At 36.6% G+C, this 259,674-nt stretch overlaps 2 protein-coding genes across 2 annotated transcripts; both read left to right on the top strand.

Moving 5' to 3' along the window:
- Positions 1–15,212: 15,212 nt before the first annotated feature.
- Positions 15,213–50,573, top strand: LOC150097978 (transient receptor potential-gamma protein-like). Its single transcript, XM_090406650.1, has 14 exons — positions 15,213–15,367; positions 17,967–18,204; positions 23,648–23,992; positions 25,374–25,544; positions 25,960–26,194; positions 27,918–28,070; positions 28,194–28,333; positions 31,407–31,519; positions 32,003–32,257; positions 40,637–40,832; positions 41,308–41,475; positions 43,119–43,154; positions 44,440–44,623; positions 49,774–50,573. Exons 1-14 carry the CDS (start codon positions 15,213–15,215, stop codon positions 50,571–50,573), a joined length of 3,189 nt encoding a protein of 1,062 aa, XP_090262776.1.
- Positions 50,574–60,149: 9,576 nt separating this feature from the next.
- On the top strand, positions 60,150–252,897 carry LOC150097977 (transient-receptor-potential-like protein). The gene is given in 13 exon segments (XM_090406648.1): positions 60,150–60,313; positions 63,394–63,634; positions 82,381–82,725; positions 84,851–85,021; positions 87,342–87,576; positions 99,231–99,383; positions 125,404–125,543; positions 158,051–158,166; positions 181,582–181,839; positions 196,219–196,414; positions 210,563–210,766; positions 234,374–234,560; positions 251,507–252,897. Coding segments are annotated over 13 exon segments (3,801 nt in total).
- The last annotated feature ends 6,777 nt before the right edge of the window (positions 252,898–259,674 follow it).

The following is a 259,674-nucleotide window of genomic DNA, read 5'->3' as shown; positions in this document are numbered from 1 at the left end:
TAGTAATCCTGGGTAAATGCAAATATAGCCTATAAAAGACACCTATAGTTAGCACTAGGGAAATTCTAAGGAGATGTTAAGGATATTCGTTGCACCATTAGTTGATGTATATAATACATAAGTCGCTGATTACAATAGAAAATGGAAACGAATTGTACATTCCTTTCCTCGAATTTACCGTGGAGAAAGGGTAGACAAAAGATATCACAAAAATATCTCTTCTCAAAAAAAGAGAGCAGGGAGGCTTATGTTATCTCTAATTTAATTTTTATGTGTTATTATTATTACATGGTGCCTCCAAGGAGTCCAAAGACTCATCAAGGGAGGGCAAATACTCTACAACTCTTCGTCTCCACCACTTAATTCACCATCCACACCGAACGGCCACTACCATCATCATCATCTACACCAACGCCATCTACTGCCATTCACCACCACCACTAGTATTTTTTGGTCTGTAAATTCCGTGTGTTCTGAGGGCCCATTTGTCTGTATAGTTTTGTATAGTCGTTTAAAGTACTTAAATGGAGGAAGTTTTTTTTTTTTTTTTCGAGAACACCCTGCTCTAGAAACCAAATATGCTACTTTGTCAAGAAACTTTAGGCCTACACTACAGTAAGCAAGATGGTGATCTCACACCTGCTACGAAATTCACTGAAAGACTTTCACAAACATCCAAGCCACAACAAGATTCTAACCGGCAACCTGTCTCTTCAAGAGCGCAGAAGCTAACCACTCGGCCTATTTTCAATGCTGGCTAACCATACTTGGCAACAGAAATATGACAAACGCTATAACGAAACTCAGTTTCGAGAGACCCTTGAATCGTTTTGCAACATGCATCCGTGTGCAGAGTAGGCATAATGCAAGAACTAATCATGGCTCATTTCCTTACAGAATGACATAAGACCACTTTCAAAAGCAAGATAGAACGAAACACACAAAACTTGGGGTAAAAAAAAAAAATAGAAAGAAGAAATAGACTTTAAGTCAATAAGGTTTGGACTCATGCACACTTGGAGTCGAAATGAAGTAAAACATATAAAACATTGTAATTAGAGCAGACCTCTGACTACGGAAAGTCTGTTTATCTATTAATGAAACCGCAGTTAACATAAATGAAATGGCAGTTAAGTGCTTGAGCTATTTCAGCGGAGTACACCTACTGACTGTAACTTTGAATAAGAAAGTTTATAACGGACAGCATATTCGACCCTAGGGAATTGTAGTAAACTTCCAAAAGTCCAATAAATGACACTTTCGAATGTGAGTGTTTGTCTTTGATAATATCTCTTCTTATTTCAGAATGTAGTTATTCAAATTCCTCTATTATCAATGTGGCATTTCATTTATTTCACGAAGTGAAGCAGGAAACTGAAGGTATAAAATAGGGAATTATTAACGGAAGTATTTATTCTTCAATTCTAAGTCACATTTCAACTAAATATGGCACAGAGAGTATACGAATTTCATTGCCTTGTGCGAAACCACTCTTATGCTTAAACATAAGCCTGAAGTGACTTGAAAAAGTTACATCTTGGATATCAAAAACAAGGCACTCGAGCTATCTAACCTTCATTCCACCCAATGTACTAACATACTATAGATTTACAACTTTTTATGCGTGCGAATCCATAAAAATAAGGTAGCATATCATGTGATAGATTAGCACAGTTGAGTTAGAAACAGAATTGATTCCTTGGAACAAGCTGGTAATTAAATATATTAAGAAAATCAGGAACTAGAGAATCCTAAAGCAAAACAAACTTACGAAATTATGATTTGTTAATAGCAAATCAGAATGTGAGAACACACTGATTAGGGAATATCACGACAAGATCTGGCAAAGACTATTGAGAGACAATAAATATTCTTGTAGTAGACAAGAAATCTGATCTGATCCTGCGGCTTCCTATCAGATAAGAAATACTGAGTTAAAATCGATAGAAATAGCATTTGTGTGTTCTGCCTGGAGAGAATTAGTTGTTTATTTTTTTTTATCCATTTACTAGGAAAGTGAGTCTCTAGGTTAGTTGGTTTCGACGGAGCAATTTGATTTTTAAGGTGAGTTATCCGGTTTCATACGGATGTGGAGGGGTTTTTCCCGGAAACTCGGGATTTTCCTCTCAGAACAGACAAATTTATTCTGTAAACAAACATAGAATATATATACAGACATAGAATACTGTTGGACAAGGAAAGCGTAAGAAAACCATCTTATTCTATAATAATTCCCCAATAAACTAACTTTTCTACAACACCAACTATTAGGTTGAGGTGAACCCCCCCCCTACACACACACACACACACACACACACACACACACACACACACACTAGATAAGTATAGATTAAAGTAGCCCAGACTTTTAAGTATACTCCCAGGATTGCCACTCTTACAGTTCAATTTCAGAAGTTTACTATAATTTCCTGGGTCAGAAAAGTTTGCAAAGCTGTAAAGGGTTTGCACTGGTAACAATAGCTAAGCATGTCTAGGCGAGATATTAACTGCGGCTGCACTTATAAATTCAGTCTAGCAAGGAAATAAATAAAAAAAAAAGTGAATATTATATATAAAAAAAAAGAAATTTAAGTTGGGCTATAAGAGTTAGTTAAGCGCAAAATAAAGCCTCTCCTATTCAAATATCAACTCCCACCTACATGGTATAGACTGCTTTAAAAGACCGGGATATGACGACCGAGTCTCAGCGGAATAAATGAGCCAACACTCAGAGGAAATGCAGACTTATATGTATTGTCTGAGGGAAATAGGAAACACTCCGGTCATTAGAATTTCTATGGTATGGTTGGTAACCAAATAAGAAGACTCATTTATTATTCATGAACCACACATACGTAGATAAGGATGTACAAATCGGAAAAGAACTAGACAGAAAAAAGATAGGATATTCTTCTTCTCTCCCCTCAAAAAAAGTACAACAAAAACATCAAAATTTGAACACGGGACATTAGGAAATATCATAAAGTAGAAGAATTAGAGAAAATACCAAAACAGTATGATATCAAAATAGTTGCGTAACAGAACCAACAAAGAAAACAATTGGATTAAAGATTTAAATGGTTATATTCAAGTATACAGTGGAGTAACGAAACATAATAGCAAAAACAGGAACTAATGATACCTAAAGAAGGGAATGAAAGAATAATAAAAGCAAGATTAAAAATATGAAGAAGAAACACGACACATTCTGTGTTTATGTCCCTGTAGAAAATAAAGAAAAAAATCACAGGAATTTTACGAACAACTTCAGCAAATAATTAGCAACACAAATAAAAACGACTACATAGTAATATATTATTAGGCGACCTAAATGCCAGAAAACGGTCACAACCAATATAGGACTGTATGGGAAATAATGGAGAACCACACCAAAATAAGAATAAACTAAGGTTAATTGTCTTGCACTGGTGTAGTTGGTGGATGAAGTGGTGGAGACGGAGGGTTGTAGAGTAGAGAGTCACGGAATAATAATAATAATAATAATAATAATAATAATAATAATATTGAATCAGTCCTGCTGCCACTATTTATAAAACGCATTTCTCATTTCATACCTTCAGTATCATGGGTGGGTCTAAAGGTTAAATTAACAGGATCTTCTGATTGGAAACTAAACACGGTATTTTTGCCACATGTAACTTGGAGACTGAGGTGCAGTTCAATCTCCACCAGTAGCCAATCAGAGATAGCTTCCTCAAGACTACAACTAATTATAAACGGCATCCAGTGAAGAGAGTCAAGTGTCTCCGTATTGTGGCCCCTAATCCCCAGCGCAGTATATGATTGTCTGAAATAGTGTAGATTCTATGATCCATTTTCTTGAGTTTTTGGGACGAAAAACTCGATTTTCCAGGAGAAAAAATCCTTTTGTCCTTGTCAGAGAACCGGCCGAAGAAGGGAGGTTTAGAAAAATTTCCTCTAGTCGCCGGATAGAATCGAACTTAGAACGTATATCTTCAGACAATCTAGTGAGTCAATAGTGGAAATTGAGAAAACAAAGTAATGCTGAAGGTATACATTCAGTATAGTAGCAGGATGTATCCACACAAAAGATTAAAAATGGTGTTATACAAGATTCTTTATATCTCTTGACCTACCTAGTGCCAAGGGATATAAAGAATACCAGGAATAGAAGTCCCATGTTATCAGTCGATTACCCTGCACTGGCTGGCTTCGTATAATTGCCATACTTTAAGTATAAAAGAACAGGAAGAGCATATTTCTCCATGTGACTTTTTTTTCATTCCTCAGGTATCCAATGCTGATGTTCCTTCTCTAAAATAGCCTTTGCTGCCTCCTTTCCCAATCCCCAGACGAGGGAATTATCCTCAAAGCTTTCATGCTATTCTCCATTCCACACAGTGTAACGCATGATGCGTTCAGATACAATGTATCATTTCACTGAAGGTCATTTGAAACAGTTGTAGCGCATCTATCCGGCTTTATGATCCATCAAGTCCTTGACCTCAATCTTGCATCGATCAGTCGTTTCGTGCCTCATTCTCGACCTAAATTTGATGTTGTCACGCCATCGTCAGTAGACCCCACTCATGACCATCTAAAGAAGATAACGGTTTCGAAATACTCTTACCACCACGTCAGGCTCCTACTGTCATCCCCCCCCCACTCCGTTCGAATTACTCGTCTCGATCCTTGTCCATTATTAAGAGACCTGAAAGTAGATCAAATCTCTTAAAGGCACTCTATAAGGTCTTTATATATAAGTGACCTTTACCATGAAACATTTGTTTACTTACGAAGTAAAAGTGATAAATAAACTAATAACAGACATATTAATTACAATTTTTAGAAATATGTTTTGGGGTTATCGTGTATTAAATTAAAAACCCGTTTATTATGAAAAAGACAGATCTTGCTGATGCACTGCGATAAAAAATCGAATCTTTAATCGTATATATATATATATTTTTTTATCAAACAAAGCCAAATTAGATGATCGAATGCCATTAAACGCGAAATATTCATTACGATTAAATATTCTGCTGTATATTCTCACCAATGTTGTTTATTTGCAAATTTTAAAAAAATCAGGTTGTCTTAGAATGTGTATATTAGTACACTCTCCGACACGTGAGAAGTCCTGTTTTGTCATTTCTACGATGTGCAACATCCATTATATAAAACATAGCCAAAATATAGAATATAGCATTAAATGTCATCTCATATACATCCGGATGCTTGTCGGGAACTTAGGGATCGAAGGATTTTTTAAAGCGTTTTTTCTATTTTTTAAAATTAATTTCTTATATTTTTGGTTTTTTTATATCATATTTACCTGACCCGGAAATCCTGCTCTAGAGATCAAACATTTTTCAATCCACTTCAGATCTCCAGTAAGCGACGCTGTGGTCTCACACCGGATGATAAATTCATCTCCCACCAGTCACAAACAGGGGGATGTCGAACCAGCAGGATATTGATTGCAGAGGGAATACGCTAACCAATTGGCCAATTAGCCTAATGAATTATTTAATTCGGTTTGAATACCACTTCGATATCATAATAATTTAGGATCTTGGTTATCTTTGTAGACCGCTATTTCTACAACAAGCTTTGTTTTAGAAATAAAACGCTCTAAAAAAATCAATGTAGTGTTTCCCACATCGTGAGGTAAGCATCGTGAGTGTAATATCATTTGATTCTTCGTCATTTAGTCTTTTACAAAGTTCAGTTTGTTCCAGTACCGGAGGATACCTCACTCGAGATAGCAGGCACTTTAATGTTTCCCCTCTTTCGGACATCAGCAGTAGCTTGTTTTGAATATGAAAAGCAGAGACACTTAAGATCTCACTCGCCTTTCTAATTAAGATATCCAAATAAAGAAGTGCCTTCTTGCTTTGGCTCCATTTGGAACAGCATGCCTGGAACGTTATTGTTTAGAAAGTTTACAAGGTCTGGAAGGATTTATCTATTCCTATATTTTATTCATTCTACTATCAAAATGAGAATCGTGTACTTGAGATATACAGAAAACCATATAAGAGATTTATTTTTTGTTATTTAATTCAAAATTCGCGATATTATTTGGTCCTATTTCTTGAGAGGAGGCACATTCTCTATGGGAAAATAATGATATCCAAAGGGATGATAGTGATATCCATTAAAGGTTAAATGAAGTTATCTTCATTTGCCGAAACCAAATTCCATTTGATACGTTTCTTGAATTTCTAAGCAGTTAGAAGAAAGTTCGAATTCTACTTTCTAAAAGTTTAGAAAAAGTCTGACCAAATGTGAAGATTTTGCCTCTTATGCAAATTAAATTCAAAGCAGGTTTCCATCTGCATATCTATGCTTTAATCATTAACCAGATCTCTCATGATGCCAAATCTTAACTTTACTCCTGCAAAGAATTGTTCTGATACTGAAGCTCAGTCTTTTCTCCTTGTCAGGAGAGAAGCCTGTGCGTGTAACGTCCAGCAGATTCGAAGCTAAATCAAGTATCAGTGCAAGAAACAGGGTTTTTTCTCATAATGCTACCATTTATGGATAAAAAGATTCCTACTTCAGAATAAATTAAGCATTATGCATGAACATGCAAGTCGCTGGGTTTTTCATATCGCTCTTTGAATTTAACGTATGCTAAAATCAAGTCGAACAGATGCTTGGTATCTTTAACATATATATATATATATATATATATATATATATATATATATATATATATATATTTTTTTTTTTTTTTTGAAAAGGGAACCGTTCTTTCAAAGAATTTCTTTTGTTTCTTTACTTTATCTCTTCAGTGAAGCAAAGCATTTTTTAAAACTGCATATGCCTGTTGGTTTTGAAACACGATTCTCATCCGGTGGGAATCGTGTGGGAAGAATACAGTAACGTCCGATTATTGCTTAGAATACTTTCTTAGAACTTGCGGTGCTAACTGAAACAGCGCTAATTGGGATTGTTATAACACTATATTTTATTAGATAGGTGAAAATACAAATACAGTAGAAGATGAATTGACTTTTACCGAGCGATTTTTTAGTTATACAGTATATTAGATGACAGACCGGACTGTAGGTTTCTGCGAACCTCTGAAAATCTAGGTCTTTACTCCCTGATCCATTCGCTGTGTTAATGGAGTAATGTTGGTGGTTGACGAAGCTCTTATCTTGTCTGCATTTACCAAACAATGTACACGACAGCTAAAGACGTATATGTATGCTACAAAAGTCTGACTTCCTTGCTAATCCGAAACGAGTCTAGATAACCTTTCAGCTTGTTTAAAAACCAAAGGACTTTCACTAAAATCCTTTTTAGCATTAAACGCTTTAGTAAGCAGCTGAAGCATCAGGAAAATTCGTACGATTGTACATGAAAACAGCTACATCTGGCAAGGAAATCCATAGTTTCCTGAATAAAATTCAAAATAATTTGTCTACGACTAGATCATTTTTCCACTTTAAAAGGTTTATAGTATGTTCCTCGCGTCCTAGAAAGGATTACAATTAAGAATTTTTATACCAAATTCTGTCTTCCAAATTTTCTTCATTGAAGTATAACACAAACACAGCGCTTACAAAATACTGTATTTCGTGGACACCATCATAGGAAGTTAACAGGGATATTTATAATAATAGTAAAATTTTTCGAAAATTTAATATCAAAATATATACATGTTTATCAGGAACCATGCTCTTTTGTCACTAATATCCTCATTGCAGGTGATTGTATATCGCCAGTTTACAACTGTTTTTAAGTCAGTTTGAGATAAAGAAAGGCGAAAGAGAAATATGAAAAACACGATTTCATAAGCTACATTAGTGTTATCAGCATATATTCACAACCTTATCAGTCTTATCAGAGAGAACCACTTCAACCAGGACCCGTTTCCATATGATTTTTGAGTTATGATTAAATAATCATGTCTTGTACCAAATGTTCTGAAGTTCGTACTTGGAGTGTCCCCGGTAATCACGAACGAAGAACATCATTCAATTTTCTTTCTCTCTTACTAGATAAAATTTTTTGTGCTTCTCAAGAGGATATTCCCAAGAAGACTATCCATCGGTTTCTTTACGCTATCTTTTCTTTGACAAATAAAAAGAAATGCTTGTTTTTCTTGGGGAACTTGATAAAAAATAATCCACAAAATCAACACATAATCAAGCTAAATTATTTCGTTTGCGTTTCTTGAAAAAAAATCGACATAACCGAATTATGTTAATGTAAATTATAAAAGCAGTTTTTCAGTTCTTTTTAACTAATTTATTCCTTGTTAGAAAAAAAGTGCAAATCATATAGCTCTCAGTTCCCCCCCCCTTTCGTCCCCCTTACCATCTATTTATTTGGGTGTATTTAAAATTAGGTAGCTAGCGGCAAGCTGTGACGATCTCACCAGTTCCCTCGCATTAGTTCTTAATTTAAAAATAAAACGCTTTTTTTAAGGATAGTTTTTTAACTTTTACGGATCATCCAATTATTAAAATTTAAAAACTTAGCGTTCTGAAGAAACGATTTTTAAATTATCAATAACTTATGATACACTTATTTAATAATGGTTTCAAAGTTATATCTTCCCACTCAGTAAACTTATATATGGGCCCATGCGTATGCTGAAATACCGCCAGTGTTTGTGAAATTTCATATAGCCCAAACAAATTTAATCTTTATCTTAACGTAATCTTAATCAGTTATGTGTACAAAGGTTTAGACCTAACTTAGAAATAGACTGAAAAAAAAATCTTTATTTATTTATTGGAATTCTTTAATCCTTTATTATTAAAAATATTAAAAGTACACATTAAAAGAACTTAGAACTTGTCAACTAACGGGGGAAAAAAATGAAAGAGAGAGATAATATAACCTCAGAGGTACTAATTTGTAGACTGTTTATTCGAATAACTTCATGTAACAGAGGAATTATGCTGTAGTTGCAATAAATAACACAAGATGGAACCACAACACTGAATGGTAAATCAGTAATGTCACTTTACTAGAATACTGTATTTTCATACATATAAAAATCAGCTAACGCCTTTTATTCCCTTATAGAGAATGGGAGATATATAAATTTTTATCAGAATTTATTTATAAATATATAAAATGTGAAATGACGTGTTTAAAATTATTAACTGACTTAAACAACGAGAAAAAAATACAAGATATTTAATGAGGTTTCACTACTAGTTTCGTCGGAAATGCAGACTTCGTCAGGTGAATACAGTACCATGGAGTAAACAACATCTTATAAATATATTGTACTTTAGGCAAAAACAGAGTTTAGAACAAGTAGTAGTTGTGTTTGAAATTGAGTCCGAGCGTTAGTTCTGGTGTGAAGCACTGTGCGTGTGAATGATATCATGAGTGCGCCAAAACTTATAACAGCGTCCGTGCTAGTGCCCTATCCAGCCACGTTTTATTTTTGGCCAATACCAGTGTTGAAGGACGACAACATCAAATAGACTGGAACTCAACCTCAAACATCCATAAATGCTCCGATGAATTAGAAAGACGTATCTTGGAATCCAAAGAAATACCTATCGACGCTGCCCATCTAAACAGCAATCTCAGTTACAGCCTGCCCGATTCACACAGCGCTGTAATCCAGTTCTGGCGCACTCATGATATCATTCACACGCACAGTGCTTCATGCCAGAACTAACGCTCGAACTCAATTTCAAATACAACTACTACTTGTTCTAAACTCTGTCTTTGCCTAAAGTACAATATATTTTTAAGATGTTGTTTTCTCCATGGTACTGTATTCACCTGACGAAGTCTGCATTTCCGACGAAACTAGTAGTGAAACCTCATTAAATATCTTGTATTTTTTCTCTGTGTTTAAGTCAGTTAATAATTTTAAGCAATATAGAAATGTATCTCAATAGAAGTATATCTAGAGTAAAACTTGTTTTGTCAAATCTGAAACCACTGACCTGGAGGAAGGTGGTCAGTAGACAAACGTATTATTATTATTATTAAGGAGACCTCAGGGAGTCAGGGACTAATCTAGGGAGGCGACATACTATGCGCACCAACTTTAATACTTATTCTTGAAATCATTCACATTGCTTGCACTCACAACATCCAATGGCAATCCATTCCAATCATGCACCACCCTATGTGAGAAAAATCTAACCCTTACCCCCCCTTCTTAGAGGCCTTCATTTTCAGCTTCCAAGGATGTCCTCATGTCCTTTCTTCACCCTCCATAAATTGAAAAATTCCATCAATTGAAATTCTGTATGACCCTTTCAGAAGTTTGTAAGTCTCAATCATATCACCCTTCTTTCTCCTGTTTGCTAGTATTTGCAGCCTAGAAATTCTCAATCTGTCTTCATAATCAGTATTCCACAATCCTGATATAAATTTTAACACTCTCCTTTGCACTCTGTCCACTGTATCAGAATCACAACAGAAACCAGGAGACCAGACCTGCGCAGAACAGTCCAAGTAAAGTCTTGCAAAGCATTGTAAAGAGACATAACGACATCCTTATCTTTACATGTGAAAGTTCGTTTCAGCATTGCAATTATCTTTTGAATTGCATTTGTAATCTCTGCTACATGGCCCCCCCTGAACTTCAACTTGCTATCTACTAACACTACAAGATTCCTAACCTCATCAGTTTCTTCTTGCATAATCCCACCAATATAATACAACCATTGGATATCTAATCATGCCAAAGTGCATGACTTTGCATTTATTGACATTGAACTCGCATCCATTTTCCCATGTCCACAATTCCATCCTATTCAAATAATTCTGCAAATACTGCATATCAGAAGCATTCCTGGTTACTTTAACTATCTTTGCATCAGCAACAAATAGCTGTATGTTGCCTGTCAAATCCTTCCCAATATTCTTAATGTACAGATTGAATAACAGTTGAAGAACGACCGATCCTTGTGGTACACCACTAGTTACCATAAATCTTGCGGACTCGCATACACCGTATACCACTTCTTCATATCTGTCAGTCAGCCATCCTCTTATCCATGCTAATGTTGCATAACCCAAACCCACGTTCTCCAATTTATGCAACAGTCTTCCATGTTGTATTCTGTCAAAAGCCTTAGCAAAATCCAAAAGTATCATGGTGTATCCATTCTCCTTGTTTAGTTTAATGGTAACATTATTATAGAATGTAAGCAAGTTACTAAAGCATGACCTTCCCTTAGTAAACCCATGTTGTTCATTGCAAAGTAGAAATTCACTGTCGACCCATTTCTGAATGCGAGCACTTACCAGTTTTTCCAGAATGTTTACCTCCACTCCTGAGATACTGATTGGTCGATAGTTGGATACATCAGTCTACCACTCTTGTGCAATGGGATTACCATACATTCTTTCCATTCCTGCGGAAATTCCATTTGTTGTTCAAAGGAATAGCCAGTTCAGTTGAACACTATTTTAGCACAAGCGCTGATATCCCATCGTTTCCTATTGTTGAATTTTTGTTCAGTTTGTGCAAAAGCTCTGATTCCTTCTCTTCATACACCTGAATTTCTTCATTCAGTGAAGGGGTAGCAGTGAACTCAATGTTGCATACACGAGGTTAATAACTTTTAGCAATATCAGCACTCATTAGTTGTACAACCTTTTCTGCATCTGTCACCCTAACACAATCTGCATTCAGAAGATTTATTCTTTCATATTCATTCTTTCTCTTGCTTGCATCATATCGACAGAATTCTTGTGGGTTGTCGTTAACTTGTAGAGCAAGTTTCTTCTCATACCCAGACTTTGCTTTCCGTACAAAGTTGTCACTATTCTAGCCTGCTGCTTATAATTTTCATAACGAACACCATCCTTATGCACACGGTATTCCTTCCATATGATCCGTTTCTTACGAATCTCTTGCTTAATAAAATTACATATATATTTGACTCCTACCTTATTTATTCTTCGAAATCTCGGGATGTATTGTGATATTGCATCATTTGAGTATTTTTAAATGCTTCCCATGCATTGTCGATGTTCTTCCCATCCACCAACCGATACCATTCCGCTGAACTCAGTATGCTCCTCAGTTGGTCATAATTTCCTCCTTTGTAGTTCAACATGTAACCTTTTCTGAATGGAAAACATTCATAAACTTAATCACTTCCCAAGTGAGTACCACATGATCACTGTCACCAACCGGAGACATGCTGCTTGAGGAAGTTCTTCCGCAACAGCTCAATAAATGCATTTTCATTCTTCTGATGAGATTTCACCTACCTGATCACTGTTTGGATAATTGGTCTCCCGTCATGATTACGCATTCCTCGCTCATCGTCTCTATTTGATGATGCATTTCTTCATCACTAGCAACCGATCCACCAGTTCTGTAACAACATCCTACTATGTAATTGATCTTGTTAGATTCCACCTCACACCAGATGGCTTCAAATTCACTGCCATATGAAATACTGTTACTAGTACTACAATCATACGTCTCAACACTAACTGGATTCAGGTAATCCGATATCATTTACAGCACGCTCCTTCCCCTCCTATCCTGTCTATCCTTCCTAAAAATACTGTACCCTTGACACTCGATACTGGTTAGTAGGTCTGATTCTGACTGCCAGGTCTCACTAATGCTTCCAATCTGAGGTCCCAACATATTGAGCAAGGCAACAGACTCTACCCCTTTGTTTCTGATACTTCTAGCTTCGTGTACAGACATAATAAAATATCTGAATATTTCTTTGTATACTCTTGTCTGCAGTCTGCGTGACACAGTTGGACAACATGTAGATCTCTATTCTTCTCTAGTGCCTTATACATGTAGACATCTTTGCGCACGTTTGATGGGTCCGAACCGGACGAACACAAAGTCGAAATCGTTCTCTCTTCGTAATAATTTACATGATAATCCAGTCATTAGCACAGTTATCCAACATTGTCGCTCTTACACTCACATTCACACCATTCCTCCCTTTATAATTTAGTTTCACTGACTCTCTGTGTTAGGTCTCATACCAGTTATGAGTTTGATCGAAACCATTCTGAAGATTTAATACTTCGTTAAATCAGTTGGATTGGAATGGATTCTAAAATGCATCCCAGTGAACTTATAAAACATGAAAACTAATCCTTATTCAAACAACACGAGTGCATTTGAACGATTTCCATTTCTCCAGTCATCTCAGTACCCTAATCTGATTAATGCCAACGGCGTGTGAGAAGTGTGGCAGCGGTTGCTTATGGGTCTTCCCAATTTGTAGCAATATTTCTTCCCGAAATGACAAGCTGACTGTTTGTATATGTGTGTATACGTGTGTGTGTGTGTATGTGTGGTTGTTTCTTGGAGTTTACTGTTTTGCCTCTGTGACTGTTACTTGGGAGGAACGGTGAGTATTACGCATAGAAATACTTGTAACTAGAGAAACTTTGATTTGTCTTTGATATTTACGAATGACAGTTACGTTAAAGGTACACATTGGATATCTAACGGACATTTTAATTTAAATCACACAAGAACGAAAATTCATTCAGCTATATGAAGTTTGGTTAGGGATCATATCGCAATAGTCAAGAAAAAATTGAGTAATCTTTTCACAGTAAAGAATTGCTGAAATCCTAGAAAGGACTCTATAGTTACTTCTAAAATTTTATTTTATACATGAGGTTGGATGATTTAATCACACACACACACACACACACACACACACACACACACACACACACACACAACAGCGCGGAGGGAGAGAGGGAGGTAATAGGTAATATTGCTGCATAGAGATAAAAGATTTGTATTTTTAAGATCTGATTATTGCGCGCTTTTTTCTTTGTACTTTCCCAATGATGTCTTATTGCCTAAACATAGATCAGCTTTCTTTGAATCCGGGCGAAGAAATATTCAAGGATTCCAGCATAGTTCCCAGACCTATAGACCTATATTTTTCAAAATATTTCTCATGCCACACCATACTTAACTAAAGTGATGCATTAATGATTTTATTTACAGTACTGTGTTCACCCCCCCTCCCACATACCCTTTCTCTCAGATGAGTTATATTTCATAGATGCTTGTATTCCTTAACCCTTTGACGAAGCCTTTCGAAAAATCATGCAGTTATGGAGAAGCAGGAACTACTGTTACATATTGCTTCATACCTGATAACAAGAACAATGTTATAATACAATTTCGCTAATGACTGGATTAGAAACTTATAAGATTTCTTCGTTCGGTGCCGATGGGTTTCGTAATCTGTGCTGCAGCCATACAATAATTTTCGTCCTAGTATACAGCTAAATTCAAGGCAGTGGAAAAAAAAAAAAAAAGCTGAATAGCAAAAATTATCTGTATTAGAATTGTCTACACTTTATGCCAGTTGTTCATTTTGAGGATGGAATTTCGAATAAATGTATGAAAAAAGCATATAGAGATTTGGCACATAAATTAACGAAACTTTATAAGAGTTATGTTGTCATTTTTGACTTTATTAAATTGATCTCAGGCAATCTTTAGGCCTCACACAAGGCAGCCATTGGTGATGGTGCTTGGGATGATGATATTTTACTATATTAAATACCCAAAATAAAGATAAATATATAATCGTACACATATTATAAGCTTATCACAATCAGAGTTGTGGAAAGTAGAAATAAAATAAATAAATATATCTCGCAATAATAAATCAAATTTCGAATCGCTATACTAAATCAGTCGTTATGTCACTTTGCCGTAAAATATATAAATGTTTAAATATATCATACATAATATTTCTCATTATATATAATGTTATATTATATAAACTTAAAAGTTTTGAAGTATCGTTTGGCTCTAATGGCAATAATAATATAACATCGTTTATTTATTTGTTTTAGTTTTAAAATGGCCTCTAAAAGAAAATTAAATGATAGCATTTAATTCTGGAAGAAAGCAAAATGATTGAAAAACTTACCTAACCAGAAAATCAAAATTTTGATTAAGATGAATGAAAAATGCGACAGAGGTTAGCACTTACAATGTAAACAAGTCAGTTATTATGTACATCTGGAAGAGGGAAATAAATGATTCTTGTTATGTTGTTGCTTCGTCTGCTCCTGCTAATACGAAACATTCAGATATAAAAAATTTTAGTCAGACGATTTGCTTCGATTTTAAATGAGTATTTGTTTACATACCGGTGACAAAAACTTTGTATGAATGCGGGTACTTTCCTTTGGACATTTTGTTCGGTCTCTATTTAAAACAGTAAAATTAGTAATATATGTTTAATTGGTAGGATAGCATCATGATTGGAAAGAAGAAATTGCTGGCTTCTGGTGACGGGGAAGAAATAATATCCATATTTCCAGTTAACGAAGAACGTAGAGAGCCGCAGCTAACAGTATACGAGAAGAAATTTTTGTTGTGTGTAGAAAGGAACGATATCCCAGCAGTCAGAAGGTAAGTTCACAGTTATATTTGCATTTTTTTTTTCAGCAAAGAGATAAAGTATTTTATAATTCATTCCAACCTTTTTCCTTTTTAATTATTGTAATTTCATTCACTTATACGAATTTGATTAATTCATTCTTTGCAGAAAGAGACTTGGGGTTATGCACAATGCTACCAGAAGGCCATTTTGATTTCGTTTTAATGCGAATCCTACTCCTGAGGGGTTATGTATTAGTGCTGTGTGGATGACATCATTAAAAAATATGTTCGCACCAAGAGAAATTTTTGAGATATATTTGTCTCGTTCACAGGGCCGTTTTATCATTTGGTGAACCTAGGCAATCGCCTAAGGGCGCTAAGACTTCGGGGAGCCACTACGCCACTAATACTTCGGGGATTTTCTACATAGTTCGGGGAAAGTATATATATATATATATATATATATTATATATATAGTCATACCCCGAAGTTACGCAGTAGGTGGGACCAACAAAAAGCGCGTAAGTCGAATTCGTGTAACTCGGGGTATAATTTTGCATGTAATTTATATATACAAACATACAATTGGGACCAAAGGTTTAGATAAACACCTATATTTTTTAAGAAATATAATCATAATTGTAATTTTTCGTACATAAAAAAAAGAAAGTTATTTCGATGGTTTCATAAAATCTAATAGATTCGTCTGACGGCATAATGTATTTTTCTTGTTACGCAAAATTTCTTCATAGCAAGCTAATGATTTTTTAATTCCTTGCCTTGTGGCTACAATTCGTTCCTCGTCAGAATCCATGTCCTCCAAAATCTGTAAACCTTTCTTTTATGATTGTTCTTACTGTGGATTCCTGTAGATCGAAATTCTTTGCTAGCTCACAAATTTTCATTCCTCCTTCAAAATCCTTAATAATGTTGAGTTTTGTTTCCAAAGTCAAAGTTTTTCTTTTCTTGCTAGCTGTAGAAGAATCGGACTTGCTTCTTTTGGATGACATTATTATTTTTTATGTGATAAAATTTTTATCAAGAACATAACATTAAACAACCGCAAGGTTTGTAGACTATAAAAATCGTGTATGAATGGAGACCGCGCGAAACACGTCAGTGCTTGTTCACAGCATGTGCGACACTGGCGAATGCGGCCGGCGCTTGAAAGATACGACTAGTGGTGAGGCGTGAAGCGGGACGGGAATACGTACATATAAAGAAACCGCGTAACTTCGGATTCGCGTAAGTCGGGGGTATGACTGTATATATATATCGAGACAATGTACAGGGGCGCATAAATTTTCTTTGCCTAGGGGCATCAGATACTCTCGGACCGGCCCTGCTCATTCATCATAAATTTTGAAAAGAGGAATTTTTGTGTGGACGTTTTAATTCTTCTTTTTTTTTTTTTAAATAAAGGACATTTAGCCGATCTCATACAGAAAGTACGATAGTTTCTTCTCCAGGAAACTTCGGTTTTTCATTCTGTGTATGCAGGAAATTCTACCAGAAAACATAATTATCAACCGAAATATTAGTAGGCCGAAGATGGCATAGTGTGTAGATGATGGATGAAGCACTCTAGATCTTATGCTATATGATGTATAATGATCCCCGATGAAACCTCAGACTCCATAGAGGTATCATATAATAATAATTTTTTTAAATTTATTAAAATTATGATTACATATTTAGATTACCTTTGATTACAGATGATACATACATTACATACATTCATACATTACATTACATACATTTGATTACATATTTTTTTTAGTTCAATCCTTTTTTATTATTAAAATTATTATTACATATTGTGATTACATACTTACAGCACAGATGATTTACATATTATTACATATTTATAACACTTATAGTATAGTTCTGTTTTTTTGTGTGACAATGAAATACAAATTTTATTAATTTTTTTTCTGTATAATGTATTAATAATAGTTACTTTACTTGGTAATTTATAGTTGCGGTTATACGGCATTTAAATATAATATATATATACTGGTGCGGGACTTGGACTACTATGACTGGTGCGGGACTTGGCAAGCCTTGTTTTTTGTTCTTCCTGGAAATCCGATTTACCGTCTGAATATTGTTATGCTGCAAATAATAATATATATATATATTTTTTTTTACAAAAAAAATAATATTTAATTCATCTTACATGTCCTACAAACAAAATGAAAATGTCCTTTTGTCATTGCAGCAAAATATTTTTGGAAAGGCAACGTTCACAAATGTCTTCTGATTATAGAGGATGAAATGCAAATTAAACCGATACAATTCAAATTAACGAATTTATGTTTACTATTACTGCTTTAATGGTTAAAAAAATTGCATTAACAGATTAAAAATTGGCTAGGAGTAGAAATGAAGTTTGAAGAAGCACAAAAGAATTATACATAAAATTTCAGAGGATCATCACACGCACGTCATTTACGACATATGCTATTAAACCATTACATGCATCTATATGTAGAAAAAAGGCAGCAGTCTGCTATGCGACGAAATTCTCCATACGACAGTGGCCCAGAACCTGACCCTGATATGTCTGTATGTGACACTTTCATAATTTATGATCAGACACTACAAATGCTCTTTTTCGGTATTTCAGGTTACTGGAGAACCACACAGAAAACAAGCGTTTCAATATCAACTGCCGAGATTCTCTTGGGAGAACAGCACTCGTAGTATGCATAGAAAATGAAAACCTGGAGCTGATCGAGCTACTTCTTAAGTGCGGAGTTAAACCTTATGATGCCCTACTTCACGCCATCGACGAGGAGTATGTGGAGGCTGTGGAAATACTGTTACAGCATGAGGAAACGGTTCATGTTTCCAATCAACTTTACGTAAGTATTCTTAAATATTTTATAATTTATATCTTTAAATCTTTTTAGAAAAAAAATTACGGAATACCGACTTAATTTCAACACACGCTGGATGATCAGGAAAAAAGTTTGGGAATGGAAACATTGTACCTTTACTTTGTTTATCTCTGGATTACATTTAAACTTAATAATATTATTGGAGGTTTCAATTCAATAGTTGAACTATATTTTATATAAGTTACTCAATAAGAATATCTAAACATCCTTCTTAACTTCAGCGCCATCAAAACACACCTGTGCATTATTTCTTACAAAAAAGAAGCCTTTTCTTACCCTTACCAATACCCAAATCTCTATTCACGAAGAGATTTACCTTCTCAGTATAAGTCTAACCTAAAATCACTCTCTTGGCACAAACATGTCACAAATATTTCCTCCTCCTCTGCATCCAAAAAAAATTAGGTTTTCTCTTTCGCTAGAGGGATTACTTTAACTCCAAACAGCTCCCAATTCTACACAAATCACAAATTCACTCCATCATTGAATACTGCTCTTACATCTGCAGTGGTTTCCCTAAGAGCTTCTAAAATACTGGATTCTATGCAAAAAAGGGCAGGTAGATTGACTGGTTGATCCCTCGCTCACTAATACACTCCACTCACTTTCACACAGGCGTTCAGTTTCTACAGCCTGCATCTTCTATAAATTCTATGGCTTCTGTTCATTACAACATCAACAATTCTCCACTCTCTATCGAATCCATCCAAACGCGTGCAGCAGTCAATTAACACCATCTCACAGCTCAACTTCCAATTCACAGAACAAAGTTCTATGCATCTTCGTTCATCCACTCCACTTCTGCCCTCTGGAACAGTATGCCATCTTTTGTTTCCCAAGGAATATAATCCACAGCGTTTCAGATCAAATGTGAACAATGAAAGAGTCATCAAGTTCCTTACTGCCCATCTACGGTATTAATGTACTGTAGGTTGACCAACCTTTCCTGGATGGTTTCTCCATAAAAAAATTAAGTTAAAACACTTTGGGTACAAATTCTGTAAAAGATAAAATCTTTCTCTAGTACTTTATAATGGATGATTAGTTGATATCAGAAGGAAGTAGAGTACTGCAAGGAAAATACTTGAAACTAAAACGTCACTTGTCCAAAATATTCGAAACGAAAAAATAACACAGATTCTATTTCGGTGATAAATTCCACTCTCTCTCTCTCTCTCTCTGTCTGATATAAATGTTGAGTTTCCTCTTCTATTCCGCTTCATGTTATTTTCAACATTTTTTTTTATTCTTTATAGTTTATTATACACTAGTGGCCAAAATTGTGGAAACCTTTTGGAAAAAGTGTATTATTGAGGTTTAATGGCTCATAACACCACTTTTGTTTTGGTGCAATACTATAACATTATACATCAATGGAAAGATAATTTAATCACGAATATAACGCAACAAAGTTTGTTCAATTATCTGTATTCTATGAAAAGTTATAGCTACCAAATAACCAGAAAAAAGAAGCACAACTTGCTTAGGTTGATATGAAGTAGCTTTCCTTCATTTGAATGGAGCCAATGAGCATGAGTGTTTAGAGAGCCAATCCGGTGTCATCTTGTTTTGGCAATGAGCCAATAAGGTCCCAGTAGGATTCAGCTATTGATGTCATGTATTGGAGCTGAGAGGAGGATATTTGTCAGTGTGTTATGTGATTGCTATCAAGGCTTGTAAAACGTAATAAAATTAAAGAAATCGAAAGGTGTGGGCAGAATTTGCGTGATTAATGGGAATATAAATGCCCAAAAATACATAAATCAAATACCTGAGCTCAACTGAAGCCTTCCACACGCGATCTTTTCCAAGATAATGAAGCATTTATATTTCAACGGGATTCAGCTCCATGTCATGTTGCTGCTGTGTGCAAAAAGTGGTTTTCAAGATAATCATATTCCACTGCTGTGGCCTGGGAATAGCCCAGACCTTAACAAAATCGAAAATCTATGGAGCCGACTAAAGACTCTTGTTAGTCAGAAGCAACCCACCAATAAAACTCAATTAATAGAAGCAGTAATTTAATCTTGGTTTTACATTATAACAGCTGCAGAACTAAAAAACTTGGTTCACTCTGGGAAGGCGTTGTAAGGCCGTAATTAACGCTAAAGGTTACCCAACTAAGTATTAACTCACATTGTGAGAATTTTTGTATATCTCATTTTTTCTATGTGTTTCACTTTTCTTCTTTATAACTGCTGTTCTAATAAAAAGTCCTCCATAAAATATTATTGCATTACATTCTTGATTAAATTATCTTTCCACTGATATATAATTTTATGGTATTACTCCAAACAAAAGTGGTGTTATGAGCCATCAAACCTCAAAAATACACTTTTTCCAAAAGGTTTCCACAATTTTGGCCACTAGTGTAACTATCTTAACTAGACAAGAAGTATTTTCCTAAAATCGTGAATGTAGAGTTGCCCAGATCCATTCTCATTTGTTTCTTCATTCTTTCTTTTCCCTCTCAGAGTACTGCCAGTAGTGGCATCATTCTTGAAAAAAAAAAGGTTGACCATTTTATCATCACTCAGTTTTACTTAAATTAACTTTATGATATCATTCATCAGCGTGTAACAAAACTTCAATAAAAATGAAAATTTTACTAAAATTTTGCTAAAGTGACGAAGACGATAAAGTGGGCAAGAAGAAGAGGGAGGATAGAAGGAACAGGACAGGAGGTGGACTATTGCTGATAAAAGCTACAGAAATAGAACCAACAAAATTAGAAGTTAAAAAGGATATCAGATCTGAGAAAGGTGATTTATTTGAGGCAGTCTGATGTGAGATAGAGGCAAATAGGACAAAATACGTTGTTGGGTGCTGCTATAGACCAGGGGTTTCAAAGGAAGATGTAGATGTCATGGATCAGCAAATCAACACAATGAGTTTAGGCCGAACAATTATTATTATGGGAGACTTCGACTATGGGTACATCGATTGGACGGGGGAAAGAGGGAACAGCAAGATGGAAGTGGGATTTATACAGTTGCTAAGGGATTACATGAAACAACGTGTTATAGAGGGAACAAGGGGTTTAAAGGTGTTGGATCTGATAATAGCATCAGAAGATGTATCCTAACCAAGGTAGACATTCTGCTTCCAGTTGTTGAGAGTGACCATAGAGAAGTTTTGAGAAGTTCTTGTTCTGTCAGTTATAAGGCTGGTGATTATGAGAGACTCAGGAGTCATCTTGGAACAGTGCCATGGCTTGAGAAGCTACTACAAGGAAAGATTGTCAGTAGTGCATTGCAAGTGGGCAGAGATTGCTTGAGAGGTAATAGTATCAGACTGCATATCCAAGGTAAGGTGGATAATGTAAGTTGGAATTAAGTGGATGAGTATGGATATAAAGCAAGAGCTGCAAAAAAAGAAAATATTGTGGAAGAAATATGAAAAAAAAGTGATCAGCATACTAATGAGCAGTACAAAGTACAAGAAAGGGGGCTGACTAGTAGGTAAGGAAGGCTAAATCAGACTGTGAGCGAGAATTGGTCAAACAGGCCAAAATAAACCCGAAAGAGTTTTTTGTTATGTAGAAAGTAAGAGGAAAAATTACTATGGTAGAATGACTTTAAACAATGACCATGGTAGGAAGGTCACTGAACCAAACGAAATAGTTGAGTTGCTGAGCGATCATTTTGCAAAGGTGTATCATCTAAGTGGTGATTTTACAGTTGCTGATGTTACAGAGATGCATATCAACATTGAGGTAGATGAACAGGCGGTGTTCAGTATATTAAAAAATATGAATGTGAACACAGCAGTGGGATTGGATTGCATATCAGCCCGGGTACTACCAGAATGAGCACGAGAAATGGCATTGCTTCTGACGAAGTTGTTCAATCTGTCTCAGCTCTGGCATGGTTCCAAGGGAGTGGACACAGAGTAAGATAGTTCCATTTAATAAAGGCAGTTCCAAGACAGAGGTAGCAAACTACAGACCAACTGATATATCTGGAGTAGTTGTTAAAGTATTGGAAAAGTTGGTGAAAGGTCAAATGCAACAGTGGGTGGATAAGGATGCCACATTGTATAGTGGACAACATAGTTTTGTAAAGAGTAGGTCCTGTCTTAGTAACTTATTCACAAATTTGTAATAAAGTGACAGCAGAATCGGATAAAGGCAATGGCTACACAATAATACTGCTCGACTTTGCCATGGCATATGACAGAACACTACATGGAAAACTACTACAAAAACTGGAGCAAATGGATATGAGGCTAGTAGCATGGATAGGGGGAGGGCTGATGGATAGACACTGGAGAGTAGTATACGGTGGAGTGGAGTCTAGGAGAATGATGATGACTAATGGAGTACCTCAAGGTCCGGTACTAGGACTACCACTGTTTAATTTTTATATCAATGACATGGGGAAAGATTTAAGAAGGGATATTCAATTGGTTGCTAATGATGCAAAACTGGTGAGAGCAAAAGTTGAAAAAGGTGGTGTGGATATCCTGCAGGATGATTTAAATAAATTGGCATTGTGGGCAAAAGATAACGATGGTCAATTTAATGTTGCAAAACGTAAGGTTATGCACTTCGGTATGAAATGGTTGCATATGGTGTATCATATTGATGGTATTGGTCTGCAGGAAATTGATGAGGCTAGGGACTTTGTGATAATGGTGGACAAAGAGTTAAAGTTCAGAGGCATATTGCAAAAGTTGGTAAAGTAGCTCAACAAATTACTTAGATCTTGAGAAACTTGATAAAGAAGTTATTATCCCACTTTATAAGCTATATTTCGGCCACATCTTGACCACTGCACACAGATTTGGTCTCCTGGGTTTCTTGGGGACCAGGAGGTGGGCTAAAATACTCAGATATGAGTGACCAAGATGGTGATAGGTCTGTGGAATACTCTTACTCCCTATGAGGATAGGTTGAAGGTTTGTGGGTTACAAAGTTTAGTTAATAGGCAGAAAAGAGAGGGCATGATAGAAACTTTCAAGATATTAAAATGATTTTATAAAATTGATGCTAGTGAATTTTTTCAACATATGACAAATAGTCAGAGAACTAGGGGCCATCCGTGGAAGTTGTGTACTAGTGTGTGTGTGGTTAGTAGGACCAGATCTTGCGTGGAATGTAGTGAGTGAGTGAGCGGAATGAATTGCCAGAATTGGTTGTGAGTTCCCTGACGGTGAATGGATTCAAGGAGAGGTGTGATAGGGTTTTTTGTGTATGATGGTTGATTTGTATCTCCCACGATGAGTCTCCGGATTCCTGGACATGCCGTGAATAATAATAATACATAATAATAATAATGACTATTTTGCTTCAACGTGCTATTTTTCGCATCATTATTTCATTTGATTAACATGCTTAAATATGAATTTCTGTTCATGATTATATTAATTAATTAGTTATTGTTGTATACTTTATTTCATTCATTAGAGTTGGGAGATGATTGAGCCCGATAATGCTACGTATACGAAGGATATTACTCCCTTAATATTAGCGGCTCATCGTGACAACTACGAAATTATCAAACTCCTTTTAGATCGTGGTGCCACCTTACCTATGCCACATGACGTCCGGTGTGGTTGTGAAGAATGCGTTTCAGCAACTGAGGAGGATTGTCTGCGACATTCGCGTGCTAGAATCAATGCTTATAGAGCACTAACGTCGCCATCTTTAATTTCTCTGTCCAGCAAGGATCCAATCTTAACTGCGTTTGAGTTAAGCGGTGAACTAAGAAGACTGAGCAGTGCGGAAAATGAATTTCAAATGGAGTATACGGTGAGTTACTGAAACCCACTTGTGGATTTTAATAAAATATAGAATTAATAAAAATAAAAATTAAAATTAATAAAAATCGAATATATAATATTTTCGGTTCCGTATTTTGGTATAATTTGATATACCAACAGGGCATAGCGAAGATCGCAAATGTTCCCAGAGCTATGCCCATTTTGTTATTCATTTTTCGTGTTTTAAGTAAAGCCGAATACATTCAAAAAATATTGTTAAAACTTACTTGAAATATACTGTGCTTATATAGGACACTGAAGTACAATTACAGCATCGTCTGACATCAACGTTGAATCAATAAACACTGGACACGTTGATGTGTAAAACAACGTAATTAGGCAGACTACAGAAATGAACGAAAGGGACATGAGAATGCTAAAATGGGCAAAAATATACAAGGTCGTTTATGAGCATTCAGTAAAAAATCAAACTAGGAATATGATATTTGTAATTGCAATCGCAGCTAGGCCAACAGTATGTTGGTGTGTGTGTGGGGGGGGTAAGGATATGTCAAACAGTCAGGTGTATATAATGTTTTTGAGTAGTGTCATTGTAAGTTACCTGGTTGGCTGAATGGTTAGCATATCCGCTCTCCAACCTCAGACTACTGGTTTGAATCCCAACGTGGACATGGCTGTTGCTTTTAGGTGGGAGATTAATATCGACTGAAACTGGGCATTATTCTAATACGGAATCGGGGGGAAAATCGGAATTTTCCTCCAGCATATAAGAAAACCAGGCAAGGAATATGCAAATGTTACACAAGGCAAGCTATGGAGATAACAGTTAACCTCACTGTTGTAATAAAATTAACTCTAAAAGAATGAATCGCCGTATCCAAGAGCATCAAATTTATTAATGAAGTTAAATTGCTTATTAAGAGGGTAAAAAAAGCTTACACATTTTAACGAGTACGTTTAAAAAGGACTATCATCTAAAACGGTATTTGTTTAAACTAAGTGATTTAGCGTTAAAATAATTAAATATATTAGCTTTAATTTCATTTATTGATATATACGTATATATTACTTTATTGGGAAAGGGATATTCAGTAAAAGATGACCTTTATCAAGTGTTAGAGACTCTGGTAAAGGTTGAAGAACTGCTTGAAATTGAATGCAAGACAAGCTACATAAAATTACTTTTACAATTCCATTTCTAAAAGCACTGACTAGATTTGTGTGTTGATTTTCCCTACTCGTTTCTTATTAATATATTTATAATGCAATGTATACAGTATATGTCCGTATCGAGGGAGGAAAATTCTGCCCCCTCCATTTAAGACTAGCTTTGGACGTTTTCTTAATAATTTTACCTTTATAGGTTACAGTTCACTGATTTTATTTATAACTGGAATTTTCTCTTCAAGGAATTTCGCAAAATTTGCCAAAAATTTTCCACAGCATTGCTGGATCATACACGTACGTCATATGAGTTAGAAGTGATACTGAATTATGACCCCACAGCACCAGCATACGTGCCTGGAGAGAGGATGAAGCTGGAGCGACTAAAACTGGCAATAGTGCATAAACAGAAGATGGTAAGCAATGTTTTGTGTGTGTGTGTGTGTGTGTGTGTGTGTGTGTGTGTGAAAGAGAGAGAGAGAGATTTAATAGAATAAATATCGATCCATTTTATTCGTTTGATTTCCAAACGAATAAAATGGATGTGTGTGTGTGTGTGTGTGTGTGTGTGTGTGTGTGTGTGTGTGTGTGTGTGTGTGTGTGTGTGTGTGTGTGTGTGTGTGTGTGTGTGTGTGTGTGTGTGTGTGTGTGTGTGTGAAAGAGAGAGAGAGAGATTTAATAGAATAAATATCGATCCATTTTATTCGTTTGATTTCCAATTTCTAAATGAATGTTCCTATTATTGTTTGTTAGTCCTGATGATATTTTATTCACAGTTTGCTTGTCGCACATTCCTTACTAGTAAACGGCAACCTTTTTTCGTTTATTTAGTTTGTGTCTCACGCTAATGTTCAACAACTTCTCGCATCCGTTTGGTATGAGGGGATGCCTGGATTCAGAAGAAAAGGAACCTTAGGACAGTTAATGGAAATAGCGAAACTTGGAAGTATGTTTCCTCTTTATTCACTTGCGTACATAGCGGCGCCATCCACTCGCTTTGGTAAGACCGCAAAGAAGCCATTCATCAAGTTTATTTGCCATTCAGCATCGTATTGCTTTTTTCTTTGTAAGTAAAGTTTAGTAAATAACAAGTGATGTATAATTTATATACGATATATAAATGAAATAAATGTAGTTATATAACAGATGTGTTTTATAATAGAAATGCATGTTAATAACTTGCTACTCTACGGATCAGTTAATGGAATCTGGTATGTGGAACTAATCATCGAAGTGACAACTATGTGAAATATTTAGCAACTTTTCTTAACGGAAAAAATATGGCAGTTTCACTCTGCTGCAAGCAAGGTAATCTAAGGTGCACACTTATTTTTCCCATCTTTACGTTATGAAATAATGAAGGAGCCACGTACGTGTGTGATTCTACTGTAAACTTGGTAATGCAGTCACCGAAACGGATGAAATATTAGAACAAACATTCGAAGAAACGCTGTTTGTCTATGCCATCTATGTTACTCCTGTCAAAGAAAACAGTCAGCATTGCTTTGGTGATTGTGTTTTCTTTGTTGGAAAGTGTATGCTGCACCAGGAAAGTTCATTGTCTTGCAAGGAACCATTTGCAAACGAACGCCTTCGAGATGTAGTTCGTGGGAAATGGTCCCACAGATTGTCTTGCAGCACCTGATTTCTGAACCATAACATATGGTCTTGCATATTCTTGCATTCTTGACCGAAATGTAATCAAATTCGCCACACTCAGTCAATAAATTTAGTTCCTGAGACTTTCCCCAAGCTGCACAGCAGCACTCTCATTCGGGGGGGGGGGGAATAGATGCCGCAGATATAGAGCTGTGGAAAATAGCAGTTGTGTTTCATCATCATGTAACCTACGCCTTTGCTTCGATAAAGAAACACCCTCCAAAATACCCTAACTCATTTTGCAAATTTCCCAGCAAGTCCAAACTATGCATATACAAAAATAAAATCTGTGTGAAAGGTTATTTGAATTACTGCATGAGTGTTTGCGAGAACATAACAACATGAGTTCACTCGAAACTCGTAATCTCCCTCTCTGAGGTGCTATACTTTTATAACTCTAGAAACATCAACTTGACGAACATTCGAGTTGCTGTTCGTCACGTTCAGATGCAACACCAGTTTTCCTCAAACATTGGCATGCACCAATAAAATTTGTGATTGAAGGATAAATACAGTCGGGAAGTTGCCATCGACATTCCTCAACAGGAGATCTCACGTTTCCATTACAAGAACCTTAAATAAAGTGGGTTTCAGCATACTTCTACCGTGAAAACTCCGCTGGCATCTTTTCACGGCTAACCCCCCCTCACCCCCAATGAACTCAGTAACACACAACTGGCAGGTTTTCAAACTCTGAGAATGCTCTCTAGACCGTAAAGCGATCGTATTGCTCTAGAGAATCGGAGCGATGTCGATGTAAACTTTTGCTGAAAATCACTTCAACGAATTCATTCCTTACGTTTGGCAGATTCCGCTTGTAGCATCCACTGTGAAAACATTGGAGTGGGGGGGGGTATGCGAATCACACCCACGAAACGCTTTTAGCCTATAATAGATTAGTACTGAGAATTGGGTAAGGATTTGATCCAGAAGCCCTCCTCTATATATACTATAAAGATCAAACATGGAATTCTTTCAATCCACTTCAGACTTCCGGTAGATGGTGGTGCTTTTTTTTTTAGTTAACTACTACCTAAAAATTTTCACAGTTGAATTCCAATCTACAATTTTTACACACTCAATTATGTAAAAATTACTAACCATTTTTTAATGCTTCTTTATTTTTTCAGTCCTATTAATTCTAGCATCTCAGAGGGTAGAAACAATTGTTATTGAATGGTTTGGAAGTGAATCTATGAAAAGATGGATACAGGACTCAAAACTGAAGGAAAGAGGACACCTGCCTGGGATTGTGGAGATCGCAATCATATTTTATGTAATGGGTACGTATACTTACGAATTAATAAATTCATATTGTAATGGCATTAAAAAAATCCAAAACTCAAATCCATTAAAAGTTAAATTACAGAAATGTGACTTTTGTTTATTGTGTATGTTTTGATTAGGCTTCATATGGTGCGAGGTGAAGCAACTATGGGAAGCTGGAATCGAAGACTACATGAATGATATGTGGAATATTCTCGATTTCATCTGTAACATGCTCTACCTTATGTGGATTGGACTGAGGATTACAGCCTGGTATTTGGTACGCTACTCATAATATTTTGAAAGATTAATGCCATACCAGCCATAAAGATAAATGTGTAAAACAGCGTACTTTATTTCAAATGTCTTATGAATTTTGTCAAATTGAAAAATTCTTTTTGTTGCAGGATATGCGGATGGAGAGGAAATAGTAACAACAGGTGGAACAAGTAATTATCACTAAATCTTGTCTATGGTTTATCGTTATTGTTATTTTTTGGAACTCAGGTCAGCAACCAAAGCATTGGGGCCAGTGTATTATCCCACTGAACTGCATGTGTTTCTCTGGCCGGTTTGCCTGTTTTCCGAGTGGGGAAATGAGACCTGATAACTAAATTTCAGTTTCAATGCCCTTACAGAGGTTATAACTTGTAAGATTAGAAGAAATATGTCTACGAAAAACAAGAATGGGGAACCATTATTCTTCTGAATAACTATAACCAGGTATTCTTAAAACTGAGGACGTGCATCCAAATTATTTCAATATAAAACAGCGAAAGGCTTAGATTAAAATGTAACTTATGAATATACCATACAGCTCAATAGGATAATCAGCATTTTGATCGTATCGCACACTGTAAAAATAGATTCAGAGAAAAAGGAGAAAGCATAATTTCATTGAAACAAAATAGGAGAAAGACATTCCTACTACGATTCAGCCCTTGTTTGTCAATATAGTTTAGAAGGAATCATCCTCCAATGATCACTGATAAAATATCTTATCACTGTCGGAGGATGATCACTTTGTAAGTACGTTCTCTTCTGACTGACAGTATTTCGTCGATTCGGAAATGCCTAAAATAGTCATCGAAATCTATCAATGCATTTTTTATAATGTGGCTCCCACCCGTGAAAGATTTAACTGTAAACCTATAATAGTATATTGGTACCGTACCCAGGCTAAGAACACTTCAAGGTAAAAGCAGAAACATGTGAACCATATAACAAATAGCCCATATAAAATCTTCTTTAGTAATGCCACTGTTATTCTAAAACTGCTTTCCTTGTATGATTCATATCAGTGTTTTTAAATAATTTTTTACGAATAAGCTAAGTGATTTATCAGTATCTGAATGAAAAAAAATGAGTATGATGAATATAGGCACTGTTCTGAAAAAATTATCCGGACATTCTCATTGTTCTTGAATCGGTGACCAACTGCTTGGCATAACAACATATAAACACAATGAAAATGAATTTAACTGTATGTGTTGCTTAGAAATTGGAGGATCTCTTGTAGTTAACTGATTTTTCAGCAGATGTTAGTATACTGGCTGTAATATCAGACGTCGATGAATTCTACTGCAACACAATTAAAGCATCGGATAAAATTATGGTGACGGCAAGGAAACTAAAGAAACTAATGAAAACCAGGCAGTTCCATAAACAACTAGAGAGTGTACCAAAAAATATGAATTTCTTCCGCCATAAATCAGTAGATTGTCTCAGCCAAGAGTACAGAGTATCCACAGTTGTACAGAATGGTGTTAGATCATTACCTATGCTGAACTCGACAGTCATTCTAAGGAAAGGCTGTTGTATATAAGCGAACACTTATCACCAAACAATGCTCTGATTTGATCTGCATGATACAGAAGGCTCCATGATTAGACAGTAAATGAGGGGAAAGAAATGATGAATGACGATAAATCAGACAGATTTTGGGTTCAGTCAGGAGAGTGTTACAGTTCAAAATAAATAACGAATATATTGACATTCTGTACAATTCTGGGTACTCGAAATATCCAGAATAGAGAACAAATTAGTCAGAAATTTCATATTAAAATATTTTATCTCTGTCACTCCATCCATGAAAGGTTATTGAAAACCTATAATGCATTAAAACTGTCTTGAATCAAGGAATAGATCGTCAGCTGCATGGACGAGTGGCGAATATCTCCGCTTTTCATTCTTATGGCTGTGGGTTTGATCTCACTGTAGCGTAGTTGTTTGTCAATATTTTTAGGTGATAGATCTATCTCCCTGTGCGAGACCACGCCACATTCTGTACATTAAAGGTCTGAAGCAGTTTAAATTGGTTCAATGGCTGATCTTTTGAGCTGGGATTCCCAGTTACCTAACCCTATCGCACGCAAAGTATTAAATGTCACCAACCACCAACCATTTATGGATTGAATTGACACACACACACACACACACACACACACACACACACACACACACACACACACACACACACACACACACACACACACACACACACACACACACACACACACACACACACACACACACACACACACACACACACACACACACAAAGAACCTTGCTCGGTATTCTTTCATGTTTTCTATTCTTTATAATTAGGTAGTCAGTTTTTTCTCTCCGTTCCAAATGCAGAAGTACCCATAGATCAGATATATCACTTACTCTCTTTCTGTACGTAAATTAACTTTTTTTTTCCTTCCCTAACCTCCAACACTATGTCATAGTTTTAACGGAGTAATAACAATCTCATTTAAGTTAACTACATCGACAACCTACTTAGTTTTGATCTTAATCTTAGCAAAAACACATTCCTGTTCTTTTTTCTTAGAAAAAGTCTTAATTCACCTTCCCTTGTAGCTTATAATAACAATCTCCCCAGACAAGATCAAGTCTTCTGCTTCTTAAAATTTTTCTATATTTCATGGGGAAAATAATGCTTATTTCAGTTCTATCGAAACACTAAGAACTTCTACAGGTTACTACTTATATCTAAAAACGTTGTTCCTTCCACGTCACATAGTTGCCTTCGTTATCCTTTAATGTCTTTGTGTTCTCATTCCATCCGATTTACTTTTTTATCGTTTTATTATTTAAAACTCATTTTCAATTATTGAAAATAATTTTATTTTATTTCCGCGCGTATAAAACTGCATTTACAGTTCAAAATAAGCATTCATTGGGAAAAAAAAACAAACGACCAGTTTCACCCAAATGAGGAACTAATGTATACTAACCCATTCTTATCAACGCGTGTAGTGTACCGGTGCTACGATGTCTAGAAACCATTCAATAATTCTCCGCCAATTAATGAGTCCCAGTATTTGTTTCATTTTATGTCGTATAGGTTCAAAGGGATCTGACTGCCGGCCGAGTTGCTTATCAACCGAGAGAGAAATGGGATCCTTATGACCCAATGTTGATTTCCGAAGGAATGTTTGGTGCTGCTAACATTTTGAGGTAAGATCTTGTAGCGTTTAGAAATCAAGATATTAATATGTGACAATTTCTTTAGGGTATTGAGAGAATGTGACAACTGTGATCTTTTTAATTGTAATAACTTCATATTTTCATAATCAGAATAATATTCTTTCTTGGTCACCGTATGGTGTTGTATATGTTTTGTGTGGCGATTTGTTTCATGTTAGCAATTCGTATAATTTTAACACTGTGTTCAATAATGATACCATAAAATGACAAAAGAACATTGCATCTAGAGAAAATAAAGTAGTATTTTGTTTTCTAAGGATTTGATACCACATTTACTAATTCTTTAACTCCTTTTTTCGTAGTATTAGAGATATGTTAATTCCTCTTATGCTAATTTAAAATTGTAAACTGATTCCATGTAGTAAATTAAAGTGTATTTAATTACGCTAATTACATTATATAAAAACTAAAAAAAAATCGTAAATATTTTATATTTGATTTTATTTATTCTAGCTTCCTCAAGATGGTTCACATTTTTTCTATTAATCCGCATCTTGGCCCACTTCAAATTTCTCTTGGGAGGATGGTTTTCGATATCATAAAATTTTTCTTCATTTACTCTTTGGTTTTGTTTGCCTTTGGGTGCGGCATGAACCAATTGCTTTGGTACTACGCGGACATGGATAGGAAACTCTGCTACAGTGGACCGGATGGCACTCCGAATTATGATTACGAGCGTTCCTGCGAAATTTGGCGTCGTTTTGCAAAGTAAGAAATTATAGACAAATGATTATAATACTGGTTATTGGACAAATAACTTATGTTATATTCGCTGTAGTTAACAAAAGTTGTGCGTCTTATTTTCTCAGAAGCTCACTGGAAGAAGATTACGATTTTGATTAGTTACTCATAATTATAAACTAAACAATAACTTAGATTGTAATTATGAGTTAATTACAATCTAAAGGGAAGAATGAATATAAGAGTAGTACAAAAGCTGTAAAAATAATCTTTAACATTCAAACCGAACATATAACAATCGAACCAATGCCAGGGTTAGAAAATGGTGATGAAAAAATTAAAAATAATAGTAAGCCATTCCGAACAAAGTTATTATTATCGCTAAATAAGATGGCTTTGGCACAGTAGCACAATACGTAACCGAAGATTAATAGAAATCAAAATACCTCACTTTGTCACATTTTGTATTCACACAAATTACACGCAGTACCTGTGTAGCGCAGCTAGTGCCGACACCTCATATGGGTTGGAAAGACATACATTAGGATTCCCTCTAAGACGCGTGGAACATTTCTGAAATATGTTCAGCAGAATAGGGATTTAGTTGGTGACGAATGCGTGTTTTCCCTCTAGAAAACGTGAATTTCCCCTGGAATCCCGAGAAATGGTACAACCGTTTGCTTGGCTCGTTAATCAGCAAGGTGACTACAAGAAAATATGTATTGAAGAAAATATTGATCTGTAATTAAGTAAGCTTATACTTTGTTTTTTTAACAAGTCTGGTAACTTTTCAGTAGTATCTTAATGTACATGCAATAGTTGAGTAACGAAGCTGGTAGTAGTAGGTACTAACATTAGCTGGAAAAGCCTGTGATGTAGACACATTGTTTGGATTTCTTGGGGGGGAAAAAGTAAGAATTATCTGAAATGATTGGTGAAGCACATGTGAATCTGAAGTATTGAACGCATTGAAACTGAATAAACGTTTTCTAATTTTTTTTTATCTATATGATCAGAAAGCACTTTTACAGCCTGCTGGCAATAGGATGAAAGTGCAGGTCTTGCTTATTATGCATTCAGACATGAAGGAATAACCTCTCTCTTTCTCTCTCTTTAGTTTAAAATAATTTTCATCAGGTATGATGTTATTTACCTGAATGAAACAAAGCATACTCTATACGTACGAGGGTGTTTCAAAAATAAGATTGCAATTACTTTTATGTGAAATACGGTACTTTATTCTGATATATACAGATATAAGTCGATTTTAGTGCACATCACCTTTCTACATTGTCGCCAGAAATGATTGTTAATTTATTCCACTTTGGCATCTATCCTACCCAAGAAGAAGAAATCTGTGTCAAAGGTTTTAACCAAGAAACGGTCTTGCACATCGTCATTGGCTGTAAACCGCTTGTCAGATAGTTTCGTTTCTCTGGATCGCTGAAGCGATCCAAAGAAACGAAAATCTCCAAGAGCCAGACCAAGACTGTGCGACTGGTAGTTCCAGAACCTCTCAGTTCTAGTGAGTTGTTTTGGAAAATCAAAGTATAAACTTTTTTTATACAAAATTGTTATGAACAATGCCATGACCACTACTCTGAGCTGTCAAGCTCTTGAACAATTCTATTCAGTTTAATGCGTTTACCTTTCCTGATTAAGACATTTAAGCAATGCTTATTGTGTCCGTGATTGATGTGCTTTCGCTCCCGAGTCACTTTTGGTCTTGGACATCTGTTCTGTAAAGGCATTTGACCAAATTCAAACATGTTTTGATTATGTGACGTTTTCTCTGCACACTTCTATCGAAATGGCGATGAATTTATGACAGTGAGGCACCCTTAATGAGCAGAAATTGTATCATGTTGAGCAGTATATATACCAATAACTATATTTCTAGTTGTTCTGCCATCTTACAACAATTTTTGGACAGAATGCACAGAGGTAATGAGATGCTGTACTCCTTTAAAAAAAAAATTGAAATCTTGACAAGAATAAATGTTATCGCTATAAAAATATTACAAGCATTTAACAGAAGTACGTGTCTGGTTTTTAAAAATAATAATTAGCATTTCGGTGGTCGTGTCTTCTGTAGTTCAGTATTAATGACTGCGCAAGCAAATATTGTGGTAGATATAAGCACATCCTTTGGCTATACTTCATATAGTTTCTATTTCTCTTCAAGCATTTGTCGAAGCAATCGATCAGAGTTGCAGATATGCTGTAAAACCCAAAAAAAAGTGTGGTGGTCAAAAATATCTCTTTGATATCCAGAAAGGTATAGTTGGAAACCTCAGCAGTTACGTTAAAAGTTGCGAGATTTGCCTTCTTATTGCAGAATTGGAGCAGTGGAGGAGATAAATGCTGATGTACTTGGCATAACAAAATCCAAAACACTGAAATATCTTGCACCTTACATAGATCACGATATGAAGTGAACTTGCCAGATCAAGTACCTTCAAAGGAGATTACGAAGTATGGCAGCGAAATTATTCCAAATTAGAGACATCGTCTCGCCCATTATCAAAACTCTAACACAAATCTTTGTGTGAAGAAATAATCCGCTATAGTTTTCTTGTAGACGGAATAATGGCTTAATTCAAGACACAAAAATGGATAACCTAGAGAGAAAACTGTGTGAATGGCAAATTACAAATTTAACAACTCTTCACAGCCAATAGAAAGCATTTAAATGATTTCGTTCTTTACAACATTACCTGGTAATGCTACGGTACTAATACAAAGACGAATATACATCAACTCGAGAATCAACTTATACACGTCGTCGAAAACACAAGACTACACTTGTAGCGTCTATAACAACACAAAAAATCAAGGAATAAAAAAAAAAAGCTATAAACTTTCTATATTAAATGTACTTCTGAATCAGCGAATGATCTTCGCCTGTTGTGATCTTATTAAGTATACCATGCGGATTATTTATACAGAAATTGCTATAGATTGAGACACCCTTGAAATTTCATCATGCGATAGCATTGAGTAATAGTAAATCACTACTATCTAGTTATCACGATATCTACAAAAAAAAAAAAAAAGCTTATTTAAATTAAGGGGATATTAAATCCCACCGAATAAGAAACTCAAAGATTGGAATCAGAGAGTTTCATGCCGATTATAGTATAATAAACTATAAAAGCAATCCATTACATTATGGAAAATACCAAGAATAGCGATCAGAACTTTACCCACCTTTGCTGCGAGTTGCCCGAGTTTGTACTACGTACTTGGACCACTTGCATTGGCTCACGCTAGTAGTCGCCGATGCTTTTATAGTTTATTATACTATAATCGGCATGAATTCCAATCTGATTCCAATCTTTGAGTTTCTTATTCGGTTTTAAAACAATGTGGGATTTAATATCTCCTTAATTTAAATAATGTTTATATCGCCGAAATGAAGCCTATTGGCTCTTTATGTTTAAGTAAAAGAAAAGCTATTCAAGTAACTTTGACGATACGATTTAAAACAGTGATTATAACGATGTTACTATATTAAAATTAGGACACATATTTTCCTGATATCTGTGATATGAACTATTTCCCTAACCTATTGAAGATGATTTGTATATAACTATGACACTGAATATTGTTATTATTATGGATGCTGGTAATAATAATAATAATAATAATAATAATAATAATAATAATAATAATAATAATAATAATAATAATAATAATAATAATAATCAAGCGACACTCTTTTGTTAGTTGATTTGATAGAAATAGCTGATGATCCTGAGATCACAAATACTGCATTAATCATCAACAGTTGCAAAATTAAACTAAACGCGAGTAGATTCCTTTCTGTATAATCAACTTTTAGACAATATTATAACTAAAAAAACCTTCTTTCCATAATTATAACGATCAGACTATTCAGATATGCTATTTTTTTTTCACTTTCCATGTTTTCTAGCTTTAGTTAACTCACTTTACAACCACTCTTCGCCCACTATTGCGCATGATAATGAATAAGAAGATCCGCAAATTGATAAAATATCTAAAATCTGCCAAAACTGTGTTCTAGCTAACAAAACTCCCGTTAATCTGTATCTGTACCCGATAATAAAATTCTTTTAATAGAAAGACCATTTCATTTTGGAGTAGTAAGCAGCTTACTCTGAAATGAATTGCCTTACTGGTATAATTAATAAAATTGTAGTATATTAGCCCTGTACTTCTATGACATAAAAACTTCACTAATTATTTGTATCAACTGAAAAAATATGTACTAAAATACAGGGTGTTCGGGATAAATTTGACAGTTTCGTAAGGAAAAAGAAAATCTTCTTTGTATCTATTAAATTTAATGAATTGACAAAAAAACATTACAGGCAGAGTTAATTACAATACTATCAACAAGATTTACTCAAAATAACCACCATTAGCATCGATCACAGCTTCAATTCTGCTTCGGAACCTCGAACAAGCTGATGCTACAGTCTCCCTGGGAAGGGCCGCAAAAACTGTTTTAATTTTATCCATTAACTGGGCTTTTGTATTACTGGAAGTGCGATTGGTGTCTTTTTCAACTGCGCCCCATACAAAATAATCCATGGGGTTAAGGTCTGGGGAGTTTGGAGGCCAAACATTTGGACTGGTGAAGTCGTAGAAATTTTCAGACAACCATTTTTGACTTTTCCCAGAGGTGTGGCAAGGGGCCGAATCCTGCTGCCATACATACGGCCTACCATTGGCTACCCTTGTTATCCAGGGCTTGACTACAGTTAGCAACTCCACGAACAAAGCCCGAATTCCAATGCCAGGGTTCTTCAACACCTGTTCCTGCAGATTTGCGAGGAATTCTGCTGTACGAACGCAATCAGATCGTCTGCTAGGGATCTTTCTTCTTGCTACATCCTCGTAGTCACCATTGCAAGTCTCTAGTTCATGCCTGATTGTTTTTACTGTATTCAGGGAGCATTGGGCAGCAGTCGTAATATCCTTATTTTGATGGCGGGCACGAATCATCATGATACAAGTTATTCTCTTCCATGATTCAGGTGGGTTCCAGCTATCCATCCTTTCTGACATCTTGTATATGAATGAAGAAGGGTCCAAACTTTTAAATGAAGAGAAGTGTGTGTTAATACATGTAACTTACGGAAAAATATAATTAATTATAAATATGTCAAATTTATCCCGAACACCCTGTATGTACTATGGGTTGAAAGTGAATGTCAACCACAGGCATGGAAAGAATGTATGATAATTCCATTGCACAAGAGTGGTGCAAAGACTGATGTATCCAACTATCGACCAACCAGTATCTCAGGAGTGGAGGTAAACATTTTGGAAAAACTGGTTAGTGCTCGCATTCAGAAATGGGTCGACAGTGAATTTCTACTTTGCAATGAACAACATGGGTTTACCAAGGGAAGGTCATGTGTTAGCAACTTGCTCACATTCTATAACAATGTTACCATTAAACTAGACAAGGGGAATGGATACACCATGATAATTTTGGATTATGCTAAGGCTTTTGACAGATTACAGCATGGAAAACTATTGCATAAATTGAAGAAAATGGGTTTTGGTTATACAATATTAGCATGAATAAGAGGATGGCTGATTGACAGATATGAAGGGGGATGTGAGTCTGCAAGGTTTAAGGTAACAAGTGGTGTGCCACAGGGATCAGTGCTTGGTCCCCTGTTATTCAATCTGTACATTAATGATGGGAAGGATTTGACAAGCGACATATAGCTATTTGCTGATGATGCAAAGATAGGTAGGGTAATCAGGAATGCCGCTGATATGCAGTCTTTGCAGAATGATTTGAATAGGCTGGAATTGTGGACATGGGAAAATGAGTGACATTTCAATGTGAGTAAATGTAAAGTCATTCACTTCGGCATGATTAGATATGCAATGTCGTATTATATTGATGGGATTAGGCTAGAAGAAACTGATAAGGTTAGGAATCTTGGAGTGCTAATAGATAGCAAGTTGAAGTTCAGAGGACATGTGGCAAAGATTGCAAATACAACTCAAAAGATAATGCTGAAACGAACTTTCACATGTAAAGATAAGGATGTTATTTTGCCTCTTTACAATGCCTTGATAAGACCTCATTTGGACTATTGTGCGCAGGTCTGGTCTCCTGGTTTCCGTCGTGATTCTCATATATTGGATTAAAAATGACATCAGGATTGTGGAATACTGATTATGAAGACAGGTTGAGAATTTGTACACTGCAAACAATAGAAAGAGGGGTGATATGATTGATCCTTGGAAGCTGAGAATGAAGGCCGCCAAGAAGGATGTGAGGACTAAATTTTTCTCTCAGCGGGTGGTGCGTGGTTGGAATGGATTGCCATTGCATGTTGTGAGTGCAAGCAGTGTGAATGAATTCAAGAATAAGTAGCATAGCTGGTGTGTGTAGTATGTGGCCTCCCTCGATGAGTCTATGACTCCCTGTAGGTCTTGTAAAGACCCCCAGGTTTAATAGCCATAATATACTCTTAATAATAATAATAATAATAATATAATTTTTATACAGCCTATATACATATACACAATTAATAATAATAATAATAATAAAATAATAATTTTTTCTTCTGTTTCTTTGGGAGGATTTTCTGATTTCTTCCTCGAAGCTTTGCAGAGCTTATCTGAGGAAGATAATAAATGGCGGTGGTTTCATGATTATGTTTCTGTATCGGTCGTAAGCCAGGTGCTGATTTTACTGTTTGTTGGTACATGCTTGGGATACTTCAACTGCTATTACACAGTTTTACTTTTTTTTTTTGCAAGTAGGGTTGGATTTGGACATGGTGTGTTTGTTTGTGTCCTTGTAGTGGTGTTTTTTGAGAGGAGTTTGTCATAGGGTTTGTGTGTGTGTGCGTGTGTGTGTGTGTGAGAGAGAGAGAGAGAGTAACAAGAATTTCTCTAATTTTCATTCTCGATATAATATTTATATAGCGCCTGTTTCAGTTCTCTGTATGTCCCTATGTTTCTGTCGTCGAATAGCAATAATAATAATAATAATAATAAATCTAAACTTTCTAGCTGTTTTGGTATATATTTTTGCAAAAAGGATACATGTCAAAGCACTGTATTTGAATTATACTAAATACAGGGTGACTATAAAATAACTTTCTCTCTTTGGAGGCATCTGTAGCTAAAACTAATACACGGAATGAGACCAAATTTTATATTGAGACTTTTGAAGGCATGCGGAGAAGATTTGCGCGAAAAAAAATATTTAGTATCAAAAGTCGCTGATAGGGAGAATTTTGGCGCTGGAGGAGCCCAAAACAAGCAGATAATTACATTAAAGGCAGAATAAAATTCAATAATAACATTTCGACTCGGCTCCGCCAGCGCCAAAATTTTCGCTATCGGCGACTTTTGGTACTAAATCGTTTTTTTTTTCCGCAGAATTCATCTCCCCATGCCTTCGAAAGTCTCAATATAAAATATAGTCTCATACCGTGTATTAGTTTTAGCTACAGATACCATTAAAGAGAGAAAGTTAATTTATGGCCACCCTGTATATATTGTGTAACACGAGCTAAAAAATAAAAGGAACTGAGATATTTTAATAGCGGCTGTACGTGGTTTCTGCTTTGTCAGCAAGAGGCTACAGATTCAAACCATATTGTTGATGTATGCGAAGTCTTTAAGGTGGATGATTATTATCATCGTCGATTATGATAAGAGCAAATTGCTATTGGTGGCCTGGAAGGGGCCAAAAAATCGATGTAGATAAGGTGGATTCTTGTTTTTGTCAGAACAACATTTCAGCTTATCCACACCCTTCGATATTACCAATATATTCTAGATTTACAACTTTTCATGAGCGAGATGGCCATAAAAAATAAATAAAACAATAATTTTACTTCAGTAATGATTGTTGTGTATTTCTCTATTTAAATTAAATTTAATGCAATTAAAAAAAATAACAAATATAATGTGTGATAGAACTAATTTATATTTTGCTAGGAATAATTTACAAACGAAATTAGTTTGTATTCTAATTACATCCGACCACAAAAAGGAAAAAAATCTCATCTGGTCCACTTTTAGGAGAACAAAAGTTTGGAGATCTCCAAACTTTTGTTCTCCTAAATCTCCTCCTTCCCCATCCTAAACTTCATTTGTTATACATCATATATAAATAAAACTTCTTAACTATTATGTCATCGCTCACCAAGGAAGGTTAGTACAAACGACAGATCACCACAGAAGCCTTAAGAAAAGCCTGAAGTGAAATGAAGTGTACAATATATACAATTTGAATAGTATACATGTAAATACAGTATTTGAATATATGTGTATGTTAAATATTTTTAACGGTTGTAAAGTTACTGAAATTTTGATTAAAAGCAGTCTATATAATGTTAATGCATTTTGTATTTTAACTCTCTGTTTATTTTTTAGCCTCTTCGAAACATCTCAAAGTTTGTTTTGGGCCAGTTTTGGATTGGTAGATATTCATAATTTTGAACTAACCGGAATCAAGAGTTATACACGCTTCTGGAGCTTGTTAATGTTTGGCTCGTATTCAGTAATCAACGTGGTAGTACTGTTAAACCTGTTAATAGCTATGATGAGCAACTCCTATCAGATAATATCCGTAAGTCATATTCCATACGTTTTTATTTTCAAACTATTTGAGATAATTAACATTATCTCTATTTTTCGTTGAATGCTTATAAGAAATAGCATCAAATAAGAATGCCTATAAGAAATAGCATCAAATAAGAATGCCTATAAGAAATAGCATCAAATAAGAATGCCTATAAGAAATAGCATCAAATAAGAATGCCTATAAGAAATAGCAAACAAATAGGTAATTTTTATTATGATTTTTAACAAATCAATAGTCTATGTGTATGCATCGAGGAATATTATTTATTAATTTATCGAACAATAATTACAAAATTCAATTTGAAAAATGAAATTTAAAAAAAAAAATTTTTTTTTTTCGGAAAACAAGTTTCAGAATAAATATTTTCTTCAGATTTCAGTAAAACATAATACAGATTTTCATAAAACTCCGTAAAAATGAAAAACGAATAACAAACAGTATGTTTATCATTCAATTTCAGGAAAGGTCGGACATAGAGTGGAAGTTTGCCAGAAGTAAGCTATGGATGAGCTATTTTGAAGATGGTTCAACAGTGCCACCTCCCTTTAATATTATTCCGTCCCCTAAATATTTTAAACGCCTCTTCGGATGCCAACGAAAACTGAAGTCAGTGTCGATAGAGGTAAAAGTATGTTGTTACTCTAGGTTAATTTACATAAAGATACGGGTTAGTATTTCATGCACTCTAATTCTTGCAAGTCCAAATGACACTGAATCCCAGCATGAAAAAGGTAGGTGGTGGGGGACTAAAATCGAAAGTACACTGAAAGTTAATTTTATGGCTAAGACACAACTAATAATTACTATATTTTGAACACTTATCTAATGCAGGTACTCGAAAAAGATGAAGAGAATGAAACAACCATACAAAGTGAAGCAACAGCAAGCTCGGCCAAAATGTTTTTTTTTTTAACCTTTTAAATATTTTAACATTACAATTAAAATTATTTATTAAAATTCAAATGTGAATCGATATTGGAAAATTATTTTTTTAATTTCGCCACCACTTTTTATCAATTAAGAATACTTCATGAAAAACTACAGTTTTTTTTTTTTTTAATGATACTTTTAGAGACTGAGGAGGATATTGATGTGATATGTTTATGAAGAATAAGCTGGATATGAAAGTTAACCCAACAAGTGGAAGCTGATCTTGAAAGGATATCGGAATGTGAAGAAGGAGCTTTCTTGTGATGATTATCGTGGATCTCGAAACTTCAATCAGCATTACAAAGTTTCTCAGATGACGAAGAAGAATGGATATAAAGTTAGAGGCAGAAGGTCACTGATGTAAAGGAGAAAAATCGTGGATCCGGGAATATTCCAGTCTTGATAAAAAATAAAAAAAAATAGAACGAGAAGAAACTTATCATCACTACACGCAAAGGACGACCAGAGAAGAAGCTGGCAATCCAATCGCAATACATGCATGGTCAAATGCCTTTGAGATAACGACCCATTTGGATCTTTTCATGGCCTGCGTCCAAAGGTGGGTAAGGTTAGTAAGCAAGTCTGCTGTAGAACAAGAACAGAGGAATCCATACTGGTGATCACTAATTTAACTGATAGGTCTCCAGGGAATGAAGAAGTTCGTTGTTGATGACGTTCTACATCACTTTCGAGAGTACTGATGTAAGAAAAATGGAATGATAGCTAACTTCTTTCAACTCCCTTTTTAGGTATAAGCTGGATAAAGGCTTGCGTCTATGCTATTGGGTGGATACCAGATGAGTATGACAACTTATATAGGCGATACAGGATGGATTGGATGTTAATTCTGGAGCAAGTTTTGAGCACAACTGGGGGGACGCCATAAGGACCAGGGACTTATTAGACTAATAAGGATATTTCTGATGTCGAAAATCTTTGCTGTGTTTTTTCTTTTGAGTAATACAAATTATAGTAAAATAAATAACTAAATATTTGTTAATCAAATCAATTGAATAAAATCATTATCACATTATGAATTAAAATCATTATGAATAAAAACATAAAATCATTATCACAACATTAATCATATAGAACTCTATTTCGTTCTAGTTTCATTCTTTAATATGATAACTTTTGAGGTCTACCAGGTTCCCCCCCCCCCCTTCTGATTTTTAATTTATTATTTGTCATTCCGTTTTACGGCTTTGTTTATTTTTAGTTAACTTTTATTCTCTTGATTCGATTTTAATTTTTTAATATTTATTTTGTGGTCAAATAATATATATTTTGCTTATTATGTTTCTTATAAATTTCATTTATTTGTTTTATTTTCTTGAGCAGGAAAAGGAGAGGCAAAATCGCCATACGAAATATCAGGTAAGTAAAGGAAGATAAAACTTAAATGAAAAAAATATTCATATAGAAATACAAAAACTAAATATTATAGCAAGGGTATAATTCCAATATTTAACATTAGCTAAGCAGAGTCTTTTTCAACTATTTTCTGATCTCTATTTATTTAAAGCTACTGGAGAATTTCTCTCTTTTTATAAATGAGTAAAATAACCACATAGATTAACGACTATTAACGATTAACATAAAATAACGACTCATTGAATCTATGTGGTAATTCTGTGATAAGTATAAATCTGTGATAATTATTTGTCAAATGAGGAGTTTATTTTTAATCCATGAACACTATTCCGCTTTCGTCAACATCGTTTTAACAGTAGAAAATGTACGGTTACACCAGAGCAGGGAGAAAAATGTGCTGGTTGATTGGGCTGCTATAAAACGATGTTGACGAAAGCGGAATAGTGTTCATGGATTAAAAATAAATTGGGGGGGGAGATGATAAGCTGCGTTGAGAAAGGACTCACAAAGCCTATCCTATGCAAGTGCAATAATATTATACAACAAAGACTAATTCCCTTCATGTGAAAACCAGGTTTTGCTGTATAGATGGTTGCATATTCCGGTGTCAGCATTTCGCTAAAGCAAGCATGTTATCCACAGTAATTCACCTTCATTCAGGACGCTTTCTCATTTGTGAAAGTACCCTCCTGGCATTGTTGCACATAAAAAATAACATCTTGATATGCACTACGCAGTTGAGCTCCACTGTCCAAATACAGAAGTCGCACAACTTATCCTAAACCTCCGGGAACGTTTTTTGAGGTCGACGTTTGCTAAAGAAGGGAACGTCTTTCCATAAGCAAACATCGACTCTGGTGCATAAAAATATGCGTTGCAATACAGCAGAAACTAAGCAGGATATTCTGATTGGGTGATGGCAGAAAATTCTCGAAAACAACTGCCGAGTTCCGAGGATATGAGCCCCTGACATCTTGAGGTGCAATGTGGTGCTCTATAAAAAAAAACTCTGCGGTGCTTTATGTATTAAGAACAATAAATACTCACAACAGATAGCACGCTATCAGTACTTTCTTTCCCATGAAGAATTCGGGTTTGAATGCATTCATCTATGAGCTTTTCATCCGTACAGGTTTTGTACAAAAAAGTAAGAAGAGTACTGTACTTCATAATGTGTGACATTTTCGTTTTTTTTTTTTCAATTTTCTCCGGTAATAAGATGCACAGAAACAAACCCATCTTAGTATTAGAATATCTCTTAAATTTTAATGATCATTTTCTTTAACAGGAAGTAATGAGATGTCTGGTGCGGAGATATATAACTAAGCAGCAGAAGAAAGCGGAGGAAACTGAAATTACGGGAGATGACGTGAATGAAATTAAGCAAAGTATCTCAGGATTTCGTTCGGAATTATTTGATATCTTAAGAGTCAACGGAATGGACTGTCCAAGCATTCATTCTGATAGGGAGGGTAAGTTGATGGTAAGCATTGAAAAGATAATTAAACCCGACGGTAGGTAGACGTACTGTTAAAAAGTGTCAATTGAAATTAGCTTCATTAAATGAGTGACGAATAAATGAAGCCAATGAAGTGTTTTCGGATTTTTTTTTGGCTGGCACTGTTGTGTGGAACGGCGTTGCCTCTTGTTTAATTTTTTTTTTTTAAATTCAAGGTCTGTAGATTATGTTATTTTTTTACTCAACAAATAGAATTAGATCTCATCGTGGAAAACCTATCCATATTTGAATAGATTTTCCAGATAAATTTGTTTTTAGAAGAAATCAAACGTACTTGAAACTGTCGGTAACCCCGAACTTGACTAACGATGACAACTATCAACGGAAAACAGAGTAATTCTATTTCCAAAAGTTAGTTAGTTAGGGCTAAAGGAATGGTACTCGCTCTCTTTGAGGAATTAAAAAGTGTTAGAGGATTCTGTGGTTGTTGTTGTTTTGGGGATCCACGCCTCCTCTGTAATAATAAACGAGCACAAAGGTGGAAATTTTTAGAGTTCTGAGTTCAGTTCCTTCCTTTATTTCTAGCAAATTATTGCAGTGTTGATGAAACTATAAACAGAGTGGTGACTGTGGTTCAATAATGTACTCTCCCTCACTTGTACTAAAAACTCTTTTGGAGATTATTTACTATCTCCGCACCAAACTAAACAAATATTATGAATTAATTAAATTAAATCAATATTAATTATGGAAGAAAAAGCTAAGCTATTTTGGTGAAGGAGCAGATCCTTTAAAGACCAGACTAAATAGTTAAATTTAATAGGATTATCGTTGAAAGATATAAATTAATATACCTCAGTAAGTCTTGAAGGTAAAGATGGTGAAAATTTGACAAAAGTCTTGATTAGAGCCGAAACGGTATGCAGCTAAAAGTGTTGAGCACAAGATAGCGACAACTGAGTGCATAAAATACTTTAAGATAAGTTGGATCAATGATGGAAAAAGTTAACACAGAGAAAAGATGAATTTTGGTAAAAAAAAAAAAAAAAAAAAAAACCTCTACGTACATAGTAAGCCAGCAACAAAGATGACGTAACGGTTGCTGGCCATTTCGTCAAGTTAAAACGTCATCAGCTGTGAAAATTAGAAAATTACCTGTGAATGGTTCGAGAGTATTCACTAATTGAGCTGGTTTGAGAGTAGAGTGGAGTAATTTATTTTGTTTAATTGCCATGAAGGGGATAGTGAATAGGGTCTTTTTTGCGTTTATTTCCAGTGGGCGGTTCTTATTGCTAGCGATTTAGAACAGCGTAATTTGGATTCATTTTCTTGGAAATCAATATTTTTGAATTTGATGATATCAGAGTACGTTTAGATTGTATTGCATACAAGAATATTTCCGTATAGAATTTTTATTGTTTCTAGTATGTTTTTGTTTGTATTTTTTTTTCTTTGTGGTGGAAAGTAGATAGTCAGGTATCGGAATATTACAATTTCGATAGTGTTTAATTAAGCGTGACTTGATAGATAGAACGAATGGTAGAACCCAGTAGCGCACTCAGGATTTAATCTTGGAGGGGGGGGGGGCTGAACACTCACGATATTTAATCTTGGGGGAAGAGCACTCATGATTTAATCTTGGGGGGGGGCGAGTTGAGTAGACGATTTGAGAATGCACACTACATCGCATACGACCTATGACTGAGCATCTGCAGTGATCGCCAATATAAGATACCCGTGATCTCCTCTGGCCCGGCTCGGGCAAACGAAGTAGCACTCGGTCCTCAAAAGCACTACTTTGTTCGCCTTGCGTTCACAGCGGCCGTGATTCCCGAGAGCTATAGGGTATTCCCGCCTTATGTGGCCGCTAATTCATAAGTAGTATAGAAACAGAAGACACAACATAAATAAAAAAAAAGAATTTTAATTAGGAAAAGATTTTTGGAAAATTTTCTAGTGTTTTTTCCTTTTTCTTTGGTGGGGGGGCAGGGCCCGTTGGCCCCTCCCTGGGTGTGCCACTGGTAGAACCAATATAAGAGGTGTTGCATAGAGGGGTTCATATAAGAGGGGTTCACAAGTTCAACTGGCTGGCAGTTGAACTTGTGAACTATATTATGTCATTGTAGCATGTCGGCATGAGTTATTGTGGTCTATGTTTTAGTAAATTTTGTAGTTTGCTGTTAGTAGTGAAGACTTTAGGTTTATTTAGCTTTATATATGTTTTGGATGTATAGGAATTTTAAAGCTATATGTCATGTCGATGTGCAGCTTTGAGAAGAAGACACGTGAGTTGGGGTTGAGTGAATAGCGTAGTCTATGAGTTGCTTGGGATTTCATTACTGTTGAGAGTTTAAAATATCTTTCAGATGAATAATTTCTTGGTTTAAAGCATTCTCAGACAATTTAGGATTATTAATTAGCCTTCGTTTTGGAAGCATGAGCAACTACTTCTTTGGGATTTCATTATTCATCCACAGGGAAGATAAGAATATAATGCTGCAAAAGTTTGACTAAGTCATAAAAGCCTTCTGAAGATATGGTTATTTCATGATATGACAGAATCTAGAAATAAAACATTTTCTTCATTACTAATATGTGGATAAGTAAGCAGGTCAAGCAAGTGATTATTCTGTGTGGAAAAAAATGAAGAGTTAGATTCAAAACAGATATATTTTAAGATTTCATTTGATTTTTAGTTTATAATAAAATTATGTGAAAGTTAACATTTAAAATGCCCTGGAATTTACTTGTATGATATAAAATATAAACAGCATCATTTGTAGAAAGATGATTAAAAATTTATATATATATGGTTTCTTAACATTCCTTATTTTAAATTGAAATAATAATTTCAAGAAATGAATAAATATTATGGTGTAATTCAATTTGTATAATTTATGTATTAATACAAGCTGGCCTATTAGCCATGAAGGGGTTCAAAGTGAGAATAACGTTTTTGATTATTAATTTTTTTTATTAATTTATTTTTATTTTTATTTTTTATTTTTAGGTATTCTAAAGAACATTTGGAAAATTAATCATGGAAAAGGTTCACAACCCATCAACGAACCAAAACCGTGTGCACTTTTATTTTGAAAACCAGCGTTCGACTATTCTAACGGCCATCACGTTCTTCAGATATGACAGCTTTCGAGTGCTTCCTATAGGGTTACTTGAAGGAAAATGTGCATTATGTGAACAAGCCCCAGACAATCCAACAGCTGAACGAGAACATTCGTGCAGAAATTAGGAGCTGCAGCCAGAAACATTAACAACTGTCATAGAACCTGGTGTAAAAAAGGACCCGTCTTTGTGACGCTAAAAATGGAAGGCATTTACGTGATGAGGTTTTTCATAACTAATAAAAAATTTCGAGGTTCTGTGCTTTATTATAACAAAAAATAAATATTTTTTTTATATTAATTAAAATTCATATAGAATCGCTTTCTATTATTTAGATAAAAATTTCTAATTTTTTGTTGGGGATCAAATGCTGCAACACTATCCCCCACCATTGATCCCCTCTTCACATTTTTAAGCAATGCACCACTATAAAGAGCCACTGATTACGCTTGCAATTGATTGCAATGTTCGGGGAATAAGCTATGATATCGGATATTTAAATAGGGATAGCTGTTTTAATTTTTAAGAAAGTAGTAATATTAAACAATGCATAAATTATTTGAACAAAGTTTGTGCATCTTAGTGTAGAGTAAGCCTGTGTAGCTCAGTGGATGTAATAAGCATTCTATGTACAAATGTATATATATTTATTTGGATTGCACGTAGATGCTTTATGGTTAATAAAATATACTCAGTGGATGTGGCGTTTGTACACCACGGCGCTTGGCCGCACGAAGGAAGACTTAGTTTCGAGTCTAGTCGGCGACTAGAGGAAATTTTTCTAAGCCTTTTTTTTCGACCGGTTCCCGAGTTAGTCGATCTCTGGCACGGGCAAGCGGGTTTTTCGTCCCGTAAACTCAAGGAAATCGACCGTAGAAACCACATTATTTCAGACATTAAATATATTGTGTTAGGGTTAGGGACCACGAGATGGCGGAACATTTGAGCCGTCTCTCTTCACTGTGTACCGCTTAATTAGTGATAGCCTTGGGCCATCTATCTCTGATTGGTACCAGTGGAGATTGAACTGCCCACTCAGTCTCCAAAAGTTAGATAGAGTTAAATGGTCTTGCCTACTCCCCGTATATGGGAATAAAAAGGCGTTAGCTGATTTTTTTTTTTTTTTTTTTAGTGTAGAGTAAATGTTTTTAAATGGATTATTTAGCCATTACATTGCAGCAATAGAAAACTATCCAAAGTTTGACCTCACTATACATATTCGCATAATCGCTCATATTAATGGTATTCACACACCAGCAAAATCGGTTTTATTTTTAGAGATTCAAATTACCAGATAATTATATATATATATATATATATATATATATATATATATATATATATATATATATATATATATATATATATATATATATTACGGGGCTACGCCTACGGCGCCCATTCCGGGCTGATAAGGCAGGTAAGACAAAAAACGTGACATAAAAATGTTTCAAATTTCTTATCTTTATATATATATATATATATATATATATAAGCATAATAGGTGGTACTACACATTTTTACCCTTTAACTAAGTGATGATATAATCCATCCCCCTAATAAAGGGGATGGCTGCTCCTTTCTCCGTTCTTTATATCTTTTTTAGTCTGACTGAATTGTTTCATTAATCACTTCTATTCGGCTCACAAAGCGTGAATTTTAAATTATTCGCATTTAATACCATTCGAAATTATCGTACTTTTGCTTTTAAACAGTTAACTCGAGTTTCAATATCTTTTTCGTATCCTCCTGCAAACTTCAAATGCAATCAAGCAATTTCTGTAAAGGAATTAGCTTATATTTCTTCACGCGTAACAACTTACAGATTCGTTCTCTTTTCAGTGTTTTAAGTCAATTTTTTAATATATTAAATCTAAATTGTCCAAAATATGCGTAACTAGCGTACTTAAAATTTAAAACAACTTTTTATTGCATTAAGCATGTCTAAATTAATCAAAAATAATTACAACGAACTGTCTTTGCTGTTGGTATTAATCACCCCTACCTTTCTTTTTTTTTTTTTTTTTATATTATTAGGAGGGAAAAAGGAACGTCTCAGAGAACGACGTCTTCTCAAAAATTTCAACATTGGTTTGGTGGAGAGAGTTGTTGGTGCTGTCTTGAGAAATAGCACGAAAAAGAAGGATTTTGACTTCCTCCGTCGATTTACGTCGAATAAATCAACCAGTGGTGCACGTAGAAACTGGAATTGTATCGTTGCTGCTGCTTGTTCCAGACAGAATCAGATTGGTACTAGTAATGCTGTGATCGTAGGAAGTCTTGACGATCTCAGAGAGCAAGTGCTAGAGGAAAGTGATACTGCTGTTAAAAAAGTACCTTCGTTGAGACTGAATAAATTTGCCGAGGCTGCAAGGAGAGCAAAAGAAACGGCAGCATCTGATAGTAAGTCAAATGTCCCAGTTGACTCGTCTAATTCTCAGATGACTGAAAAGTGTAACTCGTCGACGAGTAAAGAGAGTAAAACACAGATTGAAGCAACAAATAAATTTCATTCCGAACCATCAAATGCCGTCACTGCTTCTCCTCAGGTGTCCACTGACTCCGTATCTAAAAATATTAAAAACATTCAAGGACCACGACAGTCCGTTAAGAGACGGGCTCCTGAGCCACCTCAAGAGTCCGTCAAACTACCCAGAAATGATATCTGCCTTCTCGAAAAAAATTCTTGCAGCATTTCCACAGATAATACCTCATTGATGAAATGTAAAACAACGAATGATGAAATATTGCTTGAAACGTCCAGAAATGACACTTCTTACTCGAAACTAAGCAACGATCATTCCAGTAATTATAATCAAACTAAAAGCGGATGGCTATAATAGTTAGAGTTAGCGAACGATTTAAGTACAGTTAGTAGCAAAATCTCTCTCTTCCACGTGGCATTTGTTTTCAGAATATTCAAATTTCACACGACGAATAAAAAGTATGTAATATTGTACTAGTGAATATTAAAAAAAAATATATCTTTTTTCAATAAATTTTGTGATTGTAGTTTCTTGATTTCTGCAAAACTTCCTTCTTGAAGAAGAAGAATGCTCAAACAGACCATGAATTTACTAAAGAGAATTAGGTAGAGCAAGCATGATTCGATACACGAGGAAGAAGATCAGAAAAAATAAGTAAATAAATAATCAAATAACAACAATAATAATAAGGCAAGTGAATATGCTCACGAACTCACGATTACATTTGAAACAGTCGAATTAATTTAGCTGATCTACATTCAATTTTCTTTCTCTGGTGGTAGTGGGGACATTCCAACTACGAATGACTGTAAACTAAACCTAATATTAGTTTACAGTGTACAAAAAAGAACATACCCATTTCTACAGGAATATGAAGGCACGTGTTGAGCATATAATTGTGTAAACCAGAGTGTTAGGGCTGCATTATTTGAAAAAATAACTGTATTATGAAGTTCGAAATGGGCATGATTATCTTGGGGGAGGGGGGGGGAGCTCGAAGGTTTAATGCCTCTATCGCGAATGCCCACGATAGATGCATTCGACGCTTCGCTGCTACTCGTGTCCTACATTTACAAATATGTACAAAATATAACACTAGGTATTTGTTAAGGAGCGCGGAATGTGAATATTCGTAGTGCTCATATACCATTCAATTGAAAGTTGACGTCGTACGTATGGGACTCCAGAGCGAAGGCCTACAAAATACTACTTTACCAGAAGTCATCAATGAAAGAAGCTGCTAGGGTGATGGCTGGATGCTGGTTGGACAGTAGAGAAGTGGAAACGGAAAGTGCTGGTCCAACGAATTGTTGTTCCTGCTGTGTAGATGGATTACCTGTATGGCGCAAACGGTACACTTCAATGGACCTGGGCATACCTGCATGTGTTCCATGTACGGGTGTTCAGATGTAGGTGGAGATTTCCATCGATTGAGAAAGACAGTTCAGCATATGATCCTCTCTGAAATCCTTTCTATAAATAAAGCTTCTGACTAACGTATAATCAGTGCAGTCTAAGGTCAGCTTGTAGTAGATCAAGTACTGCGTATTGCACTTGCTTCCAGAAGGAGAGACAGTCTTACGGGAATTTAATGTGTCATATCACTTGGCACCTGCTGCACATAATCAGTTCGTATCGAGGATCTCAGTGGAATACCTATAAAATTATTCTGTGAGATGTATAGACACTGGCATTCTTTCTCATTCATCGACTTTAAAATGTCTTAGCTGCATATTCTCATGCGGTCATTAGAGATATAGCAGAATTAATGGCCCGACGACTACATGCCGTGTGAAATTTGACCCAAAACAATACTATTTGGGATCAGAATTCCATGTTATGTCAGTGTTAACGTGAGTGACTAAATATTAAATATCATGCACCCTGCACTAGAGAAAATTATGCATATTTTCTCAAGCCACCAAAAACAAGAATAGCACATAGTTTCAAATCAAACCAAATACTTTTCAAGCCAAATACTCCTCCATCGCCTTCAGTGGGCGAAACGATTAATATACATACCGGCCACTGAAGTAGAAACTTTATTGGATACTAGCGTGTTAAAATATAGCTAGTGATGGCTTGAAACTAAATGTTTTAAGTTTCAAGCCTTCCTAACCAAAACTAAAAATGAAATGTTTTTAGTTTCAGTCACCCTGAAAAAAAAAGAATATCAGAGTTTAAAAATTTTAAATATTTCTACTTCTGTGCACACCCAAGTTAGATACTTGCAAAAATGTGAACATATTACACAGACTGCAAAAAATATTGAACATATTTTTTTTTCAGAAAAAAAAACACAAGCATATTGAACATAATTATGGATTTAACGCAGTGCTTCGTCATACAAAGTGTATAAAGTATTTACGAGCATTTAATTAACCAAACTAATCTGATTATTATACACCTGGAAATACAGAACTAGTAGTGGTGGATGGGATCCTTGAAGAGTAGTAGCCATCGATGAGATCTCAATAAAGATAAGTCGAAACCGGTCTAGATAGTGGTCCTTCCCATAATGCATAGCATTATACATGTCCGTAAGTGTCTTAAAAGACAGAAATCTGTGATCTGACAATACTGGAGTCTTGGCAGATAATGTTTTGAGGAAATTGTCCTTATGAAGTTAGTAATTATATAATTTTTTCATGTCTCACTGTCATATCCTATAACATTTCCCTTCTCTCCCATAGAGTACACATCAGGAATTGAATTCTGATTTTAATCGCAATAATATTAATATTCTTAAGATTAAGTTTGCCTTTGTCCTTATTACTATAATAGTTTATTTCCTGTCAACACACACACACACAGAGAGAGAGAGAGAGAGAGTAATTTTCATTGAAGTTCTGAATTGCATCCAAGAAACCATCTTATTTGGAAAACAAGACAAACTACAAACTTCCAGATAAAAAAAGTAACTTTAAAAGAAAACAATATATGAACTGATTAAACTGGAAACGAAATTGAAATAATTCCAACCATACAAATTTAAAAAAAAAGAAAGAAAGAAAAAATCCTTCTTATTGAGTGGCGTTATTATTCACTGGTGGTACATATAATGGACGGTCGAATTTTTTTTAATTTATGAAAAATAAAATATTTTAAAAAAAATTATATTTTTATATTAAAAGACAAATAATGACGTGTTTTTTTTTTTTTTTTTTCCAATCTAGTAGGCGTTCACAAATGGTATTGATTTTCAAATATTTTGTTTGCTCAACCTGCGATCGGATAGCTATATATTTTTCTGAAAGCTTGGTATCGCGACAATCAAGCGTCACATTAACTCAATTATTTTTGTTAAATATTTGTTCAAGTTCTTCCGATTTATTGCATTTAATTGTTATTGATTATAATTAAATCACCATCTTAATGCAGTATTTTACAGTTCATTTTGTATTGCACATATTTTAATAAGTGGTACCGAAATTTTTCAGTTTTGGATTTGGTGGTACAAGTGCTCATATTAAAAAGGTAGAGAGCCTCTGGCATGGTTTTACAGAACCGTCACTTATTGTCATAGTAACTGAAAGCCGCTTTGGCTTGTGCATCGAAAACTCAGATTAATTATTATTATATTTTTTGTTATATAATTTCGTTTCGCATCAAGCGCTTTCTTTCGCCCTCGTAATGTCGCTTGATTTAACGGAAAACTGAGATACATAAAAAAAAAAAAAGTATTGATTCAAACCGTGAAAGAAGAACTTATATGGAATAAAAGAATAAATGCATTTGTGAAACGCATGTAAAAGTTTAGTTTAACACATCAGGATTAGCATTTGAAGATTGTGGATACTTTCATACATATGCTGTTGAAGTGCAAATAGTGATAGAATACAAATAAGAAAAAGGAAAAGAACGAACTACCAACCGTAATCAAACCTTAATTTATACAAAAATGAACTCATAAAAATTCATGCGAATAAACATAACCAAATTTTATGTTTTCTTTTGCATGTCTTCAAATTTTAGTGGAGTCAATAATGTAACTAATCACAGAATTCAGAAACCAGTTTAGTGACTCAAATCTCCCAAACAAACTCTTAAGATTAACCATTCTAATTCTCAGTTATCTTAGTTTTGATTTTTTTACAGAGTTAGTAAGCTTTAAAAAAAAAAAAAAAAAAAAAAAAAAAAAAAAAAAAAAAAACAGAGAACTCAACTGTGCCTTTTCCTCGCAGTTTATTGGCTAGACATTATAGATTAATATTTTATGCTTGATAATTCTATTTTCTTCCACTACTTTGCATATTTCCGGAAAGAAAAAATCGTCTTTCAGTGATGACAAATACTGATTTTTGTAATTCAAATAAAAATTTTTTGTAAGTAGAAGCAAATAGAGAAAAAATATATGACAGAAAAAAATGAAAAATTAAAAATGGTGATTCCTCGATTGTACGTATGAGTGGAACAAATGGACGCCACACATCAAAATGTGACTGCTAGAGCATGACGATAATACCTAAACTCCTCCAATGACGAATACAAAGTTCTGAGAGATGAATTTAATAGTTCAATGCTGATTTAATCGTGATATTGACATTGCTTTATGTTAATATTGAGATGAGGAATAACAAATGCCAAATTTCGGAACACTCCAGAGAATGCCCGGAAGAGTTTATTCAAGTTGTTCTTCTTTTTTTTTTCTTTTATATATATATATATAAAATATACAGTATATATATAAAATATATATATATAAAATTTTTCTTTATTTTTTCTTAAAGAAAAAAAAAAAATATATATATATATATATATATATATATATTTATATATATAAAAGAAAAAAAAATATCTGTATATATATATCCCACACACGACAGGTACAAGAACCTCAGTGCTGTATGTGTATGTGTGTGTTGAGTTGAGGAATTAAAACCTGAGTTTCCGGGGATGAAAATTGTCTGCTACTTGCCTGAATTCAAGATCTTCTAACTCTAAAAAAAGCCCTTGAAACAAAAAAAGTTAAACTAGAACTAAACCTAGACAGAAGTTTCGGATATGTATATATTAGGGGAGAATATTCCAGCTGTGCGGGATAGCAATATCACCAATATTATATTATATTTTTGCATTTATTCCTGTTAAAGACTCCCCTAATTGTTTCCTAGCTTCGCGGGATTCCTAAAATTAAACACAATATATTAACGCTTCATGAACAGGACACTTTTAGACGTGTAAATATTGCACCACATTCGAGTTAATCGCTCGGGTGTACGGTCACAAATACTGCAACCTTTGAGCCCTTTAAACAGACGTGCAGATGACGCAATTTGACATCGCGTCAAAAGAATTTGACGCGATGTCAAATTCTTAGCGTTCCAGTGGGGTGTATTTATTTATTTATCGTATGGCATATACACATGGTCAAAAGGAAATAAAATAAAATACATATGAATATAGATAAGATACAATATATGAAATTACAAATAAAAAGTAAAGCATAAACAAGCAGATAAAATACAGGTATTAAATATATGACAAGCATCAAGCAAAAATTTAGTCATATTTTTACATTTAGATTTTTAATCCAATCGATCGCCTCTGGGGATAGGTCACCAGAATATGCCATTAACTCACATTCTTGAACTATATGAAGAATGGTTTGGGTCTGGGCTCCACAAGGGCAGTGGGGATTCGGTATCTTTTCCCATTTTGATAGTAAGTCTCCGCATACACCATGACCTGTACGGATCCTGTTAGCAGTCTTCCATATATTCCTGGGCAGGTCAAATCCAGATGGTTTTGGAAGAATATTTATGTAGCTACAGACTTTAGGTGATACTGCTTGAGTCCACAGTGCATCCCACTTATTCATCAAGCTGGCATTCTGACTGAGAAGATTACAGGCGGTTTTAATGGCAGGTCGTCTGGATTTTAATCTATCAGATAAAGCATCTGGAATAAAGTCATGTATTGGGAGATTTTGGTTATTTAGGATTTTTTATATTCACGAAGCAAGGCTTTCTGTCTTCTCAATTCTGGAGGAGAAATATGGATCTGGGGAGCCATTGTAAGGCTGTGTTTCTGATACAGCCCGTTATTAAGAGCACATAGTGAGATTAAGTTGAACATCTAATTTGTTGACATGGTGGCTATTAAGCCAGACAGGGGCACCATACTCAGCTGCGCTGTAGACCAGTCCCAAAGCGGTGCACCATAGAGTTATGGCACTTGAGCCCCCATGTAGTACCGCAGAGCTTCTGAACTATATTATTTCTAGTACGTACATTAGCAGCGATATTAATCATATGTTGTTTATATGACAGAGTTCTATCCAAGGTTATCCTCAAGTGTTTAGGTGTTGAATTAAGCTAGATTAATGTCCCGTCAACATATATCTCTGGTTCTTGATGTGCAAGTCTGTTATTAGGGTGAAAACAAGAATATTCAGTTTTACCAGGATTTGATGTTAATCTCCATTTTTTATAGAACTGACATAAGGCCGACATATCATTTATCAATATTTCTTCAGTTCTTTCTATAGATAATCATAATCCGCAAAAGCTCTGGCAGAAAACGGGACATTCAGTAGATCATCAACTCTGTTTCCCATTGTAAATATGGGAAACAGAGTTGATATCAATTGGATTGATATCAACTCTGTTTCCAAAAGATATCAATTGGATTGATTCACACAATAACCAATCACAGCCACTAACGACTTCTGTGGGGGCTATTGTCTCAGCGCACACCCCACCTCACAAACAGAGAGTGCTTAAAAATGGGCTACCACAGGGCTAGGTGCTAGCACCACTGCGTTTTAGTCTTTACATTGCAGACATCCCTGAAACTTTCTACTAACTGTTTTCATGGGTCATTATATCAGTTCTTCTGATATCATGTTATATTGGACAGGCTCTGCAAAAATAAAGGTGTGACCTGTCAATACTCTTTTTAGCGTTACTACGATGAAATAAAATATACTGCATATCTCTTTTAATTATGGGGAAATAGTATATCAACCACAGTTTGTTTGTTTCATTACACTTTCTTTGGAACGCATTAATCATGTGAACCAGTTTTCGAATGCTCAGCAATTTTCTTTGGGGACTGTATAAGTTTCGCTAATGATTCCTAATAACACTCCTGTAACAATCACTAATAACTTATGCCATAAGGATTTACCGTACATTCATGTCTCTAGGTAGTAGATGCTTTTCATCGCCAGAAGTCAAATAACCCCCTCTTTCTGAAGGTCTGAATTAGCTCGAAAATTACTTTGATTTCTAGAATAAGGACGCCCTCAGACTGATATCTAACTGTTAGACTATCCATTGTACTATACACATATATATGATTATAGACACATTCACTTATTTATTCTTATAAGAGCCAGAAACTGTTAATCACAACTCATTTACTATGTTATGTGTTTGGAAGTGCTAACCAAACAAGAAAACAGCTCACCTATATTGAAACTCACCAAGAGAAACAAATCTGTCGCTCTGGAGTCTAAATAAATTTGTTCTACTTAACCTTGACCCAAGGATCAATCTGCTGTCAGCTTAAATATGAAGCACTTTTAAGTGTTCACTTCCTCTTTCCCTTGTTTGATTTGGTGCTGTATTAGACAAAATAATCGAACACATTCTGCAATATTATTTCTTATGTGCGATGCATTATTGAAAGGTGTATACATTATAGACTATGCTATTTGTCATGTAATTTGACTACCGAGATTACAGCTTTTCATTTTGGTTAATTTTTTACTACATTCAGTGAGGAAAAAAAACTGAAATATTGGGAACTTCAACTATCGATGAGGTTATCACTAGTAGCGATGAGATTTTGCGCTAGTTTTGAATAAAAAAAAAATTTTCAAGAAAAAAAATCGAAATCAATTTCATTAGAAGGGGGGGGAAAATAATAATCAAAGCCGAGTTGCTTTGAATGGTACGCAATTCTAAGCCAATTATACTACTTCAGCCAGAAGTTACGCTCCACGTGACAGCAGTCAAACTAATTCTATAAGAAGAGCATGGGCAACTGCACAGATTATATTGTAAGTATTCAAGAGGCTTCTTCCAAGGTTAAGACTTTATTGAATAGCATAACTTTCTCTTGGATCCAGGTAAGTGCGTTTCAACATTTAACTGTTATCTTTACTTGCGCTAATGTAAACCAAACTCTCCATTATGATATAACGAAATAGAGAATTTTAGCTGGACAGTTTTGAATTATAAATGACATTAATTTTAAAAACATTATACCAAGATTAGAAAACCTCATAGTGAAAGTCAAATAAAAAATGTATATATTTTTTAAAATATAGATTCCTAACGTTTACTTTTTTTAATTCCTACCTTTTTTCCCGAAAACAGAATATCATACCCGAAGATTTTTTAATGCATATTTGGGAGGGAAAAGTATAAGGAGGAAGTAAGGAGAGGTTTCTTTTTTTCTTTCATTCTTCTCTTCGGAGTGAGTAAATGGAGAAGATGTGAGAGCATTGATGGTGAATGAATTTAAAGAGAATTATAATAAGCATTGTATGACAAGAATATAGCTTCTAATATACCAGATATCACGGAAGTATCCCAAAACACGAATTAGGCAAATTAGTGATTTTGTGCTATATATTACTATACTGTATCTGAAATTAAGAAATATATTTATTGACCATTTACAGATATTTCACATAGCTTATCACTAAATATATTCAGGGTAGAAGGAAATGCTAATTATACATTACATTCAAATACGTTTAACATAATACACGCCTCTTACAAATCAACTGTTTCACTCTATAAAAATGCACGAGAAGCTCATATAATGATCAGTTATGCTGTTAGCGTTATAGCCATTGTTATCTTGGGGGAATTTTATAAAACTAAGTTCATTAGTCAGGAAAAACAGACAGCCTGTGCTCATTCTACTAAGGTTGCCATTTTGCGGCTATATCTGCTAGTAAAAATAAGGTGTGTATGTGTGTGTGTCATTTAACTCGATAAATGATGGACAAATAATTGCCATTCTGCAAGGATGTTCCAGCACATTAATGGCTAAAGTATACAGAGAACAGACAATCAACTAGAAAACATCCAACCAATTGATTGGATATTTTCTAGATGGATACGAAAATCTCGCAATCAGACAATCGAACAGAGGGTCAGACCTCATCATGGATTGAGTATAGCAGCAAACAAACCTCATCACTTTCCACTCCTGTCAGCTAAAACAAATGGCTATGGGTACATTCATTAGGAACAGGAATTCCGGAACTGAACACCCGTGAAATAAAAAACGCAAGGAAATGTACTTTTGGTGACTTGATGACATGACTGGGATATACTGACAAACAGCATGAATTGATGGAACCCTCATGCCAGGTAACAGTGCTGCAGAATGTAGTAATGGCATGCTGGTGTGGGAAATGTTTTCCTGGCATACATTAAACTCTCACCACTGAAGCGACATCTATATGCCACAGCTCACTTGAGTTCGTTGTCAAGAGGCATCCATTCATTTGATAAACTCGCAGTTTATTCATATTTTGATAATTACTTCCAGAAGAATAATGCGCCATGTCACATGCCAAATTGGGATGGTATCTTCTTGATCATTAATGTAAATGTATGATACAAATCTTCTAGTATGAGCTATAACTCATCTTTTCACACAGTTGTGATATTTGCAATCTAATTCCATCCGAGATTTTCCAATTTTAATATTCCATTATTTTGGTAATGAACTTTAAGTTTATAATGCTACTATATCGTTTTATTTAAGAAAATGCTAAAAATTGAACTTCTAAACTAATTTTTCATGTGTTTGCACCCATTGAAATTAAAGCTTCCAATTCATTTTAATGGAATCTGATCATACATAATCAAATTCAACTTATCCTTAGTTTGCTAATATATTAGTATTTTCCTCAGGATTCTGGTGTGATGTTATATTTTTGAAGCCATTCTTTGATAATCAATGAATATGAGAATTACAAAGGGTAATGGAAGTGATTCATGGCAAGCATCGTCATCGTCAAGCCCCAACAACAGTACTTATCATCCGTTTACTAAAAGACTATCCCCTATTGAAAAGCGTTACTTACTAGCAGTAGAACATGGCGATATCACCACAACCAAAAAGTAAGTATGGGATTATGATGTACAATAGGAAATATTGTTTTCTTATATGAATTTTTAAGTTAGATTACAATATATTAATTAATTAGCATTTATTCATACATGTTCAGTTACGTTTCGCTAAATATGTCGAATTCGTACTCTTTTTTTGTCTTCAGGCTTATCGGAAGCCTGAAGTGCCTTGAGAAATCTCTGTGTTTGAGAATATAGAGTATGATTTCAAGTTATGTGAACAAATGAAATTTAAAATGCTGTATATAATTAATAAAATAGAAAAAATCTTAGACAAGGTATGTTTCTTATCTGCTATACAGGGTGTTCGGGATAAATTTGACATATTTATAATTAATTATATTTTTCCGTAAGTTACATGTATTAACACACACTTCTCTTCATTTAAAAGTTTGGACCCTTCTTCATTCATATACAAGATGTCAGAAAGGATGGATAGCTGGAACCCACCTGAATCATGGAAGAGAATAACTTGTATCATGATGATTCGTGCCCGCCATCAAAATAAGGATATTACGACTGCTGCCCAATGCTCCCTGAATACAGTAAAAACAATCAGGCATGAACTAGAGACTTGCAATGGTGACTACGAGGATGTAGCAAGAAGAAAGATCCCTAGCAGACGATCTGATTGCGTTCGTACAGCAGAATTCCTCGCAAATCTGCAGGAACAGGTGTTGAAGAACCCTGGCATTGGAATTCGGGCTTTGTTCGTGGAGTTGCTAACTGTAGTCAAGCCCTGGATAACAAGGGCAGCCAATGGTAGGCCGTATGTATGGCAGCAGGATTCGACCCCTTGCCACACCTCTGGGAAAAGTCAAAAATGGTTGTCTGAAAATTTCTACGACTTCACCAGTCCAAATGTTTGGCCTCCAAACTCCCCAGACCTTAACCCCATGGATTATTTTGTATGGGGCGCAGTTGAAAAAGACACCAATCGCACTTCCAGTAATACAAAAGCCCAGTTAATGGATAAAATTAAAACAGTTTTTGCGGCCCTTCCCAGGGAGACTGTAGCATCAGCTTGTTCGAGGTTCCGAAGCAGAATTGAAGCTGTGATCGATGCTAATGGTGGTTATTTTGAGTAAATCTTGTTGATAGTATTGTAATTAACTCTGCCTGTAATGTTTTTTTGTCAATTCATTAAATTTAATAGATACAAAGAAGATTTTCTTTTTCCTTACGAAACTGTCAAATTTATCCCGAACACCCTGTAGTTTACACCCTTTCGTGAGTGGAAAACACATAAAAATAAAATAGAAAAAGTGGCAGTCACAAAACTAATAACAGTGCCATGTGTGAGGACAAATCCCATTAAACTGGGGAGAAAAACCTGCAGTCCACGACCAAGACCGCTTAACTAGCTAAGGTTCCGAGAAAGATCCTTAGCTCCTTACGTCAGCGACGAAAATCGAACTCAGGACACTCCATTCTCAGGCATAAGCGCGTAACCACTCGCCTAATCACAATGTTTACTGAAAAGGCTATGGCGCAAATTTTCCAAAGACCAGTGGTGGACGGAATAAAAGAGCAGGAGGAGATCGTACTACCATTTCTCCACTCAGAGGAAAGTGGAAGCGGGGTGGTGGAGTTAGTTTCGTGGAGCAACGCTCATGAAAATACTTACAAAAAAAAAAAAAAATAGTAGAGCATCTATGAGAAGCAACTGGAGGGAGTTTTATGAGAAAGGGAGAGAGTATCATCTATTAAGCTGATTACCCTCTTCGGTTAGCAGTAAACATTCTTCTTTAGGTTTTAGTACACTACACCTAACGTAAGAACAGTATTCTAAGGTCAGTTCGATTTGAGATTTATAAAGTGTTAAGATCGAGAATGCGAGAAATAGCGTTTTTAAAGAAAGAGGACACCCAGTTTACGGAGAATGATATGATGTGTTTGAAAGGGGACATGCTAGATGTGAAATCCAATCCAAGAATCAAATCCAATCAAAAATGAGGGGAATGAGGTGAAAGCTTTCTTACGTGAAGTAAGACAGGACTGATTTCGTAGCTTTGAATTTTACTAGATTCTCGTCCTACATAAGAATGGTGAAGAGATCAGTATTTAGAAACACTGGCTGTGGAACATTTTGAAACGTCAAAACTTTGACTGTTGTGCTTAATTTTGGCAATAAAATCATTTGGCTTAAACCAAAATGAGAAGACAATACAAATTTTAGAAATGCATCAAATTTTATGAAAATCCATTCAGCCAGAGGGAAGTCATTGATATGATTATGAATCGTTTAACCCAGTTTTGATACTGAAGATGGTTCGATTTAAACCAGATTTGAGAACACTAAAAAATTTTGATGCTGCCATCGGCCTCATTTGTCCTTTCAAAGTAAAGTTTACGATTGGTTTTCGTGGGTGTATGGAGAGAGGAATAGAAGGTCAAGTCTGGACAGGTGCTTTTTTTTTTTTTTTTTTTTTTTTTTTTTTTTTAAATACTCCAAAACAAAACATGAAATTCTTATAACATTAAATACCCCAAAACGTTTCTCTTAACGGGAGTTAACTGAAAATTAAAGGAAAAACTTACATAAAGAGGTGCATAATCTAAATAAGTACTTGATATGTAACAACAGGGTTAAAAAAGATGAAATCGCTCCTGTATCCACTGGTTTTTTAGGTGAAAATCACGTATAGATCATTGAGCTGGTTAGTCAACGAGCTGCGACACACAGATTTCGAGTACAAGTTTTTAATTGTACTTTTTAAAGTTAAATTTTTATTCATTATTTATGACATTATTAGACCGGTTTTTTTAAAACGGATTCGTTTAATGCAGAATTGCCACCGTTTCAAATATGGACAATTTACGGTTCCGGGAAAATAAATTTTGTATATCATATACCTCTCTATAAGGAGCTTAAAGAACTTGCTTCGTTTCTATTCCATACATACTCAGTGTGCTGCAGGACTTCAGTGACATCTAATCTTTGCATTCAAGTGATGCCATAAATTTTGCATGCTTTCAAAGGCTTCACTAAGTAAATTTTACTAAACACTGAACGTATTAAATTATTAATATATTAATGTTTGACTGATCCAATTGTTTAAACATTTTAGAATCCTGGCTATGGCAAATGCTTACCCTAATTTGGCCATTGATGTTAACTGCATGGATCCTATCGGACGCACCGCTATTCTGATGTCAATAGATAACGAGAACTTCGAAATGTTGGAAATGCTTCTAGGTCACGGAGTTTTAGCACGAGATGCAATGCTACATGCTATTAAAGCTCAATATGTAGAAGCAGTAGAACTTCTCCTGGAACACGAAAAAGAAAATCGCAAAGAAGGCGAACATGTAAGTAAATGATTTTTTCCCTAGAAAATAATGATGTCCATTATTAAGCATATTTGTATCTTCTAATAAGCATAAATAACAAATACTATCAAAAATAAATAAAATGTAAACTTCTCGGTATAAGTTTATAACTGAGAAGTCATTTTAAGAAATCATTGATCTTGATTTATTAATTACTGATTAAACATTGAATTTCTAATTAATAACATTAAATTAAATTATTGAAAAGTCAAATATTGAAACAAATTCCAACTCATCACTAGCAGTACCATCAACGTAAGCAATATCAGCGGAAAAGAAGTGTGAACTTGCCAAAGAATGGCCGCATACGTAATATTACCGAAACAAAGACGACAAAAATGGCCAACATTCTTCTGTATAACAACAATAGGATATTATATTCAAGCAATAATTATCAGAGAAATAAAAGAGTATCGGTTGTATTGAACAGTAAACAAATTATCTTCTTGGAAATGGCAAGAAATTTCAAGTAACGTAGACGAATACAGAATGAAAAATTGAACAATTTATGCGTCTGCTTCCACAGGTTTTAATAAAAAAATTGAGGAATTTTTCAAGTTATTAGAGAAGGCTACTGACATAAAGAAAAATTTGGCCCTTGTTGGAGATGTAAACAACAGAGTAGAAAATGAATGCCAGACATATTAGTGAAAGAATTTTTTTTTTCAATCAACCAATCAATCAAAATTTTTATTATTCATTCATAAGTACTATTTGCAATGTTTACCTGTGCACCTATATGACGCGCGCACGCACACACACACACACACACACACACACACACACACACACACACACACACACACACACACACACACACACACACACACACACACACACACACACACACACACACACACACACACACACACACACACACACACACACACACACACACACACAAACTGTTTCCTAAAACATAGGTTACATTCCCATTTTTTTAAATAAATGTATATAATATTTTTAAACTAGCTACCAATTTATTCATAGTACAAATGCATGAGAATAAATGCACGGATTCCCTTTTGGAAAGAGGATCATAATAAAGAACCATGGTTTCATCCTCGGTGACAATGGATTCCAGTACTTCTCTCTGATTCCCTTGGCAAAGCTCTAAAAACTTGCGGGAACAGGTCACATGATGCTCTTGAACTGTAGAGAGAAGTCGGGGCTCACACCTTGCACTGACCATCTTCATGTAAAGCTTCTCGTGAATGATTCGAAAGACGGTTGTTATAGAAATCCCCAACCTTGCTGAGATTTCTCTGAGCTTCAGCCGTCTGTTATTGAGCAGTTCCTCCTGAACAAGAGAGACATTTTCCTCAGTCATCACTTCCACAGGCCGACAATCACGAGAATCATCTTCGATGCTCTCTCTCTCTCTCTCTCTCTTCCTGGCAAAAACTGCTTAGCTCATCCCTTCACGGCATGAGCTAAGCAGTTTTTGAATATGAAGAATTCAATCGCTGTTTGATAGCACTTGGAGGAAAGCCCTTCTTTGGTGAAAAACTTTACCACAGCGCAATATTCAATTTTTTAACACATTACAGTCACGAATAAAATTCGTAACAAATAAAATTGGCAAAAATTTTGTATGTCAGGCCGGAAAGCTTTGGAACCTACCCAGTATGTGTACACATATATGAAATGTAAGAAGGTGGTCTGAAAACGTTCTCGGCTTAACAATGAAAAAACGAATTTATAATTTATCTCCCTTAAGACTAATACATTTATTCCAGCGATGCTCCAGCGACATTATCCCGTCTCTGTAGTGGTTCTCAGTAAGATCTGCAAAATATCCATCTACAGCTGCAATCACTTCTTGATTCGAAGAAAAACGCTGACCAGCGAGGAAGAGTTTTAGTTTTGGGAAGAGATAGAAGTCAGAGGGAGCCAAATCTGGGGAATAGGGTGGATGTTCTAACAAATCATAGTGCAGATCCCTTAATTTTTCCACTGCCAAAACACCTTTGTGGGCAGGTGCACTGTCCTGATTAAAAATGATTTTTTGTCTTCTGCAAACCGGGTCTTTTCTCACCAATTTTTTCGTCTAGTCTGATTAAAAGAACGGAATAATATTCCCCGCTTATTGTTTTACCCTTTTCAAGATAATTAATAAACAAAATGCCTTTGGCATCCCAAACCACTTGCCATGACCTTTCCTGCTGATGGAACCAACTATGTCTTCTTTGGCGCTGAACAACCGTCTTCCAGAATCCAAACACCGTTTTGACTGCTGTTTGGATTCTGGTGGGTAATAGTGAATCGGTCTCATCCATAGTAATAAATCGACGCACAAAATGAGTTTTATTCTTGTTGAAATGCTCCAAGCACTGTTCAGAGATTTTCATGCGAGTGCATTTTTGATCTGCTGTGAGCAAACCCGGCACTCATTTTCAATTCTTCATGCAAAGTATATCCTACACGTTCTTTTGAAATTTCACGCGCTTCTTTGACTCGAATAAATATTAAACTTATTTAATAGGTCTGCTATATAGAACTGATAGTTTGCCTTTCAGTATGCATTATTATAATTACTTGTAATATATGTTATATTCTGATTTGATATGGAATTGTTACTGTTCGATATTTTCTGGAAAAGTAGTGTTTTAAATTAATATTCATCCAAACCATATCGTGCACTTGATCAATGATTTCTCGTGTTGTACACTTTTTGGACGTTCTTCACGTGGATCATCTTCAAGATGGTACGGCCACGTTTAAACTCGGCAACCCATTTCTTAATTGTCGAAAAAGAAGGAGAAGAGTGCCCATAAACTTTCATGAACTTCGAATGAATTTCTTTTAGCGTTAAACCTTCTTTTACAAAGAATTTTATAACCGCACGATACTCAATTTTATCCATTTCAAGAGATACAGACAGCACCTTTGCTTCAGAACAGCTGTATAAAACAAACTACTTGATAGAATGACTTGCAATTTCACATGGATGCTTCTGACAGATGTACCAACTTAGGAAAAAAAAATTCTTGCCGATAGTGTTACCATCTATGGTCGAGGCCGAGAACATTTCAGACAACCCTCATACATCACGTATATACTGGGTGATTCAAAATTCCACGTACAAACTTTGAGGGGAGGTAGAGAATATCAAAATCAACCATATTCACATAGGAAAGCAGGATCGAAAACGCCGCCGGAAGGTACTAACAGGGATACAAAGATACAGAAATAACACAAGGCAGTAAGTAGTGTAAAAAACTTTATTAGGCGTAACTGAACAGTTCAGTAGTAGTTGGATAGATTATATGGTTTCACTTCTGGTACTCAAAGTTATGACCATTAGCAGTGATGCATGCCTGACACCGACGACGCATTGACTGCCGTACATTTTCGAAAATACCTGCTCCAGGTGAGCAGGTATTTTCGAAAATGTACCCCGAAAACGCCACCTATCACTTTCGGGTGGCGTTTCCGGTCATGCTTTCCTATATGAATATGGTTGATTTTGATGTTCTCCACCTCCCCTCAAAGTTTGTACGTGGAATTTTGAACCACCCTGTATATACATTTCATGTATGTGTACATTGCATATACCTATACATTTTATATATGCGTGTACATTATATATGTATACAGTGGCGCATCCAAAGGGGGGAGCAAGGTCCCTGGCCCCCTCCAAAGAAAAAGGAAAAAACACTAGAAAAATTTCCAAAAATCTTTTCCTAATTAAAATTCATTTTTTTTTATTTTTGTTCTATACCACTTATGAATTATCGATCATTGCAGATGCTCAGTCAGAGGTAGTATGCGATGCGTAGTGTGTATTCTCAAATCATCTACTCAACTCGCCTCCCCCCAAAAGTTAAATCCTGAGTGCGCTGCTATATGTATAATATATATAATAAGTACAATAATCTTAGCAGATTGTCTTAATTATTTAACGTTTATTTTCTTCACATCTTTCGAAGCCAATGTTCGGCTTATATGAAGATGTTTTAGATGCATCAGAGTATATAATTAAACTACCAATATTTTTTATTAGATACACTTTAATTTATTTGCTTTATACTATTATTAATTATTGTTACGTGTACAAGACCTTTATATATACAGTAAAACCCCGTTTTTACGTTCTCGCCATTTATTTTCATTTATTTTCTTGCCATTTACGTCATTTTCTGTCGGTCCCGTCTTAAGGCCTATTCTCACGGTGTATTGTTTTCCCGCCATTAACAACTTGATGTGGACGTTATTTCCCGTGATTTGCGTTTTTTTTTCTCGGTGGCAATACCGATTTTCGAATCGATTTCAACGGAAATCTGCACATTTCTGTTCTCAGGTGGCGTTGCTTTCGGCTGTAGTTTCGTTTCCGCCATCACGGTGACGTGTGCGGATGCAGCAGTACTGTAGTGATGAGCGATACCGTGATTTTTCAATCACAGGTACGAATTGATATTGCAGAATTTCTGCAACGTAATTTAGCGTGTGAAAGTTGCTTTCAAGTTGCGGCGGGATTATCCATGTTAGTAACATGGAGAAAAAAGACAGAAAATGTATTTCGGTAAAAGAAAAGATGGCAATTCTGCGACGCGTAAATTGGCATGACGGAACACGTGTGCATTTAGCATAAAATCTTGGACTCTCTGTGTCCACTTTGAACACGAAAAAAAAAAAAAAAAAAAAAAACAGGGCAAGCATTGAACTCAATGCAAAGCAATCTGGCGCTAAGTCAAAAAAAAAAAAAATCAACAATTAAAGATTTTTTTAAATAGATAAATGTAAGAATGTAAGTACATTGTGAATTCATTTATTTTCAGTTATTAAATTTTGTAATCTAGTATGTAGACTCGCATACTAGCAGTAAGTCATCTTTTAGCCTTTTTTAAAATGTTTTTTTTTTTTTTACATTTCCTGCTATTTACACTTTCCTGCTATTTGCACTTTTTTCCATCAGTTCCCTGAAAAGTGTAAAAAAGGGGGTTTTACTATATATATATATATATATATATATATATATATATATACACACAATTAAGGTATTATAATTATTGCATGACATTTTTCATGCATTTATTGCACACAATGCTGAAGGCATTCATGATTTTTAAATACAGGCAACCCTCGGTTTACGCCTCGGTTCTGTTCCTGAAAAAAACAGGCGTAAACCGAATCGGCCTAAAACGAACCCAATTTTAATGGGAGCTATGGAGTTATGTTCCGCGCAGTCAAAAAATATGCACATGAAGTATGTGTAACATTATTATATTTAAAGCTTTGATAATACATAGATATATATATATATTTGTTAAAATAAAATTATTAATAACGAAAACAAACAAAATTATATACAAAAAATATGAAACTGCGGAAAGATATTACATATTTCTATGTTGAAGTTCCTGGTTTTTGATCACCTGCATTTTTTTTTTTAAGTATCCAGTGTTAACTGCCTAGATTTTCTTTTTCTTTCTTTAAGGAGTTCAGGGAAAGGTCGAATAGATGAGATTACACTCCTTTTTACATTCGCACTCCGTTCCCAATCGTGGTCCATTTTGCAGAGTTCATCAACGTCTCTATGCTTGCAAGGATACGCTGTAAATCGGCCGTTTTCATATCTCTCAGAGGACCTTCGTTTTCTTTCTCCTCCTTTGGATGTTGACTTAATTGTTCGGCTAATTCTTTTAAGTCTTCATTGGAAAGCGGTTTATCATGGCTCTCTAAGACGTCTGTCACATCTTCAGTTATAATATCGACAATCCCACCTCTCGCGCAAGCTTGGTAACATCTTCAATAACATTCTCCTCTTGCTCTAATTCCTCGAAGTTGTGCATAGATGCTGGAAGTTTTCGCCATGCTCCTTTTAAACACTTTACTGACACGTCGTTCCAAGTTGCCTCGATGTTGTTAATGCCCTTCAAAATATCGAATGACCGCCAATACTCTTTAATAGTTTTTCCTGAAGTGTCCAAGACTCTTACCATTTCCATAAATGTTATGCGGAAGTAATAGGCTTTGAAGATTGATATAATCCCCTGATCCATCGGTTGCAAAAGCGATGTTGTGTTTGGGGGCATGTAACAAACCTTGACATCCAATGGTGTTCTTACTTCAGCAAGCTTTTTAAGGATGTCCAGGGGCATTATCCAAGAGAAGCAATACCTTGGCTGGCAAATCATTTTCTTTACAGAAGCGAAGCACGACAGGACAAAAATAAGTTGTGTACCAATTTCTAAAAAAAGTCTCGTGTAACCCAAGCTTTCTTGTTCCATTGACAATAGACTGGCAGCATGGGTTTTAGACCCTTGAAGGCGCGTGGTGTCTGTGAATGGTACACCAACATTGGTTTAAGCTTCAAAGTTCCGGAGACATTTGCACCCAACAAAAGCGTGTCTATCTTTTGCAGCTTTAAAACTTTGAGCGGTAACGTTCTTCACAATAAATGAAGATGCGTGATGGCAATTTTTTCCAGTAAAGCCCCAATCTCATCAACATTAAAAATGAGATAACTTCCTTGTTCTACACAGTCTTGAAATTCTTTAGGAAAAGCAGTCGCTGCCGCAACATCTGCACTTGTCGCCTCACCACATAATTTGACACTGTGGTAATGTGTGTGATAATTCGAGACTTAAATCTCATGAACCAACCTTTGCTTCCTAAAAATGTTTCTTCGCCTCCTGTCTTTTTAAGATCCTCAAAAATTGTTGCTTTCTCAGTTATAACACCCATAATGATAATAATTTTTCCATTTTTTCATGAAGTTAACCCCTGCTATAACATACATGTTTTGCATTTAGTGCTGCTGTAGATTGTTGCGCACACTGTTTTATTCTATCTGCATTTTTCATAATTGTAGTAACAGTCGATGGAGGTTAAGTTCATACTTCTACAGACATTAGCACGTGTCTGCCCATCTTCCATTCTTCGAATCACCTCCATCTTCTTTTCAAGTGTGATTGATTTCCGCGCCTTCTTAACACCAAGTTCTGCTAATTTTTCTGCATTCTATTATCAGACAATTTAAATGCGTATGTATGTAAAAAAAAAAATTAATTAGAACAATTAGGTAGATTCAACATTAAAACTAGGTTTGATACATATACGTCGTAGTAGCTCGGTAAACACTCAAACACTAGAATGCCTGCTAGCGTCGTTTCTCAGTCAAACACACTACAGTAAGAAAGCACGCGCACGCAACCGGCGTTATTGTGAATCGGCGTAAACCGAGGGCTGCCTGTTTATATCATTATAATACTAGTAGTAGTAAGTACAATATCTTAGCAGTACATTTATTATTATTTTTAAACATCTTTTGAAGTCAAAGTTTGTTTATATGTTTTAGGTGCCATTAGAGTACTAATAGTTTTTTTTTTTTTTTTTTTTTTTTAATAGTAGGCTCGTACACTTTATACTGGAGTAATAGAGTAATTTCTCCACTCCAGTATAATGAATCTATTTCCCTCTGCATGTGGCTACTTTAATATCAGGCGTTGTTATTGTTGGGTGTTGAGTATAGGGGGACAACGAGCTCTCTTTAGGGCAGCATATGAGGTGATAGAGGGAAAATTAAAACTGAAGATAAATATATTCTAGATGTCAGAAGTCTTTGAGATATGTGATACCACAGTTCTGTCACAAGAAGTGACAGAACTTTAGTATAAAATATTTCAGAGGAATATGATCAGAAGCATATATCAATACTTGAGGTAGAAAAAAAGCTACCAAAATCCTGCAAACATGGAAAGGCAGCTGAAGGAAATGAGATTAGACCATAAATAGTCAAATATGAAGGTATAAAAATTTTACACTCGCTATGGTGAGTAATTCAGAAGGTATGTCTGTCATAGTACCATCTACAAAAAAAAAAAAAAGAAAGAAAAGGGAAATAATGGAATGGAGAGCGTCATGAGCCCCAAGGAGAACCTTGCACTTTGATGTGTGCAGATTTCTCTGAAATACCTAGTGATATCTTAATACTTATTACAATCAACATATTGTATGTCATATATCCTCTTCTTTTTTATTTAGTTAATACTTTATACCAATTTCTAACTTACGATACGATATAATTGATTTATTTTGAAGTGTCCTTTGAGTATTTCTCTATGTGCTTTCTCGTGAAGTTTCAAGGTAGACATAATTTCTGTAGTATTTCTGCATGCTTCTTGATTAAGAGAAATCATCACACCCATATGCTTAGGCATTTTCCATGTCCCCAATTGCACAGTCGCTTATTTTTCAGGTGGGACGAATGCCTCTTTTTTTTTTTAGTCGCATCGCCAGACCATGATTCCTTTTCTTTTACATGACGCCGAAAATAATTAACATTAGCAGTTTTATAAATTCATTTTCTTTCCTTCTATACACTGTTTTTTCCTCCTTGCATTTCATATTTCTATAGTAAAATCTTCCTACTCTCTGGCGGTTACCGAGATAATCTTTACTTCTGCTTGATCAATCCTTTTACTGCTCTTCATCTCATCCCCTCCCCTGTCATCTCGAAACAAATATCCTTTGTATTCTATCCCCGTAGTTATATTCTGCTCTTTCGACCTATTCTCATTTGTACTAATACCTTTTGGGCAAATTAATGGCACAAATTCCTCTCCTTTATTGCTAATATTTTAGGCATTAATGAACAAATATATTCTTTCCCCCTACAGACTTATTATTTTAACAATTATAACAAATTACATTTAAAATTATTTTTTTTACAAGGATTTACAATTTAAATGATTTACCAGGATCAGATCCATGAATAAAATTACGGTACGGGTATATTTAAGTAGACCATTACTAACTTAACATTAAAATACATTTTTGAAATGTATATATGATGCTTTTGATAAACCCATAAATAATTTTGTTCCAAAAAGTGAATATATTTTAAAATGAATATATACGAGTATTCACTTTTTTATAGATAGAATATATTATTAAGTGAACTCCTGCACTTAACTATTAATTTTATTTTAAATTAAAATTAATCATTATAATAGTTGAACATTAGGGATTCTTACATATAACACTAGGAGATATGCCGTTCTTATATCTAGATTAACATCATAATATCATAAGGGTTACAGTTCGAAAGTTAAAATTGATTATAATTACAATAACCTAACAAAAGTTATGAGATGAGGTTACTGTTAGCCACGTTAGCCAAGTGGAGAGTATCGAGTTTTCTAACCAACAGGCTGTAGGTTTGACAGTAGCGCACTCAGGATTTAATCTTGGGAAGAAAGGGGGGGGGGAGTTGAGTAGACGATTTGAGAATATTCACTACGCATCGCATACGACCTATGACTGAGCATCTACAATGATCACTAATTTATAAGTAGTATAGAAATAGAAAACACGACGCAACAAAAATAAAAAAAATGAATTTTAATTTGGAAAAGATTTTTGGAAAATTTTCTAGTGTTTTTTTATTTTTTCTTTGGGGTGCAGGGCCCCTTATCCCCCCCCCCCCCTCCTGGGTGCGCCACTGATGTTTGATCCCACTAGATTTAAGAGACGTATTTAGATGGCAAACGCTTTTTCTTGTCCGCTGTGAGCAGACCTGGCGCGAGGCAGAGGCAGATTGGGCGAAAGGGCGGGAAAACATACAGAGTTTATGTTACAATTATATTGGAGGCAGAAAAGATTAAAAAAAAAATTAAATTGGATATATCACATATTTAAAAAATATTAAATTTATATATACATATTTATAAAGGTAATTGTATTTTATTCTAATTATATAAGCTCAAAATAATTATTTTTATTTTGATAATTCCTGGGACAGAAACATTTAGATCTAATTTCATTGAGATAATTTTATTCTCTTATAAATAGAATATTTTTATTTAAGAAACAAAAGTAATCGGAAATTTTTATTTAGTAATTTAATATTTTAATATAAAATTTTCATATATTAATAAATAATATAAATATGAAACTTTCTGAAAAAAATAAACATAATTAAAAAAACTGTATTATAGTCGTATGAGATGTTATTATCTATAATTAAAATTATCTAAAATTCGTGCAGGTGGCGTATTAGTTAATGTCCGATAATTATCAGTTCTCGTGTTTACGTTATTAGTTGGTGCTGAAGTTCAATTATATTGATGGTATATGTGCAATAAGACATACCTAGGGTAAATGAAGTCATTAATGTGATGAGTATAGTCAGTAATGTGGTTGATTTTTCATTGATTGGAATTTCGTATATGCGTCAAGTTAGGCCTAATTTACACGATATTACTACCAGTACCGTCGACAGAGTGTAGCATAGAGGCAGCCTCACGGCGCTGCTTAATAAGGGCGCTCGTTGAGCCGTATTACTGCAACACGATATTTTACAAAAATAAAGCGTTTAGTTTACCAAATAAAAAAGGCGCCATTTCCCATTGACAGTTAAATATGTGCTTATTATATTTTATTAATAGAAAATTATAGCCATACATACTAAAACTAAACATTTTAGAACCCACTTATTAGATACTTAAGGAAACAACCCATAAAGTATCATACGATGTGAATTTCATAAATTTTTATAGTCTATATATTAAGTTATATTATGCATGAATTATCCTACTCAAATTGCGCGTCACTATCGCCCAGACTTTCACGTTGGAGCGATAACTCGCTCCCTGCAGTAAACAATATGCCCTCCACAGCAGCAACTATACTGCAGAAACACAAAAAACAATTAGTTTTATCATGTCACTGAATAAGGTTCACAGACATTTGCAGACTGTGTAATATATTTCTCAACAAATAGTGCAATTAGACAACTGGGAATATAAACACTAGTGTAATGAATCACATTTCCCTTCCAACAGAAACTGCTGTAAACTCAAGCAAAACCACATGTTGCCAGTGCAACATATGGTTTTGCTTGACACTATCCCCCCCCCCCTCCCGTCATGAACATGTTAAAACTAAGAAATATTTAGTGAATGTATTTCAGATATTATGGAAATCGGTTTAAGAGAATTAGCATTTCCATTCAATTTTCAGCTTGCTTTTTGTTTGGGCCACGTGATCTTTTGTTAATACTGCACCAATCATATGCACTTCTTAATAGCTGCTGAAAGTTTATTTTTCAGTTGGTTAGACTATACTAAATTTAGTTTAATCCTTTATCCAAGTGTGTCTTTATCCAACACACTTAGATAAAGGATTAAACTAAATTTATTATAGTCTAACCAAGTGAAAAATAAACTTTCAACATCTTTCTCTAAATCCAGAGTAATTTAATAAAAAGGTGACACACCTTTTGGCAACTCCTATAGGTAAAGATGACCTCGCTATTGCTTCTACCTGTTATCTCCACCTCTGGGCCTGGCTCCCACTGAAGAGACCTCAATAGAGGTCGAAACCAGTATGGGTAGTGACCCTTCCCTTAATGCATAATATTACACATATCCGCAAGGAGATGTGTTTTGCATTATGGAAGATACTGAGATAGAAGTGATGGGAGCTTGCTCCACCTTGCTACGAGTTTCCCAGTGTTGTCTACCTTACCCCAGTCCTGAAGATATTTTCAGGCGCAAACTTTGTTGCACACACTTGGATAAAGGATTAAACTAAATTTATTAATAGCTGCTCTTTCTTTACTGGTCTACAATCGCGCACATCTTTCACTTCTCTTAGTAATTTGTCAAGGATTGTTCATTAAGTATCTCAAGCCTTAAATTACTGGTAATTTTTCCTTGATATGATGGGAAAGAAGATGTGCGTATTTGGATAGATAACTTTGATTGCACACAAGGAAACCGCTCTCAAGGACAGAAGAAGCGATGGAGAATAGATGCTTCTTGGTAAGTCATACTCATTTTCAGTTTTGTTTTGTTTTTTTCCCTGAAAACTAGTTTCCGAATATCCCCGCATATATCTCGCACCACGATTTTTTAGCTTTAATTTTGGGAAAAAAGTGCAAGTTATAGTCGAGTAAACACGGTAATTTTTTAGTTTTCAAATTCTTAAGTATGGATCATTGGTTAAAGACTGGATTTATAAAACGCACAAAAGAGAGCAATAAGCACTCCTCTCACTGATGATAAATTATTATTATTAAGTAAAAATGTATAGTATCTTTATAAATTTTGTTCTATTAAAAATAAATCTTTTTTGTTTGTTTGTTTGTTTGTTTGTTTAAATGTACATCTAAATTCAAATAAAACAGACATTTACAATGAAATATATTTTTATTTATTATTATTATTATTATTTTGATAAGGTACTTGGTAATAATGAAAATTAAAGAAGGGGTACACAGATATCTGAAGTTTCAGAAACACTGATCTATCCAAATATTTAGTCTGAAACATAGGCGTATATTACGCTGTTCGTTTTCTTAAATTCCGCTTCGAATTTGGATAGACGAAACAGCGTGATATGCTTACATTTTTTTCAGCTCATTTCAATTTTGAATGCGAAACATATTGAGTGTATTCTGCGTTTAAGTGACTTTGAACAATTTTTGACTTTGTTTTTAATTGTGTGCTTATTTTTGGATTTTTGATAGACAAATAAAATTTTAAACATAATAGTTTATAAATTATAAACATATTAATCAGAGGCGCATTTTGCTAAAATGCCAAAATCGCTCATTGGGCAGCATACTTTACGTCTTACATTGCCCTCAATAATTATAGTTTACCTTTAATTATCAAATTTTCAAATTATTGTATAAATTAATTATTTATAGTAAAAATCCGTAGAAGGCAACTGTTTTAAATCGATTTTTTAAATAAGATTTAATTTAATTGTTTTAAAAATAATAAATTAATTAACTCAAAATGAATAATTAATAGAAAAAGAATTTATCAATACGAAATTTATTGTCATTTAGATCAGTAATTTGAAAGAGAAAAAGTTATCGGGAGCTGCTTTTCTCAAAAGGAAAAGAGAAAAGGAAGAGCAAGTAAAGAAAGCAGCAAGCGATATAAGGAGATTTGGAATTTGTGTGACCAAGGGAATGAGGAGCAGGTTTTTTTCCATGGAGAGTGGCGAGTGATTGGAATGCATGGCCCGAGAGTGTGGTGAGCGCAGAGACAGTAAATATATTTAAGGCGCGGTATGATAAACTATGTGTATAATAGTGGACCTCCCACGATGAGTCTTTGACTCCATGGAGGTTTTTATAATACTACTACTACTACTACTAATAATAATAATAATAATTATTATTATTATTATAAATCGTTCACATATCCGCAAAATTTTCTTACATGCCATTTCGCTATCACTGTATTAATAATGTGTGTTAATTATTAGCTTGCTGAATGAATTTTGTTACCTCGTATTTATGAAGGTAAGTTTGTAGTTAAATATGTGATTTACCTTAGTAAATTTTTTAAATAAATTATTCATTTCATTTTCTTTGTGGTTATAGTCGTGTTGTTTTAAACTTTTTTTTTATTTATTTTACGAACTCTTGCATATATTTGAAATTTTTCCCATTGACTACTATGCAGAGTTTTACGTTAATATTAAACAAGATAATTTTAAATTTTATTTTGCTAATTTATTTGTTTTCTTAATGCAGTAAAATCAGATAAAAATGATTGTATAAAGGGGCAAGACTTGGCAAATGACCATTCAATTCTAAATTTTTTACTTTGTTTTGGGCCCATACTTTATGAAAAAAAAAAGTTTTTTATGATTTCAGAAACAGACAAAAATGGCAGACCAGAGAAACAAAATGAAAACCCTTTCTGGTCATCAATACAGAAAAAGACGAGCAGAACGAGAAGTTATTCGATCTCAGCAAGAAAATCAATTGTGGAAATTTTTGAAATTATCAGAAACAAGAGTCAGTGAAAGCGACGTTCCTGTGGAGTCCCCCACTGACAATGAGTCTGAAAATTCGAATTTGTGTTTAGATGATAATCAGGCTGTTGAGAAACATCCAATAGCTTCGACTTCAAATACAAATACCTCAACACTAAATTACGAGCTTTTTGACGATCCAACTTTATGGCCAAACTTGTCCAATTCAATAATTGATATATTAGTAAAACGAGGTCCTCCTGCTGAATCAAAAGAGACTTTTTTTCCACGCGATGAAAATAATAGAAGTTTTCATGTATCGCATTATAATAGGATTTTGAGTAACGGAGAAACCATTAAAAGATCTTGGTTAATTTACTGAAGTTCAAAAAAATGTAGTATTTTGTTTCTGCTGCAAATTATTTTCTGATATTCGAACTAACTTAATTTCGGAAGGAAATAACGATTGGAAACATATGCCCCAAGTTCTTCAGCGCCACGAAAAATCTCAAGAACATTTTAATCATTTTGAAAAATAGATTAATTTTGAAAAGCGTTTAAAAAATGAAACTACAATTGATCAACATCAGCTAAAATTACTCAAAAAAGAACAAGAATACTGGATGCATGTTTTAAAACGTTAATATCGGGTTATTAAATTTCTTGAAAAAGAAAACATAGCGTTCAGAGGAAGTTCAGATACTCTATATACAAATAATAATGGAAAATTTTTGAAACTGATTGAATTATTCGCCAAATTTGACAGTGTATTACAAAAACATGTAGAACGCATAAAAAACAATGAAATTTACGTTCATTATTTAGGAAAATGTATACAGAACGAAATCATTAATATATTGAGTAATGAAATTTTTAAAAAAAATTGTATCTAAAATAATGAATGCTAAGTATTTTTCAATAATTGTTGATTGCACCACTGATATTTCGCGGCACGAGCAAATGTCCTTAATTGTAAGATATGTTTCTATAAAAAAAAAAAAATGAAGAAACCTAAGATATTATACAAATAGAGGAAAGATTTCTAGATTTTATTAAAATTAATAATACAACAGGAAGTGGTATGGCTGAAAAAAAAAAAAAAAATCAGCTGACGCCTATGTTGTTCCCGTATATGGAGTAGGCTGAAGGGAGTGGTATGAAGGAGTGATATGGCTGAAGTAATTTTAAAATTATTAGAAGAAAAAAACTTAAATATTCAAAATATTCAGGGATATGACAACGGGTCAAATATGAAGGAGAAGAATGCAGGGGTACAAGCACTTTTAAGGAACAAAAATCCTAGAGCATTTTTTGTTCCGTGTTGTACGCATTCCTTGCACTTAGTATTGAGTGATGCAGCAAGCTGCAATGTAGATACGGTTTTATTTTTTGACATTATTCAGTCAATCTATAATTTCTTTCTTCATCGAGTCATCAATGGGAAGTTCTTCTAAACCACATCCAAAATTTTACTTTAAAACCTTTATGTACGACGAGATGGGGAAGTCGTATTGAAGCTGTAAAAGCAATACGAAATCAAGTAAAAGAAATACATGAAGCTTTAATTTTCATCACAGAAGATGACAGCTTAATTAGGCAACAAGGCATTAAAAGCTAGTTCGTTAGCAAAAAAAATTAATTCTTTCAAGTTTATATTTGGCACATTTGTTTGGTATGACATTCTAAGTGAAGTCAATGCATCTAGCAAACAATTGCAAAATATCTCTTGCAATATTATGGAAGCCTTGAAATCATTAGATGTCACGAAAAAATTCTTGACGTCATACTGAAGCGAAAATATTTTTTTGAAAGTTAAGCACCAAGCCCATAACTTTTCTCTAAATATTGGGTTAAATGCTGATTTCCCAACTAACGACAGCACACCAACTCGACATGTAAAAACCCAATTCGATTATGAATGTCCTAACGAATCAATTACTAATTTTGAGAGACAGTTTCAAATTAATTTTTTAAATATAATTCTTGATTCAGCAATAACCTCAATTACTGAGAGATTTGAACAGCTAAATAAATATGAATCAACTTTTGGGTTTCTCTTTAACATTGGTAACTTAAAATTCGATAATGATACAGTAAAAAGAGCTTGTTTCGACTTAGAAATCGTTCTGCTGATGGTGATCAAAAATATATTTCAGCAATAGATTTATTAAATGAATTAAAAATATTGTCCCAAGAGAGATTAGATGGCTTAGCCACTTTATCTATTAAAAGTGACATAGCCAAGACATTAGATCTGGAAGCAGTAGTAAAGTCTTTTGCCGAAATTAAGGCTAGAAAGGTTTATTTTTTTTAAATAATTAAAATTGTTAATTCTTAATTTAGATTTTTTCATATTTGTTTTGTCATATTTAATGTGATTTATGTAACATTTATAAATTGTGTAAAAATTATGTACTCATTATATAATAAACACAAAATTATTTTTTATTTATTTATTCACTATATATATGTATATATACAAATTATATATATATATATATATATATATATATATATATATATAATTTGTATATATACATTTACACTTTCGACCGAAGGGAGGGTGGAAAAAAAAATCTTGCCGACACTCAAAAATTTGCTCGGGCCGGGCGCTGGTTGTGAGACGACTGTTCTGCTTACTAGGGATCTGAAATTGCTTGGCAAAAATGTTTTGGCTCCAGAGTAGTCACAATCAATTATCTTTCTGTAGGAGGGGGAAAAAAGCGTAATGTAATTGCATGGGTTTTTCTCCGATTGGTTTGTCTTTTTCGCTGCACTAAAACCCCGAATTGTACGAAGAAACCCGTAACACTTGAAAGCTGCTAACTTATCTTCAATTTAATTGATCATACAACTTATTAATGCCCGCGACATCATCCAGTAATGACTGGTCAAAAGAAAAGTATCCTTATATGATGAATATCTGAGCTTGATTAAAATCACCTTCTAGATACTGGAAAAGACTGCTAATGCCCTGTTGGAAAAACGATACAAAACACAATAATAATATGTAGGCGATATTTCTTATATTGGATGTGTTACTCATCTATTTGAGACATTATGACGTATCTGATAGCAGATATGTCATAATGTGGAAAAAAGATATGGAAAATAGCATATACTCAAGAAAGGGGGAGTGAACTTTTTACACACACACACACACACACATATATATATATTCAAATTACAGCAAAAGTAACTGAAACATCGTAAGGAAACTGCTTTTTGAATGCTTACATGTCGACTGATATGTTGGATGATTTGACTTTTTGTGTAGCTTTTAACCTAACTTTCGATATATATTCTTGCGAAATGTATTAAAATTTTTACTGAGCCAAATACGTTATGTGAGAAAGATTATAATTCTCCAATCAGCACATTTTCAACGGTATACATCTACAGCCAGTTATATGTATTATGATCTCAATAACGTTACTAAAATTAGTAAACTGATTTAGTAAATTAGTAATTCAGCTATATGTTACTTGCATAATAAACCAAATAATATTTGGTTTATTATGTAATTATTTGGTTTACTTACATAACATTGTTTTTATAATTTTTAGTACTATTATTTATAATATTATTTTTTATAATTTATTATTTGGTTTACTTGCATAATAAACTAAATACTATTATTATTATTATTATTATTATTGTTGTTCCGGGCAACTCCAAGGAGTCGACAGACTCATCGAGGGAGGCCCTAACATCATGTCAAGAACAACTATTCGACATTCACACAGTATCTATCGTACCTTGCCTTGAACTCATTCACGGTCGTAGCACCCACAACAGACTCTGGAAGCTTATTCCACTCATTCACTACTCTCCAAGTAAAAAACCTAGCTCTAACACTCTTGTCAACCACGCTCTTGCCCAGCTTCCATTCATGGCCCCTCGTCCTCCCACCACCAGTCATATTTTCAAAAATATCTTCTGGATCAATCTTATAGAAACCCTTCAGTAATTTGAATGTCTCGATCATATAACCCCTCCTTCGCCTATCGATCAATTTCTGCAACCCACAAATCTTCAACCTATTCTCATAAGGTTCATTCCACAGACCTACTATCATCTTGGTCACTCGTCTCTGGATCCTCTCCACTTCCTCCCCATCACGAAGAAACCCTGGTGCCCATAACTGGGCACAGTAGTCCAGATGGGGTCTTATCAAGGCTCGATACAGAGGAACAACAACTTGTTTGTCTCTGCATGTTAAAGTATTTTTCAGAAGCCAAGTGATTTGGTGAGCTGTTTTAGTCACTTTTGCAATGTGCCCCCTAAACTTCAATTCCCTATCCACCAACACTCCCAAATCCCTGGCCTCATCAATCTCCTGGAGTACGGTTCCACCAATGCGATATACTGCTGCTATTCTTTTCACCCCAAAGTGCATAACCTTACACTTTGGCACATTAAATTGACATCCATTTTTCCTAGCCCAGTCCTCCAAACTATCCAAATCATCCTGTAAAATTTTGACATCCTGTGCACTCATAATTGCTCTACCCAACTCATCAGTAAACAAGTGAACACTTCCTCTCAAATCCTTTCCTATATCATTAATGAACAAATTGAAAAGCAGTGGTCCAAGAACAGAGCCCTGTGGCACTCCACTAGTCACAAGCCGTCTTTTAGACTCCATTCCTGAATAAACCACTTGTTCATGTTCATGTTCATGTTCACACTCATACATCTATTTTTCCTGTCATACTTTTTATTATTGGCTGGTTCATTCAGTCGACTTTTGCTCATACGCTCTAGCTGCTGTTTTACCCTTTGTATCGCACCATTCAACAACGCGATCTCACTCATTGCGTCTATCTCATCTTTTTTATTCTCAGTAAAACCATTAATACTATCATTCACACTTTCTAAATTCACACTCACACTCTATTTGGTTTATTATTCAGGTAAACCAAATATTACCAGCGCCCATTTTATATTGTACATTCTCCATAGATTAATATTAATTCTCTTGCCTTTCTGTGTTTCAGAGTTGGGAGAAAGTGGATCAAGACACTGCTACTTTTAATCCGGAAATCACTCCCCTAATTCTTGCTGCCCATAAAGATAACTATGAAATTATAAAACTTCTTCTGGACAGTGGCTCTACTATACCCATGCCACACGATGTTCGCTGCGATTGTTCAGAATGTGTTCGTGGAATGGAAGAAGATTGTTTACGTCATTCTCGCTCTAGAATTAACTCGTACACAGCTTTGTCATCGCCTTCACTTATATGTCTGTCTAGTATTGATCCTTTTTTAACAGCTTTTGAACTTAGCTGGGAATTGAGACGTCTCAGCTTTGTTGAGAATGAATTTAAAGTCGATTATCAGGTAAACTAAATTCTGATTGTCAGTGATATTATGCAGTTGGTTTTCTAGAAATAAATTGACAAATGTGTGGTTATTCTAAAAATTATATGATATTTTTTATAAAATAATTTTAGTAGAAGTCGCTGTGTAGTAGCCAACTAGAGGAACTTTTCTAGGCCATTCTTCAGCCGGTTCCCCAGTTAGTCGATCTGTTGCACAGCCTGCGAGATTATTTCTGAAAATTCAGGGCTTGACCCAATATTTTATAAGAAAACCAACTAACAAAAAAAAAAATAATAATATTAAATAAATAAATAAAATCCGACGGTAAACACATTATTGTTGGCACCAACAGTTTTGTTTTAGGACCACGAGATTGCGGCAGTTGTCTGCCATACGCACTCCGCTGAACCTTGATTCATTGATCGCTTAGACTTGCAATCAGTGAAGCATAAAAAATGGATATGGCTGCTTATTTGTCTTTAGAAACTTAGTTATTATGGCTTACAGAGCTTTGTCTACTCCCTTAAATGACCTCTAAACGCCTTTCATTCTTCAAAAGGGAATAGGCAGAGCTTTTTGAATACATGCGGGCACACAGTCTCTGTAATTTACTGTAAGCCTTCATTGACAGCGAGTCCACCAACTAAGACCACAAGATAACTGCCGTCATCTTGTGGTCCTAAAACCTAACACTGTTGTTGTTGTTTTATAATGTGACTCTACAGTCACTTTTTGGTGTTGTGGGATTAAAACTCTTTCGGGAAGAAAAAAACCCTAATTGCCCTTGCCGAAGATCCACTAACTCGGGAATCGGCCAAAGAAAGTCATGAAAAAAGTTGCTCTAGTTACCGATGATAATCGTTCATGTGCTATGAATACAAACTCAATTTTCACCAGGCTACACTAGCATTCGAATATAAGACGTGAGAGAAGTTATTTATATAATTATATTCAAGTATCCATACAATATATCGTTAATTCCTTCCTTTCTACCTTTGATTATCACATCAACTATGAAAACGAACAATAACTAGAATGAAATAAACCAAAATCTATCAAAAAAGGAGATTGCATTTTTGTTATTGGAATTACAGTATAACAAAGGTGACAATATGAAGTATGATGATATAATGTCATCATTGATTTTCACGGTGTCTGAATCCAGATTTTTTTTTACTTTTTACCTATTTTTTATATGTACATATAATACAATTGTCTATTTTTTCCAAATTTCACGAGTAAATTCAAATTCATTTAAATCAAAGCAGTGGATTGTGATAATTTTGAATTGCTAGCATAAGAAATGATCCAACTGAAATAAAAATTGATGCACACACATACGAATTTTAATTAATTTGTTTAGTCATAAAACTTTTTGAACATTAATTTTGTTGAAAATTTTCATTAATGAACAGCCAAAAGTTATTTTGGTCCATTATTTAGTGAAAATTGATTTAGTCTCCTTAGCAGTAATGTTGTTGGCAAAGAAAGAATACATTCACTCAAATTTCAGTTTTTATAAAAAATTCATGTTTGCAGAGTTACATACATGACTAACTTAGATTAGATACTAAGGCATAAGAGTATATATACATACAAATAGAATACTAATACAAATAGTAAAAACTTAAGTTATTTTTATTTAAAGCAAACACGGAGAGCGCAGTATATCTTTTTCAGTGAAGGTAATTTTTTCCCTAAATTTACTATTAATTAATTCCTTAGTGTTATTAATTCCTTAGTGTTTTCTCACTAATACTTTTACTCCAAGAAAACCGGATTTATTTATTTATTTTATAAATTTGATAATTTTTTAAAATTTATTGTAATTTTGAAAAAAATATGATATTGTTTCAAAATGGGCACCTGTTTTTCAAACCACAATTCATTAAGCGTGAATTATGTTGTTTCTATTTTAGAAACAACACAGGGTGACTGCATAATGTTTTCAACACCATGCGATCGAAAAAGTGAGCTTTGGTATCTTCCAAGACAAATTCTCAGATCCTGTTTAAATTTTTTTGTCTAAAAAAAAAAAAAACTTTAAACGGACCCAAGATTTATTTGATTTATACATAATTTATATCTGATTTATTTTCCTTCTCGTTTTTTTTTTAAATTTATCTTTTTTTTTTTTTTGCAGAAGTTAAGAGTTCGTTGCCAAAATTTCGCAATGGAGCTTCTTGGACACGCTCGAACTTCTTACGAATTAGAAATAATTTTGAATTACGATCCACTGCGACCAGCCTATGAGCCTGGAGATCATATGCCTTTGACAAGACTGGAATTGGCGGTCAAATATAAACAGAAAAAAGTAAGTTGAGTAAGTACAAGATTTTGATTATACATAATTTGTGTCAGTTATGGATTTATTAAGTTGTTCAGTTTTCAGAAACAAATGAGACTGCTGGGAAAAAAATCATGTACCCTACTGGGTGAAATTGTCTATCAGTTGCGTTTTTCTCCACATTTGGCGTTTCACTGTCGATTAACACAGAAACGAAAACCGTTCTATTTTCCTTCAGTCAAAAATCCAGTTAATCTACTTTTATCCAGAACTTCAGCTACAGTTGTTGACAGGAATAAGGAATAAAAAAAAGAAGGAACTCTAGAAAATAATATTCACATTCAAAAAAACCTAACTTGGAATCATCACATGGAATTCGCAACTACAGCATTTCATCTTTCATAGCTGCATTATAGAAACACTTAATCATATGTTGAAATACATGCAGTCGATCAACTTATCTTGCTAAGCATTTCTTCTTGACACAGATTATGTAATTACGTTCGTTGACATCATTTATGATGAAACAATATTTGTTTTATGACATTTTTTTTCTTCCTCCACTAAAAAGAACTCAAGGAATTTCTCAATGAAAGGCGAATGCATGAGTTTCATACATATGTACTTAATCTTTCTCATACGAATGTAATTTAATTTTTGGAACGCTCTAATTATCTAAAGTATCGTTAACTTGGTATGCCTATCACTTTTTATGGAAAATAAACGAATTTCCAGTCAAATGCACTGTATTCAAATTGATTGGCATACAGTGCTGATTATGTGATTTACGAGCCATTTAACTGACTATATCTTATAACAAGCACAGATACTACTTGTATAGATTTGATTTTCATCAAGCATCTGTTTGTCAATGGTAATTTCATGTGGTGGAGGAACATATTTGTATTTTGTAGGTTACTGCTGTTTTCTTTAAAGTTTTTTCTTTTTCCCAAAATCAATGTATAGACGAAATATTAAGTGGAAACAATTATATTATACTACGTTAACTACAGCCTGTGTAACTCAGTGAAAGTGGTGTTTGCACTGGCATGGACAAGTGGTTTTCTCTTTCGTAAACTCATGAAAATCAACTGTAGACCCAACACTATTTCGAATAATAAATATGGTGTTAGGATTAGGGATCTAGGGATCACGAGACTGCTTTCTTTCACTGGATACCGTTTATAATTAGTTTTGGGCCAGCTGTCCCAGATTGGCTAATGGTGGAGACTGAACTGCTCCCTCAGTCTCCAAAAGTTAGAACTAAAACGCCTCGCCTACTCCTTCTCGGAAAATAAAAGGTTAGCAGATTTATTTTATTTTTCTTTCTTCATTTAGGAGCCTATGTAGCTCAATAGAAGTGGCGTGTGCCGTCCATCGCTAAACTGCCCGAAGAAGAGCGTCGTAAGTTCAATTCTAGTCGCCGAGTTGAACTTTTAGTAAGCTTTTGCGACCGGTGCCCCGGTTAGTCGATGTCCAGCACGGGCAAGCGGGTTTTTTTTCTCTGGGAAGCTCGAGTTTTTCGCCCGTAAACTCAAGAAAATCGACCGTATAACTGACACTATTTTCAGACAGTAAACATAGTGTTAGTATTAGGAACTACGAAATGGCAGCACTTGCCAGCCATCTCTCTTAATCGGATGCCAGGTATAATTAGTGATAGCCTTGGGCCATCTATCTCTAATTGGCTACAGGTGGAGATTGAATTGTCCCCTCAGTCTCCAAAAGTAAGATAGGACTAAAACGGTAGGGCCTACTCCCTGTAGGGGAATGAAAGGCGCTCGCTAATTTTTTATTTTATTCACTTAAAAGGATAGTCCAGGACTTTGTTTTTGCTAGTGTGTTTTTTAGCTTCCCCACAAACGATTAGACAGCATCATAATATTTCGTAAATTAAGAAATGAAATATCCTCATGTGACTTTTCTTGGTAATACTGTGAAAACGCCTCACCTTAATACATTCTATGAAAGAAAATTTAGGGATTGTGAATTACGTGCATTCACGAAGGGTGGTACATAGTGCTGCATTCAATCTTAATGTTAATATTATACCATGAGATATTGCCATAGTAACCAAATTCATTTTGTTATCAGACGTGATCATTTAGCATATTTCAAAGAAAATGCAAGTAACGTGTAATGACGTGAAGAGAGGCTACCTGTGTGATCCTATAAGTAACCTGTGCTCATGATAGATTCCTAAAATAAAATTCAGTTATCCAATTGAATTACATAATAGGCTACTTTATTCAACCTAATTTTTTTTAATTTTAAAGTTTTAATTTTATTATAACTTGTTCTTCATTTCATTTAATCTTATTTCACTTTACTGTATACTTTATTTCAGTTTGTTGCTCACCCAAATGTGCAACAGCTGTTGGGTACCCTCTGGTATGATGGACTCCCCGGATTCCGTAGAAAATCAGTTTTTAAACAGGCATGGGACATCGCAAAGATCGGCTTGTTATTTCCTTTCTATTCCTGGATGTACATGTTCTGTCCTAGAAGTGGTTTAGCTAAACTAATAAGGAAACCATTTGTCAAGTTCATTATGCACTCATTTTCTTATTTATTTTTTCTCTGTAAGTATAATGTTTTTTCTCATAAACTAGTTTTTATCATTCCTCCATTTACTATATGTTATATTTCATACTCTTTTTTATTTGAAAAAGGTAACAGATTCTTGCATTACGTGCAAACACGGAAGAAGATCTACAACGAATTTCTAATACAATAAAGGAAGAATGTATACAAGTTGGATTAAACTTAAATACAGACAAAACAAAAATTATGCAAATAGGAAAAAGAAACACCAATTTGAAAATTGAAATTAATAGTAAGAATCTAGAGCAGGCAGTAAACTTCACCTACCTCGGAGGACTAATTGAGTACAATGGTGAAATTACAAAAGATATAAACAGACGAATCAGTCAAGCAACTCAAACTTTTGGACGACTAAATAAAATATGGAAGTCGGGCATCAAACAAGTAACAAAAGTAAGAATCTATAACACAATGGTCCTCCCTATACTCCTCTATGGAAGTGAATACTGGAATTTCAAAAAAGCTGAAGAGAAAAAATTATTGACTACTGAAATAGGTTGGCTAAGAAGATTACTTGGAGTATCTTTGCTGGTTAGACTAAGAAACGAAGACATAAGAAAACAACTAAAACAAGAAATAACAATAATAGACAAAATCCAAGAATGGAGACTGCGATGGTTTGGCCATGTGACCAGAATAAGAACAGAAAGATTAGCAACTAAAACCCTGTATACAGCGCTGGAAGGTAAAATATACAAAGGGCGGCCCAGAATTAGATAGATAGATAAAATAAAAGTGGACCTGAAAACCAAATCACAACAAGTGATACCAAACTGGACACAATTGTTCGGACTCTTCAGGGACAGACAGAAGTTGAAAGAGTTCATTTTGGCTCATCATCAACCACATAGATGACGGAAGACAGAAGAATAACCGCTGGGAAAAAGACAAAGGCTACACAGATGGGACCCTCAGAGGGAAATACAAAAGTTTTATTTGTTTTGAAAGACTATGCTATTCATCATTGTTGACTACTCAAACAGTTTGAATTTCTCCTGTAAATATCACCATGGAAACCTTTAATCCTATATACTATATGTTTTATTGTCAGCTTGAGAAATAATACATTCTTAAAGTTATAATTATTGTCATTATTATACGAGCACCTCCTTGTAGCCCGAAGACTCATCGCGGGAGACCCAATCTATCATACCTATCCTTGAACAGATTAACAGACAAGGCATTCACAACTGACTCTGGCAACCCATTCCACTCATTCACAACTCTCCAAGAAAAAAAATAATCTAGTCCTCACACCCCCTACTAACCACAAATTCATTCAACTTTTGGGGATGACCCCTTGTTCTAGTTCCAATAGCCAAGGGCTTAAACATTTCTCTTGCATATATCCTATAAAACCCTTTAGGCAACTTAAATGTTTCTAATCATCTATACATTTTGCAATCTACACATTTTCAATCCATCCTCATAGGGAACATTCCATGGGTCACTCGCCTCTCAATCCTCTCCATCAGTTCCTCATCTCTTAAGAAACCCAGGAAAATAGACTTGAGAACAGCAATCCAAAATGTGGGCATATTCAAGGCCTTATAAAGAGGAATAAACTACCTTATCCCCGCATGACAGTGTGTTCTTCAATAGCCAAGTAATCTTATGGGCTACCTTAGCAATATGTCTTCTAAACATCTATTATCTGACTACCCCCCCCCCCCACTAAATGTATAGCTTCATCTGTTTCCTGGAGTAGAGTGCCATCAATGTGATGCACTGCTTTTAATATATTTATCCCAAAATGAATAACTTTACATTTCTCGACATTAAACTGATATCCATTGATTTTTGCCCATACTTAATCGCCCATTTAAATCATCCTGCAAGTTCTCCACATCGCCTTGATAAACTATTACTCTACCTAATTTCGCATCATCAGAACACAACTTAATTTATTCATGTATATCATTTATGTACAAATTAAACAGCAATGGTCTCAGTACTGAAACTTACAGCCCACCACTAGTCGCCTGTTTTCTCCTCGATTCTGCCCCTCCATATACCACTTTCTCATGTCTGTCCAGCAACCAAACTTTTATCCACTTAACCAGTGCCATGTCCATCCCCATTGGTTCTAATTTGTATAACATAGTTCCATGTAGTTTTGCATTTGCATAACATAGTTCCAAATGCCTTTGACAGAGTCAAATGTCTTTGCAAAATCATCGTGTAGCAATTTCCATTATCCAACTCAGTTGTTACTCTATTATAAAAAGTTAGTAAATTACTATGGCAAGACCTACGCTTCATAAGGACATGTTGACCATCATACAGTATCATATTTTTATCTACCCATTATTGAATTCTCGTTTTGACCAATTTTTCTAGAACTTTTATCACCACGCCTGAGATACTGGTTGGTCTATAATTTGTTATTGCAGTCTTAGAAACATTCCTTATGCAAGGAAATTATTTTGCTCTCTTTCCACTCCTTTGGAACTCTACCAGAGCTGAGACTTAAATTAAAGAGCATAGTCAGAGACACTGCCAGTTCCCTTCCGCTTCCTCACAAAACCCTAGCTGATATATCGTCTAATCCCACAGCTGAATTTACATTGAGATTCTGCAATATTCCAAGAATCTCCAATTCATCCACCTCTGTTCCCACATCCGTGTCTGTCACATGTTAAAGCAGTAACTTCAAATAGGATGATATAGCATAGTGGTCGCTCAGTAACTCAACTATTTTATCTCCTCATGGCCATCATCACTCATTAAGGTAATCTTCCATAGTCATTCTTCCTCTTACTTGCTACAAAACGAAAGAACTCTTTGGGATTTCCTTGGGACTACTTGGCTAGATTATTCTCGTACTCTGATTTTGCCATGCTGGTCACATATCATGTCTGAGCCTTGTACTATTGATGAGTTTGCTGGTCACATTTCTCCTTATATATACCCTCCACAGCATTTTCTTCTTCTGCACCTCGGATAATGATATTACTCGTCCACCTAACTCCTATCTGATTAACCTTCCTTTACCCTAGGTATGCAATTTAATATTGTTCATGTAGATGATCCTGTAGTGTTTTATGCGATGGTACCGATTTAAGCTTCTTCCTAAGCATTTCATAATCACCTGCCTTGTAATTCCACATATGCCCCTTCTTGGCAGAATATTCGTCATGTTTTACAGTCTCCCAAGTCAAGACCGCATGGTCACTTTCACCAATCGGAAGCAATGTGGTCACTTTGGTTATGGACAGCTCTTCTGATCCTATGACCAGGTCCAATATCCTCCCATCCCTAGTCCCCTCAGTAACATGCTGCCTTAAGTAATTATCTCTTAGTCAGTGGGCAAATTCTCTTTCCTTCCTGCCATGTGATCTTTCCTCCTTTCAGTCCATATCTCCATAGTTGAAGTCACCCATAATAATCATTCGACCTGTTCTCATTGTACTAACTTGGCGATGCATGTCTTCCAGATCACCTGTGGAATTCCCTGGCCTATAGCAACAACCAACTGTATATTTTCTCTTACTGGCATTAATCTCACACTAGATTGTTTGAAATGAAAGCCACCCTCCCGCATATCTCCTATTTTTTGGCTGAAATCAATCTGCTATCATCAGCAGTACTCCTCCCAGACCTTCCATAAGGTCTGGGAGGAGTACTCCCAGACCTGAGCATTCAGATCCCGAAGGATAAGTATCAGTCCCTGATACTTATCCTTCAGAGTGATAATTCCATACCACACACACACACATGGAAAAAAATTTGTACAGTTTCAACCATATTAAATCCTTGGAATTGCATATTTAAATGAGCAGCAAGCAAGAATAAGACAACATCTATATTATCAACTATCAAGAAAACACATGGCACGTCATCGGGAATAAACTTCTCTATCATAATAGCTGCAGTTTCTGTTAAGTTTTTGATGTAGAAGTTTATTCCCTATGACGATGAATCAACAGATGATGAAATCCACAAAACTTACAAAGAATGGAAACAGATATAGACTTTCCTGACGACGACTCATTTGCAACTAATGAAATCGAGTCAATATTAAGATCAATGGATCCAAGAAAAACTCCTGGAGAAGACGGAATAAGCAGCGACATGCTCTTAAGAGCGTTTCTCGAATTCCCCGAATTCATAACAACAGTTTACAACAAAAGCCTAAAAAGAGGAACGATTTCCTTCAATATGGAAACACTCAAAAATTATACCTATAATCAAGCCAGGAAAAGAAATATCCGGCGAAATTAACAAATACAGACCAATCAACCTCATAAACGTCGCTGGCAAGGTACTAGAAAAACTTCTAATAAACCGAATAATGCACTACGTCTACTCAAGAAACTTATTAAGCAACAATCAATACGCATTCAGACCTCAGTCCAGCACAGTAGACGCAATTATGGAGGTGAAAGAGTTCGCAGAACACAGTCTACTGGAAAAAAAAAAGACGTACTACTGATCTCACTCGACGTACAAGGAGCCTTCGATGTTGTGTGGTGGTCAGCCATAATCAATCAATTAATAGATTTAAAATGCCCTAAAAACTTACTCTACCTGACAAAAAATTATTTTTCAGACAGAATAGCAACTATGACACTAAAAACCATAACTGAAACTAAAAAGAGTCAAACGAGGCTGTCCGCAAGGTTCCCTTTGTGGGCCAGGTTTCCGAAACATCCAGTACGACTCGATTTTAAGACTTCCTGTCACTGCTGAAACAAAAGTCATAGCCTTCGCCGATGACAATGATTCGGGGACGCGACCCCTTACAGTTAGAAGTAACGGCCAACGAAGAACTCTTTAAAATTGCAGAGTGGGCACGCGAGAAGAAAGTGACCTTCAATAGCACCAAGTCTAAAGTGCTCCACATCTCACGAAAAAAATCAAAACAACCTCTAACAGTCTTCCTAAGCTGAGAAGTTCTCGTGGTAGCCAGTAAGCTAAAATACCTAGGAGTAACAATAGACGAAAAATTCACCTTCAATAAGCACATCTTATATGTTGCCGAAAAAAGTTTACCAATAGTAAACCTCCTAGCTAAGTCGGCAAGGATTAAGTGGGGATTAAGCCAACTAGCGCTAAAACGATATATACCAGTGCTATACTACCACTGATATCTTATGCTGCACCTACCTGGAAACATACACCAAAATCAAAAATAAACCGACAAAAACTAAACAGAGTTCAACGCCTTATAGCCATACGCATAATTAAAGGATACAGGACAATATCTTTCGAGGCAGCTTGCGTTATTGCAGCTCTAACACCGATCTGCCAGAAAATACAAGAATCATCTCTTATATATGAAGTCACTTCCGGAAGATATATCGAAAGTTACAATATCGATCCAAATAGCTACGAACGTCTGCTTCAATACAGTAAGTGGCCTCACCCAGCAAAGAAAACAAATATTAAGGAGAAGGAAAACTCTGAAAGTGACGAATTTCAAATCTACACTGACGGAAGCAAAACTGAAAGGAACGTCGGTTGTTCTTCCATTGCATATAACAGAGTCCATTATACAAGAACGCTGCTCTAGACTGCATCCTTTCTATTCCAAGAACCAAGCAGAACAACTTGCTTTAGTTCAGTCACTTACATATCTCCAGGAATTAGAGCTCTACACCTCTCAGCAAAAGACAGCAACAATTTACAGTGATAGCAGAAGCACTATAGACGGCATAAAAGACCAGAATAACTATATTGCATTAATAGAACAGAATAACTATATTGCATTAATAGAACAGACAAGAAAGCTGGTTCGAAATCTCACTCTAGAGGGATGGGAAATCAAGTTCTGCTGGGTGAAAGCGCATACTGGAAGAGCGGATCAGTTGGCTAAAGAAGCAGCTAGAAACAAGTTATCAGAAATTCTCGAGATCTGCTATAAAAACACTTACAGAAGAGAAAAGCCTAGACATGTGGGAAGAAGAATGGAAAACATCAAAAAACGGATCAAGAACAAAAGAATTCTTTCCTAGCATCAGAAGCAGACTCCGGCTGAAAAGACACGCCATTTCTCCAGGTTTAACCATGCTACTAACGGGACAAACAAAACTAAGACACTACTTACACAGATTCCATATCCTGGAATCACCATCGTGAATTTGCAGTCCACACCTTCAACAGACTGTTGACCACATACTTTACGACTGTCAGCTATTGGATTCCATCCGGATGCCCCTAATACAACACGCCATCACTTCCGGAGACAAGTGGCCAGTGTCGAAACAGAGACTTATCGAAAAGTATAACATAGAATTAATTAAATTTGCTAATAAAATCAACTTCCAGTCCTTGTGATCTAACATAAATACTGTTGAAAGACTTTTAATGGGATTATATTGATCAAGTGCATATAATAAACAACTATGTTATACCAGCTAGTTTCACCAACTAAGGATGTTGGTATCTTCTGGGTACATAACTGATGTAAGGCACTAAAAAGTAAAAAACTGTTACAACTATAATTATATAATTACATAATTACATAAAACTATAATTACAACTATAATCAACCGATCCATCATCATCATCATCATCATCATCATCATACGTATCAAGGATTTAGGCCTAGTATGGCCTGTTCCGGCCTTAGAAGTCATCGTTTAAGAGGACGTCCTGGTTTTCTTTTTCCTAATGGCTTGTACTTTAAGGCTTGTTTTGGTAATCTTTCTGTTTTCATTCTTTGAACGTGTTCCATCCATCTATGTTTATAATTTTTAATTTTTTCAATTACTGGTTCTTGGTTTAATTCTTTCATAATATCTTCGTTTCTTTTGTGATCAAATAGGGTATACTTTGCAGTTTTTCTCATCAACTTCATTTCTGCTGTTGTTAATCTTTGTTTGTCTTTTTGTTTTATTGTCCAGATTTCGCTTCCATACATTAAGACCGGTAGGGCTAATGTATTGTATACTTTTAGCCTGGTTTGTTTTTGAACTAGGTTTGGTTTAAATATAGAGTTAATTACACCTGTTATTTTTAAATATTTTGCAATTTTTATGTTTATATCTTTTTCATTTTCATAAGTGATCATACATCCTAGGTAGTTAAATGAATTCACCTGTTCTAAGATCTTGTTATCTAATACTATTTTAGTTCTTGCTGGATCTTGTCCTTTAAAGGCCATAGTTTTTGATTTTTCCGTTGATATTATCATACCATAATTTTTGGATATCTCATTTAGATTTAAAATAGCTTTCTGTAAGTTATCTTCAGAATTTGTAATTATTATTTGGTCGTCTGCAAAGAGGAGAGTGTTTAAGTTAACTGTAGGTGAAAGTTTAATTCCTTGATGTAAATTTTTACTCCATTTTATTATTATTTCATTTAAGTAGATATTAAAAAGAGTTGCTGAGAGGGGGCATCCCTGTCTTTCTGTAAGTTATCTTCAGAATTTGTAATTATTATTTGGTCGTCTGCAAAGAGGAGAGTGTTTAAGTTAACTGTAGGTGAAAGTTTCATTCCTTGATGTAAATTTTTACTCCATTTTATTATTATTTCATTTAAGTAGATATTAAAAAGAGTTGCTGAGAGGGGGCATCCCTGTCGGACCCCTTGGTTTATCTCTCTTGTATATGATAGCTCTTGATTTAATCTTATTTGTATTTGATTATTTTCATATATACTTGTGACAGCTTTTAGGATATTATTTGGTATTTGTCTTTCTTTTAATATGTTAAATAATATGTTTCTTTTAACTTTGTCAAATGCTTTTTCAAAGTCAATAAATGCAATATGTGTTTCTAAATTATATTCCCTTCTTTTCTCTATTATTAATTTTAGGCAGAAGGCTGGGTCTATACATGATCGTCCTTTTCTAAATCCATTTTGTACCTCCAGAATAAAGTTTTCGGAATATTTCATTAGTTTGTTATTTAAGATTCTGCTGTATATTTTGTAACATGAATTTAGTATACTGATACCTCTATAGTTTTTAGGGTCATCTCTATTACCTTTCTTAAAGATAGGAATCACAATTGCTTTTTTCCATTCTATTGGGGGGATACTAGTTGAGTAAATTTTATTTAAAAATAATAAGAGTCTTCCTTTGAATCTTCCTGCGTATTTATATAGTTCTGAACCTAGCTTATCTTCTCCAGGTGATTTTCCGTTTCTTGTTTCTTTCAGGCTGATTTCTAATTCTTCTTCAGTTATTTCCTTTTCATTTTCGTTAATTGTTTGCCAGTTGTCTTTTTTAAAATATTTGTCTGTCCACAGTTCTGTGTAGTAATTTAGAAATTCTTCTAATTTCAATTCAGTGTTTAATTTTATGTTTTCTTTGGTATCTGCATTTAGGTGTTTCAAAATCTTATATACATTGGGTCTTATTTTATATACATCATGTTCTAAATTAGAAACAAATTTATTCCATGATTCTCTATGTCTTTTTCTGACTTCTCTTTTAGCTAGGGCTCTTATTCTTTTATATTCTATTTCATCTTCTAATCTTTTATTGCTTAACCATTTGTGATAGGCTTTTTTTCCTTTTTGATTATTTCTTTCATTGTATCATCCCAGATCTTCAGTTTTTTCCTTTTATTGAATTTTTTGGTCTTTCCTACGCTTTCATTTTGCTGCAGCATTTAGTATCGTTTTTATATTAAGCCATTCTATTTCTATTTCTTCATTTTGTTTTATTTTATCTAGATATTGGTTAATTCTTTGTTCATATAGCCATTGTACATTTGTGTCATTCAATAGTCTAGTTTTATAAAAAAATGTTTCAATTTTTCTTTCTGTTCTTGTTACTTGTAGCCATTTAGGTGGTAATCTTAATTTTATTTTAACAAGGAAGTGGTCACTGCTTATTTCATATCCTCTGTGAACTCTAACCTCTAGTGAAAATTTTGATGTCTTTTCATTTAATATGAAGTAATCTAATATTGATTTCCATCCTCTTGCTGCCCAAGTATATTTATGTATGTCTTTATGTTTATAGAAGGAATTCATTATTTTTAGGTTATTATAAACTACAAAGTCAATCAATTTTTTACCATTTCTGTTTAGAGTGTGTTCTCCATGTATTCCTATATTATTATTAATTTTCGTGTTTCCAATTCTTGCATTTAAGTCTCTTGCTAAAATTATGTAATCATTTTTATTTATTTTATTATATATGTTTTGTAGCTGATTATAAAAATCAATATTATCCTGTTCTCTTCCTTCTTCTGGAGCATATAAACCAATTATTGTTAAATAGCCTCTATCTATTTTTATTCTAGCTTCTATTATTCTTTCATTCCATAATTTATAATGTTTTAACTGTTTTGAAAGGGAGTTATGAATCCAAATCATGACTCCTGCTTGTGCTCTTTGGTCTCTGTCGACTCCACTGTATATCACATTAAAATTTTCAGTTCTCATAGTTCTTTTTAATTTCTTTTTTGTTTCAGTGATGACTGCTATTTTAAAATTTCTTTCATTTAATAACTGGTCTAATTCTATTTCTTTATATGCTATTCCTCTTACATTCCAGTTTGTTATGTGTATTATATTTTGTCGTTTCCATTTTCGTTTTCCCTTTTCCATTCCAGGGTCGTTTCCCATAGATTCAATCCGATTATCTTTTTCTGTCAACTTACAAGTATGGTTATGTTCTCCATGTCAGGGGACTAGCCTGACGATGGAATAGTTCAGTGGTAGGGCTGCTACCTTAAGGCTTCTGAACTCGCCTTCTTCCGAATTTAAACCCATAGGAGGAATAGGGTATGTTGAAGGGGAAAGGGTAGATTATAGAAGAAATATAGTAAGGTTTATAGAGAGGACATAGTTGTAAGTCCAGAAATGAAAAGACCCCATGGCCCTCGAGTACTCTAATAGCACAAGGGTCATAAAGTAAGAAGAGTTGGCTGCTAAGGCCTTATAGGAAAGATTAAAGTAAGTGGGTCTTCCTCAAAGTAGAAGAAGGAGAGGATAGATCCAGCTAGGGGTCCATGGGAGTGCCGCTTCCCTTACAATCAAGATGATTGCCCCTTATGGCCCTGTTGGTCCACGAGTCCTTATTCAGTATATTCGGACCACCCCACCATTATTATATATATACACACACACACATGGTGGGCTCCCCTATCCGCCACCCAGGGGACGCGCTCTCTAGGGGGTTACAGGGTACCCTGAGAGATCAACCGATTCCAATTATATTAAACAAAGAACAGAGCGCGTACAAAATATGCATAGAGCGTGGATGATATCACTTGTTATTTAGGAACGTTCTATAGTTGGCACTAGAATTCAAGTGGATTCCATAGTTCTATAGTTTAGAGTTCTATAGTTGGCACTAGAATTCAAGTGGATTCCATAGTTCTATAGTTGGCACTAGAATTTCTAGTGGATTCCATAGTTCTATAGTTGGCACTAAAATTTCTAGTGCCAACTACAGAATCCACTAGAATTCTAGTGCCAACTACAGAACGTTCCTAAATAACAACAAGTGATATCATCCACACTCTATGCATGTTTTGTACGCGCTCTGTTCTTTCTTTAATATAATTGGAATCGGTTGATTATAGTTTGTAACAGTTTTTTTACTTTTTAGTGCCTTACATCAGTTATGTACCCTGAAGATGCCACCAGCCTTAGTTGGTGAAACTAGTTGGTATAACTTAGTTGTTTATTATATGCATTTGATCAATTTAATCCCATTAAAAGTCTTTCAAGAGCTTTTTGGTAAAGAAAATTAAACGTTTTTTAACATAAATACTGTTATTATGTGAATTATACTGTATGGTTTTAATATATGTATATATAAAAATCTAAATGTAAATATGAAAATTGATACAAAAATGTAAATAGAAATGTTAATCAGTACTTGTAAGCTACATGTAATATAAGCATTGTAATACAATGGAGCATATAGGAATAAATTACCTCCTGATAGGGTTACTATTGGGAGGAAAACACACACACAAAACGCCACGTGGCGTCGATTATTTTCGTCAAATTTGTTTATCCTATTGTAAGATACTTCTATAACATTGGAAATGCTTGGGCTATGAAAGTGATTGGAAGAAAATAAGATGTTTTTAGTATGTTTTATACTACAAATCTTTATAGCGCATTTGATGGACAACTGCTGGTATCTACTCTATATTGGTACTAAATTTCGGTGTACAATTTTTTTTTTTTTTTAAAGCTTATTTCCAAGGAAACAGAAGAAGCTATTTAAAGCTAGTAGCTTGGAATGTTCATAGAATAGTCCACAAAGTTTCTTCCATCTGTGGGGTTTTTCATCCCGCAAACAGGTCAAGTCCCGTGAACACACGGTTACAGTCAGGAATACTGACCTATCGTAATTATTCCTATCGTAAACTATGCTGGTTACGAGACCGGATATAATTTGGGGGGGGGGAGGAGGCCTGAGATGGTGCCGTACCTCCCCGTAAAAGGGAACCCACGGCTATTGTATCATCATACGATAATAATTATTATTACAATTAACATATGATATTTTCTCATGAGTAAAAACGTACAGCAGAAAGTAACTTCATTATTTGGATAAATCTATTAGGATAAATCCAATATTAATACCAAGAATTACTGAATTATTATTTTTTTTTAAGTGAGTAAAGGAAGGGAAATTATATATTTATGAGGTGAGTGGGGTGCTAATATTATTATTAATATTAATAATTTCTATATTTATCTTTCTTAGTTCTCCTTATTCTGGCCTCCCAGCGCATCGAAACTCTTCTCGTCCAATTATTAGGTACAGAGCAAACTAAAGCAGCCCTTATGGAATCGCTTCAAAAACAGCGAGGGGGGCCTCCAACTCTTATTGAGACAGCTATACTCATCTATGTGTTCGGTAAGCCCACTAAATGTGTATGTTTATATAGTTTTTGTTTTTTTAAATATCACGTTTTATGACCTTGAAAAATATTATATGCAAATATGGAAGCAACCAGTTCGATGGCAAACATTTTATAGCTAGTTTAACAATATTAGAAAATAAGATATTTTCTTAATAACGAACCAAAAAAATAAATTTTATTTCATTCTAATTCATTTATTCATTTTTTTTTTTTTAGTTTATTCTAATTCTAGTCTACTGACTTCTGTTTAAATTCAGATACATTTTGTTTTAAAAAAATATTTCCCATCCGTTTTTATTTTTCAGCCTTATTACAGAAATGGACTTATCTTATATTGGACTATGCCTGTGCGCAAGCCGAATCGTGGACAGTTATTGAACTGTTATATCATGAAATATTCTGTGGATGTTTCAAAATGTAAGAAAAAAATCGAAAAGTGTCCCCACTGCCGGTGACGTGTGGTATTCACTTTTGCTCTAAAGTGATAACTAAGGCTGTGGTGTGTGTGTGTGTGTGTGTGTGTGTGTGTGTGTGTGTGTTGGAGCCGGCTCGCACCGGCTTACGCGAGCTGACTGTTAAATTTTCAAGAATTTTGCTAGCCAACTAAACCGACCAAATGACTATAAACTGTAGAATGGGACACAAACTTAAATCACAATGACCAACGGCATTTGGGCGATAAGCTCGTGTGATAAACTTTAGGAAATTTTTTTTCCCTAAAGTTTTTTTTTTTCTCTCTTAAAGTATATTGTGTAGATTTGTATAATAGTGCTTTTGTGTGATAGTCAGACTGGATATAATCATTGTATATACTATGGTATTGTGTTTCTAATGTTGGTCGATTAGTAGAGCCTCTGCTATAAAAAACTAATGGCTCACGCAAAAGGTTACGATCGGTAGACGTACACAGTGGAACATGGCGATTCGATTTAACGAAAAAAATAGTACCAAAAGTCGCCAACAGGGGAAATTTTGGCGCTGACAAATTAATGTTAGTTGGTGTGACTAATGAATGACTAAATGGCAAATGAGAAACAGCACACATCAATTTCATGACGTTTATTGTTAATTACAAATGACGTTCAATATGACCACCATTCTGATGTTCCAGGAACTGCATATGGTGCACAACATTTTCCATAGTGGCTCCCAACATATCGGAATTGATTTGTCTCACATGTAACATTATTCGATCTTTCAAAGTTGGAATATCGGGTACATGTCTTTGATACACAATGCTTTTAAGAAATTCCCACAGCCAAAAGTCACAAGGATTGAGATCAGGTGATCTCGGTGGCCATGGCATGGGAAATGCATGACTAATGATTCTTCTGTCAGAGAAATGTTGTCGCAAAATACGCTGAACCTGAAGTCCGATGTGGGGTGGTGCACCATCCTGCATGAAGATGGTCGAATCGAGACATCCTCTTTGCTGCAGTTGTGGAACCACAAAGTTCTGTAGCATATTGGCATACCTGTTAGCATTGATGGAACAGGTCGCTGGTCCATTTTGGCGATTTTCCTCGTAAAAGTATGGACCAATGATAAAAGATGCCATAAATCCACACCACACTGACTTTGGGCAAGTGGATAGGCATCTGCAGACACAAGTGTGAATTAGTTGCACCCCAAATGCGAGTTGTGTGTGTTAATATCTCCGTTCACATAAAAGTGTGCTTCGTCACTCCATAAAATCTGCTACGGCCATCATCATCCACTTCCATGCACACTAAGAATTTCAAAGATAAGTCGATTCGTGTGGTCGCATCACCAGAGTGCAATTCTTGAACATGACTGATTTTATAGGGGTAAAACTTCAACATCTGATGTAGGATTTTCCACACCGTTGTGTATGTGATATCCGTTTACCAGGATATTGCTCGTTCACTGCTGGTACCCTGCACATTCGTCATCTCCTATTCCACAATAGCAGTCGCAACTTGTTCAACTTGTTGGTGATTGATTGGTTTGCATTCCCTGCCTGCCTGCACTGCTAGAGTTCCAGTAGTTTCAAATCGCTGAATCAGTTTTCGTAAGTTCGTTACGCTAATCGGTCCTTTTCGTAAATTTTTCATACGCCAAAAATCACGAAGACAAGCACTAGCATTATTGATCTGCTGATAATAGAGTTTGACTAAAACATGCTCATGTAAGGTAAGAGGCATCGAAAAGCAGTTCATCTACGAATGATAAGATATCTCACAGGCTTTCCTTTTATTGCATGATCAATAAAAAACACAAGAAACGCAATAATGCAAATTAGTGCATTTTACTCGGTAAACAGCGCCAAAATTTCCCCCTGTTGGCGAATTTTGGTACTTTTTTTTCGTTAAATCAAATCCCCATGTTCCACTGTGTACGTCTACTGAATATTGGTGTTTCGTCCAATACATTACGCGCTAAAGGGCTCTGAACACTTGATGTTATTTTATAATTACCCAGTATATAAAAAAATTAATAATGCCTTTTATTCCTGTATAGGGAGTAGGTGAGGCCTTTTTAGCCCTGTCTAACTTTTGGAGACCGAGTGGGCAGTTCAATCTCCACTAGTACCTAATCAGAGAGAGTGGCCCAAGGCTATCACTAATTAAGCTGCATGCAGTGAAGAGAGATAGCTCAACAAGTGCTGCAATCTCGTAGTCCCTAACCTTAATACTTGTATTTTTAATGTCTGAAATAGTGTGTTCTATAGTCGATTTTCTTGAGTTTACAGGACGAAAAACACGAGTTTTCGGGAGAAACATCCTGCCTCACCATGCCAGAGGACAACTAACTCGGAAAAATAAAAAAGGTGCAGAAAAATTTTGTCTAGTCACCAACTAGATGGGAGCCTGTGTAGTTCAGTAGAAGTGGCATTTGCGCTCTACGGCACTTGATAGCATGACGAAAGAATTAGGTTCGAATCTACTCACCAACTAGACGAACATTTTCTAAGCCTTTTCTCAACTGGTTTCAGAGTTCGTCGATCTCTGGCATGGGCAAGCGGGTTTTTTCTCCCAGAAACTCGGGTTTTTCATTTCATAAACTCAAGAAATCGGCCGTCGAACCCACACTATTTTCAGACATTAAAAATATTGTGCTAGGGACCATGATATTGCAGCACTTGTTAGCTGTCTTCTTCACTTCATCCCAATGAATTAGTGATAGCCTTGGGCCAGTCATCTCTGATTGGTTACCAGTGGAGATTGAACTGCCCACTCAGTCTCCAAAAAGTTAGATAGGGTTAAAACAGCCTCGCCTACTCCCTATGCAGAAACAAAAAGGCATTAGCTGATTTTTTTTTCACTGACTAGATTCGAAACCAAGTCTTCCCTAGTGCGGTCAAGGGCTGTGGTATGCAAACTCCACATCCACTGAGCCACACATGCTCTAAGTTAAATGTATGGATAAAGATAAAGTGCACAAGACATGTTTTACAGGTGGTACAATAAAACGAATATCAGATGATTTGCAGAGAAAGAAGGAATGGTCATCAGAATTAGAGGTAGTGGAGGGTGTAAATAACTTAGATAGTGAGACAAAGAATGCGAAAAAGGATTTGAAGATGTTGTTGCAGGAAAAGATGAATAATAGTGTCATCGGGAAAGTGGTTAGTTTGTTGCCCAGATTTGACAGCGGTGAACTGATGATGAGGAGAGCAATGATACTTCATGACAAAAAGGCTGAATTGTGTTGGGCACAGTGTTCGATTTTTGAATGTATGGAATGAATTCAAAGGAAAGTTAGAATTTCAAAGCTGATGGAATGCGTTTGAATGGGTTTGGTGTTGGTCATTTGGAGTGATTGTTGTTTTAATAAGAGTGGACAGGATCCATACAAAATTAATACCACTAAGAGTCAGAGAGGTCGAGAAGCAGGTTGTGGAAGGATGGTGGAAAGGGTGAGGAAGTGATTATAGCAGAGCAAAGTGATGCAGTGGAAAATGATGGGGGATCAGAAGAATATAGATGAAAATCAGATTCAGAATCAAGGAAACAGGAATGGTCAGAACAAGGAGAAGTGCTATAGTAAAGAGTGGTTGAGTTGTTGGGATGGCTTCATAGGGTGGAGAATTGTTATGGCTGTCTACTAATGTACAGAGAAATAAAGGGACTGAGTTTGTAGCATTGATTGAATCAGTATGCCAAAAGATAATTGGCATAAGTGTAACTTGGTTGACTGAGAATGATATACTGTCACACTTGAAATGGTAGGATATGCAATTTTCTGAAAGGATAGGAAGATGAAGCCAGGATGGTGTTATAGGCCATGGAATGTGGAGAGTATTGATTCTGAAATATTTAGACAGATTAGTTGGGCAAGTAAAAGGAAGATCATCCTAATGGGAGATTTTAATTAAATTATAGGAATGTGGATGGAAAAAAGAATGAATTTGAGTTTCTGCAGGATAACTATCTAAAGTAGCATGTGATGAGAGCAACACGGGGTTTATCCGATAGATTTGGTGGTATCCTCAAAGGATGTGGTTGTGAACGAAGTACCAACATTGCCACCTGTTAATGAAGGTGATCTTGGTTCACACATGAGGTATTGGTTTGGAAGGTAGTCAAACAGATAAAATTAGTTATCAAGAAACTATCATTTGAAGGGGATAAATTAACTGTGGAAAGGATACAAAGATGGATGACAAAGATGGTTTCAGGACTGTACAAGCATAGTTATGAGGATCGGCTGAGGGAATGTGGACTGCAGAGTTTGGTGGATAGAAGAAGGAGAGGTGATATGATTGAGACTTTTAAACTGTTGAGAGGTGGTTACAGGGTTGACACTGGGGAGTTCTTTCGCTTGGTTGAACAGCGGGAAGGAGTGATGACAAGAGGCCATCCCTGGAAGTTACGAAAGGAAACTGTGAGCAAGAGGGTAAGGAGTGGTTTCTTTGCGTGGAGGGTGGTTGAACCGTGGAATGCATTGCCTGATGGAGTGGTGGGAGCGAGAACGGTCAATGAGTTTAAAGAGTGGTATGATAGACTTTGTATTTCTTAGGGGGGACCTCCCCTCGATGAGTCTTGACAGACTTTATGTTCTTAGGAAGGACCTCCCACGATGAGTCTTTTGACTCCATGGAGGCCTGAATAATAATAAATAATAATAAAAGGTCTATATGTGAACTATAAGGTGGATGATTGTCAGAACCTCTGTAGTCAACTAGCATCAATACATTAGGTTGATGAATTATGTAGAAAATTTGTTGACAGTGCATGGGAAATGATAAGGAAATATCTAACATAAGCAATGCATAACTACATACTAAGATTGAGCGAATAAATAGAGTAGGAATGAGATGGCTGAATGGCTGAAATCAAGCAAACAGTGTTACAAAAGATGTTATGAAAGGAAGTGCAAAACAGTTTGCAGTGAACAGATGTATGAAGAATATAAAGTGCAGGCCAGAAAAGTGGCAAGCATCGTTAAAAAAGAAAATTTAAACTATGATTGGTCAGTCAGGTCAGAACTAATACAAGGGATTTTTTTTATTGTTTTTGCTGTGTGGCAAAATAATTATAAAACATGTAGAAGGGAGGCAAGAATTACGAGAAGTTAAAAGAATCGGATGTGTATCAAGTATTGCTCGGATTACATATTAATAAGGCTGTGGGAATGGATGTCACATATCACCGCATATTTTAAAAAGAATGAGCAAAGGAGTCAGCCATGCTCTTGTCCTGGTTATTTAATGAGAGTCTTGCAGTGGATAAAGTTTCTGAGGTGTGGAAAGAAGGCAAAATAATACCTCTCCACTTGCATGGTTCGAGAACAGAAGTTCCTAATCATAGATCGTTCTGTATATATGCAGTGGTGATCAAAGTGTTGGAACAGTTGATTAGAAATAGAATTCAGGATTGGGTTGATGAACATAAAATTCTCTATGATGGACAGCATGGTTTTGTAAAGGGCAGGTCTTGTTTTAGCAATCTGCTTATGTTTTATGATAAGGTGATGAATGTGTTGGATAAGGGATAATCATATACAGCGATATTCTTGGACTTTGCAAAAGCATTTGTAATAGATAATATATTGGATAGATCATAGATTGGCTGTCTGAATGATACTACCAAGTTGTGCATGATGGAACTGTATCTCAAAAAAGGAAGGTAACCAGTGGCTTGACTCATGGTTTTGTTCTTGGGCTCCTACTGTTTAACTTGCTTGTTAATGATATTTCATGTGGATTGACTGGAGATAGTCAAATGTTTGCCGATGATGCAAAGAGTTAGGTAGCATTATTAGGTGTTAAAACGCTGTCTTCTTATTTCGTATTTCTCAACCCTGCTTTGTCTTTCCTTACATCTTATTTCTCGTGTTCTATAGTATAACACATGTTTGTTTTATGGCTACACCAGTCAGAATATGTATCGAGTGCGAGATTATAAGATTTTAAATTAAAGACAAAGCCAATATTAGCATTCCCCGCTTATGTTAATCATTACCTTTTAATTAGTTGTGGCTTGATTATTGATCACTTCAACTTATGCAGATTTGAAATTTTCAAGATAGCACATTGACAGAATCAGTCCAATGTATTGTTCACAAACCATTTAATTAAATCAAAAAAGGAATATTGACACAGTTTGATTCACATTAACATACAGTTTATTATAATTCTTTGTTATTTTCAAAAAATAAAATAAAATAAATCAGTTAACGCCTTTTTATTCCTGTATAGGGAGTAGGCGAGGGCGTTTAGCCTTATCTAACTTTTGGAGACTGAGTGGGCTGTTCAATCTCCACTGGCAGCCAATCAGAGATAGCTGGCCCAAGGCTATCACTAATTAAGCAGCACCAGTGACGCACTCAGGATTTAATCTTGGAGGGGGCCGAGCACTCAAGATTTAATCTGGAGGGGGGGGAGGAGAGTTGAGTAGACGATTTGAGAATACACACCACGCATTGCATACGAGCTATGACTGAGCATCTGCAGTGATCGCCAATACATGATACTCCGTGATCTCCTCTGGCCCGTTTCAGGCAAACGAAGTAGCACCCGAGCACTACTTCATTCGCTTTGCATTCACAGCAGCAAGGATTCCCAAATGCTTAGGGTATTCCCACCTCATGTGATCGCTAATTCATAAGTAGCATAGAAATAGAAGACACAACATAAATTTAAAGAAGTAATAATAATTTTAATTAGGAAAATATTTTTCTAGTGGTTTTTTTCTTTTTCTTTTGGGGGATCAGGCCCCTTGTCCCCCCCCCTCCCTGGGTGCGCCAATGAGCAGCACACAGTGAAGAGAGACGGTTTAACAAGTGCCGCCATCTCGTGGTCCCTAACCATAACACAAGATATTTAATGTCTGAAATAATGTGGGTTCTACGGTCAATTTTCTTGAGTTTACAGGACAAAAAACCCGAGTTTCCGGGAGAAAAAACCCGCTTGACTGTGCCAGAGATCGACTAACTCGGGAACCGGTTGAAAAAAGGTTTAGAAAAATTTTCTCTAGTCAATGACTAGATTCAAAACAAAGTCTTCCTTCATACGGTCAAGCGCTGTGGTGTGCAAACGCCGCATCCACTGAGCTCCTAATTCAAACTTAGTTCTAATTTACTTTCTAAAGCTAAATCACAATCTAGATTATCCTGTCAGTCATATATACACAAACTGATAATAAAGCATACCTCGAGTAAGCTTATTTCAATATCAATTTTCATTATCTTACTGTACCCATAAACATTCACTCTTGATATACAATCTTGTTCGGAATTATCACATACATAAGTACTTCATGAATTTTTGGTCACACAGTGTGACCAAAAATTCATGTAAGAGGTTCCCTTTTGTCATTTCCTTCTTGATTTCCTACAAATTTCTTCTTTGTCCATGTGGTCGATTATTCTATGCCCTTTAGAACCCTTGAGTCATAACTTTTTCGATTATCGACAACGGACCTCATTTGGCAGTGGACCCAGGTAAGAGAAAGTTAAGAACCCTAAGACAAACGATACTTCTCTTTCGATTACTGACAACTGACCTCACTTGGCAGCGGACCCAGGTAAGAGAAGTTGAAAACCCTAAGAGAAAGTCCTTCTCGACATCTAGCATTATATAGCCCCGGATTTCCGGGGCTATATAATGCTAGATGCATGTGCGCCTCTCGAAACTTCCAAATATGGTAATGTGATGATGTCATACTTCGCACGTCTTTTGAAATTGCCATATATTACAATTCTTAAAATTCTTCACTATTCTTTGAATTAGACTTACTAATTAGACATGACTTCACAGCGTTACATGACGTCGTCATGCGCCACATTATTTTAACATAGGCTCATGGCTAATTTATTACAAATACAAGATCATTACAGACAAAATTTGACATTTCTTTAAGTGCAATCTTAGAAAAATAAAGTAAAAGCGAACATGATAAGTTACATATCATTAGAGTTTTTACATAGGAGTAGAGCTGATGTTAATTCTCTACAGAAAGATTTGAATAGACTTTTAGCTTAGACAAATGAGTGGGGTTGCAGTTTTAATGTTAATAAATGCAAGGTATTGCACTTTTTTGATACAGAAATAAAAAGCTACATACTCTATTGGTGGAGCTGTACTTCAGGAAATGGATGAGATTTGGAATTTTTGAGTTAATGGTGGATGGTGGACTGAAGTCCCGAGGGCACATCACATGTTTTGTAAAGACTGCATTTGTGTTGCTACTATGATAAAAAGTACCCTCGATGAGTCTTTGGACTCCCTGGAGGTGTTACATAATAATAATAATGTAGGGATAAGGAGGTGGTGGTGGTGATGCCTCTATATAAGACATTGGTCAGACCACGTATGGACTATTGTGCTCAGATTTGTAGGTTATTTGAAGACAAATAAACAAAGTGATATCAGGCCTCTGGAGTGTTAGTTATGAAGAGCGTTTTAGAGAATGTGGATTACAGAGATTGGTGGATAGAAGGAAACGAGGTGATATGATAGAGACAGTAGTATAGCTGGGGGGTGGGGTGGAGGGGCGGAACTTTTCATGTGAGACACAATTTTATTTTTCTACGATTCTTCTATTTATGTTAACTTACTAATTTTATTATTTAATTAATAATTAGTTTTCAACAACTATACTTCCAACTAAAATAAACATAAACACAGTGTTTTAATTTCTTTCCCTATGTCGTTTTGACTTTTTGTAATATTTTTAGTGTGTATTGAGAGGGGGCTTCAAACTCAGGACTGCCCCTGGCGGCAAAAGCTCTAGCTGCACCACCTTCACGTTAGTTACAGGATTCTATCAGATTAATACAAAAGAAATTATAAAAAGAGTGGATGTTAAGATGGCAAGAACAAGAGGCCATCCCTGGAAGTTGTATAGAGATGTGGTGAAGAAGGGAATGAGGAATAGATTTTTTACACGGAGAGTTGTGAGTGAGTGGAATGCATTGCCAGAATGTGTTGTGAATGCAGGTAGTGCAAATAACTTCAAAGCTCATTATGACAGACATGTTGCTGGTTGAGTAGGCCACAATGAGTCTGTTGACTCCATAGAGGTTACCAATAATAATAATAACAAAAGTACAGCAAATCAGCCATGACAACATAGGCAATTCACAAACAAAAATTACTGTTATTGTTGGTTGTAGTGGGCAATAGTGTCGTTTTGTGTAGCTGGTGTATAAAGTAGTGGTGTAAAGAGTCCTCCTCAGATGAGTGTTTGGATATCTTGGGGGTGTCCTATAATAACATTACTGTTAATTGTTCTGGCAAGATGGACTGAATAGACCTATGGTCCTTTATCTCTTTGTAAGCTTTGCAGATTTGCAACAAAGATTTTGGATTAAGGAATATTCCTTAATCCAAATTATTATTATTATTATTATTATTATTATTATTATTATTTGACACCTCCAGGGAGTCCAAAGACTCATCGAACGATTGGTCCCCTTCCAACTACTAACTGCACTCAAACTTACTTAACTGAGCCATTAGTAGCAGATATCAACACCCGACCTCCATGGAGTCAGAGACTCATCGTGGGAGGTACTCACTATTGCAGAGAATGCTCATCCAACCGCATCTTAAACTGATTCAATGTGTCCACATCCACAACACACTCAGGCAATGCATTTCACTCACCAACCACTCTCCATGCAAAGAACCTGCTTCTCGCTCCTTTTCTCACACCCTCCTTATAGTTTCCAGCAATGGCCTCTTCTTCTACTTCACTCTCCAATTCTATGAAAAATCTCTTCTATGTCTACCTGATAACAACCCCTGACTGGTTTATATGTCTCAATCATATCCCCCCCCTCTTCCTCCTATTCACGAGGCTCTGTAACTTACATTCCCTCAATCTGTCCTTGTATTCCACATTCCAAAGGCCACTGACTACCTTTGGGAATCTTCTCTGTACCCTTTCCAACATATCCTCGTCACCATGAAAACCTGGCGACCAAATCTGTGCACAATAATCCATATGAGGCCTGATCAAGGCCTTATACAATTAAATCATAACCTCTCTATTTCTGCATGTCAGGGTTCTCCGCATCATTGCCATTATTCAATGTGATGTCTTCACAACTTGTGCAATGTAGCCCCTAAATTTCAGGTCCTTGTCCACCATCACACCTAGATCTCTCATCTCCTCTACTTCTGTTAAAGTTTCCCCACCAAGTGTATACTTGGCATCCCGTTGTTGCTTACCAAATCTCAAAACCTTACACTTGGCAATATTGAACTGACAGTTCCATACCTGTCCAATCATGCAATCTATTCAAGTCCTCTTGTAAGGCATTAACATCAGCATGACTCTGCTTTGCTCTTCCCAATTTTGCATCATCTGCAAACAGCTGCATATCACTAGTTAAACCCATCCCAATATCATTCATATACAAGTTGAACAACAATGGTCCCAAAACTGACCCTTGCGGTACACCACTAGTGACCTTCCTCTTTTGGGATACTGCACCCCCATATACAACTTTCTGATACCTATCTGACAGCTAGTCACTGATCCAACTCCGAAATCTGTTATCCAATCCATTCTGTTTCAATTTATTTAACAGTTTGTCGTGTGGAAGTCTATCAAAAGCTTTTGCAAAACCCAAGTACAATACTGTATATGCATCTCCCCTGTCCAAGGTATTTGTCAACCTTGTTATAGTACATAAGTTAGTGAAACATGATCTCCTTTTAACAAACCAATGCTGATAACCACAGAGAATACTGCTGTTATCAACCGATTTCTGTATCCTACTTCTCACCAACCTCTCCAGGATCTTCACCACAACTCCAGATATACAGACCGGTCTATAATTTGAAGCTACAGCCTTATCACCACCTTTATGCAGTGGAACAATTTTACCCTCTTTCCACTCCTTTGGAACCTGTGCTGTTGCAAAACTCTTGTTAAACAGGCATGCCAATGCTACTGCCAGTTCCCTGGAATATTCTCTTAAGATGCGTGGTGATATTTCATCAAATCCTATTTCCTTATTGACATCAAGGTTATTTATTTCCTCAGATACCTCCTGCTCACTCATGATTAAGCCATCCTCTCCTATGTCTTCTACACTTTAGTTTCTCATGATTCCACTCTGATTAGGATGAAACACCCTTATAAATATTCAGTGATCAACCTTATTGATCACTGAATACCTCAACAATATCTTCTGCAGCAGTTACCATTCTACCATTTTCATCCCTTAACTTCATCTTTCCATAACCATTCTGCCTTCTACTTGCCACATATCTAAAAAACTCTGTAGGGTTTTTGCCTGATTTGCCAATTTCTGCTCATCCTCTACTTTTGTTTTCCTTACTGAGTCACTCTCCTTGCTTGTTCTTTATATTCTTCATGTGACTGATTATCATTATTCATCTTGTACTTCCTCCAAAGGACTTTCTTTTTCCAGATTTCATGCTTAAGCTCCGCATTCATCCATTTTACACCAACCTTATTCAGCCTTTTGGCCTTTGGGATATATTCGTACATTCATGCTGTTATGTATGTCTTTGTAAGTTCCCATGCTGCATTTATTTCCTTACTGCTCAACTTCTCGTTCCATGTTATTATAAGGCTGGTGATTATGTCTCCTAAGCTTGTCATAATCACCAGCCTTATAATTTCACATATATCCTTTCCTCGCAAAAGCCTGCATATGACTAGCCACAACACAGGTGATTACTTCATGATCACTTTCACCAACTGGAGGAAAATGTGAAACCCCTCTAACAATTACATCCTCTGATGAAATGATGAGATCTAGAACTCTTGATCCTCGCGTGCCTTTCTTTACATGCTGCCTGAGATAGTTATCTCTCAAGAAATTATTATTATTATTACAGGCAACTCCAAGGAGTCCTTAGACTGATCGAGGGAGGCCCTGAACATCATGCCAAGAACTATCCAACATTTGTGCAGTACCTATCATACTTTGCTTTGAACTTAATCACAGTCATCGCACCCACAACAGACTTTGGTAACCTATTCCACTTATTCACCACTCTCCAAGCAAAAAACCTAGTTCTAACACCCTTGCTAACTACACTCTTATTCAGTTTTCATCAATGGTCCCTAGTTCTCCCACCACCACACCTGTTCTGAAAAATTTCCTCAGAGTTAATCTTGTAAAAACCCTCAGTAATTTGTATGTCTCAATCATATCACCTCTTTTCCATACATCAATCAGTTTATGTAACCCAGAAATTTTCAACCTGTTCTCGTAAGGTTTGTTCCATAGACCTGCTACAATCATGGTCACTCGCCTCTGGATCATCTTCACCTCCTCCTCATCACCAACAAACCTTGGGGTCTTCTCAAGGCTCGATAAAGAAGAACAATAACCTGCTTGTCTCTGCTCGTCAAAATATTCTTCACTAACCAAGTGATCTGATGAGCTGCTTTAGTCACTTTTGCTATGTGCCCCCTAAACTTTAACTCCCTATCCACTAACACTCCCAAGTCTCTGGCTTTGTCAGTTTACTGGACTACAGTTCCACCAATGTTGAATACTACTGGTAATCTTTTCACCCCAAAATGCATAACCTTATACTTTGCCACATTAAACTGTCATGCATTCTCCTTTGCCCAGTCTGCCAATCTATCCAAATCATCTTGCAAAATTTTGACAACTGCATTAACTATCACTCTAGTCAACTTTGCATCATCAGCAAATAACTGAACAGTTCCTCTCAGATCCTTTCCTATATCGTTAATGAACAAATTAAACAATAGCAGTCTAAGAACAGAACCTTGTGGCATGCCACTAGCCACAGGCCTTCTTTTAGACTCTACTCCTGAATAAACTACTCTGATATCTCTCCATCAACCATCCTCCTATCCATCTCACCAACCCTATATGTGCTGCAGTTTACTGATTAGAATTCCATGTGGTAACCTGTCAAAGGTATTTGCAAAGTCCAGCAGTATCACTCTAAATCTATTACCTTTATCCAATTCAGCTGTTACTGTTATAAAATGTGAGCAAGTTACTGTAGCATGATCTACCCTTCACAAAACCATGCTGCTCCCATTTCCATCTATCCATTCTTGTATTTTGTTCTTAATCAACTTCTCCAATACTTTGGCAATGACTCCCGATATGCTGATCAGTCAGTAATTTGCTACATCAGTCTTGCAGCATCCTTTATGCAATGGATCTATTTCCCCCTAAATGATTACCAGTGATTTTTTTCTTTTTCCCTTAAAAAATAATCTATTTGTTCGGCATGGTTTTTTGGGATGTTTGTTTTAGTCTGCCACTAGCTGGTTGACTGTAACATGCTAGGAATATTATTGAGCCTTTGGCTCACCCATTTTTGGACTTCTGGTAGTCGGTTTAAAAAAAAAACTTACCTGTTCAGTAGGGTTTTGGAACATTCGTGTTTTGCAGGATCATGTTCACTGTATTCTACCACTTGGTGGATTAAGATGAATTGCAGCATTTGCAAAGAATTTTGCAGATTTTTTTAAAAAAAAGTTTTGATGTCGGGGGATACCGGCTTTCCAGTGAAGCTGGATCTATTTCTCCCTAAATGACGAGTCATTTAGGGGGAAATAGATCCCCCCTATAGAAATAGAAAGTAGTCTGTATGTTTTTTATGAACTATGGTGCATTAAACACTATTTAAATTAAGGGGATATTTAATCCCACATTATTTCAAGCTGAATAAGAAAACTCAAAGATAGAAATCAGTCAAAGAGTTTCATGCCGAATATAGCAAACTATAAAAGTTCGGCGAATCCAAGCGTGAGCAAACACCTGGGTGGTACAATACCGGGCAACTCATAGTAAAGGTGGATAAAGCTAGGATCACTATTCTTAGTATTTGCCCTAATGTAAAACTCATCCCCTAGGCGATGTATGTTGTTTTACATTAAGGGAGATAGGTCACTACCCAGAAAGGTTTCCACCTTTATTGACGTCTCATCAGTGAGTAGGTAGACCAAATAATACCAAGATTGTAGTTATAATATCTTTAATACTTTACAGTACAAGTAGTCAAAAAGGTGCACAGATAAATTAATGAAATAAGAAATAAAGAGCCAAAAGTCTTCACTTTGGCAATGTAAAAATTATATAAATTAAGGGATTTAATCCCACATTATTTCAAAGCCGAATAAGAAAACTCTAATATAGAAATCAATCAAAGAGTTTCATGCCAAATGTTATACACTATTCATTAAACATTATTAAACACTATTCATAAACAGTTATTTTGGATTACCTGTAGTTCACTAATGTTTGAATCTGCTGTGTGACTCCACATGGCTGAGCCATGCATGAAACTGACCTGATCAGCATCTCATATAGGAGCAGTTTAAGTTCCATGCTTAGCCAGCTACAGCGATTCAGAAATAGGTATTCAGAGCTGTGGTGTGTGTTGGAGCCGGTATGAACTGGCTCCAACAAAACAATTGGACACTTGGTGAGCCAAGTGCTCAATGATATTCCTTAATCCAAATTGACTACCAGCGATTTTTTTTCCCCCTTAATAAAAAGAAAAACAACAACAACTATTTGTTTGGTATGGTTTTAGGGATATTTGTCCTGAAATATGAACAGTACAGCAATGGGACAGATTCCCCCCATTGCTGTGTTTTGCTTTTGAGCAGACATGATTGATATGAGTTGCAAAGCAAGGTCCCTTATCGAGTTGTACTCCTAAGTATTTTGCTACTGGTTGCCATGGAATGGGGATGCCAAACATGACATCAGTTTGCCCTTTTTTAAACCATTGTTCTAGTACTGAAACTATGTTTTGCAGTTGCCAATCTAGGTTGCAAATGTTGCATTATTGCGGTATCATCTGCATATAGGGCCATTGTGATGGCAACTGTGCATGGGATGTCACACATAGATGGCAAAGATCAAAAGTGATAGCAGGGAACTCTGGGGGATGCCGGCAGATGTTGCATACAGCTCTAATTCTAAGTAGCTTTACTTGGAGTTTGCAATTGCTGAGGTATGATTTGATAATTTGACTAGGACAGAAATGGAAAGAAGTGGGCAGATTTCATTAGGCCTCGTGGAAATTTGGCCTGCAAGAGTTTGAAAAGAAGCCCATTGCAACATATTTTGTAGATTTGGCAATGTTCAGGAAGATCACTCCTGTGTGCTGCTTCCAAATGAACCCTACAGTTTTTCACAACTCTGAGAACTTGTTCTGTGGAGTGGTTCTCCCAGAATCAAAGTGCTCATCTGGGATGAGATTTAATTTTTTATTGACTTTCTGCAATCTTATTAGTATTACCCTCTCAGCTGTTTTTCCTAGGCAGGAAAGCAGGGTTGATTGGGCAATAGTTTTGGAGAAAGTGCACTGCTTTTCCTCAGTTTGGGATTAAGATTACATCTGCTGCTTTCCATCTTATAGGAAAGTAGTGATATCTTAATATTGCATTAATAATAGTAACAATATGCATTATGGCTTTATGTAGCAGGCATTTGATGATTTTATTAGAAATCCCATCTGGGCTTATTTCTTTCCTATTGTTAAGTTTCGGGATGATTTCACAGACCTCAGCCAGTGTCCTAGATTTCACGGTATTGTTTACTGATTTCCACTAGGAAATCAGCAAACCCTACAGTTGTGGAAAACTGTAGGGTTCAGTTGGAAGCAGCACACAGGGGGTGATCTTCCTGGAAAGAGGCAACAGCTGTTTATCTGCTTGGAGCATATGTCTAACTTTAATAGAGTTTAGTCTGTGGTTTTGGAGGTCTCTTGTGACTTAATCAGTGGTGACAGATTCTCTAATACCATGAAGTACCACCTTGAAGTTTTTTTTCACTTTTTAAAGCGAATGTGTCATATTGGACATTTTTATCTTTTAAAATTTGGTGAGTGCACAGTAGTGGCTATCATCTCTGGCTGTATTCGGACCCCCTTGTCCGTGTTCCTGGCTTTTGTAAAATTTATTTTATAGTTTTTGTTCCAGTGGCCACTTCTGTCCATTATGTTCATCTGGCAGGATAACAGGAGGAATTCTTTCCTTATGTTGGCAGTTTCATTTCATGTTAGTTCCTTACGAATGAGTCACAATGTCACTGATCAGATCACATCAATCTAAGATCAGATTACAGATCTAGTAATATTAGTAATAATAATAATATAATAAATACAGATGGGGTACACTTGTGTAAATACCCTTTGTACTTCTCCCCCCCCATCCCTTTCGCTATGTAGAAGCCTGAGTAGGGATTGTCTCCATTTGCAGTTTTACAGAATTATTATTTTTTCACAAACATTCGCTTAATTTTGCTTGGTACACTTCTTCTTTAGGTAATGACATTCACATGTTCCCAGATAAAATTAAGTAGATGTTTGCTGATAATGGAATTTGTTTATAGATGCCAGGGAGGGTTGTAACTTTCAGAAAAGGAGAACTTGCGCATTTATTTATTTGTGTATTTATTTATTTATTTTCGTGATCCAGTTGTTAAACATTTATGAGCATACCCCCTAGTCATAAACTGCAACCAATGCCTAGGAGCATCAAGTATGGAGGGCAGCAAAACTATATCTTAACCATAAAAACAGAGTTTGTTTTTGTTTATAATTTTATATATTTTCTTGAATTTAGGGATGGCATATACCTTAACAACTGCTCTGGAAAAAGGCGGTAGTAAAAATATTTTAATAAAGGCAGTGCCTGCATTGTTTATTTATAACATAATAGCAGGGATGAATTTAAGTTTGGTGTGGTCCCTAAACTCTAACTTTTAAGAGCTCTCCCCCCCCCACTCTATTGAGTATTTTTTTTTTCTTTTTATAATCAAGACAAGCACAATAAACTCAAAAGAGCTATCATGCTCATCTAGAACAGGCTTTTATAAACATTCATGCTTAAGGTGAGATTCGAACCCACAACATGTTGGTTTGAGAGCAAGTATTATTATAATTATTTATATGGACACCAGTGGCGGCTCGTACATAGGCACTGCAGCACCCCAAGGAAAAAAATGAAAAAATTAAATTTTGTTTGTGTTCATAAATAATAACAATGCTTATAACATTATATAAATGCAACACAACATGTTAAAGGTTACAGCTTATGTTTTGACATTTATTAAATAGTTAATAATTGGAATTGTTCAATTAATGCTTTAGATTACAAAATTTTGTTGGAATTATCACATTTGGCCAATTGCAGCTAGACTCGCTGATATTCGTTTGCGCTTCTCATTGCACGTTACAACTGATTTGATCACTGCTCGTTTGGGCAGTGTTGCATGCGTTATTTCTGTGAGATGCGAAACTTTTATTATTGGTGTGTGTTTGTGGTGAGGGTGAACTATTTTTTGTAAATCTTATTTTATTTTGTTAAAATAACATATAATTATTTATTTATTATAGATACAAGGCCAAATTATGATGAGTGTCACTGCTCAAAATATGAAAAGAATTATATATTTTCAATTATCGTTACACAAAACAAATGCACTGCAATCTAACAGTGTCAGAATTATCGCACCAACTGCAGCTAGACTCACCGATATTCGTTTACACTTGTCATTGCACGTTGCAAGTGATTCTGACTTACAGATAAATTGTATGCATGCACGCGTTATTTCTGTGAGATACAAAACTTTTATTATTGGTGTTTGTTCGTGGTGAGGGTGAACTATTTTTAATAAAGTCATTTTTTAATATGTAAATTTATTTAATAATAAATTGGTTACTGATTAGGAAAAAAAATAATTTTTTATTTTTTTAAATTTTGTATATGCAGCATCCCCACTGAAAATTTTCACTGGTCGCCACTGATGGGCACTCCATGGAATCAAAAGACTATGACTTTTCTATCCAAAGTGCATTACCTTACATTTTACAATACTGAATTGACCTCTGTCCTTTAACCATTTTCCATTATCGTTTGTCCACAGTGTCAATTTATTTAAATCATCTTGTAAGGTATCTATATTACTTTTATCAACTATTGACCTCCCTAGTTTTGCATCATCGGCAAACAACTGAATGTCCCCCCCCCTTCAAATCTGGTATATCATTAATATACAAATTAAAGAGTAGTGGTCCTAGTACAGAACCCTGGGGCATTTCACTACTCACCCTCATTTGCTTGAATTTCACTCCACCTTACACCACCCTCTGATGTCTATCAGAGTATGCTATCCACTTGGCCGTCCGCACGGTTAGTCTAGTGGCTTTGCACTTCACAACCATATGCCTGAGGAAGGAGTGTCCTAGGTTCGATTCCTGTCAACGACGTGAGGAGCTCAAGGATCTTCCTCAGCCATAGCCAAGTTAGCCGGTCTTGGGCATGGACAGCAGGGTTTTTTACCGCCAGTTTATCATATATGTTTTTCATCCTGCAAGCAGGCAAACCGGTCCGAGGACACACACAGATTACAGTCAGGAATACTGACCCAGCCATAGGTCTGATTCCTCAGCCCATGCTGGTACCGGAGCTTGGATAAAATTTGGGGGAACTAGATGGTACCGTGAACTCCCGTAAAAAGGGGGAACGCTGTATCATCACTCGGAATTTATTTATTCATTTATCCACTTGGCCAACAAGACTGGCAGGAGCAAATTTTAGGTTATCTATACTGAGGTGGATGTCCCTTGAATATGTACAGTATCTCCCCAAGCATTCAAAATAAATAAATAAAAAGTGCACATATTGTTAAGTAAAAATTAAAAAAAAAAAAAAGAACGAAAATGAAAATGAAAAGAAATATATGTATATACACCCTAAAATCTCACATATAATACTATTTACACCTATTTTAGCTTATTTGAAAAGGGATATGTATTATATTTGTGTACAGTTATGATAAGCACATGGAATCGTGCAACCATACGATTTCCCTAAAATGTGCTGCACCAGACCATCATCGGTTATAAATCATTTGCTTTTTTTTTTTTTTTAAATCAGGAACCCATCTAAGAGAGGTTGGTCAACTTATATTACATTAGTACTGTGGATAGGCAAGAAGGAACTTGTTTGTAATTATCTTGAAGAATGGTGGATTGTATTACTTGGAAAACACATCGGATGGCAGACTATTCTAGAGGGCAAAAGTGGACGGGATGGACAAAGAGCAGGAGAAATTTATTCTGTGAGTTTGTAGATGCACTGTGAGGGAGTGTTGATTAGTTGCTGCACAAGTTTAAATGCATACAGTAACTAATTTAATTTGACAGAAGTGGGTGTATTATTTAATGCTAATTCTGATGAACAGTGGAAGTAGAAGTATTTCTACTTCTTGACTACCTGACTGTAAATGAGCAAGAGGTGTATAGGGAGTTGAGTAAACTAGATGTTAATAAGGCTGTGGGACTTCATAATATATCACCACGTATTCTGAAGGAATGTGTCAGGGAGTTGACACCTGCCTTGACATATTTTTTTAATAAGAGTCTCGCACTCGGTCGAGTTCCTAAGGAGTGGAATGAGGGCAAGATTGAGCAAATTCATAAAGGAGGTAATCGAACTCAAGCATCAAACTATAGGCCTATCTGTGTGTCAGGTGTTGTGGTTAAGTTCTTGGAGAAGCTTGTGAGAACTAGGATCCAGAGTTGAGTCGACAACAATTGTATTATCTTTGATGGACAGCATGGATTTACTAAAAGGAGGTCATGTTTTAGTAATCTACTTACTTATTACAATAAAGTGACTGCTTCCTTGGACAGAGGAGAGGGATACACAGTTATATACTTAGATTTTGCAAAAGCTTTTGATAGAGTACCTCATGATAAATTGATAGTCAAACTAGAGCAGATGGGGTTGGATATTAGATTAGTGCATTGGATTGGAGACTGGCTATCTGATAGGTATCAACAAGTTGTGTATGGGGGAGCGATATCCAGGAAAAGGAAAGTCACTAGTGGAGTGTCTCAGGGGTCTGTTTTAGGACCATTACTGTTTAACTTGTATATTAATGATATTGGTGAAGATTTGAATAAATTGAGTGGGCACGGAAATGGGGACGTGAGTTCAATGTTGCAAAATGTAAGGTTTTAAAATTTGGAAAACAAAGATGGGATGCAGAATTTATGCTTGGTGAGGATATATTGTTGGAGGTAGAAGAAATAAGAGATCTGGGGATAACAGTGGATAAGGATCTGAAATTTAGGGGACACATAGCCAAAATTGTGAAGACAATACAAAGGCTTCTGGGAAGGATGTGGAGGACACTGACATGTAGAAGTAGGGAGATTCTTGTTCCTTTGTATAAGGCTTTGATTAGGCCACACATGGATTATTGTGCCCAGATTTGGTCACCTGGTTTTCAGAAGGCTGAAGAGATGTTGGAAAGAGTCCAAAGGCGACTGACTAAGGTAGTTTCTGACCTCTGGAAATGTTGAGTATGAGGAAAGATTGAGAAGATGTAATTTGCAGAGTCTGGTGGACAGGAGGAAGAGGGGGAGATATGATAGGGACTTACAAGTTGGTAAGGGGTTGTTATAGGATCAATGCTGGAGAAGTTCTACAGAAAATAGTTCGGGGGAGAATCAGAGATCATCCCTGGAAACTGTATAAAGAAGGTGTGAGTAGGGGAGTGAGAGGCAGGTTTTTCTTGTGCACACTTGTAAATGATTGGGAATGCCTTACCTGAGAGTGTGGTGGTGTCTGCATGGAGTTTGAATGTGTTCCAGGCACGGTATGATGAGCTGTGTGTGTGTGTGATAAAAGGGCCTCCCAGATGAGTCTTTGACTCCATGAGGGTAATAATAATAGGGTAATAATAATAATAATTTGTAGAATATGCAAGCAGCAGAAACTGAACATCTGTGTGAAAGCGAGTGAACTGTATTAGTGAGTGAGGATCATTAATCAATCTGACTGACAATCAATCTTTTCTGTACAAGAGTCCAGTATCTTTAGGGAACTCTTAGGGGAACCACCCCAGATGTGACAGCAATATTCAATGGTTGGATGGATTTGTATAAAGTTAGAAATTCTTTGGAGTTAAAGTAATGCCATGAGCAAAAAGAAAACATATTTTTTTTGGAGGCAGTATTTGTGAAATGTTTGTGCCAAAAGAGATTTGAGATTAATGTTATCCCAAGAAGATAATCTCATCATGCATAGGGGTTTGGGTCTTGTCAAGAGTAAGGTTGGAGGAGATGGCTTCTTTTTTGTGAGAAATAAGACAGAGCTGTGTTTTTCTAGCATTAAAATTGACAAGATTATCCAAATCCCATTGAGGAATGTTTTGGAGATCTGTATTTAAAGTGGTAGTGGTTAAGGCTCTGGAGAATGTGGTGATGCATGCATTGCCAAGTTTGTCAAATGAAAAGATGGAATGCAATGTTCTGTCTTCAACAAAACTATGTATTGGGTTGGTAGTCTGCTGGAATAGATAATTTATATACAGAAGGAATAGGGTGAGTGAGAGAAAAGAGCCTTGTGGGACACTTGCATTGATGTATCCTTTGAAGATAACAAACCAATCACCATCCGAAGGGAGCATCCAGCTGCAGAAGTCAGGGGCAGATCAAATGATGGGAGTTTACTTAATAGGCCTTTGTGCCAGACCTAGTCAAAAGCCTTGGAGATATCAAAGGCAACCACTTAGGACTCACTGTCCAGATATGGTGATATAAGTGAGTAGATCACCTGTTGATTGACAGTGACAGAATTCATAATGGCACTCATCTATTAGCTGAAAATCTTCAAGATAGCATAGTAGTTGAGTGTTGATAACTCTTTCCATTACTTTGGAAAGAACTGGAATAAAAGAAACCGGATAATAGTTTGAGGATAAAACGTGATTCTCCCACTTCTTATACAAACTTGTCATGTGACACTCTGTCACATGCTTTTGAAAAAACCAATAAAATTCAATTCTGTATAGAAGTTCTTAAGAACTTTTTCAAAATCCTAACAACCACAGAAGAAATACAAACTAGTCTGTAGCTTGATCCCCTCCATTCTGCCACCACAACCACCAACAGCCTTATGCAATGGCCATATCTTAATCTTCTTCCTCTCTTCAGGAACTTGCATTATAATAGCTAGATTAATTGTAAGGTTAGTTACTTAACACATTAGAACACTTTGCTTAAAACACAATAAAACCCTTAAATCACTTTGTAAAATTCCATCTGTTTTCCCTCATCTCCCATCATCTTACAGATATGCAGTGCTCAGTATTTGAGCACTGCTCTATCAGGATGAATTCCCTAATAAAGCTATCATTAAATAGTTCAAGTATTTCGCATCATTTGCTTTCGTCACCAAATTATTGTTTCCATTCAGCAAGGTACTCCATTCACAATCAATTTTCCTCCTAATGGCTACATAGTATTCTTGTATTCTAATTTTTTCTCCTTACTATACTAGCTACCTTCCTAGCCTGAGTATTATATCCCCCATGCAACTATTCTTCACTGCTCTTTATATACCTTTCATAACCTCTTTTTCATCTGCACTTCCCATTTGATTTCTGTAGTCATCCATTTTACACCAATTGCTTTACGTTCTTTAATTCAGGTATACAATCTGCAATTGCTATTATCCATTTCTTCTTAACTATCTCTCCATTCACTACTACTAACTATTCTTCCTTCACATTCTTTCATCCACTGTACTGTTCCAAGCTAGTTAATAAATATTATAATTGCTTGCAATATAATTCCATATAAAATCCCTTCGCCTTGAAATTTCTGCATACCTATTTGTCTTCCAAGTCAGGACTATATAGTCATTATGACCAAGACTTCATATTTGTTCCCAGTTGTCAACAGCACAAGGACTAATATTGACTAATAATATTGCCAAAGACAGTTTTCCCTCAAGAAGTCCAAATTTCATTAATGAAGATATAAAATTTATTATTATTATTAACATCTGATCTCCATGAAGTCAGAAACTCATCATTAGAGGTACACACTATCACACACAAAGCTCATCCAACCATCCATTAAACTGATTCAATGTGTCTACGTTCGCAACGTACTCAGGCAATGCATTCCAGTCACCAACAACTGTCCATGCAAAGAAACTTCTCCTCACTCTTCTGCTCACACCCTCTTTATAGTTTTCAGTGATTTCCTCTTGTTCCACCCCTCTCTCATTCTATGAAAAATCTCTTCTATGTCAACCTGATAACAACCACTGACTAGCTTGTATGTCCCAAATATATTCCCCTCTTCCAACTGTTCACGAGGCTTTGCAATTTACATTCTCTCAATCTGTTCTTGCACTCTGCATTTGAAAGCCCACTGACAACCTTTGTGAATCTTCTCTGAACCCTTTGAACATATCTTTGTCATCATGAAAACCCGGTGACCAGATCTGTGCACAATAATCCATATGAGACCTGATAAGGCCTTATACATTGACATCATAACTGCTTTATTTCTGCATGTCAGGGCACTCCACATCATTCCCATTATCTGATGTGATGTCTTCACAAATTGTGCAATGTGACTCCTGTCCACCAACACTCAGATCTCTCATTTTCTCTTCCTCCTTTAAAGTTTCTGCACCAACTGTATATTTTGCATTCTGCATTGCTTACCAAATTTCCAAACCTTACACTTTGCAAGATTGAACTAATAGTTTCACTTACCTGCCCATTCATGCAATCTATTCAAGTCCTTCTGCAAGGCCAGTACATCTGCTTGCCTCTGCTTTGCTCTTCCCAATTTTGCATCATCTGCAAACAGCTGCATATCACTAGTTAAACCCATCCCAATATCATTCATATACAAGTTGAACAACAATGGACCCAAAAGTGGCCCTTGCTGTACACCACTAGTGACCTTCCTCTTTTAGGATAGTGCACCCCCATATACAACTTTCTGATACCTATCTGACAGCTAGTCACTGATCCAACTCAGAAGTCTGTTATCCAACCCATTCTGTTTCAATTTATTTAACAGTTTGTCGTGTGCAGTCTATCAAAGCTTTTGCAAAACCCAACTACAATACTGTATATGCATCTCCCCTGTCCAAGGTCTTTGTCACCTTGTTATAGTACATAAATCAGTTAGTAAAACATGATCTCCCTTTAACAAGCCTAATGCTGATAACTGCAGAGAATACTGCTGTTATCAAACCATTTCTGTTATCAATCCATCACCACAACTCCAGATATACAGATTGGCCTATAATTTGAAGCTACAGCCTTATCACCACCTTTATGCAGTGGAATAATTTTACTCTCCTTCCACTCCCTTGGAACCTGTGCTGTTGTAAGACTCTTATTAAACAAGCATGGCAATGTTACCGCCAATTCCCTGGACCAATACCTTAAGAGTGGTGATGTGTCATCAAATCCTATCGCCTTATTGACATCAAGGTTATTATTTTCTCAAAATACCTCCTGGTCAGTCACATTTAAGCCATCCTCTCCTAAAAGTCCTCATGTCTTCTGCAGCAGTTACCATTCTACCATTTTTATCCATTGACATCATCTTACCATCATCATTCTTCCTTCTACTTGCCAGATATCTTATAAAACTCTCTAGGGCTTTTCTTTGCCTGATTTGCCAATTTCTGCTCATACTGCACTTTTGTTGTCTTTACTGAGTCACTCTCCTGACTTGTTCTTTATACTCTTTATATAACTGATTATTACCATTATTCATCTTGTACTGTCTCCAAAGTACCTTCTTCTTCTTCTTCCATATTTTGTGCTTAATCCCCTCATTTATCCATTTTACACCTACCTTTTTCAGCCTTTTGGGCTTCAAAATACATTCACAAATTGATGCTGTTATGTATTTATTTGTCAGTTCCCAAGCATCATTTACTTCCTTACCACTCAACTCCTTGTTCCATGCTATTGCTCTAAGCTGTCTCCTAAGCTTGTCATAATCACCAGCCTTATAATTCCACATATATCTTTACCTTACAAAAGTCTGCTTATGGCTAGCCACAACCCAGGTAATCACTTTATGATCACTCCCACCAACTGGAGGAAGGTGTGAAATCTCACTCACAATTACATCCTCTGATGAGATGATCAGATCTAAAATTCTCGATCCTCACGTGCTCTTCTTTACATTCTGCAAAATCTTGAGATAGTTATCTCTCAAGAACTTGAGAAATTCATTTTCCTTATTCCCATATGCTATCTCTTCATTCCAAACTATGCCACCATAATAATTACCCTTCCTTGGTTCACTAATCCAAGTTGTTTATACAGCTATTCATCACCACAGTCCACATTTCTGGGCCTATAGCAACATCCAACTAAATATGTCTTACTGTCAACCTGCACATTACACCACACTGCCTCATAACCATTGCCATTATTTCCCTCTTTCATGTCTACCTTTATGTGAACATAATTCTCCTGCTATCAGCAGCAACACTCCCCTTCTTGTCCTTTCCATCCTTGCGAAAAATACTGTATCCTTTGATTTCTATTCCCATTGAATATGATCTTCATTTAACCATGTTTCACTTATTTCAATGGGGCAAATAAACTCAATCCATGAAACCATTTCCCTTATTTATGATACTTCGGGCATTTGTAAACAAACACAGTAATTCATTTTTAGGGCTATAACCAGCCCTAATTATTGTTATTATTTCTTGGTACATCTCCTTACTTGCGTTTTACTGTTATAATTTTTTCTCTTATTTATTCCAGCTCATATTTGGCAAGAAACAAGAGAGTTATGGAAACATGGTCTTATCAATTATTTTCACAACATGTGGAACATCATCGATTTCATACGTAATCTTTTATATGTGGCTACAGCTGGTCTCAGAGTTTTCGCCTATTTTCAGGTAAGGCACTCACATGTATTTTCCTAGCTGTATAGTATGTGTGTTTTTAAATTTAATTGTCTTCTTCACTCTTGTTTCAAAGAGAATCCAACCAATGAGTCCCAATTACCAAGTGGATAATGACTAATGGGCTTACAAAATAAAAATTTCCTACTAACCAGTGGGCCAACAGTACTGAAGCATTGACTGAACAAGGAACTAGCATGTCATTACAGAACAGTAAAATTTAAATGTTTAGTATAAAGTCAGCAACTTTATTAAAACATTTTAACTTTGTTAATATGTGTATATAATCACATATCATATGATATTTATGTGAACATCATATGTTATATTATAATTATTATTATTATTATTTGACACCTCCAGGGAGTCCAAAGACTCATCGACAGGAGGGCATCTGCTCTACTACTCTGTCTCCACCACTCAATCCACCAACTAACTGCAACTACACCAATGCCATCTACCTCCAACCACCACCACTAGTATTTCCACAGACAATCACAAACATTCGTTTGAATCCCATGCCTATGGCGGGATTCGAACCCACAGCCTTTTTGCTGGAGAGAGGACATGCTAACCATTGGGCCAGCCAGGCTGGCCGAGTGGTTAGTGTATATAATCAGTAAAAATAATATATACGAATCTACCATTTATCCGTTCACATAAGGAATTTGCTGTTGATATAATTGAAGTACAATTACATAGTGCTGCACCAGAAGTCCATTGATATGCAAGAGTTGGTAAATCAAAGGGTTGTTGTTTTTCAAGGTCGATAAATTTCAGATTACTGTAATAATAAAAAATAGAATAATAAATCAGGATAGCTATTATAATTGTTCAAAACATATCCCGCATCTCAAAGCATGCTTGTAAAGGAAAATATAAGTATGTTCCCATGTTTGTTAGAATATGCTGCTTGGAAAGAAGTCAATGTACACCCCATGGGCAAGGTACATTGCGCCATGCAATGAGTCACACGTTTGTAGCTTGTATAAATTGGAGGAATATGATCCTCCCAAGTCAGTGTAACTGTGTCTGGGTGAAATGGCTGTGAGAAGGGAACTGACGGAGTTTGAAAGAGGTGTTGTGATAGGACATTTGTAAATGTCTTGCAACCACCATGTTGCAAGCCCATCTGTTGTGCAAATTGTTGACAAATTTGACCATCCTGAGTCAACAATCAGTGATACTACATTGAGATGGAAGTGCTTCCTGCAGTAGATGATCAACCACACTCAACGAACAAGACCATAGGGTGCTTTGAAAGATAATATGTAAAAACCACCATTCATTGGCCGACACATTGAACACGAAGTTCTGGGCATTGAATAGAACATGAATCCAGTGGCGCACCCAGGGAGGGGCCAAGGGGCCCTGGATCCCCCAAAAGAAAAAGGAAATAAACACTAGAAAATTTTCCAAAAATCTTTTCCTAATTAAAATTGATTTTTTTAATTTATGTTGTGTCTTCTATTTCTATACTATTTGTCATGTATTAGTGATCACTGCAGATGCTGAGTCATAGGTCATATGCAATGCATAGTGTGTATTCATAAATCGTCTACTCAACCCCCCCCCCCAAGATTAAATCGTGAGTGCTCGAGCCCCCCTCCAAGATTAAATCCTGAGTGCACCACTGCATGAATCTGCACAAAAACATTCAAACTGACTCTCACAACATGGGTTTCCATGGTAAGACTGCAATGTGCAAGCCCACATCATGATAATATGTAAAAACCAGCATTCATTGGCCAACATGTTGAATACGGAGTTCTGGGCATCGACTGAAACATGAATCTGCACAAAAACATTCAGAACTGAGGCTCACAACATGGGTTTCCATGGTAGGACTGCAATATGCAAGCCCCATGTTATCCAACCAACATGCAGCATCATCTTCAGTGGTGCAAAAAGCACATACAGTCAGACACAGAAGCTTGGATAGTTGATAGGTCATGGAGCGACAAATCACACTACAAGCTCTTTTGAGCAGATGGACAGGTGTGGAGGATGCCCAGTGAATGTCTTTTACCAGAGTACATAACCCCAACTATGAAAATCAGAGGTAGTGGTGATAGTATCATCCTGTTTTTCCTTGTTTGTGGTGCCACAACATTGAACTCTGAGAGGTATCTGAACATTTTGGACAATGCAATGCTTCCTGCTTAGTGGTGTTTCTATGGAACTAACCATTATCTCTTTCAACAAGGCAGCAATGCGCTGTGCCATAAGACTGCTGCTGTAACTGCATATTTTGTGTACATAAACATCACCACACTTGACTAGCCTTCGCAGAGCCCTGATCTCAAGCCTATTGAATATTTATGGGATGGGAACCTCAGGTGAGGTCAAGGGACATCCACTCCACAACAGTCCAGGACTTCAATAATAAATTTAGTTTAATCTTTTATCCCAGTGAGAGCAAACAAAGTTTGCACCTGAAAATATCTTCAGGACTGAATATAGTGTTGTACTATCTTACCTTGGTAAGTAGTACAACACCAGGCAACTCATAGCAAAGGTGGAGCAAGCTACCAACACTCCTATCCCAGTATCTCCCATAATGCAAAACACATCTCCTTGTGGATATGTATACTGTTATGCATTAAGGGATTGGCCACTACCCAGACTAGTTTCGACCTTTATTGAGGTCTCTTCAGTGGGAGCCAGGCCCAGAGTTGGAGATACCAGGCAGAAGCAGTAGAAAGGTCATCTTTACCTATAGGAGTTGCCAATACATAGCAGTGTATTTGGGCTATGGCACAAAATTTATTTCATATGCATTCTTTGAAATGTCCCAAACTTGTTATTTTTACTGAATAAAGTTGAGATTTGAAATATCCCTAGATAGCCAAATCCATTAAATTTTAATTAAAACTAACAAAAAAAAAAAAAAAAACTCGTTACATGCCATATGTTCAGGTGATAACTTCACGATGTTAGATTGGCAGAAGAAAGACACTTATCATCTCAATTCTTCTCACTGGTTAGAGGATCTTTTTTTTTTTTTTTTTTCCTTTTCTTTTTTTCAACCACTTACCAAGTCATTCAATTCTTGGTGCAACAAATAGTTTTTTTTTTCTCCTGGAAATTGGTTTATAACCTCTCATTTCAAAAAATTTAAACTTAAACATAGAATGCAAACTGTTTCATGTAATATTATGTACTTGGTAGGAATATGAGACAGAGGAAGTTGTCTTCCATATATTTATCACTCATAAGTCTACAAATGGTTAGTAGAAATGAACTCAATTTGTTGCTGATAAAGAGTGTAGGCCAGCTACTTATTTCCAAAATTGGGGCTAAAAGGTTTGCCTATTCTCTTAGGGAAGAATTTGGTTTCCTTATTTTATTATAGTCTCCTCTGTAATTCCACACATTTCTCCTCTTTTGTGAAGCTTGCACCTGCCTAGCCACTCCTCATGTCAAAACCACATGATCAGTTTCACCACTTGGTAGCATCATGATGACATCCTCTATTATCCTGTATGAGATGATATTATCAAGTCAACTATATGCTGCATAAGATAGTTATCCCTAAGTAGTTAGAGGCATTCCCTTACTCACACATATTTCTTGCTTCCAGTCAATGCTGCCATAGTTTAAGTCAACCATTATTATCACCCTCCTGTTGCCCTTGTGTCATCTGTGTAAACATTTCTGAATCATCTCCCTCTGCATTTCATGGTCTTCAAAGCCATTATCATTATTGCTTTCATCAAGTTCCACATTGAGAGGACACAACTCTTCTGAACTCATCAATAATATCCCACTTCCTCTCTTATCTTTTCTATCTTTTTAAAAATGCTATAACTATCACATTCTATTCCTATGAGTATGTCATCCTCTGTTAACTATGTCTTACTAACACCAATGATTTATGTACTTACTAACTGTATCAAAGCCATAAACTCTATGCCCTTATTCCCACTACTCCTCGCATCAGTGTATAAGCACAATAGCTTTATCCTGATCCCATTTTCTTTCCCACAATTCGTTACCTCATTATTCAAGTATTTTGACTCTGCTATTCCCATTAGGGTCATTCCTGTATTCATATCTTGTCTTCTTTTGTTCATAATCTCACATGAATTCTGATATCCTACACTCACAGTCCCACTTTTTCTAAGATATTTTGTTGTTGGAAGTGTAATACATATGCATAGGGAATGTGGAATATGGATTTATTGAGAAATTGAACAAGAAAAGTTAGAGGATGAGAGTCTGCAGAAAGTGTGAATAATGAACTAGAGTGATTTAAATGAAAGTCGAGGAATGAGGTGTGAATATTAGACAAAAAGGTGAAAGACAGTGATAGGCATAAGACTGAAAATGGTATCAGCCAGAAAGATAAGTGAGAGAATATGAGTAGTGAATGTGATTGGGAATACGGAAGTGAGTAGACTGACTGACAGAGCAAAAGCAGGAGTGATTGCCAGTATGAAAGAGAGAATGATTGCTGGAACGTAAGAGTTGAAAATGAAATGACTGAGATAAGAAATGAGATGAAGCACATGCAAAATGAGATTAGGCATTTGGTGGATACAAATGCAAGAGTGTGAAAGTATGAAATGAAGGTGAGCGGAGAAAAAAGAAGTGGAAAAATGATTGAAGTGTTTTGCTGTAATTGGAGATTTTATTATAAAAAGTGTTTTAGATGAGAGAGAGTATAAGGTCTGTTTTCCAGGAGGGAGGATGAACAAGGTGATTGATGCTTTGGATATGAGAAGTAAGTGAGTTAGTGGTGGTTGTAGTAGGAACAAATGATTTCACTGGGCATAGAGAGAATGAAGATGGAAATCAGGAGATTATTAAGGAGAGTGTAAGGCAACAATATTATGGTAGGATCGATGCAAGAAGAGTAATTGGTGTGTTGCCCAGGTGTGATACTGATTAGTTGAGACAAAGAGCAAAAATCATGAATGGTATGCTAGCACACCTGTGTGACGAAAAAGGAATGCAGTTTGTTGATGTGTGGGACAAATCAAATTGTATAAAAGAGACGGATCATATTTAAATAGATTTGGCATGCTGGAGTGTGAATGATGTGAAAAAAGGTATCAGTAGGATTTGGAGGTGATGAAAATGAGCAGAGAGTGGATTAGGTGAAACTGAAGTGTTCGTGAATGGAGATGAGTAGTGTGAGAGATAAGACTGTGAGAACAGAGAAATGGGGGGGGGGGGACAGAGAGTCATAGAGAAACAGCATAAGGAGAGAAGAAGATTTTGGAAGAAGTAATGAATGCATGTATGGGGGATGGTAGGCACAGAAATGGGATGGCGTGGAATTACCTATCCTCTTCTCTCCCTGCAAAGCTTGGGGCCTCAATCATTGACTTTCATCTGACTCTATTCAATGCTTCTTTTTTTGATCTCTTTCCAGGAACTCCCAGCCATCTTGTCTCTAGTTCTCTTCTCCATGTTATCCTGGGCCTACCTCTTTTCCTCTTGCCCTGGAGATTCCATTTTAGTGCAATTTTTGCAATTGCTTTATTTCCTGATTGTGTGATGTATCCAATTCCATTTTCTTTTAATGATTTCATTTCTGATACTGGCTTGATCTGTTCTCTTCCCAAAGTTCTATGTTTGTTATTTTATTTGGCCAGTATATTCCTAGTCTCTTCCTTGAGCATTTGTTTATATAGACCTGTATTTTATTTATGCTTTCCTTTGTTATTTTGGTTTTTAGTTTTATTTCTTTGGATCCCAAAATTTTCTTCATCATGTTAAATGCAATCTGTGCTTTCTGGATTCAATTTTGTATATCCTATGCAGTTTCTCCTTGTGTGCTAATCACCGATCCCAGGTAGACGAAGTTATCTACCTATTCCAGTGTTTTCCCTAGTAAATTTAAAAGTCTAATTCTTGTTTAGGGGTTTATCTTCTTTACTTTATTTACTAAATAACTTAAGGAAATTGCAACGTACAATAGAATATATATATATATTAAATTAAACTTTAATATATTTCCAATATTTCAGCACGTTGCCATCTTCAAAGGAACTTACAATAAAGACATGTGTACGTAGGCACTAAACAGTAAATGAGAAACGAAGCGAGGAAGCTATGGTTTCCCTAAAAGTCCTGATGGTGCCCCTAGCAGGCTATGTAGGTATTCTTGGCCGTTGAGCTGAAGGTCTCCTGATGTAAGCCTCCCATATTTGGGGAAGTCTCATGCAACTTAATTTGTTGAGGTTTGGCATGTTTCTTAGGGCTGAAGCTGATTCCATGAATAGTCTTTCAAATTTAAACTTGCTACGGTGCACTATTGTGGCTTTCTTTCACCGTATTCTGTGGCTTGTATCCAGAGCATGGTCTGCAAGACCAGAATGGCTGTACTGGTGAAACTGGATGTAGTCCTTGTGTTCTGAAATTCTGATATTCGCTGTCCTGCCTGTTTGGCCAAAGTAGGACAACTTACAACTGTAAGGGACCTGGTATACACCAGATAGGTCTGGGGGAAGTGGTTGGTCTTTAGTGGAGTGGATAAGGGATGCCAATTTTTTATATGGTCTGTAACAAGAGGTCAAGTCATGTTTTTTTAGGATTTTTGTAATTTTTTCTGAGGTGCCTCGGATGTAGGGAATGGTGATGGATTTAGAGTAACCCTTGTTGTGATGGGGGGGGGTGTGGTTTACTGGTTTCAATATTTTTTTTTGGGGGGGGGTAGCCATTGGCTGAGAAAGTGTTGAGGATGTGATTTAGTTCATTGGTTAGGGCATTGTCATTTGAACAGATTAGTTTAGCCCTCTTGTATAATGTCTTAACAACTCCACATTGTTGTGAGGTGGGAGGGATCGTGGGATTGTTGGTGAATGTATCTGCCTGTATGGGTGAGTTTTCTATAAACTGAGAAAACCAAGGTTCCATTAGGCTGGCAGGTGACTGGTGTGTCTAGGAAAGGGAGGCTTTTGTTTTCCTCTTTTTCCAGGGTGAACTTAATTCTGGGGTGTTGGCTGTTTAAATGAGTTAAGAAGGAGAGGGGTGTATCAGAGCCATGTGGCCAAATAGCAAACACATCACGAACGTAGCGAAGCCATATGGTTGGTTTTTGTGGGGCAGAGTTTAAGGCTTTCTCTTCAAAGGTCTCCATAAAGAAATTGGCCAGGGTGGGGTAGAATGGTGAACCCATGGCTGTCCCCTCTATTTGTTTATATAATTTTCCCTGCCAAATGAAATAGCCTGAGTTCATTGTGAACTGAAATAGGGCTGAGATATTGGGAGGAAATTTAGTTTGGGTTAGATCTAAGGTTTCCTTGAGCGGTACATGTTGTTGTCCAAAGTAGGACACCTTACAGCTTTAATTGTCCTACTTTGGCCAAACAGGCAGGACAGCGAATATCAGAATTTCAGAACACAAGGACTACATCTGGTTTCACCAGTACTGCCATTCTGGTCTTGCAGACCATGCTCTGGATACACGCCACAGAATACAGTGGAAGAAAGCCACAATAGTACACCATAGCAAGTTTAAATTTGAAAGGCTATTCTTGGAATCAGCTTCAGCCCTAAGAAACATGCCAAACCTCAACAAATTCAGTTGCATGAGACTGCCCCAAATTTGGGAGGCTTACATCACGAGACCCTCAGCTCAATGGGCAAGAATACCTACATAGTCCGCTAGGGGGCCACCATCAGGACTTTTAGGGAAACCATAGCTTCCTCGCTTCGTTTCTCATTTACTGTGTTTAGTGCTTGCGTGCATGTGTCTTTATTGTAAGTTCCTTTGAAGATGGCAATGTGACGTTGCCGAAATATTGGAAATATATTAAAGTTTAATTTAATGTATATGCTATTGTACGTTGCAATTTCCTTAAGTTATTTAGTAAACATATACAATCAACGTCTAAGCCTTTCTAGGAGAACTTCTTTACTTTAGTCTTATTCTGATTTATTTTCAATCCATATTTATTTGCTTCCTGATTTAAATTATCTATTTTATTTTGGAAGTGTTGGTGTTTTTGTGCCAAAAGGCATATATCAACCAGGTTGTTGATTTTATTTGACCATCCCCATTGAATGCCATTTCTTTCTTCCGATGTTTTCCTCATCACCCAATCAATAACAATCAGAAAGATTGTAAGGGAGAGTATACATCCTTGTCTTACTCCTGTGTATGTTGTAAATGGTTCTGATAGTTTGCCATTATTTATTATTTGTTTTGTATTTTTCATGAGTTTTCTTGGTTTATGATTTTCTAGGAAGTCCCATAGTGTTTAATTAACTTCCATATTGTTGTGTCGGAATAAAATGATGAGTCATCCTTTTTTCCCACCCAACACTAAGTTACCTCATAAGAAGAGTATAAGGACATGCTTATGCCTCCAGACAGAGAATGTGCCTTTTTACAATCCAAGTACATGTAAATATCCAAATGTGTAAGCTCTAAACAATGTTAGAATAGCCCATGAGTTTAATAGAGAATAGTTGTAAATGAATTAAAATATAAAATCATGTATAAATTGCCAAATAAATATGTATAAGTTAGAGCAAACTTTAAGCCATGTAAAAGCAGTTCGTAGCCACGGCGTCCATTCGGCAGCCGCCATATGCGTGACGACACCACCGCGTGAGGGAGCTGTCTTGGAGTATAAAGGTTTCGGCGGGAATTCGAATCGCTCTCTTGTCTCCGGGTTTCGTCGGCACCTGGTCCTGTCGGAGAGTTGTGTAGAGCTTGCCGCCATGTGTAGCAAGATTCCCCCCCCCCCCCTTGCTATGTGTGCTACGTGGGCCAAGGCTGCAACTACAATGTATTCAGATCCATAAGAAGAAAGAGCCACTGATGAAATCAACGTCAGTGTCCAAATCTGTGTATGAGTGTTTTTCGGTTCATAATATGGAAACAAAGGAATAGCAAGACCGCCATCAGTGAAGGTACAGTAAGCCAACCAAAGTATCCAGTTCAAGGCAAGAACGGTAAGCGGAAGATTTTCTTATGTTAAATGTTGAATTAAAGTAACCGAAGAGTAGGGAAACAGAAGTTAAGAAAGCATGCTCTTTCTGTGTAGTGTTATAGGAACAGTCTGCGATTTGGACACTTTTGTCTACAGTTGAGAAGGAAGCATATTAGGCTCCAGCCAAGCAGGAGGCCGAGGTCCGAACTGTTTGTGTGATTTAAGAACAGTAATGTTATATGGTCAAAACGTAACTAATTGTTAACTAAAATTTTGGAGGGGGGATTAAGTAAGATTAAGAAGTATTATCCTAGAGAAATTCATGTCAGAAGTATTGAGTTGTCTTGTGTATATATGAAATATTACATGTGTGATAATATTAGGTAACTTAGTTATAAGAGTCTGAGAATAGATGTACGTTTAGAAGTGAGGAATTTATGTCAAGTAAGGGACTATAGTATAGAAGTTTTGTTTGTGATTAATTAAGAAAAGGGAACCCAGACTCTTTTAAGATTAAGGATTTGATTAACATGTATACTTGTCTTTGTGCAATAATAAATGTGTTTCTTAAAATATAATCAAATGAGTTTGTCATCCTTTCTGCGGATTTGAGCTACCGTTTGGAAAATTTCGTACCGTGCATTTAAGGGGAAATCATTAGCGATAGAAGAATTGGGACCACGACTGCTTACTTCTTGATCCCTACATTTCCTTTAAGTATTCTTGGATGACATATCAGAATTTAGTTGCCGGCTGGCGCAGTCTTTAATTAATACAAATTCGTCGGCAAACGAATATCTGATATTAAGTGATACAAAAATTTATGTTAACTGTAAGGCTAAAGAAAAGACAGTTAGAGATATAACAATAAGGCAGTCACACAGACACCCAAGATATAACAATATAGTCTTTCTGTCTATGCTATTAAATGTACGTTCAAAGTCAATGAATCCCAAATATAGGTTATTCTGCCACTCTATTGATTGTTCAATAATTATTCTTAATGTTATTATCTGGTCAATACAAGATCTGTTTGGCCAGAACCCAGCCTGTTCTTTCCTCTATTTAGTTTCAATTTCTTGTTTCATTCTTTCTAACAATATTCTAGTAAATATTTACTTATGACATTTAGAAGTGAAATCCCTCTCCAATTTTTACAAAGTGTTATATCTCCCTTTTTTGATAGTTTCACCAGAAGTCCTGTTTTCCAGTCTTCTGGCCATTCCTCCTTTTTCCATATTTCATTAAATACAGGGGTGTAAATTTTCCACAGTAGTGTTTATATATCTGCTTTAAGTAGTTCAGCCTGTATGTTGTCACTCCCAGCAGCGTTATTATTTTTTGTTTTCTTTACTGCCCGAGTTATTTCTAGTTTAGTTATAGTTCCTATATTTATTTTGAGTATTTCTTCTTCTGGTGTTTCTGGTATTTCTTGTTCTAGGTTTTCTATTTCTCCATTTAAAATTTCTTGTAAATGTTCTACCCATCTTTTTTCTATGTCTGTTTCATTTGTGAGTAACTTTCCTTGTTAATTTTTTACAGGTCCTTCTCTTTTAAAACTCTTCCCAGCTAGCTTTCTTGTTATTCCAAACAACCTCTTTGAGTCAAATTTATTTGCTGCTGCTTCAGCCTATTTACACATTTCCTCCAGGAATTCTCTTCCATCTTTCTTGCACTTTTTTTTTACCTGTCCATTTTTAAGCTCGTATCTTTCATTTATCCTATTTCTTTCATTTTCTTCTGTACTTTGCAGAAGTGTATTCTATAAAGCTTTCCTTTCTTCACATAAGTTGATGTTTTTTTCAGAGATCCATTGTTTGTGATTCCTGCTCTGCCTTCCCAGAACTTCTTCGGCAATATTATTATAAATATATTCTTTATTTTTTCCCAGTTCTCTTCGATGTCTATTTTCTTATGTTGTTCTATAAGGCTTCCATATTTATTCCTTAATTTTACCTTATATTTGTCTTTATATCCTTGTTTTTCAGTTTGGATATATCATATATAATTCTTTGGTTCTTGCCTTTTTATTTTTGCAATCAATAATAAGTGGTCTGTAAAAGCATCTGAACCTCTCCAAATTCTTACATCCATCAAAGAAGTTCTCCAGAATCTGTTTATTAAAATATGGTTTAATTGGTTTTTTGATTTATTATCAGGTGATATCCAAGTCTGTTTATGGATGCCTTTATGTTTAAATAAGGTTCATCCTATGATCATATCCTTGAAAGTGCAAAAGTCTTTTAGGAATTCCCCATTTTCATTAGTTTCCTAAACCTTCTTTTCCCATTATTCATTCATATCCCACATTACTATCTCCCACTTTTGCATTCATGTCCCCTATAGTTGAAAGCATATCTTTACTTTTTACTTCATCCACTGCTTTTTTTGCAGCATATCATAGAGGTCTTCTTTCTCTTCTATTTTTGAATTGTTTGTTGGTCCATATATGTTTATTAAAGTCACATTTCTGTATTCAGTTTTAAATCTAGCTTTGATGATTCTTTCAGAAACTGGTTTCAATTCAATTAGTGCTCATCTAGCATCTATTGTTAGCATGAAAGCTACACCTTTGCTATGTGTGTTGTCCTTGTTCTGGTTTCCAGAATATAAAATGCATTGGTTTGTTGTTAGTTTGATTTCTCTGCTACCATTCCATCTTGTCTCATTTAGACCTAGCATTTCTATTTTGTATGTGTCCATTTCTCTGGTTAGTGAATTAGCTTTTCCACTTTTGTACAAAGTCCTAATATTCCAGCATCCAATTTTGGGCTGAAGAGGTTTTTTCTTGGGGATTCCATCTGTCGGCTTCTAACATGGGGCTTGCTTCATATCCCCCAGTACTACTCCCTGTTGGTTTTGTGTCAGTTTTCCAACAATGGTTGAGGTTTCTGTAGCAATATGTTTTTTACATAGTGTGGTTGCTAGCCACAAGTACAATTCTCTTCCTTTCTCATCCAGGGCTTGGGACTAGCAATGGTGGAGTTGGCCTGGTATGCCTGGGAGTAATGGTATACGAGGGGTAAAGATGAGTAGAAAGTTGCTCATTACAATAAGTCTTCGAGTTATTTGAGTTATGTGGATGAGCAGTTGCATTACTTTGACTTAAGACTAACAAGGCATCTATCTAGCACCACTATATGAGCATTCTGGCTCTATCTTTTAGTCATTTATTAGATGGCTAAAAATAGAGCAGAAAGGCTTCAGTTTAGCATAGCTAAGCTATTCAAGTGGAGGATATTATGGATCCAGCCATATTTTATAGCCAAATATAGAAAGAAACTTGAAAAGGTTTCAAAAATTTGCCAGTGCTTCACTTTTATTGGGCAAACATATAGGTTTCTGGGCAGAGCTGTCATCTTAAGAAGTACAAACTGAGGCAATTAAGATGCCAAAGATTATATTCTCATAAGTACTCTGGTAAATTTTTGAAACTTTTTTATATTTGGCTTTTAAAAAATATGGATGGATTCGTAATATCCTCCATTTTAATATAATAGTTTGCTTTTCCAGTGAACTGATGCACAGCTGATAATGTCATTGCATTTTTTTGTTCCTACCTTGAATGCAAGTTGTGTCTTGTTAGATGAGTAATTCTTGTAAACAAAATGAGGGTAAAATTGTTCCACTGCATAAAGGTGGTGATAAGGTTATAGCTTCAAATTACAGGCCGATTGGTATATCTGCTATATATCTGGAGTTGTGGTGAAGGTACTGGAGAGATTGGTGAAAAGTAGGATACAGAAATGGGTTCATAACAGCAGTATTCTCTGTGGTTATCGGCACGGGTTTGTTAAAAGGAGATCATGTTTCACTAATTTACTTATGTACTATAACAAGGTAAGAAATACATCAGATAATGGCAATGATATGGAGGACCCTGACATGCAGAGATAGAGAGGTTATGCCATTGTATAAGGTCTTGATCAGGCCTCATATGGATTATTGTGCACAGATTTGGTCAACAGGTTTTCATGGAAATGAGGATATGTTGGAAAGGGTCCAGAGAAGATTCACAAAGGTGGTCAGTGGTCTTTGGAATGTGGAGTATGAGGACAGATTGAGAGAATGTAAGTTGCAAAACCTAGTGAATAGGAGGGAAGGGGGGGGATATGATTGAGACTACAAGCTAGTCAGTGGTTGTTATCAGGTTGACATAGAAGAGATTTTTCATAGAATGAGAGAGGGGTGGAACAAGAGGCCATCACTGGAAACTGTATAAGAAGAGTGTGAGCAGAGGAGTGAGGCGAAGGTTCTTTGCATGAAGAGTGGTTGGTGAGTGGAATGCATTGCCTGAGTGTGTTGTGAACGTAGACACATTGAATCAGTTTAAAGCACAATTGGATGGACATTGCGTGCACTAGTGTACACCTTCCATGATGAGTCTGACTCCGTGGAGGTCAGATGTTAATAATAATGATAATACTATTAAACATGCATGAGAAACATAAAAGTGATGAGAATACATCTCTTATTAATACTTAATACTTTTACTAATAAGTATTTAATGGGGATTATTAAATGACATGAAAAAAAAATGTAATAAGTTTGTAAGCATTGCTCGTGCTTACAAAAATAAATGATTCAATTTTTTTTATTATTTTTTTTAATGTGGTTACCACCCATGAAAGGTTATTGCTAAACCTATAGTTCATTTGTACCGTGCGTGTGCTGAGGATTTCTTCCCCCCCCCATTTATTTTGGTAAATTTTTATTTATTTTTACATATTCCAGAAAATCTGCTCTATAGACCAAACATGGAACTTTTTCAGCCACTTCAGGCCTCCAATAAGCCGGGCGGTGGTCTCACACCGAGTGATGAAATTCATCTTCAACCTGAAAACAATCACAAACATCCATGTCCACAGTGGGATTCAAACTCACAACCTGTTGGTTGGAGAGTGGGTAAGCTAACCACCCGGCCAACTATGCCAATAAATTGTTAAAACTATTATAAAAGATAAAGTTAAAATAATACAGCACATGAAAATTTCAGCCAATGCAGTCCATGATCACTTCCAAGAAAAGGGGCATATTAATTCTTCTTCTTCTTCTTCTACGCGTTATTCCCGCTTCCTATGCAGGGTCCGCATGTTATTTAGATGCAACTTCTTGTTAATACTACTCCCAACCGACCCGTCGCCTGGTCTGCCGCTGGGGGGATATATTTTTGACTGTAGAGGCGTATGTTCACGAGGCCGGTTTGTCTGCTTGCGGGATGAAAAACGCCAGATAAACTGGCGGAAAAAACCCTACTGACCGCGCCCAAGACCGGCTAACTTGGCTATGCCTGAGGAAGATCCTCAAATTCCTCACGTCTACAACGGGAATCGAACCTGGGACACTCCTCCCCCAGGCATATGGTTGCGAAGCGCAAAGCCACTAGGCTAACCGCGCGGTGAAAGGGGCATATTAATTATTATTATTAAATCCTCCATGGAGTCGGCAGACTCATTGGGAGGTTCATTCACCTGACAACATATCTATGATACTGAATCTTAATCCCCAGCATTCCTGTGTTAACAACATATTCTGCTAATGCATTCCTTTCACTGACAATTCTACATGTAAAAAATCTACTCTTCATACCCCTCTTTCATGACACTGTTACATAACTTCCAGGTATGGCCTCTGGTTCTTCCCATCTGGCCTTCTATTCTTTTTATAATTCCCTTTGGATTAATCCAATAAAGTCCCCTCTCACTAACTTAAACACCTCTATCATATCACCTCTTTTCCTCCTATTCCACCAAATTCTGCAGTTCACATTTTTTCCATCTTTCTCCATAGCCAGCATTCCAAAGTCATGATATTGCCTTAGTCACTCTTTTCTGGACTCTCTCTCCAATGTTTCCACATCACATTGAAAACCTGGTAACTAAATCTGAGCACAATTATCCAAGTGTAGAGTAGTAGCTTGGTAGAGTACATGGTAGAGTAGCTTCAGCCTACTAAACTCCCAAATCTTGAATCTCATCCACTTTATTGGATGTACTATATTGACAGTATAGCACTGTTGATATAGTACACAGCCTTATATTTCTGCACCTTTAAATACAACAACTTGCATTTATTAATATTAAAACTACAACCCCCCCCCCTCCTTGTCCAAGTCAAAAAAGACAATTTAAATCTTCCTGAAGGGAATTAACATTAGAAGTGCGACTTATATTTCTTCCCAACTTTGCATCATAAGCAAACAGCTGATGATCCCAAGTCAGTCTACATGATATATCTTTTACAAACAAGTTAAACAGCAGGAGACTAAGCACAGAACTCTGCAGCATACCACTGATTACCCTTCCTTTTTTGAGAAACTGCTCCATTGTACACAACTTGCTGGTATCATTCAGAGGGCCAACCTCTAATCCACCTAACCAATATACTGTCTATTCCAATCCTCTGCCACTTGTATACCAACTTATCATGTGGTAATCTATGAAATGCTTTTGCACGGTCCAAGAATATCAGTGTATATGATTTGCCCTTAACTAATATGCTCATCATCTTATCATAAAATTCAAGTAAATGCTACAACAAGATCTATCCTTTACAAAACCATATTGACCATTATAAAGAATGCTATGTCCTTCAACCCAATCTTGTATTCCATTTCTGACCAATCTCTCATTCTCCCTTGACTATAACCGCAGTTATACAGGCTGGTCTATAATTGGAAACTTCTGTCCTAGAACCATGCTTGTGGAGTGGTACTGTTTTGCTTTCTTTCCACTCCTTAGGAACCTTATCCACTGCAAGACGTTCATTAAATAACCAAATCAAGGACATAGCTAACTGTTGTGCACATTCCTTCAGAATACATGGTGATATGTCATCCATTCCTACGGCCTTATTAACATCTAACCCGATCAATACTTGATACACCTCTGATTCTTCAACTTTCAATTCTCCTAAATACTTGCCTTGCTTCCATATATTGCATGGCATCATTTACACCAGTATGATATATGCTGATAAAGTGCTCATTCGATAATTCCAGAAGACAGAGAGAGGAAAAATAGTGTGCGTGTTGCCTAGGTATGATAATGATGAGCTGAGCAGAAGAGCTGTGATATTGAATGGCATAACAGCGAGAATGTGTGACAAGAGAGGACTGGTATATGTGGATGCTTGGAGTGCATTTGAGGAAAGAGAGGAATTGTATGCAAGAAACTATTTACATTTGAATGAGGAAGGACGTAGGCATCTGGAGAGATTGCTCTTCTGAACGAGTCAGTGTGTCCTAGGGAGGATGATAGCAGGGGTGGCCTCTTGTGGGAATGGATACTTGGGAGAAGGGAGACGATGTCAGGTAACACTGAGCCCAGTGGAGTCTAGAAGGGATAATGCTGGGTATAGAAACAATGGCATTTATATGCTTTATACTAATGCCAGGAATATCCGGAATAAGGGAGAGGAATTGGTGGTGCAGATAGCATCAGACTGGCCAAAAATTATTTGGATCACTGAGACGTGGTTGACAGAAGGGGATATAACAACAGGAATAGAAATCGCTGGGTATAGCATTTTTCATCAGGATAGGAGGGGAAAGCATGGTGGTGGGGTACTGCTTATGATAAGTGATGACCTATGTCCTCTAAGAGTGGAGGCTTTGGAAGGAAGTGAGGTAAATGATTTTGAGAGTGTATGGTGTGAGGGAGAGGTAGGCAAGACAGGATATTTAGTGGGGTGTTGCTACAGACCCAGGAGCACAGAGGATGGGGACCACGAGATGTTTAGACAGCTAAGTTTTTGCAATAAGAATGATTGTTATGGGAGATTTTAACTATAGTAGTATAAATTGGAAAGAGGAAGATACATGTAGCAATAGGGGAATGGAATTTCTAGAATTCTTGAGGGACAAATGTCTTAGGCAACATGTAACAGAGGGAACAAGAGGTTCAAGAGTTCTGGATTTGGTTATAGCATCAGAAGAGTTGATAATAACTGAGTTGACATCTCTCCTACCAGTTGGAGAGAGTGACCATATGGTTTTGACTTGGAAAATGAATAGACATGCAGGAGTATCAAAGAGACGGGAACTTATGTGGAATTATAATGCAGGTGATTATAATAGTCTTAGATGTCAACTTCGGGAGTTTCATGGAGGGAGGAATTGGAAGGGCGGGGTATCATTAGTGCGTGGGAAATTGTGAAAGAATATTTGGTAGCAGCAATGGTAAGTTGTATATCACGAGTGAAGAAGAGGACACAATTTGGAGTAAAGTGGATGACAAACATTATTAAACAGGAACATGCGAAAAAGAGGCTATGGAAGAGATATAAGGAGACAGGTGAAGAGAAGATGCATCAAAAATATAAGACACAGGCCAGAAGAGTGACTAGTGTGGTAATGAAAGTGAAACTGGGATAAGAGAGGAGATTGGCCCTAAGATCCAAAGAAAATCCTACGGAATGTTTTAGCTATGTGGCCAGGAGGAGTAATGACTGTGGAAGAATGATATTGTGGGATTAAAATGGGAATAGAGTGACTGATGCAGAGGACATAGTGGAATTGTTCAATGAACACTTTATTGGAGTATTTCATCCTAGAGGAGTCAGTTTTAATGCTAGAGGAATAGGGCTGGTTCGAGGTTTAGAGGTACAGGAGGAGAGTGTGTTTCAGATACTGAGTACTCTGGATATCAGTAAAGCAAAAATTTGGATAGTATTTCACCATGAGTTTTGAGAGAGTGTGCTAGGGAACTGACAGTGCCTTTGACCTGGCTTTTCAATGAAAGTCTGGCTACTGGTAAGGTGCCCAGGGAATGGAAGGAAGGTAAGATAGTGCCATTGCATAAGGGTGGTAACAGACTGGAAGTGTCTAATTGTAGGCCAGTCTGTGTGTCATCAGTAGTTGTTAAGGTCTTGGAGAAAGTAGTGAGGGACCGTATACAGCATTGGGCAGATGAGGGTAATGTTATCTGTGAGAGTCAACATGGATTTGTGAAAGGGCACTCTTGTTTTAGCAATATGCTAGCCTTTTATAATAAAGTTACAAGAACATTAGATGAGGGAAAGGCATATACTGCAATTTTCTTAGACTTAGCGAAGGCATTTGACAGAGTGTCACATGATAAGCTGATATTTAAGTTGCAGCACATGGATCTGGATGTCAGATTGGTCAAATGGATTCAGGATTGGCTGTCTGATAGGTATCAGAGAGTTCTGTATGGTGGAGCAGTTTCAAGGAGGCAGAGGAAATATAGGTCCTAGTACTGAGCCCTGTGGGACCCCACTTGCCATACAAGTGGGGTCCCACAGGGCTCAGTACTAGGACCTAGATTGTTTAACCTTTATATCAATGACATTGCCAGTGGATTGCAAGGGGATATTCAGTTGTTTGCAGATGATGCGAAGCTGGGAAGGATTATTAGTAATAGTGCAAGTGCAGATGTGGTAGCCCTGCAAGAAGATTTAAATAAGCTAGATAGATGGGCAAATGAATGGGGATTTCAGTTTAATGCAGCAAAATGTAAGGTCTTGAGGTTTGGGAAACATCGATGGGATGCTACATACTCTATGGGAGGAGTTATACTGGAGGAAGTAGGGGAGAAAGAGATCTGGGGTTGACGATTGATAGAAACCCGAAGTTTAGGGGACATATTACAAAGGTGGTGAAGGTAACACAGAGGATTGCTGCAATTATGAGAAGGACACTGACCTGCAGAGATAAGAGGGTTATCATTCCATTGTATAAGTCTCTGATCAGACCGCACTTGGACTATTGTTCTCAGATTTGGTCCCCAGGATTTGAAGGGGATAAATTAACTGTGGAAAGGATACAAAGATGGATGACAAAGATGGTTTCAGGACTGTACAAGCATAGTTATGATGATCGGTTGAGGGAATGTGGACTGCAGAGTTTGGTGGATAGAAGAAGGAGAGGTGATATGATTGAGACTTTTAAACTGTTGACAGCTGGTTACAGGGTTGACACTGGGGAGTTCTTTCTCTTGGTTGAACAGCGGGAAGGAGTGATGACAAGAGGCCATCCCTGGAAGTTACGAAAGGAAACTGTGAGCAAGAGGGTAAGGAGTGGTTTCTTTGCGTGGAGGGTTGTTGAACTGTGGAATGCATTGCCTGATGAAGTGGTGGGAGCGAGAACGGTCAATGAGTTTAAAGAGTGGTATGATAGACTTTGTGTTTCTTAGGGGGGGGGCCTCCCCCGGATGAGTCTTGACAGACTTTATGTTCTTAGGAAGGACCTCCCACGATGAGTCTTTTGACTCCATGGTGGCCTGAATAATAATAATAATAATATCCTTGGCAACAGTCACTCTGCTTCCATGACACTAACCACCAATGTCTCTCTCTCTCTCTTTTCTTCTTTTCCATCCTCAAGACAGGTCAAGTTCCATGTGGATAAGAACTTTCCACTGTTCTCTGTCAAAACTAAGCTGTTTCATATGCTGACAGCTTTGAAAGTCCAATGCAATTCAAGAGGTGATATGATTGAGACTTTTAAACTGTTGAGAGGTGGTTACAGGGTTGACACTGGGGAGTTCTTTCTCTTGGTTGAATAGAGGGAAGGAGTGATGACAAGAGGCCATCCCTGGAAGGACTTTATGACATGTTAATCTTGGTCTTTCCCTGGGTCTTGTACCCTCCATAGTGTCCTCAATACCAGGTGATCGAGTCTGTCCGGTTCCATTTACACAATGTGACTAAACCAACAGAGTTTTTGCTTTTTAACTATGCTAAGAATTGTTGAGTTAGGAATATTCAAATCTTACAGCACTTGTGCATTTTCTTACATTTTGTCCAACGAATAACCACCAGTCTCAACCTGCCATAATTATTTTTCTTCTTTCTTGCCATACAGTGGAAGATTCCCTTCAATTAACCTTGACCCAATGACCAGCCACTCTCTCCTCTCATACTGCATGAACTTTGCTGTCCTTGCACCATTAAAACCATAAATCATCATCCTCCTCTCATACTGCATGTTTTCTTTCTTTACCATGATCATCACATTCCTAACCTTCACTTTATACTCTTCATGGATCTGATTGCCACCAACTGTCTTGTACTTCCTCTGTAATATTTTCTTTTCCAACACGGCTAGCTTGATTTCACTGTTCATCCATTTCAATCCTACTCTATTTACTTGCTTAACCCTTGGTATACAGTAATGCATTGTTTGCATCAGACTCTGCCTTATGAATTCCTCTGCACTGTCAGCTTCTCTTCTGCAGAGCTCATCTACTCAATGAGCCTCCGTAGCTCAATCGGTATAGACGAAGCTCTTTGGTCGGAAAGACTTGGGTTCGATTTTTGTCTGTGGAACCTTTATCTGGTCACTTTCGACTAAAGGTGAGTTAGTCAGTCTGATATGGAGGTAGAGGGTTTTTTCACCAGGAAATTCAGATTTTTCATCCCTCAGAACAGGCAAACTGGCCCATGAACACACATGGATCTACAGTCATAAAATGCATACTAAATCCCTCACTAGGAGGGCTTTAGTCCTAAGGGGAAGTCGAGGAACAGAGAGAACCCCCACAGAAATAAAATAAATAAAAATCTATTCAATGTATTGATGCTTGGTTGGCTTCAGATTTTCCCATAATCACCCACCTTATACTTCCATGTCTATCCTTTTTTTGGCAGTAACCTTTTCTTGTTTCACCACTTCCCAAAAAAGTACCTCATGATCATTCTTACCAACTGGCAGCAATGTCAATAGCTCATTAACAACTACATCTTGTGAAGTTATCACCAAATCCAAAACATTAAAGCATTTAGTTGTTTCATTCACGTGCTTCTTAAGATATTTATCCCTCAGAAATTCAGCAAACTCACTCACCTTGTTCCTGTATGCTATCTATCTCCTCCTCCTTCGATTCTATATTTGCTAAACATTTCACAGTCAGTATTCTCTATATTCCCTGACCTATAACAACATCCTATCAGATATACAAGCTTGTGATTTCAACTTTACAACACAGAGATTCAATATCTGTGTGTGTACTCTCAACTTTTACGTTTTACACAATTCCACTGCAATCACTAACAGCACTCTCCTTCTTCTTTTCACCTTTCAGTCCTTCCGAAATCTTGTATATCCTTCCATTTCTATATCCTCCATATCCTTCCATCTCTGACATCACATCATCCTCAGACAGTCAAGTTTCAATGCAACAAACTCATCTCTCTTATTTCAAATACTGCTCACATTTGTCATCATCATCATCATCATCAAATTCCTGCCATGTACCATCAACGGGTGTACAGGATATGATAGTACTACATGAAAAAAATTACATCATTATTCATTTCCTATCTACAATTTTCCTCCAAATCAGTCTGTTAATTGTCAAGACTCCAACATTATCAGATCTTATATTTCTGTCGTCTAAGGCACTTTGTACTGTATCAATCCACCTATATCTTGGTCTTCCTCTGGATCATTTTGCTGCCTACCTGGCAGAGAACACTTTTTTTGCTAATCTTTCCTCACCATAAGTGATCATACCACCTGAGATTAGCTCTGCTAACGCATTCCTGGATGCTGACAATGTCAAGTTCTTTCCTAATATCCTCGTTTTTAATATGATATTGCCATTGATGCCATCTGTTCACGCCTATAATCTTTCTCAGGACTCTCATATCTACAGTCTCTAGTCTTTGGTCAAGTGTTTTACTTCTGACCCAGCTCTCAGATCCATAAGTTAAAACTGGTTTGAACACTGTCTTGTATACAGCTAATTTAGTGTTCCGACTAATTTCTCTCTTATTCCATATGAATTTATTCAATTGACTTCCCACCATACCAGCTTTGCTGATTCTGTTGTCTATTTCTATATTTAATTTACCATCTTCAGTAAAAATCGTGCCTAAATAGCTGAAATGTTTTACTTGTTTCACAGGTTCTCCATTCACAACACAGTTGGCATTTTCAATGAATCTGCCTATTTTCATTGTCTTTGTCTTTTTATTGCTGACCTTCATACCATATCTATTACAACAGCTATTCAATTTAGTCAGAGAATCTTGCAGACTTGCTGCAGATTTATTTAGAAGTATAACATCATCCGTATAAAGCAAAGAGCTGACATTAACATCTCCAATTTTCATATCATGTTTAATACCACTTTCCTTCATAATGTGATCCATATATAGATAATGAATAACAGAGGGGTAATGTACATCCTTGTCTCACACCAGATTTAACATTAAACCATCTTCCTGTACTTCCTTCAATTCTAACTGCTGACTTACTCAAATAAAGACTAAGTATTGCTTGATGTAATGATCCACTGACACCATACAACTGTAACGTTTTGAATAGCTTCTCTCTTGGCACCTTGTCATATGCCTTTTCCAAATCTACAAAACTTAAATACAGATCTTTGTTATATTCCCATGTCTTTTCAACTATTTGTCGTAAAGTGAAGATCTGATCCTGACAGCCTCTGTTTGGCCAGAATCCAGCTTGTTCTTCGCCAAGCTTTTCTTCCACAATTCTTCTCAACCGTTTCTCAAGTATACTTGCATAGATCTTACCAGGGACACTCAGTAGGGAAATACCTCTATAATTCTCACATTCAGTTTTATTTCCCTTTTTATATATGGGTACTATGAGAGCTCTACTCCAATCATCAAGAATTCGTCCCTCTGTCCAGGCTTTCTGAACTATGCAGTGCAGCCACTGTAAGACTCTTATACCACCATGCTTCAGCATTTCTGGTCGAATATCGTCTACTCCTGCTGCCTTTCCACATTTCAAGCCTTTGATGGCTTTTTCTACTTCAAGTATGGATATGTATTCCTGACTGCATTCCTGGTCAGTGTTTTTTACCACTGTGCTGTCATCACTGCTTGTTTCATTTAGCAGTTTTTCAAAGTAATTACTCCATACTTCAAGGATATCTTTTTCTCCCAGTTTCAGCACTCCTTTTACAGCACTCTTTCCTCCATTCCTAAGCTTCTTACAACCTCCAGAATATTTTGCCACCTTCTTGATATTTATTTTCTATATTCTTGCCAAAGTACTCCCATGACTTTTGTTTAGCTAGTTTTACACACTGTTTAGCTTTCTTACATTTGTCTCTGTATTCTCTAAGAGCACAAGCTGACTTATTTGACAGGAACTTTTGATATGCTTTCTTCTTTTCCTTCACTGCCTCTTTAACTTCCTGTGTCCACCAGGGAGTTCTGATTTTTTTATCCTTACAGACAACCTCACCACATGCCTCTCTGGCAGAATCAATCAATGTTTTCTTCAGAGTTTGCCACTGAATCTCAAAGGTTTGATTCCTGTTCTCAAACTCTTTCATTTTTTCTTCAATAATCTTTGTGTATTTTAGTCTACAGTTCACATCTGAGAGCTGTTCAACTTTTATTCGCTTTAAAACTTTCTTACATGTTATTCTTTTCAATAGGAAATTCAATTTTATCTTGCTCAAGACTAAATTGTGATCACTTCCAATTTCAAATCCTCTATACACTCTGGTGTCCTGCACCAGGGAGAAAACATCACTATCAACAATAACATAGTCAATGAGACTTTTCTTATTCCTAGCCTCTTCTCTCCATGTGAATTTGTGCACATTTTTATGTTGGAACATGGTGTTAGTAATAACGAGTCCATGTCCTGAGCAGAAATCCAACAGATATTTGCCATTATTATTAGCTCTGCTGTTTTCTCCAAATTTTCCCAAAATCTTTTTGTATGCCTGACAATCATTTCCTACTCTGCTATTTAGATCCCCAACAAGGACCAACTTTTCCTTTTTCATTGTGTCAGTTGCTTTTTCTGAAGCATCAAAAAATTCCTCCATGTCTGCCTTAGTAGAACCTTCTGTGAGACCATAGGCACAAATAAGTCTCATTATCCAGTTCCCCATTCTGATATTTGCCCACATTACTCTACTTGAGACTGACTGCCATTCAAGAAGATTAGCCTCGTATTTTGTGTTGAATACTATGGCTACTCCTTCTTTTCCTTGATTGTCATTGCCTGAATATAACATTTTGTATTTATTGCTCAGAAAGATCTCACCAGTTTTGGTATTTTTTGTTTAAGTCACCCCTATTATGTCGATCTGGTACTTATCTAATTCCTCAACTAGCTCCATTTCTTTGCCATTCAGGCTTCTTACGTTGATAGTACCGATCTTTAACTCTGGTGATGTTGAGTTGGGGTTTGTTTTCAGATTTGTTCCAGTAGCTGACTTTTCACTGTTTGCCCTGGTTCCCTGGTGAAAACAACGGGGGCCTTGTTTAACTGGGCGATGCCCCAGCTGGCATGAAATTTTGTCATGTTGTACCATCATTTTTTATTTTGGTTTAACCAATAAGAATACAATTTGGTCGGCTAAATCCCAAATTGCCAGCCCATCCTTGTTCGTTCAGTATCCAAGTAGATACCCAACAGGGTGCACCACGAGAAGGTGAGGATTGGGCATTAGGTCAGAAGCCCTGGTCGGTTCCGCATTCCTTTAAAGGCTATGTGGAGGTCTCCTCTCAGTTATACAGCTTTGACCCTTAAGCACCCTCACATTTGTATAGAAACATAATAATTCTTGTATCTTTGAGTCCATTCTACCAGACCAACAGTCTCTATTCTAGCTGCTATACCACACACCTCTCTCTCTCTTCAATTTCACCACTCCTGTTTCTCTGGTCCTGACTCTGATTGCAATTCATACCTGTCTCATCTTGACCTTTATGCATTCCATCACCTTGTGCTGCTGCAATCACTTCCTCAGCCTCGTATCCATCTTCCTCCTGTTATACAATCCATTTAGCTGTGCTATCTTGCCTCACAAGTACCTTTTTATCATTAGCTACATTAACTTCTTTTTTCTGTGACTTCTCAGCAAATAATAGCCTTTCTAAATGCCTGACACCAAACCCATTCAATGCAATTTATCAACTTTAAGCTCTTCCCACTTTCTTTTAAATTTACTGCACACATTCATAAACTGAGTCCCCTTTGTCTTGCACAACTCAGCCATCTTGCTATTCATTATCTTTGCTCTCCTTCTCAGCTCACTATTATCAATTAACACACTGATGACTTTTCCAACAACACTATTATCCTTTACCTGCAGCAACAACTTCCTCAAGTCGCTATAAACATTTTTTTTCACAAACTAAGTAATTTCTGCCCACAACTACCTAATTCTGATGCTTGCTCTTTTCTTCTCTGCAAAGCATCAGTTATTTGTTTCATTGTTCCACCAGAAAAGCATGTTTTTTTGTAATGTATTAGTCATGACGTCTCTAATGATTGAGTCTCGATACAATAAGATGCAATTATCCTTTGACACTTTCCGCATAACACTAACTTACACCTTCTTATTCACATTAGCTGACCTCTTCTCTAGGTGTTTAATCTCATCTTCCAGATGCTTTATTTCACTTTTCATTTTCACTAACTCTTGCCTAAACACTTCTACTACGTTCTTGACTCTAGCTCCCATTTCTAATTGTTTTAACTTATCAATACACTTTTTAAATACATTAATGCTTCCTTATTTTCATTCGCTCTAACAGCCCAAAAATCTTTGACATATTTCAGTGCATACATGAGGCAATTTTCACAATTTTTCCATCCACTGGAAAAAATCCAGGGCACAACTCAAACTTTGTGCCGAAGCTTTCCATGTCGCCAACATGCACTTCTTTATGGATTCCATTTTTAGAAGCAATACCAGTAGGAACAAAATAAACAAATAAACAAATTTTGTTTGTTTATTACAAATAAACAAACAAAATTCAAACAACAAATACTACTGAAGGACACTGGTATCCAGCATGAAAAAAATGAAGCACAATTTATGTAAAAAAAAAAATTCACACTATACACTATTTATAAATACTTTTCTTAGCACAGCTCAAACATACCACTATGTTCACTTGTGAATATTCATAATGAATATTAATTCACAGATACCGGCCTGGTTGGCCAAGTGGTTAGTGTATCCACTCTCCAGCTAAAAGGCTGCGGGTTTGAATTCCGACGTGAGCATGGATGTTTGTGATTGTCTCTGAAAATGCTAGTGGTGGTGGTGGTTTAGATGATGCAGTTTGCTGTAGTTGGTGGATTGAGTGGTGGAGACAGAGAGTTGTAGAGTAGGTGCCCTCCCTCAATGAGTCTTTGGACTCCTTGGAGGTGTCACGTAATAATAATAATAATAAGAGTGTTCAGTTGAACTGCCTATTCCTTTGACCAGGCTGTATAATTTAGGCCTCAGAACAGGGAAGAGTCCATAGGAGTGGGCACAAAGACTGATGTATCCAAATATCAATCTATCAGTATCTCTGAAGTGGTGGTGTAGATTTTGGAAAAGTTGGTTAGGGCTCACATACAGAAATAGGTTGACAGTGAATCTATACTTTGCAATAAACAGCATGGGTTTACTAAGGGAAGGTCATGTTTGAGCAACTTGTTCACATTCTATAATAATATTACCATTGAGTTAGACAAGGGGAATGGATACCCCATGATAGCATTGGATTTTGCTAAGGCTTTCACAGACACAACACAGAAGGCTTACTTAAATTGGAGATATGGGATCGGATTATTGGATCCACAAGGATCATTCTTGATCCATTGTTATTCAGTCTTTACATTAATGACATTAGGAAAGATATGACAGATGACATTAAGGCCATTTGCTGATTATGTGAAGATAATCAGAAATGCAGCTGAGGGTGGTTAAACCTTGGAATGCATTGCTTGAGAGAGTGGTTGGAGCGGGAACGGTCAATGGGTTCAAGGAGTGGTATGATAAACTTTGTGTTTCCTAAAAACGACCTCCCATGATGAGTCTTTTGACTCCATGGAGGCCTGGATAACAAAAAAAAAAATTAAAAATATGCAGCACTTGCAGAATGATTTGAATAGGCTGAAATTTTGGGCATGTGAAATTTGCTATCAGTTTAATGTTAGTAAGTCATGCACTTTAGTGTGATGAGATATCCAATATCGTATTATATTTGTGTGATTATTCTAGACAAAACTGATCAGGCTGTGGATCTTGGAGTTTTAGTAGATAGAAAGTTGAAGTTCAAGGGCCAAATAGCAATGTTTGCAAATACAGTTCAGAGAATAATTGGAATGCTGAAACAAATCTTTATATGTAAAGATAAGGAGGTCATTTTGAGCCAGGTCAGATCAGATTTCCTGGTTTCTGTGGTGATTAAGATACAGTGGGGAGAGAGAGAGAGAGTGCAAAGGAGAGTGTTAAAATGAAATCAAGATTGTGGAATACTAATTATGTAGACAGAATCGAGAATTTGTAGACTGCAGACACTAGCAGACAGGAGAAAGAGGGGTGATATGAGTGAGACTTACAAACTTATGAAAGGGTCATACAGGATATCAATAGATGGAACTTTTCATTTTATGGAGGAGGGGGAAAGGACGAGAGGACATCTTTTGGAGTTGAGAATGAATGCTATCAAGAGGGGGCGTGAGAGCTACATTTTTCTATCATAGAGTAGTACACAATTGGAATGGATTGCTATTGAATGTTGTATGTGCAAGTAGTGTGAATGAACTAAAGAAGAGATGTGACAGCTGGTGCAGGTAGTATGTGGCTTCCTTCAATTAGTCCCTGACTCCCTGAAGGTCTCTCTGTTAATAATAATAATACTTGATGTACAGTCTGTGTTACTGCATGTAATACAAACATTAAGAATGAATATGTAATGCTGTTTGTATCGAGTTTCTTGCAGTTATATATATGCTTTTATATTTATGCAATAGACAGGATACTGAATAAAGTTTCATTTTTCTCCAAATTTTCTTTTCATAAACAGAATCTATTGTAACTTTAATTACTAAGCACTTTAATTAAAAAACTTTGTGAAGTTTTGAATTCTACTGTGTTGTTCACATAAATTATTCTTGATTAACAGAATGCATTATAACATATAAAAATTTTATAATATATAATTTTAAGTATGATTTGATATCTTTATGAATCTTTTAAACTTCTACTGACATATTTCAAAAGGCGGTAAAAAAATAAGTATATTGGAAAATTCATTTTCTGCTGAACTACAGTTCATAGTGCCAATCAGTCAATAAATAAGCAAAGAGTAATATTAATTTGGTTTTATTTACCATATTTACTCGAATATAACTAGCCCTTGCGTGTAACTCACACCCCTGATTTTACTTTATGAAAAAAAAAAAAGAAATGAAAAAGTTTTGCATGTACCTCGCACACGAAAAAATGTTTAAACATGTTCATGTCAGGGTGATAGTAACTCAATCGCTGCAGTAAACAAAATGTTCTCCCAACAGCTATACTGCAGATGCAAGAGAAACAAGTAATTTTATTGAATCACTGAATAAGGTACAGAGACATTTGCAGTCTGTGTAATATATTTGTCAACAAATAGTGCAATTAGACAAGTGGGATAAAATTGGTACTAACTAATGAATCATATGTCCCCTCCCACAGAAACTTGCTGTATAGACTCAAGCAAAACTTATGTTGTACTGCCAAACATAGCATCTAACTAAATACAATTGTCCAAATGTTTAATTACATGAAATAAGTGTTTGTTTGATTGCATTTGAAATTTTCGATGTCATTAAGACAGATGCTAACAAATCACAGATCAAAAAGGCTAACATCGAATAAAATTCTACCGAAGAATTGAAACTGACATGCCTTATAACGTGTGTGTGTGAGTCCCCTCACCAGCCCAGCGCAGAAGTGGCATGCAAACAAGTAGCAATAAAAATTAACGGAAGTGTTGAAACTTTGTGTCAGCTGAGCCCGCCTGTGCAATGTGGAAGCGGTTCACAAATGGTAACGAAAAGTCCCGTTGGAATGATAAACATGCAAAATAACACCCCAACGTGAACATGTTAAAACTAAGAAATTATAGAGAATGTTGTTTTGGCAGTTTCAGGTATTTTGGAAGTTGGTTGAAGAAAATTAGCAATTCAACTCAACGATTGTTGGCTTGCCTTTGTTGTTGAGTCACATGATCTTTTGTTAATACTGCACCAATCATATGAACATCTTCATAGCTGCGCTATCTCTACCAGCCTACCATTTCTGTCTGTTTTGCGCTCCGCTTTCACTTCTTATTAGTCATTCATGAAGGATTGTTCATTATGTATCTCAAGTACTGTAAATTACTGATCATTTTTACTTGAAAAATGGAGAAACTTTCAAGTTACAGTGTTGGTTTTAAACTCAAATTTATGATAAACTCAAAGATCTTATGATTATGAAATGATAAAAGATCAAGCAAGAATGAAACTGTTTTAAGTTAATTACAGAACACTGTCGCTAAAGATTCAAATATATCGTGTGATGAACGTGAGCGGCCGATCGCATAAATAACTTTGATAATTAAAATTTAAATGCATTCATTTTATAAATAATGTGAGCAATTATAAATTATAATGAATACTGAGAATTTAATTATAAACCTCGCTTTCGTTTTTGTCTAAAAAACTTTGGTTTCCAAAAATCTCCACATATATCTTGTACCACGATTTTTTAACTTTAATTTTGGGGGAAAAAGTACGAGTTATATTTGAGTAAATATGGTATGTCAGTGTCCAAATCATAGATTAGAATCAGAAGTCCATGATGTAACAAGATATTTCCAGGTGTGCTGTACAATTCATTACCAAAATATAGTAGAGAATTATCAGCACGTGCAAATTCATTGGAAATGAAAGTTGTATGAGTGTTAAGTACTTGTTGGATAGTATTGAGCTTTCCTTCAGTTTCTGCAGTAGACAGAAGTAGGAAACCTTAGTGCATCATCTCAAAAATTGCTAAGAACAATTTGACCCCCCCCCCCAAAAAAAAAGGTATGACAGACTTGTTACTGAAAGTTAGAGCATGAGATATTAATGGACTTCGGATTTAATGGACAAAATTTCTAGTCCGCATGTCATGTGAAAATTAATACACTGTTAATTTTAAAATGAATTTAATCAGGATTTACTTATAATTAAATTAACAGGTTATTAATTTCCTGTTATTTTTAATAAATTTTGGCAAATAGGCCATATGTTGGAAAAATACTGTAATAATTTAGCTGACATAAATGAGTCACTGCTCATAAAACATGTTCAGCGAATGATTAGCATGTGATCACACCAATCGCGCTACAATTGATTCTTTTGTCGTGTGGCATGACTTTCTGCGGCAGTTTTAATGCATGCTGGCTGATGTTCTGAAGTGCAGTAAGCCACGCAAGCTAGTTTGCATTTATTTACTTGCGGTGTCTGTGCGGTTAGCCTAGTGGCTGTGCGCTTCGCAACCATATGACTGGGGAAGGAGTGTCACAGGTTCGATTCCCATCGAAGACGTGAGGAATTTGAGGATCTTCCTCAGCCATAGCCAAGTTAGCCGGTCTTGGGTGCGGGCGGTAGGGTTTTTTTCACCAGTTTATCTGGCGTTTTTCATCCCGCAAGCAGGCAAACCGGCCCCAAGAACACACATGGATCTACAGCCATAAATACTTATCCCCCATGAGGGAGCTCAACTTGCCCTAATAGGGACGGCAGAGAAAAAGGGAGGCAACTCCATACAAATAAATAAATAAATAAATTTACTCGCAGTGAATGGTTTATGTATGTATGCATTTTATAGACCTACATTCGGAAAATCTACTTTATTATATAACATATAACGGACTTTTGGATTTAATGGACACCTCCTCGCCAGAATTAGTCCGTTATATCGAGGTTTTACTGTATTTTGAAGGTAGCCAAGTATATTGCAGACAATGTTATACAAAATCCATTGTTTCTGCAAAGTATATATATATATACAGTGGTATCTCGCTAATCCGAACTGTGGTGTGAAAGGAAAAAACTTTTATTTGTTACGTATTATTATATTGTATACTATTATTTTTATTTAATAATTATTAAATATTATTTCTACAGTACAGTAATTTTGTTTCATACTGTCGATTATACGGTTATACTGGAGGCTTATTTTGATGTATTGTGTGTTCACGTTTGCTTTTTTATACTGTACAGTACGTACTGTATTGTCGGCATGAATCGCAAATATACACAAAAAGAGGAAATTCAAAACATGCATAATTAGGTTAAAAATATAAATCCAGATGTTGAAATTTCACAAACAGATGTTGCGGAATGAATTACAGGTAGAACCGAAAGTGAATTCGAAATCAAATCAGATGCTGAAATTATAAATATGATGCAACAGATGTTGAAAGTTTATTTTTCACTTGGTTAGAATATAATAAATTTAGTTTAATCCTTTATCCAAGTGTGAGCAAACAAAGTTTGCACCTGAAAGTATCTTCAGGACTGGGGTAAGGTGGTGCAACACCAGGACGACTCCTTGCAAAGGAGTCGTCCTGGTGTTGGAGCAAGATACTAACACTCCTATCTCAGTATCTCCCATAATGCAAAACACATCTCCTTGCAGATATGTCTAATGTTATGCATTAAGGGAAGGGCCACTACCCAGACTAGTTTCGACCTTTATTGAGGTCTCTTCAGTGGGAGACCTCACTGGGAGACCTCTCCCACTGATGAGACACATCTAACCAAGTGAAAAATAAACTTTCAACATCTTTCTCTAAATCCAGAGTAATTTATTAAAAAGGTGGCACACCATTTCGCAACTCCTATAGGTAGAGATGACCTTACTAATGCTTCTGGCTGGTATCTCCACTTGGGCCTGGCTCCCACTGAAGAGACCTCAATAAAGGTCGAAACTAGTCTGGGTAGTGGCCCTTCCCTTAATGCATAACATTAGACATATCTGCAAGGAGATGTGTTTTGCATTATGGGAGATACTGAGATAGGAGTGTTAGTAGCTTGCTCCACCTTTGCAAGGAGTCGTCCTGGTGTTGCACCACCTTACCCCAGTCCTGAAGATACTTTCAGGCGCAAACTTTGTTTGCTCACACTTGGATAAAGGATTAAACTAAATTTATTATGATGCTACAGAATGAATTAGAAGATGATGGTGAAGAACTCGAAGAAAAAAAAGAAAAATGTGAAGAGGCAGTTTGACAGTTTTAATATGTGTATATAGAATGTGTTAAGAAGAATGATACGTCACTCCACAAAATTTTTATTGCTGATGTAGCTCCGAGAAGAAGCATTTGAAAAAAGTTTAACTTCCAAGAAGCAAAAGAAAATTAGTGACTTTCTTACAAAGAAATAAAAAACTTTTTTTGTGTTATTTTGTGAAACTTTTTTGTGTTATGTACAAGAAAGTGATATTTTTTACACAAATTAAGTTATGTACTGAACTATGCAATTTTATTAAATTAGAATCCTCAATACAGTACAGGTACGTGCAAATTAAATTTTTTACTAAAATAAACTGGTGTACTGTATTATTTTTTTTTGTTTTACATTACAATACGGTAGCTTTTTTCTATCAGTTACTTCATTTATTTACAGAATTAAATTGATGCACCATTAAAATCTGATTATTTTTCCTTAAACACTAGTTATTGTTGTCTCTTGGGAGAAAATTCGCTAATCCGAACGCGCATGGTTTTTATTAGTTCGGATTAGTGAGAGCTTGGTAACTTTAACATATATATATATATATATATGTATATGTTTTATCATAATATACATACATAATATATCCTATTTTCTAATAATTATATTTCCAGACTCAAAAAGAAATCAATATCAATCACATGGCGGCCTACATACCTCGTGAAGAATGGGATGATTTTGATCCAATGTTGATTGCTGATGGTTTATTTGCTGCTGGGAATATATTTGCGTAAGTTTAAAAATATTATTATTTTCTTAACCTCCATGGATTAACAAGACTCGTTGTAGATATTCATCATGGGATATACAGTCATCCCTCGACTTACATTGAGGTTCTGTTCCATCAGGCAGGACGTAAGTGGGTTTGGACTGAAGTTGATACATTAAATCAACAGAGTTATAGGGGTTAGGGACTTAACAGTAGTAAGTATACTGTCATTTTAATTTTTAAGCCTTATTATAAAACTGTATTGTGAGTTACAACCACTATAAAACAGGAGAATGATCACCCAAATCTTCCTCCACAATCACATCTTCATTACCTTTCCTATGTGAAGGATTAGGCTGCGGCTCTTCTGGTGTAACCTTTGTTTTTTCTATGAACATGTCCAATGTGCTTTGCTTATTCCTCTTCTTCTTTTTATCATAAATTTGTTTATAGCAAGCAAATACATCATATACTTTCATTTTTACTAAAAAGTAGCATTCAACATTGGGATCTATGTCTTCAACCATTTTGAGAACATCACTAACTGCAGAGAGAATTTCTGCAAGACCCTTCTCTGTGAATTATTTAACTACCTCTTGTTTCTCTTTTTTCCTCTTCCTTTTCTCGTTCTTCCTCTTCTGCAACACTTTATTCCTCCAGTTCAACTAATTCTTTTTTGGTCAACTTTTCAGAGGCACTTTCTATGAGTTGAACTATGTTGTTATCATTCACTTCGAGATTGAGGTTGTTTGCCAGGCCCAAAATTTCTTCACTCAATTTACAAAGGTCTTCATTTTTTTCAAACTTCCAAAGTGCACAAACTTTTTAATGTCTTTTTTCATATGCCACTCATGCATTGAGGGATCACTTCATCCCAAACCACAGCAATATTTTTAATAGCATGATAAATATTGAATGCTTTCCAGAATTACACGAGAGTCTGGTCGTTTCCTTCATCAGCATAAATGGCAAGAAAGGCATTTACGTGTAATTATAAGGCAGGTGAATATAATAATCATAGAAATAAGCTTGGAGAAGTTCCATGTGAATGAAGAATTGGAAGGACAAGATGTCACTAGTGCATGGGAAAGAGTGGAGAAATATTTATTAACAGTAATGGCAAGTTGTATACCTTGGGTGAAAAAGAGAACAAGTTTGTTGTAAAGTGGATGACTAATGATATCAAATAAGAACTGTAGATGAAAAAGAGGTTATTAGCCCTTAGATCGAAGGCAAATCCAAAGGAATTCTTTTGGTATGTGGCCAATAGAAGGAGAAATGATTGTGGAAGAGTGATATTAAGACAAAACTGGGAGTAAAGTGACTGATGCAGAAGACATAGCAGAGTTTAATAAGCAATTTATTGGGATATTTCATCCCGGAAAAGAGGGCTTTATTACTAGAGGGATGGGGAGGGTTAAAGGAAGTGGATGGGATTTCACCAGATGTTTTTAGAGTATGTGCTAAGGAACTGACTTGAGTTTTTGATGAGAGTCTGGCTATGAAAAAGATCACCAAGGAGTGGGAGATTGGCTGTCTGATAGGTATCAGAAATGGTTAGGAGTGAGCAATATCAAGGAAGCAGAAGGTTACATGTGGGGCCCCTAAGGGCTCAGTATTGGGATCTGTATTGTTTATCATTTATATTAATGACATTGTCAATGGCCTGCAGAGAGAGAGAGATTCAGTTGTTTGCAGATGATGTGAAGCTGGGAAGGGTTATTAATAATAGTACCAATGTGGTAACCTCTCAGGAAAATTTGAATAAGCTGGACAGATGAGAGTATGAATGGGGATAATATTTGAATGCTACAAAATGTAACATGTTGAAGTTCAGGATCCATCAATGGGAAGCTATATTAGAGGAAGTGGAAAGAGGGAAGAGACCTTGAGATGATGATTAATAGAAACTTGAAGCTTAGAAGACATATTGCAAAGGTGATGAAGGTAATCTAGGGGGGGGGGGATGCTGAAATACTGATAAGGATGGTAACCAGCAGAGACAGAAGAGTTGTGGTTCCAATATATAAAGCCACGATCAGACTACATCTGGATTAATGTGGTTAGATTTATTCAATGGGATTTGAAGAGGATAAATTAACCTTGGAGAGGATGAAGAGATGGTTAATAAAAATGATATCAGGACTGTACTATGTTAGCTACTGCAGAGTTTGGTTAACAGAAGAAGAAGAGGTGATATGATTGAGACATTTAAACTGTTGAGAGGCTAGTTATAGGATTGACACTGGGTTCAGTTCTTTCATGTGATAGATCAAGAGAAAGGAACAAGGACAAGAGACCCCTGGAAGCTTTTGTTAATGTGTGGAATGAGTTTGAGGGACGAAGTGAGCTGTATGGGAGCGATGGACTGCATTTGAGTGGTTATGGTGGGAGTCGCTTGGAGAGACTGCTGCTGGAAGGTAGAGAAGTGAATAGAGAGAATGAATCAGATTGAGAGGGGAGTGATGTGGAAGAGCAGGAGAGTAAGATAGGAGAGATTGAAGAAGTGGATATGAATGGGGAAGTGAGTGGTATGAGTATAGAAAATGAGAGAATGAGTGTGCAAGAGGAGCAGGGAAACGGGGAGGCTCAGGGTGGACAGGGGTACACAGCGTGAGAAAGGTGGATGCTCCAAGAGGAGGTGAGAGCATGTGTAGGCAGGAAAGAAATGGGATGACCAGAGATCAAGAGGAAACAGATGGAATTGCAAAGGGTTCTAAAATGAAGAAGCAGAAAGGGAAATGGCCCCAGTCCAGCATGGAGATATCACATCGAGTGAGTGGTATCAGTGGAACTAGCTATAGATCCAGAAATCAGCTGTTGTGTTTGTATACCAATGCTAGAAGTATAAGAAACAAGGCGGATAAAATGGTTGCACTAATTGCGTCTGTTCATCCAAAGATTGTCGGAATAAGTGAGACTTGGTTAGATGAGGACGACATCCTGACAGGAATAGAGATGGAAAGGTATGATGTGTTTCGTAAGGATAGAAGGGGTAAAAAGGGAGGGGGAATGCTATTGATAATAGAGAAAGAGTTATGTCCATACAAAGTAGAGATGCAAGAGAGAAATAGGGCCAGTGGTTTTGAGGCAGTATGGTGTGAGATAGAGGTGAATAGAATCAAATACTTGGTGGGATGTTGTTATAGACCTGGTAATGTGTATGGTGGTGATAGTGAAATGTATAGTCAAATAAGCCAAGCAAATAAGAAAAGGGTGATCATTATGGGTGATTTTAATTATGGCAATATAGACTGGAATGAAGAGATAGCAACTGGAAGTAAAGAAAATGAGTTTCTTGAGTTTTTGAGGGATAACTACCTCAAACAGTATGTAACAGAGGGCACACGAGGATTAAGGGTCTTGGATTTGGTCATCTCATCAGAGGATGTAATTATAAATGAGGTGACAAATCATCCACCAATTGGTGAAAGTGACCATGAGGTGATTATCTGGATGGTTGCCAGCAGATTTTTTTCACAAGGACCCCTGTGAAAAAAGGGTATATGTGGAACTACAAGGGGGGGGGGTGATTATGAAGAGCTCAGGAGACAGCTTGCAGGTGTAGCATGGGATGAGGAGTTAGCTGGAAAAGAGATCAGTGCAGCTTGGGGATTTTCAAAAACTATTTAGTAGACGCAATGTCTAAATGTATTCCATGGGTGAGAAGGTTAAATAAGGTAGGTGTGAGATGGATGAATAAAGAGATTAAGCATGCGATACAGAGAAAAAGGGCATTGTGGAGGCAGCATAAGAGAAGCGGAAGTAACCAATTTCATGAGGTCTACAGAGACCAGGCAAGGAGGGTGACGTGGTTGGTGAGAGTAGCTAAAGAGAGGTATGAACAGCTGTTAGCTAATGAAGCCAAAAAGAATTCTAGGGAGTTCTTTCGATATGTAGCCAGCAAAAGAAATAATGATTATGGAAGAATGACATTGATTGGAGGAAATGGTATAAAGACAGCTGTTGCAGAATGTGTGGTGGAGATACTTAATGAGCAGTTCATAAAGATCTTTCAATCTTGTGAATGAGACTTCATTGAGAGATTGAGAGCAGTTGATGATGGGGAGGAGAGACTGACTGTAAGTCAGCAAGAGATGTTTGGGGAGTTGAGTAAACTAGATATAAATAAGGCTGTGGGACTTGATAAAATATCACCACGTATTCTGAAGGAATGTGCCAGAGAGTTGACACCTGCCTTGACATATTTTTTTTAATACGAGTCTTGCACTTGCTCAAGTTCTTAAAGAGTGGAAGGAGGTCAAGATTGTGCCACTTCATAAAGGAGGTGATCGAACTCAAGCATCAACCTATAGGCTTATCTCTGTGTCAGGTGTTGTGGTTAAGTTGTTGGAGAAGCTTGTGAGAACTAGGATCCAGAGTTGGGTTGACAACAATGGTATAATCTTTGATGGACAGCAAATCTAAAATTGCTAAAGGGAGGTCATGTTTTAGTAATCTACTTACTTATTACAATAAAGTGACTGCTTCCTTGGACAGAGGAAAAGGATACACAGTAATATACTTGGATTTCGCAAAGGCTTTTAATAGAGTACCTCATGATAGGTTGACAGTCAAACTAGAGCAGATGGGGTTGGATATTATATTGGTGCATTGGATTGGAGACTGGCTATGTGATAGGTATCAGCAAGTTGTGTATGGGGGAGCGATATCCAGGAAAAGGAAAGTCACTAGTGGAGTGCCTCAGGGATCTGTTTTAGGGCCATTACTATTTAACTTGTATATTAATGATATTGGCAAAGATTTGGATGGAGATATTCAGTTGTTTGCAGATGATGCAAAGTTGGGACGAACCATGAAGGTGTAGTGAAGATGTTGTGGCCTTACAGGAAGACTTGAATAGATTGAGTGATTGGGCTAGCAAATGGGGATGTGAGTTCAATGTTGCAAAATGTAAGGTTTTAAAATTTGGAAAACAAAGATGGGATGCAGAATTTATGCTTGGTGAGAATATATTGTTGGAAGTAGAGGAAATAAGAGATCTGGGGGTGATAGTGGATAAGGATCTAAAATTTAGGGGACACATCTCCAAAATTGTGAAGACAACACTAAGGCTTCTGGGAATGATGCAGAGGATACTGACGTGTAGAAGTAGGGAGATTCTTGTTCCATTGTATAAGGCTTTGATTAGGCCACACATGGACTTTTGTGCCCAAATTTGATCACCGGGTTTTCAGAAGGATGAAGAGATGTTGGAAAGGGTCCAAAGGCGACTGACTAAGGTAGTTTCTGACTTCTGGAATGTTGAGTATGAGGAAAGATTGAGAAGATGTAATTTGCAGAGTCTGGTGGGCAGGAGGAAGAGGGGAGATATGATAGAGACCTACAAGTTGGTAAGGGGTTGCTATAAGATCAATGGTGGAGTAGTTCTACAGAGAATAGTGGGAGATCAGGGGAGAACCAGAGGTCATCCCTGGAAACTGTATAAAGAGGGTGTGAGTAGGGGAGTGAGAGGCAGGTTTTTTTCGTGCAGAGTTGTGAATGATTGGAATGCCTTGCCTGAGAGTGTGGTGTCTGCAAGGAGTTTGAGTTTGAGTGTGTTTAAGACACGGTATGATGAGATGTGTGTGTGATAAAAGGACCTCCCAGATGAGTCTTTGACTCCATGAGGTCTTTTTTAATAATAATAATAATAATAATTGTGTAGCTATTTCTCTCTCTCCTTTTTTGTAACAATGCTTCATTATATTTTTTAGATTAGATATAGTCATTGTTCTGTAATGTTTGTAGTCTTCACGTTTTATTCGTGGTTGTTGTTTGATTTTACTGTTAGTTGTCAAAATTCCAATATTGGTGTCTGTTAAGTTGTTAAGTAAAAAGGGCATTGTGGAGGCAGCATAAGAGAAGCGGAAGTAACCAATTTCATGAGGTCTACAGAGACCAGGCAAGGAGGGTGACGTGGTTGGTGAGAGTAGCTAAAGAGAGGTATGAACAGCTGTTAGCTAATGAAGCCAAAAAGAATTCTAGGGAGTTCTTTCGATATGTAGCCAGCAAAAGAAATAATGATTATGGAAGAATGACATTGATTGGAGGAAATGGTATAAAGACAGCTGTTGCAGAATGTGTGGTGGAGATACTTAATGAGCAGTTCATAAAGATCTTTCAATCTTGTGAATGAGACTTCATTGAGAGATTGAGAGCAGTTGATGATGGGGAGGAGAGACTGACTGTAAGTCAGCAAGAGATGTTTGGGGAGTTGAGTAAACTAGATATAAATAAGGCTGTGGGACTTGATAAAATATCACCACGTATTCTGAAGGAATGTGCCAGAGAGTTGACACCTGCCTTGACATATTTTTTTTAATACGAGTCTTGCACTTGCTCAAGTTCTTAAAGAGTGGAAGGAGGTCAAGATTGTGCCACTTCATAAAGGAGGTGATCGAACTCAAGCATCAAACTATAGGCTTATCTCTGTGTCAGGTGTTGTGGTTAAGTTGTTGGAGAAGCTTGTGAGAACTAGGATCCAGAGTTGGGTTGACAACAATGGTATAATCTTTGATGGACAGCAAATCTAAAATTGCTAAAGGGAGGTCATGTTTTAGTAATCTACTTACTTATTACAATAAAGTGACTGCTTCCTTGGACAGAGGAAAAGGATACACAGTAATATACTTGGATTTCGCAAAGGCTTTTAATAGAGTACCTCATGATAGGTTGACAGTCAAACTAGAGCAGATGGGGTTGGATATTATATTGGTGCATTGGATTGGAGACTGGCTATGTGATAGGTATCAGCAAGTTGTGTATGGGGGAGCGATATCCAGGAAAAGGAAAGTCACTAGTGGAGTGCCTCAGGGATCTGTTTTAGGGCCATTACTATTTAACTTGTATATTAATGATATTGGCAAAGATTTGGATGGAGATATTCAGTTGTTTGCAGATGATGCAAAGTTGGGACGAACCATGAAGGTGTAGTGAAGATGTTGTGGCCTTACAGGAAGACTTGAATAGATTGAGTGATTGGGCTAGCAAATGGGGATGTGAGTTCAATGTTGCAAAATGTAAGGTTTTAAAATTTGGAAAACAAAGATGGGATGCAGAATTTATGCTTGGTGAGAATATATTGTTGGAAGTAGAGGAAATAAGAGATCTGGGGGTGATAGTGGATAAGGATCTAAAATTTAGGGGACACATCTCCAAAATTGTGAAGACAACACTAAGGCTTCTGGGAATGATGCAGAGGATACTGACGTGTAGAAGTAGGGAGATTCTTGTTCCATTGTATAAGGCTTTGATTAGGCCACACATGGACTTTTGTGCCCAAATTTGATCACCGGGTTTTCAGAAGGATGAAGAGATGTTGGAAAGGGTCCAAAGGCGACTGACTAAGGTAGTTTCTGACTTCTGGAATGTTGAGTATGAGGAAAGATTGAGAAGATGTAATTTGCAGAGTCTGGTGGGCAGGAGGAAGAGGGGAGATATGATAGAGACCTACAAGTTGGTAAGGGGTTGCTATAAGATCAATGGTGGAGTAGTTCTACAGAGAATAGTGGGAGATCAGGGGAGAACCAGAGGTCATCCCTGGAAACTGTATAAAGAGGGTGTGAGTAGGGGAGTGAGAGGCAGGTTTTTTTCGTGCAGAGTTGTGAATGATTGGAATGCCTTGCCTGAGAGTGTGGTGTCTGCAAGGAGTTTGAGTTTGAGTGTGTTTAAGACACGGTATGATGAGATGTGTGTGTGATAAAAGGACCTCCCAGATGAGTCTTTGACTCCATGAGGTCTTTTTTAATAATAATAATAATAATAATTGTGTAGCTATTTCTCTCTCTCCTTTTTTGTAACAATGCTTCATTATATTTTTTAGATTAGATATAGTCATTGTTCTGTAATGTTTGTAGTCTTCACGTTTTATTCGTGGTTGTTGTTTGATTTTACTGTTAGTTGTCAAAATTCCAATATTGGTGTCTGTTAAGTTACCATATGAAAAGTTTCAACTAGAAGATGATTTTGTAAGGTTTGTAGTGGGTTTTCTCTCAGTGGATACAATGGAAAAGCTCTTGTGTATGCACCAAACATGTGAAATGTTTGTGGACTGAGGTTGAATGGAAGGAATGAAAGTATTTGTGTGTGTGTGTATGTGTGTGTGCACGTGCGTGCATGCGTGTGTGTGAGAGAGTGAGAAATATGCTGACAGAATGGAGTGTTCAAAAAATGAGAAAACTTGACCAAAAGTAATCACAAAATGGATGCAAATGATGGTAATGATAGTAATGAAAATAAATTGAAAGAACTTAGAGGCGATGAAAATAAAGTGCATGGAGGATGAAAATGAATACTTAAATAAGCAACTGATTATGAGAGGAAGGAAATTAGCAAGATGAAGAGGGGATCAAAGAACGATCAGACCTTATTGTATCAGTCATTAGAGGTCTTGTAAATAACAGAATGCATAAAACTTGTTTTCCAGGTGGCATAGTAAATAGGTAAGGCTTTGCTTGGAAGGAGTGAATGGGCATTAGAGTGTGGAAGTTATGGACACCAATGACTTGAAAACTGAAAAAGTAATGTGGATATGAGGAAGTTATTGCAAAGGGGTGAAGAATGATAATGCTGTAGGGAAAATGCATTGCTCTCCTTAGTGAACTGAGAAGGAAAGCAAAAATAATGGAGTAAGATAGCTGATTTGTGTGAAGCAAAGGGGGGTACGGGAATCTGCGAATGTATGTCTGGAGGGAAGTCGGAATGTTTTATGGTAGATGGAGAGGATTTGAATGCGTTTGGTATATTTGAAATAACTGTTGTTTACCGAGAGTGCATAGAGTCAAGATAAAATGTCTGAAGATCATAAAGAGAGAAGAGATTGAGAACCAGGTTGTGGAAGGACAGATGAAAGATAGATACAAAGGTAAGAAAGTGATTATGGCAGAGCACAGACTGCTGGAATGCACAAACAAAGGAACAGGGAAATGAGAGTGAGAGGCAATATTGCCACTAGAGGGAGGGATAGTCTGAAAGATTGGGATTGTTATGTTTTTTATACTAATGCAAGGTATCAAAAATAAAGGAGTTGGTTTTGTTTCATTAATTAACCATTCCCAAAGATAATAGTTATGTGAAATGGTTGAGTGAGGATGATATACTCTTGGGAAAGATTTTGAGGGATATAGCTTCCAGAGAATAGGAAGAAGAAAATGGAAGCCGAAGAGGAAAGGATACTGTTGATATCAGAGGAATTGTGTGCAGTAAGAGTGGAAGTGGAAAGTACTAGTATTGTACACTATCTACCAATAATTGTCCAGACACTTTAGCAATTTACAATTGATACCAGCAGGCAAACCCTAATATCGGGTATGTACACCTTTGACTTTGATCACCTTCTGCACCCTTTAAGGGAGGCTTTCCACCAATGTGCAGCAGACATCAGGTGGAATTTGTCTCCATTCCTCCTTCAAAGCAGCACTGATTATGGCAACAGATCGAGGATGTGCTGCTCTGGACCTCAATCATCTCTCCAATTTGCCTCTGTTTGATGGGGTTGAGGTCAGGACTGCACAGACCAGGGCAGTTGTTTTAACACCCCATCTCTTCATGCCATTCCATAACAGCTGCAGCATTGTGGCATGGGGAATTGTTGTCTTGATAGTAACACAGGTCCATTCCATAAAAATTCCACCATGTAGCACCTGATTATCCAGAATATCAAGAAAATGATCGGTGTCTGTGAATAAGCTACTCTAAACTTGTGTTCCTGCATTTTATTGTTGTGTTTTTCATTCAAATTAATCATTAAACAAAAAACTTAACAGTGGTTACTAAGTAATTAAACTGTAATTACTTTAAAGAGTAATTACAGTTTAATTACTCTTTAAAGAGTAATTAAACTGTAATTACTTATAGTGCATTAAATCAATTACCTTGCCAGTTAAAAATCAGTCATGTGTAAAAGCCCATGCCTACTGTACAAAGTAAAGATGGTGGCAAAAAAAAAGCAACAATGAACAAGCACTCCGTGTCTTGCCAGTGCAGCGCCATCGATAACCAACAAACCCATAATGCGCCACTGTTGTAAAATTTATGTCACCAATAAAAAAAAAAAAAGGTATATTATGCATGTTCCATTGCCTCTGGCTAAATACTTCCTTGTGCAAAAATAGATGAATTGGTGCACAAGCTATTTATCGACCTCAACCAGCCCTTTTCTGTTCACTCTTTCTCCATTCTGTAAAACAGCTCCTGAACTTAGGCAAATGAGTCCAAATCCTCAATCAGCACATCGTTGCTATGAACAAAACTTTTTATTTAAAAATACGAGCACTGGAAGCTAAGCTCAAACTAACTGATGATCAACATTGCAACAGAAGCTCACCCTGGCTTGAAAATGAACTTCGCGATCTAATTGCATCTACGGTACACAACTCGATGGAGACTAAAAACAAAAAATTCAACTCCGTTATTTTGAACTTTGTGACAGAAAACAGAAATCACCAAAAGAAGACATAATCAAATTATCAGAATAATGCAACATTACTTCTAAAAATATCGTCAGGTGCCATTGTTTTGAACTCTTAAATAAAAGTATGGATGGAATGAACTTTCTACACCTCGTAAAAGTGACTTGTGACATACCGATAAGCACATCTAAATTAATAAAAGCGATCAACAACAAGTTCAAAGATACTTGCCCCAATCATGCATACGTGGTCAACCAGACCTAATATTTGCCCAGAGGGAACAAGGACACCATCTTCGAAGACAACTTGAAGAAAAATGCCAAAATGGAGACTGAGCCATGGGACAATGCCAAGATTTGATGGGAAATTGTTTTTAATGTGTACACATGCAGACAAGCATATGCACACTCATACATGTTAGTGCCACTGGACTCATAGGAGAATCTGTCACTCGATTCTCTCTAGTGCAGTAAATATAAACCTTGATCAAGCAGAATAGAAGTCTTTAGCAGCATTTGCTAAACGGATCTTGCATCATATTTTTTAATATAGTGAGAAGTGTATTAGATAGACAACATACTTATATAACGATTTTTTTTTTTTCTGGGGTTTTGCTAAAGCATTTGGTAGAGTACCACATGACAAACTACTGTTGAAATTGACCAAGATAGATCAGCTGGTAACTTTGTTACAGGGATAGTTGGCTGATAGAATGACAGATGCATTGTGTATATATACAGAGGTATCATCATCATCATAGTTTATTCACAATATGATACAATGTGAAAGGGAAAAAGAGATTTATATTAAAAATTAAATATTGCAAATTATGCTATTCCAAGTCTCTCTATCCTGAGCCAACTGGTAGATGTCAGATGGAGTTTAACAGTTCAGCCTACTGATGGTTTCACATATTCTTGACCAGTTGTTCCTCCTGGTATGATAGACTTTGTGTTTCTTAGAGGGGACCTCCCCTCGATGAGTCTTGACAGACTTTATGTTCTTAGGAAGGATCTCCCACGATGAGTCTTTCGACTCCATGGAGGCCTGAATAATAATAATAATAATAATATGTATTACCAAAATTGTTTGCATAGTCTACTGTGATTGCCATCTTCTGGTTTGTACAGGATGAGGGATTCCAAAAAGGGTGAGACTTCAGGATGTCTGAGTTGATGTCCAGAGGTATAGTATCCCAAAAAAGAATGGTGACAGGTGGAGTAACGTGGGGTTCTATTCTAAGACCACTGTTCTTTAATTTAGATATGAATTATATAATTCAAGATTGAGGGATGATAATCAGTTGTCTGCTGATGATGCTAAATTAGGAACGGCAATGTCAGGAAGCTCTAATGCTAAAGGGATCAACCTCCTGTAATGAGTCTTTGAAGTCCATGAAGTCTTGGAAGTAATACTAATGCGATGTTACAACTAGATTTCAATAGGTTGGTACTTTGGACCAAAGAATAAGGCCACCACTTTAGTGTTGCTAAGCATAAAGTCATGTATTTTAACCAGAGAAAGTGGAATGAAATTATTATATTGGAGTAACTTTGTTCAGTAGGAGGAGGAGGTGAGCAATCTAGGAATCTTGTTGGATAGAGAACTGAAGCTGAGAGGACTCATGTGAAAGTTATAAAAATTACCTAGAAAATTTGCTATCATGCAAATGACCCTGAAATAAAAAGGCTAAGGAATTTTTTATCATTTTTATATATATATATTTTTAAATAGTCTGGAAACCCTGCTCTAGAGACCAAATATGGAACTTTCTCAAGCCACTTTGGGTCTCCAGTAAGCTGGGCATTGGTCACACACTGGACATTGAAATTCACATACAGTCTAATGACAATCAGAAATATTCATGTCTATTGCAGGATTTGAATCTGCAGCCTGCTGGTACAATAACCACTCAGCCAATCAGGGCAGCAAAGCAGCGATAATGATGTGATAGTTTCACTGTAATACGGCACTAATCAGGTCACACTTGGATTTCTATGCACAGATCTCGTCATCTGGTTGTATGGGTGATAAAAAAAAAAAAAAACACAGAGAGCAGAGGCAAGCAACTAAGACTGTTGCAGGACTTTTGAACATTGAGTACATAGCACATTAAGGGAATGTGGTCTGCTGAGCTTCGTAGATAGGAGAAGAGGTGATGTGATTTGAACATATAAGTTAGTGAAATGAGTCTATCAGATACAGTGGAATTATTGCACAGAGAACGAGAGGTCATGTGAGTAACAAAGTGAAAAGGAGATATTGCAGAGGCAAGCAACTAAGACTGTTGCAGGACTTTTGAACATTGAGTACATAGCACATTAAGGGAATGTGGTCTGCTGAGCTTCGTAGATAGGAGAAGAGGTGATGTGATTTGAACATATAAGTTAGTGAAATGAGTCTATCAGATACAGTGGAATTATTGCACAGAGAACGAGAGGGCATGTGAGTAACAAAGTGAAAAGGAGATATTTTGCATGACCAGTGTTTGGCCTCCCAGAACATCTTCTGATTGCATTGGAGGCCTGTAAAAATATATATTTAATTAAAATGAAACCAATAAGTTTAAATAATTTACTAAATCACTTAAGGAATTGACAATGTATATAAGAATATAAATTAAATTACACTTTAATAAATATTTCCGATATTTTGGCAATGTCACGTTGCCATCTTCAAAAAGAACTTACAAAAAGGCACGTGCATGTAGGGACTACAACACAATAACTTCCTCACTTCATTCTCAGTTACTGTGTTGTATTGCCTACGTGCACGTGCCTTTATTAAGTTCCTTTTGAAGATGGCAACGTGACGTTGCCAAAATATCAGAATATTTATTAAAGTGTAATTTCCTAAAAGTCCTGATGGTGTCCCCAAGTGGGCTATATAGGTGTTCTTGGCTGTTGGGCTGAAGGTCTGCTGATGTAAGCCTCCCAAATTTGGGGAAGTCTCATGCAATCAAATTTGTTGAGGTTTGGAGAGTTTCTTAGGGCTGAGGCTGATTCCAAGAATAGCCTTTCGAATTTGAACTTGCTACGGTGTATTATTGTAGCTTTCTTCCGCCATATTCTGTGGTGTGTATCCAGAGCATGGCCTGCAAGACCTAAGTGGCTGTACTTGTGAAACCGGATGTAGTCCTTGTGTTCCGAAATTCTGATATTTGTTGTACTGCCTGTTTGGCCAAAGTAAGACAGTTTACAGCTGCAAGGGACCTGGTATATACCAGGTAGGTCTAGTGGAAGTGGTTGGTCTTTAGTGGAGCAGATAAAGGATGCCAATTTTCTGTATGGTCTGTAACAGGAGGTCAAGTCATGTTTTTTAAGATTTTGTTAATTTTTTCCAAGGTGCCTCGGATGTAGGGAATGGTGATGGATTTAGGATAATCCTTGTTGTGAAGGGGGGGGGGTTGTGGTTTGTTGGTTTCAATATTTTTTGGATTTTATGGGGGGGGGGGTAGCCATTGGCTGAGAAAGTGTTGAGGATGTGATTTAGTTCAGTGTTTAGGGCCTTGTCGTTTGAACAGATTAGTTTAGCCCTGTTATATAGTGTTTTCACCACCCCATATTGTTGTGAAGGGGGAGGATTGTTGGTGAATGTACCTGCCTGTATGGGTGGGTTTTCTATAAAATGAGAAAACCAAGGTTCCATCAGGTTGGCTGGTGACTAGTGTCTAGGAAAGGGAGGCTGTTGTTCTCCTCTTTTTCCAGAGTTAACTTGATTCTGGGGTGTTGGTTGTTTAAGTGTGTTAAGAAGGAGAGGAGTGTATCAGAGCCATGTGGCCAAATAGTGAACACATCATCAATGTACCAACAACCCCCCCCCCCTTTCACAACAAAGATTACTCTAAATCCATCACCATTCCCTACATCCGAGGCACCTCGGAAAAAATTACCAAAATCTTAAAAAAAAATGACTTGACCCCCTGTTACAGACCATACAGAAAATTGGCATTCCTTATTCACTCCACTAAACACCAGCCACTTCCCCATAGACCTACCCGGTGTATACTAGGTCCCTTGAAGCTGTAAACTGTCTTACTTTGGCCAAACAGGCAGGAGAGCTAATATCAGAATTTCGGAACACAAGGACTACATCCGGTTTCACAAGTACAGCCACTCGGATCTTGCAGACCATGCTCTGGATACACACCACAGAATACAGTGGAAGAAAGTTACAATAATACACTGTAGCAAGTTCAAATTCGAAAGACTATTTGTGAAATCGGCCTCAGCCCTAAGAAACTCTCCAAACCTCAACAAATTTGGTTGCATGAGACTTCCCCAAATTTGGGAGGCTTACATCAGCAGACCTTCAGTCCAACGGCCAAGAACACCAACATAGCCCGTTTGGTGGGGGGGGGGGGGCACCATCAGGACTTTTAGGAGAAGAATAGCTTCCTCACTTCATTCTCAGTTACTGTGTTGTAGTGCCTACATGCACATGCCCTTTTGGAAGTTCCTTTTGAAGATGGCAACGTAACTTTGCCGAAATATTGGAAATATTTATTAAAGTGTAATTTAATTTATATTCTTATATACGTTGTCATTTCCTTAAGTGATTTAGTAATGCATAACCAATGTATAAGCTTGTCTACGAGAAGTTTAAATAAATATAGCCAATCTGATTGGCTATATTTATTAGCTATATATATATGCTGCCACTCTCCAACCAATATCTCTCGATATCTCTCGAATATCTTGTGAATGTCTTTAGGTGGGTGAAGAATTTCATCATTCTTGATAGACAGTCACCATCACCACCATTACTCTGCTTTTTGGAGGCAAGTAGCTTGAATAAGTTCCATGTTTGGTCTCTAGTGGAGATTTTCCAGATTAAGTGACCCTTATGCCACCCATAATACTAAATGTGTAATAGGGTTTTTAATAATTAATTACTATATAAACATATAAGTTCCATCTTTGGTCTCTAGTGCAGATTTTCCAGATGAAGTGATCCTTATGCCACCCATAATACTGAATGTGTAATAGGGTTTTTAATAATTAATTAATATATAAACATATTAATTAGATCTAATTATGCATAAATTAGATTTGCTTTATAACATTTAATAAATTAGCTAATTTTAATACTGTTGAAATTTATGTATAATTATATATTATTTAGTTCTGTTGCACATTCTTTCTGATTATTAATATCAGACTTAATGGAGTTCAAAAGTCTGTAAATGAAGCCCACTGCCACAAAAAGCTGATAGAACTATGCCTTAAACTTGTTCACTGTTTCTGCATTCATCATGCGCTGAGCCATTGCTTTCCACTTACCAAGAGAGTTTGAGCAAAGAATATGTCCTTGCTCAAACTCTCTTTACACAGAGATGGCTTCTTTTTCTACCCCTCTTTCCCTTCAGTTTATGAATATTCCCCATTAATCTGATAACAACTCCATACTAACTTATACTTCTCAGTCATATCTCCTATACATGAAGATGTGCAAATAGCATTATCTCAACCTATCTTCATATCCAAGACCTGAAACCACCATGGTCAATCTTCTCTGAACTCACTAATATATCCTCATTTCTTTTAAACCAGGTTTTTATGCACAGATATTCATTATACAGCTTGATCAAGGCCTTCTACATATAATTGTTACCTCTTCATTTTTATGTAGCTGTGTAGCTTAGTGGAAGTGGCATTTGTATCCTCCACACTAGGCTGCCTGGAAGGAAGACATAAGTTCTAGTCTAATCTTCAACTAGAGGAACTTTTCCTAAGCCTTTCTTTGACCGGTTCCCGAGTTAGTTGATCTCTGACATGGGCAAGTGGATTTTTTTTTTCCCAGAAACTTGGGTTTTTCATTTCATAAGCTCAAGAAAACTGACCATAGAACCCACCATTTCAGACAATAACATTGTATTAGAATTAGGGCCTGTGGGGTGGAGACACATGTCAATCGTCTCTTCATAGAATGTCACTAATAATTAGTGATAGTCTTCGGCCAGCTATCTCTGATTGCTACTCGTGGAGACTGAACTGTCCTCTCAGTCTCCAAAAGTTATATAAGGCTAAAATGACCTTGCCTACTCCCTTTAAAAGGAATAAAAGACATTAGCTGACTTTTTTAATCTGATTATTTTTATTTATGATATTCAATTGTATATCTATTCTGTAGGCTATCTTAGCCTTTTAAATTTCAAAATTTTCCTTAGCAGTATTGAACTGAACTTACAAAGTTGATAGAATCAGTAATATAAAATATTTCAAATACACAAAAAATTGTGTGCATTCATATTATGATTCATGTATTATGATGTCAAGTAATGTGACATGTAGAATGTCCAAGATATGAGTGTGTCTTTTGATGGAAGATGACTAGATCATCAGAGATGTTTAAAAATATTGTAACTAGTTTAGCAAGGCATGATCCTACTTCAAATTTGACTGCCTTTTATATTAAAAAAAAAAAAACTGGCACATGCAAATCTCATACATTCTACACACCGCATTGTTAGTCATCAAATAAAATGTGAATTATATGTGTGTGCAACATTATTAGTCTTTTCTAAATATTATGTGTTACTAGTACAGTTAGCTTGCTTGTTGTGAAACTGAATCAGTGTGATATCAGTTTAGTCTTTTATTTCTCTCTCCTGAAATAACATACATAAAATTCTGTGTATCTCCTGCTACCAACCCAATTCTAGATCCTTTCCTCACCTCTCCAATATAATAACCACAACTCCAGTCACACAGATCGACCTAAAATTCAAAGCCTCAGTCATCTCCACAGTGAAGTAGAACGATCACCCAAAGATTGTCAGAATAAGCGAAACATGGTTGGAAGAGGATGACATCCTGAAAGGAATAGAGATGGAAGGGTATGATGTGTTTCGTGAGGACAGAAGGGGTAAAAAGGTAGGGGGAGTGCTATTGATGATAGAGAAAGAGTTATGTCCATATAAAGTAGAGATGCAAGAGGGAAATAGTGCGAGTAGTTTTGAAGCAGTATGGTGTGAGATAGAGGTGAATGGAATCAAATACTTGGTGGGATGTTGTTATAGACTAGGTAATGTTGATGGTGGTGATAATGAAATGTACAATCAAATTAGCCAAGTAAATAAGAAAAGGGTGATCATTATGGGTGATTTTAATTATGGCAATATAGGCTGGAATGATGAGATAGCAACTGGAATAAAGAAAATGAGTTTCTTGAGTTTTTGAGGGATAACTACCTCAGACAGTATGTAACAGAGGGCACACGAGGATTGAGGGTCTTGGATTTGGTCATCTCACCAGAGGATGTAATTATAAATGATGTGTCAAATCATCCACCAATTGATGAGAGTGACCATGAGGTGATTACCTGGGTGGTTGCCAGCAGTGTGAGGACCTCTGTGAGAAAAGGCTATATGTGGAACAACAAGGGGGGGAGGTGATTATGAAGAGCTCAGGAGACAGCTTGCAGGTGTAGGGTGGAATGAGGAGTTAGCTGGTAAAGAGATCAATGCAGCTTGGGGGATTTTCAAAAACTGTTTAGTAGATGTTTCAAAAACTGTCTAAATGTATTCCAAGGGTGAGAAGGTTAAATAAGATGGGTGTGAGATGGATGAATAAAGAGATTAAGCATGCGATACAGAGAAAAAGGGCATTGTGGAGGCAGCATAAGAGAAGTGGAAATAACCAATTCCATGAGGTCTACAAAGACCAGGCAAGGAGGGTGACTTGGGTTGGTGAGGGTAGCTAAAGAGAGGTATGAACAGCAGTTGGCTAATGAAGCCAAAAAGAATCCTGGGGAGTTCTTTCGATATGTAGCCAGCAAAAGAAAGAATAATTATGGAAGGATGACATTGATTGGAGAAAATGGTATAAAGACAGCTGATGCAGAATGTGTGGTGGAGATACTTAATGAGCAGCTGATAAAGATCTTTCAATCTTGTGAATGTGACTTCATTGAGGGATTGAGAGCAGTTGATGATCGGGAGAAGAGACTGACTGTAGGTGAGTAAGAGGTGTATGGGGAGTTGAGTAAAATAGATGTTAATAAGGCTGTGGGAGTTGATAATATATCACCACGTATTCTGAAGGAATGTGCCAGAGAGTTGACACCTGCCTTGACATATTTTTTTTAATAAGAGTCTTGCACTGGGTCAAGTTCCTAAGGAGTGGAAGGAGGGCAAGATTGTGCCACTTCATAAAGGAGGTGATCGAACTCAAGCATCAAACTATAGGCTTATCTCTGTGTCAGGTGTTGTGGTTAAGTTGTTGGAGAAGCTTGTGAGAACCAGGATCCAGAGTTGGGTTGATAACAATGGTATTATCTTTGATGGATAGCATGGATTTGCTAAAGGGAGGTCATGTTTTAGTAATCTACTTACTTATTACAATGAAGTGACTGCTTCCTTGGACAGAGGAAAAGGATACACAGTAATATACTTGGATTTCGCAAAAGCTTTTAATAGAGTACCTCATGATAGGTTGACAGTCAAACTAGAGCAGATGGGGTTGGATATTATATTGGTGCATTGGATTGGAGACTGGCTATGTGATAGGTATCAACAAGTTGTGTATGGGGGAGCGATATCCAGGAAAAGGAAAGTCACTAGTGGAGTGCCTCAGGGGTCTGTTTTAGGTCCATTACTGTTTAATTTGTATATTAATGAAAAAGGTGAAGATTTGGATGGAGATATTCAGTTGTTTGCAGATGATGCAAAGTTGGGACGAACCATGAAGTGTAGTGAAGATGTTGTGGCCTTACAGGAAGACTTGAATAGATTGAGTGATTGGGCTAGCAAATGGGGATGTGAGTTCAATGTTGCAAAATGTAAGGTTTTAAAATTTGGAAAACAAAGATGGGATGCAGAATTTATGCTTGGTGAGAATATATAGTTGGAGGTAGAAGAAATAAGAGATCTGGGTATGATAGTGGATAGGGATCTAAAATTTAGGGGACACATCGGCAAAATTGTGAAGACAACACAAAGGCTTCTGGGAATGATGCAGAGGATACTGACGTGTAGAAGTAGGGAGGTTCTTGTTCTGTTCTATGAGGCTTTGATTAGGCCACACATGGACTATTGTGCCCAGATTTGGTCACCGGGTTTTCAGAAGGATGAAGAGATGTTGGAAAGGGTCCAAAGGAGACTGACTAAGGTAGTTTCTTACCTCTGGATTGTCGAGTATGAGGAAAGATTGAGAAGATGTAATTTGCAGAGTCTGGTGGACAGGAGGAAGAGGGGAGATATGATAGAGACCTACAAGTTGGTAAGGGGTTGTTATAGGATCAATGCTGGAGAAGTTTTACAGAGAATAGTGGGAGATCAGGGGAGAACCAGAGGTCATCCCTGGAAACTGTATAAAGAAGGGTGTGAGTAGGGGAGTGAGAGGTAGGTTTTTTTCGTGCAGAGTTGTGAATGATTGGAATGCCTTGCCTGAGAATGTGGTGTATGCAAAGAGTTTGAATGTGTTTAAAACACGGTATGATGAGCTGTGTGTGTGATAAAAGGACCTCCCAGATGAGTCTTTGACTCCGTGAGGTCTTGGGGTGGTAATAATAATAATAATTTTCTTCTCTTTCTGCTCCTTTAGGACTTGTCCTATTGCAAGACTTGTTGAACTTTTATGTCAAGATGACTGTTAACTCACCTGGACAGTTCCCTTAAAGCAGTGTTTCTCAAACTTCAGATATCAGTGTACCCCATTCTTAAATTTTCATTATTACCAAGTACCCCTAATTAATTAATTAAAAAAATTAATTATTTAAAATTGATAAATTAATTTAAAATATTAATTAAAATTAAATATCTATTTTATTTGAATTTATATGTTCATGTAAACAAAAAATATGATTTATTTTTAAATTTTGGTTCTCTAGAGATGTCAGACGACACACCCTTGTCAATTTCATTTGATCCAGATGCAATATCAACGTTTTCTTATTGCTTACAGCTACTTGTATTTGCTATATTGCTCTTTTTTGTGGTTTTATAAATCCAATCTTTAACCAATGATCCATATGTAAGCATTTGAAAGCTAAAAATAAATACTGTATTTACTCGAATATAACTCTAACTTTTTTCCCAAAATTAAAGCTAAAAAATCGTGTTGCAAGATACGTGTGGGAATTTTCAGAAACTAAAGTTTTCTGAAAAAACTGAAAATGGTAGAACTTACCAAGAAGCTCCTACTCGCTATCACTACTTTTGGCATCGAGAACAGTTTCTTTGTGTGTATTGTGAAAGTCATCTACCCAAACAGCGTCGTCTTCTTTCCCATTATTTCAAGCAAAAATTACCAGTAATTTACAAGACTTGAGATACATAGAGCAGCGAGGAACTGCATATGATTGGTGCGGTATTAGCAAAAGATCGCACGAACCAAAGACAATATTAGCATTTCAACAGTTGAGTTGAAATGCTAATTTTCTTCAACTGAATTTCATAATATCTGAAACACATCCACTATATATTTCTTAGTTTTAACACGTTAACGACACGGGTGGTGTCAAGCAAAACCATATGTTCCACCAGCAACATATGGTTTTGCTTGGTGTATAAAGCAGTTTCTGTTGGAGAGGGGGATGTGATTCATTAGTTAGTGCCGTTTTATCCTGGTTGTCTCTAATTGCACTGTTTGTTGAAAAATATAATGACTCCTTTAATTATGCATAGCCGAAAATTGCCATTTACCCCCTAACGACCTTTCGCATATCCCAGGGGGTACGTGTACCACACTTTGACAAACACTGCCTTAAAGCATATCATGATATGTCATCAAGTCCTAGTGTGGTGCCTTATTAATATAAAGGTTTCTTAATTAATCATATACATCTTTCTCATTCATCATCAGTTCCTCCATTCCCATTCTCTTCACACTTAACTTCTACATGATGTCATACTTAACAAAGATGACATCTTGATGAATTATTATTACTATTCTGGACCTCCATGGAGTCATAAAATGCATTGTGGGAGGCCCATCTTAGGCAATATAGTATATCATACCACTTATTAAACCAATTCACCATCTGCACATCCACCACTTTATCAGGCAATAACTTCTATTGTCCAACCCTCCCCCTCTATGCAAAAAAGCTACTTCTCACTCTCTTCTTCATCACCTGCTTTTACAACTTCCAGGGATGGCCTTTTTCTCTTGTTCGTCCCCCATGTTCTACTATGTGAAGAATCTTGCTTGTGTCAATCCTTTAAATACTTCTCAACAGTTTATATGTCTCAGTTGTCAGCCCTTTGTCTTCTGTCCACCAAACTCTGTAGTTTGTATGTCCTCAGTCTATCCTCATAACTAACATGGTAGAGTCCTGATATCATTTTAGTTATTTGCCTCTGTATCCTCTCCAAGGTTAATTTATCTTCAAATCCTGGTGACCAGATCTGAGCACAGTAATCCAGGTGTGGCCTTATTAGGGCTTTACACAATGGAATCACTCCTCTTTTATCTCTTGTGGTCAAAGTCCTTATCATTGCAACAATTCTCTAGGTTACCTTCACTACCTACACAATATGTGCTCTGAACTTCAAATTTTTATTGACAATCATCCCAAGATCCCTTACCTCACCCACTTCCTCTTGTATAGATCCACCAATAGAGTATGCAATCTCTCATCCATGGATCCCAAATTTCAGGACCTTACATTTGGCTGCATTAAATTGATATCCCCATTTATTTGCTCACCTTTCCAGCTTATTCAAATCTTCTTGATGAGCCAAAACATTAGCGCTATTACTAGCAACCTTTTCAAACTTTACATCATCTGAAAATAATTGGAAATATCTACCTACAACCAGTGACAATATAATTAACATAAAAGTTAAAAAAAAAACAAAGGTCCCAAATGTCTCAACTATGTCTACTTCAGCAGTTAATGTGCTATCATTTACACAACAAATGAGCTATCATTTGTCATCTTTCATAATGGCTTGCTGGCCAAGTGGTTAGCGTATCTGCTCTCCAGCCAAAAGGCTGAAGGTTTGAATCCTGCCATGGGCATGGATGTTTGTGATTGCCTGTGAAAATACTAGTGGTTGTGCTGGTGGACGATGGTGTTGGTTGAAGTTCGATGGTGGATTGAATGATGGAGACAGCTGTAGAGTAGGTTCCTTCCCTTGATGAGTCTTTGGACTCCCTAGAGGTGTTAAATAATAATAATAATCCTTTCTTCTATTAGTCACACGCCACAAAAAATTCTATGGATTTTTCTTAGCCTGATTCCCAAGCTGCACTGATCTCTCCAAATTTCTTTTTTTTTTCTGTGTAGTTTTTTTAATAAAAAAATAAAAAAAAACTTTTAAGAATGAATATGAGAAAATGAGAGTGAATATATATATATATATATATATATATAGAGAGAGAGAGAGAGAGAAGAAATATGGTGAATATATACAAGTTACCCTATTTCAGGAGTAGTGAATCTTGTGAGTTGTGTAATTCAGCATATGATTCACCACCTACTGTTTCTTAGTTATTATTTTTTCCCCTTTCTCTTTTCTTTTCTGGTTTTTAGCATTGCTTTATTTGGTCTTGGATTCTGGTTGTGAATTGTTTTCTTCAGGGTGCTCCTCCAGTTTCTCACAGACAGCAAATTTATCTTGAACACTTTTGGTAGTAATCATGTGTTTTCTGCTATATATGCCAATTTAGGTAATCCATGAGATTCATGCCTTCTCATCCTAGATAGGACTTAAATCTCTTAGTGAACTTTTGGTTGATAATAATTAGTGGTTAATTTGATGTTGATTTTCCCAATATGATATCGCAGCATGTTATTTTTTTCAGATAATATGATCATGCCATAATAAATTTCATCACAACTGTTCAATTTGCTTTCAGATAATGGCGTGTTCACGAGCTTATTTCAGTATATTTGAAATTAATATTATTTAATTTAAGTATCTGTGTTTTTGATATTCTAGTTAAAAATACTTTTTCATCTTCACCATCAGTGTTAAAATACGATTCTCTTAGTAGTAGTAGTAGTAGTAAATGCAATTTAAATTTTTAAATGTCAGATCAGCCACCTTTTATATGTATAACTATTATTTATTTAGAGCATTGAAGTTAATCCACATATTTTCCATCAACCCCCACCTTGGACCACTTCAGATATCTCTAGGAAGAATGGTAATAGATATCATTAAGTTTTTTTCCATCTATTCTTTGGTGCTGTTTGCCTTTGCATGTGGTCTCAACCAGCTTTTGTGGTACTATGCAGATATGGAAAAACAGAAGTGCTACAGTCTTCCAGGAGGTGGTGCTAGCTGGGAGAAACAGAGAGATTCTTGCTTAGCATGGAGGAGATTTTCAAAGTAAGTTTCATTGTGTAACATTAAAGAAACTTTCATCTTTTATATCTTTTATTTCATAGCTAAATACTTATTAAAGTGCAAGAAGAAAGAAAGAAAGAAAACTTTGATATGCTTATAAACCCAATGGATTGTAATTGCATGTAGGTCTTAAATAAGATTTGACATGCTCATCAAAGCAACTGCTTTTACTTTTTTTATGTAAACAATTTTTTTTATGTAAAAAATTTTATGTAAATTGCAAAATATTCACTGTGCATTTACATTTTGCAAACACAAAATGTAAACGCACAGTGAATTTTTAATAATATGGATAGATAAAGATCAGATAATCCAGATTCCCTGCTCTGTAGACCAAACCTAGAATTTTTTCAACCAGTTAAGGGCCTCAATAAGCAGGATAGTGGTGTTATACTAGATAATTAAAACCATCCACTGCCTAAAATCTTTAATAAACATCTGTGCTTCAGTAGGATTTGAACAACATACCTGCTCTCCAATCTGTGGACTGGATAGCAGTGTTGTCTGCTTGGCTAGAAGGTGACATTTTGAAATGTTTTGATGAGTACATCATACTTAGCCATATAAATACTGGTATAATTCACACTACACAGCTTTCTTATCCATGATAAAGAGAACAGGAAGGTTCCACTAATACTCAATATTTAACTTACATCTAATCACATGCTGGGGTGCTTAAGGGTCAAAGCTGCATAACTGAGAGGAGGCCTCCACATAGCCTTTAAAGCAATGCAGAGAACCGACCAGGGCTTCTGACCTAATGTCCAATCCTCAACTTCTTGTGGTGCACCCTGTTAGGTATCTACCTAGATACTGAACAAATGAGGATGGGCTGGCAATTTGGGATTTAGCTGACCAAATTGTATTTTTATTGGCTTAAACCAAAATATAAAATGATGGTACAACATGAGAGAATTTCATGCCAGCTGGGGTGTCAACCAGTAAAACAAAGCAAACATTGTTTTCGCAGGGGAACCAGGGAAAACAGTGAAAAGTCAGCTATTGGAACAAATCCTAAACCATATCGCAACTCAATATCACTGGAGTTTAAGATCAGTACTATCAACATAAGAAGCCTGAATGGCAAAGAAATGGTGCTAGCTGAGGAATTAGATAAGCACCAGATTGACATAATAGGGGTAACTGAAACATTTTTTGTTTCAGTCACCGGTAGAAACGGTAGATGGCGTTGATGGACACGATTCGTAGTAGAGGTTCGGTGTAGTGGTTGAGACAGTTGTAGGTGTCCTCCCGCGATGAGTCTTCGGACTCCTTGGAGGTATCAGGAATAATAATAATAATAATAAAAAAGGCAAAAACTGGTGAGATCTTTCTGAGCAATAAATACAAAATGCTATATTCAGGTAATGACAATCAGAGAAAAGAAGGTGCAGCTATAGTATTGAACACAAAATATGAGGCTAATCTTCTTAAATGGCAAGCAATATCAAGTAGAGTGATATGGGCAAATATCAGAATGGGTAACTGGACAATGAGACTTATTTGTGTGTATGGTCCCACAGAAGTGGAGGAATGTTTTGAGGCTTTAGCGAAAGCAACTGACATAATGAAAAAGGAAAAGTTGGTCCTTGTTGGGGATCTAAATGGCAGAGTAGAAAATGATTGTCAGACATACAAAAATATTTTGGGAAAATTTGGAAAAAATAGCAAAGCTAATAATAACGGCAAATACCTGTCAGATTTCTGCTCAGGACATGGCCTGTCTATTACTAACACAATGTTCCAGTATAAAAATATGCACAAATTCACATGGAGAGAAGAGGCAAGGAATAAGAAAAGTCTCATTGACTAGGTTATTGTTGATAGTGATGTTTTCTCACTGGTGCAGGACACTAGAATTTACAGAGGATTTGAAATTGGAATTGATCACCATTTAGTCTTGAGCAGGATAAAATTGAATTTCATATTGAAAGGAAGAACATGTAAGAGAGTTTTAAAGCAAATAAAAGTTGAGCAGCTCTCAGATGTGAACTGTAGATTAAAATACACAAACATTATTCAAGAAAAACTTAAAGAGTTTTTGAGAACAGGAACCAAACCTTGGAGATTCACTGGCAAAACCTGAAGAAAACATTGATTGATTCAGCCAGTGTGGCATGGTTGTCTACAAGGATAGAAAAATCAGAACTCTGTGGTGGACACAGGAATTTAAAGAGGCAGTGAAGGAAAAGAAGAAAGCATATAAAAAGTTCCTGGCGAATAAGTCAGCTTGTTCTCTTACAGAATACAACAAATGTAAGAAAGCTTAACACTGTGTAAAACTAGCTAAACAAAAGTCATGGGAAGACTTTGGTAAGAATGTAGACAATAAATATGAAGAAGGTGGCAAGATATTCTGGAGGTTGTTAAAGAAGCTCAGAAATGGAGGCAAGAGTGCTGTAAAAGGAATTAGAGATGATAAAGGTGACATGAAAACTAGAGAAACTAGAGAAAAAGATATCCTTGGTGTATGGAGTAATTACTTTGAAAAATTGTTAAATGAAGCAAGCAGTGATGATAGCACAATGGTAAAAAACACTCAATGTCAACAGACATGCAATCAGAAATACATATCCATGTTGAGAGTTTATTTTTCACTTGGTTAGACAATAATAAGTTTAGTTTAATCCTTTATTCAAGTGTGAGCAAACAAAGTTTGTGCCTGAAAGTATCTTCAGGACTGGGGTAAGGTAGTGCAACACCAGGCAACTCGTTGCAAAGGTGGAGAAAGCTCTCACTAACCTCTATCTCAGTATCTCTAACCTCTATCTCAGTATCTCCCATAATGCAAAGCACATCTCCTTGCGGATATGTGTAATGCTATGCATTAAGGCAAGGGCCACTACCCATACCGGTTTCGACCTTTATTGAGGTCTCGTCAGTGGGAGCCAGGCCCAGTAGTGGAGATATAAAGGCAGAAGCAATGAGAGGTCATCCTAACCTATAGGAGTTGCCAAAAAGTGTGCAACCTTATTATTAAATTACTCCGGATTCAAAGAAAGATGTTGAGAGTTTATTTTTCACTTGGTTAGACTATAATAAGTTTAGTTTAATCCTTTATCCAAGTGTGAGCAAACAAAGTTTGTACCTGAAAGTATCTTCAGGACTGGGGTAAGGTAGTGCAACACCAGGCAACTCGTTGCAAAGGTGGAGAATTGCTCCTCTCATTGCTTCTGCCCTTATATCTCCACTACTGGGCCTGGCTCCCACTGACGAGACCTCAATAAAGGTCGAAACCAGTATGGGTAGTGGCCCTTGCCTTAATGCATAGCATTACACATATCTGCAAGGAGATGTGCTTTGCATTATGGGAGATACTGAGATAGGAGTAGTGAGAGCTTTCTCCACTTTTGCAACGAGTTGCCTGGTGTTGCACTACCTTACCCCAGTCCTGAAGATACTTTCAGGTGCAAACTTTGTTTGCTCACACTTGGATAAAGGATTAAACTAAACTTATTATAGTCTAACCAAGCGAAAAATAAACTCTCAACATCTTTCTCTGAATCCGGAGTAATTTAATAATAAGGTTGCACACCCTTTGGCAACTCCTATAGGTTAGGATGACCTCTCACTGCTTCTGCCTTTATATCTCCACTACTGGGCCTGGCTCCCACTGACGAGACCTCAATAAAGGTTGAAACCGGTATGGGTAGTGGCCCTTGCCTTAATGCATAGCATTACACATATCTGCAAGGAGATGTGCTTTGCATTATGGGAGATACTGAGATAGGAGTAGTGAGATCTTTCTCCACCTTTGCAAAGAGTTGCCTGGTGTTGCACTACCTTACCCCAGTCCTGAAGATACTTTCAGGTGCAAACTTTGTTTGCTCACACTTGGATAAAGGATTAAACTAAACTTATTATAATACATATCCGTAGAAAAAGCAATCAAAAGTCTGAAATGTGGAAAGGCAGCTGGAGTAGATGATATTCAACCAGAAATGCTCGTATATGGAAATGGCAATAATGTGGAAGACCTTAACATACAGAAATTTTTGTTCCATTATACACTGAGTTAGCTTTGCATTAGGAATACCACCTATTAATATTGGTGGTATTCCTAATGCAAAGGTCCACCTCTTTGTGCAGTCATGACTCGCAGATTCCTGGAACAGATTCCACAAGGTGTTGAACATACTTCATGAGTAACTTAACCCAAGTCTGCTGTAGCAATTCCGTCAGTTCACGCTCATTCAGTGGAGGAGGATCAGCAGTTCTAACATCCTGTTCTAGCATATTCCACATATGCTTAATTGGGTTACAGTCAGGGGAGTTCGGGGACCAATGAAATGTAGCGAATTTGTTGTCGTGTTCCTCTAACCACTCAGTAGTTGTATGAGCACAATGACAAAGTGCATTGTCCTGTTGAAAAATGGCACTGTGGTCGGGTAGATCTCCTGCAGATATGGATGGGATGGTTGGATAACAGGTCCCTGTAACATTCATTATTCAGTGTTTCTAGGATGATAACCAATGGGAATAGCTCCCCAGACCATAACACCACCTCCACCGGCCTGTTGAACCCCAACTATGCAACCAGGGAATAGACCTTCATGCTGTTTATGCCAAATGCGAATCTGGCCATCAGAATGGTGCAGCAGGAAATGGGATGCATCACTCCAGACGGCCTTGCATGGGCCAAGGAATGCCAGCAATGGACTCTCCACAGATAGAAGAAGGTCGTCTGGAAGGATGCATCCCATTTCCTGCTGCACCATTCTGATGGCCAGATTCGTTTGCGATGCCTGGCCATCATCATGGGTACCCTTGTTGGTCTCTGGCTGTGAACTCCCAAGCAAAGCAAGATATGGCACATAGTGCATGTGGAAATGGGTCAAACTGCTCTTATGTTGTACTGGTGGGTGAGCTGTGTGACTGTTGCATGTCATTGCTGAAATACCAGTCATGATACCCGATGATCACTTAGAGGCGAGTGTCGGGTGATCAACCACACATGGCTGACCAATGTGAGCCCTTCTGCTGGATATCTGTTCATGGTTAATCTAATCCTGGTACACCCTTGGTACAGTAATATGGGAGCAACCAACAAGTGTAACTGTTTCTGAAATACTGGCACCTGCCCTCCAGGCTCTAACTATCTGCCCATGGTCATATTGGCTTATATCACCACGTTTCCTCATTACTGTCAAATGTTTACTGATTACCTACAGAGGATAGGTGTGCCCATTCATAGTAGCTGCACATGACATTGATATCATGTTGTAGTTCGTTATTGCACTGAATATGTAAATCAGTGTGTGTGGGGGGGTGTTCCTAATGCAAAGGTAACTTAGTGTATAAGGCCCTGATCAGGCCTCATATGGATTATTGTGTGCAGATTTGGTTTTCATGGTAATGAGGATATATTGGAAAGGGTCCAGAGAAGACTGACTAAGGTTAACTGGTTTTAGGGATGTGAGATACAAAGACAGATTGATGGAATATACAGTTTGTAGTCTTGTGAATAGGAGGAAGAGAGGGGATGTGATTGAGTCATTCATTGAGTCATCTGTAAAGGGTTGTTACCAGGTTAATGTGGAAGCAATATTTTACAATGAGAGAAGGAAGTAGAAGAAGGGGATATCTCTGGAAACTGTATGAGGGTGTGAGCAGGGGCATAAGGAGCAGATTCTTTGTGTGGAAAATGGTTGGTGAATGGAATGCACTGCTTGACATTGGTGAATGTGGATAGATACATTGAATGAATTTAAAGCATACATATTTCCGAATTTAGGGATACAAAACACACGTGTTAAAATGATTATTTTACTTATTATTAATAAAATAACAATTTGATGTTTCGATCCCTGTATTGAGGTCATCATCAGAAGGATACATGCTCTTGCACTCTGTACTGGCAAATTAAATCTACGCTGTTAATTAATCTTTTTCTTAGCCTGACCTCTAGCGATAATTTAAAAAAATAATAAAAAAATAAATAAACAAATAAAATAAAATAACAGTTGAAAAAAAATTATAATTAATAAATAAAATAATAAAAAACTACAATAAACTCTGCTAAAATCCTCATGTACTAAGATTCTTCTGGATTTGTACAGTTCAGATTGTTATACTATGATTTTCTTCAGGCCTTGTACAGTTCAAGTTGCTATGGAATGTTAAGGAAAAAAAAAAAAACCACTTCACCAAGTCTTCTTGTATTGGGAATTTTCTTTGGCTTGTTCTGGTTGCTATAAAGGTTGCAGATGGGTCCGCCACATTCTTGGAATGGTTAGGCCATCATTTTTGTTCAGATTTGGGTTATGTTTGAGCATTTCACATGTTTCTTTGAATTTCCTCTCGAACCAGGTTTTGGTGAGGTGTAGGGACTTGGTATTTTTCCAATCAATTCTGTGGTATGTTTGGAGTGCGTGGTCAGAAAGGCCGATTTTTCCAAAATGGAGGTATTTAATGTGTTGTTTGTGTTCGTCCTTCCTAATTGGGATGGTTAGCCCTGTTTTCCCTAAGTATGGTAGGTTACATGTGCATTGTATTTTGTATACCCCTGGGTGGGCTAGGTGTGGAAGAGGATCTTTGGAAGAACTGAGTAGGTGTCTTAATTTTGTTGGGGGTTTAAAGGTGGTTTTGAGGTTGTATTTGTGTAGTATTTTGTCTATTTTTTCGGAAATGCCTCTAACATAAGGTATGGCAACAGCGTTCTTGAAATCTTTTTTTTTATTACTAGTATCTCAGTGAAGGATCTTGTGAATAGTTTTTTTACTGTATCCATTTTTTATAAATGTATGGCTGATGAGCTTGTATTCCTGGTTTAGAGCTTGTTCATAGGAATACTGTGAATAGGAGGAAGAGAGGGGATGTGATTGAGTCATTTAATCTGTAAAGGGTTGTTACCAGGTTAATGTGGAAGCAATATTTCACACAATGGGAGAAGGGGGGGGGGGGTAGAACAAGGGGTTAACTCTGGAAACTATATGAGAGTGTGAGCAGGGGCATAAGAGGCAGACCACTTAGCCAAAAAATTAGTGGCCACACTCAAGGAATTGGTAGGTCAGTCCCTTTCCTACATAAAATATACTCAACATTTCATAAACAAAATTAAAAACATTACACTCAATGACCAGGATTTATTAGTCAGCTTTGACATAACTTCCCTTTTCACCAATGTCCTGATCAATGATACTATCTTACTCCTACGGAACATATTTCCACACGACATCACGGCCCTCTTTGCCCACGTACTCTGCTTTGGATATTTCATGTGGCAAAACAGTTTTTACCTTCAAAAAGAGGGTACAGCCATGGGCTCACCACTTCCCCCCCCCCAGTTGCTAACATTTATTTGGAAGACTTTGAGCAACAAGCTCCAGAGTCAGTATGCCTAAAGCCCAAAATTTGGCTCAGATACGTCAACGATATTTTGGCCATTTGGCCCCACAGCTGCGAAGCACTAAATACATTCTTTAGCTACCTGAACAAACAACACAAACGTATCCAATTCACCATTGAACTAGAAAATAACAACTCTCTTCCGTTCCTAGATACACTTGTCACATGTCTTCCCTCAGACTGTCTCTCCTTCTAAGTCTACAGCAAACCTACACACACTGGCCAGTACATACACAAAAATTCTTATCACCAACAAAAACTAGGTCTCATAAGCACCCTTAAACACAGAGCTCTAACTATCTGTTCAAATGGAGGTATAAAAGTCTTAGAGTGGCTGCACTGCATAGTTCAGAAGGCCTGGACAGAGGGATGAATTCAGGATGATTGGAGTAGAGCTCTCATAATATCCATATATAAAAAGGGAAATAAAACTGAATGTGAGAATTACAGAGGTATTTCTCTACTGAGTGTTTGTGATAAGATATAACAGTTGAAAAGTATTGTGGAAGATAAGCTTGGTGAAGAACAAGTCGGATTCAGGACAAATAGAGCCTGTCAGGATCAGATTTTCACTTTATGACAAATAGCTGAGAAATTATGGGAATATAATTTCCCATAAATTTCCCAAAGATTTGTATTTAAGTTTTGTCGATCTGGAAAAGGCATATGACAAGGTGCCAAGAGAGAGAGAAGCTATTCGAAACGCTACAGTTATATAGTGTCAATTGGGCATTATATCAAGCAATACTTAGTCTTTATTTGAATTTGTAAGTCAGCAGTTAGAATTAAAGGAAGTACAGGAAGGTGGTTTAATGTTAAATCTGGCGTCCGACAAGGATGTACATTATCTCCTCTGTTATTCATTATCTATATGGATCACATTATGAAGGAAAGTGGTACTTGATATCAAAATGGGAGATGTTAATCTCAGCTCTTTGCTTTAGGCGGATAATGTTATACTTCTAAATAAATCTGCAAGATTCCCTGACTAATTTAAATAACTGTTGTAATAGATATCAGCTAGTTAGACACAATTTTTAGTGAAGATGATACATTAAATATCGAAATAGAAAACAGAATCAACAAAGCTGGTATGGTCAGAAGTAAAGTGAATAAATTTATATGGAATAAGGTAGAAATTAGTCAAAACACTAAATTAAATGTATATAAGACAGTGTTCAAACCAATTTTAACTTACAGATCTGAGAGTTGGGTCAGAAGTAAAACACTTGACCAAAGACAAGAGACCACATAAATTCAGAGTCCTGAGAAAGATTAGGGGCATGGACAAATGGCATCAATGGTAATATCATATTAAAAACAAGGATATTAGGAAAGAACTTGACATTGTCAACATCCAGGAATACGTTAGCAGAGCTAATCTCAGGTGGTATGGTAACTTAAACAGAATGGAAGAGGAAAGATTAGCAAAACAAGTGTTCTCTGCCGTTGACAGGAAAAAGACCCAGAGGAAGACCAAGATATAGGTGGATTGCTGCAGTAAAAAGTGCCATAGAACAGCGTTCTTCAACCTTCTTACACATGCAGACACGGGAAAATAGAAATATTTCGTGGACCGGCTGACGGCTAAGACAAAAATCTCAACCAATGTAGATAGTATTTTATTTAATCCAATGTTATGAAATTAAAATTTTTAGCTGGTGTGACATCTGCAGCTGCTTAGAGGTTAGAAAATTTGATATACGTGGCTGGAGCGTTATTTCTGAGAGACGAAGAAATTTTTGGCGGACTGCCAGAAAATTTTGGCAGACCACAGGTTGAAGAACAAGGCCTTAGAAGATAGAAATATAAGATCTGATAACGTTGGAGCGGGTAACAGGCTGATTTGGAGGAAAATTGTAGATAGGAAGTTAGTAGTGATGTCAATATTTCACGTAGTACTATCATATCCTGTACATCCCTTGAGGGTATATATCAGGAATTTGATGATGATGATGATGAGGTAAAAATTATTTTTAGTGTATAGGCTGTTGTTACCTCCCTTAAGCATTCCTTCAAAACATGTGGTGATATATTAAGTGCTACTGCCTTATTCACATCTAGTTTACTCAATTCGCTATATACTCAATTTACTCATTCACCATCAGTCCCTACTCCTCCCTTTCCACTTTCTTTAAGCTCTATAATAAATTTAGTTTAATCCTTTATCCAAATGTATGCAAACAAACGTTTTGTGGCTGAAGTATCTTCAGGACTGAGGCAACTTGTAGTTAGTAGAGGTGGACCAAGCTATCATCACTCCTTGTCTCAGTATCTCCCATAATGCAAAGCACATCTCCTTGCAGACATGTATCATGTTGGAGGCTTAATGGATTTTTTACAACACTCAGAAAGGATTAAAACAGAATTTAATACTTCCTATATTTCATCTCAGTCACTGAGACATCTTCAGGGATTACAAAAAGACTTATGTAACATAAACACAAATAACAAACAATACTAAGTCCAACCACATGGGTGACACTAAAGTCCTATCTAGGTGGAGTGCCCTCTAAGGGCGGTTGGAGGTGGCCTGAAATGTGTAATAAGTGTTTCCCAAATCTTAGGAAGTTTAATGCAACCGTATTTATTAAGATTGTTCGATTTCTGAGAGCTGCTGATTCTAAGAATAGTCTCCCTTTTTTGAATTTGCTATGGTGGAGCATGGTGGTTTTTTCCCATGAGATCCTATGGGTTGTATCCAAGACACGGTCAGCAAGGCCTGACTGACCATAGTCGTGGTTGCAGATGTATGACTTGTGTTCCTCCTGGCATGATCCTCCAGGTCAGACAGGCAGATGGTTGCTGATCTGCCTGTCTGACCAAAGTACACCAGCTTACAGGAACAGGATACTTTATAAACTCCAGGCACTGAGAGATTAAAAATTCTGTTTTAATCCTTTCTGAGTGTTGTAAAAAATCCATTAAGCCTCCAACATGATGTCCTCACAGCACTTAAGCCTCTACACATGGACACGGATAATGCTATGCATTAAGGGAAGGGCCACTACCCAGACTGATTCCACCTTTATTGAGGTCTCATCAGTGGGAGCCAGACTCAGAAGTGGTGATACTAAGGCAGAAGCAATGGAGAGGTCATCTTTACTTATACGAGTTGCCAAAAGGTGTGCCATCTTATTATTAGATTACTCTGGATTTAGAGAAAGATGTTGGAAGTTTATTTTCCACTTGGTTAGACTATAATAAATTTAGTTTCATCCTTATCCAAGTGTATGCAAACAAAGGTTTGCACCTGAAGTATCTTCAGGACTGAGGCAACTCATAGTAAAGGTGGACCAAGCTCTCGTCACTCCTTGTCTTCTCATTCTTTAAGCTCTGCAGGATAAAATACTTTTCTAAACTGTTTCTCATGTAATATATCATTTGTATCCTTTGTTGTGGTTATCATTCTGCTATTATGATCAACCTTCCATAATCATTCTTTCTTCTGTTGGCCATATCAAAAGATTTTTTTCATCTCCATTGGTTATTGCTGCTTATACTGCACTTTTGCTATCCTTACTTAGCCCATCTTGTTTATCATGTTCTCTTTGGCACTTCTCATTCAACTGATTACTACCATTTATCTTGTGCTGTCTTCTAGATTGCTTGCTGATTCTCTTCATTCACTTTGAATGTATTCCTTGACTATTGGAATACATTCAAACATTACCTCTGCAGATAGTTCTTGCACGGGACCCAACAATTCCTCATTCCATGATATGGCCACAAGCTCTCTTCTTAGCTTTTCATAATCACCAGCCTTGTAGGTCTATGTGTAAATCCCTTTCTCACAGAAGTCCTTATATGGCTGGCTACTACCTAGATCAGGGGTCTTCAGACAGTGCAGGCCACATTAAAAATTTCAAAGAAGCCCACGGGCCACTAAGCTATACTGCGGTATTTAGAATTGTAAGATGCTTTCCAGATTCACAAGGAACTCTGTGCATCTGATACTTTACATAAAATCCTATAAAAATAAACAAACTCCGCTTTAAGATCATAGGTAGGAGTCGGGTTCATGATAACTAAATACAATCAATACTCGAGAAAAGATAATTTAATGAAGAAAACATTCATTTTTTACAATGTCAATGAACAACTTGGCAATGTTTTTCCTTGACCAGCTTGTCTATGTTGGCATCAATGTTGGAAGTTGCTATGCGCAAAGTATTCTCGAGATGTTGGTCTGTAATCTGAGTTCTTGTCTTGGACTTCACATGCTTCATTCTGGAGAAGAGCTGCTTACATAAGTATGTGCTTCCTAACAAGGCGCACATCTTCAAAGCATGCCGGCAAAGATTAGAGAATGCGTCCTCAGAAATGTAGTCTTTGTAAAATGTAAGCAAGGGCACATTGAATAATTTTTCTCTCAAAGAAGAGTTGTTTTGGAGTTCAAGCGGCTCCATTTGTACTGAGCCTGGCATTTCAGCAGCATTGACACTGAATGGCATTGAAAATAAATCTAAAGAAGACTGTTGGTTACGAAAATCACTAAATCTCTCTTCAAACTCATTTTGCAACATGGCTAATTTTGTAGCGTATTCATCAAGAGATGAACAGTTGGACTCAGCGAGAAGCTGAAAACGAGTTGTCTTTTTTTGCGAGTTGTGCCTCCCAAAGTTTGAGCTTGGCCACAAAAGCTTTGAGCTTTGATGTGATCAAACAGAGTGTGCACCAGTTGATCTTTGGATTGTAGCCGCGTATTTAGGTCATTCATATGCAACGAGATGTCGGTCACAAAGGCAAAGTCTGTCATCCACTTAGGATCATTAAATTCTGCAATCGGATTCCCCTTGGTTTGCATGAACCGCTGTATTTCGCTCCTTAAGTCAAAGACTATTTTAAGAGCCTTCCCTCTGCTCAACCAACGTACATCACCATAATAAACCACATCGCCGTGATCCGCTTCGCACTCTTGGGTCAAAAACTCTTGGAATTGACGATGATTCAATCCTCTTGCCCTAATAATGTTGACGACAGTCACAATAACTTTCATGACATTCTCAAATCCAATAGTTTTCATGTACAATCCTGGTGGATTAAACAGTGGTAATAGACGAAATCTTTTCCTTCTAGTTCCAGTTCTTTCCGTAGCAGCGCAACAAACCCTTCATTCTTTCCGACTATAGTAGGGGCACCATCAGTTACCACACCCTCGAGGTTGGTTAAGCTGAGGTCGAAACGCTGGAGCATTTTCTTGGTGGCTTCAAGAATATCAGTGCCTTTTGTCATTTCCTTCATAGGTACGAGCGCTAGCAGTTCTTCTGTCACATTGAATTGTTGATCAATGCCACGGACAAAGATAGCCAGTTGTACCGTATCCTTCACATCTGTGCTCTCATCTAAAGCAAGTGAATATGACGTAAATTCGGACGACTGTTTTTTTTAAAGTTCCTTCAATGTCATTGGAAAGTTCTTCGACATGTCATGCTACAGTACTCCAGACAAACTGTTTTTTAAACACTTGCTTATTATTTGGGCACAGAATTTCCCCAGCAGCGATGAGACACTCTTTCATAAACTCGCCGTCCAAGAGGGCTTTTGAATTTTTGGCAATTTTTTCACTATTACATAACTTACTTTGATGCATGCTTCACTCTCTTCCCTCTGCCTTTTAAACATACCCTGCTGGCATTTTAAATCAATTTGGAGATGGTTCACTTTGTCCACACGGACAGAGTGAACTGTCTCCAAGGTGATCGAAATTGGATGCAAGCTTTGTCTCATAGTGTCGTTTTATATTGTATTCTTTTGATACTGACACTGACTTACGACAAATTAAACACACTGGCTTATCATCGATCACGCAAAAAAGTACAAATTGGTCCACTTTTCATTAAAATCCTGACAAGAATCACTTGATTTCCGCTTTTTACTTGTAGATGCCATAGTGATGGAAGGTTAACCCAAAAAATTATCCAAAATGGCCATGTAACGGTTATTATCCACTGAATATGTCTCACACTAATGAAAAAAGTCTGGTAATATAAAACCACAATAGGCTATGGCTGACACGCCAAACCTGTGTGCGCTTATACATGAATATCATGCTGTTCATGACTGACTGTGGATGAGATCCTCTTGTATTTATATGAAAATAACGAAGTATCAAGAATCTTTGAGATGTATCTGGAAGGCACTAGACAGCGCACTCAAACAAACTACTGTTTCAGCCATCTACCTGTGACATTACTACTAGTACTTAAGTACCGCTTGGCACTGGTAGATGGCTGAAGAAGCATGTCTATTTAATATTTATTTTTATAGGATTTTATGTAAAGTATCAGATGCACAGCGTTCCTTGTGAATCTGGAATCTTACAATTCCATATATTGCAGTATAGCTTAGTGGCTTGCAGGCTTCATTGAAATTATTTTTTATTTAATCACGTTTTAATGTTAAGTAGTTATTTTTTCAAAATGGCTGGTGGGCCATGGCAAAGAGCTCCACAGGCGGGCCGCTGGCCATGCGTTGAAGATCCCTGACCTAGATGTTCACATCATGGTGACACCACCTGGAGGCATTCAACTTCCCATTTATAACAACTTCCTCTGAGATCCAAAACCATTGATCATCATATCCCTTCTGTTATGTATTTCCTAAGGTGGTTGTCCCTTAAAAAACTCAAGAAATTAATTCTCATTTCTTCATTCTAATCTAAAGTACTTTAATTAAAATTACCTATAATGGTCATCCTGTTCTTATTTGCTAGGCCAGTTTACCCATACACTTCCTTTCTTTGTGTCCTCCACACTGCCAGGTTTATAGCAACATTCAACTTAATATTTAATTCTATCCAACTCACACCATACATGTTTCAGTCATTTGGAATAATCCTAGCAAGATTCCAGACTACAAAATACCATTCTCTTTTTCCTTGATATGCGATGATATTTTCGTATTAAATTTATTATGATGATAGCAAAAAGTTTTAGTATTACTAACTAATAGCCAGAAGTTCAGTGCCAGTTTTATTACATATATCTATATATATTTTTTATTCCCCTCTAGTCTTTTTGAATCTTCTCAAAGTCTGTTCTGGGCAAGCTTTGGGTTAGTAGATCTTAGCAATTTTGAGTTAACAGGCATCAAGAGCTATACACGCTTCTGGGGAATGCTGATGTTTGGTTCATATTCAGTGATTAACATTGTAGTATTGCTGAATCTACTTATTGCAATGATGAGCAACTCATACCAAATTATTTCAGTAAGTATACAAGTAATTTTAATTTTTTACTTTATCCACATTTAGATGATTAATGCAAACTTAGAATTGTAAATATTCATTCATTTTTGATTGAGCTATTGATTAAATTAGTCCCAATTATATATAGTGATCTCAAACATAGATCATTATATGATATGTATAGGTATTGCAATCATTATTGAGTTATTTTGTCCAATATTATATGACATTCAAAGCAATATGACATGATATTGTTTTGAAATATAATGATTGTTGTGGTAACTGAAATGTCCAATGAATCATAATATGGATCTTCTCAAAAGCATACAAGTCTTGTGGTTAGATGAGAGATATGATTATGATTACTTTTTTACATTGCTACTGCCTTTGTTTCATGTCTTAATTATTAAATAATCAGCAAGTATATAATTTCATGTGTACTATGGCTCTTGCCATGTATAAGAGACAAGGATCAGGTAAGATAAGCTAGGTTTTCAAGCTGGATTTCAGTTACCAAGAGTAATTGAAACCTAGTATATAAGCATCCATATGAAACCAAAACACTAAAAGATACTTCCATGCTAGATCCCACATATACCGATAATAGAATTAGAAATCTTTATGCATATGTACATAAACATCACTTATGTGGAGTAAATGCAAAATACTTGTTCACGAGCATCACCACATATTCTAGGCAACTATTTAAGAGTGCTGCTCATCAATAATCATCAATAGCGATGATCACAATGGGAAAAACAAAGGAACTTTTGCAGTGTGATAAAGGGATTATTGTGGGTGCCCATCTGGCTGGAGCCACAATTTTGAAAACAGCAGAGCTGACTGGTTTCTAAAAATGTGAGCTATCCCAGGTGTTTAATTGGTGGAAAAATAACCCACGTTATTTGTTTAAGAGGCATAAACTGTGGTCCTGAGACAATATGTAAGGAACAAGATCACTATCATTAGAGAAGGCTTGTATGGACAACAGAACTTCCTGTGTGCAGTAATTCTTCTTCTTCTTATTGTGCTATCTTCTATCGAAGGTCAGCGACCATCTTGGCGAACAAACTGCGCTCTTGTGCTAATCTGAGCAGTTGTACACTGCTCTTTCCTGTCCACGTCTTGATGTTGTCAAACCATGATATTATTTTTCTTCCTCTAGTTCCTTTGCCATCAATTCTTCCTACCAAAATAGTTTGTAGAAGTTGGTATTTGCTGTTTCTCATGATGTGGCCAAGATATGTTTTTCGTTTCTTGATTATTTGTACAAGATGTTTAGCTTTGCCAATGGATTTTAAGACATCTTCATTGGTAATTTTTTCTGTCCATGATATCTTTAGCATTCTTTTGTATAACCACATCTCAAAGGCTTCGATTTTCTTGATGGTTGTCGCCCTCAATGTCCATGTTTCAACTCCATAGAGCAGAATAGACCACACGTAGCATTTCAGCATTCGGCATCTGACTTCCATGTTTAGGTCTTTATTGCAGAATAGTGTTCTCATTTTCATGAAGGACTGCCGTGCAACTTCAATCCTTGTCTTTATATCTATTTCTGGATCCCACCGTTCATTAAGCCAGCAACCAAGATATTTATATCTTGACACTTGATCGATATTTTTCCCATTGAGTGTCAGTTTCATTGAGGCTGGATGTTTGCTGATAATCATGTATTTTGTCTTGTTGATGTTTATATTTATTCCCATTCTTTGGCTTTCTATGTATACTCTGTCAATGAGTTTTTGGAGATCCATAATGTTATCTGCAATTAGCACAGTGTCATCTGCATATTGTAGGTTGTTAACAATCTTTCCATTTATTGTGATTCCCTCTGGACATTCTTCCAATGCTTTTTTAAAGATTACCTCTGCGTATATGTTGAACAGGAGTGTTGAGAGCACACATACTTGTCTCACTCCTCTTTTGATGTTAATATCACTGGCGGTAATGTTGTCTAATTGAATGGTAGCTGACTGATTCCAATACAGATTTGTTATTAGTCTTATGTCTTGTTCGTCTAGCCTTATTTGTTGAAGGACTTCTATTAAATTAGTGTGTCTGACTTTGTCGAATGCTTTTTCAAAATCTATGAAACACATAAAGACAGATTTCTGTTTTTCTATGCATTTTTGTATCAATATTTGGGTACAGAAAAGGGCCTCTCTAGTGCCAAAACCATTCCAAAAGCCAAATTGTGTTTCACTTAGAGTTTCTTCACTTTTTCTATAAATGCGATTCTGAATTACTTTCAAAAATATTTTTAATGTTTGGCTCATTAGACTAATAAGTCGGAAGTCACCACAGGAATTCGCTTTGGGTTTCTTTGGGATAGTACCAAAACCATTCCTATATAATTTGGGTTTCTTTTGGGATAGTACCAAAACCAAACTTTGGGACTAGTACCAAAACCATTCCGAAAGCCGAATTGTGTTTCACTTAGTTTCTTCAGTTTTTCTATAAATGCGATTCTGAATTACTTTCAAAAATATTTTTAATGTTTGGCTCATTAGACTAATAAGTCAGAAGTCACCACAGGAATTCGCTTTGGATTTCTTTGGGATAGTGATAAATGTAGATTTGAGCCAATCTGATGGAAATTCATCACTTTCATATATTTTATTAAATAGTTTTTCAAGAAGTTTGATGTTATCTGGTTCTATTAATTTTAAAAATTCTGTTTGCACACCATCTGGTCCACTGGCTTTTCCTGTTTTACTTGTTTGTATAGCATTCTCTATTTCGCATTTCATGATTGCTGGTCCTTGAATGTTATCTTTTATATTTATAGGCTTCTGTCTAGTATCATTGAAAAGTTCTGTTACATATTTTATCCAAATCTGTGCTTTATTCTCTTCTTCTAGAACTATTTTTCCATTTTTGTCTTCACAAAGTCATGTTGACCTTCATACAGTATTATATTTTTATATACCCATTCTTTAATTCTCTTTTTGACCAATTTTTCTAGTATTTTTTACCACAATGCCTGAGATAGCGATTCGTCTATAATTTGCTACAGTAGTCGTAGAGCCTCCCTTATGCAAGAGAATTATTTTACCCTATTTTCAATCCCTTGGAACTATACCAGAGCTGAGACTTAAAAAGCCTAGTCAAAGGCATTGCCCTTGCACATTCTCACAAAATCCTAGCTGATATCCCATCTAATCCCACAGCTGTATTTACATTGAGATTCTACAATATTCTAAGAACCTCCAATTCTTCCACTTCTGTTCCTATATTAGTGTCTGTCACATAGGTTAACCTCCCAAACGGCCAGGACGTCCATAGACGTCCAACTAAATCTGGATTCGATTCAGCCCACCTGTTTAAAGAACCAGGATAAGAAGTGCAATTTGACCATCCTGTCCATTAGAAGATGTGATAAACCCTCATGATGAAGAGAACGGTTAATTGGATTATCTCACGTTCGTAGCTACCTCTCAGTTGCCTATAACAAGAAACGCACATCCTTGTTCTATGCTGGTCAACTGGATTTTAGTTATATAGGATAGACTAAAAATAGAGAAATTATTTATATTTTTGTTTTCTCTTTTTATTGTACAATACAATTTTAATTTCTGGACAAAATAAAGGTCTTGCATAATTTCTTCACTTAAATATTGCCTTACCTTGGAGAACCAATTTCATTTTTAATTTTTTTGTGCTAATTTCTAGACAAAACATTATTCTTTGTTCTCAAAGAAATTAATTCACGATAATTATTTGAAATATTCTTTTAAAAAAAGAAAAGAAAACCAGCTGCCGACGTTCTAGATTATATTATTTTTATTTTTGTAAAAAACCATCGAAATCAAATAATACTTCACAGATTTCCTTTAGGACACGCTGGAACAACTTTGCTTTATAGGGAATAACATGAAATTCTTTAATCATATCACTAAATTTCAAATTTAGTGATATGATCACTAAATTTCAAAAAATATCACTAAATAATACACTCAATTATACAGGGAAACCAAGAAAATTACTTTCTTGGTTTCCCTGTATAATTGATCATTACAAAATGAAATTAACAGTTATAGATATTTACTGCATAATTCAGATATTTTATTCTCCAATTTTTAAAGTAAGCGATACATTTGCTTATTTTTATCATTCAAAATATGCATATCAAATGCATCAAATGTGAAATTTCATTTCCTTTCACAATACAAATTAACTTTATTTTGACTTTGATAGCATCACCCCCCCCCCTCCCATTGCAACATTACCAGACACCCGAAAGCTGTTATGAAACATAGGTACAGTTTTTATTTCATTCGTGATTTTTTCATAATAATTGTTCCACATAACATTTAATTTTTTCAACACAGAAACTAAGTTTTGATTATTATAAATTTGCAAATTATAAATAAGAAAATATACATATTACTTCCCTATTATTATAAATCAGGAAGTTATGTGACGTTGGCTAATAGGGGAAATTAATATTTACATCCTACAAATGCAATATCAGAATATGCTTCGAATGTCTGCTAATCAATCAGAAAGATGGAAAAACAGAACAAGGAATTTCTGCCTGTAAAATATTCAGTTATTGCACGAGGTACTTTAGTGTGCTGCCTTCTGGGCATGTTCTTTTGATCTGGTTCCCAGTGGTGGTGGTGGGGGGGGGGGGGTTAGTAATCTCCATTAGTCTACAACTTGTTATTGGGCAGAAAGGAATATTAGAAAGTATACCCAATATACAATTCATTTGTGAGATGGCAAGCAAAAGCAGCAACAGCAATAGCAGTAATTTTTTTCAAGATAATTATCAAATAATTTAGAATTTTTCGATAATAAAAGTGAAACTGATCACTATAAATAAAGAAATCATTTTTGGCATAAATACTTCATCAGCCTGTAAAAGAAATGTCAGTTTTACTATGTTAGGATATCTGAACAACAGAAAACGAAACAAGACATTCTTGCTTGAGGCAATTTAGTGCGACTTCTAGGAAACTTTCTGTCTTGTGTTTCTCAAAAGAGTAATCTAAGACTTTAAGCTTTTCCTCTAGGTAAGAGGATTATTGTCCAGCATTTATAAGACGTATTTCAGAAATAGCAATCAGCAGAAATAGAAGTAGTAATATTTAGATTTTTTTTTTAAAAAAAAAAAGAAACAGAAATAACACAATTGAAATTTCTTTGTGTGGGTTTTACATGTTGAAAATACAGCATAGTATTTCTAAATCTTAGAAGAATTTCAGCAGACCGCTGATTTCAGATTCAAAGAAAGAGTACAGAGTAGAAGCTTCGATATACAGCAATATTATTGCTTTATTTCTTTTGTCAAAACGGTAAACTGAAATAAGAGATTTTGAATACTGTCTGAAAGCTTTCAAAGCTATAGAAATTTAAAGTAGTTATGCAACTCAGTTCTAGGACAGGAGGGGGGTTGCAGTAAAAAATCCTAAAAATGAGCATAAATTTTTAATCATTCCATACAGGATATCCTTCCTATTCCTATTATATTTTCAACATATCTACAGTGGTTAAGCACTGGATATTATAGTAATGTGCATCCTACAAAAAAAAAAAAAACCTCTGTTGCAATTTTCAGCAAAAGAAGAAGGCGAAGAGTCTCTGATAAAATACCATTAGGTATAAATTTTTGATACTAAAAAAGATACAATATCGGAAACCGAGTAATGCAGTTTATAATCATTTGTTGTTCATAAAAAAAAAAAATAATCGTTCCTGAAATTGAAATGTGACAATCCATATAAAGGTGTTTTGCAAAGAAAGAAAGCAAAATGTCATATTTATTTCACTAAATGTTATTTAAAAATCTAAATATTTGACAAAATATTTTAAATGTATACAAACATTTGAAAATTCACGAAAAAAAATCTATACTGTCAGTAAAGTGGAGGAAATTAACTATTACTAAAGTATATTCATTGCAAAGGCTGATCTATGGTCATTTCAGGATTGATTATTTATTTTGGCAGTGTGAAACTTCTATTTTTGGAACGAGACACAAGAAATAAATTGTTTAGCAAAAAAAAAAAAAAAAAAAAGATCAAATATCCTAGTACAGTAAAGAAATTTCGAAGTAACAGAGTACATGTAAAGACAAGTGACACAAAAGTCACTCAACCACAGTTAATCCACTAATGGCTCTCGAATCGCCGTTAAGGGATTAACAGCGGAGGAGGGTAAATACTTGATAAAAGATAGAATGCCGATGAAGTTTTGATCCATGAAAAGTCTGGGGTAGTCTTGCTATTTCATCCACCTTGGCCGGTAGGAGGGTTAAAGCAATAACCTCACTAGGATGATATATCCTTTGCAACATGGCCACTCAGCAAATCAACTATTTTATCTCCTCATGACCATCATCACTCATTACGGTTGATCTTCAATAGTCATTCTTCCTCTTACTTGCAAAATAACGAAAGAACTTTTTTTGGATTTCCTTTGGCCTGCTTGGCTAGATTCTTCTCATAATATTTTTCTTATAATATTCTTCTTCCCATCAACTTCCTTGCTGTGCTGGTCACATTTCTTGCTTTAGCCTTGTACTGTTCATGAGTCTTCCAGTCACTTTTATATACCCTCCAGCATTTTCTTCTTCTGCAGGTCATGCTTAATGATATTAATTATCCATATAACTCCTGTCTGATTAACTCTCCTTACCCTAGGTATACAATTTAATACTGCTTCCTCTAGATGACCCTTAACTATATCCCATGCACTACTAACATCCCTACGCTGTAGTGTTTTATGCCATGGCACAGATTTAAGTTTCTTCCTAAGCATATCATAATCACCTGCCTTGTAGTTCCACATATACTCCTTCTTGACAGAATATTCCTCATGTTGTACAATCTCCCAAGTCAAGACTGCATGGTCACTTTTGCCAATTGGAGGCAATGTGGCCACCTTGATTATGGATAGCTTTTCTGATCCTGTTTCCAAGTCCAGCATCGTCCCACCCCTAGTCCCCATCATCACATGCTGCCTTAAGTAATTATTTCTTAGTAGGTGTATAAATTCTATTTCCTTCCTGCCATGTGATCTTTCTTCCTTCCAGTCTTTTTCTCCATAACTGAAGTCTCCCATAATAATCACTCAACCTGTTCTCATTGTACTGATTTGGCAATGCATGTCTTCCAGATCAGCTGTGGAAATCCCTGACCTATAGCAACAACCAACTGCATATTTTGTCTTACAGGTCTTATCTCACACCAGATTGTTTCAAATGAACAGCCACCTTCTTGCCTGTCTCCTATTCTTTTTTTTTGGCTGCAATTCATCTGTTATCATCAACAGTACTCCTCTGCCACCATCCTATTTTCTTTGCCTTCCTTGAAGATACTAAACCCTTCACATTCAATCCCTGTAACTACATCATCTGCTGTTAGCCAAGTCTCACTAATGCCTATAACTTTTGGCAAGGTTGCACTAACCAATGCCAAAAACTCCTACCTCTTGTTCCTGATACTTCTAGCCTTAGTATATAGAAACTGTTGCATTCCTTTAGTCCCCCACCCACCTTTGCTTCCTGAATTGTCTTTCCTATTCAATATTTTTGCTTGAGAGACTAGATTCCATACTCACTTGTCTCATTGGCTGCCTTCACATAAACTCATTTGCTTTCACTCTAATAGCTTAAGTTTTCCTGAATTTATGCTTCAGCATGTTCAGTGAATAAAGCTCTCTCCAGACACCTAACACCAAAATCATGTAATTGCAGTCCATCAGCATTGTACAAATCTTTCTTTCCATCAAACACAGACTACAGATCAACAAATCCTTCATCATTCCTTCTGCACAGTCTATGTATCGACTCATTGGCTACCATTGCCCTCCTCCTCAATTAATTTCTATCATAGCATGGTAGGAAACTTACAATCTTCACCTTCTTGCTCTTTAGTTTTGCCTCTTCTAACAATTCTTTTACGTCCTCCCTCATAGAATACTTCTCGCCTCTTAAATCATTTGTACCAACCAAGACAATCATTTCCTTTGATTTACCTTTTTGCATCCAGATGGTGTAGCTAATATCATGAATTTTTGCGCCCGGAAAACAGGATTTTGTCACACTTTCATTAGGTACTTCCCTGATCAATGAGTCTCCATACATAATTTATTCCTTAACTTTTTTTCTTGTTTGTTCAGTCAGTTATAATATCTCTCATGGAATGCACTGACTGACAAAGCACCTAGACTCTCATTCCACTCACCCACCATTCTTCAAACAAAAATTCTGGTCTTTGATCACTGCTAACCCTACTTTTGTTTCCAGGGAAGACTCCTTCTTCTATCCTCTACAGCCAAGTGTCAAAATATATTCTCTGCATCAGTCCTATAAAACCCTTTTAGTAACATAAATGTTTCTATCATATCCCTTCTGTTTTCACCTATCAACCAACTTTTTTCAATCCGCACACCCTCAATTTCTTCTCATAGGGAGCATTCCATAAACCATTCACCATCTTGGTAACTTGCCTCTGGATCTTCACCACTTTCTAATCTGCAAGAAACTAAGGTGACCAAACCTGAGCACAGTAATCCAGATGTGGTCATATCAAGGTCGTAGAGGAATGATAACTCTCTTATCTTTGATTGTTAGTGCATTCTTCAATAACCAAGTAATCCTGTGAGCAATCCCCCCCACCACTTTGGCAATATACCATTTAAACTTCAACTCTCTATTTACTATTTCCCTAAAATCCCTGGCTTCATCAATTTATTGGAGTACAGTTTCCTCAATGTGGTACACAGCTTGTAATTTTTGTAACCCAAAATGCATAACTTTACACATTTCTACATTAAATTGACATCCATTATGTTTTGTCCATATCATCAGCTTATTTAAATCATCCTGCAAGCTGTCTACATCACCTTGATTAACGAATACTCTACCCAAACTTTCATCATCAGCAAACAACTGAATATCTCCCTTCAGATTATTTCTTATATCATTTATGTGTAAATAGCAGTGGTCCAAGAACATATACCTGCATCACACTAGTTGCCTGCCTTCTTCTGGATTCTACTCCTCCATATACTACTTTTTGGTATGTGTCCATCAGCCACCTTTTTATCAATATCACCAGTTTCTTATCCATCCCCATTTGTTGCATAGTTCCATGTAGTATCCTGTCAAATGACTTTACAAAATCCAGCAGTATCACTGTGTAGTCATTCCCTTTATCCAACTCAGCTGCCACTCTATTATAAAAAGTTAGTAGATCACTACGGCATGACCGACCCTTCACAAAGACATGCTGCGCTCCTTATAGAGTATCATATTCTTATCCATCCATTCCTGAATTCTGATTTTGACCAATTTTTCCAGCACTTTCACCACCACTCCTAAGATACTGGTCTATAAATACATATTAGTCTATATGCAAGTCTATAGTTCCTTCTGCTCTCTCGGGAATTTGCCAGAGCTGAGACCTAAATTAAAAAACCTAGTGAAAGATATCACCAATTCCCCTCCACATTCTCTTAAAAGAAGAGCCAATATTCTTCTTATTATTATTATTATCATCCTAAGACCCATGAAGTGAAAGGCCCATCTAGGAGGTCCCTTTGTCATACACACCATTCATCATACCTTGCCTTAAACACATTCAAATTCTCTGCAGACACCACACTCTCGGGCAAGGCATTCCAATTGCTCCGCATACAAAAAAGCTGCTTCTCCTTCCCTTGTTCACAGCCTCCTTATACAGCTTCCATGGATGACCTCTTGTTCTCCCCCTGATCTCTCACCATTTTATGAAAACCTCTTCAAATTAATCCTATACCAACCCCTTACCAACTTGTACATCTCTATCATATCACTCCTCTTCCTCCTATCCACTAGACTCTGTAAATTGCATCTTCTTAACTTTTCCTCATATTAAACATTCCAGAAATCAGAAACTACCTTAGTCAGTCACCTCTGGACCCTTTCCAACATCTCTTCATCCTTTTGAAAAATAAATTAACTGAATATGTGCACAGTAGTGCATATGTTGCCTAATCAAGGCCACCATCACCTCAAGATCTCTTATTTCCTCCACCTCCAACAATATATCCCTGCCAAGTGTAAATTCTACATTCGATCTTTGTTTCCCAAATTTTAAAACCTTATATTTTGCAACATTGAACTACCATTCCCACTCTCATGTCCATTCACTCAATCTATTGAAGTCTTCTTATAAGGCCAGAACATCTGCTCTACATATCCCATCCAATCTCACAGCTGTATTTGCATTCAGATTCTGCAATATCCCAAGTACCTCCAATTCATCAACCTATGTTCTCACATCATTCCCTATCACCTCTGCCATAACATTATCTTCTCTTGGATGATATACCCTTGCAAAATGGTCATGCATCAGCTTAACAATTTTGTATGCCTCTGTTACCTCTCTACCATCTGCACTCATTAAAGTTATCCTTCCTCCTACTTGTCACATACCAAAAAAAAAAAAAAACTTTGGGATTTCTTTTTGCCTTCTCAGCTGATTGCTTCTCATAATCTGATTTTGCTTTCTTTATCCTACGGGTCACCTTTCTTGTCTCATCCTTGCATTGTTCATGAGTTAGCTGGTCACCTTTCTCCTTATGTACCCTCCACAACATTTTAATTTTTTTTCAGCTCATGCTTAATGTTACTACTAGTCTATCTAACTCCTACCTGATTTACTTTCTTGATCTTGGGTATACAGCTTGATATTGGTTCCTCTGGATATCCCTTGACTATCCCCCATGCACTATGGACATTCTTCCCTTGCAGATCTTTATGCCATGATACTGCTTCAAGCTGCTGCCGAATGTATCATAACCACCTGCATTGTAAATCCACATAGATCCAAATTCCCTTCTTAACTGGAATTTCCATATTTTGCTACCTACCAAGTCAAGATTATATGATCACTTTCCCCATTTGGAGGCAACATAGCCAGCTTAGTTGTCAACAGGTCTTCTGATCCTGTAACAAGATCCAACACTCTTGTATCCCAAGTCCCCCCCCCCCCTCCATCACATTCTCCTTCAAGTAATTATTTCTCAGTGAGTGTATGAATTCCATTTCCTTCCAATCTACTCATTTCCTTCCAATGATTTGATCAGTTAATTAAGACTGTTGTTTTGATATTGCTCTAAAAGCATAAAGTAAAGCTATGTATCAGTAAAGCTTTATACTCTATTGGTGGAATGTGCTCCAGGAGGTGAGATGGAGGATTCTGGAGTATAATCTACAGAGATGTTAAGTCAGGGCAACACATTGCAAGCATTATTAAGACCACATAGCTAGTTTTTGCTATAATAAGGAGAACAGTGAGATGAGGAAGTCAATTTTCTATTGTACGTATTCATCATACCACATTTAAACTTACTGTACACAAGTTTGGTCTTCTGGTTTCTGTAGATGAGGAAACTTTGGACAGGGACTAGTGATAAACTAATTAAGGAATATTACAAATATTTGTTATGAAGAATAGCAGTTGAGGGAAATGAAATCACAAAACTTTGGGAATAGATAAAATGGATGACATAAGTTGGTGAGGGAGATTGGGGAAAGATTTTTCATAGGGATGAATAGAGAGAGGCAAAGAGTGAGATATTATCTTTGGAAGTTGTATGAGTGTGGGGAAGGGAGTGGAAATAGATTTTTTTACACAAAGAGTTGGTTGCAGGTAAATGGAATGCAATGGCATACATGCGTGTAATATGCTAGGTGTGTTACTAGTTGCAGTCTAACTCAGCACAGTATGAGTTTGTGGACTTTATAGAGGTCAATTCTCGTAGACAGGCTTATACATTGGTTATGCATTATTAAAACACTTAAGGAATTGAACAACGTAGTTAAGGATATAAATTAAATTAAACTTTAATAAATATTTTCCGATGTTTCGGCAACGTCATGTTGCCATCTTCTAAAGGAACTTACAAAAAAAGTTACGTGCACGTAGGCACTACAACACAGAAACTGGGAATGAAGAGATGACGCTATTGTTCTCCTAACAGTCCTGATGGTGTCCTCTAGCGGGCTAAGTAGGTGTTCTTGGCCGTTGGGCTGAAGGTCTGCTGATGTAGGCCTCCCAAATTCGGGGCAGTCGCATACAACCAAATTTGTTGAGGTTTGGATAATTTCTTAGGGCTGAGGCTGATTCCATAAAGAGTCTTTCAAATTTGTATTTGCTACGGTGTATTACTGTAGCTTTCTTCCACCGTATTCTGTGGCGTATATCCAGAGCATGGTCCACAAGTTCAGAATGACTGTATTTGTGAAAACGGATGTAGTCCTTGTGTTCCGAAATTCTGATATTTGCTGTCCTGCCTGTTTGGCCAAAGTAAGACAGTTTACAACTGCAAGGGACCTGGTAAACATCAGGTAGGTTAGGGGAAGTGGTTGGTCTTTAGTGGAGCGGATAAGGGATGCCAATTTTCTGTAAGGTTTGTAACAAGAGGTCAGGTCATGTTTTTTTAAGATTTTGGTAATCTTTTCTGAGGTGCCTCGGATGTAGGGAATGGTGATGGATTTAGAGTAATCCTTGTTGTGGAGGGGGGGAGGGGATCTGTGGTTTGTAGGTTCTAATATTTTTTGGATTTTTTTTTTGGGGGGGGGTAGCCATTGGCTGAGAAAGTGTTGAGGATGTGATTTAGTTCAGTGTTTAGGGCCAAGTCGTTTGAACAGATTAGTTTAGCCCTGTTGTATAGTGTTTTCACTACTTCATATTGTTGTGAGGGTGGGATTGTTGGTGAATGTATCTGCCTGTATGGGTGGGTTTTCTGTAAACTGAGAAAATCAAGGATCCATTAGGCTGGCAGGTGACTAGTGTGTCTAGGAAAGGGAGGCTGTTGTTTTCCTCTTTTTCCAGAGTGAATTTGATCCTGGGGTGTTGGTTGTTTAAGTGTGTTAAGAAGGAGAGAAGTGTTTCAGAGCCATGTGGCCAAATAGCAAACACATCATCAACGTGTTTGCTATTTTGGCCTTAGCCTTAGCCTCTGCCCCACAAAAACCAATTGTATGGATATACAATTGGTTTTTGTGGGGCAGAGGCTAAGGCTTTTTCTTCCAAGGTCTCCATAAAGAAATTGGCCAAGGGTGGGGAGAGTGGTGAACCCATGGCTGTCCCCTCTATTTGTTTGTAGAATTTTCCCTGCCAAACGAAATAGCCTGAGTTCATTGTGAACTGAAATAAGGCTGAGATATTGGGAGAAAATTTAGCTTGGATTAGCTCTAAAGTTTCCTTGAGTGGGACATTTGTAAATAAAGAGGAGACATCAAAGCTGACCATTATGTCAGTATGTTGGAGTGTAAGGTTTTCTATGCTGGCTTTGAAATGGGCTGAGTTTTTTATGTGTGATGGTGTGTTGCCAGTATAGTGTGTGAGCTCTTTGGTCAAATGTTTAGCTAATTTTTATGTGGGGGAATCAATGCCATCCACTATGGGACGTAATGGCACATTTTCTTTGTGTATTTTTGGGAGTCCGTAAATATGGGGGGGTATAGAGTTAAACGGCTTTAATCTGTTGGTAACTTCTACAGGCCAAAAAGTGACTCTCTTAAGGAGCCTGTGAAGTTTTCTAATTTGAGAGTTGGTGGGATTGTAATTGATAGGGAGGTAAGTGGCCCGATCTAATAGAAGAGCATTCAGCTTACCTGTGTAGTCCTTTTGGTTAAGTACTACAGTTGCATTTCCCTTATCCGCTTTGGTGATAACTAATTCTTTATTATTCTTCATTTCCTGTAGAGCTTTATATTCCTTGTTTGATATGTTGGTTTTTGGTGGTCTTGCTTTGGAAAGGACACAGGCTACATCCAGTCTTACACTGTTGGCGACTTGATGTGGAAGATGGCGGATTCCGCGTTTGATCTGGATCATAATATCCTCACTAGGTATTTTATTGGGAGCAATGGCGAAGTTGTGTCCACGTGACAGTGCGTTGAGCGCTTCAGGTGCTCATTTATTATAATAATAATAAAATTGGAAATAATAAAATTTTATTAAAGTCATCAGTCCAAATAAGCTCTATTACTGCTCTATTAAAATTATTATTACATTTTGCATAATTAAACCTAAAAAAATCCATGAGGACTGTAATTCTTCTGCTCTTCATTAAGTATGAAGAATTTACATATCAAATTAGTGATATTATTTAGCATAATCACTGATATATATATTGGTAATGTTAATGGTTATTTGCACACAGGAACGTGCTGATGTGGAATGGAAATTTGCAAGGACAAAATTGTTTATGAATTATTTTGAAGAAGGAAATACTGTTCCTCCCCCTTTCAATATCTTTCCCACTGTGAAAAATATTGTTGGAATTTTTCAGAGTAAGAAAAAAAATTATGATACATCTAACAAGGTAAGTTTATATTTTATATAAAAGAGAACTGCAATATACGAAGTGCATCTAAAAAGTTCGGTGAATGGTATCAGAAAACAAACAAAACAGAAGATACAAATAAATTACTTTTATTGGCTTTCAAAACAATCGCCATCCTTCACAACACACTTTTGGCAACGTTCATAAAGTTTTTGGAAACTGTCAGCAAAAGCCTCTTTAGGAATCGATTGCAGAACCCTGTCGCATGTTCTTGGATTGCCGCCACGTCTGCAAAATGTGCACATGATCGAACTGGTAGCACCAGGTCTCATCTCAAATGACGTTGGTTCACAGAAAGGATGGATCCTGGTCACACATGGTAATGAAATCTCCAGAGGTTTCCATCCGTTTTGCTTTCTGTTCATCTGTCAGCTTGTGCAGCACAAACCGGGAACAGATCTTCCGCTTACACAAATCTTTGCAGACAATAGTGAGCACCATGTCCTTGCTAATGCCCAATTCCTCTGCCAGCAATCGTAGAGTCAGTCGCCGATCTCCTGCCAGCATTTGTCGCACTAGCTCGATCATGTCTGGGGTTCTGCTTGTCGACAACTGACCCAAATGTGGCTAATCCTCAGTCTTTCCTTCCTGTAGTGAAAGCATTTGAACCAGTTGTAAACACATTTTCTGCTCATGGCTTCCATCCCGTACACTTGCACCAGCATTTCATGCGTCTCCATTTTCCCCAATTTGTTGCAGAACTTGATGTTCACACGTTACTCCATCGCACTGTGATTCTACTTCTCATACTGACTACGTTCGACTGACTGCCCACAGCAGGTTTACCCTGATGGTCACGTGTACCCCATGCTAGGTGGCGCTTCTCAACATGTCTCTGGATATTGAAAACTAAATTTATTATACTCTAACCAAGTGAAAAATAAACTTTCAACATCTTTATCTAAATCCAGAGTAATTTATTAAAAAAGGGTGGCACACCATTTGGCAACTCCTATAGGTAGCGATGACCTGTGAATGCTTCTGCCTGGTATCTCAGCTTGGGCCTGGCTCCCACTGAAGAGACCTCAATAAAGGTCGAAACTAGTCTGGGTAGTGGCCCTTCCCTTAATGCATAACAATAGACATATCCGCAAGGAGTTGTGTTTTGCATTATAGGAGATACTGAGACAGGAGTGTTGGTAGCTTGCTCCACCTTTGCAACAAGTTGCCCTGGTGTTGTACCACCTTACCTCAGTCCCGAAGATACTTTCAGGCGCAAACTTTGTTTGCTCACACTTGGATAAAGGATTAAACTAAATTTATCATGTCTCTGAATAGTCACGTGCATGCGTGGGCACCTGGCCCATGTTGCCGTTGAGATATCGGACCATTCATCGAACTTTTCAGACCACCCTATACTAGTTATATACTGCAATATTTGCAATAATAAAGTATTATTAAATTTTTTCATCTATGTTCATTCAGAAATTATTGTGTTATGCCTCAAATGGCATTAAAAACTCGTTTAATTATCCTTCACCGAGAAGAATGAACCAAAAAGACACTGGTAAACCAGGCAAGTTGTTATTTCGACAACATAAACTACAAGAAAGTATTTACTTTTTAAAACAATGTGGGGCTCAAATATATTTTGACCTTTGCTAGATTTAAAGAATCCATCAAATCTTCTAGTGCTCATTGTATGTATATATGTATGCCAATGCAAGTCATTCTCTCATTTATAATCAATTACGAGCCACTAAAAGAGTCTTGCACTCAAGATTTGTAACATCCCTCAGCTACAAGAAACTATATTCTCTCTCTAATTTGTTTAGGGCACTTGTGCTTTAGTAATCTGATTGCCTTTTATAATAAAGTAACAAGAGTGGTTGATAACGGAAAGGCATATATTGCTATTTTTTGGATTTTAGAAAGGTATTTAACAATGTCACATGATCAGCTAAGTTACAGCACATGAGTTTATATGTCCGGTTAGTGAATTGAATTGGGAATTGACTGTCTGATAGGTATTGGAGAGTTGTGTATAAGTGAGCAATATCAAAGAAGCAGAAGGTTACATTTACATTTAGTCCCTGAGGGCTCAGTACATATTGCTTAATGTCCATATCAATGATATTGTCAGTGGATTGCAATGGAATATGCAGTTGTTTGCAAATGATGTGAAGTTGGGAATTGTTACTGGTAATAGTGCATATGTGGTTACCCTTTGGGAGGATCTGATAAGCTGTGCAGATGGACAAATGAATAGGGATATCAATTTAATTCAACTAAATGTACAATCTTGAGGTTTGGGATACATTGATTGTGAACTGTATATACTGTTGGTGGAACTGTACTAGAAGTGGGAAAGGCAATGGATTGGAGTGATGATTGATAGAAACTTGAAGTTCAGGGGACATATTGCAAAGGTGGTGAACGTAACCCAAAGATTACCACAATACTGAGTAGGATGCTCACCAGCAGAGATAGAAGAGTTGTGATTCCATTGTATAAAACCCTGATCAGATCACATCTTGACTATTCTGTCCAACTTTAGTCACTAGGATTTGAAGGGGATAAATTAACCTTGGCAAGTTGCAGTGGCAGATAACCAAAGTGTCAGAACTGTACAATATTAGTGTACAGAACTGTACAACATTGAGTGGTGAGAGCACAAACTGTGAATGAATTTAAAGAGTGGTATGATAGATTTTGTGTTATCTAGAATAGGCCTCCCACAATAAGTCTTGTGACTCCATGGAGTTCCTGAATAATTTCTTTCTTTCTTTCTTAATCTTTCCCTCTTTTACCTTACGGTGTCGAGGGTTTCTATTCCTTATAACCACAACCATTATACGAGGATAAGGTGATTGGCTCTATGCCTCCCGGTGTATACTATGTCGGTAGAAGCGGTATGTTCTCAAGGCTGGTTTGCCTGCTTATGGGAGGAAAAAAACCCAGATAAACTGCAGAGAAAAACCCTGCACTCCACACCCAAGACTGGCTAACTTGGCTATGTCTGAGAAAGATCCTAAGCACACCTCACATCAGTAATGGGAATCGAACTAGGACACTCCTTTCCCAGGCATATGGTTGCGAAGTGCATAGCCACTCAGCTAACACTGCAGACTCCTGAATAATAATGTTAACATGCAAAACAGAATGTTAAAAGATTGCTTGCTTATTTCAGGGGAACTATGGATGGAGCATGGTCAGAATGTTGTTTAGATGGTTTTGCTGGTATTGATGTGAATGGCCTGAGAAGACAAGTAAACTAGGTAGCAAAATATTGGAAAGTAATATTAGAGACAATGTGAAAGAAGTGTGTAGTTGGGGTGGGAGCATAATGAGTGTGTGTGTGTTTCCTCAGTATGATGGTTAATCCATTAGTCTCAGTTCATTAATACTGATGAATCGGTACTAATGAATGATATGATAGTAAGACTGTGTAGGAAGAAAGGTTTGGAATATATAGATGCACATTTGATAACAGAAGAAAGTTTTATTTAATAAATGGATTATATATGAACAAGTATAGATGCAGTTAGTTGTTGTAAGCTTGTTTGTATGCAGGGTCACATAAAATGGAGCCGTCAGGGTAGAAAGTACTTTAAGGACTGTGGAAAAACTAATTGGCATGAGACTAATAGGTATTGGTATAGGACATGCAATACACTGTTTTTGTTTATATACAAAATTCAGGAGTATTAAAAATAGAGAAGATGAGTTTGTGATCTTGACCGATTCCCTCTACTTGAAGATTATTAGTATCAGAAAAATTTCGATCAATTAGTATCACAAAAAATTCGGCAGAATGTGATGTCCTGATTAGAATAAATGTTATAAATTATAGCATATTTTGGGAGGATAGGAGGGTAAAAAGGATAGGAGATATTGATAGTTTAGTTAGTATGATGCAGATAAACATTTGATAAATTGTGATAATACAGATTGTTAAGAGGGAAATAACATACCATAATAAAGAAGCTAAATTTTTTGGAATTTTTAAGTGACAATTATATTTAGACAGTGTAGTGGAGGGAATATGAGGTGGAAGAGTTTTGGATTTGGTTGTGGCATCAGAGGATGTGATTGCAAATAATGTCATTCTTGCTGTAGTTGGTAAGGATAATCATGTGATCTTGATTTGTAAGATGAAGAGATGGATGAGATAGATAATTGCAGTAGCCTTATGAGCCACCTCAATGTAATGCCATGGATTAAAGAACCTGAAAGGAGAGAGAGAGAGATCAGTAATGCATAGCATTTTTAAGAAATACTTGGTAACAATAATGGTAGTTGTATATACCTGTAATAAGACGGCTAAATAAGACAGCCAAATTTCAGACAAATTATCGAGACTACAACTGTTAGAAATAATTATTTTAATTTCCCGATGTTTCGACCTTCATATTAAGGTCATTATCTGGAGTATACATACATACATATATATATATACATACATACATATATATATATATATATATATATATATATATATATATATATATACACACACACACACAGAGACAAGCTATATTACATTTCACACAGTATGCCAAAGCAACAATGATTTGATCACCAAAATCAAATCCGGACATCTTAATAGAGCTGATAAAGGCAGCACCACAGTTATTTTAAACCGAACCACATATTTAGAAAAAATGAATAAATTAGTCTCAAACAACAGCAGCTATCAACTCGTTAACTATAACCCAACCAACTGGATAAAAAGGAAAACAGAAAAGTTACTTAAATCAGTCACTTCTTGGCCCAAAGATACAGTTAAAAAATTACTTCTGCACTACACTCATTCCTTCAAGAATTAATGGTTTACCAAAGACTCACAATCGCTCCATCCGATAGTCGAAAGTATAGAACAGCCCCAATTAATCATCTAGACAAGAAACTAGCATTAACACTCAAGGAGTTGGTAGGTCATTCCCCTTCTTATATTAAAAACACACAACATTGTAAACAAAATCAAAGACATCACATTCGAAAAAGATGATTTATCAGCAGTGGCGTAGCTAGAGCTGTTGCTGCCCTGGGCAGTCCCTGAGTTTGCCGCCTCTGTCAATACACACCAAAAATACTACAAAAAGTCAAAACAATGTATAGGGAAATAAATTAAAACACTATGTTTAGTTTTGAAGTAAAACTTTAATTTCAACATTCTAAAATGTTAATTTTCTTGCTTTTCTGTTAGCAAAATCGTCGATGATATTGGCGAAGTCTATTTCATAATAATGTAGGTAATTCTTAATCAAATTTTATTTAGAAAAACTCCTTCACAACTAACAACACTTACAGCAATTGTGAGGAAATTCACAGTAGTATTACAATATTTGGAATTGAGTTCTCGAGACTGTATTTTAGAATTAACTGCAAAAGTTCAAAAAGGTCAAAGTGCTGCCCGGGGCGGACCGCCCCCTCCTAGCTACGCCACTGTTTATTTGTCAGTTTTGACATCTCTGCCCTCTTCACAAATGTCCCAATCAATGACACATTCTTCTGTTTCCCTCCTGATATCGCAGTGCTTTTTGCACATGTACTACGCTCTAGCTATTTTGTGTGGCAAAACACTTTCTACCTACAAAAAGAAGGCACAGCCATGGGCTCACCATTATTCCTCCCCAGTTGCTAACTTTTATATAGAAGCTTTTTGAGCAACGTGCTCTAGATTTCTCTCCTTTAAAACCCAAAGTCTGGCTAGGATATGTTGATGATGTTTTCACTATCTGGTCCCATGGCCACCTGACATTAAACACTTTCCTCAGTCACCTAAATAAGCAACATAAAATAATTCACGCATACAATTCACAGTCGAGATTGAAAGGCAGAACACGCTTCCTGTCATATATTTTTCTTCTGGCAGTCTTTCCTCCAGTGTTTACCTGAAGCACTGGCCAATATATACACGTAAACTCCTACCACCACCAACACAAAAACTAGGTGTCATTAACACACTAAAACAGTTAGGAAGCATGCAAAATTTAGGTCCTTCTCGTGGCATGCGATGAGTATGTGGAATAATGGGCTATCAGTGAATATGTAGTGCATCTTTAGAGATATGATAGGTATTTAGGCAATGTACGACATGGACTCAGTGAGTTATCTGTCCTTGATAAGTCCTTGGACTGCACAAAGGAGCCTGCATAATAATAATAGTTTCCTGTGAATAACAGGAATCTCCATACTATGTACTAATGCTCTTCTCAATATCTCAGATTCTGACTAATTTTGACTATTAAATTCTGTTTTTCATTACATTGGTAAGTAGAGACTGGAAAGTAGAGATGACTCATTTACTCTTCAGTTATAAAAGGTGCAATGATTTTTCAGCAGCTGGGAAGACATATTTACATTGTTGTTTGATGTGGTATCATGTTTAGTTGACTCCCTTGTTATCTATTCATGAGCACAAAGAACCCAAGATTCTCACTTTCTGTGGGTAGAATTATCATAAAAATTTCTTAAAAAGGTGGGTTTTTTGTATATTGTAAAACAAAATTTACATTTGTCCATTAAATTTAGTAAGGGAAAAATAAGTTATTAATAAATTTCATTAGTACAGAATACTTTAAATATGTAACTTCCATTAATTTTTTTAGGAGAAAAATGAAAATGAAAAGGCTGTTGATCATCGTTACCAGGTAAGAATAACTGATAATATACTTTTCATATGAAGATTATATTCAGGGATGGATTCAGGAATTTCCTACAAGTAATTTTCATTATCTTTCTCTCTTTCTTTGTCATTAAAAATGTAAATTCATTTAGATTCCAATAGAATACAATGCAGTGTTCTTCTTTTTCTTCAAGAGTCATCCCCAAGGTTGGCAACCATGTCACAGAACTTTTTTTCTTTCTTTTGCTGCTCTAGAACAATAATTCAAGCCAGTCCAATCCTTAATGCCTTCAAACCACATTCTCCTGGGTCTACCTCTCCCTCTTTTTCCATCAAGTTTCCCTTCTAATATTAATTTCTGAATGCCTTCTTGTCTAGTTAGATGTCCAAAATATTTCAGTTTTCATTCTTTAATTATTTTCATTTTTGTTTTCTTTAAAACATCTTAATTTTCATTTTCTCTGTCCATGATATTTTTAATATTCTTCTGATAGTCCATTTCGAAAGCTTCTAATTTTTTCTCTGCTTCTTTATTTAGAGTCCATGCCTCACTGTTGTAGAGAAGATGTGACCAGATATAGCATTTTATTAATCTTTTTCTTGTGTCTATGTTAATGTCTCTGGATGTTAGAACAGTTTTCATAACAATAAAGGCTTTTCTTGCCATCTCTATTCTTCTTTTTATTTCTTTAAGGGAATTTCCTCCATCTGTAAACATTTGTCCCAAATATATAAAAGATTGAACCTGTTCAAATTTCTTTTTGTTAATAGTTATGTTTAATTTCTTATTTATTGGTTCTTTTGATATAATCATGCACTTTGTTTTCTTTAGGTTAATAATTAATCCCATGTCTAAGCTTCTGTTGTAAATTTCTGTGACTAAGTTTTGAAGATCATCTTCAGATTCTGCTATAAGGACTGTGTCATCTGCATACCTGAAGTTTGTTGAAGTTCCTACCCCTGACTTTTACACCTTCCAATGCAGTATAAATGCAAATTAATAAAAAACTAATGGCATTTGTGAGACCCGGATGACAGAAGAGGATATATTAATGCAATGGGTATAGTTGTATTCAGGAAAGTCAGGCAAAACAAGAAGGATGGAGTACTGCTAATGATTGCTGATGAATTGAATCTAGTACAGTTGAGGAATGATAGTGATAAAATGAATAATGCAGGCAATGGGTTTGAAGCTATAATAAATTTAGTTTAATCCTTTATCCAAGTGTGCAAACAAAGTTTGCGCCTGAAAGTATCTTCAGGGCTGGGGTAAAGTGGTACAACACCGGGCAACTCCTTGCAAAGGTGGAGCAAGCTACCAACACTCCTATCTCAGTATCTCCCATAATGTACAACACATCTCCTTGCGGATATGTATAATGTTATGCATTAAGGGAAGGGCCACTTGGTGTTAAGTAGAAGTTTACAGGACAAAATACATAGTTGATTACTACTGAAGAGGATTTTGAACTGCATGGGCAGATTAAAGTTATGGATACAAGTGGGATTATCATTATGGATTTCAACTATGGGAATATAGACTGGAGGGATGATAAAGCCTGGAAAAGATAGTTCTACGTGTATATAATCTCTATGCTACTTTTAAACTCAAATCCAACTAGCAGCCTTCATCAATTCTCCCAAGGATCAGCTTCATCTTCTTGCACATCTTGGACTGTATAAATTTCCATGTGTATACTAGCCTACTTGCAACAGACTGTTAATATCTGACTTGAAGAACATAAAAACTATATTTGCTGTCATCTGTATTGCAGGGGATGACTGGTAGACTATGGTTTGGTTACCTTTCATGCTGATTTAAATGGAAGAAGACAACTTTGTTGCATGAAAGTTGCTATAGACTAAGAAACTATCTTAGGTAGGCATCCAAACTCACTCCACAAGAATTCCCATGAATTTCTTGTAGAGTTTGGATGTTCTTTCACTATTGTAAGATCTGTAAAAGCTTGTATGATTGCTAATTTTACATGTTGAGACTAAATTTGCTTTTCAGTTTTTTATTAGCAAATTTTTATGGCTTTTCTACTTCAGGTTTTGGGTTAGAACATCTCCATTGGTTCTGCCTGGCTCCATGGCAGGAAGAGAAAATATTGTCCAGTTGGGAGGGATGCTCCATTTAGTGTTTGATGCCCTTTCCAGTGCTTGATAGCATCTTGATAAAAGTGTGGTATTTGGGAAGTATTTGTCATTTAAAGGATTGTGTACAGTTGTGGACATTTCATAGATTTTTTTTTCAGAATATATTTTAAAATAGCTGCATGTCAGCTGAAAATTCTTGAGAAAGATGATTCTAATCAGTGTAATTTTCATTTCAAAAAGACTATGCTTTGACTTCCCATGTAGTGTCTTGCTGAGTAGAATTTCCAGTTTATTTTGTTGCAAAATCTTTAATTGATGATTTACAGATAGAGGAAGTCTTCAGGTTGTGTAAATACTTTCAGAATGTACCAGAGAATGCTTTATGATTATTGCTCTTCCCCTGAGTGAAGAAGTTGTTCAATACATTGTGCTATTTCCTCAGAATTTTCTTGAAGTGGTTGAGTAGTTCTATCCATTTCAGCCTAGATAGATATTCCCTCCCTGCACTTGACCAATTGTATTTATAGTTCTGTGCCAGTAAGCTATTTTTATCATCAACAGACCTTCATGGAATCAAAAGACTCATTGTAGAAGGTCCCACTGTCACACACACAACTACCATGCCTTAAATGCATTCATTATCTCCACTACCTCTCTCCATGAAAAACCTACTCTTGATCCCCCCCCCCCCCCCACTACTTATACAGCTTCCAGGGATGGTCTCTTGTTTCTGCTGTCTCCCTCCCACATACAGTGGAAAACTTAATCCACATTAATTTGATAATAACCACTTACTCACTATTATGTTTCTATAATATCCCCATCCTCCTCTTTCTTCTCCTATCCACTACACTACAAATTATTTTCTCAGACCTTCTTCATATTCAATATTCCAGCGACCAAAAACCATATTAGTCAATCATCTCTGAACCCTTTCCAATATCTCATCGTCCTTTTCAAAATAAGGTGACCAAATCTGTGAATAGTTTATACAATGGAACCATAATTCCTTTATTTGTAAGTGTCCTCTGCAACATCACAGTGATCTTTGTGCTATTCTCACAACTTTAGTGACATCCCATAAATTTTAGGTACTTATCTACTATCACCCCCCAGATCTCTTATCTCCTTTACCTTTTCTAAGATATTCTCCAATTTTATACATTGCATTCCATGTTCGTTTTCCAAATTAAAAAAAAAAAATTAAATTAAACACTTAGCAATATTGAACTGGTAACCCCACTCACTTGCACATTACCCAGTGTATTCAAGTCCTCTTAGAAAGTTACATCTGCTTTACTCCTCATAGTCCTTCCCAACTTTACATCACCATCCAGACCTTTCCCAGTATCATTAAACAAGTAGCCCAACACTAGTGATTTATCCCTTAGGATAAATCACTAGTTGACTTTCCTCTTCTGAGATATTGTTCCCCCCCCCCATACACAATTTGCTGATACCTATTAAACAGCTCATCTCCAAAGCAATAATATGCGCCCAATTCGATCTGTTCCGGAGCAACTTCCATTAGCCGAGGCACTCTTTCTCAAGTGCCTCGGCTAACGGAAGTAAGCAAGTGTATGAAAGGAAAAATAAGCATATGACTGGGAGTGTTTCAGAAATGAAGGAATCAGTGTTGTGCTTACTCGTTAGTAAGAGGTGTGATAGATGAGAGTTTGACTAAATCGTACTTACCGGGTGCGAAAATTAAAGATGTAAGTGAGAGTATTAGAGAGCAAAAGCAGAGGGTGAAAGAAATGATAGTCGTAGCAGTAACGAATGATTTGAAAGGAGATAAATTTGATATGAGAAAGGACTTAAAGGAATTATTAGAGGTAGTGAAAGAAAAGAGTGATAGAGTTAGGATAGTGAGTCTGCTGCCGCGTTATGACAGAGAGGAGTTTAGGAAGGCCATAATCGCAAATGACTTTATGCGCAGATTATGCAGATGGTGTGGTGTGGAGTTTGTGGACGTGTGGAGTGAGTTTGATGGGCGAAAGGATTTGAACAAGATGGATGGCTTACATTTGAATGAATTTGGAGTGCGAAGACTGGAAAAAGTGTTGCTGAGTGAAGTGAGAGTGGATGTGCAAAATCAGGGAAACTAGAACTATTAAGGAGGGGAGGAAGTGGATATACAGACATCAGTGAGGCAGTTGAGTGTAAGAATGTATATAATGAGCCCGAGCTAGTATGGAGGACAGGAAATCAGAAAGGGATAGTTAGTATAACGCATCAAGATAGGGGTGGGACAAATGGACAACTGCATTTCATGTATACTAATGCCAGAAGTATTAGGAACAAGAAGGAAGAATTTTTGGTCTTGGTTGGCTCTTCCTGGCCACAGGTTATTGGCATTAGTGAAACATGGCTGACAGAAGATGATATAGTTAGTGGGATAGAATGTGTAGGGTATAGTGTGTTCAGGAGGGACAGAGAGAATAAAATGGGGGGAGGATTGTTATTGATGATAGCTGATGAACTGCAGCCAAGGAGAATAGAAGTTGTATTACAGGATAGTGAAAAGAGTTCATTTGAGGCTATTTGGTGTGAGATTGAGACTAACGGAACAAAATGTACAGTTGGGTGCTGCTATAGACCAGGTGATGGAATAGATAGTGGAGATAGTATGCATAGACAAACTGATGAAATGAGTGGAAGGAGGATAATTATTATGGGGGATTTCAACTATGGTAACACTGATTGGAAGGAAGAGAGGACACACGTGAGGAAGGAACTGGATTTTATTCAGTTACTAAGGGATAACTATCTGAGACAGCATGTAATGGAAAACATTAGGGGTTCGAGAGTGCCTGAGGATCTGAGAATTTGATTGTAACAAATATGACCATGTTGCCACCTATTGGTGAGAGTGATCATAGGGTCTTGACCTGGAAGGTGGCTAAATGTGTGAAATTTTCGATTAAGACAAGGTACATGTGGAATTACCGTGCTGGCAAGTATGACAAGCTTAGGAGATTGCTTGGTTCAGTGCCATGGCATGTAAAACTGTAAGGGCTAGATGTTGATAGGGCATGGGAAGAGGTCAAGGAGCATTTGCAGGAGGTTATGGCTGAATGTATACCTAGAGTCCAAATAGTAAATTAAGTAGGGGTTAAATGGATGAATAACACCATTAAACTTGAGTTGCAAAAAAAGAAACAACTGTGGAAGGAATTTAAGGAGAAAGGTGACCTGCAGGCACATGACCGGTATAAAGCGCAGGCCACAAGGGTGACAAGTGTGGTAAGAAAAGCAAAAGCAGATTATGAAAGGAAATTAGCCATGCAAGCTAAAGAGAATCCCAAACAGTTCTTTAAATATGCTGCACATGGCAAAATGATTTTAAGGAATGCCGATGGTAGGGAGGTCACTGAATCAGTCGATATAGTGGAATTACTGAGTGAGCACGTTGCAAGAGTATATCATCCAGGTGGTAACATTGAAAGAATGAAGGCACCATTAGTTTATATGGGAATTGTGGTGAATGAAGTGGAGGTGAATAGCCTATAACAGAACCTTAATGTGAATATATCTGTGGGATTGGATGGTATACCAGCATGGATCTTACATGAAGCGGTTAAAGAATTGTCAGTGCCCTTGACCATATTGTTTAATCTGAGTCTCGGGTCTGGTTTAGTCCCGAAGGAGTGGAAAGAGGGGAAATAGTTCTACTGCATAAAGGAGGATCCAAGACTACTGTTGCAAATTACCAACCGATCAGCATATCAGGAGTCGTTGTCAAGGTCTTGGAGAAAGTAGTCAAGGGAAAAATACAGGAATGGATTGATGGAAATGAGATGCTATATGGGGGACAGCATGGTTTTGTGAAGGGTAGATCATGCCTCAGTAACTTGCTCAGGTTTTATAACACAGTGATGGCTGAACTGGATAAGGGTAAAGGGTTTACAGTGATACTGCTGGACCTGGCTAAGACCTTTGACAGGATACCACATGGAATTCTAATCCGTAAACTGCAACATATGAGAATGGATATAGGGTTGGTGAGATGGATAGGAGGGTGGTTGATGGAGAGATACCAGAGAGTAGTTTACTCGGGAGTAGAGTCCAAAAGACGGCCTGTGACTAGAGGTGTGCCGCAGGGTTCTGTTCTTGGACCACTGCTGTTTAATTTGTTCATTAACGATATAGGGAAGGAACTGAGAGGAACGGTTCATTTGTTTGTTGATGATGCAAAGTTGGGTAGGGCAATAGTGAATGCAGAAGATGTCAAAATTTTGCAGGATGATTTGGATAGATTGGAAGTCTGGGCTAAGGAGAATGGATGTCAATTTAATGTGGCAAAATGTAAGGTTATGCATTTTGGAGTGAAAAGATTAGCAGCAGTAAATCACATTGGTGGAACTGTGTTCCGGGAGATTGATGAGGCCACGGACTTGGGAGTGTTGGTGGATAGGGATATGAAGTTTAGGGGGCACATTGCAAAAGTAGCTAAATCAGCTCATCAAATCACTTGGATGCTGAAGAATACTTTGACGAGCAGAGACAAGCAAGTTATTGTACCTCTGTACCGAGCCTTGATAAGACCTCAACTCGACTACTGTGCCCAGATTTAGTCACCTAGGTTCCTTCTTGATGGGGAGGAGGTGGAGAGGATCCAGAGTTGAGTGACTAAGAGGATAGCGGGTGTATGGAATGAACCTAATGTAAACAGGTTGAAGATTTGTGGGTTGCAGAAACTGGTTGATAGGCGGAAAAGGGGAGATATGATTTAGATAGGAGGGTTAGAACACTCTTGCTGAAGGGTTTCTATAGGATTAATTCAGAGGATATTTTTGAGAACAGGATTGGTGGTGGGAGGACTTGGGGACATCCATGGAAGCTGGGCAAGAGTGTGGTTAGTAAGGGTGTTAGAGCTGTTTTTTTTTTACTTTTAGAGTGGTTAATGAGTGGAATAAGCTGCCAGAGTCTGTTGTGGGTGCTATGACAGTGAATGAGTTCAAGGCAAAGTATAATAGATACTGTGTGAATGTCAAATAGTTGTGATGGACATGATGTTTAGGGCCTCCCTCGATGAGTTCTAAGGACTCCTTGGAGTTGCCCGTAATAATAATAATAATAATGTTGTGCCTACCCACAAAAGGTTATTTGCAAACTTATAGTATATTAGGCCTGTACACCCCTTGAGGGTACATGGCAGGAATTTGATGATGATGATGATAGTATATGAGGTACCATGTGTGGGCTAAGGATTTTTTAAATTTATTTTTTATCCATTTTATATAATTTTTTGTATTTTTAATCTATTTTTTACATAGTTTGGAAATCCTGCTCTAGAGACCAAACATGGAACTCTTTCTAGCCACTTTCTCACACTGGGTGATGAAATTCACCTCCCACCTAAAATCTTCCTTGTCCATTGCCTTTGTTACCTTATAAGTAGATTGCTAAAACATGATCTTCCTGTAGTAAAACCACACTGTTCATCAAAGAGAATGCTGCTGTTGCCAGTCCAGTTCTGAATCTTGGTTTTCACTAACTTCTATCAGATTTTAACCATAACTCAAGATACTATAATTTGAAACTTGTTTTATCACCTCCCTTATAAAGTTTAACAATTTTGCCCTCTTTCCACTCCTTTAGAACTTGACACAGAGTAAGACTCACATTAAAAAGGTATGTTGAAGCCGTTGTTAACTCCTTGAACATTTTCTCAAAATAGTGATACATCATCAAGCACTACAGCCTTATTAACATCAAGTTTACTCACCATCAGGCCCTGTCCCTCCTTTCTCAATTTCTACATGTTGTCACATTCACAAAGCTGAAATACCTTAATGAGTTCCTCATTTAATATCTCAAGTATATCCTATCCTCTGCAGTAGTTATCATACTACCATTTTCACTGACCAACATCATCTAGAGCCTCCATAGCTCAGTCGGTTTTGACGATGTCCTTTGGTTGGAAAGACCCAGGTTCTAATCTCATCTAGGATACAAAGAGCCTTTATCAGTGCTTTTCAACTGAAGGTGAGTTAGCCAATCTCACACAGAGGTAGATTTTTTTTTTTTTGGAACTTTTTTCTCCTGGAAACTCGAGTTTTTCATCCCTCAGAACAGGCAAACAGGCTATTTAGAACACATGCAATTAACATACATAATACACTGGCTTCATAGCCCTTGAGTTGCTTCAGCTGTAAATCTAAATAAACCAAACTAACCAATATCATTCTTCCATAATCATTCGCCATATATTGAAATAACTTCCTAAGATTTTTTTTTTGCCTCATACTGCATTTTTGCCACTTACTGAGTTTTCTTCCTGGCTGAGTTCTATGTACTTCTCATGCAGCTGATTATTACCACTCATCTTGTGCTGTCTCCATAACACCTTCTTCCAGTACCTAACCTTTTCATTTATCCATTTCACATCTACTTTATTTAACTTTCTGACCCTTGGGATACATTCACACTGCCTCTTCCAGATACTTTTTGACTAGGGCCCAAGCAATACTGATCTACATTGTACCCATTTCCTCATTCCATGATACAGTTGCTATATATATATATATATATATATATTCCTTTCTCACAGAAGTTCTTATATGCTACCAACACTAAAGTAATAACTTCATGGTCACTTTCACCAAGTGGAGGAAGATTTGACACCTCATTTATAATGACATCCTCTGATGAGATGATCAAATCCAAGATCCTTGATCCCTACATGCTCTCTGTTACATATTGCTAAGGTAGTTGTCCATCAAAAACTCAAGAAACTAATTTTCCTTACTTTGGGATACTATTTTGTCATCCCATGCTATATTACCATAATCAAAATTACTTATTTCTTATTTTCCAGGCTAATTTGCCTATACATTTCCTTCTCACTGCCATATTATCAGGTGGAGGGTGGTAAGTGATATCCTGTCCACCTCTGCCTTGCAACATATTTCCTCAAAACTACTGCCACTATTTGTTTCTTGCCTCTCCACATTGAATGAGCATAATACCTCCACTATTATAAATATAATTTCTTCTCCCTTTCTACTCTATCTTTATGGAAAACATCATATCCCTTAATCTCTAATCATGTCAGGATGTTGTCCTCATCCAACTACATCTCACTTATTTAGGCAATTTTTGGACAAATGAACTCAGTGTGCAATAATTTCTTTCCTCTTATTTTGGATAATTTGGGCATTCATAAACAAACATAATAGCTCATTTGTTTCTATAACAAGTCCTTCTGACACCATTTTGCAGATGTCACTCTTCCATACCACTCCATGTCCATTCCTCTTTATCACTACTGATCTGAAAACCTTCCCCTGGCCTTGGATTCATATGCTGGCAAAGGTTTGGGATTAGATAATGTGTGAGCAGCTGCAAACTTCTCCCTATTTCCCTGTCTGTCTTGTATTCATGCTCTCTCATCCTTTCACTTGCACTACTCACCTCTCCTACTTTACTTTTTTGTTCTTCCATATCACCTCTAGTTTCCTCAGATCATCTGTTCGCTGTGATCATTACTCTCCCTTCAGGCAACAGTTTTTCCAGTTGACTCGTCAAAACTATTCAAATGCAGTCTAACTCTTATACAGTTCCATCCATTCCTCAAAATAATCCCACACATTCACAAACTGGATTTCTTTTTACTGTCACACCTCAGGTTTTACAGTTGCTCCAGAGGCTTCTTGTGTACATTTTGTGTGTTACAGGAATGGTAATTTTTTTTTCCTCATTGTGTATTATGATGGTGACATTATTGTCGGAGTAATTTTCCAATGTAGCTCTTCCAAGGACTCAATTGCCAATGTATACAGTATTCTGGTACTTTATCCTTCATGAGCGAAGTAATGTTTGGATGAGTTATTTACTGTCGGTCAGTCAGAAGAATGCTTCCAAGTATAGTAAGTTGACTCATTGCATGTGAGGACCATATCCATATGAACTCAAGACTTTGGAAAAGTCTTGAGTTCATATGGATATGGTCCTCACATGGATACGGTCCTCTAAACCTATTCCTTCTGTACAGAGAAGCCTCTGGAGCAACTGTAAAACCTGAGGTGTGATGGTAAAAAGAAATCCAGTTTGTGAATGTGTGGGATTATTTTGATATATTAATGTGTAGATACTCAAGTTCATCAATGTTAAAATATTTTTCTTGGCCAAGGCTTGTTAGTGCTAGATTTTTATTTTGCACATGACAAATATTAACTGATTAGGTGTAATCAGGGACCCTCACCACGTGCAAAATAAAAATGTAAAAATTAGGGACCTCAGGCTTTGGAAATAATTTTCCATAAGTGTTGCATATGGATACTAATTTTGAAAGTCTGGCTCATCTCCCCTCTGGGGAGATCAGACATTCATTTACAGGGATTTCTCTGCATTCTGACAGAGTTTTACATGTATAGTGACTGCTTGCTATACCAGTTACTAAAAGATTTAATAAAAAAATCAAAATTAGAATTTCAGGATTTGTTTATTTCTCTAAATGGTTCTGGTTTGTTCTGTATGCAAAATAACCTATTCCACCCTCACTCTTTTTTTTAGAGTGATGCTACTGCTAGATTGAAAAGTGCATTATGATGTTGCCCTGTCAGTCAGGAATTTATCTCTTTCACATGGTGTTAACAGTCTTGTTCTCACTGTGATGATGTTTGTGGAGAATACAGCATCTCACTTTCTGTTTGAAGATTCCAGGTAGTGACTCACTGACTCTCTCTCTCTCTCTGCAAAGGTGTCTCTGCATGAGTGTTGAAGGCAAAAGTTGCATATTACTGCTTTTGCTGTGATAACGAGATAATTGTAGACTGGGTTGTTTTCTTCATTGTTCATGCATGAGGAGGATCAAGATATATTTCATAGTGCAAATTGTAGTTCTAACATGGTGCCATTTGCTATACAAAAAATATCTTGATCCTCATTCATGCACATTGAGGTAGCTGTATTATGAGCATCAAGTGAAACGGCTCTAATACTTTAAGGCAGATCTCAGTAAAGGGAAATCTGTGGCAATTAGATTAATGTGTATATCTTATTCATGTTGGGAAAGTTGAGCGTTACCAAGGTATAGGTATGACCAGATTTCAAAGAATATACAGGAACTGGGTCTTCTACTGTCATTTGCTGAATACCTGCTTTTGATTGACCTCAGGCATGGCCATCTGAAAAGCACATTTGATAATACCTCTCTGTCCAGCCTAGTTCACATAATTGCAAGATCTGCTAGGAACTGGGGATAGGATATCCCTTAAGAATCTTACACTGCACCAACTCTGCACAGAAAAGAAGATATGCTTATCTATAGCAGGGTGGCTTTTTATCACAGTATTCCAGGAAAGAAAGGCTCTCTGTAAAAGGTTGTTAGATGTCTTAGCATGAGTTGTTGTCATTATTAAGGAGATAAAGAGAGAGAGAGACCTTTGGTAGTAAAAGAAAAAATATTCTCTGGTCTGTATGTGGTATTGACTATTGAGGAAAAATAGGGTACAAAAAAAAAAGTTATCTTGTAGTTAAGTTATATCAAGCCTTGGCCTTCCCATTGAAGAGGTAAACAGAGCTTGCGGTATGAGAGCCATCTGGTTTTATTCTATATAGTGTTCCATTTTATTCCATATAAGAAACTCCATCTAAATCAATAGAATAATCCACTGGATTATTCTATTGATTTAGACGGAGTTTCTTTTACTGTATCCTATTTTCCTTATATGCTCGAAGTACTGGATTAATATCTTTCTCATATGCTCTTATTTCCCAGAATGTATTACCATAATTGAAACCACTGTTTCTTATTTGCTAGGCTTTGCTTATTGCATTTCTTTATCACATTCTTCACATTCCTGGGTAGGTCATGTAAGTAGATCTGCAACTAGAATCCATTCAAGCTAGTTTTTATGGTCATGCAGCCCTTAACCAACTCCAAATTAAAGATTTTTTTACCTGTACACTCTAAGGTGATATGGACTATGAAAGGTCAGCAAACCAATAACTTCACTGTATCTTATCCTAGATCCCATAAATTGCTGCAGCTCAGTGGTGTAGCTAGAGCTTTTGCCACCCGGGGTGGTCCCAGAGTTTGCCACCCTCTCAATACACATCAAAAATACTACAAAAAGTCAAAATGACGTGTAGGGAAATAAATTAAAGCACTATGTTTATTTTTGAAGTAAAACTTTAATTTCAACATTCTAAATTGTTAATTTGCTTGCTTTTCTGTTAGCAAAATCGTCAATGATATTGTTGGTCTATTTCATAATAATGGTAATTCTTAATCAATTTTAATTTAGAAAATCTCCTCTCACAACTAGCAACACTTACAGCAATTGTGAGGAAAATTTGCAGTAGTATTACAGTATTTGGAACTGAGTTCTCAAGACTGTATTTTTACTGTAGCCTATTTTTAGCCCATTTCTTAATCACTATCACTATACAGAACTTTCAGTAACAGGAGAATGATCACTTAGTGAGCTTTAATGTATTGTCCCATTTTATAAATGTTCCAGTAGATAATGCATTAGAATTAATTTTCAAAATATTTCCCTCTGACATTTGTAAATTCTTTAAGCACAATCTTAAATCAGCATATTTTAAACAAAATAAAGGTGTAACAATGACTTCCCACTTTTATTTTCCCTATTTCCAACTGGGAATCTTTGATACTAAATTTTCCCTCATTTCACAAAACCCAACTTTAGTTGAGATTACAGATAATCTTTGCCACATGACCACATAAGCCCACAGGTTCTTTGAAGCTTTCTATAATTCCTTAACAATATCCACCCTCAAGTTAATTTTACCATTTAAATTAAAAAGGAAGGACTCTAACCTTTTTCATCGGACATTTTTGTCAGAAGCAAATAAGACGGTGCTCTTTCTATGTTGTTCAGTTTGCTGGAAGTTCTCCCTTTAGAGGACAAAACCCTTCTGATTTACTTAAATCGCTGACAAGTTTACTTATTGTACCATTGCTAAATAATAGGCAGGTAACACAATATAAGGCTTGTTTGCTTGAACTCCAGCATAACTAGTCTCGAACTAAATGATCACGGCCATTCGATAACTTACAATAAAGTAAATAGGAAGAAAATTTTCTACTTTTACAATCTTTTGGCATTAACTTCACCATATCATTTAACTCAGATTTTAGTCCTTTAACAACTATTAATTGCCGATTTACATCACTAAAGAAATCTAGCCAAGTACCTGGATCTTCGTAATTTATAACTTCGGTAGCTTCTAAGTTCGTAGTCACTTCAGCTTCACTTCCAGTTGAAGTAAATTCTTCATATATTAAATCATTGTTACCAACTGCATCAGTTGTAGTGCTGATTGTTGCTTCAATTCCAGGTACGAGCCAATTTTTTTCTTTATCTTCAAGGTTTAAATTGTCCCTAGGGTCTATTTCAGTGTTCACTTCAGAGTTAGCTGCTGCAGGTCCAGGTGAAGAAGATTATTTATTACTTTTGTCAATAGTTAAACTATTAGCATATTGTTTACTTGAAATTTCAATATCTTGGTGTTCTTCTGCTTCGAATTTTCAGTAGTAAATGCTTGTTTTTTAAATCTTCTTTCGCCTTCGCACGATCCCTTTTCTCCTTTCATTTTTGATTTCCAGATTTATGATGATATGTTTCTGTTGGTCATATTGTTATTATTAAAAATATAATTTTAATAATTAAAAAATAAAATTAATAAGAATACTTACTTTTATTTTTTAGCACACGGCCTACACTATACAGTTGCACACTTTACAAACAATCACTTCGTCTATCAAAATACTAACAAGAACGAAGCGTTCTGGCAGGGAACATTACTGTGAATGCAATTACTAGCTAGCACCAGTGCAGCCGACTGCAACAACTTTGCACGAACACCTATTGACATCATCACCCACTATAACTACAGCAATCCACACCAAGAGAATCAGTGTCTTCCGGACACTCATGGTGAGCCAAAGAGCATAGCTGTCTGTCTAAAACCAAACACAGTATCATTCTCGATATGCCATTATCCTTTATCATTGTTGTATTATTACGAGAATTAAAACTATGCATTATAAACACAGTTATGTGACACGTCGGTCTGGCCCTTTTCGATGCTGGGCCCGTGACAAAAGTCTTAGATGTCACCCCCTCTCGGCAGCCCTGGCCAAGTTAGCGGGTCTTGGTCAAGGACTGCAGGGTTTTTCTCCCCAGTTTATATGAGATTTTTCCTCCAGCAAGCAGACAAATTTAAGTGGCCTTGAGAATGTAACACTTCTGCAGACATAGGATATACTGGGAGACATAGGCCAACCACCTCATTCTCATATAATAGTTGCAGTTATAAGGAATTGAAACCCTCAACACTGTAAAGGTAAAAGAGGAATAGATCTATGTATTATTTAGATATTCATATTTTTTATTCTTATATAGTGAAAGTAATATTTTATTGATTGGTGAGTTTCCTAATTTCTGTTTTGTCTTAAAATGGTATAAATATTCTTTCTTACTTTGATGTTTTAACGTTTTAAGGATACTTGTGACATAAATGAGTCTTTGACTCCATGAGGTCTTGTTTAATAATAATAATAATAAAGACTGAATAATATAAGCACGTAAACACAAGAAAGATATTTAATTAACCAAATATTTCGGTCTGGAAATAGCAGACCATCTTCAGTGGCACTACAAGAACAGTTTAAAAAAAAAAATACAAGGTGGAATACTAACAATAGGTCATTTAAAAATAGAATAAACCATGTGATGTTATATCACTAAGTATTAAAGGGAATATTTTAAAGCAGAGACATGATTGAAATAAAGATATTAATTAATAATATTAAATAACATAAAATTAATATGAATTAATGAGTTATCCTGATTAGACTTTCCCAGATTTTTGATACAGATATACAGTCATTCCAATTTATTCAGTCTTTCTTACTTTGATACTAGAGATTCTGTTGATGGAATATTAATATTTACAAAATTATAACCGCAACCGTTATACAAGGATAAGGTGGTTGGCCTATGCCTCCTAGCGTATCCTATATCTGTAGAAGCATTATCTTCTCAGGGCCTGTTTGCTTGTAGGAGGAAAAATCCTGCAGTCCTCGTCCAAGACCGGCTAACTTGGCTATGTCTGAGAAAGATCCTACTCCTCACATCAGCGACAGAAATCGAACCCAGGACACTCCCTTCTCAGGCATATGGTTGTGAAGCAACTAGCCACTCAGCTAACCGGAGACTAATACATAGATACATAATAAAATTATATTTTGTGAAATTTATCTTGCACTGCATTTACTTTTTATATATCGGTATCAATGCAATTCATTTCAGTTTTCTAGCGAATAACATTTTCAGCGATCAATAGTTCATGTGATGAATTTTCTTTGCGATAAATTGTCCCCGTGATGAATTGTCTTTGTGATGAATTGTCCGTGAACCCATGTAGACATCTTTTCACACATATGATGAGTCCAAACTGGATGAACACAAACCCAAAATTGTTCTCTCCTTCATCAACATTTCCATGACAAAGCCCATCCTCATCATTAACACAGTTATATAACCTTTTTGCTCTTACACTCACATTTACACCATTCCTCCCTTTATAATTTAATTTCCCTGACTCTCTGTGTTAGGTCTCATAAACGTTATGTTTTTCTTGACTCCTGATACCAAACGCATTCAGGTGTAGGCCATCCCTCTTATACAAATCCAATCTTCCCTCAAACTCACATCCATTCCTTCTACATAGCCTATGCATCGAATCATTTACCATCATAACCCTTCTTAATTCATTTTTATCATAGCAAGATAAAAATACTAACGATTTTCACTTTCTCACTCTAGGAAAAAAAAAATTTTTTTTTTTTATTTTGTATAGGCAGCACCACCGCTTAAAATTTCACCTGCTGCCACTGATTGGCTTCCTTTATATTCTTAATTTTTGCTTCAGGAAAACTCAATGTTATAACTCACTCATCTATAGCATGTTTTATTATAGAGTCACCATACCAAATAACTTCTTTCTTTTTACTATCAATGTCTCTTACCTGATTTCCATTATTTCCTGACTTACCTGTTTCCTTGCTTTGTTGTTTCTTATTTTCTTGTTTAATTTTTTTTTACTCCCTCTGTTCATTTAAATGCTTCCCGAAATTTTGCAATTCACTCATCGTCTCTCTCTGACGATCTGCTTCAACTTCGCTATTTTGGAGGTTAATTAATTTTCATTAACCTCCTCAATAACCTCGATAGCAGGGGCTAACCTTCTTGTTCTCGCCTGCAGTGCTTTTTTTTTGTAGCATTACATTTCTTGACCTTTTTTGACATAATTTCAAATGTATACTAAATATTGAAATATCTAATAAAAATATGTGATAAAATACTACACTAAAATCTACACTAGTATGCTACAAAATACTAATTTTCTAAGGGAAAACACAATAAAAACAGACAAAAAAAAGCACCAATTTCACAGGAGCACCAAATTCGCCAACCAACCACAATGTATCCTCGATGTTTGGATGAACAACAGGAGCACAGTGTGCAGAGCTTTTGAAATGACCCTTGCGTTCTGATGGGCTGGTTGATCAAGCAGTTAGCGTATCTGCTTTCCAGCCAAATTGGAATTCTGCTGTGGGCAGAATGGATGTTTGTAATTGTCTGTGAAAATACTAGTGGTGGTGGTAGATGGCATTAGTGTAGATGATGATGATAGTTGTGATTCGTTGTAGTTGATGGATTGAGTGGGGGGGGGGGACAGAGAGCTGTAGAGTAGGTGCCCTCCCTCGAAGAATCTCTGGATTCCCTGGAGGGATCACGTAATAATAACTTAGTTTAATAATGAGGAAAAAAAAAGAGAGAGAGAGCAAGACATGAAATCTTCATATTAAGTTATAATATATTCTTTACTACATATATGCATTTTAGTATATATTTGAAAAAACTTAGTTATTACTTCTCTCCCCCCCTCCATTTTTTTTTTTTTTTTTGCAGTATGTTATGAGAAATCTTGTATGGCGCTATGTGACTACACAGCAAAGAAATTATGAGGATCATATTGTTAACGAAGATGATATTAATGAAGTAAGACAAGATGTTAATTCTTTTCGTTATGAACTGATGGATGTTCTAAAAGAAAATGGAATGAACATATCTCGAGCAAACATGGATAAGACTGATGGTAAGTGATTTAGAAAGATAATGTGTGTTACTCAGTTTGTAAATTGTTCTTCAGACTTTGAAGTGTTACATGCGCAGTGATTTCTATAGTAATCAAGGATTATAGAATGCCCTCTTAGAATGAAAGCAAAGGTATTACATTAATGTAGCTAGCACCTTCGCTTTTATTTTAATAGAATAGTTTGCTTAATACTTACATTTAGCAATTTTCTTGAAAATAATCAACAATATTGTGATAATTTATTAAGACTGAAATTATGAGTGCTTATTATAGTATATTACAGTAATCTACCTTTTATCCGATCCTTCAATTATCAGATTGTCGAGTTATGTTGCTCTACAGAGAAGTTGGTTGATATTAGGTTAACTGAAGGGTTGTTTTGAAGGTCGGATAAATGGTAGATTATTATATTTGAACATTGTACATTATATGGCATTGATTCATAACAGAAGAGTGAGGACCAAATCAAGGGTGAAAGTTTGGTAGATGAAAAGCAAGAATGGTGAGAGTATTGTGTTGAAAGTATTTGGAGACTCAAAAGTGCAGGTCAAATAAAAAGTGAGATAGTGAAGTGGTGAATGTTATTAATGAAAGGCATGAAAGTGAGGGCACTAGAAAATGTAGATAGGTATGAAGTTGTGGAAGTGGGGGAAAAAGTGAACTTCAATTAACAAGAAAGAAGTGATGAAAGAATAGGAGAATAAAGAGATGATTGTAATGAAAGGGAGGGTGACTAAGGATTTGGATATGAGAAGTAAATGAGCATGAGAACTAGTGGTGGTTGTGGGAATATATGATTTGGTTAGACAGAAGGAGAACATGAGGAAGATATTAGGAGAACGAAAAACAACAGTGTGATAGGGAAAGTTGTCAGTCACCGAGGTATGACAATAATGAGCTGAGATGACAAAGGAGAATCATGAGTGACTTTGTTAATGTGTTGTATGCATTCTAGGAGAGAATGGAAATGTTACAAAGCAATGCACTGCATTAAATCTATCTGGTGTGAGTTGGAGGTGTAAAGGATGCTGTCCACAAGAGATCAGAAGAAATAAGAGGTGATATGAAAGATTAGAAAGTGGAACAAGTGAGGGTGAAGTGCGTATAAATGGAAAAAAACAGAATGCAAGATGGATGTTGAAAGCAGTAGTGAATGTGTGTATTTGGATTCTATTCTTATAGTCAGCATACAAATAGAATGGCCTAGGATGTAAGGGGGGGGGGGGTGTTGTTGAGTCTGAGGAGATATGTGGAATAAGTAGTGGTAAAGGTTTGCAGGTGTCCAGAAATCATAACTGAGTGGTATCATAGGTAAAACTGGCTATAGGCCTAAAAATGAATTTCCATGTTTATTCATGAATGTCAAGAGCAAAAGAAATTGTTTTGCTGATTTGAATGTATTTTCCAAAAACAGAATAAGTGAAGTATGGCTGGATGACATTCTAATGGGAACAGAAATAGGGAGGAAGAACGAGATTATTATTATTATTCAGGCCTCCATGGAGTCAAAAGACTCATCATGAGAGGTCCTTCCTAAGAAACACAAAGTCTATCAATACTCATCGAGGGGAGGTCCCCCCCCCTAAGAAACACAAAATCTATCATACCACTCCATCAGGTAATGCATTCCATGGTTCAACCACCCTCCATGCAAAGAAACCACTCCTCACCCTCTTGCTCACAGTTTCCTTTCGTAACTTCCAGGAATGGCCTCTTATCATCACTCCTTCCCGCTGTTCAACCAAGCAAAAGAACTCCCCAAGGTCAACCTTGTAACCACCTCTCAACAGTTTAAAAGTCTCAATCATATCACCTCTCCTTCTTCTATCCACCAAACTCTGCAGTCCACATTCCCTCAGCCGATCCTCATAATTATCATTGTACAGTCCTGAAACCATCTTTGTTATCTGCCTTTGTACCCTTTCCACAGTTAATTTATCCCCTTCAAATCCTGGGGACCAAATCTGAGAACAATAGTCCAAGTGTGGTCTGATCAGGGTCTCATACAACGGAATGATAACTGTTTTATCTCTGCAGGTCAGTGTCCTTCTCATTATTGCAGCAATCCTCTGTGCTACCTTCACCACCTTTGCAATATGTCCCCTAAATTTCAGGTTTCTATCAATCATCAATCCCAGATCTCTTGTCTACCCTATTTCCTCCAGTATAACTCCTCCCATAAAGTATGCAGTGTCCCATCAATGTTTCCCAAACCTCAAGACCTTACATTTTGCTGCATTAAACCGACATCCCCATTCATTTGCCCATCTATCTAGCTTATTCAAATCCTCTTGCAGGGCTGCTGAATCTGCACTATTACTAATAATCCTTCCCAGCTTTGCATCATCTGTAAACAACTGAACATCCCCTGCAATTCACTGACAATGTCATTGATATAAAGGTTAAACAATATAGGTCCCAGCATTGAGCCCTGTGGGACCCCACTTGTAACCCTCTGCCTCCTTGAAACTGCCCCACCATACACAACTCTCTGATACCCATTGGACAGCCAATCCTGAATCCAGTTGACCAATCTGACATCCAGATCCATGTGCTGCAACTTAAATATCAGCTTATCATGTGGCACCCTGTCAAATGGCTTCGCTAAGTCTAAGAAAATGGCAGTATATGCCTTTCCCTCATCTAATGCTCTTTAACTTTATCATAAAAGGCTAGCATATTGCTAAAACAACAGTGCCACTTCACAAATCCATGTTGACTCTCACAGATAACATTACCCTTATCTGCATAATGCTGTATATGGTCTTCCACTACTTTCTCCAAGATCTTACTAACTACTGATGACACACAAACTGGTCTATAATTAGACACTTCCAGTCTGCTACTGCCCTCATGCAATGGCACTATCTTACCTTCCTTCCATTCCCTGGGCACCTTACCAGTAGCCAGACTTTCATTGAAAAGCCAGGTCAAAGGCACTGTCAGTTCTCTAGCACATTCTCTCAAAACTCGTGGTGAAATACCATCCAGTCCCACAGCTTTACTGACATCCAGATTACTCAGTATTTGAAACACACTCTCCTCCTGTATCTCTAAGCCTTGAACCTGCCCTATCCCTCTAGCATTAAAACTGACTCCTCCAGGATGAAATACTCCAATAAAGTGGTCATTGAACAATTCTACTATGTCCTCTGCATCAGTCACTCTATTCCCATTTTTATCCAACAATATCATTCTTCCACAGTCATTTCTCCTCCTACTGGCCACATATCTAAAAAATTCCCTAGGATTTTCTTTGGATCTTAGGCTAATCTCCTCTCATATTCCAGTTTATGAGATATAAGGAGAGGGGAGAAGAGAATATGCATGAAGAGTATAAGAGGCCAGAAGAGTGACTAGTATGGTAAGGAAGACACTCTTCTGGCCACTTATACTCTTCATGCATGTTCTCTTCTCCTGTCTCCTTATATCTCATCCACGGCCTCTTTTTCGCATGCAATTTCTGTTTAATATTGTTTGTTATCCACTTTACTCCAAATTGTGTCCTCTTGTTCACTCGTGGTTTACAACTTACCATTGCTGCTAACAAATATTCTTTCATAATTTCCCACGCCTTAATGATATCCTGGCCTTCCAATTCCTCCCTCCATGAAACTTCCCCAAGTTGACGTCTTAGGCTATTATAATCACCTGCCTTATAATAATTCCACATACATTCCCTTCTCTTTGAGACTCCTGCATGTCTATTCATTTTCCAAGTCAAAACTATATGGTCACTCTCTCCAACTGGTGGGAGAGATGTCATCTCAGTTATTATCAACTCTTCTGATGCTATAACCAAATCCAAAACTCTTGAACCTCTTGTTCCCTCTATTACATGTTGCCTAAGACATTTGTCTCTCAAGAATTCTAGAAATTCCATTCCCTTATTGCTACATGCATCTTCCTCTCCCCCCGTTTATACTACTGCCGTTAAAATCTCCCATGACAATCATTCTTCTTGCACTTGCCAAACTCAACTGTCTAAACATTTCCTGGTCCCAACCCTCTGTACTCCTGGGTCTGTAGCAACACCCCACTAAATATCCTGTCTTGCCCACCTCGACCTCACACCATGTGCTTTCAAAATCATTAATGTCACCGCCTTCCCAAGTCTCTACTCTTAGAGAACATAGGTCGTCACTTATCATAAGCAGTACTCCACCACCACGCTTTCCCTTCCTATCCTGCCAAAAAATGCTGTACCCAACGACTTCTATTCTTGTTATTATATCCTCTTCTGTCAACCACGTCTCAGTGATCCCAATAATTTTTGGCCAGGCTGATGCTATCTGCACCACCAATTCCTCTCCATCAATTCCCACAAGAGGCCACCCCTGCTACCATCCTCCCTGAGACACACTGACTTTTTCAGAACAGCAATCTCTCCAGATGCCTACGTCCTTCCTCATTCAAATGTAAGTGGTCTCTTGCATACAATTCCTCTCTGTCCTCAAACACACTCCAAGCATCCACATATTCCAGTCCTCTCTTATCACACATTCTAGCTATTATGTCATTCAATATTACTGCTCTTCTGCTCAGTTCGTCATTATCATACCTAGGCAACATACACTATCTTTCCTCTGTGTCTTCTTTCGTACCACCTCAAGCAAGAACCACCACTCAAGTCATTTGTTCCCACCATCATAATCATCTCATCCACCCTTTCACCTCTTTTAACTGCCAAAGCCACTCTTTATCGTTCTTCCTGGCAAACACTCCTCACGCATCCTATCTTGAACACCACGGATCATTGAGTCCCCATGCATTATACCTCTTACCATTCCCTCTCTCCTATTGTTTTCATTATCTCCTCTTCTTTCATTCCCATACCTCTTTCTCATTCCCTCTCTCATACTGTTTTCATTTTCTCCTCTTTTAGCACTCCCATATCTCTCTCTCATTCCAATGCTGTTGATAACAGCAGGGGAAATAGTGGCAGTGGTTTTGATGTACGAGGTTAAGGCATACAGTAAGAGATATTTAGTTGTATGTTGCTACAAGCCAGGAAATGTGGAAGATGGCAAAGAAGATATGTATGGGCAATTTGGGTTACTGAATAAGAAGAGGATAATTGTTATGGCGGGTTTTAATATGGCAGTACAAGACTGAAATGAAGAGATAGCACATTTGGGAATATGGAAAATGAATTGCCATCATGAAAAGGCTTAGCAGACAACTTATGAGGGCGGGGGGGGGAAGGCCTGAAAAGTTCTGATAAACACCTAGAACAAAAATGATATTAAAGCAACTGATATAACCACAAGAACGAACATATCTGAAAACCCTTTAACCCTCATGTTTCATTAAGTTGTAATAATTTGTTCTTTTTTTTTTTTTTTTTAGGATATATAAGAGGTGTCAGAGGTTCTGAATAAATTCGAAGACACAGAGGTGTGGGCCATCATCAAGTTTTTTGTGCTGCAAGAAAAGTCTACAATTGAGATTTACCAAACTGTGTGTGAGACTTTAGGGGACTGTGCCCCAGCATATCCAACAGTTGCCAGATGGATGGAAAAGTTTAAAGCTGGGTATCCTGAGACAACAGATGCCTCCAGGTCAGGAAGACCTTCTCTTCCACAGCAATCACAAAACATCAATGCAGTGCTTGCCATGATCCTTGATGATAGACAAACCAGCCAAAATCATTGCAAGGAGTCTGGGGATATCCAGGGAATGAGTTGGGGTCATTATCCACCAAAATGGCATGTAGAAGTGCTCAGTGAAGTGGGTCCCCAAATGTTTGAATGCCGACCAAAAGAGAGAACATGTGCTGACATCTCAAGGGATTTTGGGTCATTTTGAGAAATCAGGTGCAAATTTTTTGGCTCGTATTGTGATGACTGTTGATGAAACATGACTTCATCACTATGACCCACAGACCAAACAGCAATCTTTCAGTGGAGACACAAAGGTTCTCCATGGCCAAAGAAGTTCCGAACCCAAAAAGTCAGCAGGGAAGGTTTTTGCCATTGTCTTTTGGGATATGGATGGTGTAATCCTTACCAAATAACCAGCAGTTTATTCAATAACTCTGAAGGAATTGAAGGAGGTACTGTGTTGCTTTTGCAAGACAATGCACCTATTCACACTGCTCATGAAACCCAACAGACAATACACAATTTGGACTTTCAATGTCTGCCTCACCCCTACTCACCTGGCCTCATCTATTTCCTGTTCCCAAATTTAAAGGAACAAAATTTACCACAGATTATGAAGTCATATTTGCAGCTGACTGGTTTGTGCAATAAGAAAAAGACTTTTTTCTCAGAGGATTGCAAATGTGCAGCAGCATTGTAATAAGTGTATAACACTTCTTGGAGAATATGTAGAATAATTTGTAAGTTACATGGTTCTACACCAATTCCTCCATGGAGATTATCATAACTTTTCAGCACACCCTCATAGAGCTATAGCATGGAATGAAGAACTGGATGGAAAGGGGATTAATGCTGCTTTGGCACTAGTCATAAACTGTTTAACAGCAGCCATGTCTGAATATATTGCCTTTTGACCCAAAGGTCAAAAGGCTAAATAAAATAGGTGAATGAGGAGATCAAGTATGTAATCTGGAGGAGGGTGCTGTGGAAGAAGCAGAAGATGAATAATTATAATAATCAGTTTGCACGAGGAAAGCAGAAGTGTAGTATGAGCAACCAGGCCAAAAAGAATCCTAAAGAGTTCTTGCAATATGTGACAAATAGCAGAAAGAATGATTATGGTATGATGTTAATGGAAGATTCCATTAGTGTAACATCATGAGAAGCTTGAGTGTGGAGAGAATCCACTGATGGTGAGTGAGCAAGTGGTATATGAACACTATGGGAATGATCCAGGGAGTTAACGTAGCCTTGGGAAAAATCTAACAGCAGTCTTTACAAGATTGTTGTTAGACAGATTTGTAACCTCAGACAGAAGACTGAGGTTACAAATTATAGGACAATCTCTGCATCCGGATTGTAGTTAAGGTGCTGGAGAGGTTGGTGACAGCTAGATTACAGAAGTTGGTTGTAAAGAATACTGCTACTCAGTAAAGAATACTGAGTAGCAGTATATTCTTTGTGTTGGTCAGCATGGGTTTATTAAAAGGAGAGTTTGTGTTTTATGATTTTACTAATGTACTACAAGTGACAAATGCATTGGCTAAGGTGAATTAGACAGATATAAGCAATAGTAGCCAATTAGACAGATATAAGCAAGTTGTGATTTGGATTGGGTTTTTGTTCATGATAATGGTTCAGGTTTAGATGGAGATGTGCAGCTGTTTGCAGAGGATATAAAGTTAAACAATGAGGGTTCAATTAACTGCTATGGTCCTACAGGAGGATCTGAAGCTATTTGAGTGTGGCTACACTCAAATAGCTTCAGACTTTATAGTAATAGTATAAAATACCTTACACTTTGCAACATTTTGGTGTTGCAAAGTGTAAGGTATTGAAATTTGGTAAGGATGGAATGCAAAGTATAAAAATCTATAGGGAAATTTTGAAGAAGGTGAATGAGATGAGAGCAGACAAGGACCTGAATAAGTCAAGAGGTTATAACGGCTATATAATTTATAACGGCAATAAACAACAAGCTAAAGGACACTTTCCCTCAGATGCGCATATGTGCTCGACCTGATTTAACCTCTGTCCAGAGAGAACAAAGATGCCAACTCCAAAGACAACTAGAAGAAAAACGCCAAAATGGAGACAACACTTGGATGATAGATCACAAACGAAACTAGTGCAAAAAGCAATGACGCCACTAGTAGCCACCAAGGAGACCAGTATGCAGACACTGCATAGTAAATGTACAAGACCCTTGCAGTCAAATCCATGTTTCAAGTAACCTTGCATATCCACTTTATCAACATCCGTGGCCTCAATTCCAACCTTGATAGCATCCACTATCATCTGCAGTCCACCAAACCCCGCCTACTCTTTTTAATAGAAACTGAAATCTCGCCTTCCCCCAGCACTAACCATCTCAACCTTCCTAACTATACACTATTTAACTCCTTTCGACCCAAGGGTGGCATCTGTGCATATATCCGCTCTGACATACTCTGCCAGAGAGTACCTAGAATCGCCCCACTTTGACCTATTTTGGCTGAAGCTATCCCTCCCCCACTCAGTCAAATTCATCTGCTGTCTCTATCACTCTCCTAATACCACCAATCATTCTGAGCTCTTTCATTTCCTTTCCTTAAAAGTTGATATTCTCCAGTCCCACTTTCCTAACAATGAAATCATCCTCCTGGGTCATTTTAATGTCCATAACACCAATTGGCTTTCCTCTTCCAGTTGTACGGATCCTGCAGGCAGAGATGCTGAAACATTTGCCATCACTAACCACTCCCCAAATACCCTAAGATCTCTTCCTTACTAATGACCCCTCCAAATATGCAGTGAATGTAGTGAGCCCTAATAATTCTGACCACAACCGAGTGCTCATCTCCCCCATGCAACAATACTTACACTGTCACTCCCATACAAGAGTAGTTTGGCATTATAACAGTCTCCGAGACTACTATGCTTCATTCCCATGGTTGGATTATTATTTCCGGTCTTCCAGTCCAAACAAATGCACCAAAAGTATCACCAAAGTAATCCTCACTGGCATGAAAACATACATTCCCCACACTACTCTGAACTGCCGTCCACTAACTAAACCCTGGTTCTCCAAAAGATGCGCCAAGGCTGTACAAATGAAAAATCAGGCATACCACCACCCCATCCTCCTTCAATGCCTATACTGAAGCTCAAAACAGATGCAAGAAAATTATCAGTGCTTCTAAAACAGAATTTGAATGGGCAAAAAGCAGGAAGCTTGCAGCCTGTTCAAATGGCAGCCATGCCTTCTGGTCTCTTGCCAAGGCAATTGGTCGTAATTGCCCTACACTATTCCCACCTCTATCATACCCAAATGGTTCAATTGCAACATCACCTACAGAAAAAGCTAACCTCCTGGCTTCACACTTTGCTTCCAGTGCACACATAACTGACAATGGCAAATGTCCTCCAGTCATTCCAGCTGCTCAACATACAATGCCCCCTGTATCCTTTTGCCAAAAAAAAATAACATAAACCTGTTGCCTAAATTAGACACAAAAAAGTCTCCTGACCCTGATGGCATTCCTCCAATTGTCCTGAATGTCTGTGCACCAGAACTGACTCTCCTTTGCCATCTGTACCCACTCTCTTACTCCACTGGTATATATCTCAAAGCCTGGAAACTGGCCTATATTCAACCCATTCCTAATCTAACTACTGCCCTATCGCACTCACTTCAGTCCTATCTAAAGTGATGGAGAAAACCATCAACTCTCAACTCCTACTCTACCTTGAAGGTACCCAGCTATTAAGTGACCACCAGTACGGATTCCGTCTAAGCCGATCAACAGGAGATCTACTCTCATACATCACCCATTGCTGGACAAATGCCATGGAAAAATTTGGCAAATCCCAAGTAGTTGCACTTGATATCTTTAAATCCTTTGACTGGGTCTGGCACAAAGGCTTACTAAGCAGACTCCCATCATTCGGACTGTCTCAGGACTTCTGCAGATGGATTGCCAGCTTCCTGTATGGACGAACACTATGTGTGATGGTAGACGGCTCCCTATCCTCTCACCATCCAACTAATGCTGGGATCCCACAAGGTTCAGTTTTCTCACCGACCCTCTTCCTTCTATATATCAATGACCTACTTCAGTTGACCTCTAACCCAACACACAGTTTTGCAGACAACAACACATTACACTCCTCCCCTTCATTTGACAAACCCTACTCTACACAACTCACTTCAACCCACAAAATATCAACAACCACTGCCCTTAATTCTGGCCTCCAATGGGGCTCAGATAACCTCATCAACTTCAATGCTAGTAAAACCCAGTTCTGTCTTATTTCTCACAAAAAAGAACCATTCCCCCCCCCCCCACACACACATTGTTTTTGATAACACTAAAATTCCCAGACAAGATGAGATTTCTCTTCTCGGAAATACCCTGACATCGAGCCTCTCCTGGCATAAACACATCACAACCATTGCATCCTCAGCTTCCAAAAAACTAGGTTTTCTCTTTTGCTCAAGACGCTACTTCACTTCTGAACAGCTGTTAACATTATACAAATCACAAATCCACCCAACTATCGAATACTGCTCCCACATTTGGAGTGGGGCTCATAAAAGCTCCCTCAAAATGCTTGCTCAATACAGAGGAGAGCAATTGGACTGATAAATAAGCCATCCCTCACCAATTCGCTCCCTCACTTTCACATAGACACTTGGTCTCTGCGATCTGTATATTCTATAAATATTTCCATGGGAAATGTTCATCTGAAACAGCATCAATAATTCCCCACTCTGTACTAAGCCCATAGGAACACGTACGACTGCTGCCCAACATTCTTTCACAGTACACCTTGAAACCCACAGAACAAGTTTCTTTTCCTCCTCCTTTATCCCTGCTACTGTGATACTGTGGAATAGTCTTTCCCCTGACATATTTCCCAAGGAATACAGCATACAGGCTTTTAAATCAAATGGAAACAAGTTTCTCCTTTCCTAACCCACTACCCATATACGGTATTAATGTACTATAGGTTGACCAGCCAACCTCTCGTATATGGGCCCAACATAAAAAAAAAAAAAAAAGAGATGAAACATAATCATTATGTAGACAACTATTGACTGTTAGAGGAGAGGAAGCTGTGTAAAAATTAATACAGCAAATAAAAACACAAAATAAAGTTTTTTGTGTCGATAAAATTTTGTCTATATTTTTCCATGTTGGAATTTCCAATAATTCCAACAAAATTAATGTTATGATAGCAAGCATTGAAAAACATACTTCAAAGTTGAAAACAAAACTACAGACCAAATTCTATACAGGCATACCATGCTCATGCAATATGCAAGGGTCCAGACCACTATTATATAGTGAATTTCATCGTATGGTGAATCACTGCCTTTTATTTATTTTTTTCACTTGTAGATGCATGTAATGGTTTAATAACATTTTTAAGCAGTCATATATGTGTGTAAATGAAAAAATTCTGAATAGCTTGGCTTAAGGAAACACACCAACTAGTTTGGTCATTAATCTACACCATTAAAAGTTTTTCCATTTCAGCAGTAAGACTGTCATGTTTATGGATAACTGTGGCACTTTTAACTTCACTTAAAACTTTATCTTTGTTTTTAACAGTACTGTATGTTAAGTTTGGCCTGCAGCCTCTCTGTGTTTGATGCACCATTATCACTAAATTTATTCATTTTAATTTTTGCATCTAATGCATGTTCTTCTTTTCACTGCAGCAAACATTATTAACAACAATAAAATAAAATCATAGTTATAAACAGTTTATACTTCACAGAAAATCACCAAAACACAGAGAGCGGTAGTAAACAATGAAGTTGTAATAAATGAGTTCATGAATACTGCATCAGTTGATTCAAGGCAGCATTATGTCACTAAAAGTGTCGTATGAATGGGCAATGGTCATAACTGAAAAGTATTGCAAAGTGGGATATTACCATATTTATTTTAGAGATCTAATAAATAATGGTTGGAATAGTAAAAAAGAAATTAGGAGAATATCAATGGAAAAAATCAATAACAGAATAACATCATTAGAAATAACACAAAAAACTACACTAAAATGATTATTTTACCTGAGCTATTTTTCACTATTGAGACAGAATAGTCCAGTAGTGCAGTCATTGGTCCAAAAGAAGAGAAACGGTAAAGAGGTCACCTTCAAGAGATGAACTTAGGGCAGCTCATAGTAATAATACCTACTGTAAATTTTTGAAGTCATTGACAAACTCCAACTATACATTTCCAGATCCTTCTCTTGGATGTATACTATTTACAAATAATTGTCTGGACCATCTGTTGTTTGAAGTTATGGAACATTCCAGGTTTGTTAATAACATAAAAACTGGGGTACATATAGCAGGAAGCAATATTTCGTCATAGCAGTTGAATACATGTGGCAACATGACGTGAACTCAGTGACTTCTAGAGAGGTGTTATCATGGGCTGTCACATTGGTGGTATTGCCACTCAACTGGAGCATCCAAAATCAATGGTTGGCAATGCGATCAACAAATAGAGACATTCTGGCATCACTAGTGCAGGAAAACACCCAGGGTGGTCACCGAAAATGACTGACAGGAGGGTGTTAAAATGGGCAGCATGCAAAAGCCAGCTACAATTGGCATAAACCATCTGTGATGAGTTCCAGAGTGCCAGTAACACCATGGTGAGCACTAATACTGTGCAAAAAGAACTCCATTTACTGGGTGTTCATGGAAGAGAAGTGGCATCTAAGCCAAACATTAAATCAACAATGTGACTCATCTGGCCTAGTGCAAAGAGCGGGTGAACTGGACAATTAACCAGTGGAAAATGGTACTCTGGAGCAATGAATCAAGGTTTATCTGTTTCCAGTCTGATGACAGAGTGTGGGTGCAGAGGCAACCTAGCGAACGCTTGTTACTACAGTGTGTTGTACACAAAGTAAACTTGGTATTAGAGAAGTAATGGTGTGGGATGGGACCGCTAGTCGTTATGAAGTGGTTCCATGAAGGCAGTCAGTACCTTGATATTCTGGGTAATCAGGTGCTGCCTACACACACTGTGGAGGTTTATGGAATGGACCAGTGTTACTATCAAGATCAAGCCAACAATGCCACAAAAGCTGCAGCTGTTATGGAATCATATGAACAGAATGGTGTTAAATGACTGCCCTGGCTTATGCAGACTCCTGATCTGAAACCCATCGAACAGGGAAGAATTGGAGTGGCATTTGAGGTCCAGAGCTGCACATCCTTGACCTGTCACTGAACTCAGTGCTGCTTTGATGGAGGAATGGAGACAAATTCCACCTGATGTCCGCTGCACATCAGGTGGAATTTGTGGAAAGCCTCCCTCAAAGGGTGCAGGAGATGATCAAAGCCAAAGGTAGACATTCCCAATATTAGGGTTTTGCCTGCTGTATCAAATGTAAATTGCTAAAGTGTATGAACAATTATTGGTAGATAGTGTATGTTCACAAACAAATTCTCCATTATAGCCCATAGTTTAGTATACTGATTTTCCTGTAAAAATTAACCAAAAGATTACTATTGTTAACTGTACCCACTCTCATAAAATACTCAACCTACTTGAAATCTTTTTTTTTTTTTTTTTTTTTTTTAGAAAATGATGCTCTTTTCCTTCTTTTTTTTGCTGAGTTCACTGTAGCCACAAATGTTTGTGAATGTTTTAGGCTGGATGTCGATAGAGCATGGGAAGTGGTCAAGGAACATTTACAGGAGGTTATGGCTGATTGTATACCTAGGGTTCGGATAGTAAAACAAGCAGGGGTTAAATGGATGAATAACACCATTAAGCTTGAGCTGCAAAAAAAGAAACAACTGTGGAGGGAATTTAAAGAAAGAGGTGATCTGCAGGCACATGAACAGTATAAAGTACAGGCCAGAAGGGTAAGGAGTGCAGTAAAAAAAACAAATGCGGATTATAAAAGGAAACTAGCTATGCAAGCTAAAGAGAATCCCAAACAGTTCTTTCAATATGCTGCAAGCAAGAAAAAAGCTGTACACGACAAAATGATTTTAAGGAATGACGATGGTAAGGAGGTCACTGAATCAGTCGATATAGTGGAGTTACTGAGCGAGCACTTTGCAAAAGTACATCATCCAGGTGGCAACATTGAAAAAATGAAGGAACCATTAGTTTATACAGGAATTGTGATGAATGAAGTGGAGGAGAATAGTCTATTACAGAACCTTAATGTGAATACATCTGTGGGATTGGATGGTATACCGGCACGGGTCTTGCATGAAGCGGCTAAAGAATTATCAGTGCCCTTGACCATGTTGTTTAATCTGAGTCTCGGGTCTGGTTTAGTCCCGAAGGTGTGGAAAGAGGGGAAAATAGTTCCACTGCATAAAGGAGGATCCAAGACTACTGTTGCAAATTACCAACCGATCAGCATATCAGGAGTCGTTGTCAAGGTCTTGGAGAAAGTAGTCAAGGGAAAAATACACGAATGGATTGATGAAAATGAGATACTGTACGGGGGACAACATGGCTTTGTGAAGGGTAGATCATGCCTTCAGTAACTTGCTCAAGTTTTATAACACAGTGACGGCTGAACTGTATAAGGGTAATGGGTTTACAGTGATACTGCTGGACCTGGCTAAGGCATTTGACAGGATACCACATGGAATTCTAATCCATAAACTACAACATATGGGAATGGATATAGGATTGGTGAGATGGATAGGTGGGTGGTTGGTGGAGAGATATCAAAGAGTAGTTTATTCAGGAGTAGAGTCCAAAAGACGGCCTGTGACTAGTGGTGTGCCGCAGGGTTCTGTTTTTGGACCACTGTTGTTTAATATGTTCATTAACGATATAGGGAAGGATCTAAGAGGAACAGTTCATTTGTTTGCTGATGATGCAAAGTTGGGTAGGGCAATAGTGAATGCAGAAGATGTCAAAATCTTGCAGGACGACTTGGATAGATTGGAGTTCTGGGCTAAGGAGAATGGATGTCAATTTAATGTGACAAAATGTAAAGTTATGCATTTTGGGGTGAAAAGATTAGCAGCAGAATACCACACTGATGGAACTGTACTTTAGGAGATTGATGAGGCCAGGGAGTTGGGAGTGTTGGTGGATAGGGAGATGAAGTTTAGGGATCACAATGCAAAAGTAGTTAAATCAGCTCATCAACTTACTTGGTTGTTGAAAAATACCTTGGCGAGCAGAGACAAGCAAGTTATTGTACCTCTGTACTGAGCCTTGATAAGACCTCATCTCGACTACTGTGCCCAGATTTGGTCACCTAGGTTCCTTTTTGATGGAGAGGAGGTAGAGAGGTTCCAGAGTGACTAAGATGATAGCAGGTCTATGGAATGAACCATATGAGAACAGGTTGAAGATTTGTGGGTTGCAGAAATTAGTTGATAGGTGGAAAAGGGGAGATATGATTGAGACATTCAAATTGCTAAAGGGTTTCTATAGGATTAATTCAGAGGATATTTTTGAGATCAGGACTGGTGGTGGAAGAACTAGGGGACACCTATGGAAGCTGGGCAAGAGTGTGGTTAGCAGGGGTGTTAGAGCTGGTTCTTTACTTTTAGAGTGGGGAATGAGTGGAATAAGCTGCCAGAGTCTGTTGTGGGTGCTATGACAGTGAGTGAGTTCAAGGCAAGGTATGATAGATACTGTGAGAATGTCGTATAGTTGTGTGGACATGATGTTTAGGGCCTCCCTTGATGAGTCTAAGGACTCCCTGGAGTTGCCCGTAATAATAATAATAATAATGTTTTTATGTAGTAGATGAATTTCACTGCCCAGTGTGAAACCATTAATGTGTTTATAAGAGGCCTGGAGTGGCTTGAAAAAGTACCATGTTTGGTCTCTAGACTAAACATTATAAACCTATTTCATGCTAACATGAAATAGGTTTACAACCTTTATCAAATGGGATTCACATTAAAAACTTCCATTAACACCACGGGTAGTGTTGTTACTGGAACATTTTGGTGTGCTTATTCTTTGTTTGCCAACATTCTGCTTCAAGCCTCTTGGGCACTAATTCAAACTCAATTTTAATTCATTCTGAACTGATTACATCATGTGGCAAGGAAAAATGCACAAAGAAGGATAGCTGAGATGATAGGGCTGGGGACATCCTAATTCCTCTCAGCTAATGTCTCCTTGGAGCGAGAGATCCTAAAGACTAATGTTTTAAATGCTGCTTTATATAGACCCACCATTTAGTTGCATTAAGTAATACGTTCTCTCTCTCTCTCTCTCTCTATTTAGCCATTTATCTAGCACACTGATCACTTTTTCAACATCTTAGGATCCAATTCCCAGGAGAAAAAAAATGAATGATAACAGTCTGCCATTTCTAGACACCTTAGAGTGCATATAACCTGATGAATTCTTAGCTTTCATATCATCTACAAGTACCTATATGCATAGTAAACAGAAAGACACCTGACCTTAACAGATTAATGTTTTTTGAATAGGTTAAAGATGGGTTCAGAACCAAACTATTTAACCTGGTGATTCTTTCCACTGCACTCTGGATGGTGACACCAAGGCTGAGTTCCAAATTCTGCAAGAAGCACAAGTATTTGTAAAAGTGCTCTAGACAAGCTTGTATGGTTTGTCTTAAAAATAAATAAATAAATAAATGGGAAGTCAAAGGAGAAAAGTAATTAATACTATATTTTAATAAATGATTTTTATTGCAAAATCATTTCCTTTTTTTGGGTGAACTATATATAATAAGAAGCAAATGAAATGAACTGTGAGTGTAGAAGAGTTTTTCTAACATTAAATTTTTGAGAAAGATGGTACATACTGTTTATGTGAATGCACTGGCCTATGAATGTAGGCCCTCTGTAGAGCCATTGTCTTTGCAGATTGTTAAGGAGTCCCAGAAAATGAGATTGTTAGTTTGTCTACTATAAATTTGATCCTAAGAAAGAGATACTAACAGCATTAATTTTTCTGGATTATTTTAATTAATGTTTTTTTCTGCCAGTTTTAGCAATCTGAAAAATGGTGTATTCTATGCCCTTCATAACAAGATATGTAAGAAAGCTATATGTTCGGTGATTCACAAAGAAAATTTATGCAGAAAATCAGATTTTTGTTTGAAAGTTGGCGATATGGTTCAATGATTTAAAACTTGTCCATTCAGCTTCTTTTCTTCCAGAAAAACCCATATTGGAGCATTAAAAATTTTCAAATGCTATGGAAGTATATGGTATGTTTTTTCAGCATCTAATTCACATTTAAAATTTTCATGATATGATTTGCATATTTGATATAGTTCAACTGTTGAATACATTACTACTTGATAAGATTCCAGACTGGTTATTATGTGTACTGTTTTAATTTCTGTGTATCCTATTTTCAGCTACAGGGAAGAAAATCAAGATAAGAGAAAGACGTCTACTGAAAGATTTCAGCATTGGTCTGGTAGAAGTTACAGGTGATATAGCATTTGATGACAAAGAAAACAAAAACAGGCTTGTCCGTTTGGTGACTGGTGGAGAGAATCGTGTAACTCAAAGATGGAGAAATTTAATCCAAGCAGCGCAAAAGGCACACTTCACTCATTTGAAAGAAACTAGTACCAGAACAGACAGTTTAAGAAAATCATTAGAAAAAGAGGTGGACTTAAACAATACTAGCAAGTGTTTTGTAACTGAACAGTCTACTATAAATGTAAACGATGCACTACAAACAAAGGAAGCCACAGAAAAAGTTGAATCGGTAAGTAAGATAACACAGAATGAACATTCTCAAAATATAGCAGAAAGCAGTAATTTGCCTAAAAGTTTCAAAACAGAAAATAAATCAGTAGCTCTTTCCTGTAGCCAGATATCTTCTACCAATTCATCATATGCGGCTGCTAATGAACATGAAGTGCCCATACCATGCAGTAGTCTGTTTGAACAGAATGGATTCACTGCAGACACTGTTATATCTCCAGCAGAAGTTAAGCCAACTTCATTAAAAGAAATAGAAAATTCAGCAGAATCATTTACTCAAGACAAAGCAAGCAGTTTTACAGAAATCAACCAACCACATCCTAATACATCTGAGAATAACTGTTATGAAACAGTACTGCACATAGAATCATCTGAAAAGAGCAATATAACCAGAATAGCTGATCAAGAAAAACCAATAATATTAAAAGTTGAACAAGCAAAGCATCAGTCATCTTTGATGGCAGATTCCAAAGACTTGTATGCAATTCCAAGTACTCTAGCTTCAAAAATTATTACAAATAATGATCAGATATCTTCCAATAATATCAACATCTCTGATGTCTCTTCTTTTGCTTCCTCATCAGAAACAAATATGCATAGTTCTGATTCTTTCTCCATTAGGCAGAAAAACACGAGTCTACTGAAATCACCAGAAAACATACCTACATTTAAAAAACTACTTGCTGATAAAACAGAGGATGAAATATCCTCTGCTTCGGATATTCAGATCTCTAATGACAGGCAGAGTTCTAAAATTAACTACATAAAAATATCAAGTTCTGAACATTCAAACAGTATTAATTCATATATTTCATCTCCAAATCTCGATAAAAAAGAAGAGCCTACAGCAATGCCAACCACAAGACCACCTATCTCTCTTACATTGCAAGAAGAAAATCAAGAACTTCAACTAAGTGAGGAGAGCTTATATGTATCTTCTCCAGACTCAGGACACAAACCTCTCCTTCATCCAAATAAGAAATTGGAAGGAGTTTCTACAATTAAACGGCAACCTTGCCTTGGGTGGTTGTGAATATTTCTTCTGACATACACAAACTAGAATCAAATGTTTAAAATAAAAAAAAATAATAATAATAATATTAAAAAAAAACGTATTTATACATTTGCAATTTTGAAAAATATAGTCCTGTAATTTTATAATAGTAATAAAAAAATAAGCCTATTGTGGTAAAAGCTTTAAAAATGTCTCACTTAAAATGTTATATAATAGACAGCAGTGAAAATAAGCTTATGAATTAAGGCAATGTATCACAAAAATAATTTGTCTGAAATATAACTTTCATCTTTTAGGAAGTGTGAGTATCACCACATCAATGTATACAGTATAAATTAAAATACATACAGGGGAACTACATGATATTCACCTTGCAAACTCCATCCTAATATACAAAATGCAATAACTGAGATGTTTTTTTTTAGTTGAAGTTTTGCTGAATATATGATATGAACTCCTTCCCCCAGGAACTGAAGGAGTTGAATGCCACTCAACTATACTTTTTTTTTGGTTTGATTGCACAGTACCAACAAGAAGTTGACATCACCAGTAACAGGATAGACAATCATAGAATTAATTACGTAATATTAAAATAACATTGAATATATTATACTGAATATTGTAATAGTAATGTAATTCAAATTAAACATATTTGGTCATTTGAAAGTTGAGCATAAAAAAACTTATTGTTTAATACTGACCATATACAAATATTTTAACATTCTTCGCTAGCAAACTGTCTTGCTTTTCCAAGGCGTTGACGAAACAATATAAAAAATACTAGTAAATGCAAATTGAAAGGAACATAAAAACGTAAACACTCTGGTAGCTAATGTTGCACGTTCGCATGACAGAGACTGAGTGGACTTATTGTTCTTAATCATTATCACGCATGCGTGTTTGTTGTAAACACATAATGTGATTACTAGCTAGCTGTAGCTCAGATGGATTTAGAGAGAGGATGGTTTTTCCATGAACTGTTAAGAATAGTACCCTGGTTTCTATTGAGGTTTCTGCCAGTTTTTAACACTACTGTGGCTTCCTTGAATAAACAATGTCTATAATCGTCGTCTAAATATTGCATGGAGCTATTTTGCCACTCTATCGTGTGGTTAGACATACAGAAATGATGTGCTAAGCGTAAAAAATACTTCTGTTGTGGTTTACATCACCAGCGTGCTCTCTCTGTCTGATCTCCAAACTCCGTGAAGTTTGTCCGATGTAGGCGAGACCACAGGAGCAAGGAATGTAATATACTCCTGGATATTTGTAGAATGGCACCTTGTCTTTTGGTGATCCTAAAAAATGTTTGATGCTGGTGGTTGGTTTGAAGATCACTCTGATGTTGCGGGCTTTTAGTATTCTGGCTATATATGATAAGAAATTGACTTGATGAAGGGAATCACTACAATAGAAATGTGCTGGGAGTTTGGTTCTTCTTGTCTGGGATTGTCACCGTATAGATATTTTTTGATGATGTTCAGAGGGTATCCATTTTGTGATAATGTTTTAGCTATTAGTGAGATTTCGGTTTGCGTATCCTCCTCTTCTGATATAAACTTACGTGCTGTATTTTTCAACATTTTCAACATATGGATAATGCTTAGTTTGTGTGTCTTGTGATGATTAGAAGTATAATGAAGGTATCTTCCAGTGTCTGTCGGCTTTCTGTAAATAGATAAAAAGACAATCAAATAGTGTCAATTTATCAAGATGTCTAGCAAATGCAGATGGTTGTTGTTTTCAACTTCCAGAGTGAATTTTATCTTGTTATGTATGGAATTGATTTTATCCACAAGCGATTTTAGGTTTTCTAAGCTATCTTGCCATATAATGAAAACATCGTCAACATATCTCCACCATATAAACTTAATTGTGAACATGAACAAAATGAAGGATAGAGTGCGGTATGGAGACTCGTTAGTACGAGGTGTGTTAGTAGAGGATTTGACAAAATCATACCAACCTGGTGTGACCATAAAGGATGTAACTGAGTCTATTAGAGAGCAAAAGGAAAGGGTGAAAGAAATGATTGTTGTGGCAGGTACGAATGATTTGAAAGGAGATAAAATGGAAATGATAGAAGATCTGAATGAATTGTTTGAGGAAGTAAAAGAAAAGAGTGAGAGAGTTAGAATGATTAGTCTTTTGCCATGGTATGACAGTGAAATGTTTAAAAGGAGGGCCATAATTGCGAATGACTTTATGTGTGGGTTATGTATGACGAGTGGTGTGAAATTTGTGGATGTGTGGAGTGAGTTCGATGGGCAAAAGGATCTATATAAGATGGATGGCTTGCATTTGAATGGTTACAGTGTAAGGACACTTGAGAAAGTGTTGCTGAATGTAATGGATGTGCAAATTCAGGGAAACTAGATTTATTAAGGGGGGGGGGTAGATATACAGTCCTTAGGGAGGCAGTTGAATGTATGAATGAATATAATATGCCCGAGCGAATAAGGACAACAAATCAGAGTGGGATAGCTAATATAAGGCATCAAGGTAGGGTTGGGGCCATGGGGATCTTAAATTCATGTACACTAATGCTAGGAGTATTAGGAACAAGAAGAAAGAGTTTTTGGCCATGGTTGGCACTTCCAGACCACAGGTTATTGGTATTAGTGAATCATGGCTGACTGTAGATGATATAGCTAGTGGAATTGAATGTGATGGGTATAGTGTGTTCAGGAATGACAGGGAGAATTAAATGGGGGGAGGAGTATTGTTGATGATAGCTGATGAGCTACAGCCAAGGAGAATAGAAGTTGAATTGCAGGATAGAGAAAAGAGCACATTTGAGGCCATTTGGTGTGAGATTGTGGCTAGCAGAACTAAATATACAATTGGGTGTTGCTATAGACCAGGTGATGGAAAAGATGGTGGTGACAGTATGCACAAGCAAATAGAAGAAATGAGTGGAAGGAGGGTAATTATTATGGGAGATTTCAACTATGGTCACATTGATTGGAGTGAGGAGAGGACACACAGGAGGAAGGAATTGGATTTTATGTGGTTATTAAGGGATAACTATCTGCGACAGCATGTAATGGAAAATACTAGGGGTCAGAGAGTGCTTGACCTAGTAATTACATCTGAGGATTTGGCTGTAACAAATATGACCACATTGCCACCAATTGGTGAGAGTGATCATAGGGTCTTGACTTGGGAGGTGGCTAAAGGTGTGGAATTTTCAATTAAGACAGGGTACATGTGGAATTATCGGGCTGGAAAGTATGACAAGCTTAGGAGTTTGATTGGTTCAGTGCCATGGCATTTACAACTGCAAGGACTAGAAGTTGATAGTGCATGGGAGGCAGTTAAGAAGTGTTTGCATGAAGCAATGGCTGACTGTATACCTAGAGCCAGAATAATAAATCAAGTAGGAGTTAAATGGATGAATAACACCATTAAGCTTGAGCTACAAAAAAAGAAACAACTATGGAGGGAATTTAAGGAGAAAGATGACCAGCAGGCACATGAACGGTATAAAGCGCAGGCCAGAAGGGTAACGAGTGTGGTAAGGAAAGACAAAAAGGATTATGAAAGAACATTGGCTGCAGGCTAAAGAGAATCCTAAACAGTTTTTTAGATATGTAGCAAGTAAAAGGAAAAATGTACATGGCAGAATGATTTTAAAGAATGCCGATGGTAGGGAGGTAACTGAATCAGTTGATATAGTTGAGTTACTGAGTGAGCACTTTGCAAGTATATATCATCCAGGTGGTGACATTGCAGAAACGAATAAACCAGTAGATTATACAGGAATTGTGGTGAATGAAGTGGAGGTGAGTAGTCTATTGCATAACCTCAATGTCATTACATCTGTGGGATTGGATGGTATACCAGATCGTGTCGTACGAGAAGCAGCTAAAGAATTGTCAGTACCCTTGACCATTTTGTTTAATTGTAGTCTCGGGTCTGGGTTAGTCCCGAGGGGGTGGAAAGAGGGGGAAAATAGTTCCACTGCATAAAGGTGGTTCCAAGACTGCTGTTGTAAATTACCGACCGATTGGCATATCAGGAATCATTGTCAAGGTCTTAGAGAAATTAGTCAAGAAAAGAATACAGGACTGGATAGATGAAAATGGGATATTGTATGGGGGACAACATGTTCTTGTGAAGGGTAGATCATGCCTCAGTAACTTGCTCACGTTTTATAACACAGTGATGGCTGAACTGGATAGGGGTAATGGGTTTACAGTGATACTACTGGACCTTGCCAAGGCCTTTGACAGGAACCCTAATCAGTAAACTGGAGCAGATGGGGATAGATATAGGGTTGGTAAGATGGATAGGAGGGTGGTTGAAGGAGAGATACCAGAGAGTGGTTTATGCAGGAGTGGAGTCTAAAAGACGGCTTGTGACTAGTGGTTTGCCGCAGGGCTCTGTTCTTGGACCACTGCTTTTCAATTTGTTCATCAATGATATAGGAAAGGATTTGAGAGGAAGTATTCACTTGTTTGCTGATGATGCAAAGTTGGGTAGAGCAATTGTGAGTGCACATGATGTCAAAATTTTACAGGATGATTTGGATAGTTTGGAGGACTGGGCTAGGAAAAATGGATGTCAATTTAATGTGGCAAAGTGTAAGGTTATGCACTTTGGGGTGAAAAGAATAGCAGCAGTATATTGCATTGGTAGAACCGTACTCCAGGAGATTGATGAGGCCAGGGATTTGGGAGTGTTGGTGGATAGGGAATTGAAGTTTAGGGGGCACATTGCAAAAGTGACTAAATCAGCTCATCAACTCACTTGGCTTCTGAAAAATACTTTAACATGCAGAGACAAACAAGTTGTTGTTCCTCTGTATCGAGCCTTGATAAGACCCCCATCTGGACTATTGTGCCCAGTTATGGATTTCTTCGTGATGAGGAGGAAGTGGAGAGGATCCAGAGACGAGTGACCAAGATGATACAAGGTCAGTGGAATGAACCTTATGAGAATAGGTTGAAGATTTGTGGGTTGCAGAGATTGGACGATAGGCGAAGGAGGGGTGATATGATTGAGACATTCAAATTACTGAAGGGTTTCTATAAGATTGATCCAGAAGATATTTTTGAAAATATGACTGGTGGTGGGAGGACTAGGGGCCATGCATGGAAGCTGGGCAAGAGCATGGTTGACAAGGGAGTTAGAGCTAGGTTTTTTACTTGGAGAGTGGTGAATGAGTGGAATAAGCTTCCAGAGTCTGTTGTGGGTGTTACGACTGTGAATGAGTTCAAGGCAAGGTATGATAGATACTGTGTCAATGTCGAATAGTTTTTCTTGACATGATGTTAGGGCCTCCCTCGAAGAGTCTGTTGACTCCTTGGAGTTGCCCGGAACAATAATAATAATAATATAGATGGTCTAGGGGAGATTGTTGAGAGAATTTCTTTTTCAAGTTTTTCCATGAAAAGGTCTGCACAAGATGGTGATAGCAGACTTCCCATTGCTAGGCCTTCTAATTGTTGGTATATGGTGTTATTAACCTTGAAGAAATTAGACTGAAGGCAGTTTTTAAACATCTGTGTGATGTCTAGAGGAAAGAGGTCTTGAATGTACCAATAGAAGAGGTACATTGGTGAAGAGGGACACAATATCCAGACTGGCTAATATGTCTGTTGGTTCAATCTTAATGGCTTGGAGTTTATTTACAAAATGCTGACTATTCTTGATATAGGATTCTGTTGATCTTATTTTGTTATTTAATAAGTTTACAAGATGCTTAGCCAAAAGGTAAGTTGGGGATGATCTCCCATCAACAATTGGATGGAGAGGTATATCCTTTTTATATATTTTAGGTGTCCCATATAGTCTGAGAGTAATGGGATGTGAGGATTTTATTCTTCTCTTCACGATTTTAGGTTTTCTAAGCTATCTTGCCATATAATGAAAACATCGTCAAAATATCTCCAAAAAGGATATACCTCTCCGTCCAATCGTTGATGGGAGATCATCCCTGTCAATTGCTAAACATTAATTGTGAAGAAAAAGATGTGTTTTTAAATGGATAAGAATCCTATTTTGTTATATAGCCATTTTCTTATCCATTTAATAACTATTAAATTGCCAGAAAACTAGCCTTTTGGCTTTTAATTTGAATTACAAGATGTGTTTTTGTTTACTAATTTTGATGCCTTCCAGTTGGTAATTTCTAGTATGTTGAAGGGAAGGGGGGGGGGGCATTAGCCCCAACAAACAATAGAGAATTAATGATACTTTATAGTATGAATGCAGAAGTTTTTATGGGTGGTTTGAAAGCTATGTTTTAAATTAGTTATTTAACATGCATTTTAAACTTTATCAGCTTTACCACAAACACACACACATATATATGAGGACTGGTGCTTGTACCTTTGAAACATACTTGATCATTTACTGTTATCTAGAGATTTTTTATTTTTTTTTAAATATAATAACTAATTCTTAGACCACCAATGGTACAAATGTCCTATAGGTTTACTTACTAATTTGACATTCATGGGTGGGAAACACATAAAAATAATAATGAATAATTTTGCAGAATATTTAATTCTTCAGTTCTGTATTAAGGGACTTCTTCCTTTTCTTATTCTTGTAATTTAATATCTTTGTTTCTGACTATTTTTACTTACCTATTATAATCAAACATGATGAACTGTAGGTTATAAAAACTGTGAATAGAGGATTTTATGCATAGTAGATGCAGAAATGGATGACACTTTCACGATGTACATGTACGTGGTGCAGTAGTTCCATTGTGTCAAATATAAGAATTTCATTACATCACAATGCTAGTACATTTAGATTGGGAAATGGTTTCTATTGATAAAT

This window comes from Typopeltis vanoorti, chromosome 16 (assembly GCF_054136105.1).
Source record: "Typopeltis vanoorti isolate ZY-2024b chromosome 16, IOZ_Tvanoo_1.0, whole genome shotgun sequence".
Taxonomy (NCBI): Eukaryota; Metazoa; Arthropoda; class Arachnida; order Uropygi; family Thelyphonidae; genus Typopeltis; species Typopeltis vanoorti.
Note: the sequence above shows the minus strand (reverse complement) of the source record. Positions and strands in the feature narration are given on the sequence as shown.

What these genes read in the sequence shown, in the direction of transcription:
- LOC150097978 (XM_090406650.1), top strand. Translation starts at nt 15,213, where the DNA reads ATGATTGGAAAGAAGAAATTGCTGGCTTCTGGTGACGGGGAAGAAATA. An exon ending in GATATCCCAGCAGTCAGAAG is followed by an intron (nt 15,368 to 17,966) that starts GTAAGTTCACAG and finishes TCGGTATTTCAG; the next exon opens with GTTACTGGAGAACCACACAG. An exon ending in AATCATATTTTATGTAATGG is followed by an intron (nt 28,071 to 28,193) that starts GTACGTATACTT and finishes TGTTTTGATTAG; the next exon opens with GCTTCATATGGTGCGAGGTG.